This window comes from Nothobranchius furzeri, chromosome 10, assembly GCF_043380555.1.
Source record: "Nothobranchius furzeri strain GRZ-AD chromosome 10, NfurGRZ-RIMD1, whole genome shotgun sequence".
In the NCBI taxonomy this organism is placed as follows: domain Eukaryota; kingdom Metazoa; phylum Chordata; class Actinopteri; order Cyprinodontiformes; family Nothobranchiidae; genus Nothobranchius; species Nothobranchius furzeri.
Window position 1 is genome coordinate 71,151,758 of NC_091750.1, and position 288,358 is coordinate 71,440,115.

Below are 288,358 nucleotides of genomic sequence, written 5' to 3' on the forward strand. Positions count from 1 at the left end.
TTAATGATTTTATCTTCTGTAACAATAAAAAAATCAGAACTCCTTTAAATTTTTTATTTGACACCTGGAGAGCGTTTTGAGACCCCGTCTGGTTTTTCTCACCCAAACTTTAAAGTTTGCTACTGATAATAAAAAGTTTTCCACAGTGACTCGAAGGAAAGGCACAGTGTTGCATGATGGGTAATGGGTCTCTGTTAAACAATGGAGACGTAAAACTGGATTCTGCCCAACAACTATAACCTGAAGCTGGAGTTGATTGTCTAAAAAAACCATCTCAACCACGTGCAGAAGCAGAATTTACAATTCTGATCATCTGAAAACAAAATATTGAAGCAAACAGATCAAAAACAGTTTGTTGGTCACAGCAGAGCAGAGAACGGACGCAAGGGTCACAGTTTATCGGTTCCCCTCAACCAGGTGGGAAAAACTTAAAGAGAAACTGGTCCAGTACTCCTTTACTGCCACAGTGCTCACAAGCAAGGCACTTTTACAGCAGGTGCTGTTCCTGTGGAGCCGCTCAGCAGCAGCTCTCAGTTCAGTGTCTGAATAAACGAAAGCAAAGCTTCCCTGAAGAGTAAAATGACTCAAAATGAACAGAAATGTGTCCGTCCATGTTCCCAAACAGCAGATAAATAACATCAAACATTCTGGCGATTATGGCTGAAAATATACATTCTGACTTTTACAGATAGTACTACCTTAAAAATACACATGTGCAAAAGTTGTAAACAAAACGGATCGTGTGTCCGTGAGCGTTTCACAGCCTGGTGGGCTCGTCGTCGCTGTCACTGCAGTTCCCACAGCAGTCCTGTAGGGGGAGACGAAGAGCAGCTTTTACCCGTGGGGTCAATTTGACTCCATTCAATGTTCATCAATACAAAAATGGTAGTTAGTTATTTTTGGCTTCATATTTTATGACTTTCTAATCTGGTAGGGACAGCTGAGCATAAATATTGTACGGTGACATTTTTCGGTGATCTTGCACCATCGCTGTTCCTCTGGGGTTTTAGCTAAGTTAACCCGTGTGTTTAACGCCTGCAGGTGCAGGGCTCGACACAACCACTTGGTCTGGAGCTCTGGAGGAAAATATCCCTCGGGGTTAAATGGACATTCTGCTATAATGAAGGTGTAATTTGCCTGCGGCGTACCTCTTCTCCTCAGCTCGCGCCCTCAGACTCACCTGTCTGCCGAAGAGCCGCTGCAGCAGCCCGTGTTTGGGCGTAGGAGACGGCTGTCCTCTCCAGTCCAGGTCGCGGGACACCAAACCGTCCTCGTAGAAGACGTTCAGCTCCGTGAAACACTCCGTCTCGATCATCTGCAGGAAGGTAAACCAGCAGACAATCGGATATGAATTAAAACCAGAAACATGACAAAAAATCTAAACTAACTTTTAGAATTTAACGTTGTTCGTATTTTGGAACCAAATCCAGATAAATGGTTTGACCGTGAGAATTTTAGCCTTTCTCAGCTTCTAGAATTAGGTTTTATCAAATCCTGAATCATTATTTTTATCTGGATGGACCTGAAGACGTTTTCTCGTCTCCTGTGACTCGGTAAACCCTAGCTTCACTCCGTCACTTTTCGTGACCTCTCACCTCGTTCTGCCAGGGAATTGGAACGCTCCCCGTGGACACTTTGCTGTAGAAGGACTCGTCCTTTGGGTCGAGCTCCACGCCTTTCACAGTGGAGAACTGCTCGATGTCCAGAACATCTTTGCAGTAGATGGCCTGAGGCTGAAACGCAGCGACAAACAGCCCAGAAGAAGTTAGAGACACTAAAATGGCAGCAGAAGAAGAACGAGCCTCACTTCCTGTTGGAGGCTCTTCTGGGTAATTTAACCTTTTAATGTGGTCAAATCCACGGTAATTTATCAGATTAAATTAACTTCCTGTTCCTCACTGAGATGAGCATGAATGTTGTTACGCACCCTCCTCCTGAAACAGTCGTAAATGAAAGCTTTCCTGTTAGTCTCAATCTGACTAAATAGCAAGCAAAATCTTTGTTGACCCACAGTTCTGGATTATTTATTACTATTATCTGAGTTTATTTATTCTTAATCTGAAATAGTTTTTGAATGATTCAAAAATCAGAATTTGAAACTTGCACTAAAAATGTTCTGATTCTGGACTGGAAAAGAGCCCGAAACTCTGGAGAACTTCATGAGAATTTTATTAATTAGATGAGATTAGATGAGATTAGATTAGATTAGATTAGATAGCATTTTTAAACCCTGGATGGAAAAGTAATTTTTCCTCTTTCTGCTGAGTTGGAGGGGAACTCACATCAGGGACGAAGGGCGGCTGCAGCATTCCGGCTTGCAGCCGTTTGAAATTCATGGAGCGGAAGATGGGATGACCTTTGACCTCGGAGGCTCCGCCCCCCTGGCAGCCCAGCCGCGCAGTGGGATCTTTGGCCAGCAGCTAAAAATACATAACAAACTAAACGGAGTAACTAATCTTCCACAACCCGCATGATTAAAACTAATTTCAGGTAAAAACATTCTAAATGTGCCGCAGAACCCAGAACATGTAAAAAAAGTGTTAAAAGAATTTTAAAATCCTGTAAATGTAAAAACTCATATTTGTATTATTTAGTATTTAAATACGGTCAGTAATGTATCATATATAAATATTTAATTCTTTTTAAATATTAAATATTCTCTCATAACCCCAAAACATCAAAAGTCATCAGTAGAGCTAATTATTACTGAGTAACTAGTAAATAATACAACTGATACATTAACTGTAGCAGTGATGTTTGTGTTTTTATAGCAAATGAAGTGGTAAGATTCTCTGTTTATTAGGAACTTGTTTACATTTAGTTTCTTTTTAGTTAATTTAATGTTTTTTTCCTATTTAAAGAGCAAGTCACCCCCAAATCAACTGTCTTTTCTAAACTATATAAATGCGTGTCTAATCGTGCTGCAGACACGTGTGGCCAATAGTTTAGCACTTTAGTGCATTTTAGTAAAAATTTTAATGTTCTGCCTAAAACTGTCAGTTCCATGCTGTCGTTCTTTTTAAAACACAGAAACAGTTTCGTTTCCTGTTGTTTTCTCTACGTTTCGTCTGCGGCTGCAGACTTCCTCAGGCTGACGCTGATGGTGGCGTCACTTCCTTCTCCATTTATCCGTGGGTGGCAGAGGACGTTGTCGCCCTCTGCTGTCCGCTCTTCCCTCTCCGACGATGCAGTCCCATGTGCAGTCCAGCGTGTAAACTCCGTCGTCCCTGTTCATGGCCCCACATCCACGTCTCCTTATCTCGATTGCTTCTTTTATCCATCTTTTGTATTTCTGTTGTTCGGTGTTCATGATCCTTGTGTTGTCCCAGTCCATTATATGGTTTTCTCTTATGCAGTGATCTGTTACGGCTGACTTTATTGTACTTTCTGCTTCTTCTTTTGCTGCTCTTGTGTGTTTTCTACTTGCCTCTTTCTCACACTCCTTTCTATGTTCTATTGTTCGTGTGTTGAGTTGGCGTCCCGTTTCTCCTATGTATGTTTTATTGCAAAGTTTGCATGGGATTTCGTAAATGACTCCACATTTAAGTCCAGCTGATATTTTGTCTTTTGGGTGTACTAGTCTGTTTCTAACTGTTGTGTATGGTTTTGTTGGTGTGTTTATGTTGTGTTTTTTCATTGTTGCTCTTATTTTTTCTGTTATGCCTCTGATGTATGGTAGGGTTATCACTGGTTTTGGTTCTTGTCTTTCTGGGTTTCTGGTTCTTTGCTTAGGTTGTTCTTTTCTTTCTGTTGTTGTTTTTGTTTTCCTTTGTTTATCGCCCATGTCGGGTATCTGCAGGTCTAAAGCGTGTTGTATGTGTTTGTCCTCTTGTTTACGGTCTCTTTCTTCTGTTATTATGTTTGCTCGGTGATATAATGTTCTGATTACTGACATTTTGTGTATGGTGGGGTGTTCTGTTGTACATAATAGATATTGGTCTGTGTGTGTTGGTTTCCTATATGTGTTTATGTTTAGGGTCCCGTCGGTCTGCCTGGTTATTTTCATATCCATAAATGCTATGCTGCCTTCTGTTTCCGACTCATAAGTGAATTTTATGCTGCCTGTGTCGTCAATGTTAGATGGAGTTTACACGTTGGACCGCGCATGGGACTGCATCGTCGGAGAGGGGAGAGTGGGCAGCAGAGGGCGACAACGTCCTCTGCTGCCCACGGATAGATGGAGAAGGACCATCAGCGTCAGCCTGAGGAAGTCTGCAGCCGCAGACGAAACGTAGCAGGAAAACAGGTAACGAAACTTTTTCTGTGTTTTAAAAAGCACGACAGCATGGAATTAGAACCACGACACAGCATGAACACACCTAAAACTGTCAGTGTTGTGCCGTTGTCAGGTAAAAACTCAGCACTGCATTTGAATTTAAATCTGCCATCGCTATTGGCTAAGAGGTTCCCTAGAACGTTAGCTGGTACCATATGATGTCACAATGTCGTTGTGAGCCTGTGTGTGTGTATTTGTTGGCAGCTCCGCCCTCTCAGTCTGCTAGGCAACAGCATTTGTAGCATTTTTCAAACAGGAAGTGGGAGTTGAGAAATACTCAGCCATTTCTCAGTGTTAGTATTATTTAAATATTTTTTCCACACGCTGGTTTATTATTTCATTTTGTTGCAATATTTTAAGATGTTTACTAATGGGTGCACACATTTAGTAATTTATCTTATACATAGTTTATTTGATCATTAACTGTTTTATTTGTATTTTGCGGAGATTGGACGAACACACACAGAGAGAGAGAGAGAGAGAGAGAGAGAGAGAGAGAGAGAGAGAGAGAGAGAGAGAGAGAGAGAGAGAGAGAGAGAGAGAGAGAGAGAGAGAGAGAGAGAGAGAGAGAGAGAGAGAGAGAGAGAGAGAGAGAGAGAGAGAGAGAGAGAGAGAGAGAGAGAGAGAGAGAGAGAGAGAGAGAGAGAGAGAGAGAGAGAGAGAGAGAGAGAGAGAGAGAGAGAGAGAGAGAGAGAGAGAGAGAGAGAGAGAGAGAGAGAGAGAGAGAGAGAGAGAGAGAGAGAGAGAGAGAGAGAACTTGATCATGAAGAAAGCAGAAAGCAGATACCAGAAATTCTGAAGCTCTAATTGAGTTTACCAGATTTTGTTAGGAGGTATTAGTTTAACCTTTTTGTGGTAGTTCTACTTTGTTGACTTAGTTTCCTAGGTGTATTTATTGTTTGTCTTAGTTTCCCCTGTCTCTCCCCTCCTCGTTGTCTGTAGGCTAGCGTTTGTGTATAAATTCCCCCGTGTGTCTCAGCTTTGGGACCAGTCTTGTTACTTTTAGTTACGGTTATTTTTGTGGCCATTCTTTCCTTTGGGCCCGTTTTGTCTTGATTTTTGTTAATTATTTATGGAAATAAATTGAGAAAATATTCTTTTTATACCATTGTCCTGGAGTTTTACTGCTCGGTCCCTGACACTGGTAGAGGGTGACTTGCTCTTTAATGAAGCTATAATAATGACGCCCTTATCCAGCGGCTCCTCGTACCATTTTACAGATGGACTTGGCGTCTTCGGAGAACTTGCTGGAGTATTCCTCCTCCACCTCCCTGACCAGCCGCTCCACCTCCTCCCTCTTGATCTTCTTCTTCCTCTGCTGGAAAGGCGACTGGCCCTCGATCATCTCGTACACCAGGCAGCCCAACGCCCACCAGTCGGGGCTGAAGGTGTAGCGCTCGTTTTTCACCACCTCTGGAGCTGCAAGATGGGACGGGCGGGGTTAAGCACACCAGACCCAGAGCTGGAGGAACTATTTGATCTGCAGAAGATCTCGTTTTAAAATTTTCACCCTTTTTTACTTCTTAGGAGTCTAAAAATCTCCAGAAAGACAGATAAGCATGATGTGAGTGACTAGAACTCACCCATGTATCCCACCGTTCCAACCCGACCTTTGATGGTTTGTCCTTCTGGAACATGAACAGCCAGGCCGAGGTCCGATATCCTGATGTGGCCTGGAGACACACACCTGTTAGATGTTTGTTTCTGTTGATCTCCCTGTTTTAGTCTGAAATCAATCTTGGTTAGCTTTGGTCAGATCTTTAACATCGATGGAAGAAAATGAAACAAACATTTTTTATGACTCTGAGCTACAAAAACACCACGCTGGGACTCAACACCAACCAGATGTGCTAAAGCTGCTTTAGCTTAAATGAGGTCTATTGTTTTACTGTGAAACATTTGTTCTGTCGTGCGTTATAAATAAAGTTAGGCTGGAGTTTCAGACATTTTTATGTTTGTCTGCAGAGGCTGAAACAAAATAAAGTCTGAATAAAAATTCTAAAACATTTCTTTTCTGCAGGTTCTGACTTGTATTTTCTAACGGATGATATAAGACAAAACTCCATATTTGTGTGCCAGGATGTGGGTGGGGCTTATGGCTCTAGTGTTTTCTCAGGTCAGTGATGGCTATCTTGACTCAGAGTGACTAAAAGAGTGAATCCATCGCATTTGGACACCTGACAAAGACTTCCGGGGAGTCTCGTTAAAATCTGTCGGGTGTTTTTTTAAGATATTTGGCTAAAACTTCAGACTGAACCTGAGTTTCCTGAGAGTAGCTCAGCTCCCAGCTGGAGTCAGAGCGCCCTCTGGTGGTCAACTAACACAACAGCTACTGGATTTGTATTTAATGCACTGAAATATTATTTATCAACATAAATTATGGAATAATCCTAATTTATTAAAATCAAAATTATGAAATTATGTTAATTGCTCATTTATGGCTGATCTAACTACATATTCTGAAACAAACTTTTCCATTCGGAGGTCTGGAGGTTGACTTTGAGTCGGGGCAGGCCCTAAACAGAACATTTAGAGTTTAACACCGGATTTAAATATTAAAAATTTGAACTTTTCTGATCTATTCTCATAAAATGAACCCAAGTCACGTATAAGAGTTCCTGTTTTTGGTGAGACTGACCGTGGTCGTCCAGCAGGATGTTTTCTGGCTTCAGGTCTCTGTGGAAGAGGCGAAAAAGCAGTGAAAACAAGACGGGGGGCCGATGAGGTTCAGGTGTTTCATCGATGAAGGTGCTCACCTGTAGACTATCCGCTCCCGGTGCAGGTCCTCCAACCCGCAGCAGATCTCTGCAGCGTAGAAAATGGCTTTCGTCTCATCAAATCCCGCCTCGCCCATGTGATAGATGTGAAACTTCAGGTCACCGCCGTTCATGAGCGTCAACACGAGACACAGAGCATCCTTCGTCTCGTAGGCGTACGCTAAACTCACCTGGACACACAAACATTTCTTTTTCGTGGATTCTTTTCTTGCAAACTGATCAGTTTTTCTTTCAGAATGAATGAAACTTTTGAATCAGGATTCAGTTTATTTGTAATTTAAATATTTTACTGTAGTTGTAGCTCTCAGCCACCAGGGGGAGTAGTGACCCCTAAACGTATTAAACTGACTTTCATTCATTCTTACAACAAATCTGCTGTTAACTTTCTCCAGGATCTGTTTCTCGTTGAGCGCCATGGACTCCCCTTTCCTCTTCTTTATCCTCTTCTTCTCCAGCTTTTTGCAGGCGTACATTTTCCCCGTGGCTCGTACCTGACACGCACACACCTGCGGGAGACAAACGAAAGCTGCACCAATGAAACTTGTGGCTTTACATTTTCTGAAACATAAATGGGACTCTGTGCCCCGTTTCACAGAAAATATTCAGATCTTCTTCATCTTGTTGCATAAGGAAGCTGAAATATTCCTGTTCTCTGGAAAAACAGAAACACAATCTGATGTCTCAGATTATCAGTGACCTCGAGCTCCAGGGAGAAACTCACACAGAGGTTTGATTCAAACGGAAGAAATTTCTGGTTTATTTTAGTAAAACGCTGCAGCAGCGAAATGAGACTTACAAATAACACCAGCTCCGGAGCATACAGGAGGAAAAACATTAGCCTTCATCTGAGAGCTGATGCCCGACAAACTGGTTAAAGGTAATTTCCCGGAGCGACCCTCACTCTGAGGTCAGAGGTCAGAGAGACTTTGGATTTAGATTAGAGGTGTTTAAAGATGGCAGCATTCTCTAAACTGAGGCGGTAACTTTTACACAGAGACGCGCTTCAGGAGGAGCGAATGCTTTGCTTCAGAGCAACACGAGTAAATATTTACACAAATATTGTGAATTTCCACAAAGCTAATATTTAATCTCCTTTTATTTTCTCATCTCTGCCTGTCTGAACCCACCCGACTCCATTCGTGACCTCTCTCGTTATCTCGTGACCCGACGCTCGTTTATTTAATCATTTGTCACTATTAAAGCTGACAGTTGGTCAGTGGCGTCGGACGGATCTCCTTCCTTCAGACGATCCAAACACATTTTCTGTTGGTTCCATCCTTCAGGACGGTATCAGGAAAAGAAAATGGTGCTTGAGTTTGATCTAAAGGTCAAAGGTTAAGCTCTGAAAGGTCACAGAGAAAATACATCCATCCATTCATTTATTTTCATCCGCTTGTACGGGGTCAGGTCGCAGGAACAGTAGCCTAAGTCGAGAGGCCCGGACTTCCCTCTCCCCAGCCACTTGGGCCAGCTCTTCCGGGGGAATCCCAAGGCGTTCCCTGGCCAGGTGAGAGACATAGTCCCTCCACCGTGTCCTGGGTCTTCCTTTAGGTCTCCTCCCTGTTGGACGTGTCCGGAAAACCTCACCAGGGAGGCGTCCAGGAGGCATCCTGACCAGATGCACGAGCCACCTCAACTGGCTCCTCTCGATGTGGAGGAGCAGTGGATGACCGAGCTTCTCACCCTGTCTCTAAGGGAGAGCCCAGCCACTCTGCGGAGAAAACTCTTTTTGACCGCTTGTATTCGCAATCTCGTTCTGTCGGTCACTACCCAAAGCTGAGGGTAGGAACGTAGATCGACCGGTAAATCCAGAGTTTTGCCTTCTGACTCAGCTCTCTCTTCACCATGACAGACCGGCACAACGCCCGCATCACTGCCGACGCAGCACCAATCCACCTATCGATCTCACGCTCCAACATTGCCTGTGAGAAAATACCTATTCTATAAAAATAATATTTGGGTAAACGAAAACCGTATTTCTTTTGTTTGGTGCCGTGAGCAGTAGGAGTGCATTAGATCATTTTTGGCCCGTAGGATGAAACTGACCCAAATCCGATTCAGGTGTGTTCAGGAGATGACCTGCGGGTACTTACCTCCCCAAATCCACCTTTTCCTAAAACTCGGTACTGCCGGAAGGTGTTTTTTGTCACCGGCTGCCTGTTGGACAAAGACAGAAAATCGTTTATAACAAACAATTTTGTTTTTTCTGATTTTTAAAATGTGGCTAAAAAAAAAGTAGATTTTTTTTAGATTTAATAATTTCGTTGTTAATTTCTTTGTTGTTAATTTTGCTCAAGCTGATGTAACGTTTTATATTCACAAGCTTTTGAATTCTAAAAGTGATTTTCTGACATTTCTGGTATTTTTTCTGATTTTGAGTGACGACGGGAATAGAGGAGGAATCGGACTTTTCCTGACACGCCAACCCTCTTTTTGGGAAGGCAACAGCTCGACAGGTTGATCAATTTCCTGTCTGTTTTTTTACTTGGAACATAAATATTTTACACTGAACATGATTCGCATGACAAAACTTTTGGCCACAAGAAATGTACAAGAAAATGTGCAAAATTGTGAGAAAATCGCACTTTTGTGAACCTGGGTGGGTTACGGAAAGGTCAAACCCTAAAGATGAAAACTGAGATTCACACGTTTCTATAATATCTTAAAATGTTTCTGAAGGTTCTTCATTTCCTTGATCCTTCTGTTAGTGTCTGGAGCATGTCTCAAACATGTCTCAAACCCTTCTCCATTTAGTTTCTGTGACTCAGTTAGGTAAAGAAACGGGAGTCAGCTTATGGAGGATTGGCGACTAGACGGGGAATAACAGGAGAATCAGTTGCAAACAAATTGAGACACTTTGAGACTAAATTGCAGTGAAAGAATGTGCGTGAACATCTGACCACTTTTCCAAGCAAACTCAGGTTGGACTAAATCCAGAAATGCTTTTATTGAGACTCACTGAAAACTTGAACACGGAAAAGATTTGGAGCAGGAAGTTTTTGGAAATATTTAGAGCATTTTCATGTTGAAGCAAGAAAATGTAATTAAATTAAAAGAAAGAAATTTTATTTTGCTGGAGTTTTGCCCTTATGATATAAAACTTTCCACCAACGTCCCAGTTCTGGGATTATAATCTGTCTCCGGTTCAATCAATCAATCAGATTTTATTTATAAAGCACTTTTCAAACAAAGTGCTTTACAAAATGACCCCTAATTCCCATAACAGTTTAAAAACATTAACACACACACACACACACACACACACACACACACACACACACACACACACACACACACACACACACACACACACACACACACACACACACACACACACACACAAATCAGTACAAGTTTATATTTGGCTGAGTCCAGATGAGCCAAGTAAGGTAAGGCAAGGAAACGCCATCAGAGGAGCCGTCTGCCCCGGCAGCATCAGGTCTTCCACACTAAAGCCTGAGTCATGCTTCTCCGTCTGCGTCAGTGCGGAGACACGCAACGCCATTATCTGTCCTTGCGGGCCTGCCGGAGAGCTCCGCAAGGATGGACGGAGTCGAGCTCTCTTTTTCTAAACATCCGTCCGTCGAGACGGACGACGCAAGCTTGTGATTGGTCAGGACGCCGCTGTCGTCTACACCGTCGCCGTTGCGCCCTCAAAAACATAAAGAGATCCAAGGATAACTAGCGGCAGACACGGAGAAGCTTGAAGAATACCTCACGAAAAAACTCTAAAAACATGAACGTTTAATTCCCCGTGACCAGCGTTGGGCAAGTTACTTCAAAACTGTAATACATTATTTATTACTTGTTACCCTCATTTTAAAGTAATTCATTACATTACAATATTACTGATTTTAAAATGTAAGGCATTACACTACTTTTGCATTACTCTAAGTTACTTTCAACAAAACAACTTCAGTATGAGTTTGGTAATCTGATGCCTGGTGAACTCATGACACATCCGGTGGAAGGTGATGTGGTGTCTGAGCTAGGATTGCTGTTAAAAACAGTTCTTTAGAAGGATTGTTTATGTAATAAATGCAACAACAAACTGTACTCTCAGCATGCTGCCATCTTAGATTAACTGAGCAGGGAGTGAGGTGGTGGGGGCTCCAAGTCTATTTAGCCTTGGTCCCCAAATGCCTTGATACGGCCCTGGATGTGGGACTGACTTCTGGGGTGATCTGATTCTATCACATGTATAAATATTAAATGCTTATATATTATTGCTTTTCACTGGTAAACATGTGTATTGGGGATAAATCTACCTACTTTTTTCTTTTCAAGCACTTCGTTTTGTTTTCTTGATTTTATTTGAATAATTTCCTGCCCTTTCTCTCTCTAACCTTCCTGCATGCTGCATGTTTTCTCCGTCTTCCAGAAAAAACTGTTTCCTAGACTTCCTACTTTCTAACGATCAGCCAAAGGGATCTTCAGATGCACGGTGCTCCAGCAGTAATGAGTTGAAATCACCGGGGCCCAGATTAACTCAGATGAGGCAAAGCACGTCAGAAAAGCACAAAATACCAGAGAACATGCGCTGATATGAACGATCGCAAGTGAATTATTTTGTTTTAGTGGAGCGATTTTGTGAATGTTACAGCGGCCGCGCGCAGGATGCAGCTGGAGTATTTGAGCCGTTACCGCTGCGTCCTCTCTGCCTGCAAAGCTGAGTCCATAAATGACGTAATATATGCAGATACTGGATCTTTCTTCGGGTTTCCCGCAATTTGAATTTTTAAGAAACGCATCTTGATTGTGGGTTTAAAATACATTGTAATTACCGCGTTACTGACAATTGTACCGAGTAAATATTACCATTTTATATCCCTGTAATGCCTTACATTACCACATTACAACAAAAAGCAATGCATTACAGTAATTAATTACTTCTGTTCCGCATTACTCCCAACACTGCCCGTGACTGGAGGTGTGAAAAGATACGCAGCAAGCATTTTATTTGTGGGCGGAAATGACAGAAAACGTGGGTTTAGAGGTGGCGAGCGCATGAAGAGGTGGAGGAGAATGAGAGACAAATTTGTCTTTGTTAAAAAGTCTCTTATATACAAAAAACACAATATAAACACTCTATCTTGGACCAATAAATGACAGGATACCACAGAACAGCGCTACGCCCTCTGTTGTCCTGGTGGGGAATTGCTTTGCAACACTCCCCAGGAGACGGAGAAGTATGAGAGCAAAATGTCTCCGTCCATGCGTGCGTGTCTGTCCATTTTGGAGCTGACGGAGAAGCATGAACCAGGCTTAAGTCAGGGCGCTCAGAGGAGGGGTAGCATAGACCCCCACCTCCACTTAAACACTACCTATAGAGTGCCCAGGAGGCTACAGTCGACCACCGCCCCCGGGGCAGAGGGCCCCTACAGAGAAAATAGTTAGCTGCCAACATTTGCATCCTGGTGAGATTTAGCTTGAATTGGTCCAGCGGTGAATAACAGAGTTGAATAAGCAACCTATTAAGATGTTTTCAGTGTTGGAAGGAGTTTGGGGAACAAACATCAGGTTTGCAGGTCAGATGGGCCCGTGACCACAAACAGCTTGTTATAAATAACGATCCAGCTCCCTCTGGGAGCAGAACTCCTGCCTGGACCGGTTTAATCACCAATCCCCACACCTCCTCCTGGTTGTTTATAAAAAGGTTTCATCACCTCTCCTCCCGTTTAAACCTCACTCAGATGAAATTAATGGGAGTCTTTGGATCAGCAGAGACTTGTGTGATCTTGTGGGACACTCGAGAGAAACCGATAACAGATTAAATCAGCAAAACAATGAAGCTGGACAGAAAGATAACCCAGTTCTCCTGGATGTCTGGATCCAGTTCATCCACTTAGTTCCCCTCCGACTGAAGGGTGTGTTGGCCCGAGGACCTGTTTATTTATAACCTTAGTCGTGTTTTCTACATAAATCCACACAACTTTTAAAGTTATTTTACGTAAACCTGTATAAAAGCCATTTCTGTGTTTTTGTTCATGTGTCTGATTAAAACCGAGGAACTAAACAATGTTTGAGCAGCACTCATCCTTCTGACACTGAAGCAGCTTTAACACTGTTGAATGAATGAAATTCCTCCCTCCTCAGCTTAACTCATGTTGATGTTTTCATTGGTCCGACTCAGTCGGTCTGTTCCCGGAAAACTAGCATTTTCCTTTAATCAGATGAGCGGCGTGAGCCTGACACGGCGAACGAAGAGAGGAAGTGGACTCTATTAACACAAATCTTTTTTCCAGTTCTCTGTTTTCGTTTTCTGGAGCTTCAGCTCCTCCATCACGGTACGGTGGCTCCAGGCCTCCGGAGCGGCCCCTGAAGTTGGAAGTTTCAGAGAAAAACTCAACGAACTGAAACTGAAAGTTTGTTTACAGCGTCATTAAAAGAGAGTCTGTGAACCATCCGGGACACAAAGACAATAAAACTCATAAAAACTATTAACGCATCACATGATGAATCATTAACACTGGACAGAGGCTGATACCGGGAATCCCGGATTCCAGGGAATTCTCCTCATACTTGTAAAATCTCAGGATGCTTGTTGTTCTGGACTCTGTGTGAGAATATTTTCACAGTAAAAGCACAAATTAGATCTCTGATGCTGGGAGGAAATTTAACCTGTTTAACAGGAAAAAGGAGAGAATTCAGTTCAGGTAAAGCAGAGCATCCTAAATACTTTATCGTTTAGATTTTTAGACGTAGGTTTGTTCCTGGATCTGAAATGTTCCTAAACTAAAACTTTCATCTTTATGTTCGTGATTAACTTCCTTCTCTACACGTCACTTACATCTAAAATTAGAGCTCCAGTTATTCGTTCTGTGATTAAAGGGGACATCATTTGGAAAGCTGCATTTTTTTCTGGAAACTGGAAATTATTAAAAATGGATCTGGTCAGTTGGTCTCTCAATGCAATTGACAAAAATTTTTTCAGTGATGAGAACGGGAGAAGGGGCTCCCAGATATTCCTCTGGGACAGAGCCAGCTGGGTATATCACGGACTCCTGGAAACAGTGGAACCTGATCTGCCTCTCTCAACTGTCTGCAGAGGATCCTGAAGATGTCTGGATATTCGTCATTTTGGTGTCAGGATTCCTGCTGTTTGGCCTGAGCGGTTACCTGGCTTACCGGAAAATTAACGAGCTTTCGAGGAATATTGGCTCAATCCTGGAGCTCAGGGATGGAATGCATCGCGCTGTGAACGCACTAACACATATAATTGTCAAGATGAGTCGTAAACTTTGGCTGAGATTCAGGCTCTGGCACAGAAGGTGGATTCCATCAAGGAGCGAGTGGACGGATCAGCACGGATTTGGATAGATTAATTTACGCCATTATTGGCTTAGAGGGGTTGAAGACCAACAGAACTCTAAGGCAGAGAGGAAATTATCTCTGTCTGGCCCCAAAACAATTCTTATCTGAATCTGGTGCCCTTGGAGCCTGTGAGGCTGAAGTAATTACTCCACCTCAGAAGAAATGTGGAACGCTGCCGTCGCTATGGAAACTCAGCCTGGGCGGGACTGTGACCGGTGAAGGCCGTGGAACCGTATATAGGAGTCACTGTGCTCTCTAACCCATTATCTCCCTCCCCTGTCCAAATGGAGGTGATGAAAGCTGCTCCATGCGGCTGCACGCACTGAAGTGAGGACAGTCCCAACCCTACCTCCCCACCTAGTGGACACTTATGTTGTGTAATGTCTGAAGTCTGTGTGCATATCTGTCTGAGGTGGGTTTTTCGTGTGTAGCAAAGCTGCCCTCTCTGTTGAGGGTAACTCTGAAGTGCCTTTTTTCCTCTCCCCCTGACTCTATCCTCATATAAACCCTCTTGATCTATTACGGTAGCGTGACTCGGGTTGCAAAAGACCACAGTCACAAATTCTTGTCATGTGTCTATGTATGTATGTCTGATCTCAGAATTGTGTGTACTGAAACTCTAATTTCCCTCTGGGATTAATAAAGTATTTTTGAATTAAATTGTATTGAATTTTGAATCCTGCTGTGCTGCCATGTTTGGCGTCTACTGCCTCTGTAAAACCTCCAGACATGAAAATTATCCATCCAACAAGCAATGTGTGCCTAAAATGAGCCATTTGATACAGACCCTGTTTGTGATGTCACAAATAGAGCTATCTGTCACATGAAGGAGAGAGCTGCTGCAAGAGGAGCTGCGGCTTGACTGGATATCGGAGCTTCTCAGCTCATAGCAGCCTGAAAGTAGGGTGGGTGGGCGTGGCCAGCTCCAGCTTGTATGGGACTGAGCGGAGAAATGGCTCATTCTGGAAGGTTCTGAAAATGCCATGAACAAAACTGCTAAAAATTTTTAAGCGAGATGGATTCAGAAGCCAAGAACATCGTAACCACGTTTGGTATCGACCGTAAGAATATTACAAGAAAAAAGGTAGTAACATGTCACCTTTAATGGAAAACATTGTCACTAAACTTGTGGATTCTATACTTTGAGTTTGTCCACTTTGTTCAAAACTCAGTGACTGTTGGCGGCTAGTTAGCTAAAAAAAAAAGGAAAAAACAATCCCGATTACCTGATTCAAAACTTTAGTGCACGTCTGAACTTAATTTACTTAAAGAACAAGTCACCCCCTACCAGATTCTTACTCAACTCCCACTTCCTGTTTTAAAAATGCCACAAACGCTGTTGCCTAGCAGACCGAGAGGGCGGAGCCGCTAACAAATACACACACACACACAGGCTCACAACGATATTGTGACATCATATGGTACCAGCTAATGTTCTAGGGTACCTCTTAGCCAATAGCGATGGAAGATTTAAATTCAAATGCAGTGCAGTTTTTACCTGACAATGACACAACACTGACAGTTTTAGGCAGATAATTCAAATTTGAACTAAAATCCACTAAAGTACAAAACTATTGACTACACGTGTCTGCAGCACGATTAGACACACATTTATATCGTTTATCAGAAACAAATGTTGATTTGGGGGTGACTTGCTCTTTAATTATGTCTCTGCTTGTTTGCAACTCACACTTTTCCCAACAAAACAATAAAACTTCTAAACTTTGTGTGAATTTCACTTTGCAATTTTTCCAACACTCCTGCAAGATCTAAGCAATGTGACCAAGAGACCCTCGCAAATGTTTCGGGACCTTTTGGAAACTCTCTCATGAACACAGCTCGTTTTGACTGAAAGCTGACTTGTTGCCATCACAACCTTCGTGTGATGAATGTGTTTCTGTAAAGGAAGACTTGAGCTATGCCCCAGCCCCAAGTGAAGCAGACACTTTAAAATGTTTGTTCAGTTGCTTTAACAGAATTGTGTGACCAGTCTTCATCACCTACAGGTGACTTGTAACTAAAGAAACGTCGTTGATCGCGTTCAGCCGTTGGGTCAGACTCCTCTCAGCTCTGACGAGGGTTTTAATCTCTAACAAACACCAGATTATTTGGCTCATTGTTTGAATGCTGTAAAGCATTCAAACTATAGTGATCATGTTTCTCTTTATAGTTAAGTCGTTTTTTTATTCTGCTTCCGTATGTTTTTTGGCATTTAACTACTTCCACAATTCTTCAACTATTTACACAATTTTGGTATCAAAACGTTCAGCTCGTTCAGCGTATGCCGGCAATGACTTTTGGTATTAAAATATTTTATACTTTTTGAGATATTCAGCTTTTTCTGCGATTTTTGGTCCCATTGAAATGAATGGGATTGCTCAATTTTAAGCTAAATCCTATCACTTTTTTGAACTCTTACTCTTATAGATTAACTTTAACCTAGAGATTTCATTCAAGTTTCAACAAACTCACAAGACTTTCAGCTATTACTGGGTTAAAAACCTTTTTGATATCTATTACAGTTTTTCTAAAATCACAGGTAGAAGTTGAGGTACGGCTTCAGATTTTCAGAAAAAAATCTCAAAAATTATAATGGGCAGAGATATGAGCAATGACCCTCCTTTGCTCCATTTCTGGCATTGTCCTGAGGGGGGGTCAGAGCTGCTCTCTGATTGGTTGAGAGTGTTCAACCATTTTCTGTCCAAGCTGGATCGAGCTTTATTACACTTGTTGGTGATTTGCTCATTTTGACAGTTTAACTTAGTTTCAGCTATTCAGCAGCTTCAGCAATCCGTTTCCAAGTTTAGCATATGCTGCTAATTTCACAGTTCAGCTAAATGTAAATATTAAACAGTTAAACTTGTCCTACTGAACAGATGTTTAGACATTTTAGCTGTCTAGTTTTTATACAATGTTCACAGATTTCAGTTTTCTGCTGTTTAGGATTATTTTTCTCTATTATTCACTTACTTTTTGTAGTTTACTTGGTTGGTGCTTTTTGCTTCTACATCTTTTAATACATTCAGCTCATTTTGACAGTTTTGCTTAGTTTCAGCTTCAGTTCAGCTATTAAGCTGATTTAGCTAACAGTTTAAGCTATCCAGCATTCAAACAGCATTTCTGCAAGAAATACAATTTATCTAGTTTTAATTAGGGCTGCACGATATTAGGAAAACCTGCGATATTCGATAACAGTGCTTAATATTGCGATATCGATATTACTCACGATAAATTAACAAATACTAAAGCATTCAGTGTTGGTGTCGTCTGACGTGTGACGTCTGCTCTGGGTTCAAAGCAAACAAAAACTAATGCATGAATTCCATTACAACATAACATTTTTATTGCAAAAATATGCAGCTGCACCTGCTACTGTATTAGCAGCAAAACAACAAACTGCATACATGCAGTTTCTCAGTGACTTTAAAACATCACCTCCACCATAAAACTTTTTCTGATGCTTCAAATACAGAAAAACATCCCTTACCAGGGTTTTTAGAATAAATAAAAACATCTGAAAATAAGTTTAAATGTTAAATAATAGTTAACATCACTTAAATGCAACAGTAAATTCTCTCATTGCTACTGAACATTTTCTCCACTTATGTGGTTATGATATAAGGCTGTTGCTGTAATTGGGAAGTGAACTGTGCTGGGCCAAACTAGGAGAATATTAAGATTTTCTGAGGGAAAGAGAAAAACATTTGTCTACCTTTCAGAAGAGGAACTGGCAAAAAAACTACATGGAAAAAATGTGAAAACGTTTGTTTTTAACCCCAAATTGAAGAAGTTTACCTAGATCTTAAAAAGCAGCTCAGATGATGAAACTGCAACTATGATTCTGATAACAAGCTAACAAATTGAACTAGCTCCTCTAAGATAACCGGCTAGCAGAGCTTCTGACTGACGGTTTATGTGCAGCAGCAACTATCCTGATTAACAAGGTCATAAAAGCTCATAAATGAAAAATCACTTTGATGTGTGGGGGAACTTTTCCAGGCCCTCTTTAGCAGGGTGGGACTGGGAGGAGAGTGCTGTAGCCTTTTAGCTAGAAGCTAACCGGAGCCTGGGGCTAACATCACCACCCAGTGGAACACTAGCGACATGGAGGTTGGTGGGTTGGTTCACCGGCACGTGTCGGAGTCAGCCCGGTTATAATCAGCTGCTTAACGACCCAGAGCGGACTCACGTTCACGTTTGAAAGCAGCGCTGATTCCCGAAACCTCAGCACAAAGTGCGTTCGTTAATCTGAGCCAGCATAACGAACAAGGGAAGCGAGCGGCAGCGGAAAGCGGGAGCGGAGCGGAGATAGTGGAATTTTGGGGTAAGGGTCTACGTAGGGGGCGGGCGTATTACGTGAACGGACCCATCTGATTGGCTGCATGTCAGAAGGGCTACATTTGATTGGTCAAATAATACTTCTGCGTAAAAAACAGAGCTGGTTTACAAAAAGTTGATGTATGACACGGATGGAAATGTTTGAACCAAACATTTATCGCCGTTTTAGACGTGCTTTGCGATGGGCCTATTGTATGTCCTATTATCGCGATGATGATAATTTTTAGATATATTGTGCAGCCCTAGTTTTAATTATAACAGACGTTTTTTTGTAGCTTATTGTATCCCCACGACCTGAAGGAGAGTTTTTCATTTCGCTTAAGGTAATGAATCTTTCAGTCATTTTTCCTAATCTGAGATAACAACTACCATGCTGCTAGCACTGGTACCTACACGTTTAGCGTTTTGATTTAAAATCACCTGATCAGTGTTCTCCTTCGCCTTCTCCTGGCCGTTTAAGGAGAGAACCACTGACAAAAGAGAAACCCTCAGAGTGAAGCAACATGAAACTTGTGTTTTGAGTTGTTGCTGTGAGCCCGAGTAGAAGAGGAAGCTGTGGGGCAACGTTCTGAGCTTGTTGCTGCTGGTTCTGTGGTGGGACTGAAGAAGACACACGAAGACAAGAAGTCTCACCTCTCCAGCCATTTCCACTGGAGGAACCTGTTGTAGTACATGCTGTCGAGGTAGTCCGCAAAGGGCGCCACGCTCAGGTAGTCGTGGATCAATCTGGGAACAAAAACAGAAAACATCACCAACAAGAGAAGTTACGGTCCCCGGAGGATCTCAGAGTTAATAATTTTGTAATTTACTCACGCTAGGAGCTAATTGGAGAATCTTCTGGTTTATTAAAATCTTTAATTCTGCAGTTTGTCCTTTTTTTAAATGTAAAACACAAATCGGAGAAAAATCCTCCAAACATTGGAAATAAGGGGAAAAAAGGTCTTACAGAGGTTTAGAAATCTTCCTGAAGGTGAATGCTGCAGGTGAATTAGTGTTTTTCAGGGGTTAGAAAAATGACAAACAAATGCATTCATAATTCATATAAGCAGGTATTTACTGCTCATTATTATGGTTTTTTACTGTTATTTAGTCACTTTGCTGCTCTTGTTTCTGAGAAATTATTTTTATCATCCCAGTTATCATTTTTGCAGTTGAGGATTTTCACCTGCAGGAATTCAACAGTTTTAGGGGTTTTGTTAATAACTTTAGGGGAAGAGGTGGTGCCAACAGGGACAAGGGAGCAGGAGAGGAAGCCGGATCTGACCGTTGGAAGAATGGCTGGGAGAGTGGCCGGAAGGTAATGAGGTCTCGGGGCAGATGGAGGAGACATTGAGGAGGTGGTGGTACACGCGGTAGATGGAGGTGAGTCACGGCCAAAGGTCTCTTGTAGTTTCTTGGCAAAAGCCCAGAAAGACACAGTTCTTATAGGATGCGCCTCAAAATAATCTGCAGCCCACTGCAGAGCGCCATCTCCCAAACAGAGCACCATGCAGGACACTTTATCGAACTCCGGGGCCGACAGGCCGGGCAGACATCGAGCACAGTCTTGGATAAAGCTCCTGCAGGTGTCCAGGCGCCAAGGTACCTGTCTGGGTGCCTTGGTGTTGGTGTAGCCAAGGGTTCTGCTGGATCCATGGTTGGTTGGTCCATTATGTCACGTTGAGAGCAGGAGGTTTGGACCCAGAATGCAGAAATCCAGACAACTCGGGCAGGAGCCGTTGAATAAATGAAGAAAATCCTTTTATTAGGATGAAGAGTAATTCCCAAGGGCAGGAAGCCAAGCCAAAAATCTAGGAAAACTGAATTACAAAAGCAAAAGCTCATTTATGAGCAAGGACCTGGAGTTTCTAGAGGAGGGCAGAACAATGCTGACAAAGACAATGGACCAACAAACACTGAGGGACAAGACAGGGTTTTAACACAGAGGGGCGCAATCAGGGTAACAGGAGTGAGGAGTGAGGCCTGGAGGGAAGACAGGTGCCATTAATAAACTAAATGAGGAAAGAACTTAAGCAGGGTAAAATGGAAAGCATTCCAATGTGTAATAGGAATCAAATGATAATTTCAAGACTGAGGCCTAGTCCACACGTAGCCGGGTTTTTTTTAAAAAACGAATATCCGCCCCTCCAAAAACTTGCATCCACACCACCTTGTTTAAAAAAAAACTCTGTCCACACGTACCCGGATAAATACGTTGTTAAGGACATGCCAGACCTGTAGGCGGCAGTACTTCCCCCGTTCTTAACCTCGTCCTTCGTCTGTGGTCTTCCGCAAGGAGCAGTAATTCCGCTTGCAAACACAAACAAGCAAAAAGCGCTTGGACAATTGATAAAGCGAGCACAGCTCTGAGGGCATCCATGATGTCGGCTAGTGTAAACACAGGTCGCACACGTGATGTCAGCATTTTTTTGTCACGGAAAGTGACGTTGCGGACCTTAAAACTCCGGTTTTGTCTGTCCACACGCAGACACCCAAAACGGAGAAAACGCAGATCTTCACTTTGGCCGGAGTTTTTAAAAAGATCCGTTTTCGTGTGAAAAAACTCCGTTTTCATGTGGATGACAGGCCAAAACGTAGAAAAATATCTACGTTTTGGCAGATCCCCGGCTACGTGTGGACAGGGCCTGAGAATGGGGCATACGGGTTTAAACAGTACACTCTTTATGATGGGAAACATAATACAGGAATGTGTGGTTGTGGAAAGGATAGAGAAACGGTAGAACATGTGTTGTGTAAATGTGACAAATATATAAAGAATAGGAAAATATTATCTAGACAGTTAAAGATGAAAGATAATAAAAAGTTCAATTTGAGCAATATATTAATTGGAGGATTAGATGTTTATAAATTACTGATTGAGTTTTTAAAGACTAGAAATTTAATAAATAGAATTTCATTAGAACAGTTTCTCCCTATTGCGACTCCCACTCCCACACAGAAGGTGGCGGAAATGCACCTAGAAGTTGGTTCCCACCCGCCAATAAACAACAAGAAGAAGAACTTAAGCAGAGGGGAAGATAAACCATAATCTATAAAGCACTAAATAACTAAACCTAAAGACTGAGGGCAAAGATAAAAACTAATGACTAGAGGGGTGAGGAGGACTAATATAAACCAATAAGAACTGCACGGGAGAGGAAACATGAGGGAAGCCTAGAGGGAGCTGGAGAACACAAGGAGACACACAGAGCACAAGGGGACACATGAGGGGAACGCAGAGGACGAACAGGAGGGGGCTGGGGACCAAGGGGACACAGAACATGACAGGTAAACAGTGTATTTGGCCCTTTAGAATCCTTTTCTCAGGCAAGAAATCTGGGTTTTTTCATTGACGGCCATTTTAAGCTTGATTAACATAAGTTCTGTGGTCCAGAGTGTGTTCCTTCATTTGCGTGTTCTTAGTAAAGTCAAGCCCTATTTAGCAGTTAAAGACTTGAAAAGGTTATACACCTGCTAATCATGTCGAGACTTGACTACTGCAACTCTCTATATCATGGACTGGAGCAGTCGTCAGTTCACCGCTTGCAGGTGGCTCAGAATGCGGCAGCTCGCTTGCTGACAGGTAGGAGGCGCAGGGATCACATAACACCAGTCTTACAGGCTCTTCACTGGCTCCCCATCACTTACAGGATTCAATTTAAAATGCTACTGCTCTGTTTTAAGGCACTATACAATCTGGCCCCTCCTTATCTGTCAGAACTCTTAAACACTCATGTCCCCAAAAGAAGCTTGCGATCATCCTCTCTACATCTTTTATCTGTTCAGAATCAGAATCAGAATCAGAAAAATTTATTGGTCCCCATGGGGCAATTAATTTGTAGCTTACCACACAGAATAACTCGCTCATAAAAACAACCAAGCAAACAATCCATTTATACAATCACACAATCACACAATGTGTGTCACTACCAACATGCCGAACACATCCTAAATGAAGGGTAGAGGATGAGCAGCAGCCCTCCAAAAATGGCACATGCTTAAAGCCGATGATACTTCGCTGTTATTTCGCCACCCTTCCCGGCTCAGAGTTAAGCAGTTCAATAGCTGATGGAACAAAGGAGTTGGCAAAGCGGTTTGTTTTTCGAGAAGGTACATAATAACGACGTCCTGAGGGCATAAGAGAGAACTCAGAGTGCAGAGCATGGAGGGGCTGACCAAGGATTCATTTAGCCTTTTTTCGCGCCCTCTCCTCCCAAAGAGACTGTAAGTCTCTTTGTTTGGCGCCAATAATTTTGGAGCAGATTTTTACAATGCTCTGCAGCTTCTTTTTGTCCTTCATGGACAAGGCTTTGTACCAACAAACCAATGAAAATGTTAAAATGCTTTCTATAAAACAGCTATAAAAGTTGCAGAGAATCCTTTTATTCACGTTAAAATAGTTCAATTTCCTTAAAAGATAGATTCTCTGCTGAGCTCGTTTAAAAATGGAGTCCGTGTTTGTGACAAACCGCAGCTTGTTGTCAATCCAAGAACCAAGGTATCTGTACTCCTCAACCACCACCACCACTTCACCGTGGATGATGCTACTGCCAAGTTGGGGTGGTGCGGAGCGTCTAAAATCAATAATCATATCCTTGGTTTTTTTACGTTCAGGTCCAGGTAGTTACTGTCACACCATTCTACAAAATCTGACAGCGCGGGACCATGGTTTATTTCAGATCCCGAAAGTAAGGACATCAAAACAGTGTCGTCCGAAAACTTAACCAAGAACCTGTTGTTCTGAGTGACCCTGCAGCTGTCTGTGTACAGGATAAACAACAGGGGGGACAGAACGCATCCCTGAGGAGATCCGGTGCTGGACATTAATGGGAGAGAAATCTGACCATTAACCAACACCCGCTGGGTCCTCCCCGTAAGAAAGTTCAAAATCAGTAAGAGAAGCTGATCGGGCAAATTAAAAACATTGGCAAGTCTTTCAATCAGGATGTGGGGCTGCATCTTGTTAATGGCTGAAGAAAAGTCTGCAAACAAGAGCCTTACACAAGTCCCCGTTTTATCAAGGTGCCTGTAGACCGTGTTCAATACACAAAGCACTGCATCTTCTACCCCCTTATTTTGCTGGTAGGCAAATTGAAGTGGGTCAAGTCTCCCCTCTGTTCCCCAGTCTAGGCCAGTCTACTGGACGTTTCTCAGTGTTTTACCATTTTATTTTTATTGCTTGTCTGTGTGCAGCACTTTGTGCAATCTCTGATTGTTGGAAATGCGCTATATAAATAAACTTGGCATTGGCATTGAAGAACCATGTTACTATCTTCTAGGTTCAGGTTTGCTGCTTGTATCATTTCCTGAATCTGCATCTTCTGCTCCTGCAGGCTTTGCAGCCTTCGTTCTACCTCTTCCCTCTCCTCCACATTTTCCTGATCTGATTGTTTTTTCTTTTCCTCAAAATTAATTTTCTCTCCATTCGGATTTTCTTTCTCAAGTTTTGGATGTTCAAACTCATCGTCCAAAGCTCTCTGCCTCTCTTTTAAAATACTGCTTCTTCTGATGTACCAAACAGGATTTGGTCTTCCTCGAGGCTCTGTCTCATCTGTTCTCTCTCCTCCTGCAGAAGCTGATGGAGTTCCTGGACATTCAGATCGGATTTTTCCTTTGGTTCCTCGGCGGTTCCTCTGAGTTCTGCACACTCGGTTCTGTCTGCTTGCTCTCCTCCTTCAGAACCAGATGGATCTGATCTGAGGTTTTCTGTTGCCTCAGATTTCATGATGTGTTCCATCAGCTCCTGTTTCATTATTCCTAAAATTTCTCTCTCTTCCTGTGAAATCTAGAGGATTAATTCAACCTCCTGATCCAATTCTTTAGATTTCCTCTCGTTCATCGTCCATTCCTCCAGGTCCTGCTTCATCCTTGCTAAACTATCTCTGTCCTGCTGCATAACCTGGTGGATGTCCAGAATAATCTCATGATTGTTTCTCTCTTTCTTCAATTTCAGATTTTGTTCTGAGATTTAGTTCCCCAGCTTCTAAACATCTCAGCTCTTCATGAAGGTAGTTCTAGATGTATTTGGTCTCCTCCTCTGATTTAGTCTTGTTTTTTCTAAATCTGTGATCTGATCCTCTATATTTTCCGACTCAGCTGTAGGGTTTTCTAAGCCGTCCTCCACAGCTCGTTGCAGATTTTCTAGGATAGAATCTGTTTTTTGTTTTACTTCCTCAAATTCCATAGTCCCCTCCAGGTCCTGCTTGATTATTACCAATTTTGTCCTAACTTTATCCATCCATTTTCATCTGCTTATCCAGGGTCGGGTCGCGGGGGCAGCAGCCTAAGTTGAGAGGCCCAGACTTCCCTCTCCCCAGCCACTTGGGCCAGCTCCTCCGGGGGAATCCCAAGGTGTTCCCTGGCCAGGTGAGAGACATAGTCCCTCCATCATGTCCTGGGTCTTCCTTTAGGTCTCCTCCCAGTTGGACGTGCCCGGAAAACCTCACCAGGGAGGCGTCCAGGAGGCATCCTGACCAGATGCCCGAGCAACCTCAACTGGCTTCTCTCGATGTGGAGGAGCAGCAGGTCTACTCCGAGCCCCTCCCGGATGACCGAGCTTCAAACCCCTTCTCTAAGGGAGAGTCCAGCCCCCCTGCAGAGAAAACTCATTTCGGCCGCTTGTATCCACGATCTCGTTCTTTCGGTCACTACCCAAAGCTCATGACCATAGGTGAGGGTAGGAACGTAGATCGACCGGTAAATTGAGAGCTTCGCCTTCTGACTCAGCTCTCTCTTCACCACGACAGACCGGTACAACGCCCGCATCACTGCAGATGCAGCACCAATCCACCTATCGATCTCACGCTCCAGTTTTCCCTCACTCGTGAACAAGACCCTGAGATACTTAAACTCCCCCTCTTTGGGCAGGACCTCATCCCTGGCATTCTACCGTTTTGTGACTCCATTTTTGTCCTAAGTTTATTTAATATTAAAAAGCTTTAGGACAACTTGGACTCTTCTTGCATCGCTGAAGTATCGGGTCAGGACTCATTATCAGCAGACACTTAAAATCAAAAGACTCAGATCGGGAAAAATGTGATTCCTAACAAGGATTCCCCCCCCCCCCCCCCCCCCCCCACACACACACACACACACACAAACCCACACACGGGGAAGCTTACTTGGTACAGTCCTTGAAGAGCTCTTTGCAGGCTTCCAGCTGCAACCTCTCGGCACACCGAGTCATCATGGCCTCCTCCACCTCAGACACGTAGTCCTCCTCCGACTGCGTCGAGGAACAAACAGCACAGAGGTGACTCAAATGGAAGCAGCAAACGGGTCGGAGCAAGCTGCTGATTATCAGACATGTTCGAACTTGATCCAGGAAAAGGAGAAAACCCAGAGAGGTTCAGCAGGTCTGAAGGTAAAAAAAACTCAGGCCAGCTCAGTTAGTTCATCCATCTGATAACTAGAAAACATGAGGATGTATCAGTGTGAAGGGTCATGTTATCATATTAGACGTGTTCCTTGTTTCTGTGGAGGTTAGAGGCTGAAATCACAAAGACTTGGACCATTATGTTCTTGCCTTTGGGTACTCATTGGCCAGATATCTGTAGTCAGTTCTAATGCAAGATGGCCGCTATCGCTAATCAACATCAGCAACAATAAAAGCAGCTAAAACTCACTCAGATGGAATGACTGAGCTGAACTTTCATAAGTTGGTCGCTGAGTCATTCACATCTCTATGAGACTCCGATCACATGACCTGGTGCTCCAGGTTCGACTAAAACAACAATAATTCCATCATGTCGCAACTAGGGTTGTCACGGTAACCGGTATAGCGGTAAACCCCGGTAAAAAAGTTGACAATAAAAATAACCGTCCAGTTTTTAAAAAACGAAATTATCTCGGTGGGTTTACCGTGGCCGCGGTTTTGGCGCGGTGACCCTTACCAGCCACCGTCGCTTCAGCTGAAGTTCCCGCGGCGCGCACACGCACTTTTTAGTTTGCAACGGCACCAAAACTTTGAAGCTGAAATAATGGCCGAAGGAGGAGACGGCAGCGCCCAGGACATCCATCAGCCCTCAAAGAAGACTAAATCGGAAGTATGGGCATATTTTGGATTTCTGAAAAATGCTGAGGGACAGTTAATAGAAGACGGCTATCCCGTTTGCAGAACGTGCAGGAAACAAGTGTCTGCAGAAGGCAGCAACACTTCGAATCTAATGGCACATCTGTGTGACCATCACCCACTTCTCTACAGCCAGTGCAAGGTACGTTAACATTAGCATTTTAGCTTAAATGCATGACGTGAGGACTTTTGGCTGAGGGAGAATGCAACGAGTCACTATATGCTGCAGCCGCAGCGTCCTCTGCCAGCATTTAAACCGTGTCACGGACACCCTGTTGCTGGATGAAGCATCTTATTTGTTGATGATGAAGAGAAATATACAATTAGTTCCTTGTCATGGATTTGTTTACTTATTCAATGCCATTTATACTTGAACATTTGGATTTGATTACATAGTGTAGTAGTTATTTTAGTAATTTGTTTAAAGTGGCTATTTGTTTTAAATACATATTTTTTAAGGTTGACTTGTACAGTGCTCAAGTCAAGTGTGGACTGGAGTTTTAGATTTTCATTTTGATAATGAAGAAAACAAGTATATGAGAAAACAAGTGGTGTTTCTTTGATTTGTTTACATATTGTTTATGTTTCGAATGTTTGGATTTGTATAATTTAAACCTGCACTGACTACTGTAACAAGTTCCAGAAAAAGAAGCTATTTGTTCCTTTACTTGTGAAAAGTTGCACTTTTGCTAAGGCTTTGTGTTATTTTAGGTTTAATAAACACTGTTAAACCTTTTCAGAACGATTTCAGTTTGTGTAGAACAGGACTATCAATGCTTTCTGAACATATGCAACACCGTTTAAAAAATACCGCGATAATACCGAAAACCGTGATAATTTTGGTCACAATAACCGTGAGGTTAAATTTTCATACCGTGACAACCCTAGTCGCAACTTTAATCATCCAAGTTCAAAAGTGGGAATTGCACAATGTTTTCCCCTTGAATAAATCATGTTTCATTAGTGTTCTTTTGTTGATAAGCAGGTTCTATGGTTCGGGTTCTTGTCCTGCAGACCGAATCAGACGGTTCTGTAACAGGATGTGGCCTTCAGCAGGAAAAACTCATATCCTTCTTCGGGTACACAGTTTGTTTAAACCAGGTCACTTCTCCACTTCACGATTGGCCCTCTGACTTTGACGCACCCCGTGTACAATCTGTGAGCGCGGTGCCATGCCTGTGATCCTCGGCGTTGACCTTTTGAAGCGCTTTGAAGCTTTTATCAATCTGGAAAGGGGGGATCTTTGGTCGGGTGTTGGAGAACCCATGCCCATCGTTTTGCCTCCTGACCTTGACCTCCACTGTTTTGCGGTTGGTGACCCTGAGCATGGGGAAATCACATGCTCCCTGCCAAGCTCAGAGCCTCCACCTCCACAAACTCAGCTCCCATCAGAGCCGCCCTCGATGTTTTCTCCCACATTGAACAGGTCGTGGACCAAGCTGATGCTCTTACCAATAAAGTTGAACGAGACAAGCTACGTCAACTTCTGTTAAAATACAAATACTCTCTTTCAGCCGACTCCTTGTACTCCAACTCACCATCTGAGTTGAACATCTTCTTGTACAAAGCCTGCCCTGATGCTCGAGAGCGACGTACCCTCATCTATGTCGACGACATTCTTGTTCGTGAGCATACCTTGGATGACCACCTGTCCGAGCTGGACCACGTCATGGGTCAGCTCGCAGCTGCTGGTGCAAAGATTTCTCTCGCCAAAGGTCAGTGGTGCAGGTCAAAGGTTCAGTTTGTTGGCCTCCTTGTGGGATCACAGGGAGTGCAGCCTCAACATGGCAGAATTCAAGCAGTGGCCACCATCAAACCTCCTACGAATGTCTCTGAACTTTGGAGTTTTCTAGGTGTGTGCAACTATTCTCGCCAGTTCGTAGAAAACTACGCTGAGGTGGCGAGACCTCTGACTGCCCTTCTGAAAAAGGATGTGCCTTTCGAATGGACTGTGCAGCAGCTACAGGCCATGGATGACCTGAAGGCCGCACTATGCTCAGCTCCGTGCCTGACGCTTCCTGATTGTGACAAAGAGTTCCACCTTGAGGTCGGGTTCTCATCTAACTGCCTGAGTGCCGGTCTCTATGCGGTATATGACTGCGACAGGCGTGTCGTAGCCTATGCTAGTAAGCTCTTGTCCGGTCCTGAGTTACTTTGACTGTGAAAAAGCTTTTCGTTCCACCATGTGGGCGGTGAAACACTTTTCCAGCTACATTGGTGGACAGAAAATCATCATTGAAACTCCACATCAGCTAGTGACCTTCCTTAACCGTCAACGCATCACAGATGGTGTGGTGACAAATGCACGCATTGCGTCATGGCTGCTTTCTCTTCAGAGCTTCGACATTGAGGTACGCTATGCGCAAAACCACCGTAGTCCTCTTGGCATGGGTCTGGCTGCGTGCCAGCATTGCTTGGATGACGCTGTTGCGTAGGTCCTACCAGCTAACCCTCCCCAGACCCTCCTGAACCCCAAACACCACTACTTTGACCAAGCTCTCTGTGTGGATCTGCCAACTGTGTACGTTGATGGCAGTTCCTTTCGACACGGTGCTGAACCTAGTTCAGGTGTGGGCGTTGTTTGGTTACAAGCTAACTGGAAAGACACTTGGTGTTACCAACTGGGTCCTAAGACCTCACAGTTTGCAGAAGTGGCTGGGATCTTGATAGTGCTACAACTTGCTGCTGACCGTGGTGTCCGCAAGCTGGTGATCTACAGAGACTCGGACTACGCGCGTCTCAGTTTCACTTGTCATCTACCTTCTTGGAAAAGTAACGGGTTCTTAACCTCTAACCAGAAGCCCGTTAAACATCAAGACCTTTTCATGGCTTGTGATGCCCTAGCAACATGAAATGACATGCAGATATATTGGCGTAAGGTCAAAGGTCATTCTCGTGCACCTGGAACTGATAAGGATCTGAACAATCTTGCAGACTCTCTGGCCAAACAAGGTGCAGCTGTTGGTACCCCATGGTCATTCAACCCCTTGTGGCTCCCTGACGATGTGTCCTCTCAGTCAGACCCACCCAATGTGTGTGTCGTGACTCGAGCTCAGGCCGCTAACGCGTCCACTCCTCGACCGTCCGATGGTTTTGTGTCTGTTTAACCTGTCTTTTCTGAAAACGACCTTGTCAGTCTCCAGTTCCAGGACCCTGCTATCAGCAGGATGATACTGTACCTTTATGATCCGACAGCTCGTTTGCCGTCTTCTGTCAAGCTTGATTCCGTTCCTGAGCTCTGTGCTCTCTTTTGTGTTCATGTCATTCCCTCTTTAGGTGTTGTTAACTACAACGGCGCCGTCAGTGACCAGTCTGTCCACAGCCTCCAACGTCAGTGATACCCACACAGTCTTTGTCGTCTCTGCAGCAGGATCACTTCACCAGGGGATGGGAAAACCACCTGCTCCAGATGAGGTTGACAGTTGCTGTGGCACTCCAGCTGAGACTCCGGCTGAAGCCCAGTACCTTGCGGTGGGGATACCACCTGCCGAAGGGGGGGCTGACGGCATCACTGACCCTGCTCCACTACAGCACACGCTGGTGACCTCTAGCCCTGAGGTTGGTGGCTCACCTACCAAAGGGGGGATTGACTGTCTCCCTGTACCACTACTGGCTGACCCTGATCTCTCTGACTGCACCTGCGCATCGACAGAGGGCCCTCCAGAGCGCTCACCTACGCCAAGCCCTCGCAAGGCCACACCTGCGCCGGTCTACAGTCTTAAACGTTCTTTGTTTCAGTTTTCAGGACTGAAAAAGTATCTTTTGCTAGTTGCGTGTGTCTGTCTGATGTCCAGCGCAGCGAAACTTCCTCCACAGCCTCCTCTAACGCGACCGTATGAACCTGGGCGCTCTTCAGGTATCACGCTCCGAGAACGCCCAGATCTACTGATGACTAACTACCGCCTGTCCACACTAAAGATTTGTGTTAAAATTTACCCTACAATGGCGTGTACTAATGAAATGATGATGACCCTGCCGCTTCACCAGCTGTATCAGTCAGTTCAGCCCAGTGCCGCTCCGGCTTACACTAGCAAGCAGTATTTGCAGGACCTGAAGAACCATCTGCCTGCAGCGTTTTCTTTTGCACAGACAAATCTGGAGAAATCAGCTGAGGGCAGGAAGGCTAATTATGATCAGAAAGCCTCACATTCTGAACTCAATGTGGGTGATGAGGCCTGGTTCTGCATCTTTACTCCTAATTCCGGTCACAAGAAAGTCACCTCTGGTAAACTAGCTAAGAAACTTTAGCCGAAGTGGTCAGGTCCATACGTAACAACTGAAAAACTCTCTCCGGTTGTGTATCAGCTCAAGACCACTGAAGGAAACAAAGATCCAGTCCATAAGTGGGTCCACAGGAACCAGATCAAATCGCACAAGGTTTCCACTCATTTGGATGATATTACAACCCATAACTCTGATGGCCAAAATCGAATCGACTCAAAAGGGGGGTGAATTTTCTGTCCGCTCTCACTTAGTTTTCTGTTTCAAGTCTCACAAGTTCTGTTGTGTGTATGTGTGTGCGTGGTTTGAATTAATGTCTAAATGTAACATACAGACTTGGTTGAGTCTGCTGTGGTTATGCTGTGGGTTTTCTATGGATATATGACTGAGTTCATAGCAGTTAACAGTGAGTAAGTCCACTGACTGTTTTGTTAGCTCCAAATTAAATTATCTTTTATTTTTCAATTTCTAGTGATTTTGATCATTTTTGCAAATTTTAAACATTTTGGAACTGATTTGAGTCCATTTTATGCTTCGTTTCATCTACTAATCTCTGATTCCCACTGTGGTATATTCACATATAGGTTTCATTACTAACAACACTGATTTACATTTTAGTGTGTAGTGTAGTGTAAAAATAAACAATAATGAACAAGAGTCTGCTTATAGACCTGCAGAAAGAGAGAAGAAGAAAAAAAAGGGACAACAACAATACATCAGGAGCAAGCTATCACTGCGACAACTTGATGGAGAAATATAAAATCAACATTGTTTAACTGAATAATCACACGATAATAAATCACAGTGCATCAAGTGCCAACCACAGCCTTAAGACCTGTGTTGAACGTGCCCAAGTCCATACTTATGAGAGCACCATGTGAGCACCTGTGTGTCACCGACCTGAGGAGAGCTGGACCGCAGTAACAAAAGGTTACCATAGTAACGCTGCTGGTTTCCAGAGACCATCTGGATGATCCAGACGAGGACTGGGAGGATGCCATGTGATCGATGAAACCAAAATAAAGTCTTTGAAGTGAACTTATAAAAACTCATCTTTTTAAGAGGGTCAGCTTGCAGAACCGATGGCTGACATATACCTTTATGCCCTACATGTTTTATTTGATCTTGTCTGCCTGAAGAACATCAGCTCTATATACCGGTCGATCTACGTTCCTACCCTCACCTATAGTCATGAGCTTTGGGTAGTGACCAAAAGAACAAGATTGTGGATACAAGCGGCCGAAATGAGTTTTCTCAGAAGAGTGGCTGGGCTCTCCCTTAGAGATAGGGTGAGAAGCTCAGTCATCCGGGAGGGGCTCGGAGTAGATTTGCTGCTCCTCCACATCGAGAGGAGCCAGTTGAGGTGGCTCGGGCATCTGGTCAGGATGCCTCCTGGACGCCTCCCTAGTGAGGTTTTCCGGGCACATCCAACTGGGGGGAGATCTAATGGTAGACCCAGGACACGGTGGAGGGACTATGTCTCTCACCTGGCCAGGGAACACCTTGGGATTCCCCCAGAGGAGCTGGCCCAAGTGGCTGGGGAGAGGGAAGTCTGGGCCTCTCGCCTTAGGCTACTGCCCCCGCGACCCGACTCTGGATAAGCAGATGAAAACGGATGGATGGATGGATGGACGGACGGACGGACAGATGGATGGATATATATAATTATATTCTCTCCCAGTTTTTAGTTTCAAGTTTGAGCAAAACTGGATAATCTGAGATGATGTAAAACTTGGTTTAATCTGATCGAATCGACTGTGATGGTTGGGGTTTTATTTCAGATCCTTTCAGACTTTTGATTTTCTTTCTGCTTTTGTTCAAAAATCTGGTTTTCAGTTCATATTCATTGTGTTCTAAAACAAACAAAAGATCAAAGTAAAAGTAAAATTATTGATGCAGGGAAGACATAACATGGTTATAAACATATTAATATCTAATTATATCAAATACAAACACATTAAACATATTCTAGTTGGTAAAATATATTAAAGATGTTATACGAATGTGCAGAAATAAATCATTTTATTCTGCCTGAGGATTTTGGTGGATTTTCTAATCATGTTTTATTGTATTTTATTACCGTAAATCCTCTAATACAAGCCCGGGCCTGTATTTGACTCGAGCTCATCAAGCTCCAGGCCTTTATTGGAAGGAGGACCAGAATTAGAGGCAGGCCTCAATTTCTATTTGAGCAAAATGAACTAATGATACTGGAGTTTTTGACAATTAAAATTGTGCCCACATTTTCAAAGTTAAACACATTTCTTTTAACAACGGTAGTTTCTGCTTCAGCCCTCTCCCCCCTCCCCCTGCGCAGCGGCCGCAAACTCACTGATGCGCCTGCAGCCTCTCAGAGTTCCTGCTGCTCTAAACATTAAAATAATTATTTCATTTTCTGTTCCTCACTTCTGATTACCTTCAAAGGTGTCTGTTTGTTGCAACCACCAGGTACAAAAACTAACTTGTTTTTATTTGACTATTTTTCTGTCCTGCCTGTTTATTATCTTCCTGCATCTCCTCTCAATCCTAAAGAAAAACTGCTACCTGGGTTCATATATATTCACCTTATGAGTTACCTTTGAACTGCAGTTCTAAAAGATCTACCGACCGCAAAAACACTGGTGTGCTCCTGGCCACATCAGTGAGGTGCGTCACCGAGGACAAAACAGGTGATGCTCTCCGATCCACAGCAGCGAAACGCATCAGGCACAAATAAAAGAATAAAAGACAGAAAACATAAAAGGAAATGAGCCGACATGAACGATCGCGTGTTAAATTAGTTTTTGAGGTGGCGACACCTGATTATGTTACTGTGGCCATGCTCAGGACGCAGATGTCTGGAGCGCGTCCACAATCACAGCTTTGCATGTGCAAGCTGGTTAAGGTGAGGATGGGGGTGAGGGGAAGGTTAAATTGCAAGAGGGTAAAGGTCACAATTTGGTTAAATGTCCGTTTTACGGCGGGTGTCAGTACCGACGCTCTGGCACAGCGCGTTGCCTCCCGACACGCAGGAGCTTGTCACCTGCTGACAGCAGGCTGCTGTCTTTTCCGAGGACTGCATCTTGCCGGTCATTATCACGTGACAGCGACTAGTCGATGACAGGCATAACAAGTCACTACAGTGAAGTTGACTAGTTCATACAACCCCTGCTACTGCTCCCCAGAATGTTCTGCAGCATAATCAGCACGTTCTCTTTGAACTTGATATCAAATTTTCGCCTCCTCCTCGTCTCCGCACGGTTAAAGTTACCCTCGCGGTCTATCACTGGTAAATCAAAAGTGAGACGGATGACACAACCGCCCCCCTGTGGTACTTGCTTGTTACCACATTCCACCCGGCCACAATAAAAAACCGGCCATTATTCACCTCTGCCGACTCCGACACCGGCCAAAATGTGATACCCGGCCGTTAATTGAATACAGGCCAATATTAGAGGATTTACGGTATATTCAGTTATTTTAGAGACCTGAGTCAGTGGCTACCTTTGGGTTGAAGTATTTATTGATGAGTTCGTGACCGCAGTCCTTCCTCCTCTCGTCTGGAGTCACCTCGTACTCTGCCTGAAACAGAAAAGTAAACAAATAAATAAATAAACAAACCACTTGCTGGTGATGAAATATTAGTGTTTCCACCAGAGAAATGACTGTCGTGTTGAACGAAGGAGGAAACGTTTTTTGATCTATAATTTCTTTGGCGTAAATAAAAAAGAACTGTTGGCATTTTGAACAAAAATGTGGAAAAACAAGGAGGCTATAATGTTTTTGCCTGAAGAAATACTTCACCAAAACTCCCAGAAAGGAATTTTTCCATGAACACCTAAAGCTGGCTCTTGGATATCTTATCATTTTTAATCTTTAAACTTTGCTTTCAGACCCTCTGAAAGCACTGGTTCGCTCTGATATCTACCTTAATGCGTAACAGAGCCACTCTACCTCCAGAAACCTCAGCTAACCTCAGAAATGGAGAAAAATTTTTAAATAATTGTGTCAACTACTGGATGGACCGTTGTAAAACTGTACAAACATTTTGGTCCTGAAAGGATGAAAGATAAACGCGATGAGTCACCTCCAGCATCAACAGAAGGTTCGTTTGGGCAATTTTTGTTAATGACTTAAAACCTGAGTCGTGTGTGTGTGTGTGTGTGTGTGTGTGTGTGTGTGTGTGTGTGTGTGTGTGTGTGTGTGTGTGTGTGTGTGTGTGTGTGTGTGTGTGACAACTTTCCACTATAAGAGGAAGTAAGCGTCCTATAAAGGGGCAGAACGCTGAGTCAGCAGTTCTACGTGAAAACGAGGACCTCCTAAAACCGTGTGAAGGTCAGGGAGGGTCTACATTTGGGTTCAGGGTCCGAGCCGGACTCTGGTATCAGGTTTGGTTCCTACAGCCTGGGAGGTCCAAGAGGATGAGTCTCTGACGCAGTCGGACGTTTCCAGTTCCTGCGTTTTAATAAACAGACATTAAGCTCAACTTCCTCGTGATCTCTGCAGGCTTCCAGTGATTCATGCAGGTGATTCAGGATCATTTAACTTCCTGTGTCAAAAAGATAAACACCAGAAGGCTTTACTCTCGACCGCATGGCGTTTGTAATGGTTTGAGAGCGAGGTGTTTTTTATTCTAAAACATAAAGTTTATTATTCAAAATGTCACCCTCAGGAGGTAAAGATGTCCACCAGGAGCTCGTGGAGACAAAAGCTGAACAAGCATCAGAGATGTTGTTCTAACTCGAGCCAGGCTTTTTGGTGGGCTGCTGGGAAATTCATATTTAGAGGGAAGTGTTTCAAAAATCTTTTTAAATAACTTTTCATGGCAGAATTTTAAACTGAAACAAAAAAGAAACGATTGATTCAAAGATGTTTTGGTCAAATATGAAAATTTTACTCTTGATGAAATTCAATCTGTTTGTCTTAAGAGTTTCTGTGATGAACGCCTCGCTGTGGTGGCCATCTTTAACCAGGTGTAGACGGTCATCACTGATTCAATGCTTCATTAGACCCGACCAGTGGGATATCAGAACACAGGCAAAAACATTATGACCCTTACTTTGGAAGTAGTCAATAAGGAATAACATCAACAAGCACAATCACAAAACAAATGCTAAAAACAAAACGAATGCTAAAAACAAAACGAATGCTAAAAACAAAACAAATGCTAAAAACAAAACAAATGCTAAAAACAAAACAAATGCTAAAAACAAAATGAATGCTAAAAACAAAACAAATGCTAAAAACAAAACAAATGCTAAAAACAAAATGAATGCTAAAAACTAAACAAATGCTAAAAACAAATCTAAACGAATGCTAAAAACAAAACAAATGCTAAAAACAATATGAATGCTAAAAACAAAACAAATGCTAGAAACAAAATGAATGCTAAAAACAAATCTAAACGAATGCTAAAAACAAAACAAATGCTAAAAACAAAATGAATGCTAAAAACAAAACAAATGCTAGAAACAAAATGAATGCTAAAAACAAAACAAATGCTAAAAACAAAACAAATGCTAGAAACAAAATGAATGCTAAAAACAAAACAAATGCTAGAAACAAAATGAATGCTAAAAAGAAAACAAATGCTAAAAACAAAACTAAACGAATGCTAAAACAGCAACAAGTCATAACAAAAAGCCACCAAATTACATAAATACATCCCATGGGGCCAAAAACAGAAACAGAAAAACTCAGAGACGACCCCAAAGAAACACAAAAAACCCCACAAAAAATGGAACTAAAATTGTTTTAAAACAACTAAAAGGCAAAATAAACTATTTTATTTAAAATTCAACAGTTTGAGTGTGTGTGTGTGTGTGTGTGTGTGTGTGTGTGTGTGTGTGTGTGTGTGTGTGTGTGTGTGTGTGTGTCATTCACATGTCCAAGGTGGATGTGTGTCTCATGTGAAGCGTCTCCTCTTTCATAAAGTCTTTCTGTCCTACTACTTCTTCCTCTGCACCAGATAAGGTGGGAACACCACGGGAAACACATTTCTGTCACACTAACCCTCTGTTTTTGTTTTATTAGGAAAGAGGAGCATTCCACGGAAACTAAAGACACAGTTTAACGTTCCCGATGCTCCCCATGATTGTGATCTTGTTTTAAAACAGAAAAATGCTCCCAGAGCACACTGAGGAACTCTTCTCACCACGGCGTCCAGGAACTTCACACAGCGCCTCAGCTCGGGCTGGGTCTCACAGAACTGTCGGAAGAGTAACCGTCCGATGGGCTGCCGCTCACACAGGCTGCCGTAGTCCTTCTCTACACAAACAGAAACAATAACCAGCTCAGTGAAGAACGTCGCCGGAAAAATACAAAATACACCAACTTTACTTTGAAAGAGCCAAAGCACTGTCTGCCTGCCTGTCTGTTTTCTAGATAAAATATCTCTAAGCTATACCTCGGGTCGGTCATATTTAGACTTTTTGATTGAGAGGATAAATAGCTGAAGAGTTTGATGTAAATACATAAATACAAGCTGAGATTTTGGAGAATGACGGGCGTTTGAAGTGTAAGACACATTCTAGCTCTACGAGCTCTAGATCCTGGAGAGAATATAGATGGAAGAATTTAGTAACACACCCCCATAGAAAAAATAAACAGACTAAAGAGGTACAGCAATGTTGGAGGGGCTGTGGAGACATCAATGTAAAAGCCCTACATGTGTTCTGGTCATGTGACCAGTTACACCCCTTTTGGTCTGAAGTTATTGGGTCCATAGAGGAGCTCCTTCAATGTGTACTCCCCAGGGATCCTCGGGTGCTATGTCCTGGCCTGATTCCAGACATCTTCATCTTTAAAATAATGACTGTGAAGAAAGCCGTCACCAGGAACTGGCTAAACCAAACCCAGCAGGAATAAATCAATGGAAGCAGATTGTGACTGAAAAATGGAAGAGCTGACTTTTAGGCTGAGACTCCAAATGGACCCCATGATAGTTGATACCACTGAATTTTGTTTTTGTTACTGTTAATGACCTTTTATTCTTTACTGTGTTTGTGTATAAATAATAAATAAAAAGTAATTTTTTAAAAAAGTGTCATGAAAAGAGTAAAAACTGACTTTGATAATTTCCGATGCATTCTGATGCCAGTATCGGTCGACAATATCGGACATCCCTAAAAAACTAAATATTAGACTTAGTCAGGAACATTCGAGGGCAGAATTGTGCAACTAAATGAGAACTTGATCTGGAGGGGTTTTCAAAGTTGTCATGGAGGGGGCATGGCCTAAACAATGTACTGAAACCAGCCTGTGGGGGGTTCTGTTGTAGCTTTAACGTTCACGTTACATTCCACTTTTCTTACATGTATGACCATAACAGGACACTACTGTGCGTAATGGAGGAGACTCTTCATATTAGAGGGAGCCCAACATCAACAAACCCAGACGGATGTTTTCTGGAATATAACTTATTAAAGAATTATCTCATATTTAGCAGGAAAAGTTTTATAACCTTTGTAATATTTCTGAGCCTCGTGTCATTTACCTTATATGGTCAACTGCCCACTTCCTAAAGGTTAGCTTCAATCCACGACCCTAACTTTTAAAACACGTGAAAATGTTGTGTATCGTCATTTTTTGCTCATGCTAGTATCACACTTTTTGCTAAATAAATCAATAATTCTTCTGTAAGTAATCAAGAAGCTAAGTGCTAATATCTATGTATATCTATGCAAATGCATTATTGTGAGTTCATCTGTTTAGAGATTGAATAATCTATACGACCCACAAGGATTCTGATTGCCCACGCTGGAAACCAAGACAGAAGACCGTATTATGTCTGCTGTGACCACTTGGCACACGTCACCCCAGTCCAACACCTTATGAAAGGACGGCAGAGACAAAAAGATTTTTATGCTCTGATGAAAGCTGCAAAGAGCCACAAGAAACAAAGACAACAGTGTTTCGCAGAAAGAGACGAGAGGACGGAAACAATTCATTTCATTATAAAAACATGATGATTTATCCACTGAGGTTAACGCTGATGCATATTTTACAATCCCTTACAAGTTGATTTATCACATGCATGGGTTTACACACAAAAAACACAGAAGTTTTTTTTACGTATGCAACGATTTAAATCAGAGCTAAAATGACCTTCAACAACAAAACAGAATATCAACACACCTAGTTAAAATCATAACTGACAGATTGTAGTTTTTCCGTATAAAAAATATGGTTTTCATCAGAAATAGTTTTGGAGTTCCCCAGGGCTTTGTGTTTGGATCACTACTTTTCATTTTTCTATAATTTTTTTCAGTGCAATTAAAAGCTTTCATAAACTTCCTTTAGTATGCAGATGACACTCTGCAGTATTTCTCGTTATTTTTCAGCCTAAAACATCTTGGTTAACTTAATAAACAGACAAACCTGTTAAACCCTGATAAAAGCTGGTTTGGACTGTAAACCTTACTGAAGGAAATCCCCCTTTTGTTGTTTTCCACACCACAGGAACTGCATGTGGTTTAGTAAATGACTCCTTTTAGGGCCTTTCTTTTTTAAAACTCAGAGTAGGTGCTATTACTTAACTGTACAAGACAAGCATGTTGTAATGTGTAAACATAGTATTGCCTGTGAACTTTGATTTTTTTATTGTTTTACTGTCAAAGTTTGTGTTAAAAGTGACTGAGGTGGCCCAGAACCATTCAATAAACTGGTCTGGGCGTCTGGAGACGTCCCATGATGCACCTGAGCACCTCTCTATGCATTTATGCCATTATTTGCATGTTAATTAAAACCTTTTGTTTTATTTTTGTTGCATTTAGAGAGCTAAATCATTTTGCAAATGCAGCTCAAAGGGACTGCTGGTCTTCTCGTCATTCTTTCTGTTATTAAAAAAATGCTAAATAAATAAAACTGATGTGGTTTGAAAAGAGGCTGATCCATTGCTGAAAAAAATTCCAATATCTTGGAAAGTAATCAAAAGCTGGCTCTTACAAGTCAAACAGAAGATAAACAATCACCGAATGTTTAAAGGATTTTAATCATCCTGACACGAGTCCTACTGCATTTTAAAGGTTTATGTAACACAGGTGGTCGTTTTATGTCATCCATTCAGCTGTGCTTCAAGACCAAAACCAAACACGAAGGAAAGAACGATTTGCATTTGAGACTCAGAGGGATGCAAAGCAGCTAAAGATATTTCACTTTCAAATGTGATGTATAAGAACAGGAAAGATTATGCAAAGAAAAGAAACTAATCTGCTAAACCTTTTACAAGCATCTGTGAGACTCACTTCAGACAACCTTTGTAATCCTGGATCACAGGATGGGCAGAAAATAGCATTTATAATGAAATGCGCTCCCAGGGATTTTTGACCCTAATGGCCATCCGTTGGTAAGATTGTACTCAAAACACAAAAATACAGCTTGCTTGCGGAGATTAAGGTACGTACTGCCCTCTATTGCCTGGGAAAATACACTCGGTCACTTTAAAGCCTCCAGATGGAACATCAGGATTAGTACCTTCATCAGAAACCTGCAATATCCAGTCCTAAACATGCCCGCTGCCCCCTGGTGGGGGATCTGCAGGTGGAAAGGGCCAATTTTATGTATTACTGTTACTGTTAGACAACAAAAATTATTACAATTATTGGCTGATAAATGGTTCAGCTTCATTATTATTTATTATTTCAGGCTGTAGAGGTTTAAATCATGAACTTAATCCAACGGAAAAACAAAAACTAAACAAAAAAATTATTGGGGAACTTTAAATAAAAAGATAAGTTTTATTAGTATTTGCTATGATATTGATATTATCCTTTTAAATTATTAGGACTACACAATGCTCTCAATTAACAAGTTTTTTTATCAAACAGAATTAAACATTATTGGTGAATTTCATTCATAAAAAGGAACAGATTTCCATCTGCAGCTCTTCCTGCTTGTTGCATTAAGTGAATATAATTTGGGTGGATCATCCTTTCGATTGCTTTCCCGTCGAGTCATTTCCTGTCAATGATCCGGTGACTTATGGCGACCCAGCGTTCTGTTAGGTTCTGCTCGGTTTTATTGAGTTCTTCTGCTCCAGTTATTGCCACTACATCCACGCTGTTCCCCTGTCTTTACCCTAGTAATGATTTCCTTTCTCTCTGATGTTCCTCCTACACTGCGGCAGAAAGTGGACAGAAAGGTCGATGTGAAGCGAAGCAAAGACGAAGGCAAAACGGAGCAACAAAGAAGTTCTGTGAGGAACAAAGGAAGTAAAACGGAAAGGCAAAGAGAGCTGAATACCTGAAAGGTTAACAAGAAAAATTTGAGTGACTCTAATTAACATTTCTAATTACTGTTTAAATTCCAGAAATGTTCCTTTTTGTCTCTAAAAGACTGAAAATTAGCTTCATTACAGTTCATAAAGCGGCCTGGTGGGTCCCACAACGGCTCCTCATGCGTGAAATATGACATTCCCGGCACTGGGAGCGTATTATAATCTGGATGTGGCTCAGTGGGCTTTCTCAATAGATCAGTGGAGGTGTGATGTAGAAGAGAAAGGAGCCCTGTGATTGGACCAGCTAAATGCTAACTAACACACGGAGTTAAAACAAAGAGGCTTTTGTCCGAGCACCTGTTGGCTCTGAGAGCCTCACCATGAAAACGTAACGCCACATCTGACTTCCTGAGTTTGGAACAAGCATCTTCGTTTAAATAATGATAAGGAACAAAAGTCTATGCAGGGTTTCCCTTACATAGGCGTAGCCGTGGCGGCTCGCCACGCCGACAAGATCCCAAGTTTTTGTTTGTTTCCCGAAAAAGCAGCGGGAACTACCATGTTGTCGCTTGTGATCACAGCCGGCGGCAGCAAGGAGGAGCAGGCAGGTCAAGGTGAAGTTACAGCATAAGTTACTGAGTTTAAAATTAGAAAGGTAGCAGTGGATATAATGCTTTTTGGTTTACTGTTTCAACAGCATTAAGATAAACGAGTGTTGACGATCTTGACAGGGTTTCCTCCAGTGCTTATTAGGCCAGGTTTTCCTCCCCCACCAGGCTAAGCACCACTTATTCATGTAAAATTTATTTATTTTTTCATGTCTGACTTTAACCGCATCTAATACTGTATTACGATGTGAGCGCAACAGCGACAACTTAAGATCGATGTGTGAGCAGCCTGAGAGGTCAGGTGTTTTCATCTGAACCCTTAAAACCTCCAGCAGGCTACGCTGCACTATTGGCGTGTTAGCGTGTGGCGCTAACAACTTAGCGACGTGACATGTCTCGAAGAAAGCGTAAAAACACGTCGGACACTTCGTCTGAAGCAGAAAATAACGCTTCTTCTTAAGCAGAGCACGACGTCGCCTCGGCTCGTTCACGGCCGAGCCGGACTGAGCTCGATAACATTGACCCAGCACAGCCACTGGGTCGTTGGAGCTGCCGCGTGACTGCCTGATGGAAAACCAGCAGGTTTCATCAGACTCGTAAAGTTTCTTGTTTTTGCTGGGGACCCCCTGTATTTTACCGCTCCCTCCTGCAGTCTTCCCCTATTAACATTTAAAATGATTCTGTAAACTCCGTGTATCAATAGAAACAATCTCTGCCTCTGCCAGCTGCAGTAAATGTAGTCTCCAAATAATAAATAAGAGGTGCATTCATCTGTGTATCTCCATAGTGATATGTTCAGCACCAGAACAGTGAAGCAAATAAACAGATTCCTGAATTTGTAGGTAATTTTATTTATTAGGTGCATCTAACCTGTTCTATTTTTCTCTGAAATGAGATCAAAACAGTGGTTCTATGGGTTGTCTCCTCTCTGCACTAGAAAATTCTACTTTGTTTAGAGACGTGTCACAATCCCCCCACCCCCACCCACCCCACCCCCACCCCCACCCAGTGTTGAGAGTAATGCGGTACAAAAGTAATTAATTACTGTAATGCATTGCTTTTTGTTGTAATGTGGTAATGTAAGGCATTACAGGGAAAGAAAATGGTAATATTTACTCGGTACAATTGTCAGTAACGCGGTAATTACAATGCATTTTTAAACCCAGAATCAAGATGTGTTCCTTAAAAATTCAAATTGCGGGAAACCCGAAGAAAGATCCAGTATCTGCATATATTACGTCATTTATGGACTCAGCTTTGCGGGCAGAGAGGACGCCGCGGTAACGGCTCAGCTCTGCACGCGGCCGCTGTAACAAATCGCTCCACTAAAACAAAATAATTCACTTGCGATCGTTCATATCAGCACATATTCTCTGGTATTTTGTGCTTTTCTGACGTGCTTTGCCTCAGCTGAGTTCATAATCTGTGCCCCGGTGATTTCAACTCATTACTGCTGGAGCGCCGCGCATGTGAAGATCCCTTTGGCTGATCGTTAGAAAGTAGGAAGTCTAGGAAACAGTTTTTTCTGGAAGACGGAGAAAACATGCAGCATGCAGGAAGGTTAGAGAGAGAAAGGGCAAGAAATTATTCAAATAAAATCAAGAAAACAAAACAAAGCGCTTGAAAAGAAAAAAGTAGGTAGATTTATCCCCAATACACATTTTTACCAGTGAAAAGCAATAATATATAAGCATTTAATATTTATACATGTGATAGAATCAGATCACCCCAGAAGTCAGTCCCACATCCAGGGCCGTATCAAGGCATTTGGGGACCAAGGCAAATATAGGCTTGGAGCCCCCACCACCTCACTCCCTGCTCAGTTAATATAAGACGGCAGCGTGCTGAGAGTACAGATTGTTGTTGCATTTATGTAATAAACAGTCATTTTAAAGCACTGTTATTATATCTGACTGTTTATAACAGCAATCCTAGCTCAGACACCACATCACCTTACACATATATGTCATGAGCTCACTGAGCGTCACATGACCAGATTCATATTGAAGTTGTATCGGTGAAAGTAACTTAAAGTAATGCAAAAGTAGTGTAATGCCATACATTTTAAAATCAGTAATATTGTTATGTAATTAATTACTTTAAAATGAGGGTAACAAGTAATAAATAATGCATTACAGTTTTGAAGTAACTTGCCCAACACTGCCCCTGCCCCGCCGGCCCCACCGCCACAGCTGGAAAAATTCCTAGGGGAAACACTGCTATGGGTGTTAGAGAATCAGTTACTGTGACAACCACAAACCGTGATGATGAGCAATGAACAGGTTAATGTCTCTGTGTTAGCTAAGACGTTCATTTAAAATGCTGAGCTACATTTATGACACTAAATTATTATTTAAAGTCACCAAAGATCACAAATATGAGGCATTAACTGAAATTAGTTGTTCTTCAGGAAATTGCAATGTTGTAAAAATAAAAAAGAGAAGAAGACAGGACGAGACTGGACAAAAGGAGATCAGAGAAGAAGACAGAAGGAGACTGGAGAAAAGCAGCAGAGAAGAAGACAGGAGGGGGAACTGGACTCAAGTGGTGAGAGTATGAGAATAGATACTATTTTGTAAATATGTTTTGTGTCATGGGTGTGTCTATGGCAATTAAAGGATATTATTTTCACGCTGCAATTGGCTAATTAAATAAAAACAAAGTTGTAGTAGTATTTTTGTTGTTTAGTAGCAGTAATGTGCAATTAGCTGTCCACTGCATTTTTTGTTTTCTTGAGCCCCACCTTGAAATGACCAGGACCCCCCATTGTTCCCCCCAATAAAAATTGTCTGGAGCCGCCACTGGCAGGAAGTGAATTCACGGAAACCTGAGAATCCAAGATAATCCTTAGACAACTCAAGTGGACCTAAAAGCACCCAGCAGGATTATTTTATTTCAGATGATCAAACGAGTATTTTAATAAAAATTCAGTTTGTCTCCTAACATTTCCACAGTTACGCTGATGATACACAACTGTACATCTCTGTGACGCCTGCTGATGACACACGGCCAATGGACACACTTTTTAATTGCATTTTTGACATCAAATCCTGGATGGCAGGAAACTTTCTCCAGCTCAACCAGGACAAAACTGAAGTTTTAGTTATCGGTCCTGAGGCCCAGAGAGAGAAGCTTTTACCAAAATTACAATCATTGTCTCTTAATCCATCTTCACAAGTGAAGAACCTCGGTGTCATCTTTGACTCTGAGCTGACTTTTATCCATCATATTAAAAATATCACCAAAATAGGTTTTTATCATCTGAAGAACATCGCCAGAGTCCGCCCCATTCTCTCTCGGGCCAATACGAAGACGCTGATGCATGCTTTTATCACCAGTAGAATGGACTACTGCAATGCCCTGCTTTCTGGTCTGCCTAAAAAGAGGATTTCAGGTTTACAACTATTACAAACTCAGCAGCACGTGTCCTGACGAAGACCAGGCGGCGGGAGCACATTACTCCAGTTTTAGAATCACTACATTGGCTCCCCGTATGTTTCAGGATCGATTTCAAAATACTTTTAACGGTGTCTTAATGGTCTTGGGCCTTCTTATCTTTCAGAACTGCTTTTACCGTATGAACCCACGCGGTCTCTGCGCTCCTCTGGCAGCCTCCTCCTTGTCATCCCTTAAGTTAGGACGCATATTCACGGCAAGGCGTCTTTCCAGTACTACGGTCCTCGCCTCTGGATCGAGCTGCCAGGGGACCTCAGGGCTGCTGAGCACGTTCATGTTTTTAGAAACAGGCTCAAGACTCATCTTTTTAGCTTAGCTTTTAACTGAGTACTCTCACTTTTTAAATTAATTAATTAATTACTTAATTTATTTATTTGATCTATTTATTTTATTTATTTAATGTATTATTTCTTTATACGTGCTTTTTAAACAGTTTTTTACCTTGATTTATGATCAACATTATTTTAATAGCTATATAACTTGTTATATTACAATTCTAATTTTAGCACTTTGGATTTTATATTTTAACCTGAATTTAACCTTTTTCCAGTGTTTCCTCTGTGGGAGCCCTCTGCCCCGGCGGCGGTGGTCGGCTGTGGCGGCCTGGGTGCTTTCCATGTGTGCCTGGGTGGTGGTCGGGGTCTCTGCCCTCCCCTCCCTGGGTGCCCGATGTCAGTGCCTCGGCTGCTGCTGTGGATCTGCTGCTTTCAGGGCGGATGGCTCCCCTGATGGTGTTTCCTTATCCTTATCTTAGCTGGTCTGGCTCATCTGATCTCAACCAATCATGTTTTTTTTTTACCATGGGGAAGTGTGTGTGTGTGTGTGTGTGTGTGTGTGTGTGTGTGTGTGTGTGTGTGTGTGTGTGTGTGTCGGTGGAGGAGTGTTGTGAAGGGTTTTTTGTTGTCAGACTGTTCTTAAAATTCTGGGGATGGGAGGGAATGTGGGCATGCGGGGCCTTTTTAATTTGTGAAGCACTTTGAGTTGCATGTATTGCAGGATTAAGTGCTATATAAATAAAGCTGATTGATTGATTGATAACAGACGGCTGAAGCAGACGAGCACGCGAGGCGGGTTTCCTGCATGTGTCTGAAGATCAGTAAGCAGGATGTTCAATGAAAACAGCTAAATCTTCCAGCTCTGCTGTCGCTGATGTCCTTTAACTTTTCACTCAACATTTCGTGCTCCTGAAGCTCCGGTTCCAGTCGTGTTTCATTCAGAACCATCAGAGCTAATCAGAGTTGGACCCCCAGGCTCAGGCGAGTCTTCGCAGCGGGAGAAAACCCGTATGACGGCAGGAAAAGAACGTCGTTGTGAAACACAGAAAAGTTGTGTGTTGCCTTCAGCCTGACGAATATTATAATGTGATGTAATGATATTCAGGAAGTGAGGAGAACAGAGAAAGTTTCCTGTGAGCTACGGCTCTCATTCAGACACATCAGAGTTTTTTTTTGTTTGGCGTGTTCGTGCATCCGTAACTTCTGCCTCGTGGTGTTTGCAAAACCATTCAAACCAGTTTTCAGCATATGAATGGCACCACTGTAGGCAAAAAAAAAAACATGATTAAAAAATGTGGTGTTTACTTGATGTTTAAAAAATATAGACTTAACTAGAAAGCCTCAAAGTCTCAGAGCGGCTTACCCTTGAAAGGTTGAATATGGAACAATTTAATAAAAAGCCATATTTTGTAAAAATAATATGTCCACGGGGCGCTTAGAGGTGTGCAGAATGAAGGTACAGTATTTCTTTTAAAAGCTATTTTTTATTTTAAAAATAATGAAATATTTATTTTGAGGGGCACAACACTGGGTTCATGTTCACATCTACCAGCCGATAGCGGGCACCGGTGCAGGTTGCCAAAACGATTAATAGTCCACTCAGAGAGGCGGGCACTGTGGAAAATGGCGGTCTGTGTAATTCAAGCAGCTGCTTCTGAGCCCAGAAGATGTTCTAGCGTTGTAAAATAAACCTATTAGTAGAAATAAGTCCTAACTCTGTACGATTCATCACTGGACTGGCTGGTCACTTCACTTATCGGCAGCAAACCTGGTATCCCGATGGTTGGAAACCTTGTTCTACGGTTGCAGCGACAGCCTCCACAGACTAGATGTCGGTATGGTGTTCATGTTCCATATTAAACCTTTAATATTTACACAGTTAAGAAGAAATTATTTCTTGGTTTGTAGCAGACAACTGGAACTTTGGTTGTTTTGTGCTAATTAGCAGCAGAAAAATGTCAACAATCACATGGAACTGATTCTAACTCATTTAAATAAATTAAATGCATTTTTAACTCATTTAAATTTTATCTATTTTAATCTATACCAAAGTTTTATTACAAATTAATTAAATATTTGTTTAATTATTTAGAAAATTTACCTAATGTCCTCACTCACTATCAGTTTTAATCACATCTAGACACAAAGTGATTACACATGCTTGATTTGTTGTGAGAAATGTGGACAGACAGTGCTGCTATAAAAGTAGAGAAGAGCTGCTACAGAGGTCCAAACAACAAGTCAGACAATATCCCATCACAGTTCATCCAATAGAAAATAACAGAGGTGGATGTTTTGGCAGCATCGCCGTTGTGTTTTGCCCTCATTCTGTAGTCTTTACTCATGTCAACTCCTTAAAACTCCACGGACGCATGCGAGTTTAGCCTTTAGATCTGGAGGAAGTGACAAAGCAGATTGTGACAAACGTGTTTTAATAATTATTTTTCATCAGTTCTCTCAGCTTCCATCTGGCTCGTGTTCAAGGTAGGAAGCCATGACTGCTAAAAATAAACATTTTAGCAAATTAGACTAACCGCACCACAGAAAACCTTTTATTTTTCCACTGTTCTCATTCGAGCGCCGTCTCTCCGGCCCCTCTCTGCAGCTTGAGGCAAAAAAGTTTTATCACAGGTCACAATCTGTCTCGTCTTCCTCCTCTTCCTCCTGACAATGAGCTGTGTGTTTGCTCTGAGCGTACGCTACAGCCCGAATGAAACGACACCTCAACACAAAAACACCATAAATGAACGTATGAATGGGAGCTCGTAATAAGTCTCATCATACTCACATCACATGCTGCTTCGAGACACAACACTGGCAGGTACTGTGGTACTTCTCATGAACTTTGACCTACCAACAATGGAGCTGGCAGCTGTTCTCGTGTTCTAAATCTATAAAAACTTCAGTTCCCCAAAGTGAATCATCATCTTTTCTAGATCGTCTGCTGAGCTGAATTTGTGTCTTTGATTCATTTAATTTACCAAATTTCTTAAAATTTGAGTTCAAACCTCCTCCAAAATTATATTTAGCACTTAAATCTCCCAACAAACGAGCCCTAAAGTATAAAAAAACGTGCGACGTAGATCTATCACGCTATTCTAATCCTAGTTTCACCGTCTGTTTTCTATCAAAAGCTAATACAGGAGATAGGTGTAGGAGGCTATTTTCATGTTCAGCCTGCATGAAACACTCAGAGTGACCCGATAGAATCCGAAATAATCATCAAAACCTGGTTTTTCAGTGTTCCGCACCTTCAAAGAGTCACCCCATGTAGCCTGAACCTCTGAGGTTTGTGACATGGAACTTTATCCTGCTGGAAGTAGCATCAGAAGATGGGTCCATGTGAGCATAAAGGGATGGACGTGGTCGGCAACAAGACTCGAGTAGGCTGTGGTGTTAAAGGCAGGCTCAGATGGTACTGAGGGGTCCAGAGTGGGACAAGAACATCTCCTGTTCAGGTTCTTGTTCCTAGCTGACAGGAGGGACACCTGGTGTGGTCTTCTTCTGCTGGGGTCCATCTGGAGCAGCTAGTGTGCATCTGCAGACCAGGAACTTGTGCTGATCTCAGCTACTGTATTCTTTGTATTGCGTAGAACCAGTCTAACCATTCTCTATAGACCCCAGAAAGGGTTGTCGGTTCAAATCCCAGCAGACCAGCAGCTTCTGAAAGCAACCACATTCAAAATCCCTTAAATCTCCGTTCTGATGCTTCGTTTGAATAAATGCTACCATCTGATTGGATGATTAGATATATGAGCCTGTAAACATGAGCCATCTGTTAGATCTGCAATTAAAGATGAGAAAACCTTCTCAGTGGTGGAGTGTCAGCCCTGGCACTGGGAGATCGGGGTTCAAATCCCAGTCATACCAAAGACTTTAAAAATGGGACCGTTTTAGTGACATCTAGTGGCGCAACTTTTGAATTGCAATTAACAGAATAAACTTCCATGCAGCTACCTCCAGGTGCTCTATTCTAGCTAAAAGCTCGCTTCTTTGCCCTAAAAACACATTTTGTGTTTACTTTGTCACTAAATTTCCAACCATATATGTTTTTATCTTGAGTAAATAAATCTAATATTAGCTCAATGGACACAGTGTCAGCAGTTTTCCATTTAAGTGGAATTTAATGGAATAAAGTTTAGTATTTTATAACTTTATCTGCATTAATGCGTTTTATAACAAAACATGCTTGTGGCAACATTCATAGATTAGACAAACTCTTTCCCAACATTCAGGCGTCTAAGATCATAAATGTTAAATCTAGAAACCACCGCAGAGGAAGAAACATTCACATTTACTTCAACCCTCAAAACTTAACCTGGCATCAGAATCTGGTTTCCATTCAGAATTTCGATGCTCTAATCTGTAATCTGGTGTTGAAAAACAAAGTAACTTTACTGCATATTTAAAAGAGCACAAGCAGAGGTCTGCTTCCTCTTTCTGCACAGCCCACAGTTTCCTCTGTGTGGTGTCACTTTAGCAAGATGAGCTGCTTCTGTCTTCAGAGACTGTTTGGGCTGACGTCTGAATGGGTTTGGTCCTCCGGTCCACGTAAGGACAGGTTATCGCCGATGGTGATGACGGTTTTTCCGTCTTACGGTCGGTCGTCTGTTCGACACCTCCTCTGGTGTCACCAGTGAACTCGTAGTGAGACGTAACTGTGGTGACTTATAATGGACTAGAGAACGTTCAGCGATTCTCACGTTTTCTGCAAAACGTCCAAGTCTCTCTGAGTAAGAACAAGTTAAGCTTTAACCACTAGACACTACAGGCAGGTGAGTTAGTAACTAGTTTAAGCTGGTTTCACATCAAAAGCATCAGTTTAACAGCCTATTATCATCTTGTAAACACAGCTGTATTCACACATAATCAGCTGAATCAGCAGTTTTAACCTGTTTTTAAACACTGCAGGTGTGAGTACCAGGCCCGTCTGCTGTCCTTTTGTTCATCTGCTTTTATTCAGGTCTTTTTCGTTTGATGACAAATAACAGCTATGCTAACAGTTAGCAATGCTAATAGCTGAAACACGATTTACCTCGGTGAAAACGCCGGTTCTCCGTTACACGTCTTCAAAAGTCTTTTTTATTTATCTACAAGTCAAAGCTGAGAGCCTTTGGGGTCGTTTGGCCTGAAAGTGAGTTAAACAACAGTTAACCAGTTACCCGGTGATCTGTAGGTGGTACGAGCCAACCTGTATTTATTATTCCTAGTATAAAGTGACTCAGCTGGTGTGTAAATCCAGCACTCATCAGACATGAGACGGGGGACACCCTGGACAGGTCTTCAGTCACAGGGACACGCAGAGACCGAGTCTCCAGTTAAACTGACTTGCATGTTTTTTTTTTAATCTGTGGGGCGAAACTGGAGAAAACCCATGCAAGCATCAGGACGCCATCCAAAATCCATGCAAAAAGACCACAGCTGGGATTCAAACCTGCAACCTTCCAGGTCCGTTATATTAGGATTAGCCAGTAAATACTTCAGCCTTTTAATCTAGATATTTAAACATGATTATTTCATGTCTCAGCGGTAATGAGAGCTCCTTTCACACGAGCCAGTTCCCTGGTTTTTCCCACTGCTCCTGAAGGGGTTCGTTCAGACCCGGCCAGGTCACTGAGGACCAAACCTGTCTCCGACGTGGAAAGGTGCTTACCTGTGGTCTGTCGGAGCTCCTCACACAAGCTGATGTGTGGAAACTGAAGCATCTGCTTCCATTTTTTGCTCTTTCCTTTTCTGTTCCCGCCACCTCCTGCAGGAAAAAGGTCAATTATTTTTCCTTGAGCTTCATTAAACTCAAAGTAAAAACTGTCACATAAAAATGTAACCCTGAAGGAAGTCATTACTTCTAGTGTCTTTGTAATAAAAATATCCCAGATGTAGCAAAACTCAGCGAGTTTGTTGTGAAGTGCGATCCCAGCCGTCCCCTCCAGTCCGTGGGAGATTCGACGGATTAGCTGCTTTTTGTTTTGTGGAGCTGCATCAGACTGTGACCCGTTTTTGAATCAATCTGACTGGTTTTTGCTCCTTTAGTGTTAAAGAGAAATAATCTACACTAATGTTTTCATCTAGTCAAATGACAATTTGTTTCTGCAAGCCTGTGAAATAAGAGCTTCAGTTTAAACTTCAGGCGGGTTTCTAACTTCAAACACGATGAGAACTCGGAGAAGAAGAGCAGAGCGATGAGAGAAACCAGAGGAAGTTCCTGTCGTTTCTGCTCCGGCTGCATTTCTGGTGCACGTTCATTCAGCTCAAAGCAACAATCAGGACAAGAGCCGACACGACGCTCACTCAGCTGCATCAGTATCAAGTCTCTGCAGGCTCCTTCTGTTCTGGTGAATCATGACGGAAACCAGTCTGGACTTCACTTTTCCTTCTCAGCTTGTTTTTCCGGTTTATTCTCGGTTGAATTCGCATCATTTTCCTTCGTGTCCTGCAGCAAGTCTATGAGCACACCAATATATATATAATACAATCAATTTCAAAGGGTTTATGTTTAATATCTGTGGAGTGAAGCATAATTTGGAGTTGAAACTGGAAAAAAAAAAAAAGATTAATGGTTCAGATCGGGACAAAAAACTTGACCCCAAGCTAAAACCCACAGAAACGCGTAGCCTGGGAGATGAAACTCAGGGACAAAATGTCTAAAAATCACACATAAAAGCACTAAGCATCAGGTCCAGGTTCTGACCAGGACCAAACTGATCAGATCATTATGACACTTTCTACAAAAACGCTCTTACGTTCTCTTCACTTTGAGTGGCAGAATGAGGGCAAAACACACAGAAGGTGTGTGATGTTGTTTTATCGCGACCCTGCAAATCTTGTTCCAGCCAGTTAAAGACGTCTGCAAGGGTGCTCTTAAAGCGACCGGCATCGACCATGAAAACTTGGAGCCATAAACCCCTGAGCAGGGAGAGTCTGTCTACGGTGGCATCCAGAAAGGTGAGGCGCACCGCAACTAGGCGACATAGGAAGTGGGCCAGCAGTCGCAGACCACTACTGTGCTAAAGACTGCCTAGTCAGGACCTGAGTTTGAGTCATTTGTGATGCTGCCACCAATGAGTTGAGCAGTGATGAGTCAAGGCGATACCTCCATCGCTCAAGATATAGAACATAGTACCCAGGGCAAAATAGTGCCCTTATTGCCACAGCATCCCAGTGTGCTTCCTGCTAAGAAGAAAGCTAAACTCTGAGTGACTGTTTTACCTAATCTAGATTATGACTTTGTTCCATAATGAAACAGCTCTGATCATTGTTTTAAACCAGGAAGAAGCATCCCTCCATCTGCTTCACCTGCTCTCTTTTCACCCACGCTGCTTGGCTTCAGCGGTGATCCAGATCCAAACTGGATCAGCAGCCCTCAGCTGAAGTTTTTACTGATAACAGAAAGTTGTTTTGAACTCCTGAGCAGGATTTGTTATTCAAATACTACGAGACAGCTGCCGGGTGGCAGAGAAAATCAATCATTGTCATAGATACACTGCAAACAAGATGTTTGGTGTGTGTCCAGGAAACGATGATAAAATCAGAGACGCTGAGGGATGAATGATGCCCGCTGTTGGCATTAGTGGGATGTAAGAGAAGACAAACGGGATAAAAGCAAGACACTGAAACACAGATTCTACACAAAATGACATAATTCCAACATCAGAGTTTGGTTTCTAAACCCTTCTGACAGGTTTGACTTCGGTGACCAGGTGACTTCGTTTGTTTACCTGCATGGATATACAATCTACTCCCTTCACCTTTGGGCCAAAGGTCTAAAACGCCTCTGCTCATTTATTTCCATGTATCTGATGAGATTCAGATGTTTGGATCAAAGAGCTCCAAGGTCTTTGTTCCAATATAACATGTAAATATGAATGGAAACGATGGTTAGGACTCTAACTAGCAACCTTGAAATAAAAACTCCACCCAAACACCCATCAACGCAGGCATCTATGCATACATCCATAATTTATGGGGCGACGGTGGCACAGAAGGTTGCAGGTTCGAGCCCCGCTCAGTCTGTCGCAGTCGTTGTGTCCTTGGGCAAGACACTTAACTCATCTTGCCTGCTGGTGGTGGTCGGAGGGACCGATGGCGCCAGTGCTCAGCAGCCTCGCCTCTGTCAGTGCGCCCCAGGGCAGCTGTGGCTACAAAGTAGCTCATCACCACCGGGGTGTGAATGACTGATTGTGTTGTAAAGCGCCTTGGGGGGTTCCAGGACTCTAGAAGGCACTACATCAAATGCAGGCCATCCATCATTTATGCATCCATCCATCCATCCATCCATCGATCATCTATGCATCCATCCATCCATTCATCTATGCATCCATCCATCATCTATGCATCCATCCATCGATCATCTATGCATCCATCCATCCATTCATCTATGCATCCATCCATCATCTATGCATCCATCCATCATCTATGCATCCATCCATCATTTATGCATCCATCCATCATCTATGCATCCATCCATCATTTATGCATCCATCCATCCATCATCTATGCATCCATCCATTCATCATCTATGCATCCATCCATCCAGCCATCCATCCATCATCTATGCATCCATCCATCCATTCATCTATGCATGCATCCATCATCTATGCATCCATCCATTCATCATCTATGCATCCATCCGTCCATCCATCATTTATGCATCCATCCAGCCATCCATCCATCATCTATGCATGCATCCATCATCTATGCATCCATCCATTCATCTATGCATCCATCCATCATTTATGCATCCATCCATCCATCCATCCATCATCTATGCATCCATCCATCCATCATTTATGCATCCATTCATCCATCCATACATCCATCATTTATGCATCCATTCATCCATCCATCCATCTATACATCCATCATGTATGCATCCAGCCATCCATCATTCATCCTCTATACATCCATCATGTATGCATCCATCCATTCATCTATGCATCCATCCATCATTTATGCATCCATCCATCCATCCATCCATCATCTATGCATCCATCCATCCATCCATCATTTATGCATCCATTCATCCATCCATACATCCATCATTTATGCATCCATTCATCCATCCATCCATCTATACATCCATCATGTATGCATCCAGCCATCCATCATTCATCCTCTATACATCCATCATGTATGCATCCAGCCATCCATCATTCATCCTCTATACATCCATCATCTATGCATCCATCCATCCATCATCTATGCATCCATCATCCATCATCTCTTTTTTTATTATTATCTTTATTTGGAATGAACATATATCAATAAACAAGACAAGATGTAAATGACATAGGAACATCGTCATTCCAGTTTTGTTTTTTCCCCCCTCCTTTCCCCCTCCCCAATTGAATCCAAGATGAGTAGTGGACGGCAAGAGCATCCCATCCCTCATAGAGGAGTATCAAGGAGAGTCCCTTACTATCTAAACTACTGAAAAGTGACTGTGATCGAGAGGGGAACCTGTAATAGTTAAAGGGTGAAACACATTTATATGGAACAGTAAACATAACCAAGAACAGAGGGGTTGCCTGTGCTGCTGCCAAAAAAGGAAATGAAATTACTAGGTTACAAAAAGTTGCTTAACAGCTGAATCACATAAAGTCTGCTCTTGAGGGGGAAATGAATAAGATCCACTTGTTCCAGATTTCATAGAGTTTGGTCTTCCGGTTATTTAACAAATATGTCAGTTTTTCCATCCTAAATATCTCTAAGATGATCCCATACCAATCATCCAGTGTGGGGAGGACAGGGCTCAGCCATCTTCTCGTTATTGTTTTCTTACATGCCACCAAGAGTAATTGCACCAACTTAATCTCACTCCTACATTTCAGAAAGGGGACAAGCCCCATGTATAAAACCTTAAAGTCCAAAGGGATTTGAATGTTCAAAACTGTATTTAACGAGGTCTGAACTCCCGTCCAAAATTCCTTTAACCTGGGACAGTCCCAAAAAATATGCAAATGATTAGCAGCAGTAGCGCTGCGTTGTCTCCAGCATGGGTGCCTTGATATCTCCGCTGATATGGGGTTTTTAAATATCTTATAATATTCTTCCAGCCATGTTCCCTCCAGCTCTCACAGGAAAGACCAAGTTTTGCTCCACTCTGAGAAAATATCAGCTCCCAATTCCCTCACCCATTTGTCCTTGATATAAAAAGTGTTGGCCTCACCGACACTAGAGATGGCTTTGTATAGTTTTGAGATCGATTTAGTTGGTGTCATAGTTAAAGCACTTTTCAAGATAAGGGAAAGAAGTGACTCAGCATCTGTAAAATCAGTCAATTTGCACTCATGAATGATATATGATCTCAACTGTAGATATCTGTGAAAGTCACGATGTGTCAACGCATGTTTGTTTCGTAAGGTCTCAAAGCTGATAACAGTGTTTCTATGGGTAAGAGAAAGAAATGTTGTGAGATCATAATTCATCCATGATTTTAAATTAGTCTTGTCTATTTGGAGCGAAATCTGAATCAAAGATCAAACCACCTAAAAATGCTTAACATTTTCTGTAGCCCACAAATGTTGATAACCTTCTGCCAGGCTTGAAGGGTGTGGGCCAGCTAGGGGTTGCCCAGCCCTTCCAGCTGGCACATTAGACCCCTGTCTGCAATAGCAGCCTGTAGGGGAAAGCGGACTGACAAGTTGCTTCCACCTAGCCACGTATGATTTGTCACACTAGAATAGAAGGGGGGTTATCTGAGCTGCGTAGTAATAGTTCCTGAGGCAGAAAAGACCCAGTCCTCTCTGTTCCTTGGAAAGCTGGAGGGTGGTGTACTTAATCCTTGGCTTTCGGCCTTGCCAGATAAATCTGGATATCCATTTATCCCATTCAATGAACTGGTGGTCACTCACATCTATTGGCAAATTTCTGAGGAGGTAGAGCAGCCTGAGGATTCATCTTGATTGCTGTTACCCTGGAACTGAGACTCAGGAAAGGGACCAGATTCCATCTGGGCAGATCAGCTTTTATACCCGCAGATATTGACTCGTAGTTTGCCTGGAAGAGCCCAGAGAGGTCCGCTGTTAGATATATTCCTAGGTACTTAATTTTCTCATTATCCCAGTTGAGCTTGAATTTCCTGCGTAGGGCAACGGAAGCTCAATAATTCAGCGTCATCACCTGTGTTTTGGAGATGTTAATCTTATAGCCAGATAGCATTCCAAAATTGGTGAGAGTAGACATCAATTCACTAAATGACCTCTCTGGATCCTCCAAGCAGACCATCACATCATCAGCAAACATTACTATTTTATGCTCCACTCCTGACAGAGTAACACCTTTAATATTATAATTTTGCCTAATTGATTGACCCAAAACCTCTATAAATAGGTCGAAAAGAAGTGGCGAGATTGCGCACCCCTGCCTACAACCCCGCTGCAGAACAATAGACTTAGACAAATCACCATTCACCTTTGTACGAGCTGACGGCCAATCATAAAGAGCTTGGATTACTCTAATAAACCCATCTTGAAAACCAAACTTCCCCAGGACCTTGTACAAAAAGACCCATCTGACAGAGTCAAAAGCTTTCTCCGCGTCTAGACTACCTATAGTTGGTTGGGTTTTGTTTCGTTGTAATTGAGTAGAGATGTGTAGGATTCTTCTAATGTTGTCAGTTGTTTGTCTATGGCAAATAAAAGCAGTTTGATCTAAGTTAATGAGGTCAGGTAACAGCTTTTCCAGCCTACGGGCGAGAATGGAAGTAAACAATTTGTAGTCCAGGTTGAGGACGCTGATTTGACGGTAGCTCCCACATTCTTGCCTATCTTTACATAAGTGTCCACTAGGTGGGGTGGTGGGTTGGGACTATCCCTACTTCAGTTCCTGCAGCCACGATAGAAGCAGCGCATGTCACCTCAGTGTGGATAGGGGGAGGAGCACTGAGGGTTGGAGGGTTGCAGTGACCCTGGAACGTTTCGGCGTCCTTCCCGCAGTCCCGCCCAGGCTGGGATAGGAGACAGAGTTGAGTTGTCATAGCGACGGCACATTCCACATATCTTCTGAGGGGGGAGTTTTCGTTGTAGCCTTGCAGGCTCAAGGATGCCAGATTCCAATTAGAAATTGTTTTGGGGCCAGACAGAGCTAATTTCCTCTCTGTCTTACAGTTTGTTGGTCCTAAACCTCTCAAAATCCCAATAATGGACGTTAATCTATCCCAATCCATGCTGATTCGTCCACTCTATCCTTGATGGCATCCATCTTTGTGCCAAAGAATGAATCTCCGCCAAAGTCCCAAGCTTCCGATTCATCTCGACAATTATGTGAGTCTGTGAATTCACAGCGCGGTGCAATCCATCTCTTAGCTCCGGGATCAGGCCAATATTCCTTGACAGCTCGTTAATTTTCCGGTAAGCCAGGTAGCCTCCAAGGCCATTGAGCAGGAAACCTGACACCAACACCACAAATATCCACACATCTTCAGAGTCCTCCACAGACAGCTGGTCTGTCCCGGAGGGGCATCCGGGAGGCCCTTCTCCTGTTCTCATCGTTGAAAAAATTTTACCAACCACGTTGAGTGACCAACTGACGAGATCCATTTTAGTGAATTTCAGTTTCCAGTTTCCAGAAAAAATGCAGAAGCAGCCATGCACCCAGCACACAGAGACAGACAAAGGCCTTGAGGATAAGATATGGAGGAGAGGAGAAGAAAAGCGTCTGCACCCTCCAAGAGCCATAACAAAGTCATTTCCCCCCTCGCCTGTGTACTTGCAGCTTCTCTCTGTAGTCTGGGACCCCTCGGTTCTGTTGCGGGCGTCGACCTCCAACTCCCCTGCCACTGTACACACCTTTGCAGTTTTTCTCTGGGATTCCAACGGGGGGGGGGCATTCACCTTCACGGGCAGACCCCGACTCGCCAGGTCCGCCGTTGCCTCCTCCACGGTGTTATAGATTTTCACTCCTTCTTCAAAAAACACCTTAAGTCGCGCCGGGTAAAGGGTCCTGAACCAAAGACTCTTCTCCTTTAAGACCTTTTGAGTCCCTGCATATTCCCTCCTCATAACCATGATCTCAGGGGGGTAGTCGTGGTCGAGGCTGATCTTGTTAGAATTCAGCATGAAACCTTTCTTCTGCCAGGCCAGCCTCAACACTTCTTCTTTATTAGTAAAACACAGGAATTTTACCAGGATCGATCTGGGTTGGGAACCATCCGGAGGGGGTGGTGAAAGCGCTTGGTGTGCTCTCTGAATCTGTAGCGCTGTTGAAGGAGAGACGCCGAGGTTTTCCCGAAGCAGCTTCTCCACAAAATGGGCCATAGATGGAGCTCCCATTTCTGCCCCCTCTGGTACGCCATGTGGCCTGAGCGTCGTCCGCTAGCTGCGAGTCATCGTCTTCGGCTCGTTCAGCAGTTGACTTCTTGGCCTTTTTGTTTTTTCTGGACGTCATTTATGCCCCCTTATTGTCTTAGAGTGCACTTAGCTAGTTAAAATTTTTGCTTTGGGGCAGTTTTGATGAGTTTCAGTCGAGATCTCCCCTGCTAAGATGCCATCCCCACCAGAACCGGAAGCCCATTCATCCATCATCTATGCATCCATCCATCTATCATCTATGCATCCATCCATCCATCCATCTATACATCCATCATCTATGTATCCATTCATCCATCATGTATGCATCCATCCATCATTTATGTATCCATCCACCATTTATGCATCCATCCATCCGTCCATCATCTATGCATCCATCCATCCATCCATCTATACATCCATCATCTATGTATCCATTCATCCATCATGTATGCATTCATCCATCATGTATGCATCCATCCATCATTTATGTATCCATCCACCATTTATGCATCCATCCATCTGCTATGCATCCAATCATCCATCCATCCTCTATACATCCATCCTCTAAGCATCCATTCACCCATCCATCCATCCATCCATCATTTATGCATCCATCCATCGTTCTATCCATTATCCTTCATCTATTCATCCATGCATCATTATGTTATGTACCCATCCATCCAGCCACACATCCATCATTTCCATCTTATCCAGAAAGGAGGCCCCAACCTCCCTCCCTCTCCAGCCCCTTCTGGAGAACCTCATAGACCAGAGAGAAGATATTTTCCCAGGTCAGTCCCAGGGTCTCTTATTACATGGAAAACCTAAGGGGGGAAATCAGGAAGCATCCAAATCAAATATCTAAACCTCCTCAGCAGCTGTAATCCTCTAAGTGTTTTCGCACCAAACCTTCAGTAACTTTTGCTGCCTGTCAAACGTGTCTTTAAAATCCACGGATATAATACAGGGTATAACTTTTATCGGCCAGCAGACTCCCATTTATTGTTTCTGACAGTAGGGGACCCATGGTCTGGAAGTAGATGAGTGTTGTTTAGGCTCCCTGAGAGCGCTTGACTGTGATTTCCTGCACCAGATCTGAAAACTTCTCACATCTTTGGCAGCAGATGGACGTCAAAGCAGAAACAATGTGAGTCACACGGCACGGCATGACATGATGAAGATCTCAGACTTTAAGTGTTACTTCCTGTGTGCAGAATCACAACGTGCGGTTCGGTCCAATGTGATGGACGTATATTTGCGTCAACCTACCAGCTGTCAGATGCTTCGGTAGATAAGGCAGGTCTAAGAGGATATGGATGATGTCAGCAGAAGGCAAGTCTGGTTCTCCGAACAGCTGATTTTATTTTTATCAGTTAAAGGCGTCTAATGCTGGCTAAACACTTAGCTTGTAGCATTTTTTACTCATCTTGATCATCTGTGGTCTAAAAGCTCTGATTGTCGGTTCTGAGGAGCTTTGATCACCTGGTTCTGCTCTTTAATAAAGACTCTTTCAGCAGAACTGGAGTCCACGTCACTTCCTCCAGCAGTACTTCCTGAAAATGTTTGTTCAATAATTTCCGGGAAATAAATTTTCTTTTATGCACATGTGGCCAACTAAAACGATGCCTTTGTGGACGTCTTCCACACCAGAGATGATCCGTCCTACTGCGTTCTGCAGTCAGATGATGAAATTCTAACTTTATTTGTTGTGTTTCGATGCTGTGATTGTGGGCTGATTCGTTCTGCTGCAGCCTGACTTCATTTGAGAAATTTAGCTTTTCTTTCTGCTTGTTCCCAGAGTAAAAGAACAGGACTGTGGGTCAACCTGGACACCATTTTAGATTTGGCTCTCTCCATCAGTCGTCCTCCAGACTCTCTGAGGAGTTTTTTCCTTGGAATTTGGCTGCTTTTTCCTCTTGGAAATGTTTTTTCTTTGAGTTTTTGGACACCGAAGATTGAGCCAATGCTCATTCAGACATAACCTCACAAAGCACAAGAATTCTTTTGGTGGGAGATTTTATATTACCCTAGCAGCTAGGACCTCATAGAGAAAACAGCTGTGCTAGCTTAGTGACCTCATGGCATTGAGGTGTCCATAAAGTCTCATCCTCCATTGTCCTCCTGCTCACTGTGCATCTGCCGCTGCTTCGTCCCAACTTTCAGGAAAAATCTCAACCCGGTACGTGACGAGTCCCTGACTGAACGGCCGACGCGCCACATTTTCACATCAGAGTCAGAGTTTAAGTCCTAGCTTTGCAACTCTGAGTCCAAACGCAAGTCACAAGTCCCTCAAGCATGACTTGAGTCTGGGCTCAAGTTTCAGTCCAGGATGTGGAAGGCGCTGTCCGCGGCAGACAAAAACACATCAGCATAAGCCGCAGGGTGAAATGTTCCTTATAGAGTCGAGCTCATGAAGCTCGACCAAAAGGTGATAATTGAATTTACAGAAAGTGAACAGTTTGGTATTAAATCTCATAATCTAGACAGAAGTGGTGAGTTTGGTCCCATCATTCATCCCATTTAGGCTATAATTACGTTCCTATATAAATAGTTTATCAACTTAACAGAAGATGAACATCTAATATTTAGGATAAAATGTGTATTGATATGAGTTTTGCTGATTAAAAATAGCTCTTCTGAACTGAATATACATTTTCCTGCTTGCTAATCGACCCATAATGTCTCAATATTTGACAATCAGCTGGTAAACGAGTTCATGTCCAAAGAAAAGGATCAGATTCCATCAGAACTGGAATCTGTGGGTTTCAGACAGAAATTGTCCTTAAATAAACCTGGAGAACATCTTCTCAGAGTTCAGAATCAAACTGGCTTCAGGTTATTTTTCCTCCTCCTAAAAAACTAAGGTAGCTCTTCCTTTTACAGTCCCCTAACTACTAAGTGCTCACATGGTAATTACATAGTAAGTTAAAGAGCATTATTGTGTCATTAAAGTGTATAATTGCAATAAAGTGTAATTATTGTGTAAAGCAGTATTTACTGGGAAGGATTAATTAAAACTAGAATTGAACACATGGTAGCTACATGGTAATAACTGTTTAACTCATTCACTGACTAAAGTCGTCATTGGCATTTTTCATTGTGTGGGCGTCGGACGAGCCCCCGCACCATGAGAACAAACATCTCATCTCTAAAGCTGATCTTCATCCGCATACGTCACACGTCACATGATCAGAAAGCAGAAAATCCATGTGTTAGGAGATCGTTTTGGGCTGCTGCTGTAAAAAAAAAGTGAGGCGTGAAACGGAAAAGCTTCTGCCGATCACAATTCAACAACGGATTATGAAAGAACGGATAACGCTCGAAACACGCGGATTCTTCCTCATGTAAGAGGTGAGTCTCCGCTTTGTTTTGGTTGTTTTGGCGTCGACATCATCCTAGTGCGCAATGTTCAGTGACTCTTAAAAAAACTGTAAAAACGGTGAGAAACCGTGGCAGCGAATGCTTTTATCGAACAGGAAACGACTGGCAGCGAATGAGTTAAGAACTCAGGAACTATAATACACTTGAACTTACCATGTAATTACTATGTAAGTACTTAGTAATTAGGGGACTGTAAAGGAAGTGTTACCAATACTAAATTTAGATCTGTGTTGGGCTGTTGTAAACGGTCGAACCTTTCGTTCCCACTGAGATAAGAAATAATCCCACATTTAGAGTAAAAGCTTTCTTGTGAATGCATTAACTTGGTTTTTCCTGTTACTGAGCTTCCGGTGTGGTTTCTAGATGATCTGGAAAGGTCAGCAGCTCTTTAGAGAGACAGATCCATCAACCTGGGTCCTGAGTGATCCGGTTCCTCGTCTGTGTGCAGGATGGAGCTGAATCCTAAAAACACCGTTTGCCTTAAATTTAAATATAGTGACATAGGAGGAGGCGCTTCCGGGCCTCATTTGGTTTTTCTGCTCTTTCCTGGTAATTTTGCAGCCGTAATATATGACCTGAAACAACATTTGCACTGTGAACGCAATAATTACAGCTTTATTAACCCCTAATTGTTATTTTACCAAAAGGAAATCAATCAGCAAAAATCAGGATTAGAAAATTTTACCTGACGTTTTTCACTCGTGCAGAAAATCACAAATCATTTCTACAAACCTAAATCTAAAGTTGTTTGCTTTTAAACACGGCTGATGAACTCCATGATCTTTATTCCCTCAAGCATAAAACAAAACATCCTCATATGTAAACAGAACGGATTCAGCCGCTCTTTCAGAAGCAGGTTTGTGGTCTTCTACTATCACTTCCTCTGCAGGATAAAGGCATCGGCCCGGTTACCAGGACGACGACTCTCCTCCACAGCGCTCTGATATTTACAACGTTTATTCATTTGGAGTTACCAAAACCTCCCGATGATGGTTTACTAGCAGCTTCAGATCCAAAACAACTGGACTTCATTAGGTTCCTACAGATGCGTTGCTCCTCATCCCAGAAGCTCCCAGTGCTGGCAGAAAACTTCCAAGTACCGACCTCTTGAACTCCAACAACAGCTTTGACGAAGTAAAAGTTTAGTACTTTGTACTTTTCAAAGTTAAAAGACTTTCTCAGTTCAACTTATTCATTTTTACCAACTTTATAGCTTCTTTTATTTACATTATTAAAGGTTGGATTTGGTTTAGTACTTTATGTTTTGATGATTGCTTTAACAAAATCGGCATTTTCATGACGTTTTCTCATAAACAAAGCTTTGTTTGTTTCTTTGTTGCTGCCTTATTACAGCTTAGTTGTTTTAATTACTGCTCTTCTATTACTCCTCTATAATTGTGGGCACGTTTATCTTTCTGCTGTTGTTTAAAGACCAAGTTTACTTGTTTTTCAACACATCTTCAGTGGTCTCTAATTGAAATGTCGATCTCTTTGAGGGGAAAAAGTTCCGGCGCTCCTGTTTCAGGAAGTAGAGAACCAGAGGAGAGGCGAGCACAAGACGAGTTTAAAGTGGTTTAAAGGTGTGGTTCACTTGTTTAATCAATGCAGTGGTCTCCAGTAAGAGGGAATGCTTTGTACATTGTTCTCAGGGGGGAAAATGCACCGATGCACCATTACCAGGAACTAGTAGTGAGTCACATCACAGCTGAGCTTCAGACGACAGGATCTGGAGCTGATATGTGGACACCTCTCCTCTGATTGGCTAACAGCAACACGACTCTACCACTGACTCTGTTTGCTCTGTGATGTTTTATCTCCACAAATAACACAAGCTCGGAGTTCTGCTGTGTGGTGGAGTTGCTAATGCTAATTGTTAGCTTCTACTAGCCAAAATGTGCTCAGCTGTTTCCTGGACGCTAAACCACCAACGGTCTTCCCCGTCGTGAGCCAAGATGGGTGAGTCCATGAATGTCAGTGACAGGGTGACGTAGATCTGTCAGGCTTTTCTCATCCTAGAGTTTCACCGTCTGTTTTCTATCAGAAGCTAATGCAGGAGATAGGTGTAGGAGACTAGTTTCATGTTCAGCCTGCATGTTTAAAATCAAAGCGTCCGATTATAATTCAAAACAAGTCAAAAACGTTTTTTCTCAGTGAACTTGCTCTTTAAATCCAGTTTGTTGTAAAACACGTTGTGCTACACCAAGTGTTCTACGAATCGAGCATAAAGGACAGAAGTTTGAAACAGAAAAGTTCGGAGCTTTTAAACTGTCATTAGAAGCTTTGAGAGACCAAGCTACAGCACGAAAGCTCTGTGTGCTTTTCTGAATGAGAACGTTCAAAGAACAAACATTTTTCTGCAAAAACATGCAAAGTGCCTTCAATCTAAACAGACCACAGCAGGAGGCAGAAGCATTTGGTAAACGGCCTGTATTTGATATAGCGCCTTCTAGAGTCCTGTAACCCCCCAAGGCGCTTTACAACACAATCAGTCATTCACACGCTGGTGGGGATGAGCTACGATGTAGCCACAGCTGCCCTGGGGCGCACTGACAGAGGCGCCACTGGTCCCTCTGACCACCACCAGCAGGCGGGGGGGGGGGGGAGTGTCTTGCCCAATGACAGCGACAAACTCAGCGGGGCTCGAACCTGCAACCTTAGCACTTAAGTACTGTGCCACCGTCACCCCATTTTGCTCACATTTAAGGACCGCTTGCAGGCTAGCAGGGTCCTGTAGCGGGAGCTAAAAGCCTGGTGCTCTTGGTACGTTTGCATCCTACTGTTTGACTCGAGGAACTTCCTCAGGCCAAGCTGACGAGCTGAAGAGAGCTTTAACCCAGGAGCGAGGGCTCTGAGAGCAACAAACGTTTTCAGCAATTCTCTGTTTGAAATGACAAAGCATCCTCGAGAATAGTAAAAACTCCCGTTGTGCGTTTGTGGTTCTGTTCGACCTCCACGCCGACCCTGAACACGTTTGATGCAACCAGAGGAGACTGATGGAAGGTCAGAGGTCACGGCTGCCTCCAGAAGGCCTCTTCAGCTGCTGGATGTGGGTCCTGTAAGCTGAACTGAGCAGATCAGAGCCGGTCCCCCCTGCAGATGGCATTAGGGTCATGTTGGCAGTAAGTCAACACAACCTTTGTCTCCTCCACAACAATAACGCAGCCCTGTGGTGATGTTTATAAAGCCTGATTCTGTGGCACTCCCTAGTCCCAGCCAGAGTTCACATCTACTTTACATCAGACACAAGTGTGTGCTGAACAGCTGCTCTGCCTCAACATCCTGTTTCGCAAACTGCAGGACGATGCTGCAACGTGAGGGAGAAAGAACATACGTTATTACATGATTATTACTGACACCTTCCTGTTCGGATCACGGCGGAAAAGTTCGTCTTTGACAAGTTCTTTCGGTCTGAAACAAACCTAAATATCCCGCTGAACTAAGTGTTTGTCTGGAGGCCGAGAGGAAGTGGCCGGACCGGTCCCGGAGCCCAGGTGTCCGTCCGGGGCATCCCTCATGCTGTTGAACCGGAGCGGGGTCAGACCCGCAGCCGGGGAGGGAAGCTGTCAGACGGAGTGCCCGCTTACCTTCCCGTGCTTTAAGCAGAACCGTGTTGGCCACGATGTTCTCCAGCTCCATGTCGACGCTGCGCCGGGTTATAGCTGCAGCAGCACGCCGTCCTGGTGGTCCACCCTCCCGGTAGCTTCGGTTCCTAACTCCGTCCACTACCTCCGCCCTCCGCCCAGTCGAGGAGGAAACGCTGAGCTCTCCGTTTTCGGTTTCCCACAGCCCAGTCCGCTCGGTGACAGTCCGCCGCGCCCTCCGCTCCTCTGGCTCCTCCTTATGTCTCACCCCCGTCTCCGCCTACCGTCAAAGCGGCTGTTAAAGAAGTGAAAAAGGAGCAGACCTCTCACACTGTTCTTGTTTCCGGTTTCAATTTTCCAGGAACTACTTCAAAGATCTGCTTTAAACGTGAAGTTGAACATCTGAAGGAACATTGTTACGACTTTTTTTTAAGTTACAATAGTTCTGCGGTTTATACAAAACATGTTGATTAAGTTTTTTAATCAAATTCTTTACATTTTCAGTCCCTTCCGGAATGAGCCATTTTAAGGCTCTATCAATTTCAGAAAGCAAATTATTGCTGGCCACGCCCACCCATCCCCTGATTGGATGGCATAATGAAGGAGCTCAGATATCCAGGAGGAGCTCAGAGTAACGCTGCTTTTCTTCTAACGACCATAGCTGAGGAATGGTTCTATGCTAATTTTTCTTATTGTGACATCATAATAAGGGATATTTTGAAACACTTTTATTTAGGCATTTATTTCCTGACTAAAATCTGACATAACATGGATGGGTGTTTCTTTTCTCACGTTTGGAGTGAAAGAGGCAAAAGGGAGCGACCCACGAGGCAACTTTCACACAATTAATCCCCTTTAGGCTACATGTAAACCACCACTTAAACTATATTTATATTTTATTATTTTATTTAATGAATTAATTTTATAAAATACAAAAAAATGCCTCTAGTTAGCATTGCATACAATAGAAACGTCCTTTACTGTCCTTCAGTGAGGAAATTGTGTAACAGCAGAAAACCTGAGTCACACATCCATAATAAGAGTCTGTACGCTAAATAAAATATATATTAAAATCAAATTTACTACAGTTTGACTTTAAAACCTTTAAGATGTGAGTGTCCATTAGCAGGTGTGTATTTGTGTCTGAGAAACAAGAGCAGACTATTTCCAGGAAGTGGGAGGACAAATGGAAAACTGCAAATGAAAAATGGATGCAAGTGCAAACAGAACAATAAGGCCTCACAGCAAACTGAGCAGGGATGCAGAAGTGTTCAGTGGGTTCGTTGGAGCGGTGATGGTTAGAGGCTAGCAGCTGCTGGGAGGAAGGACCTGATAGCAATCATGACCATGTTTTAATGTTTTTTTAACCCTTCTGTTTATCCCTTTATCAATTTATTCATATGAAAGCCATAAAATACAACTCAGCTTAGCAATAAATTTAGTTGGTTTTATGGATGTAAAAATTCAAGCGTCAGCTGAATTTTAAGGTAAAATTCTCTCTTATTTATTTTCACCAAACCACGAAAACACACTTCAACCCAAATATTCTGTTTAGATTAACTTCAGACGATCATCTTTTACTTTTTCCTACTTTTGAAACCCATCCATCCATCCATCCATTTTCATCCGCTTATCCAGGGTCGGGTTGCAGGGGCAGTAGCCTAAGACGAAAGGCACAGACTTCCCACTCCCCAGCCACTTGGGCCAGCTCCTCCGGGGGAATCCCAAGGCGTTCCCTGGCCAGGTGAGAGACATAGTCCCTCCACCGTGTATTGGGTCTACCTTTAGGCCTCCTCCTGGTTGGACGTGCCCGGAAAACCTCACCAGGGAGGCGTCCAGGAGGCATCCTGACCAGATGCCCGAGCCACCTCAGCTGGCTCCTCTCGATGTGGAGGAGCAGCGGGTCTACTGCGAGCCCCTCCCGAATGACCAAGCTTCTCACCCTATCTCTAAGTTAGAGCCAAACCACTCTTCGGAGAAAACTCATATCAGCCGCTTGTATCCGCAATCTCGTTCTTTCGGTCACTACCCAAAGCTCATGACCATAGGTGAGGGTAGGAACGTAGATCGGCCGGTAAATTGAGAGCTTTGCCTTCTGACTCAGCTCTCTCTTCACCATGACAGACCGGTACAACGCCCGCATCACTGCAGATGCAGCACCAATCCGCCTATCGATCTCAAGCTCCAGTTTTCCCTCACTCGTGAACAAGACCCCCGAGATACTTAAACTCCTCCACTTGGGGCAGGACCTCATCCCTGACCCGAAGAAGGCATTCTACCCTTTTCCGAATCTAGACCATGGTCTCAAATTTAGAGGAGCTGATTCTCATCCCAGCTGCTTCACGCTCGGCTGCGAACCGCTCCAGCGAAAGCTGAAGATCACGTTCTGATGAAGCCAACAGGACCACATCATCTAAAAAAAGCAGAGACCTGATCCTCAGAACACCAAAACGGATGCCCTCCACATCTTGGCTGCGCCTAGAAATCCTGTCCATAAAGGTTATGAACAGAATCGGTAGCAGAATTGGTGTTGGTAGCACACTGCCCCCCCCCCCCCCACCCCCCCACCCCCCAGGCATCACCCCCTTAGCTGAAATAACATGCCCCAGGTAGTGAACTTGTGTGGCAAACAAGTCACACTTAGATGGTTTGACTTCAAGATTAGCTTGCCTTAGCTTTTGAAACACCTGCTCAAGACGCCCTAGATGTTCCTGAAAGTCTTGTCCAAACACAATTATGTCATCCAGGTAAACTAGACAACTTGTCCATTGCAAATCAGCCAAGATCAAGTCCATCAACCGTTGGAAAGTGCCAGGGGCATTACATAACCCAAAACTCAACACATTGAACTCAAACAGCCCCTGGCTGGTGATGAATGCCGTTTTAGGATGGTCTTTGGGTTCTACTTCTACCTGCCAATAACCACTGGCCAAATCCAGTGTGGAAAACCAGCATACATGTATGAGGCTGTCCAGTGCATCATCTATCCAAATCAAATTAAATCAAATCAAATCAATCAAAGATACTTTATTAATCCCAGAGGGAAATTAGTTTCAGTACACACAACAGACATACATGGGCAAGACACATGACAAGAATTGGTGACTGTGGTCATTCGCAACCCCGAGTCGCGCTACCTTAATAGAGATAAGAGGGGTTTACATGAGGGTTGGTTCAGGTGGAGGGAAAAAAGAGGCACTTCAGAGCTACTCTCCACCAGGAGGGCAGCTTTGCTCTGCAAAAAAAAACCACCTCAAACATACATGCAACAGACTTCAGACATTACACAACACAAGTGTCCACTAGGTGGGGTGGTGGGTTGGGACTCTCCTCACTTCAGTTCCTGCAGCCACAATATAAGCAGCGCATGTCACCTCAGTGTGGATAGGGGGAGGAGCATTGAGGGTTGGAGGGTTGCAGTGACCCTGGAATGTTTCAGCGGCCTTCCCACAGTCCCGCCCAGGCTGGGATAGGAGACAGAGTTGAGTTGCCATAGCGACGGCACATTCCACATATCTTCTGAGGGGGGAGTTTTCATTGCAGCCTTGCAGGCTCAAGGGCGCCAGATTCCGATTAGAAATAGTTTTGGGACCAGACAGAGATAATTTCCTCTCTGCCTTACAGTTTGTTGGTCCTCAACCTCTCAAAATCCCAATAATGGACATCTGGAGAAGGGTGTAAGCATCCTTCCTGGTGACTTCGTTAAGTTTTCGGTAATCCACACAAAACCTATACCCCCCCCCCCCCCCTTTTTTTTTTTACCAAGACTACTGGAGCAGCCCAAGGGCTATGAGAGGGCTGAATAATGTTATTGGCCAACATCTGCTTTAAATTAGCCGACACTTACTGCTGGAGGTGCAAAGGTACCCTCCGAGGGTGCATCTTGATGGCCGCTGCATCACCAGTTTCTATTCCATGTGCGATCAATTTGGTACGACCTAGATCTGTATCCCCACTGTTGGGGTTATTAGGAGCGAACAATTAGTAAGCTTCAACTTACTTTTGGATTCTTCAATAAATTCTGTAAATATGGGAATATTTACTGATTTATTAATTAATTAAGATATTCTTAGATATACGGGGCACCATTCCCCTTTTTCCGGGGAAAAATTGAATCCAAAACTCTTATCAGTCTTTCTTGAAGTTCGTAGAATCCTTGGAGCAGAGACTTCTCTTCGACACAACAAAGCTACTGGACACAAAAATCTGAATTTTATAACATTTAATTAACAATTTGTCAAATGAATAAACAGTGGCATAAATGAATAATAACCATGTGATATAATAAAAGGATGTATATTCAAAATAATGTTCAAGGTGTTTTGTGTGTATGTAGGATGTATGAATGGGGTCCTTTGTTCTCACAAAGGAGTAGTGTGTGTGCGTGTGTATGGATTCAAAATGGAGTCTTGAATACAAGATGGCTGACTCCTTTGTCTGGCTAAAGTGTGGGTGGCAACTTGCACTTTAACTTCCAAAGCACTTAGAATCAGTAGTAACTTAACCTTAAAATCACTCAAAACATTTCAAAAGATCATGAAACAACACAAAAGATTAATCACGAATAATATCTTTTAGTTTAACCACGTGGCCAAGCAGAAAACATTTAAAGATACCAAACAATGATCAATAAGCAGTTTATTCTTTCAAAATGACCCGACTGACGTGTTTGGGACGAAAGAGGAAAGCACGAAGCTACTTTTAAGCAATAGACGCGGTTTATTGCTTATTCGAGACTATAGAGGAAACGGGAGAAGGAAAGAATGAGAGAAAGAGATGAGTTTCTGATCACCAGAACAGTGAAGCGTCCCTCACTGTTTTGATTTGACGGTTCTCCGTGTTTCTCCGCAGCTTTCAGCGTCATCCGCCGGTTTGATGCTTTCTCCGTTGTTTGGCTCCACGAGTGTTTCTCCACGGCTGGACACAAAGAAAACGAAGTTCCTTTTGGGCTGAGTTTGACAACTTACAGCGTTTCTGAGAGCTGGATGGAGTTGTTGTTTCCCTCCGCAGTTCTGTGTCCTCAAACATCAGCTGGAGGGGAGCAGAAACGAGCAGATCTGATGGGCTTGCAGTTTAGTTTCCAGCAGTTCCGTGGCTCAACTTGGCACTTAGAGCTTCCGCGTGCTCAAAGAAGTCGGAGCGTTCGACAAGCGTGTCCTCACCGCCAGGTATCCTGGGCAAAAGAACGAGGTTTCTTTGTCTCATTCATGATTTATAGTCTTTGAAGTCGCGGGAAAGCTCCAAGCTCCCGCCTCCCGCAGATCGTGTTTCTGGTATTAGGCGGTGACGTCATCACAATGCTTCCGTGTGCAAAGCATCATGGGAAATGAAGTTTCTTGGCGCTGATGTGGTTATTTGCTTTTCAGAGCAATTTAAGCACAGTCATTTTGGAGAAAATCACTGCATAGTAATTTCCTCATGAGGTCAGACCCTCAACATTCCCCCTTTTGGTTTCGGGGATCGCGCCCAAAGCTCGATCGTCGGAAGCACAGGTGGGTTTGTTCCTCATGAACGTAGGTCGACTTGATTGTCGGAAGCACAGGTGGGTTTGTCCCTTAGGACGTTGGTCTCCTTGGACGCCTTTGTCTTTGGTCTTTGTCTTGGATCCTGGCGCCTTTGGTCTTTGATCCTGGTCAGGCACAAAGAGGATAGGAAACGGGATAGTCCCCAACGCGCATAACGAGAAGAAGCCACTCACGCAGGTGGTACGCAATGATGATGTCGTCCATGCGAGAGGTAGTAGTGTAGAAGGAGGAATGTCGGTGGGCGGTTAACTCCACGAGGGGACACAAAGGCATCTCACCGCCGGCCATACAGTTCAGTTTATGGATCACGCGGTGATGTACGAGGTCCATAGTTCGCAAACGCGCATTGACCTATGTGGTCCCAAGATTCCCCCCTTTTTGGTCCAAAGGGTGGATCAGGACAGTCTTTGGGCTAAAACAAGGACCATAAAACTAAGAGGTACTACAATGTGCTGGTGCGTCAGACAGAGTCATTGACAGACTGAGCTGGGCCGGCACATAACCACTAGTTTATATGTGACCAAGTAAGAAACAAAAATACAGAAAACCCAAAAAAAAACATATAACATCCAAGAAAATTCATAGCAACCTTGAGGTCTCATAAAATACATTCTTAGGTCATACAGTCAGTGTGTATTCAAAATAAAGAATGTGACATACTGCAACACTCAGATAAATATGTGAGGTAGACTAAATTGAGAACTACTCTTAGGTTTACAGAATAACAAAGAAAATGTTGCTCACCCCCTTTAGACAGGTGTGGTACATTCACGCTTGGATTCTCCCCGAACGCGGTCACGAGGCACACCGTAGGTGAGCAAGTGCATCTTATCTTGGAGTTTATTAACACGCCTGTAGGCGGAATAAGCTATCACGGCCGTGATGAGCCATCCCATCCCCAGGGCGACCAATGTGCAGATTAAAGTCGTATAATCTGTGTCAATGTAGCGTCTTGGGCGTCAAAGTAAGTTCACGCGGGTTTTGTGTGAACTCAGCAAATTTGGTTCCTTCAATCAGTAATTGTTGGTCAATTTCTAAATCGATGGTAAAGTTATAACCCTGGAAAGCGTCCATGATCTCAATCTCCGAATCATGCTGTTCGAGGTTGAGGTGATGGAGTGCCAGGTTTTTAGTTCAAGGTGGAAATGCCTACCGTCCTTTCAAATACCAATGTTCAGCATCGACCTAAACTTATAGATGTGAGGTGTCACAATTATGGGAACGTTTAACAGGAAACCGAGTTCTAATTTTTTCCAACGTGAATGGGAATTGCACTGCCTAGGCTGTACGCTAGGTGGATTTATGAAAGGTGCACAGTAGAGGGGTAAGTACGGGGAAATACGACTTTCAACCAAGCTGTCAGCGTGGAACTTACTTCCCTGAGCAGGTCCTGCATCAAATCTCTCACCACTCGTGTGTACACAATATCCTGATGTATGGTTTCAGACAAAGTCTTGATTGCACGTAGAGATTCATTAATCAGAGCAGAATGTAGGTTGACAGTTACAAGAGTACCCTGTAAGGTTTTAGTAAGTACTTCCTGTTAGCGTTCTAGGAGGAGTTTCTCTTGGTTAGTGAAAATGACGGCGGGGGGGGGCTTGGTTCTTTGTCGGTTAGTACATGTTAGTGGGTTAAACGTGCACTTCCCCCCTTTTCCATTTCCATGCATAGAACTATGTCGAGACTACGTCTACCTCCTGCGGGGAGTCTGGTCTCTGTACCCGCGGGGATGGTTTGACGTAGGGTTTGATTTGGTTTGCATGCACCCATTTGTAGACAGGCTCCTGTCTCGCTTTGGTGATGCGTAACCTGTATGCAACTGGAGAGAGTTTTGCCACGATCTCAAATGGTCCTGACCAGCAGGGCAGGAACTTCTTAGCTTTGCGTGCCGGTTGGGCGAACCGAAAGTAGAATACTTTGTCACCCACCTCGTATTCGCGGCTGGTTGTCTTTTGGTCGTAGTAGGCTTTAGCGCCTTCTACGTTGGTCTCCAGTTTCTTCTGAGCGTGCGCGAACGTAGCTCTGAGGTGTGTTTTCAAGTCTGCCACATACTGATGAGCGGTATAGGCAGTGGCAACACTGACATCCTCTGGGTGATACAGGAGGTGCAGTGGTAGAGTCATCAGTCTGCCGGTCATCATCTCAAAGGGCGTAACCCCAGTGGATCGCTGTGGAGTGGACCGTATGGCCATCAGGACCAGAGGGAGCTTGACGTCCCAGTCCTTCCCAGTGGAGCAGACGTACTTTTTGAGCATAGAGACGACCGTGCGGTTCATCCGTTCGACCTGTCCGGATGACTGTGGGTGATAGGGAAGGTGGAATCTCACTTCCACTCCCAGAAGTTCAAACAGGGACGTCATTACACTGGATGTGAAATGAGTTCCTCGGTCAGAGTCAATGCAGAGTGGAAGTCCCCATCGACTGAAAACGTGGTTAATCAGCAGTACAGCGGTTGTGACGGCTGTATTGTTTGGCGCTGGAAGGCACTCAACCCACTTTGTGAAACTGCAAGTTACAGTTAGCATATATTTGTTTCCTCTTGCCGATTTGGGAACCGGTCCAACCCAGTCGATCTGCAGGTGGGACCAAGGGAAGGTTATTCCCCTGCGTTGCAGTGGTGCTCTAGCAAGCGGCTGGGAGGGTTGAAACTGGGCACAGATGAGGCAGCCTTGGACATAGCTGTGTACGTCCTTGGACATCGACGGCCAATATGCTACTTCTGTCAGTGACGCGAGGGTAGCTTTTGCTCCGCGGTGACCTCCAACCGGAGTGTCGTGGGCGTAGGCAAGCATCACTCCTCTGTGGTCGAGTGGAACAACCCAGCGCGGCGGGCTGTGATCGTCACGCATGTAAACTAACAAATCGTTTTGTAGTTTCAGGTGCGTGAGTTGACGATGCAGGTTTACCAAATCTTGGCTTGCACCAATAGGTGGTGATGGTTGTTTAGACATCGGGCCCTTTTGGAGAAGCTCGCGGATGAGCTTCAGGTCAGGATCTTGTTCCTGCATGGTGACTAAGTCCGCGTCCTGTGGTTGTCTGCCTAGAAACACGGGTACCTCAACGGTCCGAGGTTCGTCTGCCTGTTTAGCATGGCGACGAGTAATCGCGCAGACCTTGTGAACGGCCTTGGGTGGAAGCCACTCGTCTTTGAATTCCCAGCAGGTTCCCTGGTCAGCACCGAGCTTAGCAAGGCGGTCCGCTTCGTCATTACCATCTTTCTCCGGACCTAGGGTCCTGGAGTGACCTTTGACCTTTTTCCAGTAGACCATTATGCCTTTCTCAGTGGTGAGCAGATCACACGCTAGGAATAACTCCGAGTGTTTCACGTCTCTGTTCCTGGCGTTTTTCATGTGGTTCTCCTTCCACATGGGGAAGTGAGAAATGAAGCTGTGTCTAGCGTAGTTTGAATCAGAGCAAAGGACGATTTGAGTGATGTCCAAGGCTGCCGCCTGCTGGAGGGTTATCAACACTGCAGCAATTTCGGCGTACTGACTAGACTTTTGGCCCAACCGGTAGTGATTTGGTTGCTTAGTGTCACAGTCCACCCAAACGACTCCAACCCCGGCACGGAGCTGGCCTTCGTGAAGGTAGGCGCATCCGTCAGTGTAAACTTTCGGAAGCCCTTGGCAAACATTCTCATCAAAGTAGCGATGATTGGATGCGGTTGGGTAGACTGCGGCAGGTGTGTCCAGGGGGGCCATGACGGAGTCAGAGTCACAGTGCTGGCAGCCTGCTAGCCCTTGTCCTAGTGCTAGCTTGGTGTTCTGACCATACTTGACCTCAATGTTGTATCCTTGGAGCACCATCATCCACGTCGCAATGCGGCTGTTTGACACTCTTCCTTCGCGCAGACGCTGGCTGTTTAGGAAGGTGACGGGCTGATGACACGTTTCAATGATCACTTTCTGTCCACCGATGTAACTACGAAAGTGTTCGACGGCCCAGACTGTAGAGAGGAGAGCTCTCTCGCAGTCTGAGAACTGGAGTTCCACCTTGCTCAGAGGCTTGCTGGCGTATGCCACAACTCTCATGTCCTGATCGTGTTTCTGCTTCAAAGCAGCGCTCAGGCAGTGAGAGGAGAAAGTAGCCTCTATGTAGAACTCTTTATCCTTGTCTGGGTAAGCCAGACAGGGTGCGGACGCCAACTTCTGTTTTAGGAACTGGAAGGAGAGTTCTTGGGGTCTGTCCCACACGAAAGGTGTGTCGTTCCGAAGCAGCTCAGTGAGGGGCCTCGCTGTTTCAGCGTACTCCTCAATGAACTGTCTGGAGTAGTTGCAGACTCCGAGGAAGCTCCTGAGTTCAGTCAGATTAGCTGGGGCTTTGATGTCCTGAATGGCTCTAATGCGTCCCGCTTGGGGCTCGACTCCATTAGGGCCAACCAGCAGTCCAACATACTCCACTTTGGTTCGACACCACTGTCCCTTGAGAATCGCCAATTTAGCTCCGGCGTCAGCGAGCTGTTGCAGCACGTGACGGAGTTCGGCCAGGTGCTCCTCGAAGGTTCGACTCCTCATCAAGATGTCATCGACATATATGAGGTTCCCTCTGGAAGCAGCATCTGACATGGCTTTGTGGAGGAAGATGTTGAACTCGGCAGGTGAGTTAGAGTAGCCAAAGGGGCAGCGAATCCAAGTATATTGGCGATTTCCAAAGGAGAAAGCCAGCTTATACTGGTCCGCCGGCTCAACCTTCATGGTCCAGAAGCCGTTGGCTACGTCAACCGTAGAGAAGAAACGAGCATCTCTGACTCTGGCTAGCTCCTGATCTAAATGGATCATAGGCCACCTGGAGAGAGGTACTTGTTTGTTCAGTGCACGATAGTCTATGGTGAGACGCCATTTCCCAGTCGGTTCCAGAACCGGCCAGATGGGAGAGTTGTAAGTGGAGTTACACTCTCTGATGATGTTTTTCTCCTTCAGCTGATCGAGGATCTCCTGGATCGACTCATAAGCAGCGAGGGGAATCTTGTACTGACGTACAAAAGTAGGAGGGGCATTCGGGTTCGTCGGAATGCGAACCGTGTGCAGGTTTGTGAGTCCACAGTCCAGGGAGTCCCTGGATAAGATGGACTGAAACTCATAGAACAGGCTTCTAAGCGCTGCTCTCTGCTCCTCTGACTCCAGCGCATCCGCTTTGTCAAGCTGCTGGCTGACTTCGGCCTCGAAGCCGTCATAAGGTTCAGAGGAGGAGGGTCTCTGGTGTTCCGGGCTTTCAACCGGTGACTCAGAGGGTTGAGTATTTATTGCACAAAACGTTAGACACTGACCGCCGTCAGTATCTAAGGTTGCACTGCAAATGGGTTCCTCAGGAAGGGCTTCATGCCGCTTGATGGTAATCATTTGTGAAGGGAAAGTACTGAATATGTCTACACCAACCTGTCTGTCGTTCAAGAACAACGGAAGTTGTCCGATCACGAGGACTGACAGTTCGAAGTCATGGAATGAGCTATCAGCATGCCCAAGGGCTTTCCTGCCGGCATGTGGATAGGACTCCGGGTCGGATTTTCGACCAACAAGTAGGCAGAACGATTGTTCAGCTCCAAGAGTGGCGTGCCACAGACGGCTAAGTTGAGCTCCAAGAAGTGTGGTGATGGCTGGAAGAAGGCCTGTGTGCCTGGCAGCTTCTGATGCTTCATCAGAGTCAGACGAACAGGCACTCCTTTGACCAGTGGGGGCAGAACCGTGCTGGCCTCAACCACTGCACGGCAGGCCTGTGGAATGGTCTGTCCGGACAGCAAGTGTTCACGGCCTTCTGAGCCAGGCTCAGAGGATGGTGTGGCCCGGGCCCAAAGGACTTGATTGCAAGTGTCCAGCTGGGCACCTAGTCGAACCAGCAGATCTGCTCCAATGAGTGCAGGTGGATCAAGCTGTGGTATGATGCTGAATGTATGTGTGAGCTGTCTTGCTCCAAGTTGGATAGTCAGAGAGCAGACCTCTGGCGCTTTCAGGAGCCTCTGCGGCCAAGTAGGTGACAAGAGCCGATGGCTACGTGTCACACTGACCAGAAGGGGGTCCTTCTGACGCAGGTGTTCAAACGTCTGCTGGCTGATGGCTGACTTTTCAGACCAAAGAGCAAGGCGAGCATCTGAGATGTGGGTGCAGTTGATGGTAAGACCACCAACTATGTGTGGTGCATATGGCTGCAGGCTGACGTTCTTCAGCGAGCAGAGAAAAGATGAATGTGCGCGGAGCGGAGTTCCAGGAGCGGTTTCGTGCCTTTGCAGGCGGTCATCGTCTGTGGGAGCCGTAGGGAGGGGCATGACCTTGGAACAAGGGTTTTGCGGCTCACTTATGCTGACTTCAAGAATGGAGGATGGTCGGCTGCTATCTGGGTTCCAGGGCTTAGGTGTGTCCACCTGGGCCCACAGTTGACCCTTCTGGCAGTCGATGAGGGGAGCTAGACGTTCAAGCAGGTCCTGACCAATGAGAAGTGGTTCAGTGTCTAGCTGGCAGACATAAAACGGGTGAACCAGAGTCATGTCTTGGAAGGTGATGTCCAGCCACGCCCGGTGAGTGATACACTCCCGGGTCTGGGTGTAGCTGGTGATTTTCAGGTCACAGGGCTCTACCTGGACTGGTTTCCCGAGTGACCGCATGGTGTCAGACACGCGATGGAACAGCGTGGAGCACATCAGGGTGATTTCTGAGCCGGTATCCAGCAGAGCATCAACCTGTATGCATCCACCTACGTTGGTGCTACAGTACAAACGGCGAGCATGATCATGGTTTGTTAAGTCACCAAGGAACTTCAGAAATTTAGTATCAGGTTTCTCTGGGGGGTAGATTTCAGGAGACTCCTGTGATCTACCAGTAGTGTTCCCCCAGCTGATCAGGTAGGTCCTGGCCACGCTGGGAGGTTGAGCCACGCCTAGTCATGCAGACGTTGGCTCTGGGTCTGGCTTCTTAGAAGCAGACTTTGGTGCAGGGGTCTCATCTGCAGATCTCAGCTGTTCCTTCTGTTTAGCTAGGAACTGCTGAAACATCTCCTGGAGGTCGGCTTTGGTCAAGTATTCACCTGCGGACTTGTGTTCGGGACCTACCTGTGGGCGGCGCTCCTTAAACCTTCCACTGTTCCGACCTGCCTGCCGTTGGTTTTGGTTGGGCCACTTCCTGTCTGATTGTCCAGACCTAGGCGGCCAATCAGCACCCCCCTTCCCCTGTTGAGGAGATTGGGACTGCTCTCGCGGTTTAACAGGTCTAGGTTTAGCAGATTTTGGCTTAGTGGGTGGAGCTTCTGTGCCTTCAAGCTCCAAACGCGGCTCGGCGTCGGGAGCTAGGTGCATGACGCGGTGATGTGCGTCAGGCTTTTGGGGCTTTCCGCCGGCTTCCCAAGCCTGTTGAGCGTATCTCCTAATCTCCTGAGTTGTCAGTTTTTTCATCCGACAATACATTGAGACTTCGGAGCGAACACACTCGTGCAGGTTGTGAATGAACAGGGATCTGAAGGCAGGGTCTTCCTCGAGCCCAGGGCCGTTTCGACCTTGGAAATAAGCACTTTTGAGTCTGCGATAATACTCTCTGGGGGGTTCGTTCCTCCCGTGTTTGATGGAGAAGGCCCCCATTGTAGCTGACGCGGAGTCTGCATACGTGGCGTATTCATCCCTCAACGCTCGGCAGAGCGAGGAGTACCGATCTCGAATGTCAGATGGTAGAGTTTCCATGAAACCATGCACCGTTCTAGATGTAGTTTTCCAAATTAGCTTGAGCTTTTCCCTTGAAGAGGGTGCTGGAAGATCAAGCAGACAACGTTCTATCTCCCTGAGATAATCGTCAACATTGGATTCATTGGTGTTAGGATCAAAGCGTTCTATGTCTTTAGCTAGCGATTCAATTTGACGTACACGGAGCCCTGACTCACGGTACGGCGCGTCATCCTCTGACTCTGACCCACGGTCTGTCTCAGAGGGCGCTGGATATCGCTGCTGTGCTCTGGGCTCCCAATGTTGACTCCTGGGGCCCAAATCGGGGTCCGGCATGTTGTGGCGGGCTGCTGGCACGTCACGTGGGTGTCCTGGGAGATCCTCCTCCCGGGGCACGTCTGCGTAGTGCAGCCTGCGTCTTTCAACTGGGGCATCTGCGTAATACGTTTTGTCCGGGTACGGACTGGCGTATGATGCTTTGTCCTGCAGCTGGTTATCGGCATGCCGAATACCGGAGTAGCTAGGATGGGTGGATGGTTGAGGTGCAGGTTGGGGTGCATAACCCCAATCGGCACCTTGCACCCTTCGTGGACTGGGGGAGCGGTCTAAATAGAGGTGCCGCTCAGCTGGTCGACTTCTCACAGATTGAGAAGGCCGTGAAGATGAGGGTGGTGGTCCAACCTGGGGTTCGAGGGCGAACTGCCCTCGGCCCCTAGATGGTCCTGAATGCCCTATAGTGTGTGTAGGGAACGGGGCCGAAGGTTGGGACAGATAAGCTTCGTCTCTCCCCTGCGGCATGCGTCCGTCCAGAGAGTCAAGGTGTTTCCCCCCTTCCCACTGTCTGTTGTCATCAGCAGAAGGGGGCGGGGTCTTCTCCCCATCTTCCCCAGAATCGGTGCGGGTGTCGTCGTCCTCCTCATCCTTCAGACTTCCATTTCGCTGTTTTTCAGCTAGAATACTCTGGAGGTTCAAGATCTCTCGATCATGTTGGAGTCCTCTCTGATAGAGGATCAGGGCTAACTTAGCTAAGTGAACCTGGATTGGTTTTGTACCATCCGGGTTTTCTATTTGATCGATTACAGCTTCTAGCTCGACGCTACGCTGTTCTTCAGTGAAATCCCTAGAAGGGTAGTCGGGTTCTCGAGCAACCGCGACCAGTTTGGACAATATTTGTCCAGAAAGTAGGCCAGGTTCATAGTCGTGGGCCGCAGCGCCACCTGGTTGCTGGGAGTTGGTCAGTTCACTACTCTGTCCCTCCATTTTTAACAACCGAACCAAAATGGCCTAGTAGAGCTTCTGCAGATAGCTCAAGCTGCACCTTTTGGGCAGCAACTGCTAGCTTTGTAGCAGAAAAACACTAAATTAACCTTTGTGCGCACAGGTTTTAGCGTTTTAAGATTGCACGGAATGCCGTGACTAACGCCTAAAATACTATTCCTTTCAGTATTTTAGCAAAAGCTGGTGCGTTGCCGTAGCAACGTCTTACAACACTTGCAGTGTTAAATATGCTAGTTATTCCTTCAGAATATTAGCAAACAGGGTGTTATCAGTCTTTGAGTGAAGGTTTCAGTTAGTTATAATAGCCACAGTGAGTTAAAGTCGCTAAATTAGCAGTTAATTTTAGCCTAAAAGGGTTAGTCAGAATTACTTACACGCTGCACCTTTAATGAGGAACTGAATTTTAACCTAAAGGGTTAGCCAGAATTAATTACACGTTGCACCTTTAAGGAAAAGCTGAATTTTAACCTAAAAGGTTAGCCAGAATTAATTACACGTTGCACCTTTAAGGAAAAGCTGAATTTTAACCTAAAAGGTTAGCCAGAATTAATTACACGTTGCACCTTTAAGGAAAAACTGAATTTTAACGTAAAAGGTCAACCAGAATTAATTTACACGTTGCACCTTTAAAGAAGCACTGAGTTACTGGTGAGAGTTCGATGCAGCTTCCTGCTCAGCGAAATCAGCACCACTCTGTTGCTGGTTCAAGGCTGAACAACAGATTATTTTTAATTCAGGCTTTTTGGATTTATTTGTTTGTTTGTGCCGGATAGAAAGTCTCTGTGTATCCAAGCCTCACACGGGGCACCAATAAAATGTTGGGGTTATTAGGAGCGAACAATTAGTAAGCTTCAACTTACTTTTGGATTCTTCAATAAATTCTGTAAATATGGGAATATTTACTGATTTATTAATTAATTAAGATATTCTTAGATATACGGGGCACCATTCCCCTTTTTCCGGGGAAAAATTGAATCCAAAACTCTTATCAGTCTTTCTTGAAGTTCGTAGAATCCTTGGAGCAGAGACTTCTCTTCGACACAACAAAGCTACTGGACACAAAAATCTGAATTTTATAACATTTAATTAACAATTTGTCAAATGAATAAACAGTGGCATAAATGAATAATAACCATGTGATATAATAAAAGGATGTATATTCAAAATAATGTTCAAGGTGTTTTGTGTGTATGTAGGATGTATGAATGGGGTCCTTTGTTCTCACAAAGGAGTAGTGTGTGTGCGTGTGTATGGATTCAAAATGGAGTCTTGAATACAAGATGGCTGACTCCTTTGTCTGGCTAAAGTGTGGGTGGCAACTTGCACTTTAACTTCCAAAGCACTTAGAATCAGTAGTAACTTAACCTTAAAATCACTCAAAACATTTCAAAAGATCATGAAACAACACAAAAGATTAATCACGAATAATATCTTTTAGTTTAACCACGTGGCCAAGCAGAAAACATTTAAAGATACCAAACAATGATCAATAAGCAGTTTATTCTTTCAAAATGACCCGACTGACGTGTTTGGGACGAAAGAGGAAAGCACGAAGCTACTTTTAAGCAATAGACGCGGTTTATTGCTTATTCGAGACTATAGAGGAAACGGGAGAAGGAAAGAATGAGAGAAAGAGATGAGTTTCTGATCACCAGAACAGTGAAGCGTCCCTCACTGTTTTGATTTGACGGTTCTCCGTGTTTCTCCGCAGCTTTCAGCGTCATCCGCCGGTTTGATGCTTTCTCCGTTGTTTGGCTCCACGAGTGTTTCTCCACGGCTGGACACAAAGAAAACGAAGTTCCTTTTGGGCTGAGTTTGACAACTTACAGCGTTTCTGAGAGCTGGATGGAGTTGTTGTTTCCCTCCGCAGTTCTGTGTCCTCAAACATCAGCTGGAGGGGAGCAGAAACGAGCAGATCTGATGGGCTTGCAGTTTAGTTTCCAGCAGTTCCGTGGCTCAACTTGGCACTTAGAGCTTCCGCGTGCTCAAAGAAGTCGGAGCGTTCGACAAGCGTGTCCTCACCGCCAGGTATCCTGGGCAAAAGAACGAGGTTTCTTTGTCTCATTCATGATTTATAGTCTTTGAAGTCGCGGGAAAGCTCCAAGCTCCCGCCTCCCGCAGATCGTGTTTCTGGTATTAGGCGGTGACGTCATCACAATGCTTCCGTGTGCAAAGCATCATGGGAAATGAAGTTTCTTGGCGCTGATGTGGTTATTTGCTTTTCAGAGCAATTTAAGCACAGTCATTTTGGAGAAAATCACTGCATAGTAATTTCCTCATGAGGTCAGACCCTCAACACCACTACTAAATAGTTTCAGGTGCTGACCAAACAACTACGTCACGGCCTCTATTTCCTGACTGGAGAGACCTCGGTATTTTAAACCAAACTGGTCCATCAATGTATCTACAGTCCATCATCGTACCTTCCCTTTAAATGAGTCTTCCCATTCTACCTCTTCCCCCACATCAATGTCAGTAAACAACATATCAACTTGCATGCCACTCTTCAAAGTTAAAGGGTCACTGGTCACATTAATAACCCGTACTGGGAGCTGCCCTTGGTCAACTCTGCAGACAATCCTGGCCACCAGCAGGTCACAATGTTTGTACAGTGAATTTACTGGCTCCACCATTCCTGCAGAGTAATTGCCCCACTTGCTTTGAACTTGGCTCGTGGTTATAATCTCACTACGTGGAGGCACAATCATGTCAGCTTGCACCACTACCACTTGAGGGTCCGATGTCTGTCTTAAGATTAAGAAGAGGGAGAGTCTTACCCATGATCTGGCAAATCGTCTTGACCAGATATACCACAACACCATATTTAGAGGGGAAATCAAATCCCAACAATATCTCCTCAGAAGGGGTGTCGGAAACTAAAAATCCACCACAAGGCCCAAGGCATCAAACTGGCATACAGTCTGCCAACATCCTGTAATATGCATGCCACTTCCATTGGCTGCAGTGACATTCCCATCATAGGGACTTAGCCTCCCCTCCCCATTAGTGAAGGAGAGCCACACATTTCTAGGGATCACTGAGCAGGATGCCTCTGTGTCTATCAGAACATAGCTCTCACACCCACCTATTTTGGCTCTTTAAGCATTACCTTTTGGGCAGGGAGTTTGTTATAAGGACTGATCATAATTCCCTTAGGTGGCTACATAATTTCCAGGGTTTAGAGGGCCAGTTGGCCAGGTTGTCACGTTTTGAGGATGTTAGGACCCAAATATGCAGCAACCCAGGATGACACGAGGCAGGAGATGATGTAAGGTAAAATCCTTTATTTTGGGACGATAAACAAAATAAATCCAAGCAGCGAGCCTAAAGTCCAAAACTCCAAAGCTGGAGAAACAAAGCTCACCAAGAGCACGAACAAACGCTGACAGAATACAAACACACAATGGACCGACAAGACACTGAGACAAGACAGGGCTTAAATACACAGGGAGAACAATTAAGGAAACAGGAAGCAGGTGTGTGGAGTGAGGGATGAAGGGAAGGCAGGTGACAATAATTATCTCAATGGGGAAAACAGAAACAGAGGAGGGCAAATACCTAAACACAAAACTAAACAACAATTACCTAAAGACAGAGGGAAGGGCTCACACAAACTAGCTGGAGGAGGACATAGCACATACACCCACACACACATAACCACACACACTGAGCTGGGGACCAAGAGGCTGGAGCTGACCTGGGAGGAAAGATTAGAAAAGGTAACAACATAACATACTAACTGAGATGCAGACTAAAGACACATGAGGGCGCTAAAGGGCTACAACATAAGACACTTAACTGAGACGCAGACTAAAGACACATGAGGGCGCTATGAGACACAGAAGGGAAGACACAGACGCAGACCATGACACAGGTGGGTGGAACAGCTGGCTAGTTTTCAGTACAAGATTGTACATCGCCCAAGCAAAGTGCATTGTAATGCTGATGCCCTCTCCAGAGTTACAGCCTGTGATTGGAATCTTCGGCCCTTGGGTGGGGAGGGGTCAGAAGAGTAGGCATGTGGTGAGCAACGGAGAGTGTGTTCTGTGCAGGAAGGGGAGGAGAACTCCAGCCAGGCCTCAGCAGTGGATGAGTTGGCTCAAGCCCAATGCTCAATGTCAGCGTGAGGTAGCTGTCCCTTAGAAGAGGTTGAGTTGCGACCTTTCGCTTCTGTATGAGATCAGCTTGAAATACGGGGGTCTAGGCTTGTGAGGATTGCCCCTGCACATTCGGATGCTGCCACACACGTGCAGGTTGTGCTGCCGCAAGTTATGGTTCCTGAAGTGCTGAAGCAGCTGCATAATGTTCCAATAGGAGGGCTTTTGGGGGTGCAGAAGTTACAGGCCAAGGTAAAGGATCGGGTTTTCTGGCCAGGGTGGTTTAAGGATGTTAGAAATTGGGTTGGTGCCTGTGCCGAGTGTGGCTCGGGTAAATTCTGGGGAAAACAGCTGTGCGCCCCTTTGCAGCCTTCGGTTGTTGGTAGACCTTTCGAACGCGTGGCTGTGGACCTTTCAGGTCCTCTCCCTGAAACGGGGAAGGGGAACAAGTATATTATGGTTGTGGGAGATTATTTTTCAAAATGGACCGAGGCGTTCCCGCTCCCTTAATCAGGAAGCAAGAACCATTGCCAAGGTCCTGACGGAAGAATGGGAGTGCCGATTTGGGGTGCCACGCAGCCTCCACTCCGATCAGGGCTGGAACTTTTAATCCACGTTGTTCAAAGAATTGTGCAGGTTGTTGCAGATTCATAAGTCCCGGACGTCTCCCTACCATCCCCAGTCGGACGGGTTAGTAGAAAGGTTTAATGGGACACTTTTGTCCCTGCTAACATTGTTTGTGGAAGACAATCAACTTAATTGGGACGCCCTGTTGCCCTACGTCATGCTAGCCTATCGGAGTAGCGCTCACACAAGCACATTGGTCACCCCATATAAAGTTTTATTTGGGGGGAGATCGTGTTGCCAGGTCACATCATGCTGGATGTGGGTAATCGGGAACAATTTTCCTCAGTGGATGAGAATGTGACAAAGTTGCAGGAAACTGTCTACAGTTGTGGAGGCTGTGAAGCACCATCAGATGAGGGCCTCTGTGCGGCAAAAGGCATCTTATGATTTCCAAGCCAACTTCCAGTTTTATGCTGAGGGGGAAGAGGTGTGGGTACGGAATAAGGCTAGGACAAGAGGGGTCTGCCCAAAGTTGCAGCTGCGCTATAAAGGTCCGTATAGGGTGGTTGAGCGGGTGACAGAGTTGCTGTATCGGGTCGTGCCAGTACAGGGGGGTTTGGAATGTGTGATTCACTTTAACAGTCTCAAGCCCTGCACTTCTTCCTTGGCAGTTTCAGCTCCGTTGGCTGTGGGGTCCAGAGATTGAGAGTGGCGACGATCTACATGAACTGGGGCTGCCCGGAGAGGTGACGGATGGACGAGAGGGAGGCAAGAGCAGCAATGCCACCGACCATCGGAGGAGAAACCAGAGGAGGCATTGCCCAGGAGGAGGTTGGAGGAGCAGAGGACTGAGAAGAGAAGGCTGGCTGGCCTGCCTTCATCAACTGTGACTAATGTACAGACACCTGCACCATTGGTCTAGCAGGGGGCTGCAGGCCAGGGCAGGGACATGGGCCATGAGCGTCCTGTGGGACACCAGAGAAGGCCGCCCGTGTGGACCAGAGACTATAAAATGGATTTTTAGGATTTGGGGACAAGTCCTTTCGGACATAACGGGGGGAGTGTGATGTGATGTGGGGCAGGGCATGCAGCCCCAGTGTGCAGTTGGACCCAGGTGCAGGCAGTGATGGCAGCGATGACGATACAGTGGAGCTTAAAATGGGTTGTGAGTCAGTCTTTGGATGACAGAGGGAGTGACAGTTTCAAGCTGCTGGACGAGGTACTCAGGTGATGGGGGGAGGGGTCGATCGCAGCTGTTTAAGGCTGCCGGCGACAAAGATAGGTAGTGGGTGAGGTGAGTGTTTCCTGTGACAGGAGGGAAGGCTGGTCGCCTCTTGTCGTCAGTCAGAGGGGCTGTTAGACGAGCACCGTGGTCCGCTGCGCTCCCTCCCCTTCATGCTCAGCGCTCCTACCGAGGAACATCAGGTCGGAGGAGCTAATTGGCCCGCCGCCAGCACGTTGATTCCCGGGGTGCTGGACGGCGTTGGGAGCTCAGACCCCAGGCGGGTCGCCAGGACTGGGCAAGTTAAGGCACTTTCCTTTGTATAGGAGATCTTAAACGAGGGGTTTTAAAGGGAGGGTTGTGGGTTTTAGGCTTGTGTGGTTTTTAATATAATCGTTAAAAATAAAGGTTGTTGTTGTTGATTAAAACCTTGCGACTCTGTGATTACTGGAAGGTTCTGACAAGGAGGACAACATTTTTGTCCCTGCAACTCCCACTCGATTTTACAATATCAATCCAGGCAGGGTGAGAATGCCCCAACCATCACCGTCATCACTTTCATTTCTAAAATAAAAGGTGTGATGCACAAATGATGCAGAAATTAAGAATTCAGATACAGAATAGTTGTATTTGGCTGCACCATAAGTACTGATCCACTGCTGCAAATCATGACGTCAACAAAATTCTGTGTTCAGTCTCATCTGCCGTCCTGCAGGAAGTGGATTTTCCTGCCCAGATCAATAAAATCAGCACCAGAGTGCATTAAAGGTGCATTAAGAATGGAATTCACTGTTATGTCAGACACAAGTGAGAGCCTCTTGCATATGAGAGCTAAAAGCTGTTGGTTGTGTCTCATGAGCCGTTCAGGAAAAACAAACATTATAACACAAGTGACTTGTTAAGGGAATCCTAACTGTTCACAAGAAGCTAAAATTAAGTTTCACATTAATCAAAGTTCATTTTTATTTTTGGTCCATATTCATCTAACATGATCGTTTCCTGTGGATCAGCTGAAACAACTCTAGACTGAGGCGACATCTAGAGGCTGTCATCAGCATAGATATCATATATGTTAGCTAGATCTCTCACCCGCGCTGTTTTTTCAATGGACCCTGACGTCCATACGTGGCGGCCATCTTACTTCGGACAGCTGCCCTCCTCTTACACTGGTGTTTAGTGGTGCATGCACCATTTCAACAACTCTAACGTTCTCAATTTTCAACTGATTTTCATACGGACTTTTAGAAACATTAGAGACATGGCTATGAAATGTATCAGTTTTAGCAGGAAACTCCCCTTATTTCACTCCACTTTCCAGCCGTTTTCCTCTATCCTGTCAATTTCCCATTGACTTACCGTTTTAATGTCAACAATATCTGCTTCTGATGAACTAGCTGTAGTTTGTAAACCGAGGTCAACTTATAAATATAAGTTTTAAGATACATTATAACCAAGCCCCCACAATGCGGGTGAAAAATTGAGGCCAACGTGGAAAGGACAAAAATTGCAGTTCCACCCTCATCCACTAGGGGCTGGTGTCAGAGGCGAGCAAATCCTCATTGACTCCCATGTTAAAAATACCAATTTCACAGCAGAAATAAACATTTTTACAGCCTGGTTCCAAGACATGTTTTTTGTTTAAATGATCTAGTTACACTCATAACAATTCTGAGGGGGGTGAATTTTTTTCTCCCTCTTCTGTTTAAGTGTATTAAAAGCCTAAAATTCTGTATAATTAATGAGCATCAGACCCACGTGACCACAGAGCTAGCTCCGTGGAAAGGCCTCAGTAGAGCCTCAGTCTGGCCTGGAAACTGCTCCGGGATTTTGAGTCTCTGTGTTTGTGTATTATTTTTTGGATGTTTTTCGTGCAATTGTTGGACAAAATGACTTGCTGTGGCATTAATTGCACTAATAGAGCGTCCAAGGAGTCTCCACTTCATTTTTTTTTTGGTAAGTAAAATTATATTTATGTATTTTAGGTCACTGCCGAGCTGAGCTTAGATTTTAACATGTACTGTTTAACCATGAAATTTAAATGTAATAGGGTAAAACCCAGTGCATTTAACATAATGCTGCACTTTAGAAAATGGTTTGAAATATAACATGTTGGTGGAGCTGGGTTCCGACTCTCGGGAGACCGATGTTTTCCACCCGGTTATCCCCTCCCCGCAGCCCAGTCCATCTCTGTCTGATCGCGGCTTCTGTCTGCTGCGCGGGCGGCCGGCTTGTGGAGCTCTGGGATGGAAACCGATGTTTTCCATCCGGTTCTCCCCAGCGGCAGCTCTGCGCATCTCAGATCGCAGCAGCGCTTGTCTGCTGTGCGGCTGCCGGCTTGTGGAGCTCTCGGGAGACCTCTGTGTTCCACCCGTTTCTCCCCAGCGGTCAGCCCGGCGTATCTCTGACTCAGAAGCTCTGGTGTTGTGCACAGTTAACTCCAGTTGTAGCTAGGTTGCTTCGTTAGCTCGGCTCCCACCTCCGCGTTAGCTTTGGGTTAGCTTCAGGTTAGCTTGTAGCTAGTTCGACCGAGTGTTGTCATTTGATCCCAGCCTTACAGCCCCACCCTCAGCTCCACCTCTCTTCCCTTTTGTGGAATTGTCTGGGCTTGATGGAACCTGTGACACGGTCAAAATGGCGGTGGTGGCCACCTCCCATTTATCTTCAAAAATGTGTTATTGGAGTCTATGGAAACCCATTGTCCAATATTTATATGTCGATGATTATAACTTACCATATCAACTTATAAGTAAAAACTCATACCTGATTTAATTTACAGAAAATAGTAAAACAAAAAAATAAAAATAAATACACAGCATGAAACAAAATTTAAAGTTACAACACCCAGTCCAAAAAACAAACCAACTCTAGAACCTCAATGACTGAGAAAATATTTTATAAAAAGACAAATGAAGATATACAGAATATATTTTATTTACTTTAATATTTGCAAGTAATATGAACCTAATATATACTTGCTTTGGTAAGTTATTATAACATTTATATTTATTTCCACTTTCAGCCTGCAACCCATTTAAAGTGAAAGTTTGAGAAGAGAAAACTGGGATAATTGTGAGTTAAAAGGCTAAATAAACACTTCAAAAATTAAAGAGTAAATGAATGACAGACTGACAGTTATGAAAAACATGTTTATTATAGATTATACATGTTTTTGTTAATAAAAGTAACAGATCTACAGACAGATGCTAAAGCACATTGTGGTTTCCTACTGACCTGTGAAAAGGACAGCTTTTGTGAGCTTCTGTCTCACGCTGTCACACTGAAAGCTATGAGTTGCTAATCTTGCAATGTGGTGCATCCTCAGCTTAAAGAACAGGGAGACAATAGATGTCAACAGTGTATGGGAGTGAGACTCAATTCCATACGGCGTCTCACTGATGTGCTCCCCAAGCAACAAGACATCCTCTGACCCGATCCTCTTGAGCACAATGTAGACGACCTCCAGTGGTTTGATGGGCTGTGATCGTCTGCCCACTGATGCCTGGCGAATTGCCCACTCTGCTGCTCTGATGACCCTCACAGTACCTTCAGATGGGACCACAAGACCCCCGTTGCTCTTCAGAGTCAGCAAATGGTAGCTCTGGTCATCACAGGACAGCTTGGTCATGGCTCGCCGCACAACAAATCCTGAGATTACAAATACCAATGTAACTGGACAGTGTGGTTGCCTTTATACTGTACATAGGCCTATAGAACAACATGATGTCAGGTGAGACATCAGACGAGAACTATAGTTTGACCACCTAAAGGCAAACAAGTAATCATGATTAGTAAGTGTGGAATTTATTCGTTGTATTTATTTATCAGGGGGATTTGATAAGCCAGCAGTTTTTCTAAAGACTACAAACATCTTTTGTGTTTTTCTTCTGACCGCATTTTTAGGTTCTTTTTGAAACACAGGGAAGGTTTTCTACCTTGCTGATGGTTTTGATTGCGAGTCGCGACGCCACTGAGCGTCAGCTGTGAGGAAGATCGCAGACACTTCTTAGGGCAACTTCCCACTGCCTCCTTCTTTCTCCATCATTGGGAAATCTTAAACAAGTGACAAAATGTAGGCAGCTTTATTAATCATTGTAAACAGTTTACAGCCTTTTTCCTTTAACATGAACACAAAACAAACAATAGTTAAACAAAAGGTGTCATGACAGAATAATGCAATGATTGATTGACCAAGAAATCTTGAATTCAAGCAATTAAACTTTTTAAAATCACAGTTAGCTGATAGATCTTAAGCTTTGCCATCACTGTTATTTCTAAAAAGCAGTTTAAAGAAAGCAGATGACAGAGACATCAGCCTAACACAGTTGAATGTTTGTTATTGTTAAATCTTACGAATGAAAGGTGATCCCACGCCGTCGTGATTGAAGACATCGTCTATTAGAGCATCCATGGGCAGCACAAAAGTCAGGCATGCTTTTTGGGTTTCACGTGTATTTCTGTGAAAACAAAGCCAGCAATTTCTGCTATTTTAATAAACTTCAGTCTAAGTTTTTTACATTTTTTAACAAAGTAAGCCGCCTGGAAAACAAGGGCAATTTTACCCTCCGCTTCCACTGAGGTAAAACACTGTAGGTAAGCGGCGCAGCCACGGCAGCCTCGTCTCCACTAAGCCAAGTTAGACAGCTAATAAACACTAACACATCCACCAAGACAGCCATGTAGACAAACATTAGGTTTACGCACACTTCTTAGTTTCGTTGAACCATACGAACCCTATAAAAATATTGATTGTGGTCTCTCTCTCTCAACCTAACGCAAAAAATTGCTTAGCCGGGACACATTGTTCACAATTATGTCGTGTTTCAAAAGTAATAGCAGTAATTTCAACATTTGTGAGTATCCCGCATCAAGTCTATGTGTCACACTGTTTGTAATAAGGCAAACCGTTTGTAAATCCTTAATATTTCATCGAGTTATAAGTATTTTGATTTGAGCCGTGCACTCACCCTCAGCTAGAGAACGGTTAGCTGTCCGAAGTAAGATGGCCGCCGTGTAAGGACGCTGTCGACTCCCAGTTAGGGGATCTAGCTGATGTTATATATGATATCTATGGTCATCAGCTGCTGCACAAAGAAATGGATTCAAATCACGTGACCGGATAACAACGAGCACGCGCTTCTTACAGATTGAAATGGGGGAGATGCCTTTATAATTAAGATTTGACTTGTTGAAACTTAATTATTGGGCGAGTGTGCAGGGAAGTGAAGGGAATGGGCATATGTTAAAAGAAGAGATGATAACAGGTGGGCCTTGTGTTAATAGGAAATATGAGAGGGCAATAGGGAAATCGTGTAAATTAGCGGAGGACCTGAAGTTCAATCAATCATTGATTGATTGATTGATTGATTGATTGATTGATTGATTGATTGATTGAACTGAAGTTGTATGATAAAGTACTGGTTAATAAATTCTTATACTCAGTTACTCCTGTTTGGCTGTTTCCGAAAGTTTATGTAGATTTCTTTATTCTGAATTACATTTTTAAACGTAAAGGTACAGGGAATTGGGATTTTATGGTGGCGCATAGGTTAAAGGAGACTTACGGTACATTCCTTCCGATTTATACTGATGGTTCAAATGAGTTAAATAAGGGTTTAACTGGTTTTTCATTTTGGGTTCCAAGTTTATATATATATATATATATATATATATATATATATATATATATATATATATATTAGGAGTAGAACGCCCAATGGTTTGTCGATTTATACAGGGCTATTTCTTTTAGTTTACAGTGGATAGAGCAAAACAGAATTGGGAATTGTATTATTTGTTCAGATTCAATGTCGGCATTGCCATCTATCACTACGATGTCATCAGCTACAAGAAGGGATATTTTATATGAAATATATGAATGTTTGTTCAATTTACATAAGATTGATTATGTTGTTAGGTTTATGGGGTTCCAGCTCATAGGAGGGTAGAGGGCAACGAAATGGCGGATTTTTATGCTAAACAAGCTACTCGAATGAATGATGTGGTGGACATCCCGTATAGCATGGCAGAAATTAAAGGATATGTTAAGAAGATACTTATGGAAAAATGGCAAGAACGTTGGATAAGAGAGGAAAAGGGAAGACATCTATATAAAATTAGGGACAGAGTGGGTAAAATGGAAAGCATTCCAATGTGTGATAGGAATTAAATGATAATTTCGAGACTGAGAATGGGGCATACGGGTTTAAACAGTACACTCTTTATGATGGGAAACATGAAACAGGAATGTGTGGTTGTGGAAAGGATCGAGAAACGGTAGAACATGTATTGTGTAAATGTGACAAATATATAAAGAATAGGAAAATATTATCTAGACAGTTAAAGATGAAAGATAATGAAAAGTTGAATTTGAGCAATATATTATTATATATAATATATATTGGAGGATTAGATGTTTATAAATTACTAACTGGGGTTTTAAAGACTAGTAATTTAATAAATAGAATTGAATTACAGTAGAACAGTTTCTCCCTATTGCGACTCACACTCCCACACAGAAGGTGGCGGAAATGCACCTAGAAGTTGGTTGCCACCCGCCAATAAACAACAAGAAGAAGAAGAATAGCACGCGCTTCCTGTTTGCAGCTGCACGTTTTGATTTGTGCCGAGCGCAAACTACAATTTTGTTGTTATAAGAGAAGAAAACTTAATCTGAAATGCCGAAAGCCAAACAGTCAAAGAGAAGAAAGCAGTATGACTACAACTTGGACCGGAAGAAACTAAAAAAGAAGTTTAAAAAGAAGATTGCCCCGAGGATCGAACAGTAAGTCCCGTTAGCGTGTTTGCTAATCTTAGCTAACACCAGACCGCGAGGCTGACACCCGGTGTGTTTTTGTGACTAAAAACCAATGTTTGGAGTTACGGAAGGACTCGGAAACGTATAAATATGGAGGTCAAAGTTTTAAAGTGGCTGTAGTCCATCTCTGACAGACGGACTAGAAGCGTTAGCTTGCCCAACAGCGCCCCTGATTTGTTTTACTATGGGTTTTCTTAACAAAAAGCTCGAGCCGTTCTGTCCAGATGTTCCACGACACCTCGGTTTAGTTGTTGTTGGTTTCTCCTGCATCAGTGAACCGCAACAAGATCCAACATGGCGGGGCTGCAATTTATATCAGAGACAGGAATGCAATTAAAAAGTAACACAACAGATGCGGAGTGCAGCAAAACTAAAGGTGTCGGCATTTTTTAATATTGCATTTGAGAAGAAATCGCCTTCTGATTTTCATGGAGAATGTATTATCTTGGAGCCCTACTTTGAACTCACTAAGCACCAGTGATTGTGTCTTTCATATGGGCACACTCTTGTTACAATGGTGACAAAGTCAGTTCTAGCAGTCAGTTCTGAAATCGGTATCTGCCCTCATAACCAGAATCGGTGCATCTGTCTTATGTGTCGGTATCATCGCCTGACCTTAGTCACACACCTTTGAGCCATTTGGACACAGATTTCGTCTGGAGCTCTAGAGGTTTCGCCTTAAATCTCTATTTTTTGTCTCAGTCCACAGATTCGTAATGCTTGGGAGGACCACAAGTCCACGTCCACGAACCTGCTTGAGATGGGTCTGTCCTTTGACCCTAACCGGACGCTGCCGATAAAGAAACAAACGGTGAGGGTCGGATCAGTTCAGAGCTGAACCAGAAGGGGACGCCAAATGTCTGAGAGAAGCTCAGCTGTTTGTTTTCAGGTTTTTCTGGATTTTCTCTGAAGCCAAATAAATTTTAAATGATCGTCTCTGAAGACTCCTCGGAGCTCATAAATGCTGCTTTATGCTTCAGCTCCAAATGAATCACAAATTGTCTCTGCTTGAGTTTGAAGTTGATCTCAGCTGCAGCTTGTTTTCCTACACTTCATTTGACCCACGAACGATTCATTTCTGTGTTCAGAGCAGAGATGTGCTGATCTGACTTGGGGGCTGTTGTTTGTGTTTCAGCTCCCCGGACAGAAACACAGAGACAAACCTCCCGAACGCGTCGTCACCAAACCGTACATCATCAGCAGTGAGTCATGATTGGTTTCTGCAGGTTGCTGCTTTTGTTTGTGTGATGCTTCAAAACTTCAGACAACAGACGTGACTTAAACCGCCTGAAACATTCACAAGCTAGAGTTTTTTCGTCTCCCTTAAAAGGTTGTAATTTTTTTGTGCAGAGCTGCAGGAGGAGGCCAGTCTTCCAGAGAAAGACACAAAGACCTTGTCCTCTGACCTGATTGAGTATGTGCAGCACATGATCCGAGAACACCACGACGACCACAAGGTAGAGTCAGAAGCTGCATGTTCTCCTTCTAAAGGAGGTGTATTTACTGCGATGGTCTCTAAACACTGGTGTTAACACCAACATCAGGTGGGAAAGATGACCTGCTGAGGTTAAAGCGGAGCATCGGGATGGAGAATTGAGGGGAGTTGTTTGTTTTCTGCCCTGTTCAGGTACTTTCATAGCAGGTTTCCTTTACTGCAGGAAGGATGTGAGGAACTCCTGTTGACTTTATTTGTGGCCTGAAGAAGCAGCGTGGACAGGATGGGAGAAAGCAAAAGGACGAGAGAGGAGTGGGGAAACAGATGGGCGGATCTACTGGGATTAATTTCAACAATAAGTTTAATGTAATCTTTATAAAAATCACACTGGGAGTCGTCTCAAGGCTCTCCACAAAGTAAACATTCCAACTAAGTTCAGTTCATCATGTCATTTCATTAAGTTTCCTGTGTAAGGAACCCAGCAGGTCGCATCGAGTCACTGACTAGAGTCAGAGTCTTTACAGCAATCTTCATACTAAGCAAACATGCAGCGACAGTGGAGAGGAAAACTCCCTTTTAACAGGAAGAAACTTCCAACAGAACCAATGTTGTTTTCATAACGAAAACAAGGTCAGGGTCAATTTTATTTATAGGGCGCATTTACAGCAGTACAAGGTAAAACAAATCAACAATAAAAACCTAAAATAAGATGAGCACACAACAGTCACAATCTATAATAAAAACTGTTAAAAACTATTAAGATGCTCAAGTCAACCTGCATTAAAAGCCAAATCAAAAAAGCAAATCTTAAGAAGGGATTTAAATACTCTAGATTCTGTGTGGTCCTGATGTTGTTCCACAGTTTGGGACCAACCACAGAGAACGCTCTGTCGCCGCGAGTCTTGTGGCGGGTTTTTGGAACTGTTAAAAGAGCTCGAGAGCTGGACCTCATGGTTCTGGCAGGGACGTAAGCAGACAGCAGCTCAGAGATGTAAACTCGGGCCAGGCCATGGAGGGATTTAAAAACAAAAAGTAACATTTTGAAATGGATCCTGTAATGGGCCATTCCCATCTGTACCGGGTCGGCCCGGGCCGGGTAGCCCCAGTCGGCCCCAGCCTGGCCCGGTTGATTCCACACATCCTTGTCTTAAGCCCATGTGGGCTGATTCTACCCACCAATCAGAGGCTTGCTCTAATGGAAGGTGTGAATTTGCTGTCAGCAGTGGGTGTGTTGGCCCTGGTCGGCCTGAAGCAGACCCCCTCGAGAAGAGGGCTGAGAATGAGCCTTGGTTGGCCCGGAAAAATACCAGGCCACCCAGATATGTAACAACCTACGCTGCCTGGCCCGGGCCGACCCTGTACAGATGGGAATGGCCCACAAGAGACAGGAGTCCAATGGAGAGAGGCCAGAACCGGGGTTATGTGATCCCGCTTGCTGGTGCCGCTGCATTTTGGACCAGCTGAAGTCGGTGTAGGGAGGACTGGTCCAGGCCAGAATACAGGGAGTTGCAGTAGAGTAGTCCATGAACAGATGTATGACATGTTCCAGGACATTAGCAGGAAGGTATGGCTTCACCTTTGCTATCTGCCTTAAATGATAAAAACCTGATTGGACCACTGCACTCACCTGCCTTAAGATTAAAAGAACCATCTAAAAACACACCAAGGTTTTTAACACAGGGTTTTAGAAAACCAGAGCAAGGACCAAGAGGACTAACAACGTTAGATTAGGACTGCCAAATAGTAAAATTTCAGTTTTTTTAATTGTTGAGCTTTAATTGTTTGACGCTTTTTAAGCATTCCAGTAATGAGCCAATTGACCTGGCATCACTAAGTGGCAAATAGATCTGAAGGTCATCAGCGAAACAGTGAAAGGCTCCATTTTTGAGAAGTATAAAATTACCTAACGCTGGGGACACACCGGCCGCGGAAGCGACGCAAAAATGGGACCGCCTTCATTCGGCGCCCTTGTTAAGCTATTCTATAGACCACATGGGCCGCCGAAGTGCCGCGAATCGCCTCGCGCCGGCACTCCAGCCCACGCTGTGCAGCGATCGTTTCGGCGTCTGCTCTATTTTTTTCGCGAGCCGCGGGTGAATCGCTTCAATTCTGGCAGGAAGTCAAACCTAGACAAGAGGCAGGCCGGTAAATTTAACAAAACAAAGCATTTCAAAATAAAATTCCGCAATAGTCAAATGTGTTCGTAATCAGACACTGCAGAAAAACCACACAAACACACACACATCGAACTTGTGTGCGTGTGTGACCACGTGAAGGGGGTGTGGTTTTGGGTGTCTTTTCACCGGAGCAAACAGGACAGAGAGGCAGAAAGTCTGAGGCAAGCAGTTAAGATGGATGACTTTAAATTAATTATGGAAGTTGAGAAACACAAGGAGCTGTACGACCCCCGAAAAACATGACTATTTACGTACCCATTTCAGAAGAAACTGCTAGGATACAGCTGCAGAATTGGAGCGGGTTCCAAGAGATTCAACTGGCAGAAACAACTCATACCATAGGTTCACACACACACACACACACACTCACACACACGTACAAACACGCAAACGTAGAGGAAAAGAGCTGAGAAAAGGCAGAGAGGAAATGGAGGACACCAAGTGTTTAAAAGCAAAACTACAGCTGAGTCGAGACGCGCCTCGACTGGGGCGCGTCTGATCTGAACTGAGGAGCGGTGAGCAGCGGCCGAATTTCGTGAGCGATTCGCTTCTCGGCGCTTCCGCGGCCGGTGTGTCCCCAGCGTAAGTGGAGCATATACAAAGAAAAAAAGTGCTGGACCCAAAATGGAGCCCTGAGGCACCCCACATGTCAGAGGTGCTGTTTTCGAGGTAAAAGGACCCAGATTAATGGAAAATGACTTCTTGTGAAGGTAGGATTTTAAACCACTGGAGAACAACACCTCGGAGACCAACGCATGACCCTTGCCGGGACAACAAGATCTCGTGATCAAGGTGCTGACGAGCTAAAAATAGCTCTTTTGTGACTAAAACATGAGCGACTGTTGCTTTTCTTAAACATGTCTGTAATATTAACACGTTTCTTATATGAGTGCTTCCTGGAACAGTCATGCATTTGGGCAGAAGAGTGAAAGAATTTATGGTTTTAACGGGTTTTACCTGAACACGTTTCGTAAGACGAATGTTTGAAAGTCAGAGTATCGGGATTATTGTCTCTGCTCCCTGGTTCCTAATTACGGGTCCCTAACCCGTCTACATGTTTGTGAGCGTCTGCTGATGCTCGAGAGCAGATCTGGGTTATTGATATTCGTTCTGTGAAAACTCACAACGCTGCAGTCTGTGGAAAACCATTACTGCATTTAAGTAGGTGGACTTTCCCACAATCCACGTTCAAGATGGAGGTCTGATAACTTGAATAATAAATGAAACAAACACATTTCTTTATTTCTGTATAAATATCGTGTTGAATACTCCGTGCACTCCCTAAGAGTCCATTCTGTTCAGGAAAGAAAATCATACGTTTCTTTAGTGGAAATCTACAGAATGATGCACAGATCTGCATCCATACATTATCACATTGTTGTGATTATTAATAAAGTTTAGAAACAGCAGCTCAGAGGACACGTCTGACCCATCAGTGCTTTTGTTAGAGAATATTTCTGTTTAATGTTTTGTAAAATTAAAAAAACAAAATCCTTGTTGAATAAAACCCTTTTTGACTGACGAAGACTAAAACTAAGATGCCCTCCAAAAACACTGAACAGAACCTGGATCAGGTTAGAACCTACAACCATCTCCAGGGTCAGAGGTCAGCCTGGGGTTCAGATGATGGAAAGACGTCAGCTCTGGTACCTACAGAGGTTTGCAGAAGTTCACGCCGGATCACCAGAACTGGACCGGAGGAGACTGGAAACACATTTCCTGGTCTGAGTCTGGATTTCAGCTGTCTGGTCAGAATTTGGGCAGAGATGTTCTGGTCCCACTTTGGACCCCTCAGCACCACCTGAGCCTGGCTTAAACATCACAGCCGAGTCTTGTTGCTGACCACCTCCACTCCTCTTCTGATAAGTCAGACGATGAAACACTTATCTTTGCATCACATACTGTTTTCATATCTTCCAAGCTGACCTCAGGTCAGTGATCACGGCTGGGTTTTAGACCCTCGGAAAAAAAAACTCCAAGCTGAGTCTGATTTTCCCCCGGCCGATTTTAACGTGTCCTCATCAAAGTTTCATTTTTCACACGATAAATTTTATTTATTTTTTCGTAGAAAAATCTTTGTCCTTGACTTCTGAGAAGTGACTTGGCTGCACTCGATTAAACCGCTCAGAGTCTTTGTGAGGCTTCAGGGTCGAAGCGTCCTCTCTAAAGCCGACCCCGCTCTGAGTTTAGTCCTGCTGCGGCACGGAAAGGTCTCTGAAAACACAATTCATCTCGTTTTCTAACTCAAACCGTCATTAAAAGCACAAGAACCTCAGTTATTTTTTACTCGATTAAAGGAGTTTCACCAGATTCTGATTTCAGGACCTTTTCAGGACGGTGGTTTGGAATCTGTCTGGTCGGTGGAGTCCTTTAGGGGAACGTTGTTGTTGGAAATCGGAAAGAGAGAGGACTGCAGGTTCAGCAAACTGACCTTCAGACTCTGGTACAGAACATCAGCTGCTGGTTTTTCACCTTTCAGATGCTGAGCGTCATCTTTTAGAGGCGACATAATTCATATTTCAGCCTTAAAGAACAGAAAAGATGCTCTCAACGTATCGGAATAAAGCTTTCATCATCTGGCAGAATTTATACTTTGAAAAAAGTCTTCAGCCCAGTTCTTCTCACTCGTCCACACAGGGCCTGGTTGGTTTGAAGAAGTCCTCATTAGAAACTCTGGTTTTCTTTGGTGTTAATCTGACAGATGAAGGTTCTGAGTCTCCCTTCCCGTGTTGCAGAATCGGTACCTTGGAGCCGATGATGCAGCAGGTCGATAGCAGATGTGTGAACGAGTGAATATTAAAATCGGCAGCAGAGCTAATTAAGAGCTCCAGAGATGTTTTACTGATGATTTTATTTTTTAAATAACCTATCAGGTTTCATTTGTGCCACAGAAAGATCCGTAAGTTCAAGCTCGTCTTGTTTTTGGCTAGAGAAAAAGCTCTTGTCGGGTTATTTCTGACCTGAACGGCGTGTTCCTCCTTCCTCCCTGCAGGCGATGGCCAGAGATGAGAAGAACTACTACCAGGACACGCCAAAGCAGATCAGTAGAAAAATCAGTGAGTACAAGCGCTGCCACCCGCAGCACTACGAGGCCTTCATCCGCTCGCTGGCAGCGCCATGACCCACGGCTCCATAGGAGGATCCGGTTCTGGACACTCAGCTGGTAGAAGCCCGTCAGCGGATTAGAACCACTGCAGTTCTGGACCCTAAAACGGAGGGACCATAAGCGTGTCCGACTGCTGCTGGGGTGTTTTAACATCTCAGAAAAATTAATTTTCTTCTGTTGGAACGACAAAACGAGCTCATTAACTCAACAGTTTTTTTTTTTCTCAAGATGGAGAGGAAGCGTGTGTGTGTGTGTGTTCTGATATATTTTATAAAGAACTAATAATCAGCTTTAATAAAATGTTTTAGTAAAAAGCTGAATTTGTTACCTGTCTTTAGTCATCGGGGCTGCAGCGCCGTTACTAGATGTTGGTTTTCTTTATTTAATCCCTGCCGTCCTTAAAAGAGCGAGTAACGCCTAAATGAACTTGTTTTTGCTGCTAACCTGTATAGATGGTCTAATGGTGCCGTACCCATGTGTAATCATTAGTGTGGCATTTTAGTGCAACTTACTTTAAATGTAATATTTCAGCCCCAAACCATAATTCTGTCTCCATCTTCAGGTTTAAACTCTGCTCCGCATTCTCGTAGAAAAGGCTGACGGCTGACGGCTGAGCTGAAAAACGTGACGTTGTCAGCAAAGTACTATGTGGCCGGACTGCACTGGTCTCCAGGTGAGGCAGCCACACCTCCACCTGGCTCAGCCACTCACCTGCCGATATGACACGTTAGCGCTCTGAGCCGCTCGCCTCCTTGAAAAAAACGCCCTCGTCCCTCTTTTCATTTAATGATCGCGTTTAACAGGAAATCCTCCAGAATGCTGCAGAATCTGTCTGCTTCTCTCCGGGGTAAGTCTTGTGCAAGTGCGTGCTTGCGCGAGTGCGCACGCGCTGGTTAACAGCTGGTTTTTAGATTGAGAAACTCCCGACAGCACACATGGGGGGGTTGAGGGGGGTGCGGTCCACCACTGCCTCAGTGCCGCTCTCTCGGTCCGCCAGGCGACGCCTCTTTCAGAAGCGTTTTCCTAACAGGAAGTGTGGATGAAATACGTCTCCACCCAGGCCTTGACCCTCACTTTAAAGCCTCCAGGTGTAGCATTAGGATTAGTACCTTCACCAGAAAAATGTCCATGTCTGCTGCCCCCTGGTGGTATCACTGATAGTTAAATAATAAAATAACCGGTTATTGTACAGCTGTTTTTCAACGCCAGACATTAAATAGTTCCCTTTAAAAGTATCGTTTCATATCAAATGTGTAGTGTTAATAAACTTTAATTTTTCTATTGAGGAACTCAGAATTATTCAATAGTAAAATAATCAAACATTTGTAATCATGACCTAATTTAATGTTTTAATTTTGTTTTTAAAAATTCTCTTCCTACTTATTATTCAGTTGTGACAATTTCAGAATCTAAATAGTTAAATTTTTGTTCATCTACTTTTTAAACGATCTACTTCCATGAATAAAATCAAACGATTATCTCAGCTAAGTTGTTGCAGCTTTTCTGTCATTCTTAAACGTTTCTGCAGATCTAATGTTAAACTGACATTCAAAACTCTGAACGTAAAATGAAGAATTTGTGATATTTTTAATCACAGTAGAGAATAATTTCTAACCCAAGAAGGAACCTTTAAAGATCATCAGGTTATACTAAGTTACCCCCCGATTTATGACCTTTTCATGAATTATTCTTTATTTCCATCCTGGAGAGCCAAATCAGACCCAGTCCAGCTGAGGAACTTTACCCAACGACACCAGAAATAACCTTGTAGGTTTGCATTGATCTGCTGAGTCAGCAAATATTAAAACATCCCGTTTGTCTCCCAGCAGGAAAACATGTTTGTTAGGAAGCATCTTCTAGATCCTGTAGCTTGGGAAACTTGAACCTGAACTCGCTACCGATGTGGAAATAAATCTGCTCAGAGCTCATTCTAAGGATCATGAAGTGTTTTAATTGTTGCTGAGTTCTAGTGATGCACCGATATTACATTTTTGGGCTGATATCAATATTCGATATTACTATCACCGTTGTGGCCGATAACCGATATTTGCCGATACCAATATACTGACATTAATGCTTCTAAAATCAGCAGATGTTGTATAAATTCGGTTTCACGCAAACAGCTGAAGTTAAATGATAAATGCGTAAAAATGACGTGGAAACGGTGAAATGCCAAACTCCTGACAACCGTGACGCAGCACGAGCATCTGTTAACAAGTTTGGTGGGAGGTTTCCCCGTCTGTAAAAAAATCACGTAAATAATTTAGTAGTTTTTAAAATGAACAAACTAAGTTAGAAAATAAGCTGTTTTGATGCATTTATCTACGGAATAATCTATGATTGAGATTTATGGAGTATTTTCGACCAATAGAGTTACTAATATTACTAATAATATTAATCCTTCAGTTATTGATGATACAATCATCAGCTAAATGTAGCAAAATATTCCTGCAGCAAAAGTGAAGAATAAGCAATAAGTTATGTTTGGAACAGATGATATTTAACTCTAAACGTGTATTTGAAGTTTTAGGAGTGCCACGCCTTTAACGGGATTGGTTCTTCACTCAGGAGACGTGGATTCATGCCTTCTGCCCCCTGGAGGAGGATTTGTGTACAGCACTAAGTCCTAATTACATTAATGTATTATAAAATAATACAACACAACAATTATGTGATTTTTACCTGTAATGAGTGCCGACTTCCTGTTTGGACCCCCAGGCTCCCGTAGCTCTTCGCTGCTTTTATAGCACTTCTGTTTGTTTGTGTTTCTATGGCTGATCTACGTGTTTTAAACTAATCTCTGAAGATCACGTTTATTTGTTTCTTGTTCTAAATCATTCTGGTGTAAGATCTTCATGAATATTGATTCTAACTCATTCAACCCAACTGTAAAATATTGTCATTAAACGACTCGACTCTGCCACCTGCTGACCTCCGTTCTTGCCTGTAGTCTCGCTGGAATGTGCATTTTCATATTTTCCAGTAAAATTAAACCTGTTTCTACTATTTTTACCAGCTGAAAGTTGATTTTCACCAGACTTTCTGCTAAAAGTGAACTTTCGCTGAAGTTATTTCTGAGAAACTTTTTCTTTTACTTGGTTAACGGTCGGTGTTCACTTCCTGTATTTAGCTGAAACGGAGGACGCGTGAAAACTCCTTTCCCTGGGAAATGAAGCAAAGTCCGACAGTCTCAGGATAATAACTTATCCCAGGAGGAGATCCAGACTGAAATTATGGACGATCCGAAAATACATCTTTAGTTTTAGATAAAATCTGCTAAATAACCAATGCATCTAATAATTTTTCTGTTTTATTCCGTCCAGGAACACAGCGTTCTTATTTTATATTAAATCCCTTCATAAAAGCTGATGAAAACACAGAAAGAGTGGTCATAGGCATGGTGTACGACCAGAGCTACACACTAAAGCAAACCTGTAACAGGTACACACAGGTATGAGTCACTGAAGTCTTTATCTTTGAGTCAAAGCTTCATCCTGCCTCCTCCTCCTCCTTCGTGATGAGTCACACAAGCCCACCGCATCTCTTTGTGCTCCTCTTCACCACCACCACCTCTGCCTGAAAGGAGCCACAAAAGTGAGGAGGAAGAGGAGAATGATGCCGGCTACGTCCTCCAGCTGGCCTCTGTGGGAGGACAGCAGATCAGACGAGCTGCAGCAGAAGGTCGTGGACGGTGTCCAGACCCTGGCAGGATCTCCTCTTGGCTTCTTCAGAGTCCAGCTGTGCAGCCAGGAGGAACAGCTTTCTGTCGTCGGCCACAGCGTCCAGAGACAAGGCGTCATGAAGCTCCGACACGCTCACGGCGTTGGCTTTGTCCTGGAGCAACAACAGTTATGTTTAGATGATGCTCGCCCTTTATTTTCTCACACCCACAAACGTTAAGCCTAAACGTCATTTTTCTCCTCAACTCCCTAAAAAACTCAAAATAGGTGTGATGGTTCAGTAAGTTTGTTTTACCTGCTTCGTTTAACCGCCGAAGGAAGGAGTCACCTGCTGCCTAGCCGCTTCAGCTGAGGTTATTTGAGGGCTGGGCAACAAATCGAAAATTTATCGTTATCGAAATTTCTGACTCTTATCAAGATAATTAGATAATTTTCATGTGACGTCTGCAACGTTCGTGTCCTTTTAGGAAGCTGTACCGCCTTGAGTCGTGTAAAAATGTGACTCAACTAATACGTGCGACAGCCCCATCAAGTGGAAAACTTTTGTTTCTGCGCAAACCTGTAGTTATCGTCCATTTATCGTTATCGAGATGAAATCCTCAATATATCATGATATTGATTTTAGGCCGTATCGCCCAGTCTTGGGTTATTTACTCGATCAACAGAAAAAAACAAACGTCTCCATGCGGATCTCGAATGTGACAAATATTCCTTCCTCGCTCTGAGGATTGTGCATAATTCCATAGATGCGACAGAGTGGAGAAATGAGGGGAGGTTTATCCGAGGATCATTTCTGCTGGATAAATAAACACTGAGCTGCTCGTATGCTGATTTATTCCAGCTACTTTTCGTTTTTCTATCCTGGAACATGGAATGTGTCGGCAGTACCCAACATCACAGTGGCTGGAAATGTTATGGGAATTTGGGGTCATTTTAATTCTGTAAGGCACTTTGAGTCACACTTTGCTTGAAAAGTGCTTTATAAATAAAATCTGATTGTTTGATTGAAAATTAGTCCTGTTGTTGCAATACCATCTCTAAACACCAGAGTTCGCCAGTGTTCCATATTCAACCTTTAATTAACCATTATTGTACCTCCTGGTTTACGTCCCAACAGATCTGCTACCTTTACCTAGACCAGGCGTTTGGTTTCGTCTCTGGTTTAATTTTGAGATTTACTTAGAAAACAGCTGTTTGCTCCAAATGAATATTAAGAAAATGCAAAATAAAATCATTTTTGTGGCTCTTTATTGGTTACGTTTGTAATGAAGCAGAATGAATTTAATCTGTTTTTCTGTTAGATGGCATTAGTTTTTAACACTGTGGTTTATGTTTCCACCTCAGTGTCTCATTTTATAGCTAGACTCAACAGTTTTAGATCATTAATTCCCATCTTGACCAATTAAAAGCTGTGTTACATAACCTGTCAACACAAATATTATGCTCTACTTTACACTGAGCTCATTAAACTCAGGCAGGACGAAAACAGATCTCTAACCGCCGGGGGTCGGGAACGCTCCCTCTGAGCTTTGTTTTTAGGTCTGCATTTTACCTGCTTGTTTCCGAGGACGACCACCGGCAGCTGAGGCTCCACGCTTAGGAGGCGGTGCAGCTCAGCTTTAGCCAATGGGAGGCGGCTTCGGTCGGATGAGTCCACCACGTAGACCAGAATGTGAGTCCTCCTAAGGTAGTCCAACCAGTAGCGCCGCAGGTCCTCGCCACCACCGACTGCAGCGATGAAAACACAACAAAGATTTTCTCATGATGAGTAAAATCCAAGGGTCACTAAAGGGTCAGTGTTGGCCAGATACCCTCCAAACCACTGGATGTAAGAAACCAACCATTTACATTTTGGAGTAAACCCAATTCACGATGGCTGCCCCAGCTAGCTAAAAATCACAAAAATGGCAAAAGCCAGGACAATTTTACAGGTTTGGAGATTAAATTTGATGGGATAGTCACTAACGAAGAGGCCTAACTGCTCAGGTGAGATCTTTAGTATTTAGAGTTCAAGTCAACCAGATGCAAGATGACTGCCGTAGCAAACTGACCACAAAAGCATAAAAAAGACTAATGCACCACAGCCCACTCTGCTTCTTCCCATCTGGAAAGTTATCCATCAGGTTTATCAGGCATTAGTAACATCTAAGAGATTGTAAATTAAAGGAGGAATGGATCGGGATTATTTAAGGAAGACCTGAAACAAACATATTTTTAGGCCTGGTTCACAAGGCAAGATTTTAAAATGGTCAGATTATGTTAGCGCTCCAAATCAAGACCAGAAAATCCGACATGTTTAATATCTTTGAATAATGATTGAAGTGGCCTCAACCTGCTTCTGGGCAGACCAAAGAGTTCTTAACACACCACACATGGCAGGAATATCTGATAAGATTATCTTTAGAGTCGTTACTGTAGTCGGTAAGCCTTAAGATTGTTGGAAGAGGAGAATCTGATTTAAATTGTGTTTAGCTAATGTTTGGTGTGTTTGTAGCTGAGAATCACTCATATCAAGTACAAACAGATTAAAAATATCTCAACCACATATTTTCTAGTGTCACACACACGCACGCTTTAGTTAGCTGCGGTTTTACAGTAAATGAGATTAGATAAACTGATTTCAAGCGTATTAGCTACAGAATGATTTCCTGGAAATGGATCAGATGTGGTTTTCAGTCAGGGAGGAAACAAGCTCATCCTTTATGTCAGTCCTGGAGAAAACATGACTGTAGATGTTTGTCAGTGAGGCTCTGAGTGGAAAACAGCCAAAGAAAAACACATTTTTCTTCATAAAATCACTTACTTCTCTTTCTGACTGGAACAAACTGCTCCCGGTGCTGATACTTTATTCACCCGTTTGTCATTCGTGAATATTTTTGCAGCTTAGGCTTTTTCATCATGTTTTAAAGATGAGACGAATCAGTTGGAACGTAAAATAACCTCTAATGCTGACCAGAGGAAACTTGCATGGAAGTAAGGAAGGTTCAGATCCTCAGTGGCCAATCCAGTCGCTGCTCACCGGCCAGCGGGTGGGACTCTGGGCCCTCAGCGAGGATTCATTAGAAAGGGTTGCTAGGAAACTAGGCTGTGATGTACCTCCAGCTGATGTGATGTGGCAGCAGTAAATACCTACTAACCAGAGGCGATGAGGAGTCTGGAGCTCAGCAGGGGGCGCACACACACACACATACTGAGTCATACGGGGGTGAAGGATGTGGGCGTGTTGGAGTCACATCGAACACCAGCTTTTTCCTGCTGACTGTGACCAAAGCGCTCGTCTGAAACATCGTCAGCAGCTCTTACTTTACGAGGAGCAGCAGGATCCAGAGTCCAACAGAACTGAACTTTGACATGTTCCACGTTCGTCTCCGATACGTCGTGCTGTTATCTAGCAGCAGCTCTGCTGTCGTCCAACATTTGAACCCTGATGTTTACATTTTTATCAAAATGCTGAAAAGGGTCAAAAAGTCACATCTAAATCAGTGAAGAAAGTGAAGAAAATTAATCCCCATGAATGGAAACCCCTTTAGATTACCATGACCTGGATGATTCTCCTCCTTGAACCGTCACCTTATCGTGGTGGAGGAGATTGAGTGCCCTAATGATCCTAGGAGCTATGCTGTCTGGGGCCCTTTGCGCCCCTGGTAGGGTCTCCCATGACAAATTGGTCTTAGGCAGGGGCGGCGTTAGGCCCGGCTACTTGGGCTGAAGCCCCGGATGTTTCATGATAAGCCCCGGATCTAAATCGCGAAAGCAACATGCAGTACCAAAGTCCAACAGAGAGGGAGCAACTGGCAGTAGTTTGTATACAGCCTGCCTGAGCCTCCACTACTGAAGAAGAAGCCCTTCAGCAGCCGGCTTCTTCTACAGTCTCTGCCTGAAACGCATGAGTGAAGATGGACATAAGGACGTTTTTTAGACAAAAAGTACCACGACAGAACCCCAGCTTTGATGAGACTGGTGTTGACTCAGGTTTGTGAGTCTTATTTGAAAACATTTGTTGTGCTGCTGGTTTGCCTAAAGTTAGCTTATCAGGTAAAGTTGTTGGAGAAAGAAAGGGAATATTTACTATCATCTCACACTAAACACTAACAGGAACAATACTCTGCCCTGAATATGCTTAATATGTAGCTTCAGATTAAAAATTATGTGGTACAAGACATATATATATATGATGTTGACTAGTGCGTGTCATGTGTGTGCGCGTGTGTGTTAAGCCCCAGATCTTCTTCAGTCCTAAATCCACCCCTGGTCTTAGGTGAAGAGTGAGACAAAGAACGGTTCAGAGGATCTTTCGTGAATGTACAATCAAAGAGTCAGAGGCCGGGCCGGGTACTCTGACAAGGAAACTGGTTTTTGGGACATGGAAAGTCACCTCTCTGGCGGGGGAAGGAGGAGGAGCTTGAGGCAGAGGTTGAGCGGTACCGGCTAGATCTAGTCGGACTCACCTCGACACATAGCATTGGCTCTGGAACCCAAGTCCTTGAGAGGGGTTGGATACTCTCCTTTGCTGGGATTGCTTTGGGTGAGAGGCAGAGGGCTGGGGTTGGCTTTTTGTTAGCCCCAAGACTGTGTGTTGGGGTTTACCCTGGGGGATGAGAGGGTAGCTTCCCCGTGCCTTTGGGTCGGGGAATGGGTCCTGACTATTGTTTGTGCTTATGGGCCAAATATCATTTCAGAGTACCCACCCTTTTTGGAGTCCCTGGGACGAGTGCTAGATAGTGCTCCATCAGGGGACTCCATTGTCCTGCTGGGGGACTTCAATGCTCACATGGGCAATGACAGCTTGACCTCGAGGGGTGTCATTGGGAGGAACGGCCCACCTGATCTGAACTCGAGTGGTGTTTCGTTATTGGACTTCTGTGCAAGCCGCAGTTTGGCCATAACGAACACCATGTTCAAACATAAGGATGCCCATCAGTACACTTGGTACCAGGGCAGCCTAGGTCACAGGTCGATGATAGACTTTGTAGTCGTATCATCTGACCTGCGGCCATATGTTGCTGAGGCAAAATCTTGGGCGTGGGAGGAGTTTGGTGAGGCCATGGAGAAAGACTATCGATCGGCTCCAAAGAGGTTCTGGCAAACTGTCAGGCGCCTCAGGAGAGGAAGGCAGCAACTCGCTCACAATGTTTACAGTGGGGATGGGGAGCTGCTGACGTCAACTGGGGCAATAGTTGGACGATGAAAGGAATACTTTGAGGAGCTCCTCAATCCCACCCACGCGCATTCCGAGGAGGAACCAGAGCCGGGAGACCTGGGGATGGACTGTCCAATCTCGGGGGCAGAAGTTGCTGAGGTACAGCGGCGGAGCCCCGGGGGCAGATGAGATTCGTCCTGGGTATCTCAAGGCTATGGATGTTGTAGGGCTGTCGTGGTTGACACGTCTCTGCAACATTGCGTGGTCATCGGGGGCAGTTCCTGTGGAGTGGCAGACCGGGGTGGTGGTCCCCATCTTTAAGAAGGGTGACCTGAGGGTCTGTTCCAACTATAGGGGGATCACACTCCTCAGCCTTCCTGGAAAGGTCTAGTCCAAGGTACTGGAGAGGAGGGTCCGATCGATAGTTGAATCTCAGATTGAGGAGGAGCAATGTGGTTTTCATTCTGGCCGTGGAACTGTGGACCAGCTCTATACCCTTGTAATAGAGCCCTGCACTGAAGCCCTAGGCCCGAGGGCCGTCGGGCCGGGCTTCGGGCCAACGACTGTGTAATTACCTCGGACACGGGCCGGGCCGGGCGCCTTTATTTTTAATCGAATTCATTAAAAAAAATTGAAACACTTAAACCAGGGGTCGGCAACCTGTTCCCATCAAAGAGCCATTATTACCCATTTCCCACAGTAACGAAAACACCGCAGCAGCCGCGGCGTTGTGGGCGGGGCCTACCCTCAGACAGCAGAGAGCTGCTCACAACAGGTGACAGCAGCCGGTACCGGTCGCTTGTGTACGTCAAAGTTATCTTTCATAAGAAGATAATCAATAAAACGATTTATATAAAGTGGATCCAGAAGTTGTAGCCCATCTCTGCCTACAATATTTTGATATTTTTCACCCTGTTGGTGGTTTTACTAAGCAGGTGTCACTTTTGTCATATGTTTCTTTTTAAAACATGTTTAGACTGTTCAGAATACAAATCCAGGCTCTGTCACGTTTGATTTTTGTAATTAAACTTTGTAGGTGGGGAAGGTCAGAAAAGGATCCGATCATTTTGTTTTTCCCTCGTTTACAGTGACGGAGATAACGGCGCAGTGCGCCTGGCTCTGGTGTTAATCAAGTTTAATTTGATCTATTTTCACAAGAAAACAGAACAGTTAAAAGCAGGGCTTGTGTTGACCGCACAGTTCCCGTATTTGACCATTTATTTTGACGGAGAAAGAATAGAAAGAATTACCCCGACGCATGCAAACGAACTGACATTTTATTCTACGCAAATCGCAGATGTATAGCTAAATCACTCAAGAAAAGATTCCCATCTGAACATCTGAGCTGGACAATGCTCAGCGCAGCTCGCTGTCAGCGTGTACATAAGGTACACAGCGAGCTGAAGATGTGGAGAGGGGCTTGGAGCACGTCGCAGAACCAGAGCGCATGCGGGAAGATTCCTCCGACTGAATTCAGTCAGGGGAATCTTCCCGCTGATCTGAATCTGATGCGGCTCTCTGTGCTTGTAAAATAATGAATGGATATTTAAATAAAATGCTTTATATTTTACTGCAATAATTTTACATCTGTATGCTAATTCTAAATGTAAAGATTGTCTGCGTAAACCTGAACAGGCCCAACCCGGTCTTACTGTGAGACCGGGTTGATGGGTCACGCTTGTGCGTAATCAAAGGCGCTTTCTGAGCTGAAGAGGATGTGAGATTCTGGGATTCTCCTCAGACGGCTCCTGGATGCGTCGCAACTTTGGAGACAGGAACAAGCGCTATTCAGCCAAAGTTTCATAATCAGGGAACATTTTCTAAGTGACAAGTCTCTCTGAGAGACAGGGTTTGGAAAACACTCGCTTCAGTGGGAGGAAGCTTCCCGCATGCGCTCTGGTTCTGCAACGCGCTCCAAGCCAATCTCCACAACTTCAGCTCGCTGTGCACATGTGCGCTGAGCAGCTCAGATGTTCAGATGGGAATATTTTCTTGGGTGATTTAGCTACATCTGCGATGTGCGTAGAATAAAATGGCAGTTCGTCTGCATGCGTTGGGGTAATTCTTTCTATTCTTTCTCCGTCAGAAAGAATCCTGAAAACCTTTTCAGGCCGGGTCGGGCTGGGGCTCCACCCCCTCGGGCCGGGCCGGACACAGGCTCAGATTTTAGGTCCGTGCAGGGCTCTACCTTGTAAGGGTGATGGAGGGGGCATGGGAGTTTGCCCAACCAATCCACATGTGTTTTGTGGATTTGGAGAAGGCTTATGACCGTGTCCCCAGGGGCACCCTGTGGGGGACGCTCCAGGAGTATGGGGTGGGTGGCTTTCTGTTAAGGGCCATTCAGTCCCTTTACCAGAGGAGCGTGAGTTTGGTCCGCATAGCCGGTAGTAAGTCGGACCTGTTCCCAGTGAGGGTTGGACTCCGCCAGGGCTGCCCTTTGTCACCGGTTCTGTTCATTACCTTTATGGACAGAATTTCTAGGCGCAGCCGTGGTGTGGAGTGTGTTGAGTTTGGTGGCAGGAGAATCTCGTCTCTGCTTTTTGTGGCTGATGTGGTCCTCCTAGCTTCATCCAGCTCTGACCTTCAGCTCTTACTGGGTAGGTTCGCGGCCGAGTGTGAAGTGGCTGGGATGAGGATCAGCACCTCCAAATCTGAGACCATGGTTCTCGACCGGAAAAGGGTGGCTTGCCAACTCCGGGTCGGGAGAGAGGTTCTACCTCAAATGGAGGAGTTTAAGTATCTCGGGGTCTTGTTTATGAGTGAGGGTAGGAGGGGTCGGGAGATCGACAGGCAGATTGATTCAGCATCTGCAGTGATGTGGACGCTGAGCCGATCTGTTGAGGTGAAGAGAGAGCTGAGCCGGAAGGCGAAGCTCTCGATTTACCGGTGGATCTACTTTCCTACCCTCACCTATGGTCATGAGCTTTGGGTAGTGACCGAAAGAACGAGATCACGGATACAAGTGGCCGAAATGAGTTTCCTCCGTAGAGTGGCCGGGCTCAGCCTTAGAGATAGGGTGAGGAGCTCGGACATTCGGGAGGGACTCGGAGTAGAACCGCTGCTCCTCCAGATCGAAAGGAGTCAGTTGAGGTGGTTTGGGCATCTGGTCAGGATGCCTCCTGGACGCCTCCCCGGGGAGGTGTTTCAGGCATGTCCTGCCGGCAGGAGGCCCCCGGGTCGACCCAGGACACGTTGGAGAGGTTACATCTCCAATCTGGTCTGGGAACGCCTTGGGGTCCTGCTTGAGGAACTGGTGGAGAAGGCCGGGGAGATGACGGTCTGGTGCTCCCTAGTTGGGATGCTGCCTTCGCGACCCGGGCCCGGATAAGCGGAGGAAGATGACGACGACCTGGATGACTGAGAGCCTTCATCAGCCCCCCCCCCCCCCCCATGTCAACACTAAACTACAAGACCAATATCCTGTCACTTAATTTAATAAAGTAATGACAATAATCTCATGATTTCCGGTTTCAGTTCATTAACTGTCATGTTGTTTTAGTCATCAGTGGCAGCCATCTTTATTCAGGTTGATCCCAAAAGCTACTCAGCTGTAGACGCTCATCCAGATATCTATTTCTGAGAGTTTCATTAGAATCCAGGCAACTGTTCAGAAAAGGCGGAATAATTTAGGAATGATAACAGGTTAGGATGGATGTTGTAATAAAGACCTGCTGAGCAGCTCAGAGATTCGCACGCGACTGTTGAGCTTCCTAAAGCTGCAGTACAAAGTCGGTTTATTCACCAAACGCCAGAGGAGAGAATACAACAGGCCCCGCCCCTCTCACAACAAAGCTCCTTTAGCCACGCGCCTTTAACCAGGAGAGCTCTGCTGACTCACATTGATTATGGTTGAAGACAGGAACAACAAAAACGTATTAACTGTTTTTGAAGCAGTTCAACAATTTCTTATAAATAAAAATGTCTGAATCATTATCATGTCAGCTTCTTCTAATGTAATTATGAAGTAATGTGGATGTAGAGAAATCCATCCATCCATTTTCTATGCCCGCTTATCCACGCAGGGTCCTGGGGGGGCTGGTGCCTAACTCCAGCAGTCTCCAGGCAAGCAGGTGAGGTACACCCTACAGGTTGCCAGTCCACAGAGACAGTCCACAGAGACACACAGGACACACACACACACACACACACACACACACACACACACACACACACACACACACACACACACACACACACACACACACACACACACACACACACACACACACACACACCTAAGAGCAATCTAGAAAGGTCTGACAGTCATGTCTTTGAACCGTGGGAGGAAGCCGGAGAACCCAGGCCTGCACAAGAACATGCAAACTCCATTCAGAGAGACCACAGGCTGGGATTTGAACCCAGGACCTCCTTGCTGCAAGGCAACAGCGCTAACCACTTTGCATCACATGTTAATTACCATGTTAGTTAATGTGTTAATTAACCCTTAATAATCATTAAAGTAATCATTTATTATGGTTGTGCATTTGCAGCAAATAAGCAATAAGTAACAGCTAACTAATGTAACCCGGTACTTTGGATGTTACTTGTCATGTTCTGCAGGTGGAGGTGGCAGACCATGTGTGGTGGTGGGTTTCAGGAGGCAGAAGAGCAGGCAACGGATGAAAAAATAAAAATGGTTTAATTGTAGACTGGGAGCGACAGGACAAACGAACATGCACAAAACAACAATGATCCGACGAAGACAGCAACGAGGAGGGAAGTATAAATACACAAGGGAATCAGGAACACATGGGCAGAGTAATGAGGGACAGGTGAGAACAATAAGGGTAATCAAGGCAGGAGAGACACAGTCAGGGAGGCCGGGGTGGATCATGACATTACTTGGATGGGCATTAATAAACAATTAATAAATGTCTCACTAATGCTGTACTGTTTGTCACCAGGAAGCACTTACCTGACCTTAGGTAAGGTAAAAACATTGATCCCATTTGTAAACACTTTCTAAATGCTTAATAGACTCCTAAGCATTACTTAACCATAATTAATCTTTAATAAATTATTTTGACCCTTATTGTAAAGTGTAAACATTCATCTATTTATAAACACTTTCTAAATGCCTAATAGATGCATTAGCATTACTTAAGCATTACTTATCACTACCTAACCGTAGTTAAACATTACCAAATGAATTTTGGACCCTTATTGTAAAATGTAAACATTTATCTATTTATAAACACTTTCTAAATGCTGAATAGATGCCTAAGCATTACTTAAGCATAATTTATGATTACTAATAGAATTTTGGACCTTTATTGTAAAATGTAATTCAGTAATAGACTTTAGTTACCTGCTTAATAATGCATTAAATAACATGTTTAGTAATGCTATGTAATGCATAAAAGCAGTTGTTAACACTTTATTTAATGGTTTATTAATGCTTAATAATGCACTAAGTAACATAAATAAAGGGACCCTTATTGTAAAGTGTTGCCAACATGGGTTCTTGGTCTTAGGACCAAGGGTTGGAAAGACACCTTACATTCAGTGAAAAAACAGATGAATAAAAATAAGAAACAAACTCACAGGTGAAAACATTATCATCACCCTTTCACCTTCTAGCGGTGGGAAGTGAATTTCTGGAAGAAATGGAATATTATACGCTTTATACAGCTTTACGTTGAGGATCTGGAAGATGTTTGGATTCAGGGTTACCGGGTTCCTGCCTCAGAGATGGTGGCTACCTGGTGTAGCAGAAGCTGCTGGCAGGCCTCCCTGAACTCAGAGGAGGTATTTGCCATGCTGTGAAGTCTCAGACGTTGCTTGAGATGAATCACAAGCTAGATGCTCTGAGCAGTAATCTGGCTGCGTTTTCAGCATGTAGAACGGAAACCAACTTGGAGGGAGTTGCAGCTCGGCTGGCTGGGAACTAAACTCCGAATTCAGCTGTTTGGTGCCCTTGAGGTTGGCAAGGACTGAAAGTAGAGAGGAAAATGAATCTGCCAGCTCCAAAAATATTCTGTTATCTGACATTGGCTCCCCTACGTGGCCTTGAAGGCCGAACAATTCAGAACTCCATCTGGAATGGATACATAGACGAAGCTCCACCCACAACTCGTGGATTTATTTTATATGCGCTTTTATGTTTGAGGAGTTTTTCCTGAACCCCAACTCTTCCCCCGTCAGAGACAGCGTGGACCTGTTTTCCCTCCCTGATGTCACCCCATTCCTCATCTCTTTTCCCATCTGCAAAGGAGCGCTGTGACGTGGCTGCTCCCAAAGCCTGCCTGAACCTGTTTCGACTGAGTTTGTTTCTCCAGGTCGGGTTCTGCTGTGAAGTCGGATTTCCATGTGCCAGGACGCTCGCTCAGCGACAACTAAGTTGAGTCTGATTCGTAAGCGAAGCACTTTTGGCCCAAAACACACAAACGTTTAACAAATATTAAGCGAACATTTTGCTGCATCATTCAGCCGCTAACACATTCAGCTAGTTCATGCATTTATTACATCAAGACTGGATTACTGTAACTCATTACTCTCAGGAAGTCCACAGAATGTAGTTAAAAGTCTTCAGCTTGTCTAAAATGCTGCAGCTAGAGTTCTGATGAGAATTAAAAAGAGAGATCATATCTCTCCTGTCTTAGCTTCCCTACATTGGCTACCTGTTAAATTCAGAATAGATTTTAAGATCCTCCTTCTCACATATAAAGCTCTTAATAATCAAGCTCCATCATACATCAGTGATCTGATTGTTCCATACGTTCCTAACCGAGCACTTCACTCTCAGACTGCAGGTTTACTGGTGGTTCCCAGAATATCTAAAATTAGGATGGGAGGCAGATCTTTTAGTTATCAGGCTCCTCTCCTGTTGAACCAGCTCCCAGCTTTAGTCCGTGAGGCAGACACCTTGTATACTTTTAAGACTAGGCTTAAAACATTTTTATTTGATAGGGCCTATGGTTAAAATCTGATGTTAGCCTAAATCTGGACAAGTGGGGGAGTAGAGGGAGGTGGAGTATACAGTCGGTAAAGACAGCTCTCCCTTGCCCTGCCTCCAACATGCCTCCATCTAAAAAGGCTAGGTTATCCAGAGTTATCGCTGTAGTTATGCTGCTATAGGCTTAGACTGCTGGAGGATACACTGGCCACTTTTCACACTCTACTACTTTCTTCTACAATCTGCTCTTTAACTGTATTATTTCCTGCTATTTCAGCTATTAACTTTATTTTTTCTCTAAGTGTTTTTCTCCCCAGAAGAAGCTACAATGATGTTCTGCTGAGCTGTGGTGGCCTCATAGAGGGGGCCATCGACTAGCACACTGCTGCTAACCACTAAAACATTCTCCCTCTCCTGATAATAACTTTTTACTCTCTTTGACATTGAATGTGCTACTACTAGTTTATCCGTTTAATTATAGATCCACTAGGATAAATACAATAAAGTTTATCTCTCACCAAATAGAATATTTACTAAGAAGTCACAATATAACTATAGACACATTACTTTGTGTGTGTGTGTGTGTGTGTGTGTGTGTGTGTGTGTGTGTGTGTGTGTGTGTGTGTGTGTGTGCGTGCGCGTCTGCGTGTGTGCTCTGTCTTCTCCATCCTCAGTGAGTCGTGGAGGATGGCTGCTTATACTGAGCCAGGATCCTCTGGAGGTTTCTTCCTGTTAAAAGGGAGTTTTCCTCTCCACTGTCGCTATATGTTTGCTTAGTATGAGGATTGCTCGATGCAACCTGCTGGGTTCCTTATATAGGAAACATTATTTCTGATTGGCTTAATGAGCTGACCTGTATTGGAATGTTTATTATGTGAAGTGCCTTGAGATGACTCTTGTTGTGATTTGGCGCTTTATAAAGTTGAATTGAATAGTCTAAAGTGGAACATGGAGGCCCTCACCTTTACACTAATTCTAAACAAGATGACGGGACGTTAATTCAAATCTCAGAATCTGCTCAAGAGAAAGTGGTGTCAGCACCTCTAAATAACCACTTAGGGCATAGACGATTTTAATTATTATATTTTCTGAGTTTTTACTAGGGAACTTTCTCTTCTTTCTTGCTACGTCTGGTCAGCAGGATTTGTGGAGAAGTAAAATTGCCTCTTCTGTCTTTTCTGCATCTTTTTTGTGTCACAAAACATAGAAGAACAGCAGATTCGAGTCAAGAAGCTATGATTTCTGCCAGGGTGACTCGTAAATACAAAACCAGTAAAAGAGTCGGAAAAGTCTAAAGAAATCTGGAAGAGCTTCAGAACGTCTGATTAAAACGACTTAGAGGAATGGAAACATGAAGGATCGGTTCACTCATAACTTAGTCTTCATGTTTGTCCCACTGGAGAAGATATAAACATTTATTCTGATCTCAGCCATCCCGGGCCGTGTTCCCTTTCTGATCCAAGGCTTTTATCTGAACACACCTGTCAGCCTGCACGAGCCTCACAGAAACAAAACTCTGACATTTCCCTCTCAGCCTCTGGAGCTTTGTGTGGGCGGTGAGATGAAAAACAGATTAATGGTTCAGATCATGATTAAATCAGCTGCAGAGCATGACACGTCCCCCCCCCGACCTGATGCAGAAGCTCCAATCATCTACTCATTATTTCATTCTTAGTGGAAAGGAAGACCGTCTGACTAAACGGGAGGCCGGCGTTGCTTCAACTCCTCATAATTATTGGATCAGATGAAGGGATAAAAGCTTTGCTGCTGAACAGAAGCAGATTCTTTGGTTCTGAGAGGCTAAACAGGTCTTACTCTCCAGAAAGTCCAGCTGACAGGCGGGAGCTTCCAGGCTCATGAAGTTGAAGCCGCGAGTGGGTCTGCAGCGACTTCTCTTAGTGACCGCCTCCCCGGGGTTCAGACCCTGGAGCATGCTGCTCTTCCCAGCACCGTCCAGACCCAGAACCAGAACCTGACGCTTCTCCCGCTCCTCCTCCTCCTGCAGGCAGACGAAGGACCAGATTTACTCGACAACAAGGAATGAGATCAGCCTTGATGTTAACTGTTTTAGACATTGCTGAGCTTTTCAAACCACAGATGAACACCGATGTCCCTGCAGAGGGTTTTTAATAATAAAATCTGTTTTTATTTGGAGAAAAGGTAATTTGGGACGTAGTTCCACAAAAACCCAGACAAAAGGTCAACGCCTTGATGAGAACAAAACTAAGATTAACAGAAAAGTTAAATCTGCTGTCAGTGAATCAATAGGGTATCCATGGTAACCAACATTTGCTTGATAGGATCACCGTAGGAACCACCGGTGGCTCATTAGGATCATCCCGGTAACCAACAATGGCTTACTCAGGACTACAGGTCGACCGATGTTGGTTTCATTGCCGATTCTGATGCTGATGTGCAGGAGTGGACTGGGACCAAAATTCGGCGCTGGCATTTTTACGAATCGTCCGCCCTCCCCATTGGGAGAGCGGTGGGGGTGAGGGGTGTTGCCGCCTGCGGACCTGTCTCTAGGCCGAATGTGAGATCCAATATGGACTGGGACTGTTAAATTACAAGCAGGGCCAGACCGCTGTGACCGGGAGCCCTGGCCTTCCAGATCAGCAGGACATTAGCTACATGCTAACGCGGTAAAACAACTCCTACGTCATCGCTCTACTGCGTTTTTCTTGCTAAAAACGACTGGAAAAACTGTAAGCTTCAGGTTACCATGTAGCTAATGTTCTGCAGATCACCAACTGTGGAGTAGTGTCGGTCCAAGCTGAGCAAGCAGCCCACTTGGCTAAGCGGCCCACCGGGACAGTGCCAGAATGCCAGAATGGCCAGTCCACCCCTGCTGATGTGTATGAGACATGATCAGCCGATGGCCGATACAATTTCTGTAGCCAAGAAAAGACGTTTTCCACTTGCTTGCAAAAATGTCAATAATCACATCAGTTGGTAGACAGTTTCTGTAGCTGATTCAGCTTTTGAACACTGAATTTATGCACTGCTCAGTGTTTAAGTCAGAAATCCAAATAAAGTTTAACTGACCAAGTATTAAATGTTCAGAACCGGTAAATAAAAAGACATTTTAGTTGAAAATAATTTTAGAGAACGTTTTATGCAGATGTTATTTAGGAATGACAATTCGTTTGCGGTGCCTTGGTCTGCCTGAATGTTCGTGGCTCCCGGGTCAGGGGGTTTAAGATTTTTGGCGTCTGCCTGATCAATCTCGGTGGCTGCCTGGTGGGGTCTGGTTCTCTGGGCTCTGCTGGGTCCCCAGCGGAGGTGCTCGCCCCTGGATCCCGGGTTGTGGGTCCCAGGCTCGGCCGGTTAGGGGTTGGGAGGCTGCGGGCGGGCCTGTGGGCTTGCCGCTGATATCTCCCGGGATTCTGCCGGCTGCTGGCTGTGGCCCCCCGGGGCGATCCTCTGTGCCTCTCGAGGGGGGCGGGGGCCTTTCTGGTTGCAGTCTCCTTGGGGTTCCTGTGTTCTGGGGCAGCGCCTGGATCTCTGGGACTTGGAGCTCCCTTCGTCTCCTACACATCTTTGGGGGGCAGCTCTGTGGCCCCTCACACTCTCTATAGAGCTCCGGACATCACGTGACTCTCAGAGTAGACGCCATGTTGGCAGGCAACAAAGGTAAACAAAATGAACGGGATTGGCTTGGATTTTACTTCGTCGGAGTTTACTTCACACTTTAAAACCGAAGAAATCGTTTTATATAGTCAGAAATTAAATAGACTAAACATCTCCGACCCTCACCGTGCCCCTGGGATACTTTTTAAAAACGCCAGAAGCTGTCGGAGCGGACTTCTTACCGGACCTGGCCGGGGCTGGCCCAAGTGGCTGGGGAGAAGGAAGTCTGGGCCTCTCGACGCTACTGCCCCCGCAACCCGACTCCGGATAAGTGGATGAAAATGGCTGGATGGACAAATAACATAGATTTACACGTAAGTAGTTTAAATAGAGTGCTGTGCTGTTTGAATGTATAAACTGAACGCCAAGAGAAATCGCTAGTCTGATTTATTTCCGTGAATAAAATTTGTCAGGCAGGAGTGTCTCAGGATCTGTCTGAGATCTGTCTCGGTGAGACAGATAATGGCAATCCAAAGTGCTTTTTATGTGTGATCTGACAATTGATCAACCATTGCTTAAAAATTAAATACAGCTTAGCCGGTTAATTGCTGTGATCATAAAACACGGAAACGGCAGCACGCAGAACTCACGAGGCAACGTTTTACGTGACGTTTACTTGCTGCTGTGAGTAATAAGACAGAAAAAGCCACGCCAAAATAAGTTTAGGAAGCCCACTAAGAATCGTAATAAAAGCATTTAAAATAAATACCATACACAGTTGAGGAAATGTTGGTTTAAGTACCTGATATGAAGCGGTCGCTGCATAAGCGAAAACCTTTTCTCTCGGGGTCCCACAGTTTCATTTTAGCCCGGTCACTAGCGCGTTTTATTAGAACGATCCAACGTTTGCAGCGTTGCGGATCTTGGGGAATCCTGTAGATGGCTCATTCCTTATGTCGTCCGCGTCTGTTCTGCATCCTGAGGCACAACAGGAGTCTACCATATTTCCCGTTTGATTTAGTTTTCTGACAATAACAAATAGTCCAGCTGCGGGCTTCTGCCTGCCAATATGGCGCCGTTTCGATTTGAACTGTTGCATGCCGGGAGAAGTGACGTCAACTCCCGGAGCTCTATTGGATGCTTTTATAGAGAAATCTTACATAAACAAGCACGTGTACACACACAGGTGCTCACATGGTGCTCTCATAAGTATGGACTTGGGCACTTTCAACACATGTCTTAAGGCTGTGGTTGGCACTAAATGCACCATGATTTATTATCATGTGATTGTTCAGTTAAACAATGTTGATTTTATATTTCATCATCAGGCTGACGCAGTGATAGCTTGCTCCTGATGTATTGTTGTGTGTCCCATTGTTTTTCTGTTCTTTCTCTTTCTACAGGTCTAGAAGCAGACTCTTGTTCATTATTGTTTATTTTTGTGGAAACCCCCCACCCCCACCTTTTGTCTCTTCCTTTCTCTTTCACCTCTGACTCCGTGTCTGGTCGGGATTACAAAGCATTCAAAAACAATAACAATAAAGTTTTAAGTATCAGGCATGACATTAAAAGCAGGCGCTTTGATGCTCCACCTGAGAGTAAATCTGTAAGGCTTGTCACCAGCATTCAGACATCAATTCTGTTTGCTTCACAGCCAGACAGGACACGGGGAAAAAAAGGAATGACAATTTGTTTAAATTAGGTTCTGAAGTAGCAGGCTGCCCGGGGATGTGCCTGCTTTAAATCGGCTTTACTAAAGCGGTATATCAACATATCGGTCTAAACTACCCCTACTCGGGACACCATGGTTACCAGCTGTGGTGTGATAGGGTCACCACGGTAACCACTGGTCAGTCGTTAGTATAAAAAACATTCTTCAACAACGAACAGCAGGAGGCGCTGATGGTCAGTGTTTTATCCCAGTGATGTGACAAGTTAAAAAAAACGTTCACTTCCTGTTTGTAAGGGAAAAAAATTCCGATCTCATAAAATTGCATCGTTTTAAGGTTTTTATGTTTTACCAGCTCTGGCGTTTGTTTGTGACATCATTAACCTAACATTTAAACATTTAGTGGTGAGTTAAGATCGCAATATACTGAAATATTGCGATCTTTTGTGTTATACTGAATCGATATTTTAATGCAGTGTCAATTTTTTACACAGAATGTACATGCAAACATTTACCGTAATTTTCTGTGTGGCGCAATTCAAACTCCAACTGCTAGGTGGCAGCAGTTTCTACCACCTTCATTCTGATGGAACGAGATCTGGCGATGACACGGCGTGTGTCGTGGAAATGTTTGGCCTGGGTTTTCCAATTAAACCGAGTCTTAAAATTATGAATATCGTCTGAGTTCAGTATCATGTTTATTGTACCGCCAAGTTCTTACACCCTTATTAGCTAGTTATGTTGGCTTCGTACAACGCCGTACCACTATTCTCCTTAATCCATACACTCTGATGTTTTACGTGGATTTTCCAAACGCAGCAGAAGAGGAACGGAGTGAGTGCGTTTAATGCATTGTGAGGCTTTTTCACCATTTATGTCTCAAACAGAATCAAACAGATTTTCTTTGCTCAGTCGTTTAAAAACAGATCAGCGAGTCCATGAACTGGAAACTTCTCACTGTATATTTTACCGTTCAGACTCTCACGCCACCGTCCCTCCGAGGACACGTCTTCTGTTTAAAGTCACACAAGGTTAGCTTCTATTCATGCTGCTGTGGCTCGGAGGACGTTAATTACCAATTCATATCAGCCCTGGAGCCAAAACCCATCAGCCTGCTTATTAAAAACATCCCCCCCCCCCCCCCCCCCCCGCCCGCCTCAGCTGATGGACGATAGGCTGTAATGACATTACGTCTTTCACATCTTTCTCAGAATTCCCCTTTCAGGAATTGCTGGATTAGACTGATTCTGCTGCTGAGATTAGCAGCAGCGGCTCCTCGGGTGATTGCGTCTGTGTGTTTCTGTTCCAATGGGAGACGAGCCTCCGACTCGGACTCTGAGTTCAGCCTTTCTGCAAAAGCAGCAAAGCTTCCTCTGAACGCCTGCGATGGACGCATGAGCTCCGCTGGTCTGTCACCTGAGCGATGTGCCGACGAAGCCAAAGGCCAGATTATCAGCTACAGAGATTATTTAAAGCTTCTTCAGCACAAAGTGCATCGATTTCCAGACCCTTCAAGAACAGGTTGTTGGAAAAGAAAAGCAAAGTGGTTAAAGCAAAGTGCAGAACTTGGCCTCTAATTAGAGCAAAAACAGGATTCATCTCGAATATAATAAATTATATTCCCACATGGGGATTAAAAGGTTTTCAGGAATGTTTTGTGCATCTAAGTAAGAAGAAAACTTTGCTGCTACACCAGAAATTTATCAACCCATGTTTTAATTAGTGTTTCTGAATTGAGAGGAAAGTTGTTTTAGGTTCCAGCTCCGAGCGACTCCCGTTGAAGTTTAATCTGAATGCAACTTTCTACCTAAAATCAGTGAAATGTGAATTTAGCTGCAGTTTGGTTGTTTAATCTGGCTTGTATCAACCCTTCTGTAGACACTTTGTTTTTGTTTTTTTGACACAAATGAATCAGAATAGTCTCTGAGAGTCAGATGAGTCTGGTCTGCAGAAATGTTCAGCCTTTAGAAAACGCTGGCTGCACACGTCACCGCGACATTCTGGCTTCTACATTTAAACAACAGCAGACAGATCCTTCAAAGGCAGCAGATAAGCTGGCGGAGCCTTTTAGAAACAGCTGCCGGTGACTCGAGGAACCAGATTAGAAAATGTACAAAAAGATTTAATGATGAGATTCAAGCTGCAGTGCATCTCGTTAGGGGAGCCGAATGACTGGTTTCTGCCCGTTTCTCCGTCCGCAGGAAATAAATCAGAATACGTCAGAGGGAATGTTTTCATTTTTCCTTTCCCAACAGAAGTGACTCCCTTAAGACCAAAGGGTGAGAAGTGAAGAAACCAAAGGGTCCATATAAGAGGTGGTACCAAGCTTGGTTGTGAGGCCACAAAAGGTGGAGAGAGAGAGACCATGTGGGGTCTCGTGGAGCACCTTTAAGATCTGCTGATGAAACCAGAAATGTTAGTTTAAAATCAGATGAAAGGTCAGAAGCAGGAAAGCAAGAAGGTGTCAAACGTGAAAATAGAATAGTCTTTTAATATCCCGTCATAACATTCAAGGGTTAAAACTATACTTTGACTGGCGTGACAGCTAAAGGGTGGCATTCTTACTTGAAGGTTGCTGGTTAAATTCCTTGTCTTTAGTGTGAATAGATCTGCTAAAACACAACCTGTTTGGTTTAAAAAGCTGGAAATAACCGCTTCTAAAAGCTCTTCACAATAAGAGCCTCGGGCAAATACATAATAAGAATAACTGACATTTATTGCCTAGCATAAAATCTGTTCCACTCGCAAAAATAACAGGAATGATCTGAATGCTAGAACAATGTTTTTTTTTCTTTCTGCAGACTTTAACAGAGCTGTTCACTCATTAAACACCTGAGAGTGTGAGGATGATTGTGTGACAGAGTGAAATTATAATAAGACTCAGTCATACTTCTAAATCTGTTATAAGAGGACATTTTAAGCCCATTAATAAGATAATGTTTTAATACTGTTCATATCTTATCGGTTAATATTTAGTGATGCACCGATATTAAATTTTTGGGCCGATACCGATATCACTGTTATGGCCGATAACCGATATTTGCCGATACGATAAACTGGCATTAATGCTTCTAAAATCAGCAGATTTTGTATAGAATGAAAATGGTTAAAGCTGAATTTACGTTATTATGTAGACACACCACACACATTTATGGTTCTGAGATGATTTCACTCACTGTCACATGACTAGGGATGGGTACCGAATTTGGTACTTTTTAAGGTACCGACCAAATTCCATGGTACCGACTGAGCACCGATTCACGTCTTTTGAAACGGTGCCTCGTTTCGGTACCCGTCCATCATAACGAGAACTTGCCAAGACAGCTGCGCCTGCGCAAGAGCGTTATGTCGTCGCTCGCTGCGAGCCAGTTGTAAACAGAGCAGCATGGTAGAAAGAACGCACGCTAAAGCTTGGGTCCACTTCACTAAATGTGATGGGTAACTGGGTGATGATGAAACCAGCGACAACGATCTAAGTGAGACATCCTCATCTTAATCTGCTCCGGTAGGTAAATAAAATGTTTAAGATAACGTTAGCTTGATATGTTAGCTTCTGTTCCGCTAATGGTGCGTTCGCTTTCTCCTCGGAACTCTGAATTTCCAACTAGAAGAACATGAACGCGCTCTAAAGTTTGGCTTCACTTTACTAAATGCGACGGGTGAATATGAAACCAGCGACAACAATCTAAGTGTGAGGCATCATCGTTTTAATCTGCTCCAGCAGGTAATAAACTGTTTAAGATAACGCTAGCTTGATATGTTAGCTTCCATTACCACCATTGTTATCAGCTAATGGTGCGTTCGCTTTCTCCTCGGAAATTCTAACTTCCCAGTTGGAAAAATCAAATGAAAAAAGACGGCAAAAGGAATGAAGATACACAGTAAATTTAGTTCACAGTAAAGATGTTTGCTTCAGTTTAATTATCAGCTTATAAAACTACAAGGACGATGTTAAAATACAAACAGTTGAATGTTATTTATCGTGATATATATCAATAATGGTTATATATTGAGAAAAATATATATTTCATTATAAAAGAGAATTAAAATAATAAACACTCAAAAGTATCTAAAATTGGTACCGTTAAGTACCGGTATCGATTCCTAGGTACCGGGAATGAGTACCGAAACGATTCAAATGTCAAAGGGACATGACTAAACAAATACACCCCCCCCCCCCCTGCCACCATTGTTATCAGCTAATGGTGCGTTCGCTTTCTCCTCGGAAATTCTAACTTTCCAGTTGGAAAAATCAAATGAAAAAAGACGGCAAAAGGAATGAAGATGCACAGTAAATTTAGTTCACAGTAAAGATGTTTGCTTCAGTTTAATTATCAGCTTATAAAACTACAAGGACAATGTTAATTCAAACAGTTGAATGTTACTTATCGTGATATTTATCAAATATGGTTATATATTGAGAAAAATATATATTTAATTATAAAAGAGAATTAAAATAATAAACACTCAAAAGTATCTAAAATTGGTACCGTTAAGTACCGGTATCGATTCCTAGGTACCGGGAATTAGTACCGAATTGATTCAAATGTCAAAGGTACCCATCCCTGCACTACATGACTAAACAAATACACATCCCCCCACCCCCACCCCCCCACCACCACCCTCTGAAACAGGAAAACAAATCGAGACGATATGGAAAAAATATCGGTTGTTAATATCGGCCCGGTTTTATTTATCGAACCGATATTGATGCCGATATATTGTCCATCCCTGTTAATATTACATTACATAATAAGATTTATTTTGTAGTTCATTGTAATGCCTGTTAGCCTTCTTACCTACTCAAAGAACTACTATTAGTCTCCAGCTACTTGTTAGTTTTCTACTCGATGCCTCGTTAATGTTCCGTTACTTTTCTAGTCTTAAGTGTTTATATGTAATTCTGGAGTTGTGAATGTGCTACAGCTGTCTGGTCCACATAAAGAAAAGTGTTTTCACCAAACCTTTAATTTATTTTAGATATTCTGGTTTATCATTTAGAATGATTTAGAATATACTAAAACAATACTCTGAGCTGAGTTCTGAATCATGACTTCCCTCAAACTCATCTTCATGTGTTTTTATAGCTGCCTTTCTTATTCTGACCCGTTTTCACCACTTTCTTCTGCCAGGTTCTGTCGGGTCTTCCTGTCATTTGTCATCTTCATCTCTTGCATCCTCCTCCTCATCATGTCAGCTGCCTCCTGCTTCTCTTCATCTCTACATTCTCGCCTCACTCACAGCAACTTTTACAGAATAACAGCTGCGGGGCTGAAGGAGAAGCTCCCACCTCCGTGATGCTGCGGTACTCCGCCTGTGGAGACCATACCCGCCGCTTGTAGAAGTAGTTGAGGGCGAGGAAGAGCGCGGAGCCCAGGGCAGCCACGGCGGCGGTCAGGGCGATGGAGATGTGGCGGAGCAGAACCATGTGTGGAGCGACGGGGAGCCGAACCGGAACCGGGACAGTGGAGCCTGAGAGCCGGGCTTCGCTGACTGGCTGCTGCTTCCCCCGGTATGGCAAGCCAAAACCGTCACAATACGCCACTTTCCCAACCCGTCTAGTTAAGAAATGGCGAAAAAAACGCCGTTTGATGTGCCAAGACGTCGTAAAATACGGCGAAAACTCTGCCAGAACGCCGTAATTTACGCCGTTCTGAACGGTCCCGTAGAACGCCCGTAAAATACGCCGTTTTTTCCGGACATTGAACGCCGTTTTTTACGTCACCCTAATCCCAGACGCGTTCTCTGTGTGGGTGGCGTAAAATACGGCGTTTGGTACGGACATTGAACGCCGCTTTTTTCGCCGTTCTGTGACATAAAACGCCGCTTTTAACGCCACTTTGTGACAGTTTTAACGCGTTTAAAATTCAACTTTACTCTCATTTATGCAGAGCCCTCCCCATGGGTTTCTCATCCACTTAATTTAAACTTCAGTGACCCAATGAAAGACGAGGAGGTTGAGGCAGCACTAATTCATCCCAGATTCGCCGGGCTGTCGGGCTGTGCGGATTGCTGTTTTCTAATACAACTCGGCTCTGTTTCAACTAATTTCACTGTATTGAAAAAGCCTTGAAATGTAGTAATATTATCAACAATGTGTCAACATTATTATTTTTTCTGTCCACCTGTAAAAGGCAGAAACGCTGTTTCAGTCAGACCTGATGATTACTTAAAAGTGTGGCTGCCGTATCAGTCTGTCCTCGTGGCTCGTGAGTCCAGCTGAAACATCAGTGCTCTTTCTGTCCAAAACTCCATTCTTCTTAAGTTCATCCACTTTCAGTATTTACTATTGTGACAGTGTGTGTGTGTGTGTGTGTGTGTGTGTGTGTGTGTGTGTGTGTGTGTGTGTGTGTGTGTGTGTGTGTGTGTGTGTGTGTGTGTGTGTGTGTGTGTGTGTGTGTGTGTGTGTGTGTGTGTGTGTGTGCTGTCGCAACGTCCCGATTGATCATGCGCCCTGGCTACTTGGTCAAGGGAATGTTCCTTTGGCTGACTGGTTAGAGCGTATGACTCTCACCCGGGAGTCTGGGGATCTAATCCCGTCCGAGTCCTCGTTTATCCACCTGGCCACACTATTGTTTTTTTTTTTTCGTTTTTTTTTAACGACTGTTATACTTGTCTTACAGGAGCTTCTGAAGATGTTCTGTCTTGCTTCTCCATCATCACTCTCCAGCTCCTCAGACCAGCCACTCCAGAACCTTCCCAGATCCAGGATCAGAGCACTTTAATAAAAGTTTGAAACATGTCTGCTTGTTGTTCTCCTATAGAAGCCTTAAACTAGAATTTGCTAATGAGCTTTCTTGGCTAAAATATGCTCTTAAATGTTTTTATTTACATAATCAAGAAACACGTTTTTCATTGCTGCTTCACCAAGACATGACTCTGAGAATGTCCTCAAGATCCTGAAACGCTGGTTAAAACAAATTACTTTTAACCTCTTATAAAACAAACGTGCCTGTTGATGATTGTGCCACTATACTGAAGCACCTGCATACTTGCTACCGATTTGCTAACTTTCTGTAATATTTGATATTTAAGTTGAAAACATGAAATGCTGTAACACAAATTCCAAATGTTCTAGTTGAGCACTTGTTTCTAATCAACTAATCATTATTTCTGTGATTAGTCAGCTTTTTCCTTTTCAATAAACACATGGAAAAATTACAATTATCTTACTGAAAAATGGTTTAACAGTGTTGCACATGTATAATAATCTGCACTGGTTTTCACAGTTACGGCATTCTTCAAACTATAATAATAAAATAAAGTGAAAAGATATTTACAATTGATTACTTCAAGTTCCTACTATTTACATTTTATGCATCGATACTGTAAATGGCTGTTTACTAAGGCATACAGAGTCAGTGCCTGTACACAGGTAGTTTGCTCTTAAATCTACATATTTCTGTTCTATATGATCCTGTATTCTTCATTAATGCTACTTACAAATCCACGAGTCTGTAGAATTGCCTTGTTTATTTGAGCAGGTATTGAACAATCCTTTTAGTTATTAACAAGTTGAGTGTGTGCTTAAGAGGAGTTTAAAAGTGTTAGCCTTAGAAAGTAGATGAGCCTCTCCCACAAACCACATTTTTTTAAATTTAGGACTTTACGGAGTGTGCTGAAAGACAACAATGAGGCTAATCATCTCCATTTTTACAGGAGGCAACCCCCTGCTTACTAGGCAAGAACCCGTATGAGAACATTCCACTGACTTTGTATGCCTTAGTAAACAGCCATTTACAGTATCGATGCATAAAATGTAAATAGTAGGAACTTGAAGTAATCAATTGTAAATATCGTTTCACTTTATTTTATTATTATAGTTTGAAGAATGCCGTAACTGTGAAAACCAGTGCAGATTATTATACATGTGCAACACTGTTAAACCATTTTTCAGTAAGATAATTGTAATTTTTCCATGTGTTTATTGAAAAGGAAAAAGCTGACTAATCACAGAAATAATGATTAGTTGATTAGAAACAAGTGCTCAACTAGAACATTTGGAATTTGTGTTACAGCATTTCATGTTTTCAACTTAAATATCAAATATTACAGAAAGTTAGCAAATCGGTAGCAAGTATGCAGGTGCTTCAGTATAGTGGCACAATCATCAACAGGCACGTTTGTTTTATAAGAGGTTAAAAGTAATTTGTTTTAACCAGCGTTTCAGGATCTTGAGGACATTCTCAGAGTCATGTCTTGGTGAAGCAGCAATGAAAAACGTGTTTCTTGATTATGTAAATAAAAACATTTAAGAGCATATTTTAGCCAAGAAAGCTCATTAGCAAATTCTAGTTTAAGGCTTCTATAGGAGAACAACAAGCAGACATGTTTCAAACTTTTATTAAAGTGCTCTGATCCTGGATCTGGGAAGGTTCTGGAGTGGCTGGTCTGAGGAGCTGGAGAGTGATGATGGAGAAGCAAGACAGAACATCTTCAGAAGCTCCTGTAAGACAAGTATAACAGTCGTTAAAAAAAAACGAAAAAAAAAAAACAATAGTGTGGCCAGGTGGATAAACGAGGACTCGGACGGGATTAGATCCCCAGACTCCCGGGTGAGAGTCATACGCTCTAACCAGTCAGCCAAAGGAACATTCCCTTGACCAAGTAGCCAGGGCGCATGATCAATCGGGACGTTGCGACAGCACACACACACACACACACACACACACACACACACACACACACACACACACACACACACACACACACACACACACACACACACACACACACACACACACAGACACACACACACACACACTGTCACAATAGTAAATACTGAAAGTGGATGAACTTAAGAAGAATGGAGTTTTGGACAGAAAGAGCACCGATGTTTCAGCTGGACTCACGAGCCACGAGGACAGACTGATACGGCAGCCACACTTTTAAGTAATCATCAGGTCTGACTGAAACAGCGTTTCTGCCTTTTACAGGTGGACAGAAAAAATAATAATGTTGACACATTGTTGATAATATTACTACATTTCAAGGCTTTTTCAATACAGTGAAATTAGTTGAAACAGAGCCGAGTTGTATTAGAAAACAGCAATCCGCACAGCCCGACAGCCCGGCGAATCTGGGATGAATTAGTGCTGCCTCAACCTCCTCGTCTTTCATTGGGTCACTGAAGTTTAAATTAAGTGGATGAGAAACCCATGGGGAGGGCTCTGCATAAATGAGAGTAAAGTTGAATTTTAAACGCGTTAAAACTGTCACAAAGTGGCGTTAAAAGCGGCGTTTTATGTCACAGAACGGCGAAAAAAGCGGCGTTCAATGTCCGTACCAAACGCCGTATTTTACGCCACTCACACAGAGAACGCGTCTGGGATTAGGGTGACGTAAAAAACGGCGTTCAATGTCCGGAAAAAACGGCGTATTTTACGGGCGTTCTACGGGACCGTTCAGAACGGCGTAAATTACGGCGTTCTGGCAGAGTTTTCGCCGTATTTTACGACGTCTTGGCACATCAAACGGCGTTTTTTTCGCCATTTCTTAACTAGACGGGTTGGGAAAGTGGCGTATTGTGACGGTTTTGGCTTGCCATACCCCGGAAGGTTCCTGCACGCGCCACATATTACGAAGAGCGCGTGAAGGAGAGGAGATGCGTTCAGGGCTCCTCGGAAACGACGAGGTCATAGTGTGCACAGCACCTTGTATATGGCAAGCAGATGAACGCTTTATTATGGTAGCCCAGAAGGTTGCGAATGATTACGACAACTGCAATACAACAACAAAAATATTAAAACGGAAGTTAAAAGATCTTAAATGTATTTAGCATAACTTGGGGGTCTCTGCAACTTTCGTTATTGATTTCACTTTTATTTTATAATTACTCCATGTTGTGTTGCAGCGGGGTTTGTGTCTTTATGACCCTTGTCAGCCACTGTATTAAAAAATAAACCAAACAAAAATGTTTTTTTTCTTTCAGAGTCAGCACTATTGCTCCAGGTCTTGATGCTTTTCTTGATTTTGATGAGATGTTTTCTGCAGTGGCATTAGGTCCACTTGTGTCTGTACGTGTTTGTGTACGTGTGTGTGTCTTCTCAAACTGCAGTGAGTCACGTGGCTAATCATACTGAGCCAGGTTCTGTAGGAGGTTACTTCCTGTTGCAGAGGAGTTTTTCTTCTCCACTTGTCGCTACATGCTTGCTTAGTTTTGGGATAGCTGTAAAGTGTCTTCTTGACACAAGTCAGTGTCTCAGTCCACTGCTTTTAACTAAGTGGCATAATGAACTGAACCCAATGCACTGATAAGTAGGTTAAATAGGATTGTTTACTTTAGAGAGCCTTGAGACAACTCTTGTTATCATTTGGGTAAACTGTATTCAACAGAATGGGGGTGTGCAGGGAGAAAATGTGAAATATTTCTACCAAAGAAAAAGAAGAAAATATAATTTCTAAAGCGCCTCTCAAGATAAAAATCATGAGGCGCTTCACAAAAACAAAAATGTGAAAAAAATGTAAAAAATAATTTAGAAAATGGTTAAAAATTAAATTTAAATGAGCAAAAAATAGACAATTGTGATAAAAAAATGTTAAGAAAGAGAGAAAGTGAACAGGAAAGAGGGAAATCAGTGGATCCTGAGGAAGGTGGAATAGGTAGGGAGAGCAGAACAAGGAGAGGGTGATGAGGGTCACACCAAAACCAGCTTGAAGTGAGTCTTCAGCTGCTTTTTGAAGGAGTTCACTGGGTCCACTGATCTCAGGCTCAGGGGTAGAGAGTTCCAGAGTCTGGGGGCCACAGCAGCAGATGATCTGTCACCTTTGACTTTTAGCCTGGACCTGCTGGGGGTGTAGGGACTAAGAAGATCACCAATGTAAGATGGTGCTTGTCCATGTAAGGCCCTATAGACCAGAACCAGGATCTTGAAATGAACCCTGAAGTTGACTGGCAGCCAGTGAAGCTGGAGGAGAAGCGGGTGATGTGGGTGTGTTTGGAGGACTTGGTCAGAAGCCGAGCACAGGCGTTCTGAACCACCTGTAGACGGTTCAGGGAGGTTCTGTTCAGACACGTGAAAAGAGAGTTACAGTAGTCTAAGCGTGAGGAGATGAAGGTGTGGAGAACTGTCTCAAGTTCAGAGCGGGATAGTATGGGACTCAGCTTAACAATGTTCCTGAGATGGAAGAAGGAAGAGCGAACAAGAGAACTGACATGAGAATCCAGGGTGAGAGCTGGGTCAAAGGTCATGCCAAGATTCCTGACAGAAGGTTTGGTGTGAGAAGCAAGCTGACCAAGAGAGTCTCTGACTTTGGGAACCAGCTTGTCTGGGGCACAGATGAGGATCTCAGTCTTATCTTCATTCAGCTGTAGAAAGCTCCCAGCCACCCAGGTTTTGATAGAGTCTAAGCAGGTGTGGAACAGCTGCAGCTTAGACATCTCATGGGGCTTAAAGGAGATGTACAGTTGGATGTCATCTGCATAAAGATGGTAGGAGATTCCTTTGAAGGAGCTCAGGATGTGCTGAAGAGGAAGCAGATAGAGGAGGAAGAGCAGAGGCCCCAGCACAGAACCTTGTGGGACACCATGGGTAAGGGAAGTGGTGGAGGACCTAAACTTGGAGACGGCCACAGAAAAGGAGCGCTCAGAGAGATAAGAGGAGAACCACTCCAGAGCAGATCCTGATAGGCCTACCCAGTCTCTCAGCCTCTCCAGTAGCAGGTGATGGTCAACAGTGTCAAAGGCTGCAGTCAGGTCCAGCAGGACCAGAACAGAACAGTCCCCTGCGTCACTGTGAGTCAGAAGGTCATTAGAGACCCTAAGAAGAGCTGTTTCAGTAGGATGAGCTCTACGAAAACCTGACTGGAAGCTATCATAGATGTTATGTTCATCAAGAGCAGCTGTGAGTTGTTTAGCCACAACCTTTTCCAAGATCTTGGAGATGAACGGAAGTTTAGAGATGGGTCTGAAGCTGCTATGGAGAGAGGGTCAAGACTCGGTTTTTTAAGAAGCGGGTGGATTACAGCGTTCTTAAAGTAAGCAGGGACCTGACCAGAAACCAGAGAAGCATTAACTATAGAGAGCACGCTGGGACCGATGGACAGAAAAGCACTTTTAAACAAAGATGAGGGTAAGATGTCGAGGGGGCATGCAGAGGTCTTCATAGAGTTAACTAGTTTGGTTAACTCAGGCAAAGAAACAGGAGCAAAGCTATCTAGGATGATGGGCCTGGTTGGAGTCGGGAGAGGCAGTGATAAGGCTGAAGGAGAGATGCTAGATCTAACCTTATTGACTTTGTCCACAAAGAAAGACAGAAAGTTCTCAGTCTGTAACAGAGTGGATGGAGGCTGTAGGAGAGGCAGGGGAGACGATGCTGCTGATGGTGTTAAACAGCACCTTGGGGTTCCCTTTGCTCTGGGACACCAGGTTGGAGAAATATGAAACCCTGGCGTCTCTGACTGTGGAGTTAAAGGATGTCAGAAGATCCTTTAGGTGCAGCAGATGGACGTGGAGATGGGTATTTTTCCACAAGCGCTCAATTTTTTTGCATTGGCGCTTCAGGCTGTGAAGGCTGTCATTAAACCAGGGAGTAGGGTTCACTGCAGGAACTGACTGTCATGGTCTGCGTCTGTGTCTTCCCTCATGTGTTCTCCTTCCTCTAGGTTCCCATTTTGGGTCTCATAAGCGTCCTCATGTGTCCTTTGTCTGCATCTCATTTATGTGTCTTCTCTTGTAGCCAAGGCCGGATTAACCATACGGGCAACTGGGCAATTGCCCAGGGCCCACAAACTCTAAAGGGCCCAGGGCAGCAAGGGCACGAGCAAAATACTGTATCTGTAATCTCCCGCTCTATATTAAACTAGGGTGACCGTACATCCTCTTTTTCCCAGACATGTCCACTTTTCACTCTCTGTCCGGGCGTCCGGGGGGTTCTTGTATTGATGAAAATGTCAGTTTTTTCATCCAGGAGCAGGGATCGAATTATGGGGGAGCTGTATATCCTACACATCCAGGGGAGCCAGATAAAACGTTTTCTACCTATATTACATCATTTATGGACTATTTTGAGCAGAGAGCACATATAGCGATGATTGTTGGTGTTCAGCGCTCCAGGCAGCTGCTTCCAGTGCACGGTCCATTCTCAAAGTGGCACAACCAAAAAAACACGATCGTTCATGTCCGCACATGTTCTCTACTTTCTGTCTTATCTGTGCCTGAAGCGCTCTGCTGCTGCGGAGCTCATCACCTGTGCTGCGGTGATTTCACCTCACTGACGCATCGAAACGCGCTCTCCACTTTGCGGTCAGGAGATCCCTTTGATCTGCTCAAAGTAACTGATGAGGTGAAAAAGTAAGAATCCAGGCAGCAGATTTTCTGGAGAGTTTAGAGGAGATGCAGGAAAATGAGAGACAGACAGGACAGGAAATAGTTAAATAAAAACAAGAAAACAAAACAAAAATGTAGGTAGATTTATCTCCACTACACGTTTTTACCTGTATAAAACAATAAGTTACACACATGTAATAATTACACATCTGATACAATTCAGATCACCTTCAACACTCAGTCACACACCCAGGGCCGTTTCAAGACATTTTGGGGGCCAAGGCAAAATGACAGCCCCCCCCCCCCCCTTGCAGACTGACCAATGAAGAGAGGGCCTCAAGTTAAGACCATCTCCTCATTGGTCAGTCCACCCAAGGTGGGTCAAAGGTTACCCTGAGCGGGTTACGGGATGTCAGGCATTCAAGTATTGAGTATATTTACTGCATATTACAGTAAAATATTCTGTATGTGACCATTTTATGGTGATCCTTGGGTCGTGATGATGGGGCCCTTGAATATTGCTGCCCAGGGCACAACAAAGTGTTAATCTGGCCCTGCTTGTAGCTCCAGCCTTTTTGTCCCCAGCTCAGTGTGTGTGTGTGTGTGTGTGTGTGTGTGTGTGTGTGTGTGTGTGTGTGTGTGTGTGTGTGTGTCCGTCCCCAGTCAGGTCTGGTGTCCTGCTCTGCTCCTCTCCTCATTAGTGCTTTCACCTGTGCCAGTTCCCCACACACCTGCTCCTCGTCTCCTATCACTCCAGTGTATAAAGCCTCTCCTTGTCTCATTGTTCTTGTCTGTCCATTGTTTGTAGTTCTGTCAGTCTTGTTTCTCTGTGTATAACCCAGAGTTTTTTGGATTTCCAGATCTTTATCTGGTTTTTTGGATTTTGGCTCACAGCCTTGGATTTACTTTATTTTTGGCTCTCCTTTTAAATAAAGGATTTTACTTAACCTTCATCCCTGCCTCGTGTCATCCTGGGTACTGCATATTTGAGTCCTCCAACACCATATCGTGACACTGATCTGGTTCTGACAGGACAGATGTTGTCCAGAATGGAGAGGCAGCGCTCGTTGAACTGAGAAGTTAAGGAATCTGGGTCGTTGTCAGAAGAACAGGGTGGATCAAAAGCAGCAGAAAAATTGCTAGCTGTGCTCTCATTAAGAAAACGAGAACTAATCATACAGCGAGCAGGAGGTGGGGACGCAGAAACTAACAAGTTAAAGAAAATGCAGTGGTGATCTGAAATATAAACGTCCTCAGGACAAACACTGTCCGCATTTTTGACCCAGGGTAAAAACAAGGTCTAGAGTGTGCCCCCTGGTGTGTGTGGGGCCAGGAACATGCTGGGTAAAGCTGAAGGAGTCCATGAGGCTGGAGAAATTCATGGCAAAGAGATCAGAGGGATCATCAACGTGGATGATAAAGTCAGCAACAATCACCAGTCTGGACAGCTTCACAGTGGAGGATAGAAAGTCACTAAACTCCTGAAGGACAGAACTGTTTGGACCAGGTGGACGATAAACCACAGCACAGTAGAACGGGTCTTTACGCCCGACTTGAATCAGCTGCAGTTCAAAGGAAGCAAAGCGACCAGAGGTTGTAGAGCTACATGGAAGATGGTCTCTGAAAACAACAGCTAGGCCTCCACCACGACCAGAACCCCGGGGCTGGCTAAGAAAAGAATAACCACTCGGGCAGAGTTCAATCAGACCAGAATAATCAGATTTTTGCTGCCAAACTTCAGTCAGAAACATAAAATCCAGGTTTTTAGAGAGAATTAGATCATTGAGCAGGAAGGACTTATTGTTAACAGAGCGGGTATTTAATAGAGCCATGCTGAGTGAGGTGGAGGTATCAGAAACTACAGAAACAGCTGGAGTTAGTGGGCGTAAATTAGCAGGGTTAGATCCACGGTGTTTATAAAAACCACTTATGGAGGGAACAGGAGGAGAAACCACTGAGGAATGAGGATAAACCCACCTTAAAAAACTTGGACGGAGAAACCGCTCCGCAATGCGGAAGTGGCGCTCAAGTCGCCAAACAGAGAACAAGAAGCTAGAAGATCACGCCGATGTTTACTAGATAAACCACGCTTTAAGAGAAGTCTTATTCTCACCTGGATTCCTGCTCGTTTACCTCTTTTCCTCCGACGTTTTCCCGGGACGGATAAACATCGCTGGAGGCGCCCGTGGTAAGAATTGTCGTTTGGCTCCGAGCCAGTGCGCCGCTCAGGTAAACAAACAGGATGATACATCCTTGGTGCATCTTGGGCGATCGTGAACGAACTGAAGGACAAAAGAGTCTGGCGATCATAGGAGATGGTAGCAGGGACACTACTGAAGAAGATCGCAGACAGGAGCAAGGTGGAAAAGAGGAGGTTGGTGGAGAAAAGTTTGAAAAAATGGCCGGTGACTGCGGTAAAGTAAAGTCAAAATGGAAGAAAAATGGTTGAAATACTATTTAAAAGCAATTCATATAACATTTGTGTTGTACTTAAGGCACCTGAATCTAGAAACGGTTCACTAATAACTAGGGCTACACAATATATTGCAAATATATCGTTATCACGATATCAGCATGCACAATATGCATATCGCAAAGAACAGATAAATATCGCAATGAATGGTCAGCTCAAATGTTTGCTACACATGATGCATTCTGTCAATCAAACGGAAGCATGATGTCTTTTTAACAAATCAAATAGAGCTCTTCACCCATTTGGCCAATCAAGTGGGTTCTCATAGGTCAGATGCCCGCCCCCGAGGCGGATTTTGACGTTAGCAAACACCTGAGTTAGCTTAGTTCTGATCAATCTGCTGATTCTGCTTTTCCTAGGATCCACTGATTGCCTTTATCTGTTCATTTTCTTTTTCTCTTTCCTCACATCTTTTGCTTTTCTCATTTTTATTTTTTTTTGTCAATTTATTATTTCTTTGTTTTTGTTTATTTTTGTTCCTGAGTTAAGTTTTTATTTATCGCAAGTAATATCATCATCGCAATATTAATCACTGTCATCGCATATCGCAGCTTTTCCTAGTATCGTGCAGCCCTACTAATAACGTTCCCCACTACATGACAGTATTTTACCAGCTTAAGGTGCTTTGAAGCATGAGACTCTTATTTTGAAGGAAGACCTCTTGTTTCTGAACACTGTGGAGGTGTCTAAAATACTGAACCGTGTTTTACACAGTTTACTCATCAAACCAGAACCTTTGGTTAAACGATAATAATCAGCTTGACAGCAGAGTGAGGGTTTTGTTTCCCAGGACGATTTCTGACAGCCTACTTTCAACTGTTCCAGCAATTAATATTTTCATTTATTTCTCAAAATGGTTTTTCACCCGTTTTCTTGTTTTCTCTTGAATTTATCTTGTATTTTGACTTGTTTCCAACTATAATCTCAACACTTCCTCCTTGTTTTTGTTCTTCCTCTCAGTGGCCCTAACACACGTTCACATTCTTGTGATCTCTGAAGGTCTTGAATCAAACATCTTCAGAACATTTATCTGCTGTGTGTTTAATTTGAAGTTCTTCAGTTTCTAATCCGAAGGCTCCAGACAGCTGAAAATCACAGAACATTTCTTCTGTCTGTACCTCCTGGTACGACCGTGAGTCGTGGAGGATGGCTGCTTATACTGAGCCAGGATTCTCTGGAGGTTTCTTCCTGTTAAAAGGGAGTTTTCCTCTCCACTGTCGCTGCATGCTTGCTTAGTATGAGGATTGCTGTAAAGACTCTGACACTAGTCAGTGACTCGATGCAACCTGCTGGGTTCCTTATATAGGAAACTTTTTTCTGATTGGCTTAATGACCTGACCTGTATTGGGATGTTTATTGGTGCCTTGAGACGACTCTTGTTGTGATTTGGCGCTTTATAAATAAACTTGAATTCAATTCCCAATGAGACACTGATGTAATAAAAGAGCAGAAGAAGGAGGTCAACCACAGAACGAGTCATGAACTCTGAGCTGATGTGAGGTTTTCACCAGAGAAGCCTGCAGTCAGAGCTCCATCTAGAGTCATCTTTTATGTTTTCATACAGTTCACATCATGAAAATCAAAAGGTAAAGGAACATTCAAGACAAAAATACTCATTTATATTTGATAGTTTTATTTATGATATGTAATGGTTTAAATAATTGAAACAAACAGCTGGGTTTTGAAGCTTCTGACCATGTTGTGTTGTTATTTCTTAATAAAAAAAACGCTCCAAAGCGATTTTCGGTTTCTTGCATGCATTTTCTTGTCTCGGCTGCAAAGGATCAGCCTCCCAGCAGGGAGTTTAAGTTGTGAAGAAAGGATTTAGTCTGATCTTTTAATAAAGCCTATAACCCAAAAATGCATTTGTCTGCAAGAGGAACAGGAGCAGTCTTCCTGAAGGATCAGCAGAATTGGTTGTTACCTTCAAAAGCTCTCAGAGACTGAACCAGAGTGTGGTTTCAGATGATAGATTTAATAAAAAATCACATTTCAACAGTCCCAACCAGTTTCTTCAGTAAAAGTTATTCTTTTATTTCCTGCTTTTACAGAACCTGTACAAGAAATCCACCTCCATCACCAAAATCTTTTATTTATGTATTTTACATATTTACAGTGGTGTGAAAAACTATTTGCCCCCTTCCTGATTTCTTTTTTTTTTTTTTTGCATGTTTGTCTCACAAAATGTTTCTGATCATCAAACACATTTAACCGTTAGTCAAAGATAACACAAGTAAACACAAAACGCAGTTTTGAAATGGTTTTTATTATTTAGGGACGGAACTAAATCCAAACCTACATTGCCCTGTGTGAAAAAGCAATTGCCCCCTTGTTAAAAAATAACCCAACTGTGGTGTTTCACACCTGAGTTCAATTTCTGTAGCCACCCCCAAGCCTGATTACTGCCCCACCTGTTTCAATCAAGAAATCACTGAAATATGAGCTGCCGGACACAGAGAAGTAGACCAAAAGCACCTCAAAAGCTAGACATCATGCCAAGATCCAAATAAATTCAAGAACAGATGAGAACAAAAGTCATTGAGATCCATCAGTCTGGTAAAGGTTATAAAGCCATTTCTAAAGCTTTGGGACTCCAGCGAACCCCAGTGAGAGCCATTATCCACAAATGGCGACAACATGGAACAGTGGTGAACCTTCCCAGGAGTGGGCGGCCGACCAAAATTACCCCAAGAGCGCAGAGACAACTCATCCGAGAGGTCACAAAAGACCCCAGGACAACTTCTAAAGAACTGCAGGCCTCACTTGCCTCAATTAAGGTTCACGACTCCACCATAAGAAAGAGACTGGGCAAAAAGGGCCTGCATGGCAGATTTCCAAGACGCAAACCGCTGTTAAGCAAAAAGAACATTAGGGCTCGTCTCAATTTCGCTAAGAAACATCTCAATGATTGCCAAGACTTTTGGGAAAATACCTTGTGGACTGATGAGACAAAAGTTGGACTTTTTGGAAGGCAAATGTCCCGTTCCATCTGGCGTAGAAGGAACACAGCATTTCAGACAAAGAACATCACACCAGCAGTAAAATATGGTGGTGATAGTGTGATGGTCTGGGGTTGTTTTGCTGCTTCAGGAACTGGAAGGCTTGCTGTGATAAATGGAACCATGAATTCATCTGTCTACCAAAACATCCTGAAGGACAATGTCCGGCCATCTGTTCGTCAACGAAAGCTGAAGCGATCTTGGCTGCTGCAGCAGGACAATGACCCAAAACACACCAGCTAATCCACCTCTGAATGGCTGAAGAACAACAAAATGAAGACTTTGGAGTGGCCTAGTCAAAGTCCTGACCTGAATCCTATTGAGATGCTATGGCATGACCTTAAAAAGGCGGTTCATGCTAGAACACCCTCAAATAAAGCTGAATTACAACAGTTCTGCAAAGATGAGTGGGCCAAAACTCCAAAGCGCTGTAAAAGACTCGTAGCAAGTTATTGCAAATGCTTGATTGCAGTTATTGCTGCTAAGGGAGGCCCAACCAGTTATTAGGTTCAGGGGCAATTACTTAATCACACAGGGCAATGTAGGCGTTATGTCCCCGACAGGAGGTGTTAAAATGTGAAGGAGGGGGTAAGTTAACATAAGAAATGCGACAATGGATTTAAAATGGGTTTAATTTTTATAAAAGGTTGTAAAAACAAGAGCAAACGGATGGCGAGCATTATTAAAAATAATGCTAAACAAATTTCACTAAGGTTAACAGTTAAAAGACAACTTATCAACTATATAAAACACCTGGTTAAAACTTTTAATAAAGTTTTACCTAAACTGAAGGTGTTTTAAAATCGCAACGAAGTTGATAAAAGTCTAAAAACTAAAGCAGAGTTGACCTTAAAACAGAGTCAACTAAGTTTGACATAAACCCAAAGATCCCTATGGATCACTCAGAGTTAAAACTTTAAAAGTTAAAACTCATCACAACCGAAGTGCTGAAACCAAAACGAGGCCTGGAGGAGTCCTCCCAGACTGCTGAAGGCACAGCCTTTTTATCCGGGTGTGGGTCATCAGGAGGATTCAGATCAGCTGTGCTCCTCAGCAGCCTGGAAGAGAGGAGGAGGAGGGGCGGTGTCAGGCTGATCACCAGGGCTGGCTGATCCTGGGTCCGGCATCCCAATGGCCAGGCTGGTAGCTGTAACAGTAGGTTTGGATTTAGTTCTCTCCTTAAATAATAAAAACCATCATTTCAAAAGTGCATTTTGTGTTTTACTTGTGTTATCTTTGACTAATGGTTAAATGTGTTTGATGATCAAAAACATTTTGTGTGACAAACATGCAAAAGAATAAAATCAGGAAGGGGGCAAATAGTTTTTCACACCACTGTATAAATGAACAGAATTGTCTCAGAACTGTTCATGTTTAATTTATTCTCTGTGTTTTTATATTTCAACTTTTAGAAATATATTGAATAGTAAATTCATGAACTGTTTATTCTTGTACAACAATAAATTCAATAACTTTGGCCAAATTCGCTCCTGTTTAATGCGAATAAATAAAATCAACATTTACGTCAAATATTATTAGTGGTATCTTTGTGTAATCGTCACAAATAAAATATTCAGTCAATTAGGTCTAATTTTCAAGTACAACAAAATGAGCAGAGAAATTAGAAATTAAGACAAGGTTTTAAATCTGATCAAATACAGAAATGGGTTGGATTGGGTTCATTTAAAGGAGGAACTTTGGAAGAATTTAGATTTTCAACCAGAGATGAACAAATATAACACTTATTCCAGTGAAGGAAATATTTTACGGACAGGTGGAGGACCCGTTGGTTGGGACTCATCTTTCCGAACTTTCTTCAGAACCTTTGAAGCCTGACCATTCTAAAGCCTTCCACTAGAGGGCGACATGGTTCTTAAAAGGTTGTGCCAACCAGGAGAAGCGGAAGTTCTGCAAATCATCCTTTGGAAAACAAGCCGACCATCCAGAAAAGTGTTCAAGACTGCATTTTACATCTGCAACTTTGAAAAAAGAAACACAAAATCTGTCAAACATTTAGTCTGACCTTTTTTCCAATTTACGCATTTATCTATCAACATGTCCCAAAGCTGTAACACGTCATTGGTTATCTGTTTAGTGTTTATTTCAGATCTCCTCCTGTGGGTGTGCACCTCACTTTTGCCCAACTTTTGTTGTGATTTTGCAACTTTATCATATTGTTTTAATTGGCCCAGTGATTATGCAGATATTTATTTTTGATATGTATGTATGCAATCAATTGAAATGGTGATGTACAAACTCAAATTGAGCTGTGATCAAATTAATTAATTTATTTAATACAAAATCGTATCTCTAATTTAGTTCTTTCTGGGGTTTTTTTTTTACTGGGCTAATTATGGGAGGTTTGTGATCATTTAAAATCAATTTTGTATATTTTTTTCATGTCATATGCTATGTTTTGTAGTATGTTGTTGTCAGATATGTGAGATTTAACCTATTTTAAATATTCAGTGTTTTGAGTTATTTTATATTTCTATGTCCATTTCATGAAACTCTTGCATAAACATTTCGGACCGGAAGTTGTATTGTTTCAGACTGGATTTGTCAACATTGGTTTTATTTTGAAACAGGAAGTGGAAGTGAGTGGATGCGCACGCAGGCTGCTTGACGCACACGGCGGCTGACCGAAGTGATCGGGTCTGAAGAAACGACTTTGCCGCCGTGCACCTTCCTTCCTGTCCGCTTCGAACCGGGACTTTAACGGGATTCTCCGGAGTTTGTTTTGGTTTGACGGGATTTGAAACGCTTTGGGTGACCTCGTTACTGTTTGTGGACAGAAGAGCGGCTCGGGGGGTTCGCTATCCCGCGGCTGGCGGCTAAAATCGGTTACTGCTGCTGAACATGGTGGCCTGCTGGAGGTAAAGCGGAGGAGACGAGCTCCGTCGGGAGTTTTGGAGGAATTTCTGGGCCGTTCGGAACCGTTCCTGTTGTGAAACGGCGATGCTCCGGTCCTGGCGCCTATCTCTTGTTCGTGTTTGGGGATAAAACTGCGGTTTGTTTCCGTTAAAACCGAGCAGCGGTGTCCGTGTTCTGTGGACCGTGGCTAATTCTTGTTAACCTAAAAGTTGTCACCAGGACCCCTACAAGTTTCTTTAAACGACCTGGAAAGTTTTGGAGCACCATGAGAGGCACAGCGGACAGTGTTGAGGGGTTGTCTTCCCCGTTTTTGTGTTTCTAGCTCGGATGCTGATGAACTGCAGCCTCCTGGAAGTTCTCCATCCCCCTGAAGCGGCTCCAATTTCCCCTGCCTGCTTCGGGGCTGCCTCGGTATTAATCTGTGGACTGTTTCGGATTATTACGATGGCCTAATCCAGCCCGCACAGCGTTAGGTGGAAATAACTGCTGATTCCGCTGCTGATGATGACAGAGAAGAGCGATGGTCTCCCTTCGTTGTGTTTCCACGTAGAGAGGAGATAGGTACATGGAGACTCGCCTGACATGCCGAGGAAGGAGTTGCCACTACCGGACGGTTGGGAGGAAGCCAGAGACTTTGATGGCAAAGTTTACTACATTGATCACATTAACCACTGCACGAGCTGGATCGACCCCCGGGACAGGTAAGGAATGTGAGAGACAGGTGTATCGACCTTTGACCCCTGACAGGTGTCAGGCGTTAAAGAGACAGCTCAGCTGTTTAACAAAGCCTTTATGGAGAAATGTTATGAACAAATCCGTATACCTGATAGCCATGTGAGCAACCTTAGTTTGGAGAAATGTAGATTAGTTTTGTCTAGATTGATGAGCTAACGGCTAGTTTAAGTGGAGGCCAGTTGCCAAGTGTTTCCAGATATTTCGTTGCCATGTGTAACGTTTTGACCCTTCCTTGAACTTCACATGACATTGTTATTTACAGCAGAAGTTGGCTGCAGCGTACATTATTCCTGGCTGGCGTTTCATAATAATTCTCACCATGGAGTCAGTTTACAGGTTAAAAAATAGCACTCGTTTAAATGTCTAAAACCTTTGAAATTGGGAACGAGCCCCCGCATCGTGAGAACAAACATCTCAGCTCTAAAGCCGATCTTAATCCGCGTACGTCACACGTCACGTGATCAGGAAGCAGAAAATCCATGTTTTAGGAGATCGTGTTGGGCCGCTGCTGTAAAAAACAAAGTGAGGCACGAACTGGAAAAGCTTCTGCCGATCGCAATTCAACAACGGATTATGAAGGAATGGATAAAGCTCGAAACGCACTGATGCTTCCTGATGTAAGAGGTGAGTGTACCCTTTGTCTTGGTAGTTTTGGCGTCGACATTATCATCAAAGAGTGCAATGTTCTGTGACTTCAAAAAAGGCAGTAAAAATGCTGGCAGTGAATGAGTTAATAACCTCACCACATAAACATACTAAGATCTAAACTATCCCCTTAATAAACAAACACACAAAAGATAAATAAACTTATTTAACAGCACATGGTGTCGTAAATTACTCGTACTTATTCATGTTTCTACTCTAATTGTTTACTTCCCCCCAGACTTTCCAAAGGTTTTTTGCTGTTCTTTAAACAGTTACGTGCTGTTTCATTCAGTTGGCCAGCAAACGGGCCCCATAGCTCAAGGGATGAGCCTGGTGTCTTGATGCCCAACAGATGATCGAACATTGAATTGGTTTAAAGTTGGATCTGCCTGTAGTCGGATTCAGTAGGTTCCCATTTCTGTAGTTGAATCTGTTAAAAACACAGATTAGAGAGTTTGAGGCTGTGAGCTGAAACGTTAGCGCTAATCCTAACCATCCATCCGTTTCAGCTACGGCTCAAAGGCCGGGCTCTTCTTTACCTTTCGTTTGTGCAGGTTTTCCATGCTGAGGTCGGATTTTGGTTGTGATCTCCATGCATCCATCCCAGCATGAGCAGAGGAGTGATGTACTTGTGTTGCTCTTTTTAAAATTCCTTCGGTGTGATCGGCTTAAAATTCCTATGATAAGAAGAACTTCCTCATGATATCATGTGGGAAAGATGGGGCGGATTTTCATCTTTCCATCTTTACCAGTTACGCAAGACTCTCCGGACTTTGACACCTAATCCATTTAATGCTTCACGTCTGGAATTCTTGAGCACATATTTTTCTCTGTGGCTTATTTATTCCGCCTTTGTGTGTGAGTGGATTAGTGCGTCGTCAACATGCAGCCAGAAACTGTTTATTCTCTTTTCTTTTCTGGGTTTCATTGTACTTTGAGTCACAGATAGTAGTATTTAATTTGATGAAACTGCGAGTCACCTCCTCCAACGACTCGTGTGTTTCGTTTGTCTGCAGAATTCCAGAAGAAGTTCTCCGGAAGACAAAAAGTTTAAAATAAATAAAACTTCCTGATACAAAAATCCACCCATCATGTTACAGTTTCATGTTTTCTCAGCGACTTCATATTTTTGTGTTCTATTAATAGAACTCTGTCTCAAAATTTAAAGAGCAAGTCACTAGGGCTGCAACAAACGATTATTTGGATAATCGATTAATCGGATGGGGTCTCGACACGATTAATCGATTAATCGGATTACATGGGGAAATTTTTAAAAACTGCTAGGGAAACGTTATTTCTCTCCTTCCTTCACTTTATTTAACACAACATTATTAGAAAACAGTTCAATAGCAGAAAAACAACATGCCATCACCTAAATTGTCTTATAAGGTGTATAGACAGAGACCCTAAGCTACATCTATCTGTGACCTAAAATGCTTGGTCCAATTAAACAGCTTAAGGGCAATTCTCATCTGTTTTGTTTGATCTCATCTGTAGACATTTATTATAACTGGGGATGTCAAACAACTAATTTTTAAATGTAATTAAACATAGGCTGTGAATTAATCAAAATTGATCACTATTTCCAAAAATGACTGAAAAAAGAAGTTGTCCCACACTCCATGGAAACTTTCAGAGAATCCACAAATAGTGGCTTTCAAATGGTTTTGTTACTTTCTGCAAGTTTAGAAAAGAAGCAGATGAGACAGCATGTCTGATAATTTAGTTTTTCATCTGATAATATTAGAACATGTCAGTAATGTCTGAGGGGCTTTTATAAACACTGTATAACTAACTACTGGAGAGGGTATGAATTACACAGAGGCTTCTGGGGAGCCCAGTGGGGGGGGGGGGGGGGGTCATTTTGCCTTGGCCCCCAAAATGTCTTGAAACGGCCCTGGGTGTGTGACTGAGTGTTGAAGGTGACCTGAATAGTATCAAATTTATAAATATTACATGTGTGTAACTTATTGTTTTATAGGTAAAAACGTGTAGTGGAGATAAATCTACCTACATTTTACTTTTCAACACTTTGTTTTGTTGTTTTTATTGAACTATTTTCCTGTCCTGTCTGTCTCATCTTCCTGCATCTCCTCTTAATTCTCCAGAAAAACTGCTGCCTGGATTCTTACTTGTTCACCTCATCAGTTACTTTTGAGCAGATCAAAGGGATCTCCTGACTGCAAAGCGGAGAGCGCGTTTTCGATGCGTCAGTGAGGTGAAATCACCGCAGCACAGGTGATGAGCTCCGCAGTAGCAGAGCGCTGCAGGCACAAATAAGACAGAAAATAGAGAACATGTGCAGACATGAACGATCGTGTGCTAATTATAGTTTTTTGGTTGCGCCACTTTGAGAATGGACCGTGCGCTGGAAGCAGCTGCCTGGATCGCTGCGTAACAATGCGCTGTGCCGCTCTCTGCTCAAAAGAGTCCAAAAATGATATAATATAGAAAACTTTTTTCCGGCTCCCCTACTGGATGTGTAGGATATACAGCTCCCCCATAATTCGATCCCTGCTCCTGGATGAAAAGCCGGACATTTTCATCAATACAAGAACCCGCAGTCCGGACGCGCCTGTCAGAGAGTGAAAAGTGGACACGTCCGGGGAAAACGGAACGTACGGTCACCATAGTCCTCATAAAGCGGGAAATTATAGATACAGTATTTTGCTTGTGCCCTGGGCCCTTTAGAGTTCGTGGGCCCTGGGCAATTGCCCAGTTAATCCGGCCTTGGGCGGAACCGGTTCGCAGCAGCGCGAGTCCCCCCGCTCATTTAATAAGCGTCGCGCTCACGACTTTAGACTCTTTTTTTACGAGCTTAGGGCATGTCTAGCCTGTGTAATAATCCGGGACTTGGATGAATCACTTTTGAAAAGTTTTTAATTTACCCGGACACAGAGTTCTCTCCGCTGATGATCCCGACATGCTTGCGTTTAAGACGCTGCATCATCCCGTGCAAGTCTGACCTAAACGTTGCAGGTAACGCATGTCTTCGCCTGATTTAACTGAAAATGCTCCCAAACTTAAAAAGCTTTTACTTTTTTGACTCTCGCTGCTTCTGCCATGTTCCTCTTCCAAACAACTGCCGGCTCTCCCTCGCGCTGATCTGTCTGCGCGCAACGGTGGGCGGGAAGGGGGGGCGCTTTTGGAAGAGTTGTGCGACACAACGAATCGATGACGCAATTCGTTGCCAACGCTTTTAGTAATCGATTTTCATCTAATTTATCGATTCGTTGTTGCAGCCCTACAAGTCACCCCCAAATCAACTTTTCTTTCTGATAAACTATATAAATGTGTGTCTAATCATGCTGCAGACATGTGTAGTTAATAGTTTTGCACTTTAGTGCATTTTAGTTAAAATGAAAATTTTCTGCCTAAAACTGTCAGTGTTGTGCCGTTGTCAGGTAAAAAGTCTGCACTGCATTTGAATTTAAATCTGCCATCGCTATTGGCTAAGAGGTACCCTAGAACATTAGCTGGTGCCATATGATGTCACAATGTTGTGTGTGTGTGTGTGTATTTGTTAGTGGCTCTGCCCTCTCCGTCTGCTAGGCAACAGAATTTGTTGCATTTTTCAAACATGAAGTGGGAGTGGAGTTAGACTCTGGTAGGGGGTGACTTGCTCTTTAACTGAGGGGTAAAAAAATGCTGTTGTTATAAATAAAAACAGATTACTCAGGGCTCTGTTTAAGCGTTTTAAATCTTTTTCAACACTTTTATTAAAATAAGAACTGGCCTGTTTTTGAAGGCTAATACATTTTGTGGTGGTCCAGTATGACCTTCGTCCTGCTGCCGTCTGAATCTCAAAGTCGTGTAACAGTTTAATGTTCAAACGAGGACAACACGCTTCACATGGATCAAATCTGGTTTGTTCAGGATTAAAACGCTAATTCAAGATTTTAAGTTTTACAAGGGAAACCATGAAAATGTGTAGCTCTTACAATCGGCTGCACGACTCATAAAGTAGTAAGTGATGATGAGGATCTTGTTGTCACAGACAGAAGATCGGTCTGTAGTTTGTGTCTCCAGCTCTGGAGCATCTCAGGTGTTTGTGGGAACATGTTTTAAACTTCAGCTCAAACAGCAAGAGTTTAAAACCCGTTAATCAAAGTCTTGAAACATAAACTCACATTCCTGAAACACACAACGCCAAGGAGTGAGCGATGTGCAGACCCACCAACCAGAAGCCTGATTCATCCCAAATCCTTTTCACTGCCTGCCAAGGTGTACAAGGTCAAAGTGCAGCGTGAGGCCCAGCCAACTGCTAACTGGGACCAGAATGATGGCTGGTTGTGTTTATTCTCTAACCAAAGAACGTGGACACAATCAGGTCAGGTCCACACATCTCCTAACAGTCTGTGTTTTCAGGATCAGGGGTCTTACTCATTAATCTTCGTGATGTGCAAACATCTCGCCTCTGATTGGCTATCAGTAACACGACTGTTCTCGTTCCCGGTCACTCTTCTTTCTTGGGTAAAAAGTGCAAAGTTGATGTTTTATCTCCACAAACGGCACAAGCCTGAACGTGTTTAGCCATGTTGTGGAGCTACTATTGCAAATGGTTAGCTTCTGCTAACAGAGACTTCTGCTCTCCTTCCTGTGGGCAATCGTAAGCCAAAGTGGGTGGGACCTTGAATAATAATTTTCCCTGTGATGTGTGCTGTGAGACTAGTGCTGTGTCAAAAACATATCGATTTTGAATCAGTTCTTATAAAAAATTCCAAAAATCAAATTGAATTGGTTCAAAAATGTTTGTAATGGTTTAACAGAAGTTTCTTTTACAGCTAAAATGGGAAGGAAATGTTCAGGCGGCCACTTTAAGGTTTAGGTGTTAATCCAGACTTCCCCGGTGGACGGTAAAGCCTGGGGCACACCAGAGGCGGACGCGCCACGCAGCGTCGCACCCGCGGTTTTGAGAAGTGGTCACACAGGACGCGTCGCGCCGCTGAACGCTTCTTGGAAAGTCCTGACTTGAGAACAGGAAGTGACTCTATTGTTCATATTTGATCAGAAAGCCATCGTGTTTTGTGAGACCAATTCATTAACTGTGGGTAAATACGCCATTTATTAAAATATTTTAGGATCAGTAGTACTTTAAAGTTATCTGGGTTTGTGCTGTAAAGCCGTTCCGCGTCGTAACGTCTGTCGTAAAGCACAGTGTTGTAAACATGGCCTGCAGCGGCTCTTGAGATAGAGCTGGCGCCGATCTTCGGCGCCTTGGCGTGGCGCTCCCCGTGTGCTCACTCTCATTAACTATAATGGCTTTTATTTAAAACGACTCAACGCGGGCCGTCCGCCTCCGGTGTGGCCCGGCTTCACTCGCCCAGTGTTGTCATTGAATTACAGACACATACTCAACGGCTCAAAATCGGATCGTGATAATTGATTCCAACTCTTATGATTCAGAACTGAATGGATACCCAGCTCTGGATGAGGCTGGCTTTTTCCGGTGATTGAAGAGAACGTCTTCACGTGAAGCTCAGAGCGTACATGTAGACCTGAACACTGCAGAGAAGTTAGCTAGAATTAGCCCAAACTCTTCCAAATGAACACACTGAAGAGGAATTTTCCTGTACAGAAAGAGCTGCTCCGATAATAAAGGGATGCCCGTTTAGGTGAAGCTTCACCACAAAGTAGCTGAAAGTTCCACGAAGGAACTTCGTATGGAAAAAACAACGTCAGCATCCTGAACTTTGTCAACAAGAAATGACGATATCATATTTTATGTAATTAGTAGGACCTGTAATGTGAATTTAGCTTTTTTATGAGATGTGATTTATGATGTGTTAACCCATCAGAAGTAATTCTGAATGAATGTAGCAAATGGAAGCTTCTCTAGTGTTCTGTTGGTCTTCAGCTCACCAAGCAAGGGCGCCCCCAAGGGGTAGCCAGGGGTGGCCATGGCCACCCCCAGAAAATTCCTTTCCCCCCCAGGAAAAGCCAGTGTTAACAAATCATATTAATGTTCAGTCAAATCATATATTGATCATCTTTATTCAAGACATAATTATAAAACAACAACAAAATTACAATTAATGAGTAAAGAAATAATCAGAATAAAAAGAAATGCGTATGTTTCTGCCGCTCACCATCTAAAAAAAGTTTTTATCTCCATAGTTTTTTTTAACACTGCAACAGGTGAATGAACCTAAAAATCCATTTTTAAATTTAATTATGGATACGATTTTAAATAACTGAACTGTATATTTCTGAAATGTTTGTGTTTGTAAAATTTATACCTACTGTTATTTTAATAAAAACAAATAAAGGTGCAATGCAGCACATCGCCACAGGCTAAATTCTCCCAGCATTACCACAAGGACCAATTTGGTGTGCCACCCCAAAAATGTCTTTGGCCCCATCTGGCCACCCCAATCAAAATTTTCTGGAGGCGCCCCTGTCACCGAGCCGCGTCGCAGTGGTTGTTGAATCTGTTTCTATCTAAAGTCACTTTGCTGACAACGCAGATTAAGGTGAAAGTCCTAAAGAAGCCGGTCCTGTTGGCATTTCGCTGTAAATTCCCTTTTCTCTGTTTAGTTTTGAGTCCGAGCTTTGACCACAGCTGCGTGTTTGGGATGGAGATGAAGAAAAACGGCTGACATCTTTCCTGCTGTTGAACTTAACTTTACTTACAGGAAAAACTCATCAACGTGTTTGACTAGTTTTCTTCCCGGGTTGAGGAAAACCCCGGCGAAACAGATCAACAGACCCAGAGAAGAAGGAACTCGTGTCAGTACGTTGAACTTTTCCCGCTTCTCTTCTGAGGTAAAAGAACAGTTGAGGACATGAAAGCATGAAAGTAATTCAAGGAGCAAATGGTTTGAATTCCCTGCAGCAGTCAGTTGGAAACGCTCCCATTACCGTCCACTTTCAGGAATGAAGAGGGACCGCACACCTTTTGTTCTCGGGCTGTCCTGCCTAGGGCACACAGGAGCAGCACACTTATCCATGTTCATTTGAATTTCTAATTCACCGGGCGGCAACAGAACCCGTCGTCCAGACTGTGGAGCGTATTTCCTCCTCTCTTAAAGAGTAAACGCAGAAAATGTTTAATAATTAAAGTTTTTTGGCTTCTGGAAGTCGCTCGGCAGAACGTTACACGGTCTTAAACACGTAACAAAGGAAACTAAAGAATAAACATTTCTGCTGTTTTGTGGAGAAACAAACCTTCCTAAGAATAGTTTTTAGGTTCCTCAGAGTCTAGTATCGGGTACCGCGGTGATGCGTAACGCGTGTTGTCAGGTGAAAGGAATGCTCGCTGCTGCAGCAGGTTGTTTTATCATATCTCCTTCTATTTGGATGCATTGCCAGTTAATCATGATGGATTGTACCTGCGAGCGTGAAATAGCGGAGTATATTTGGTGTGTTTGTTTTTCTGTTGGACCTTGAGCTGCAGTTCCAAGCCTCATAACTCCACCTGAGCAATTCATCGCTGTCCGTCTGAGTCACCGTTCAGCTATGCAGCTCGCCTCCCTGGGTGTTTTCACTCAGCTGCACGCCGTGGCTGTCTGCAGCAGAGAGCTGGGCTGTGTAAAACCCGGGACACGATAACACCGACCGGGTATCCTGCAAGTTAATTTTTGACCACTCTCATGCCAAAACGTCACAAGAGTTGAGCTTTCTCCTGCTGGAATTTGAGATAAGCCTCTTAAAACACACGCAGCTTTTCATGTGACGATAAAACTCTCCATGCTGTTTGTAATTGGAAAGTTTTCTGTTCTGTTTCTCTGGGTTAGTGGATGCAGAACTCAGCAAGACGCACAGTTTTACCTGAAGCCTTTGATCTAGTGGTTTGAAGGCCAGGCTCTTGTGAATATGTCTCTCAGATCAGCAGGTGTTTCTACGTAGAAAATGATTCAGCTGCAGGAACGGCAGCAGAAGAAGAGTGCAGGCCCGTTTGTAAATGTGCTACACAAATAAACTTGACTTTAGTGTTTAAAGAGCCTAACCCTAACCCTTCCCGACAACCAATTTATCCAGAAGACGGAGATCGCCAGTCCAGGTAGTAAAACGGAAAAAAATAATACTCAAAAGTTTGACTTTAACTCATCTGGGGTGTAATTATTTACCTTAAGTAGTTAATAAGTAGTAAGTAATCAAGGTTACGTTAAAAACATCAGTAGTGTTTTCTTTTGTCAAAATTTGTATTAACTTTGATTTAATTTTGTGAAATTATTACAAATAAATACAGCAGATATAGTTCTTATTGTTAAGAATCTTAAAGAGCAAGTCACCCCCTACCAGAGTATTACTCCACTCCCACTTCCTGTTTGAAAAATGCAACAAATGCTGTTGCCTAGCAGACCGAGAGGGTGGAGCTGCTAACAAACACACACACACAGGCTCACAACGACATTGTGACATCATATGGTACCAGCTAATGTTCTAGGGTACCTCTTAGCCAATAGCGATGGCAGATTTAAGTTCAAATGCAGTGCAGAGTTTTTACCTGACAACGGCACAACACTGACAGTTTTAGACAGAAAATTCAAATTTTAACTAAAATGCACTAAAGTGCAAAACTATTGACTACACGTGTCTGCAGCACGATTATGTTTATGTATTTAGCAGATGGGCTGCGCAGTGGTTAGAGCTGCTGCCTTGCAGCAAGAAGGTCCTGGGTTCCCTTCCCGGCCTGGGATCTTTCTGTATGGAGGTTGCATGTTCTCCCTGTGCATGCGTGGGTTCTCTCCGGGTACTCTGGCTTCCTCCCACAGTCCAAAAACATGACTGTTAGGTTGATTGGTCTGTCTAGATTGTCCTTAGGTGTGTGTGTGTGTGTGTGTGTGCATGATTGTTTGTCCTGTGTGTCTCTGTGTTGCCCTGCGATGGACTGGCTCTCTGTCCAGGGTGTACCCCGCCTGATTGCCCGTTGACCGCTGGAGATAGGCACCAGCGCCCCCCGCGACCCTACATGGACAAAGCGTGTTCAGAACATGGATGGCTGGTATTTAGCAGACACTTTTGTCCAAAGACACGCATTTATGTAGTTTATCAGAAAAAAAAGTTGATTTGGGGGTGACTTGCTCTTTAAGGAACATAACTAATATGTTCATTTATTCTCTCATAGTGGGGCTTTTTAATAACCCAGAGTCTAGGTTAGTTCACTCTCATCCTGTTTGTAAACATCACTGGATACCAGGAGCAAAGTCTAGTCAGATGTTTCAGATGTTCTGATCCAACCTGAGTATTCCTGCTGCTGTTTTGGGTTCTTCCAGCCTAATCTGAGTTAGGAGCTCCACTAGTGGCCCCGGAATGACTGACAGTGAAACGGAGGCCGAGCTGCTGCCAGCTGGGCCTCCGTTCGCTCACAGGGCGCGACAAGTTGAGGTCAGCGACTCCCCTCGGATTTGCGGTTAGACGGCAGGATTTAGAGCCGGAGGAGAAAGAGAACTGGCATAATGGGCCGTGGACCTGCAGCCAGCCAACCAGCCGTCTGCAGCAGCCTCGCTGTCTTTCCGAGCTAAATTTAGAGCCGAGCCGAGGGGGTATTCTCAGGGCCTTGTTCATTATTCATGAGCTGAAAAAGGACCCAGTTCAGTTTCTCTCTTTTCGGGGAGTTGCAGCAGGAAAACCTCAGATTGGTTCGTTTGTTTGTTTTCCAGGTGAAGGTTTTTCTTAAGCTCAGTTGCGTTTTGTAGTTTACGGATTGGTTCTGAGCTTATTGTTTTATTTATGGGGAGTTTTACAGTTTCACTGCTGATTCAGACCTTATTTAATCAGTTTAAACAGCTGAGTCCTTGTTTTTCTTATGTTCTACCAAAAAAATGTACTTGCCTAATTAATAATGAGTTATTCAGAAACTCAGAACGGAGCGATTTACTGTTTCTGGTTTGGAGGGCCGACGCCCGATTCTATACCTGTTGGTATCGATTTTGTCTGATTCCAAGTTGTCATAAATTCTGATATGGGAGAAAAACTTCAACACGAAAGACCGATTGTTGCTAGCATGATGTAGCATGTAGCGTATTCCCAGACCGTTAAAGTTGTCCAATTCAAATGTTTTTTTTATAGAGAGCCTAAGTCACTTCTGCATCACAGGTCCTCGGAAGAACGAAAAAAATAACGCAAGTCAACGGGGCTAAAACACTATTTTCTAATCCGCTTTGCCGTACGGCCTGGATCACACGTGTTGAACTGCAATTTAAATGAAAAGTAATGATGGGTGTTTCGACCACGCCAGTGACGTACTTTGAGATTTATCAGCTTGTAAAAGTTCGTAATTAGCATGACTACAAACTAGAAATCGGCACGTCGCATATGGGACGTCACCACAGAATCTCCTCCCCCTACCGTAGCTTTTGCTTACCACATGACCAGATTTATGGTGGTTCTTTCCTCCTGTGGGAAGTTTGCTGAACTTACAGCCCTTTACCCTCAGTTTTCTCCGTGTCTGGTTCGATGGCGTCACTTTCGTGAAGCGCATTTGTAGTCCTGGACTTATTTTCACACAAAACTTAAAAGATCGTTCCCCACTTGTTGGAAAATAAGCACGTTCTTGGTATCAAAATGCGTCTTTAGAATTCACGGACATCATATGTGAAATCCATGGCACAAAACAAGTGGAATTAGAAAATAGCGTTTTTAGGCCCGTTGCATTCATTTTTCCGTTCTTCCGGGTACCCGTGGTGCAAAAGTGACTTGGGCTCCCTATTGCTGCCAAAGTAATTATTTAGAATTCTACTCAGTTTATACCAGTTCTACACCAGTTTTAACTAGTCATCTCAAAGCACTGAACAAAAAAATTAAGGAATCCCAGTCATCTCAGGTCCAAATCTGAGCCAATCAGGAGTCAGACTGATCAGCTGATCAACAGTTGGACTAAAAAGGTAGAATTTTGACGGATTCTGATGGCCAAACGTTTTTGTGCATTTCTATTTTTTTTGGAAAACGTTTTTCAAAAATGAGCAAAAAAGTTAAAAAAAAAATTAACGGGTCTTTGAATTGGCAGTTCAATAAAACTCTTTCCTGTAGTTTTTTTTAACTTCCAGAATCACAATTTTAGAGTGAATCGGAAATCCAATGCGTCCGTCTTCCTCCACCTATCTGGGATCGGGTCGAGGGGGCAGCAGCCTAAAGCTTGGTTTATGCTTGACGCATTCACTTTCCGCTTGGTGATGCGGCTCGCGGATGGAACGCGCTTCACAACTCGCAGCGTTTATGGTTCATGCGGCTTGTCTCTGCGGTGAGCCAATATTCTCCCAAACTGTAGGGGGCAGCATGGAGCTCTACGGCATGCATCCAACACTACACCATAGTAGAAGTAGAAATTACTGTTGTTTACAACATGGCATTCCAGCATTTTTAACAGCGTCCTCGTCTTTTCCGACAGTGCGAGCTATTTCTCTCCAAGAATTATTAACAACATGTTGATCCCGGTGATCTCTGAGAGCTGAAGCATACAAATGTCTATATTTACGAACCTCTGCCATACTAGTTCTTGCCGGTCCGGTGGAGGGCCGTGGTTTTTAAAATGACGCAATTTCGCCGCGTTGAGTCGTGCGGACCTCGCGGACGCGTCAAGCATAAACCAACCTTAAGCAGACACCCAGATAAACCGGTATCGGCCCTATCAAACCCAGGATCGGTGCACCTCTGCTTCCAAGCAGCCAGGACGTCCTGGAGTCTGTTTTTGGACGTTGGCTGCTTTTTCACCCGTTTTCTATTCTTTTCCCAGAATATATTGTAATTAATGTTTTTTTTTATTTTTATTTTTTTACTCCGACATTAAAACCCTAAACTCAGTGAATGATGGATCTTTAAAAAAGTTTTGGTTAATGTTGGGATGGGTTTGAAACCAACTGAAGAGCTTCCTGTTTAACTGGGAAGCAGTGATCTGGTACTGGGAGCCCGTGGACCTTTCCTCCTCAACAAACACATCTCACTGTGTGACGTCTTCACACAAAGTCAACACAATTAACAGAACTAACTATGTCACCTGTACAAATGGGACTCTTTTGGGTTTATATGATACAGCCAAGAGTTTGTGTCAGAACTAGTTTTGTCTCCACAGATGTGGATTAGATGGCATCTATGTTTGTTTACTTGTTTACCAGCACCCAACAGAAACACCAGGGGTTATGGAAGCTCCTGGCTGGTTTTATTATTGATGGAAAAAACACCAAAACAAAACAAAATCTTTGGTTGGTTAAATTTGTGTGGATTACGTCACACCCAAGCTGCACGGTTAGAACTTTCCCTGACTTTAGGTCGGCGGGGCGTTAATCAGCAGCTGCTCAGCCGAGCGTAACCGAGCTGCAGCGAGGAACGACGCATAAGAACAAGTTTTACTCACAAAACCGCAATCAGTAAAGTATGTTTTTCCCTAGAACGAAAACTTATATTACATAATAGGACAGGAAGACTCGGCTTGTTGTGATAAAATTTGATCTAAAGGAAGTTTTTGAGCAGGTTGTTTTCTTATGAAATGAGATGTTTAAGCTTCAGAAATGTTGAATCTTCATTAGTGAGAGAAAATCACGACGAGGGATTAGATAGACAACACATCACTCAACATCTGAACCCAGGAGCAGAGTCTTTTCCACCCTGTGAAGATGTCACTAAAGGTGCGTTCAGTCTGCTGATTGGTCAGATCTTTTGGGGGCGGGGCTACTAGAAGTTTGTGTGTTCTGATCCGGAGCTAGCTAACAACGTTCTCCAACCCCCTCCCTGAACCGTTCCCGAACTCTTCAGTGGTTTTCTGAGTCAGAGCTGATGAATCTGGTCATCGGCACAAACAGCGGTCAGCTTGCTAACCTGAGCCACCTGTTCTGATGGGTTCTTCACCTCCGCATCCTGATGAGATTCCTGTGTTTACACCTGCTCAGGGGACCCGAACCAGGGAGAACGGACCGGGGTTTGGTTTAAACATGCTGAACTGTGCAGGTGTGAAAGGCCCGAAAACTGAGAAAACATGTTTTTTTTAGTTAATATTTCGTTCTGATGAAACAAACGTTTTCATTTAATGGTTTTAAAACATGAGTCTTTCTCCGTGAAACCTCGGCGTCTGAGGTCAGCTTTCAGGGCATTTACACCAGAACGGCTTCAGTTGCTTGACGTGTACATTTTTCACCGTTTACTGACGTTGGGATTTTTTTAATGGGCTCATTTTATCTGATTTAATTATTTACTGAAGTTAAAGAGTTCCTCTCAGAGCAGACGGGTCGGCCTCTGCAGGGGCGAGGGTTGCCGTGGAAACCTCCCAGCGATGCGTCAGCGCTGCTTGTGGAATTCCTCGAGCCGGTTTCCTCCTATTGTGGCCTGTTGGAGAGACCCCCACCCCCTTTTTCTCCCTCTCTTCCTCTGAGGTGGAACAACAGGCCACACACACGCACGCACACACACACACACACACACGCACGCACGCACGCACGCACACACACACACACACACACACACACACACACACACACACACACACATTAACCACAGAAATGTTGTTTTAGTTTACTAGAACTCTAAACTAGAGCAGGTTTAATCTTTTATTTAAACAAAACTCTTCAGTCTTGGTTTTTTCCATGTTTGAGTCGTTTATTTTTGGCCAGAGTTTCTTCATTTCTGCTGGAACAACCATGAGAAAGTCATAATGAATACGAACATCACCCTGATGCCTCTAATCTGATTGCAACAGAGCCGAAGCGTAGACAGGAGCTTCCCTCCGTGTCGGGTCTGCGCTCCGTTTGGTTTAATACAGCTTAGCCTCTAAAGCCCCAGAAAATCATTTCATTTTTCATCTCCTGAATCAGTCTTTATCAGACCTACGTCATGAAAAACATAAAATGTGTCATTCTGAATAATAAAAGGTGAATAAATAAATTCTGGATAAGGACACAAGCTCCACAAACCGATTCCGAAGTGTTTCCAGAGCTCTAAAGGACTCTGAGATTCCAACTGGACCTGATCCCACAGCTGGTCATGTTAAAACCACGAGTCATGAATAAAAACTGCTGCATCATCTGTAAACAGATGGCAGCAAACCTCCCCGGTACAGATTTATGACAGTTCTGCACCTGTGCTGCTCCTTGTCTCCTTTTCTGGGTCACTTCCTTAACACAGATTAGAAGATCTGAGGAAATCGATCAACTAGAAGACATGAACAGGATTTTTATAACAAATATTAAAAGAAAAGGTATCTGATTTTAATCTGCTTTGTTGCTTTTTGAGTCTTAACAGCTGTTTGGGTCTCTGAAGCCCACCTCCTCCTCTCAGAACCCTTTAGGTATAAAAACCCAGATTCTTCGGTCTGGTTATCAGAACCTGCTGAAGGATGGAGCTGACTCTCTAGTCAATAATGGAGCAAAGTCGTCATTAAACAAGTCGTCTAGGTGGACTGGTACCGGACTCTCTGGGACTTTTAATCATGCTGGGTCCAGGTTGTGTTCAGAGGTGCTTTAGGACCGACATCTGCTTTGTTTAAAGGTTTTCTGTCAGAAACTGGAACCAGTTTTAGACCACCTGGCTCAGGTGATGAAGTTGGGTTGTTTGGTTTTGTTTTCTTCAGGCAGACGAAGCCTTTGACGTTCGCTGACTGCATCGGAGATGAGCTGCCGGTCGGATGGGAGGAGGTGCACGATCCCGTTGTGGGGGCGTACTATGTCGACCACAACACCAGTGAGTCGATGCATTCACTATTGTAAACAGCAGAACGCTAAACCAGAGCACGAAGTCTTCACAGTTGTGTGTCTTGTCCTCTTGCTTCAGAGAGCACCCAGCTGGAGGACCCGCGGGTCCAGTGGCAGCTGGAACAGGAAGCCATGCTGCGGAACTACCTGTCTGTGGCTCGAGACGCGCTTAGCGCCCAGAAGGAGATCTACCAGGTGAAGGAGCAGCGCCTGCGGCTGGCGCAGCAGGAGTACCAGCAGCTCAACGATGCCTGGAGGGACAAGTCCACATCACAGACCAGCTGTGAGTTCTGATGAGGAACCGGGTTTGGTATCAGGGAACACCTGGGAGGTGACGAACAAGCTCACCGGTGTTTGTTTAGGAATGATCATGAAGTTTTGTCTCCGGTTCTGATCCAAGTCAGCTTAGAGTCTGCTGTATTTTCTTACAGCACAAACATCAGAAGTATATTAAAGTTATTAAAATCAGTACATGTGAGTTTCTGTAGAGGATCACAGCGTAGGGAGACATTTCATCTACACGATACTTCCAGATCACACTAGGGCTGCAACGATTTGTCGACGAATACCGACAATAGAAATGGTCGACAATGAATTTCATTGTCGACGTTGTTGCCAGATGTGTGTTTTCCGACCGAGTGAGGCATCTCACTTCATTACAATCTCTGCTGAGAGTCGCACATGCGCAATAGCTTCTCTGCTGAGCGCCAACTAACAGAAATGCCATCGTCCAACACGGCAGCTATGCGTACCAAAACATCAAAAGTTTGGGAGCATTCTAGCCTGTACTCGTCGTCGTCTTCCTCCGCTTATCCGGGTCCGGGTCGCGGGGGCAGCTTCCCAACTAGGGAGCGCCTGTACTCGGCGAATAAAAAGATTAACTGCATTATTTGCAAAGCAGTCCTCGCGTATCACGGCAGCACCTCGGTGGTGCATGAACAGTTAAAGAGAAAGCACGTCGGACAGTTGAATGAAACAGAGTCTGACTCTCCTCGGTAAGATTTAAATAACACGAAAGCCAAAACGTTTAGTTTTCATTTATTTAAACGTATTTTCGCTTTTAGAAAAAGAGATTTAATGTTATGCCCGACTGTGTCTGACAAAACTATTTTAATTTATTTGATGCATTTATGTTGTACTGACTGAGCACTGTGCCTAACTGGTGTTAGACAGGGTATTTTTATTTACTGTTAGTATGAATCGTCCTATCAGCAGCAAAGTTCAATAAAATATGCATTTTCCATTGAAGTACCCATCTTTCTTGTGTTTATTATCATTTTTCACACAATTAAAGCAATCTCATGCTAAATTTAAGAAAAATGTAATAATTATCCGATTAGTCGACTAATCGTTTCAATAGTCGCTGACTAGTCGACTATTAAAATAGTCACTAGTTGCAGTCCTAGATCACAAGGCTCTTATAGGGCTGGGCGATATGGCCTCAAATCTATATTGCGATATAATGTGAAGCATGTGCGATTAGGATATATACTGCGATATATATGTTTTCCTTTGTTTATATATGTCAAAATGACATGCTTTAAAAAATCCTCATATGGAAAACATATTGCTGCAGAATAAAGACGTCCAAAAAGTGTAGAATGCTCCTCCTCCGCCCGCTCCATGCTTGCAGTCACTGCCATTCTGTTGTCCCACTGTCGGCGCGGATGCACATCTTAGTGACGTCATGTGTTATCGCGGTCGAGCCAAACACTTATCATTACCCAATTTTATATCGTTGATATCGCCCCCCCCCCCCCCCCCCCCAGCTCGTCCTAAATCACCGTTCATGTTTGGATCTGCTCTCCGCTGACCCGTAAACACCGGCTGGTTTTATTAACCAGTGTTTACAACCAGCTTTCAAACACTGCTTATAAACTGCAGCGGCTCTCTGGCTTTAACGGCATGGCTGAAACCACACAAGCCGGTAGCGCGATGTTAGCCAATCCGCTCACATTATTCCTGCTAATCGGAATTTGAAATGGAGCATTTTGTCTAAACTTAATCTGAATAAAAGTAGAACTAACTTAGAGATATTGAACATGGTTTTAACGATCTTGACTGGTTGTTGGTTTCTTTAAGCCCAACTCCAGCTCCTGATGGAACCAGCTCAGCGTAGATTTGGTGACGTAAAACCAGAGAGAGTAGGCCAGCAATAGAGGTCACGCGCGGAGTGTCGGATATTTTAGGGCAAATTAGGATATTTCTGTTTGTAGTTTTTACAAACAACCTGCTGACTGTTGTTTATAGGGATGCAAATTGGTGAAATTCTGGTGATACAACATGTACCACGATGTATTGCGATACATTTGATACAGATGATATTAATGAGTTTTTTTTAGAAATACTTTATTGTAGGAAAATTCAATAAACAGTCCAAACTGATACTTACACAGCAAGTCGCCCCCTACCAGAGTATTACTCCACTCCCACTTCCTGTTTGAAAAATGCAACAAATGCAGTTGCCTGGCAGACTGAGAGGGCGGAGCCGCTAATAAACACACACACACACACACACACACACACACACACACACACACGCACGCACGCACGCACGCACACACACACACACAGACAGGCTCACAACGACATTGTTACATCATATTGTACCAACTAAAGTCATAGTGTACCTCTTAGCCAATAGCGATGGCAGATTTATATTGGAATGTGGTGCAGAGGTTTTACCTGACGATGGCACAACACCTGACAGTTTTAGGCAGATCATTTAAAGTTGAACCGAGATGCACTAAAGTGCCAACTTATCAATTACACGTGTCTACAACACTTTTAGACACTCATTTATACAGTTTATCAGCAAAAAACAGTTGATTTGGGGGTGAGTTGCTCTTTAACATGTTTAACATGCGGTGTCTGAACCATAACAGAGGGGTTTACATTTCAATGGTGGAAACAAACCCAGTTGCACGCTAGTTATGTGTTTGAATTGCACCAAAAGAAAAGAAAATACACAAATGTTTGCATGTAAATACTACCAAAAAAAATCAGTGAACGGTTTTTGAATATCAGTATAATATTGTCGGAAAAATATCATGATATATTGCCTTATCGATATTTTCTTACATCCCTAGTTGTTTATAAGTTCTTTATAAAGATTTATTGTTTTTTTATTCTTTATGTTTTTTTTTACAGTGAATTCCAGATCTTCCACTTCCAGCAAATACGACCCGGAGATCCTGAAAGCGGAGATCGCCACAGCCAAAAGTCGGGTAAGAGCCTCCTGATCATGTTGTTAACTATGGCACGGTATGGGGGCCAAAATGAAGACTACTGCCCAGCAGCAGGAGGCTATATAAATTCCGAAGCAAACTACTGATCTTATTAATGATAAGCTGACGCCAGTAACCGAGAGGCTGGCGCTGCTGACTGAGGAATATCACATTTACCGGCATTACTACTAGATACGCAAGGGACTAGCAGCCCTCGGCTGGTCATTGACTGGTTCAAACACTCCATCTGCTGTCTATTAGCATGGATAGGCTAGCGTTAGCCTGGACGGGTTGGTGTTAGCATTGGAGAGGCTAGCCATTAGCGTGCCTAGGCTGGCCACTAGCTGACTAGTGATTCTCTGAGACATGCTAATGGCTAGCCTCTCCGACGCTAATGCCAGCCTATCCATGCTTAAGGTCTGTCCAGGGGGGTAGGAAATCCAGCTAGTGGCATGCCTAGGCACGTTAATGGCTAGCCTCTCCGATGCTAACGCCAACCCGTCCAGGCTAACGCTAGCCTATCCATGCTAATAGACAGCAGAGGGAGTGTTTGAACCAGTCAATGACCAGCCGAGGGCTGCTAGTCCCTAGCGTATCTAGTAGTAATGCCGGTAAATGTGCTATTCCTCAGTCAGCAGCGCCAGCCTCTCGGTTACTGGCGCCAGCTTATCATTAATCAGATCAGTAGTTTGCTTTGGAATTTATATAGCCTCCTGCTGCTGGGCAGTAGTCTTCATTTTGGCCCCCATACTGCGCCATAGTTAATGAAAAGATGAGTCTGTGGTTTAGATCGGGTTTCTGTCTCACCGGTGAATCGTAACCAGTCACACATGTGCAGAACATTTTAACTAAGAGGTGAAGATACTTCCCCCAGTGAGAAGTTTCAGCTACTCAGTTAGATTTCTCAGTCAGCAGGACCCAAACGAAACATTCAGATGGAATATTTTAGATTCCCACAAAGATCAGCCATTTAATGTCAGAAAATAAGGACACCTGTGTTAAATAAGAATGTGTGTCTTTAAAGGCCAGACAAATATGAAAGGATGTCAGCTGCAGGTCGCCATCACCTAAAGGATGTCTCCTCTCTCAGGTCAACAAGCTGAAGCTGGACCTGGCCTGCATGAAGCAGGAGCTGCAGTTTAAGGAGCAAGGCTTTGAGACGCTCCGAGAGTAAGTGTTTCAGCACACACACACACACACACGCACACACACGTGATGTGCGGGTTAGGGTTCTTTTAAACCCGCAGGTACCGCAGATTTGATCACGTCTGAACCGCACCAAACCGCCCTTCATCACTAGGTCTGTTATTACAACCCGCGCCGCCTCATCAAAACTCGTTATTGATGGATTGTGCTTTTATTCAGACAAAGGTGCGTTAAACAGGCCCCCAAACGGGCTCTGGAAAATGGTAGTAACGTTTACATTTACAAAGGCTAAAATAAAGAATAGGCAGATAAAGGAAGTTTAAAATTAAATGGGGTTATTTTTGTTTGTTACCCTACTAATAAATGGTAAATGGCCTGTATTTGATATAGCGCCTTCTAGAGTCCTGGAACCCCCCAAGGCGCTTTACAACACAATCAGTCATTCACCCATTCACACACACATTCACACACTGGTGTGGATGAGCTACGATGTAGCCACAGCTGCCCTGGAGCGCACTGACAGAGGCGAGGCTGCCGAGCACAGGCGCCACCGGTCCCTCCGACCACCACCAGCAGGCAACGTGGGTTAAGTGTCGAGCCCAAGGACACAACGACAGCGACAGACTGAGCGGGGCTCGAACCTGCAACCTTCCGATTGCGGGGTGAGCACTTAACTCCTGTACCACCATCGCCCACTAATAGTGCAATAAACCAATACAAGAACAGCCCCTAGAGCCCCTGCTTGGGCAAACAAAACAGTAAACCTTTTACAACTTTTATCAAACATTTTGAAAGCAAATAAATATGTCCTTGTTTTGTCTGCGCTGATTACCTCGCTGAATCTTTCCCAAACACGCAATTTAGCAGTTTGTCCCTCCTTTCTTTTAAGAATGTAAACTCCCGAATGAATTTTATCCAAAATATTGTCCTCCATCGTTCTGTTGATGTGGCTGCCTGCCACCTGCTTGGAGCTTAGGCGCACTTCACTGGCGAGTTCTGTATGTGCCTACGTCATGGGGTCGAAGGTTATCTGCGCTGAGTTATGTTTTAAAATGTGACCGTGTTTTAATAAATGTCTTAAATATTGTGTTTTACAAAATTAAGCATTGCTTAATGCCTTTATCCTCAGTGTGCACATATATATAAATATATATATAGATATTTATATATATATATATATATATATATATATATATATATTTTATATATATATATATATATATATAAAATATATATATATATATATATATATATTTTATATATATATATATATATATATATAAAATATATATATATATATATATATATATTTTATATATATATATATATATATATATATATATATATATATATATATATATATATATATATATATTTCATGAACCCCCTCTCAAACCACACCGCACTGACGTAAAAATGTATTGACCCGACCCAACCTGACCTGTGGTGGGTTGGAAGTCAATCCGCGCATCACTAACACACACGGGCGCTGAGGGAAACAAGTTTCTTACGGCAGACTTTAGCTGCAAACTGTCAGAAGTCAAAAGTATTTTACAGCATTGTAAATCAGAGGCGACATTACCATGGATACGGATCTGAATAATAGAAGAAAAAAAGAAAGCAGTGAAACGCTCTGGTTTAACCTAAATAGTCTGACGTTTGGTGAAATGTGGGTCAAGCAGCTCAAAGTTCATCTGTGCGTTTGCTGTGGGAACTTTTAAAACATGGTTCCTTTTGTTTTTCCCCGAGGCCTCCACCCTCTCCAGAGGAGTGGTGTGTGTTTGTGTGTGTGCGTGCGTGTGTGTGTGTGTGGCTGCATTCCAGTCTGAACCCATTTCTGAAAACACTGATTGGTTGTTGAACGCCGTCTGACATCTGCAGCCGGAGAGGAAAGTCATGTAGGAATGTTGTCCGACGGCTCCTTTTAATCCTCCGACTGTGTCCCAGAGTGGCATGAGGCAACAAAACAGGACGACATTCCTGTTCAATCAGCGTCTGACGGCACCCGGCAGAGGACACGAAAAATGTCCCAGACACTTGAGAGGAGCTGACTTGATTCTGCAGACAAAGGTCGGAGCGTTTCCTCCACAGCGTCCAGGCGTTTAATAATCCAGGGGAACGTGTGACTGCTGGAGCGATAGCGGGAGCCATAACCAACACTTTCACACCAAAGTTACGGTTCCTGAACAGCTGCTGGGCAAATTCCAGCATGTGGAAGTCCCGCCTCGTTTATCTGGGACCACGTGATCCAGTTGGAAGATGCCAGAAGAAAGAGCGATTATAAAAATAACTGTCGATTTAGCCGCACAAAGCAACTTTTCCAGTGACGTAAAACAGGATTTATCAGAATGAGGAAGCGCTGATTGAGTCGTGATCAAAAGATAATTAGACAAATGGCTGGAATGTTGAAGATGTTGACGTTTTAAGCTCCGCCCACCTCAACATAAATCAATGGGACTATGTCCTGATGAACACATTAAAATTCCACTCATGTCTCTTTATTCAGGTGTGTGTGTGTGTGTGTGAGCGCGCGCGTGCGTGCGTGTGTGTGTGTGTGTGTGTGTGTGTTACTGTAAAGCTGTTGTTCAGGTGATAAAAGGATCCCAACTGCAGCCTCGGAGGACAGGAGGGATTAGTTGTTCCCGCTCCCTGTTGCAGACTAGTGCCTCCCTCTCTCCTTCACTTCCTCATTCCTTCTTGTTTTCTCTCTCCCTCTCATTCAACCCCCCCCCCCCCCCTGAAGAATGTGGACGGGCTGGTTATTCAGATGAACTCATGACTTTGTTCACGTCAGATTTTTCTGTAGCTGCTGCCTCCGACGGCCACTTTCCTGCAGCTTGTTCTGCACGATCTGTATGTAAAGTAATCAGTATGATGTAATGTAAATAATGTAATATAACTGTTAAAGGTAACGACCCCTGTTGGAGCTGAGTTCACACACATCCCAGCTTGTCATTGGAGGGTAAATCCGGTGGAACAGAAGCTAAATAAAAGGTGTCGGTGGTAATATTGAGACTCCTGTTGAGTCGTTCTTGGTCAACGCCACGAGGAGCCACTTCAGACGGATAATGAGTTTGCATTTAATATTTCTGGCTCCATCAGACCTCTGACTAAACATTTATCAGTTATCCCTCTCGTCCTACAGGATCGACCAGAAGGTGTCCAACAGTCCGTACGGCTACAAGCTGCAGGAGGCGCAGGCCATCCTGAAGGAGGTGCGGTCCATCCGAGACACCATCAGCTCCGGGGAGAAGGAGAAGCAGGAGCTGATGCAGGTGAGACCCGAGGCTGGATGTGAACACAGGAGCAGCTGGGTTAGCCGGTAGTTTGCTGTGGAGCCGGTTTAGGGATAGGGAGTGAAAGAGCAAATATTCCTCCTCCAAACAGGGAGAGCATCCAGAGAGAGCTCTGTAGGTCTGAGCACACCGACACGGTGCTGGGCTGGAGAGGAAGCTGCTTGCTTGTGTGTTTGGTTTGATTCTGATATCAGTGTGTGATAAAAGCATCAGTCCGAGTCGGTCTCGCTGTGCTGCCGTCTGCGGGGTTAGCTAGCGTGTGAGCGGTGGAGCTGGACGTCGGAGCTCGTTGGGCGTGTTTCAGTGTGGATCTGTTTTATTTGGAGTCGAACAAACAGAGTTTTTTACATTTTATTGTCTCAGTTTAATCCTCACAGCTGCATTTAGGGTTTTCATCGTCGTGATTTAATTCCATACTTATTTACCTGCTGGTTTATTTATTCTGTTTATCTGATTATTTCCCCCTTTATTCGTTCATTTATTCATTTATTTGTCTAATAGTTTTCATAAATGCGTTTAACTAATTCACCGATGGATTAATTCATCTTTTAGATTCGTTATTATTTATTTACTTTCATGAATAAGAAATTCTGTAAACGAGAAGCCAACATTAGAGCCTTTGTAACTGGATAAAACCTCTTTATAAGCTCCTTATTTTTCCTACCTCTGAAATTAATAAATAATTATTCATTTGAAAGTTTTGCTTCAAAGCTGCTTTTATGAGTCCGAGTCAGTCGAGTCGAGGCTCCTCTGCTGCTGATGTGGTTTTTGGTATGAGTATATTTGGCAGCATCCGTCCCTCTGCAGGTGTCAGACCGACCCAAACCAGACAGAACCAACAGAACCAGGATAATGAAGTGTAAAGCTCAGATTTATGATGAATGTTTGAGATGGAAGGACGGTTTTACTGCTCCTTCTCTTCACTCTGGGAGGAGAAACGAGTCCCTACAAGAGATCTGGGGACGTTTTAAAGCCTCGCTGTTGTCCTTGTGATGACCGCCGTTAGGGTTCAGGCAGAACCGCTGATGGAGCCCATCTGTGAGGACCTTCAGATGTATGGCTGCAGAACTGAAGACCCAGCAGGACTTTGATGGTGGAGTTCTCCGTGTTGTCTTGTTGCCGATCCTGCTTGTGGTCTTCATGGCTGAGATCTGACTGGAGAGGGTTCGGTTCTGTTACTGATGGGTCAGAGCTCCTCCAGGGCTGAGCCCCCGGTTCTCAACAGGAAAGTGTTTGCTCGTGAATCTCCGTCTGTAGGGTTCTCCAGCACAGCCCTAGAGGTTAGGGGAGGAGCTTCATCGTCGTCAGAAGACCTCCTAGTTGTCAGGTGAAGAGTGGAAACCCTGTTAAGTGTCCTCCCTGGACAGAGAACACCTTTCCTGGACCGGTCACCCCCATGACCTGATCTTAGATGAAATAAAGAAGGAGGGATCGGTGGATGGAAGGATGGAGGGTTAGTAGGATGGATTATTACAGGAAGATGAGGTGGGAGCTGCTGTCAAGAACAGCCAAAGATGAGAAAGAACCAAGCCTTGTCTCTGGTCCTCTCGCCGTAGATCACCCATCATCCTTTGCTGCAGCGGGGTGAAAAGCGGTGTTGCATGATGGGACTTGGAGTCTGCTGGCGGCACAAAGAGTTCTGTTTCAGATTAAACAGAAAATCTGCAGATCTCGTCTGTTTACGGCAGTTTAGTGGTGATTCCTTAAAAGTACTACAAAAGAGTTCCTCAGAGCTCCGAGGAAGCCTACGGTGAAAGTCGAAACATCGGCTAGAACAAGATAAAACAACTCTGTGTTTAAAGCAGAACCAAGTAATGCAGTTAGAGGAAATACACAGAATGAACATAAAAACGATGAAGAGATGAGTGGAAATGCAGAGAAATGCTAAAAATGTCTAAATGTTGGGACAAAAGTCAACAAAATGTTCATAAATAAATCCTAATGAAATAATAACGAGACGTTTTTTGATCTTCTGCGTGTTTCTACGACGGCGTTCACAAAGGAACTCGGAACGTTCTCTAACCTTTCACAATAAAAGTCTCAAACATCTGACTCTGATCAAATTGTTTATTGAAACAATTGTCTGATAAAACTCTGAGTTCTTGATTTTAACTCTCATGGGTTCAAAAATGTTTTAATGTTAATTTATATATATTTTTGACCTCTGAAGACGTAGAGAGCTGTAGTCATTCACCTCAGAGCAAACGGACATGGTGATTTCCCATGATGCTCTGCTTCTGCCTTCTTACTGGAGCTTCATTCCGGTTTTCCAGCTGCGGCGTCCCACTTTCCTTCTGTCGCGACTCAGCCGTCTGGTTTCTTGTCTCCTGAATCAGAAACTGGCAGTGCTGAAGGACGGGTTCCAGTTGGATTCGGGTTCCCAGCAGGAGCTGTGGGGCAGCAGTCCGTCGCTCAACAACTCTGAGACGTCCATCCCTCAACTCTACTCGGACGCCGGCTCCCAGACCGACATTCCCGTCGAGGTGAGTCCCGGCACGGGTCTCTGGGCCATGGTTAGAGGCACGCCCTTTTTACAAATGAGATCAAGTCATGGCTGCCGCCTTTTATTTCTAGTGAATTTACAATTTTAGGGGGAAAATCATCTTAAAATGAGTTTAAACATGAAAATACAGGGAGTGCAGAATTATTAGGCAGGTTGTATTTTTGAGGAATAATTTTATTATTGAACAACAACCATGTTCTCAATGAACCCAAACAACTCATTAATATCAAAGCTGAATGTGTTTGGAAGTAGTTTTTAGTTTGTTTTTAGTTTTAGCTATTTTAGGAGGATATCTGTGTGTGTGCAGGTGACTATTACTGTGCATAATTATTAGGCAACTTAACACAAGACAAATATATACCCATTTCAATTATTTATTTTTACCAGTGAAACCAATATAACATCTCCACATTCACAAATATACATTTCTGACATTCAAAAACAATACAAAAACAAATCAGCAACCAATATAGCCACCTTTCTTTGCAAGGACACAAAAGCCTGCCATCCATGGATTCTGTCAGTGTTTTGATCTGTTCACCATCAACATTGCATGCAGCAGCAACCACAGCCTCCCAGACACTGTTCAGAGAGGTGTACCGTTTTCCCTCCTTGTAAATCTCACATTTGGTGATGGACCACAGGTTCTCAATGGGGTTCAGATCAGGTGAACAAGGAGGCCATGTCAATTAGTTTTTCTTCTTCCATACCCTTTCTTGCCAGCCACGCTGTGGAGTACTTGGACGCGTGTGATGGAACATTGTCCTGCATGAAAATCATGTTTTTCTTGAAGGATGCAGACTTCTTCCTGTACCACTGCTTGAAGAAGGTGTCTTCCAGAAACTGGCAGTAGGACTGGGAGTTGAGCTCGACTCCATCCTCAACCCGAAAAGGCCCCACAAGCTCATCTTTGATTATACCAGCCCAAACCAGTACTCCACCTCCACCTTGCTAGCGTCTGAGTCGGACTGGAGCTCTCTGCCCTTTACCAATCCAGCCACGGGCCCATCCATCTGGCCCATCAAGACTCACTCTCATTTCATCAGTCCATAAAACCTTAGAAAAATCAGTCGAGATATTTCTTGGCCCAGTCTTGACGTTTCAGCTTGTGTGTCTTGTTCAGTGGTGGTCATCTTTCAGCCTTTCTTACCTTGGCCATGTCTCTGAGTATTGCACACCTTGTGCTTTTGGGCACTCCAGTGATGTTGCAGCTCTGAAATATGGCCAAACTGGTGGCAAGTGGCATCTTGGCAGCTGCACGCTTGACTTTTCTCAGTTCATGGGCAGTTATTTTGCGCCTTGGTTTTTCCACACGCTTCTTGCGACCCTGTTGACTATTTTGAATGAAACGCTTGATTGTTCGATGATCACGCTTCAGAAGCTTTGCAATTTTAAGACTGCTGCATCCCTCTGCAAGATATCTCACTATTTTTGACTTTTCTGAGCCTGTCAAGTCCTTCTTTTGACCCATTTTGCCAGAGGAAAGGAAGTTGCCTAATAATTATGCACACCTGATATAGGGTGTTGATGTCATTAGACCACACCCCTTCTCATTACAGAGATGCACATCACCTAATATGCTTAATTGGTAGTAGGCTTTCGAGCCTATACAGCTTGGAGTAAGACAACATGGACAGGCTGTGTTTTTATTTAGCCACCAGGATGTTTAATGAGAAGTTTGAGAAATTAAATGAGAAATTAAAATCAATAGTACAATAAAATAGTACAACCAAAAACATTTGCAGGTTTACAAGCGAACACACAACTTACACAATTCTAAGAATGGGTGCAGGCAGAAGCATAAGCTTATAAGCCCAACCCCCCAAACCCTTTGAACTTAAACAAAATGTTAGCATACCAATTCCATAATTTTTACATCATATTTGAAATGTATGGGAATATATACAAATCCCCATTCTTGCTTTATAAAAAATAATAACCTTTAATATTTTATGCATTTTTTCATTGACTTGATTCATAATATTTAATCACATTTGATTTAAACATACCCTTAAACTTTACCATTGTTGAACAATCTTTTTGCTCCTGGTCTAATTTATTCCACACATCAACCCCAACACAAGAAACACAAAGTTGTTTCATTTTAGTTCTTACTTTAGGCTTTCTAAACATTTTATACCCTCTGAGATCATAAACACTCTCTCTGATCTGGAACAGATCCTGAATTTGTTTTGGCATCAAATTATTCATCACTTTATACATAAATTGTGCAGTTCTTAATGTAATAAATTATCTTAGCTTTAAAACTTTTAAACGAATAAAAAGTAAATGTGTACGCTCTCTACAAGCTGCTTTGTTTACTAGTCGAATTGCTCTCTTTTGAATTATAAACAAAGACTTTAAGTGGGTTTCGTAGGTATTTCCCCACACTTCAACATAATACATGAAATTAGGCAGAATTAAGGAACAATACAAAAGATATAAAGCTTTTTCATCTAAAAATTCTTTAACTTTATAGAGAACTGCTAATGATTTAGTTAACTTTGCTTTAATTGAGTCAATATGCGGTTCCCAACTTAACTTTTTTTCTGTGGTTACACCAAGAAATTTTATTTCATTCACTCTTTCAATTTCTGTATTATTTATTTTGAGATGTGTATCCACTGTAATTGCTCTATTAGTAAATATGATGAATTTTGTTTTATTTAAATTTAAAGTTAATTTATTTAAGTTAAACCAACACTTTAATGCATTTAATTCTTTCTCAACCTTGTCCATTAATGTTATTAAATCTTTCCCAAAACTTAGAACATTAGTATCATCTGCAAATAGTATGAAATGCAATGTTTTAGAAACTAAGCATATGTCATTAATATAAAGAATAAACAACAAGGGACCTAACACTGACCCCTGTGGGATACCGGTGGTCACTGTCAGTAGCTGTGAATCAGTGTTGTTAATGTGGACATATTGGAGTCTGTTCTCTAAATAACTCTCAATCCAGTCATAGGCCACACCCCTGATGCCATATCTACACAATTTTTTTTATTAATAAGTCATGATTAACAGTATCAAAAGCTTTGGTCAGGTCTAAGAACACCCCAACAGCATATTGTTTGTTGTCAATTGCATCAGATATTTTCTCCACTAGATCAACAATTGCCAGAGAAGTTGTCCGATCACGCCTAAAACCATATTGCTGTTCAGAAAGAATATCATGATGCTCAATAAAGTCATACAATCTTTTATGAAATATTGTTTCTAGTATTTTGGAGAACTGAGATAAAATAGAAATTGGTCTATAATTAGAAAAGTCATGTTTGTCTCCAGCCTTATAGATAGGAATGACTTTTGCAACCTTCATCCTTTCAGGAAATCTTCCTGATTGGAGAGACTGGTTACAAATATGTGTAAGTGGTTTGGCTATAATCTCAATGATTTCTTTTACAGCAGACATATCAAATCCATGTAAATCTGCTGACTTTTTACTTTTAAATTTATTAACAACTGTTATAACTTCATTTTCATTTGTGCCTTGAATAAATATGGTTTTATCTAAATTTGTTATTTTACTTGCAGCATCAGCATCTAATTTAGTATTTGATATTTCCTTTGCCAAATTTGGCCCAATTTCGGTAAAATACTTATTGAATTCATTTGCTATTTCTTTAGACTGATAAATTTCTTGATTGTCTTTTGTTAGAAATATATTTGGAGGACTATTGGTGCCACTTCCCTTTTTTATTACATCATTTAATATGCGCCACGTATTTTTAATGTTAGATTTATTTCCTTCCAATAATTTGCTATAATAATTTCTTTTACTAGATCTCATAATACTTATTAATTTATTCTTTTATATCTTGTCATTCTGTTCTGCTTCCTCCGTTCTTTTCTTTAAAAAGTCTTTATACAGCTTATTTTTTTTCTGCAAGCCTTCTGAATCCCCTTAGTTATCCACGGCTTTTTAGCATATTTATTCTTATCCACCTTATAAAGCAAAGGGCAGTTTTTTTTTTCATAAAGAGAAGTTACAATATTTAAAATTTTTCCATAAGCCATATTTACATCTTCCACATAAACCTCCTCTCAGTGTTGTTCCATCAAGTCAGTTTTAAATGAATTTACTGCTTCTTGACTTTTCAGCCTTGTAACAACCACAGATTCACTTTGAGTAGTTACAGTTGTCCTTTGTACAACTGTGAAAACCGGTAAATGATCAGACATATCGGTAATTATAAGACCACTTAACACATCATTTTCAAGAACATTTGTATAAATATTGTCGATCAGTGTCGCACTAGTTCTTGTAATTGGAGTTGGCCGAGTTATTAGTGGATACAGTCCCAGACTAAACATGGAATTAATAAACTCTGTATTTGCATTTTGCATTTGAGGATTCAACAGGTCAGTGTTAAAATCCCCACAGACAAAACACATATTTCTGTTGATTATATCATCACACATATCAACAATCTTTTCTTTAAACATTTCAACACAAGATCCTGGTTTCCTATACATACAACTGACTAACACATTCTTAGACTTTTCCATTTGTATTTCCACAGATACACACTCCATAATGTTATCCATAACTAATGTCATATCACCCACCAATCTACTTTGAAAGTTTTTATCAATATACAAAGCCACGCCCCCGCCTTTTTTGCAGTCTCTACTTGTGGAAAACATATTATATCCTTCATTTTGAAACATAGATATCCTCCCTTCCTGGAGCCATGTCTCAGAGATTGCTGTTACAATAAATTGATGATTTGATTGCTTCAAACATTGCATACTCTTCACAAAATTTGAATTTAGACTTCTACAATTGAAATGTATAACAGATAATTTACCTTTTATAGTGACATTGTGTTCAAACTGTCTTCAGTATAGTATTCACAATGATTATGTAATCTAGTGTAAAAATGGTTATGTGGATCAGTGTCATCCTGCATATCCTGCATGAACATGCATGAAGAGGATGATGTGGACAAAATACTCATTTGCCTAATAATTCTGCACTCCCTGCAGTGGATCTCTAAGGTCAGGCGACTCTTTGAAGGGTTATTTACAATTATAGAAGTGATCAGCAGACACAGTGATTTAGTTATCACTGATTCCGAGAGGGTTTCTCAATGCCAAGGAACCTTGCCTTGATGTCTTGGCCCCGCCCTGGTTGCCTAGGAGGTAGGTCATCGGGAGCCGCCAAGACGTGTTCCAATGTTCATGTTCTACCGAGGCGTGCGTTCTCTGTTAGCCGTTTAACTAGCTGAGCAAGGATATACGGGAGGTGTCTTGTAGCCTAGCCTTGGTCAACAATTCCCCAGAATACACCACGATAATTTCAAAAGGATGGATCAGAAGCTGGCAGCTACTTCGGGGACAATTTTCAAGTTTAAAAGCAAGTCAGCTAATTTAAAATGTTTTTTTCAGATCCAAAGAAGTTATCTATGGTTGGTTAGTTGCTTAGTAGTTGCAGCTTCGGTGGCTAGCGGGTAGTAACTCACTTATATTTTTAATTTAATTAACATGTACACAATTTAAAAAGTAAAAGGCTCGTTATATATTTATATTGAAACTAATACAGTGATCCCTCGCTACTTCGCGGTTCGTTTATCGTGGATTCACGACTTCGCGGATTTTTTCTTTGGAGCCTTATTCAAGGGAAATTCGCCGATTCGCGGTGTTTTTCTATGCGAAATATCAAGAAATTCCTGTTTTTTTTTTTCATCAATTTCATCATAAAATGCACTTTTTGTAATAAAACTATAAAAAAACAAGTAAAAATACAGTACTATGTAAAGGGAGGGTTTCAAAAGTCTGAATACTGAATACGTACCTGTTAAATAAATACTGTAAATATGGTGTCCCTACTTCGCGGATTTTCACCTATTGCGGCCAGGTCTGGAACGCATCTACCGCCATACACGAGGGATCACTGTACATATAAAATATAACATTATCTCCCGTGTCACGTGATGTTACGTCACCGCCGTGGAAGCCGCGGTCACTTGATGCAAGTCTGTTCCATTTTACCGTTTTCTTTGACCTAGGAAGGACAGTGTCCTCGTACGCAAAGCGCCTGGCCTCGCGAGGCCAGGCGTCTTGACATTGAGAAACACCCAGCGATGAGAAGGTCCTCCTCAGTATGATTCATCTGTTGGCTGATTAGTTTAAACATTCATTAGGATGCTTTGGTTTTCTCACCAGTTTTCGACCAGCACCAACAAACTGGCTGAGAAGGTTCGCCTGAGTCTGAAGTACGAGGAGGCCAAGAGGAGGTAACAACACTTTAACTCAGTCAGGAGATCCTGATTTAGCTGGGACGTCGTTGGTTTGTTTAGATAAACGTGTGTGTACCAGTAGAACTGCTTCAGATGTTCTGAAAGCCTCAGCTTCCTGTCTGTAAGTGGGAAGTCTGGACCGTGATCCAGCTGCTGCCAGAGCAGCTGTGGCTACGCTGTAGCTCATCATCACCAGCGTGTGGATGTGTTGCAAAGCACCTTGGGGGGTTGTAGAACCCTAGAAGGCGCTACGTGAATACAAGCCATGTATCATTTATAGTGAGCGGGAAGTCCTAAGTGGGGAAGTCTATGAAGCACAAGATGGATCTGAAACCGGCAACGAGTCCCGCAGATATCGGGCAGTTCCTCGGATACTGGACCGTGGAAAGTTCGTCCAAGAATCTGCTTGGAGAATGGAGCTAAAGTGACCCGGGTCCATCCAGAACCCTGATGTTTCAGACTCAATAGTTTGATCCCATGCTGGACTGGTGGAAGATGTGAGGCTGGAATATTTAGATCCTCTGGAACTTTCACATAAAATAATCTTTTCTGCCTTCACAGGACCCGTTTTCTTAAATGTTTGATCTGAAGTTGATCCGTTTGGTCTTCCCTTCTGCTGTGGAGCCAGCTATAAACCAGGGTGCTCAGCTTTAACCATAGCGTCCTCACCTTCTCCTTCCAGGATCGCCAACATTGAAGTTCAGATCGCCAGACTGGACAGCGAGGCGTGGCCGGGGCTGCTGGACCCGGAGCGGGACCGACTCATCCTCATCAACGAGAAGGAGGAGCTGCTGAAGGAGCTGCAGTACGTCAGCCCCCGGAAGCGCCTGGAGCCCAACGACGCCGAGAAGCTGGAGACGGAGAAGAAACGTCTGGAGAGAGACCTGCAGGCGGCCAGAGACAACCAGAGCAAAGCTCTGACCGAGAGGTGCTTCAGATCGGAGCTTTTGTCTACAGAAAGGTTTTTATGGGTTTAGCTGCAGGGGGATCAGAGAGCTGTGAGATGAATAACTCGGATCAGATCAGCTGGTGAGACCTCTGACCCTTGGATACTCCTGTCTCGTTTTCCTCCATCAGGTCTCCCTGTCCACACACACACACACACACACTCACACACACCCCTCTAACAGGACCGTTGTTGTTCGAGCTCCAGGTCAGACTTTACCTGAGCCCCGTCTCTCTTTGTGTCTCGTCTCCTGTTCCTGAAACCCGAGATGCCGCTAAGCCTCGACACAAGGACCTCTTGTAGCGCACACACACACACACACACACACACACACACACACACACACACACACACACACACACACACACACACACACACACACACACACACACACACACTGAGTCTGCAGCTCTGGAAATGCAACATTCTTTTCTTTTACCGAGTTTCAGAGAAGACGAGAAACCAGACGCAGTTAGCCCCCCCCCCCCCACACACACACACACACAACAGAAACTAACAGTTCGTCTTTGATAATTTCGCACCGTCCAGGTTTGTTCTGCTGCTTTTAGAAAACATTGAAGCTAATTATTCATGTCGGGTTGATAAACGATGGATTCTTCCTTGTTTTGGGTCAAATCTCTAAACCAGCTGGCCGTTTTCTTCCGTCCCTTTGAGTTTCTTTGTTATGTTGTTTTGTTTTTGTGTTCTTAATAATTCACAGACTAGCAAACTTTGTAGTTTTACTTTTTACTGACAGTTTCGGCTCTCACTGGCGCCTTCCTCGGAGTGGTGGTGATGTCACTTCCTTGCTGTTTCATCAATGGGCAGTCGCCCTCTACTTTCCACTTCCTGTTTGTCGATGACCATGTCCCATATGTGATCCACTCTCCTCCATCTCTGTCCACGTCTCCTTTAATCCGTCGTTGCTGACTTTGGCCAATATAGAAAAACTTGTATATATCGGTCTGCCTCTAGTTTTCTGGTTATTTTATTAAACTCCGCTCCCTTCTGTGATTTCAGGCTGCGGCTTCACTGTAAGAGGAACAAGCTGGTGAGAGAGCTGGAGGAGACGGTCCGCCTGGCCACGACGCTGCATACGCAGCTCAAGAGGTCCGTACTCGTCTCCACCAGGAAAGATGGAGTCAAACAACAGCAGCTTCTAAAGCGTAGTGCAGGAAGTTGGACTTTTAGCAGCACGAGCATCAGTCAGTCGGAAAGATTGGGTTGTGTTTGTGAGGAGGTTCTGACGCCTGCTGCTGCTCTGGGTTCGTTCGGCTCAGACGTTTTCTGAGGAAGTAAAAAGCCTGGATTGCTCGTGGGATTTGTGACGTACTGATGTGGTTCTGAGACTGTAGTTTCTTGACTAGTTCCATAAATGAAATGGATGAAAAAATAAACACAAGTAGATAAAAAGCATCATTTACTGGATGCTTGCTCAGATAAAGCTTTAACTGTTAAACCACCGCTTTTATCTTTAGTATCTGAATAACGGAGGCGTGTTTTTGTGTAAAAGTTGTCGATGGCTCGGTGAACAGCCTCTGTTCAGATAAATGGAGTTTAAATCCTTCAGGACTGATGTGCTAACGGCTAGTCTGTTCTCCAGCACTTCCTGTGTTGGTTGTGATGTCAGAGACATTAAGAGCGTCCTGCTGGACTCCATCCCTGGATGCACCGGAATGCTACAGAAGGTTGCCGGTGATATTCACGCTTGTGAGGAACCACAGAATTCCTCCTGAAAATCCCCGTAATGTCAAACGGATGATGTCGTAAATGTTTGCGAGGGAACGTCACATGACCTGACATGAGCTCGGGGATCGGACAGGTTTTGGCTGCTCCCAGACTAGCTGTTAGCTCATCGATCCTGTTCCTCGGAGCAGAGGCGGATCAGGAAACGACGGACGACTGGTTCGATAGGAAGTTGTTCCTTGTTTGTAAATCTGTAAAATTCCCTGACGAGATCTATTTCCTGTCTCCAGCCTTTCCGCCAGCACGCTCTCCTGTTCGTCCGGCAGCAGTCGTGGATCGCTGACCTCCAGCCGCTGTTCGCTGGCCACCACCTCCAGCATGGGCTCCACCTCCTCCCTCAGCTTCACCGACATCTACCTGGAGCAGCCTGAGCTGGCCGACCCAGACCTGCGGAGCAAGCTGGAAGGCCTCCTGCAGGACGGCGGTCAGGGAGGTTACCGGCCATCCAGCTCCATCACCACCATTCACGAGCACGAAGTGGAGACGGGCTGCAGCGGGAGGCAGGGGGGGGATGCTGGGGGTTCTGGTGTCGGAGCGGAGTCCTCCAGGATCCAGGCGCTCAGACCGTCAGAGACTCCTCGCTCCATGAGCTCGTTGTCCCCCCGATCGTCCTTGTCCTCCTTGTCCCCACCTTGCTCGCCGCTGGTTTTGGACACTAGCTTCCCGTCGGGGGACACGTTTTTGGGCCAGACAGAGCCCGGCAGTTTGGGTCTGGATCTGGAGCTCCGCAGCAGGCTGACAGAGCTGGAGCTGAACTCTGAGGAGCAGCGGAGAGAGGAGCACAGGGAGCTGGAGGAGAACCGGAACCACAACAACATGCTGGGAGAGGAGGGAAGAGGTGAGTTCAGCAGAACCGGGTCCAGATGGCATCCTCGGAGCTGTGATCTCCAGTGCTGCTGAGTTTAAAACGTAGTTTTGTACCTTTGATCAGAGTTCGGCCCACAACAACCTGCTGATCCCCTAAATTAGAACGTGGTTTTCATAAATTCTTTAAAGATCGCGTTGCCGCTGTCGCTCGTTCGTGCCGCTTCACGCTGTTGAACACACGAAAGATCTGACCGTACCTGACAACATGCCACCCAGCTCCTGGTGCAGTCTACAGTCACCTCCCGCCTCGACTACTGCAACGCCCTTCTAACGGGTCTTCCAGCCTGGACTGAGACCTCTTCAAATGGTCCAGAACGCAGCGGCGCGTCTGGCCAGCCTAAAAGAGCATGTCACCCCTCTGCCCATTGAACTCTTTTGGCTACAGTTAGCCGCACGCATCAACCTTCTGGGTCAGATACCAGATCCAATCTTTGATTTAAAAAAACAAACAAAAAAAAACAGAAAAAGTAAATTCAGGAAAGTAATGACAGACAAAACCACCGTAAAAGGCTGGAATGTTTAAAGATGAGATGTGATGGAGTTCTCAGATCCTTTTGCTTCTCTGGGTTCACAGGAGATTATAATTTATACGACGGAGATTAAATCCACCGACCTTTTATTTATTTATAAAACCTTACAGACGGTTCGGATCAGGAATCAGGAGCGGGTTCTCTAGGAATGTGGAACACCAGGAATCCTCCTTCCACTGGGGTTTGGGAGACCCGGGAATGATCTGTGGGATCATGAGAGTCGGGCTTTGAAGAGAGGACCGGTCCTCGGGTTCCTGTTGGATCTGCAGGTGAAAGGTGTAGGCGGTGTCTGGTTTCCTGCAGCCAGAACCCGACCCGGTACCAGGTTCTAATTATACATGCAGCACTTTCTCAGAGCGTTCCCTCTCCGTCGTCTCAGCTTCAGGCTTCTGTTCCTCTGCTTGGTGTCGGTGAGCCGCTCTCAGCTTTCAGGTTTAATCCGGATCTGTGATGTGTTCATTCTTACAGCGACCAAACAAAAACCAACAACTTTTATTAAATAATGAAAGGATTTCAGACTCGTCTACACCTTTGTTTGTTTCATCTGGATGAGGAAAAACATTTTTATTTCTGCTTGAAGTCCTTGGAAATGGTTGAATTTATATTTATTTGAAATGTTTTAAATTAGCATTTGTGCAGTTTGCACAAGAAGGTTCAATAATATGAGACAACGAGATCGCTCGACTCCCACGTCTTCACCTCCTCCTATTCTGCCTCCTTTCAGCTCCCCAGCCGCGAGGGGTGGGGCCAAAGAAGATGGGCGTGACCTCCGCTGTCTCTGACGAGTCGGTGGCCGGCGACAGCGGCGTTTACGAGCCGTCAGAGCGCAGGTCTGTCTGCTTTGATCTCCACAGAGTGGTTCTGGTTTGTCTTCTGTAAAGCGGCTCTAATGTTGAGGCTCTAATGAGGTTTTTATTGTGTTTTTAACACCAATAATTGCTTGAAAATAGAAGTGAAATCTGGTTTCAGCAGCTTCCTCAGTCATTGTTTGACCCCAGACCTCCACTGTCAGAACCTGACGTTCAACCTGTGAATCTTTTTGTTTTTATTGTCTCCTCCAGACCGGGCCTTCCTGCAGACCTCCTCCTGAGCTCCTACGAGGAGCGGCTGACCTCAGGCTGCTCTCAGGTGCAGCTCGGCTTCCGTTACGAGTCCAGAGACCAGCGTTTCACCGTCTATATTATGCAGCTGTCCAACTGCAGCGCCCTCTGCCTGCCAGCTGACCAGAAAATGTAGGAACCTACTTCTGTTAACTGGATTCTGGTCATCAGAGCTTTGATATAATCTGCTGCGATGTTTTGTTAAAGAACGTCGTGTGACGTAAATGTTGTTCCAGGTGAAGTTTTTAATCTTATGAACTCATTCCCATTAGGGGTGTGTATTGGTGAAAGTCTGGTGATACGATACAATATATCACGATATATCGCCATATCGATATTTTCTTACATCCCTAATTCACGTGGTGTTCTAGAAATTCTAGAAGATGTGTTTTGGTCTCAGGAATCTTCAAAAGCAACCTGGCTTCTTTATTTTCCTGAGGATGTTCTGCTCATCATCTGAGCCGTTTCACGAGTAAAGATGGAATGTGCCGAGCTTTATGGGCTCGACACACGGGAGGCGACATCGCCTCTCCTCCATTTTCAATGAGACGTGCGCGACAAAGCGATAATCGCGGGTCTCCCTCCTACTAAGCAAAACGCGAAAACCGTGCATGTGAACTTTTGCGCTTGTGCACGTGTCGTGCACAGGCGACCCAGCAACGCAATCCCAGAAATTTGAAATATTTTCAACTTTTCATTGCTGTCGCTCAGACGAGGACCAATGAACGGAGGTTTCATTCACTGACCAATGAGCAGACAGGATGCTCCGTACACCTCCGAGCAAACATGGAGGAGAAGTTGATACTTGCTGTGACGGATTTCCCAGAACTGTACAATATTTCTACCAAAGAATATAGAGAAGTTCCCAAAAGGGAAATTGTCGGTGCCAGAAAGAACACATTGGGATCGTACTTGAGGTCCCTCATTAAATGATGGTATTCTCCGTTTCTTTCTCTGGTTTGTAATATGGGACGAACCCATTCTCGAAGTTTTTTTTATATTGTAAAATCAGAAGTAAGATTTCACATAACTCTAGCGGCACCTTGTGACACATCATATCTACCACTTTTTTAACTCTGAACCACTTAAATAACCTTAATTCCCTCCAACCTGACACAGCCAATCAAAACAACGGATGATTCGATTTCGCCATGGAACAGAACGCGCCGACGGCTTTGCCGCTGCCGCGGGTCGCCTCCCGTGTGTCAGGTAATTAAAGCGACGAATTTCGCTGATCGAGGTTGTTTGTCGCCTCCCGTGTGTCGAGCTCATCAAACTGTAGTTTGTTGATGCGATGATGATTTAGAGGAACGAGAATATTTCAGCATTAATGTAGCTTTGAATCTGATCGCCAAACAGTCTCACAGCAGTACATCTTCAGGAGTGTCGTCAAACATCTCTGGCCCTTGTGACCTTCAGGGGGAAGGGATTTATGAGATAATAGGAGTGTGTATTAGCGAGAATCTGGCCGTACGATGTTAATCACAGTACAGGGGAGACGATATGATATATTGCAATACTAAAAGCAAGCATCATATTTGCTGTTCTTAACTCGTTCATTTTTTACTGTGTGGGCGTCGGACGAGCCCCCGCACCGTGAGAACAAACATCTCAGCTCTAAAGTTGATCTTCATCCGCATACGTCACACGTCACGTGATCAGGAAGCAGAACATCCATGTGTTAGGAGATCGTTTTGGGCCACTGTTGTAAAAAAAGTGAGGCGCGAACCGGAAAAGCTTCTGCCGACCACAATTCAACAACGGATTATGAAAGAACGGATAACGCTCGAAACGTGCGGATTCTTCCTGATGTAAGAGGTGAGTCTCCGCTTTGTTTTGGCGTTGACATCATCCTAGCGCGCACCGTTCAGTGACTCTTAAAAAAACAGTAAAAACAGTGAGAAATGCTGGCAGCGAATGAGTTAAGAGTGAATTTAATCAAGAACTCGACCCAGACGCTTCCAGACACGCCCAGTGTTATCGTGGTTCCTTCTGACAGAAATGGGTAAAAACTGCTGCCACCTAGCTGTTGGAGTTTGAGTTACATCTCACAAAATAAATACAGTAAATGTTTGCATGTAAATTCACAGTAAAAGAATCGATGCACCGCTTTCAAATATTGATTCAGTATCAGAACATGAAATATCGCAATACTTCAGCATATCGATATGTCCTTACATCCCCACAAGATGTTGTCCTGTAATAAACTCTCCATAAAGAGGACGTCTAGCCTTTTCTGAACCTGCTAGAGCTAAAACATCTGCTTTAGTTTGTTTCTGTGCTGTTTGCTTCGTAGCAAACGCTCCGGCTGGTCTGAAGCTAACAAACAAGCTGCAACGGGACGTTTAATGTTTGTCCTGCAGGTACGTCCGCCTGGCGGTGCTGCCCTCCGTCCAGGCCATGCGTTGCCTCTTCCGAACACGCAGCTCGCTGCCTCAGGAAGTCGTGGAGATCAACGAGGTGTTTGGCATGCAGATTTCCCACGGTGCGTTGCGGCAGAAGACGCTGAGGGTTGACGTCTGTGACGGCAGCACGTCGGGCCTCGAGGAGTGTCTGGTTAGTGTGATGATCCCGTTAGACGTGACGAGTTTAGACGGATGTAATAAAATTTGTTCTTCCTCCAGGCGGGGGCTCAGATCAGCCTGGCTGACATCAGCTGTTCGGAGGACAGGTGCACCAAGTGGTACAACCTACTGAGTCGCCTCTACATGCCTGAGATCAGCAACAAGGACAGAGGGAGCAGAGCAACGGGTGACTCTGATCAGGTACCGGTGGGGGGGACACTGACACCTGGTGGTTGGGTTGGAAAGGACACTCAGCAGCTAAACAACAAAACCCGCCATTTTTAAAGTTGCTCTTGTTAGTTTAATAATAAAAAACAATCCGCACTTAAATGTAGGTAAACGTCACCTGACTGATCATCACTTTAACACCTTATTGTAGATTTGCTGCTGAGTTCTGAGTAATGGACGAGATGTTTTGTTTCAGGCTGGTGTTGGTAGCAGAGAGGAGGACCGAGCTGGTGATGATTGGTGAGTTTTACCTCCTCTTTGGTTCTGCTGCTCCTTCTGTAGAAAGCCTCGTCCCTGGTTCACAGCTTCTGACCTGATGATAAATAAATGGGGTTTGGCTTTTAAATCTTCAGGTGCAGCGGTCATCTGAAGGCAGATGTACTTGATGAAGATGAGGGTGGAGATGGGGAGGAGCTTCAGGAGGAAGAAGATGAGTTCTACCCTGAGAGCAGCCAGTGGGAGACGGAGGAGGAGGAGGAGGTGACCAAACCCCCTCCAGCTGCAGCACCCATCACAGAGAAGGTAGAACTTTGTTTCTGCTGGTTGTGGATGAAGACGGATAGTTACGGATGCCAGTAGGTCTAAAGTCTTCATCGTCTCCTCCGTCCAGGTGAACAAGGAGACCAGTACGGATGGATTATCCTCGTCCCATCACTGCTTCGTGGTTCGACCCAAAGAGCGCCGCCCGGACGTCCACCAGCAGAACCCGTTCATGAGGGGCAACACCATCATTCGCTCCAAGACCTTTTCCCCTGGACCTCAGAGCCAGTACATCTGCAGGGTACCAGAACCGCTCCCATGGCAACAGAAAGAGGAACTTCTCATGTTTCTGATGGTTTTATTCTAAAAGCTGTTTTGATTTGCAGATTAATCGCAGCGACAGCGACAGCTCCACCCTCTCCAAGAGGTCTCCGTTTGTCAGGAATGCCTCAGAACGGCGAAGCATGCGCATGAAGAAGGTAGAGAGTTATTCCTGCTGTGAGATAGGCGTCTTTAACATCGGAGTCAGTGGGAACTTGCTCCTTTCTGGAGTCAGCCCCGAGCGGATGAGATGCAGTAAACATTTGTGACGATGTGTTTGGTGTTTACTGCAGGTTTTTATTGTTTTTCTGAGAGCAGCTGCATCTTTTTAACCGACTTAAGCGGTTCTGGGCCAGTGTGTGTGTGGACTAGGGGTTGTATCGACTAGTCGACTTCACTGCTTTTTATGCCTTTCATCGACTAGTCGCTGTCACGTGATGATGACTGACAAGATGCAGTCCTCAGAAAAGTCAGCAGGTGACAAGCTCCTGCGCATCCGGAGGCAACGCGCTGTGCCAGAGCGTCGGTACTGACGCCCGCCGTAAAACGGACATCTAACCAAATTGTGACATTTACCCTCTTGCAATTTAACCTTCCCCTCACCCCCATCCTAACCTTAACCAGCTTGCACATGCAAAGCTGTGATTGTTGACGCGCTCCAGACATCTGCATCCTGAGCACGGCCACAGTAACATTATCAAATCAGGTGTCGCCACCTCAAAAACTAATTTAACACGCGATCGTTCATGTCGGCTCAATTCCTTTTATGTTTACTGTCTTTTAGTCTTTTATTTGTGCCTGATGCGTTTCGCTGCTGTGGATCGGGGCGCATCACCTGTTTTGTCCTCCGGTGACACACTGATCACTGATGCGGCCGGCGAGCACTCCGCTGTTTTTGCGGTCGGCAGATCTTTTAGAACTGCAGTTGAAAGGTAACTCATAAGGTGAATATATATGAACCCAGGTAGCAGTTTTTCTTTAGGATTGAGAGGAGATGCAGGAAGATAATAAACAGGCAGGACAGAAAAATAGTCAAATAAAAACAAGTTAGTTTTTGTACCTGGTGGTTGCAACAAACAAACACCATTGAAGGTAATCAGAAGTGAGGAACAGAAAATGAAATAATTATTTTAATGTTTAGAGCAGCAGGAACTCCGAGAGGCTGCAGGCGCATCAGTGAGTTTGCGGCCGCTGCACGCGTGGGTGGGGGGTGGGGGGGTGGGGGGGGGGGGTGGGCCTGAAGCAGGATGCAGAAGCTACCGTTGTTAAGAGAGATGTGTTTAACTTAAAAAATGGGTGCGCAATTTTAATTCTCAAAATCTCCAGGGAACCAACCCCAACCCCACCCCACCCCCCCCCACACACACACACACCCCACCCCCGGCGTAGGACAAAAAACTCTTGGTCACCCATCGTCAGATTTAGCCGCATCAGGTGTATGACGTCATCAACGACTAGTCGAAGTCGACTCGATTTTCATTACTTGACTGTCGACTTAAAAAAAAATTAAGTCATGCAGCCCCTAGTGTGTGTGTGTGTGTGTGTGTGTGTGTGTGTGTGTGTGTGTGTGTGTGGACTGGAGTAGTGTTTTGTGGTTTATTCCTGCTTCTTTGGTTCCTGACTTTTAAAACCGATGTTTAACCCTCTGACCCGCTGACCACTGAAGGCTCTTCTCCATTCTCCTGGGATGAAGACGAAGAGCCCGTGTGCCGTCATAAAACTCTTACAGCCACTTAATGCCTCCCGCTGAAGCGACTCTTCGAATGATTAATGCCGCTCTGATTCGAGCACGCTTCTTTTAACTCAGCCCTAAAAATGGTTCTGTGTCATTATCTCCAAACAACCGGAGGTAATGATGAGCCTGGGCTGACATTTCAGCACCTCTGAGACGCTGCTGACCGGATCGGAAGCAACTTTTAACTTTTGTTGTGTCTCGTGTCTTTTTGTTGGTCGGTTCTTCTCTCTGGAGTTCGTCCCACAGTAACACAACCTCATCTGTGCGTCCGAGAGACGGGAAGGGGGCGATATAATCTAGAAAAGACTATTTCAATGCTTGATTCTATCGTGTTAGAAAATAATCATTATTTATGAGGTTAAGTGAAAGATTTTAGATCAGAGGACAGAGTCGCAAAATGTTGGTAGTTCTCCAAGAATGTCCCACGAAACGTCCTCCTGTAGGAGTTCGCTCTCGTTCTGATCTGTCTGGACGATGAAATGATTTAACTTTCCCGCATTAATCATGATATAACAACACACACACACACACACATGTTTAGCTCCTCCTCCTCCGTTTGAAGGTCAGACGTTTCTCCTGTAATGAGCGCTTCTTGTTCTTCCTGCAGCCTCCTGTTCAGGTCAAAGGTCTGGACGGTCTGCTCCGCACCTCCCTGGACCTGGAGTTGGACCTGCAGGTGTCTCGGACTCGGCAGGCACGGCTGGCACAGGAGCTGCGGGTTCTGCGGGAGCTGAAGGAGCAGCTGGAGAAGGCGAGGCAGCAGGGCCAGCGGGAGCTGCCCACCTGGGTTCAGGAGGACGAGCGCTTCCGGCTCCTCCTTAGGCAGGCTGAGAAACAGGTAGGGACGCGGGAACCGAGCTCTTCTCCTGGGTCTACAGCAGAGTTCAGGATCTGGTTCTCCTCTCTGTTCTGTTCAGACTCACGAGGAGCAGCTGCAGGAGAAGCGGGTGGAGAAGATGATGAGAGCCGCAGCGAAAGACGTCCACAAGATCAGAGGACAGAGTCGCAAAGAGGTTCCCGAGGTCCAAACCTTCAGGTAGATCCGTTCTGATAGGGACCGCGATCAGAGCTGAGAGCTGCTTTAGCTATGATGGGATTAAAAATGGCTGCTGAGTATTAGTTAATCCCCAGTTTCATCTTGATTTTCAAGTATTTGTTGCAGAAAATCTGCCTTTGATTATTTTAGGGAGGTAAAACTAAAACCAGAGCCTGGAACATCGACAGGTTATTAATAAATAAAACAACAAACTTGAGAACTGATTTAGACTTTATATGGGCTGCTAGTTTATGTTTATGTTTATTTATTTGGCAGACGCTTTTATCCAAAGCGACTTACAGTTTATAACCTATAGGGCATGTGGTGATCTGTGGGGGGAACCGGAGAACCCGGAGGAAACCCACGCATGCACGGGGAGAACACGCAACTCCACGCAGAAAGGCCGAGCTGAGTTTCGAACCTGCAACCTTCGTGCTGCGAGGCAACAGTGCTAACCACTGCGCCACCATGCAGCCAATGCAGTTGGTGTCTCGCAGTGAGAAGGTTGGCAGTTTGAATCCCAGCTGCAGTCTGTAGCTGCGTCTGCTCGTATCTGATTAATAACGAGTTTTTTGGACTTGCAGCTTCAAACTAAATAAAAATATTTGCATTAAAGCCACTTGGTCTGCAGCTGTTGGTGATATGAGACGTGCCTTCAGGCGGCATCAACCTGCTGCTTTTATCAGAGTGGTAATCAGACGTGAAGCTTTTTCCTGTAACGCTGACGTCCGGTTTCCTGATTTCAGAGAGAAGATGGCGTTCTTCACACGAGCGAAGGCCTGCGTCCCCGACCTGCCGGCCGACGACGTGTAGAGAAGCATTTCAGAGTTCCCCCCCCCCCCACCCCGACTCATCCCGCTGCTCCCTCAGACGCTCGGCGGTGTCTCCGAGAATTAAAGCCACGTCTTAGAAACGCACACCCAAACGGTGAAGCAACTCACCTGTAATGGTCTTTGTTACTACCCGACTGTTTGTAGTGTTTAAAAACAAAAAACGTAAACACTTTCTACTCAGCCGACACAAAAATGTACACTGAAGCACAAAAGTGAGTCGCAGACGGTACTAAACTTACACCTAACCCGTAAAATGTTTAGTTTAGGAAACTTTATATGCAAACATACAAGCACACAGAAGTTCCTCTCGACAGGCTTCAGTGAAACATTTACACCCTGTTGTTTCACCTTTCAGCTGCTGAAGTTTAACGAGATTTAGGTCCTTAAAGCTGCAACGGCACTTATGGATCACAGGTTAGCGTTAGCCTCAAACATTTATGCTTCTTAACAACATTCTAACACCGCATAGCTATAAATGGATTGTGGAGATTAAAAAAATGTAAAAAAGAAAAAACTGTATAAAACGGTTCTCTCACATTTGTCTAAAAACCTCCACCAATAACACGTTTCAGACCGAATCCAACCATCGGACCGTCCGGTTGTGGGTCTCACCGATCCGCCGCACTTCGCTGGGTCCTCCGCTCATCACACACTCGAGTTTTCGGCACCAGAACGCCGCTGGTGTGAGGTTCTCCGCTCAATAACGCCAGAGAAGGAGAAACAGCCGGCTGCTACCTCTTCAGCTTTAGAAGAAACTACCAGCGTCCCAAAAAGAAAATCACCAGTTGAAGTCACGGACAACAAAAGACGTTTGGACCTAGAAAACGGAGACTGGTGTTAAGCGCTGTCTCGTTTCCTCTGGTAATGCGGGTCTCTGGTTCCAGCAGCAGTGTCTCAGGGAAGATACTCGAGGGGGGGGGCGGGGGGGGGGCGGCCGGGGGGGGGGGGGGTGATCCGTGACCTGGCAGCTTTAAGGTTAAGATCTGATTTATTCCTAAAATTAACCTTCTGTTAAAATTAAATAAAATCTATTTCTGGTCTGAAAAGTTCCTGGTTGGTTGTAGGGAGAAGGTGACTACAACCCCCAGAATGCATTTTGGTAGGAAAATTTTAATCTGAGTTTAAAATTCAGTTTTTAGTCCAGGTTTAATCTGCTTTTGTTTCAGTATGAACAGAATCTGGTTCATGTTGAACACTTTTGTGTTTCTCAGAAGTCAGCAGAGCATAATGAGAAGAGAAGTTAAATTTATACTTCAAAATAAAAGCACCTATTGGAGGCTTCCATTGTGAAGTCAGACAGCTGTTACGTGTTTTCTAAACTAGAGAGAAGATGATGAACTCAGAACATTTATTTAAAAATGAGTCTTCGCAGCTGGAATTTTTATGTTTAAATATCAGCTTGGAAAAATCGCCATTTAATGATTGCAGTTACCACATGTAACCACAGGTGTCGCCAAATCTAAAGGATTCTAGGTCTCGTTTTAAAAAGCGGCTGCATTAAACACTGCAGGATGTCCCCCAGAGGGAGACTGGAGTTAGTTAATCTAAAATGACCTCTCAAGTTTAGCTAAGTGTAGAAGCACTAACTCACTAACACTCAGGTAGCTGATCAGGTAGTCTGCACTTTATCAAACTTTAGGATAATGTAAAAAAAAACTAACGTAGAAACTTGATATGGGTTTTGGAGAGAAAAGGCCCAGAAGCCTTTGCCTCCTGCTGGATTGATGATTGATTGTTAAACCGAACAGAAAGACTGATCAGCTGATCAGATGTGTTTCTGATGACTGTGAACTTCTTACTGATAGTAGATTGTTGGGGTGGAAGTGATAAGAAAATGGAAGACAGATGATGCATCTCTCTCCTCTCTGATTGGCTGTTTGTTTTTACGCACCGATGAAAACCTTCAGTCATTGCTTTTATCTTTCTGCGTTTTCTGGCTGTAACTGGATGCATATCAGAGCCGAACGTAAAGTTTCACCAGCAAAACTGAACATATCAGCTTTTATCCCAAGCTTTAGGTGTTGTGTTAAAATTCTGGTTTTTGGTTTTACAGCTCATTCCCGCCGTTACAGTTTTGGTTCACTTGGGTGCTTTTCTGTTTACACGACCTTTAACCCACAAACGTTTAGCAGCTAAAGAGCCTCAGAATTCCCTCAGGAGGAGGTGGACAGTAAAGAGTTTGTAACCATCAATCCATATTAGCTGCTGCTCATTAGCTGTTTCTGCTGCCTCCTAGTGGCTACGATAATTCGGACAGGCAGAGCCGCAACAAAAACGGGAATTTTGGTTTTAGTTCAGGCTGCTTTTATTAGAAAATGAAAAACTTGCTGATGAGTAAAGAATTTAGTGGATGGAACCAAGACACTCCAGTCATTCCAGATGTTTTCTTCTTCCTGTTTTTAGAAAAACAGAATCTCAGATGTTGTTTTCTGAATAAATACTGTAAATTGTTTCAGCTCGGATGTAAAGAGCTGTAGCTGCGCCACATCTTTATCACCTCACACTGATTGTTTTAGGTGAACTGATACTGACATAAAAACATATTCTGACTCTTATTTTGAAAGATTTGATTTGATTCCAGTTTCTTTCCTCAACTCTTCCATCCTGTTTGGTCAACGAAACTTCACAGGACTCATTAATCAGATTAAATGAGAAATAGGACCACACATCCGGACCCGGAGGAGGGACTGGGAATGACCTAGATGGGAATCGGATGCGCTCTCCTTCACTATGAGATACTCAGACAGGAATGCCGCGGCATCCCGTTTTTTAATTACTTTAGAATTTCCAAGACTTTTTTTTATCTGATGTGAGCGAAGATGTAGAGAAATGTTTTTCTGGACATCCGTTGTTCTCCACCTTAGAGTAGAGTAGGACTCTGCTGACTAACCGCCGACTCAAAAAGACTCCTTTACACACAAAAACAACACTTGGATGAAGGAATTTAGTTTTTTACATACGAAATGAGAGGGAAAAAAACGTTAGTTACAAATGATTGTTCGTCGTGTAGGTTGTGCATAATTCCTGTATTTTTTCTTTCCCTTGTTTGATTATTTTGTTTTGTAATGAATCTGTATTACGGCTGCTGATGGAACCGGTGGCGAGTTTGCAGACGTCAAGGAGACACACACAGCATGTATTTATTGCACTTTTGTGATTTGGGTTTGCTTTTATTTTCTCCTGTTTTTCTTTTTGTCAAAAGTCCCGAAAAGCTGTGAATTTTATTCTCAGACACTGTACTGTCGACAAGAGTTGTAAATATTTCACTAGCACACGAAACAAAAGCAGTATGTTTTGTAGTTTCACAACAAATAAAAAAATCATCTCTTCTACTTGTGTCAGATGTGTTTTTATTAGTTCAGCCAAACCTGTAACAGAGACTTCTTTTGCCCCGATAATATACTTAATAATTATGTTGGTAATTATAATGTAGCCTTAAACATCTGCCCTTGGGGTTCCACTGGGGTGTGTCCTTGGTATTTTATTTATTACAGCATATGGTGTCGTGAAAAGAACTCGTCCCTTTACTAAATTTAGTCAGTTTTTCCTTTTTTGTCCCAATTAAAGTCTTCTAATCGACAAACAAATATCAGTAATAGACAATTGGAGTAAAAAAATGCAAACGTTTAAATTCTAATTCATAAAATGAGTAAATCTGTTCAAACCAAGCTTTTGCTGTGTGAAATGTAGTTCAGCCCATTGTTTTAACTGTAAATTATTTGTGATTAGCTACATTATCTGGAGACCTGTTGTCTGTTTCAGAAGCCACACCAACACCTGATCACCACCCAACCTGTAGGTTAAATCACTTCAGTAGCACCTGTCTGACAACACAAAGTAACAGTAAATTACCTGCATCTGAATAGCGCCTTGTTAGGGATTCTGGTGGTGATGAACTACGATGTAGCCACAGCTGTGCTGGGCTGCACTGACAAAGGCGAGGCCTGCCGACCACCACCAGCAGGCGAGGCTGCAAGGGTCTCGCCCAAGGACACAACAGCAGCATTGTCTGAAGCAGACTAAAAGATCTCAAAAAGTAACGCATAGTGCTTCATTTTAAAGGAACTCAGAGTGCAAAAGAACCCAAGACAATCTGCTGTCTTAAAACCACAAAAATCCATCTCACCTTTACCCCCAAATTGACAAAACAAAAAACATCTTGAAATACCCTTACACCTTTTGGTAAAATAGTCTGGAACTTTCTGGAAGGTGCTTCATCTTGAGTCAAACTAACACTAAAACGTGGTGGTGGTAGTGTGATGATCTGGGGATGTTCTGCTACTAACAGAGGGAACCATAAATTCTGCTCTCATGCAGAACATCTGACCTTTGACCTTAAACTGGTTGTTTATGCTCTAACATGCCCTCATGTGGTTGAATTCAGATGATTCTGTAAAGAAGAGCGGGACAAGCCCCCCCCCCCCCCCCCCCCCCCCCCCCCCAGTGATGACAGACTCTTCAGGTATCAAATTAACTGGATCCAGCTTGTGCCTCTGGGGTGCCACAGCTGGTTAGCAGGTTTAGAAGGTGATTGATTACTTTGATGAATGTAACGTCACCAAATGGCCTGATTTTAAAGATCCCACAGGTCATATGCAGCCAGAGCAAATAACCCTGGCTGCTACATGTTTTGCTGTATCTTGTCAGGAGTCTGTGAGTGCACAACTCAGCATTTTAATCAGATGACTTCATCAGCTGAGCGCAGCTTCATCAGATAATAAAGATGAACAGTAGCAGCCAAGGCCCTTCACAAGAGAACTGTTTTAGATAAATCTTTATTCCCAGAAGATTACATAATTAAAAGTAATCATTTTATATTTCAAAATAATCACGGAAGAAAGAAGATTTTATGATTAAAATTCAGTACATATTGCCATGTATAATTAAGCAATGAAATCTTCATGAATCTGTACTCAAGGATTGCTTAAGTATGTTTACTGGATTAGGTCATCACCATCTGCTCACACCAGACAGAGAGTAAGGTTAAGATAAGAACGCATGACACAACTAACCTTGTCCCTAGACTCAGAGACTCTGCGTCTCAGAGCGTGTGTTTCTGAGATTATTGGTAAGTTTGGTAATAGATTACAGCGGGTATATAAACCAGCCACTCTGCTTTCTCATCAGTCGGGAGAGAAAGCTGGAGACTGGCCATCTCTTAACAGATCTCCAGCTCAGAAAGATTTTGACACGCTGTCAAAACCTTAAGGTTTGTTGCACCTGCGAGCTGAGAACAACAAGGTTTCCTGCAGAACAAAGCTGATTTTGCAAAACTCTTTCAGAGTTATTTTAAGACGCGTGGTTTCCATCCATCTGTCGTGACCCGAGACACATCTCTAGGACTGAAAGGACGGCGCATTGGTACTCTACAGTCCTCCGGTGTCAGCGGTCATCCGACCACTCTGACTTTCGGATCCACCAAGAGGGTGCCTCTACGGTAACGTAGACACACAGATAGCGTCTGTACACAGTTTGATAAATAACAGCTTACAGCTTATCTGCAAACCAAATTCTTTTATAGCCAGAACGCAGGTGCGTTGCAAGCTTTTCAAAAGTGTGGGGGATGTTTTCTGTGCCTAAAATAATTTCATGTTATTCATCTTGTTAGTTTAATTTCCATAATAACTGAGCAGGTGCGAATTTTAGATGGGCCACGCATGTCTCAGTTTTAAACATGTTTAAACTGTTCAGAATACAAATCCAGGCTCTGTCTCATTAGACTGGTGTAACTAAAGTTTAAACCATGTTGAAAAGAAAATGATCCTACTGAATCGTTTCCCCCTCATTTTACAGTCAGTACAGCGCAGTGCGCATGGCTCTGGGGTTAATCAAGTTTAGTTGTTTCTCTTTGCAACAATCTTCACAGGAAGGCAAAACAGTTAAATGGCAGCCAGAACGCACCTCTCTGAAGATACGAAGATTTTGACTCTAACACTATATTCACATATAGTTTTCAGACACCCATCTTTTAGTTTGCATCCACTCACATAGTTTAAACCATTTGTCAAGTCTTAATTGTTTGTAAAATAAATTCTTATTTGTTTGCAAACACTGACTGGTTCTTGAATCATAAACAAAGTGTGAACGATCCCTTAATAATTAAAAGAATCCTAGAACCTTCTAATTAGTCATCCTAAGACCAAGCAAGGTGAGTATTGCAGCTAGTGGTCACAAGTAATGATAATAGAAATAAACAGCTCTTAAGCAATTTATTTAATTCAATTTACCCTCTATCTGATTCATTACATGAGCCAGCTTGGTTTAGAAGCTGATCTTTGGCTGCAGTATCAGATATTTACAGCTTACTGAATCCTTTTAAATATTGCTTTCACGATTGTGGGTTTCAGAATTTTATCAGAAAATACATAAAACATCAATATAGTTCATTCACTTTAATTCAGTTTATGTATATAGCGCCAAATCACGACAAGAGTCGTCACAAGTAACTTCACAAAGTAAACATTAAGTTCAGATCTGTCCCTTATGGAAACACACCTACTCTCGATCTTCGTTCAGTTTTTATTTATTTTTAGTTATTTTTCCTGGGGTGTTAAAACTGTTTGAAATCCAACACAATGCGGATTAAAGTAGGATTGAAAATAAATGTCCGTTAGAATACGACCAGCTAGTGAAAGCCAGCAGAGGTAACGGTTTTCTTCCCGTCCAGCAGAGGGCGCGGCGCAGCGGCTTCTGAACGCTGGAAGTTGTGGAACTTCTTCCTGCTGCTGCAGTTTGTTTCATCAGACACGAGATTTCTCTACAGCCGCTGAAAGAGTTTCACCCCCGCGTTCGGGAAGATGGGAGACCAAGTGACCGACTACACAGCCCGACTCCAACACCAGGTCAGTGGTAGCTAACGTTAGCATCAAGGCTAAACGTGTGCTTAGCTGTCCGTGAGTCTGTTAGCTAGACGTCAGCGCCGCACCAGACTCCTGCCAAGAAACGTTCAATATAACGATTTTGTTTATTCAGCCCAAAAGTACGCAAAGCAATAAACCGCAAACATTCAATTTTAGGCTCATTTGTTGTCGTTAATTGTTGGGCGTTAGTTATTTACCTATAATTTATTTTTTGTCATTAAAAACTATTTTATTCATCAAGTCACAAAACGTAGACTGGCGTTAAAGCGTTTCATCAAGCATTATGTTGACTGATGTTTGCGTCTAATTTACCCAGAAGAAGACATCGTTTTAATGGTTGGTTGGTGTGATTTTTGAAGACGCTGCGTGTCACTAAAACAACAAAAATATTTGGTATTCGGATTTATTTGTCTGGGGACATAAGGGTGTGATTTAGCGCCATCTAGCGGTTTGACAGGAATGGTTTATAACCTTCAAAGTAAAGTTTCTTTTTCTGATTGGACCCTCTGACTGAACCTTTTTATAAAATTGGTTTAAAACGCGACCAGAACGATTTTAAGCAAATGCTTTTTAAGTTTACACACTTTTAGATTGTGGAAAAGACAACCATTAAAGAAATCACTTTCAGTTTCATTCTGATTTGCTTTTTGAGCAATGATTTTATTATAAGACCTCCTTTTGGCATGAGTGCAGTTTTTATTCATTGCAGCCACTCAGTACTCTTATCTATGTCTATTTAAAAGTATATTTTATTTTTAATAGTATTTTGATAATAGTGTTTTATGTTCTGCTTTTTTCAATTCTCTAAGCTTCAACGATGAAACCGATTTCCTTCATTGTATTTTTTAAGGAGCGGGAGATCCAGAGTTTGTCTGCAGAGATTGAGAGTCTGAAGAACCCACAGAACCTGAGTCCGTTGCCAGGACTGGACGAGCTCCGGGAAGAAAACGCCAAACTCAAGTATCGCCTCAATGTCCTGAAGAGGGTGAGCTGCAGTTATGATCAGACGATTAGAGACACAAAAAGGCTGAAATTTAATTCTTTTTAGCTGGTATTTTATTTTAAACACAAATATAGAAGGAGTAAGAATACAAACAATCTTGAGTATAATTTACATTTTGTCCAGCAGATTTTATAACTTTAGTTTTATTTTTTATGGCATAATGTTGTTACCCTGCCCTTCTGGTGTCTGACTATTTCAGAGGAATATTTAAGATTTTTGTTTCCTCTGAATCATTCAGACATAATACAGCTCGATAACTCAAGGGATGAGCCACTGAACAGAAGAAATTTAGGCTTTTAGTTACTAGCAGCATGACAAAGTTCAACCCAACTTATTTTTAGACAGGCTGCCACCTTATCGTGGTGGAGGGGTTTGAGTGTCCCAATGATCCTAGGAACTAAGTTGTCTGAGGCTTTCTGCCTCTGGTAGGGTCACCCATGGCAAACAGGTCCTAGGTGAGGGATCAGACAAAGAGCAGCCCGGAGACCTCTTATGAAGAATTATATAAATGGAAACCGTGTTCGGGAGATCGACAGGCGGATTGGTTCAGCGTCTGCAGTGATGCGGACGCTGAGCCGATCTGTCGTGGTGAAGAGGGAGCTGAGCCAGAAAGCCAGGCTCTCGATTTACCGGTCGATCTACGTCCCAATCCTCACCTATGGTCATGAGCTTTGGGTAATGACTGAAAGAACGAGATTGCGGATACAAGCGGCCGAAATGAGTTTCCTCCGTAGGGTGGCCGGGCTCAGCCTTAGAGATAGGGTGAGGAGCTCGGACATTCGGGAGGGACTCGGAGTAGAACCACTGCTTCTCCGGATTGAAAGGAGCCAGTTGAGGTGGTTTGGGCATCTGGTCAGGATGCCTCCTGGACGCCTCCCCGGGGAGGTGTTTCGGGCATGTCCTGCCGGCAGAAGGCCCCCGGGTTGACCCAGGACACGTTGGAGAGGTTACATCTCCAGTTTAGTCCGGGAACGCCTTGGGGTCCTGCTGGAGGAGCTGGTGGAGAAGGCCAGGGAGAGGACGGTCTGGAGCTCCCTAGTTGGGATGCTGCCCCCGCGACCCGGACCCGGATGAGCGGAGGAAGACGACGACGATGGAAACTGTGTTCCCTCGCCCGGACGTGGGTCACCGGGGCCCCCCTCTAGAGCCAGGCCTGGAGGTGGGGCACGTTGGCGAGCACCTGGTGGCCGGGCTTTCACCCATGGAGCCCGGCCGGGCACAGCCCGAAGAGGAAACATGGGCCCCCCTTCCCATGGGCTCAACACTCGTGGGAGGGGCCAAAGGGGTCGGGTGCAGTGTGTGACGGGTGGTAGTCGAGGGTGGGGACCTTGGCGTTCTGATCCTCGGCTACAGAAGCTGGCTCTTGGCACATGGAATGCCACCTCTCTGGTGGGGAAGGAGCCTGAGTTGGTGTGTGAGGTTGAGAGGTTCCGACTAGATATAGTCAGACTCACCTCAACGCATGGCTCTGGAACCAGTTTCCTTGAGAGGGGTTAGACTTTCTTCCACTCTGGAGTTGCTCCCACTGAGAGGCGCCGAGCAGGGGTGGGCTTAGTAGTTGCCCCCCATCTTGGTGCCTGTACGTTGGGGTTTACCCCAGTGAATGAGAGGGTACCCTCCCTCCACCTACGTGTGGGGGGACAAGTTCTAACTGTGTTCTGTGCTTATGCACCAAACTACAGTTCAGACTACCCACCCTTTTTGGAGACCTTGGAGGGGGTGCTTGAAAGCGCTCCTTCCGGTGACTCCCTCGTTCTGCTGGGAGACTTTAACGCTTATGTGGGCAATGGCAGTGAGACCTGGAGAGGTGTGGTTGGGAGGAACGGCCCCCCTGATCTGAATTCGAGTGGTGTTTTGTTATTGGACTTCTGTGCCAGTCGTGGATTGTCCATAATGAACACCATGTTCAAACATAAAGGTGTCCATATGTGCTCTTGGCACCAGGATACCTTAGGCCGCAACTCGATGATCGACTTTGTTGTTGTTTCATCTGACCTGCGGCTGCTTGTCTTGGACTCTTGGGTGAAGAGAGGGGCGGAGCTGTCAACTGACCATTACCTGGTGGTTACACCCTTGAGCCTTCCTGGTAAGGTCTATTCAGGGGTTCTGGAGAGGAGGGTCCGTCGGATTGTTGACCCTCAGATTCAGGAGGAGCAATGTGGTTTTAGTCCTGACCGTGGAACACTGGAACAGCTCTATACCCTTAGGGGGATCCTGGAGGGTGCGTGGGAATTTGCCCAACCAGTCTACGTGTGTTTTGTGGATTTGGAGAAGGCGTTTGACCGCATCTCTCGGGGGGCCCTGTGGGGGGTACTCGGGGAGTATGGGGTACAAGGCCCTCTGATACGGGCTGTTAGGTCCCTGTATGACCTGTGTCAGAGCTTGGTCCGCATTGCCGGCAGTAAGTCGGGCTCATGAGAGTTGGACTCCACCAAGGCTGCCCTTTGTCACCGATTCTGTTCATAACCTTTATGGACAGGATTTCTAGGCGCAGCCAAGGTGTGGAGGGCATCCATTTTGGTGGCCTGAGGATCAGGTCTCTGCTTTTTGCAGATGGTGTGGTCCTGTTGGCTTCATCAGAACGTGATCTTCAGCTTTCACTGGAGCGGTTCACAGCCGAGTGTGAAGCAGCTGGGATGAGAATCAGCTCCTCTAAATCTGAGACCATGGTCTTGATTCGGAAAAGGGTAGAATGCCTTCTTCGGGTCAGGGATGAGGTCCTGCCCCAAGTGGAGGAGTTTAAGTATCTCGGGGTCTTGTTCACGAGTGAAGGAAAACTGGAGTGTGAGATCGATAGGAGGATTGATGCTGCATCTGCAGTGATGCGGGCGTTGTACCAGTCTGTGGTGGTGAAGAGAGAGCTGAGTCGGAAGGTGAAGCTCTCGATTTACCGGTCGATCTACGTTCCTACCCTCACCTATGGTCACGAGCTTTTGGTAGTGACCGAAAGAACGAGATTGCGGATACAAGCGGCCAAAATGAGTTTTCTCCGAAGAGTGGCTGGGCTCTCCCTTAGAGATAGGGTGAGAAGCTCGGTCATTCGGGAGGGGCTCGGAGTAGACCCGCTGCTCCTCCACATGGAGAGGAGCCAGTTGAGGTGGCTCGGGCATCTGGTCAGGATGCCTCCTGGACGCCTCCCTGGTGAGGTTTTCTGGGCACGTCCAACCGCGAGGAGACCTAAAGTTAGACCCAGGACACGGTGGAGGGACTATGTCTCTCACCTGGCCAGGGAACGCCTTGGGATTCCCCCGGAGGAGCTGGCCCAAGTGGCTGGGGAGAGGGAAGTCTGGTCCTCTCACCCTATGCTACTGCCCCCGCGACCCTACTCCGGATAAGCGGATGAAAATGGATGGATGGATGGATGGATGGAACAAAAAAAAGTACGAAATTAGTCTCTTATTCTTGTGCGAGTTTCTCATTTAATCCAGCAGGAAGGGTTATTGTGTTTTCTGAGTTCAGAGTCTGCAGGAGGACCCATGTGACTGCAGTAAGTCAATGCTGAACATCAACCAGCGGCTGCAGGAGGTTTTTGGCGACGCCATCCGGGTGTCCTTCCCCGAGCTCCACAACCCGCCGCTCGCTGTCACGCCCAACCAGCAGGCTAAATTTGGAGATTACCAGTGTAACAGCGCCATGGCCATGGCTCAGGTGGGCCCTCGCTGATGTTTATTCTGCTTCAGAACTGTTAAAGCTCACGACTCCTGCATTTTACCTAAAAGGTCTGAATGTAGTCTTTTGTTGGGTTCAAGTCTTCATCAGGAGAAGCTTCTAGTTAATAAACACAAATATTTTAGAACAACTTTGCAAATTAAATCTACAGATTATTTTTATTAGGTACAAAGGTTTGCATAATCTGGTTTGTTTATTTTGAAGCCTTTAAAACCTGATATATGAAATAACAACAATAATGAAAGAGCTGTTCATTATCTAATGTTAATAAAACATCTTTATATGTAATTCTGTAACATTATAACCGTAACTGGCCCTGACCACCCGTAGACCCTCCACCAGGGGGCAGCAGACACGTAGAGAACCTGATATGCTAGGTTTCTGATGAAGGTACTAATCCCGATGCTCCGTCTGGAGGCTATATGGACAGATGTGGTTTGATGGGACAATAATCCATCAGGGATTAAGTTTAGTCCTAAATGTGTTCATTTTATTAACGTTTCAGGATTTTCAAAACAAAATCCTAAACTTCCTGTTCTGGTGGATCTTTTCTCCTTGCCTGTGAGACGTTTGTTCTGATGTCGTTCTGCAGATGCTGAAGGCGAAGGGGGCAAAGGTCAGCCCACGAGAAATCGCTGAGAAAATAGTTCAAAATCTTCCCGACAACGAATTTATCCAGAAGACTGAGATCGCCGGTCCAGGTAGTAAAACGGAAAAAAAAAACAACTCAAAAGTTTGACTTTAACTCATCTGAGGAGTAATTATTTAACTTAAAGGGGCATTATGGAAGTTTGACAGCCAAAACATGTATAGAAATAATAAATGTCTTCTTCATACATTCTCCTGCAGTGCCCTGGTCCTGTAGAATGAGCCCTGGCATTTTTACTGTGATTGCCTGTTTTTCTGTAAAATCACAGAAAAAGAGAGATGCTCGGGTCGAGCAGGCTGCTTCACGCGCGTTCAGCCTTTAGCATTTGCTATCCGTAGCTTTAGCAGCAGAGAGAGAGGTAGTGCCAACTCTGCCACTTTGTCGCTGTTCCTAACGCCTAGTGATGAACCTAGCTACATTTCTGAGGACCCTTAGCTACTTTCTGTAGAACTTTCTTCTAGATATTTCCTGCAAATTAGCAACAAAATAGCCATTTTCGCTCCGAACCCTTCTTTGGTTTGACGTAGTTTCGGCTGTCATCAAGGATATAAATGTTACAGACACAAAAGATGTCACTGGTGCTTTAGCTCACCTAGTAAGATGTCTGAATCTTGTGCGGAAGACCTGGGTTCGATTTTGGATGTGGACATAGTTTATTTAAAGTTCATTTTTTACATTAATGGTATATTATTTTACAGTAAGACGCCCAAATTTTTATTTGAGACTCGCCGAACAGCATTGAATTCACAGATAAAAAAGATGTGGGTTCAACTTTCATTTTGGAACAATTTTCAAGCAAGGGAAGGGAATGATCTGAGCATGCAGGAGGACTGACCCATCATAAACTTTGTCGGCTGTGCTGAAGAGAAAGATACAGAACCAAATTATTTAATTAATTAGCTGCGTGTTCTCCTGTCCTCTGTCCTCCAGGACACACAGACAGACAGACAGACAGACAGACAGACAGACAGACAGACAGACAGACAGACAGGACTGTCTCAGCTGTTATTTTCGTCAAGGAGTGTGCACGTACAGCATACGCGCCTCGTGCACGAGCCTACTATTGAAGCTGCCGTTACGCTTTTGGCCTGAGGGGGCAATCGCGAGCATAAAAATTCAAAAGTCCGAAAACTCCCTTTATTAAGTAGTAAGTAATCAGTCATGTTAAAAACATCAGTAGTGTTTTCTTTTGTCAAAATTTGTGTTAAATTTCATTTAATTTTGTGAAAAAATTACAAATAAATACAGCAGATATAGTTCTTATTGTTAAGAATCTTAAAGAGCAAGTCACCCCCTACCAGAGTCTTACTCCACTCCCACTTCCTGTTTGAAAAATGCAACAAATGCTGTTGCCTAGTAGAGCTGAGGAAAATAATCAAATAATCGATGCATCAGGATGCGGACATAAACGATTTTGCATCGTAGAAGAGTACGCCATAATCGATTATAGTGGAATGTAGTTTTGTTTTTTTAACGGCGGCACCAGCGCAGCATCCAAATCTGTCAGAGTGAGTCTCCTCCACATTTACCAAGTGGTTCCGCCTTAATGTGGTACTGCAGAGCTGAGCGCTTGAGTTGTAACCTGAGACCGAACTGGAACCGAATCAGCCCGACTGGTTCTATTGGATTTGGGCGGTGAATTATGTTAATTGAGCGGGTTGTCACGCGGCGCGCTCCGCTCGCTCTATCAGCGACTGAGAGAGAGAGAGAAGGGGGGGGGGGGGGCTGCTCACACCAGATGATCGGAGGACGCTCCTTCAAACACGCATTATTATTTTCATAATTTAATTATTATTTCTCCTGGAAGTGCTCAGTCAGACTGCTTGTTGTAATGTAGGGAGATCCGGTCTTGGGGAGGGGGCGGGGTCAATGACGGCGGCTGCAGCGTGATCGTCTGTCTGTTGTTTAGGGACACGGAGAAGTTAAAAGGAGAGAGAAATAGAAGAAAGAAGTTCTTGTTCCACTTTATTCTTTTGTTTAAAGATGATAAACTGATGTTAAATTCAGCGGAAAGAGAAACTGGGAGGAAGCTTTGGAGCATTTTAGGTTACAGGAGATCTTGTCTCCTATCTGCTCCTGCAGAGACAGCATGGACATGAGGGTTACATGGACATGAGGGTTACATGGACATGAGGGTTACATGGTGAGGGTTACATGGACATGAGGGTTACATGGACATGAGGGTTACATGGACATGAGGGTTACATGGTGAGGGTTACATGGACATGAGGGTTACATGGACATGAGGATTACATGGACATGAGGGTTACATGGACATGAGGGTCACATGGACATGAGGGTTACATGGACATGAGGGTTACATGGACATGAGGGTTACATGGACATGAGGGTTACATGGACATGAGGGTTACATAGTGAGGGTTACATGGACATGAGGGTTACATGGACATGAGGGTTACATGGACATGAGGGTTACATGGACATGAGGGTCACATGGACATGAGGGTTACATGGACATGAGGGTCACATGGACATGAGGGTTACATGGTGAGGGTTACATGGACATGAGGGTTACATGGACATGAGGGTTACATGGTGAGGGTTACATGGACATGAGGGTTACATGGACATGAGGGTCACATGGACATGAGGGTCACATGGACATGAGGGTCACATGGACATGAGGGTTACATGGACATGAGGGTCACATGGACATGAGGGTTACATGGACATGAGGGTTACATGGACATGAGGGTCACATGGACATGAGGGTCACATGGACATGAGGGTTACATGGACATGAGGGTTACATGGACATGAGGGTCACATGGACATGAGGGTCACATGGACATGAGGGTTACATGGACATGAGGGTTACATGGACATGAGGGTTACATGGACATGAGGGTCACATGGACATGAGGGTCACATGGACATGAGGGTCACATGGACATGAGGGTTACATGGACATGAGGGTCACATGGACATGAGGGTTACATGGTGAGGGTTACATGGACATGAGGGTTACATGGACATGAGGGTTACATGGTGAGGGTTACATGGACATGAGGGTCACATGGACATGAGGGTCACATGGACATGAGGGTTACATGGTGAGGGTTACATGGACACTAGGGTTACATGGACATGAGGGTCACATGGACATGAGGGTTACATGGTGAGGGTTACATGGACTTGAGGGTTACATGGACATGAGGGTTACATGGTGAGGGTCACATGGACATGAGGGTTACATGGTGAGGGTTACATGGACATGAGGGTTACATGGACATGAGGGTTACATGGACATGAGGGTTACATGGACATGAGGGTTACATGGACATGAGGGTCACATGGACATGAGGGTTACATGGACATGAGGGTCACATGGTGAGGGTTACATGGACATGAGGGTTACATGGACATGAGGGTCACATGGACATGAGGGTCACATGGACATGAGGGTTACATGGACATGAGGGTCACATGGTGAGGGTTACATGGACATGAGGGTTACATGGACATGAGGGTTACATGGTGAGGGTCACATGGACATGAGGGTTACATGGTGAGGGTTACATGGACATGAGGGTTACATGGACATGAGGGTTACATGGTGAGGGTTACATGGACATGAGGGTTACATGGATATGAGGGTCACATGGACATGAGGGTTACATGGACATGAGGGTCACATGGTGAGGGTTACATGGACATGAGGGTCACATGGACATGAGGGTTACATGGACATGAGGGTCACATGGTGAGGGTTACATGGACATGAGGGTTACATGGACATGAGGGTCACATGGTGAGGGTTACATGGACATGAGGGTCACATGGACATGAGGGTCACATGGACATGAGGGTTACATGGACATGAGGGTCACATGGACATGAGGGTTACATGGACATGAGGGTCACATGGTGAGGGTTACATGGACATGAGGGTTACATGGACATGAGGGTCACATGGTGAGGGTTACATGGACATGAGGGTCACATGGACATGAGGGTTACATGGACATGAGGGTCACATGGTGAGGGTTACATGGACATGAGGGTTACATGGACATGAGGGTCACATGGACATGAGGGTTACATGGACATGAGGGTCACATGGTGAGGGTTACATGGACATGAGGGTTACATGGACATGAGGGTCACATGGTGAGGGTTACATGGACATGAGGGTCACATGGACATGAGGGTCACATGGACATGAGGGTTACATGGACATGAGGGTCACATGGTGAGGGTTACATGGACATGAGGGTTACATGGACATGAGGGTCACATGGACATGAGGGTTACATGGACATGAGGGTTACATGGACATGAGGGTCACATGGACATGAGGGTTACATGGACATGAGGGTCACATGGACATGAGGGTCACATGGACATGAGGGTTACATGGACATGAGGGTTACATGAGGGTCACATGGACATGAGGGTTACATGGACATGAGGGTCACATGGACATGAGGGTCACATGGACATGAGGGTCACATGGACATGAGGGTTACATGGACATGAGGGTTACATGAGGGTTACATGGACATGAGGGTTACATGGTGAGGGTCACACAGGACAGGTTAGTGGAAAGGTTTGTAGTTAGCTGGTTAGTGAAGGAGATCCATCAGCTGGGTAATTTAATCCTAATCCAGCCCACAGCCTTCTGCTGGTGTTATTATCAGAAAGAATAAAACACACATCTTAAATATTATTGGAAGTTTAGAATTAGTTTTGTTTTATTATTGTCTGCATCAAACAGAACTTGATTCATTCTCCAACATTTCAGAAACGAACCGCTGGGTTCAAATAAACTAAACTAAGTGAACTGGTGTTATTTCTGACACCCTTCAACTGTGGCATAAATATCTGACTCTAGAGCTGCTCAGAGACATTAAACACTCATATATGAACCCATTATGGATTTTATTATTACATTATGTGTCCTGTAGGTTTTTAGTACTTTTTCAGATTTTGTGAGATTTTGTAAAGCGTGTTTTCCTCAGCCTGAGGCGTGGTGTTGAACGAGGAAACAGATGTTTTGCTTTGTTAAATCTTCTTAAATGTTTAAAATGTTTTGTCCTAACCTGTTGTGAATGGAGAGCTTTTGAGGGATGGCAGGTTGTGTCAATTACGTTTTAGATAAAAAAATAAAAAGCAATTATCTGACATGTTCTATTTATCGATGAAAACAAATCAATATGAAATAATCGTGATGCATCGTGATGCATTGGGATATCGAATCAAATTGAATCGTTGACCCAATAATCGTAATCGAATCGAATCGGGAGACAAGTGAAGATTCACACCTCTATTGCCTAGCAGACCGAGAGGGCGGAGCCGCTTACAAATACACACACACACACACACACACACACACACACACAGGCTCACAAAGACATTGTGACATCATATGGTACCAGCTAATGTTCTAGGGTACCTCTTAGCCAATAGCGGTGGCAGATTTAAATTCAAATGCAGTGCAGAGTTTTTACCTGACAACGGCACAACACTGACAGTTTTAGGCAGAAAATGAAAATTTTAACTAAAATGCACTAAAGTGCAAAACTATTGACTACACGTGTCTGCAGCACGATTAGACACACATTTATGTAGTTTATCAGAAAAAAAAGTTGATTTGGGGGTGACTTGCTCTTTAAAGATTAAGAAATCTGCAGATTAATACATTTAATTTTCTTATATTTGGCTACGGAAGAGGATTGAGGCCACTGAGAATAAAGTCTTCCATATATGCTGCATCTTTTATGGTTGTAAATATAAAAAGCAGCAAAATCTTAAATGTCATGAAAATATAATAGAAAATAAACTTCATTGTAATAATACCTATTGTTGATTTAGACGTTCTTGTTTATAATAATTTACCGATGTTTAATTCTATTCTTTAAATATGTATTTAATAATAATTACATTATTTTATGTAAATGATTAAACTGTAAACGTTTAAATAATCTAGAAACTAATGGTGATAAAATACTTTAAACAAAGATTTTTGTCATTTTGTCCCAAAACTGTTTGATGAACAACTTTTTTTTTTATTTTTAGAAACAAATCCACTCTGAACATTTACTCCCTTTTATTTTACGCTCTGGTTTCCTGTTGGTTCTGGTTCCAGGGTTCATCAACGTCCACCTGAAGAAGACGTTTGTGTCCAGATTGTTGACCAACCTGCTGATGAACGGCGTCCAGCCGCCGCCGCTCGCCTCCAGGAAGAAGGTTTGTCTCTAAAACCCAACGGACACGGTTCCGGTCTGTCGGGTCGAACTCTTCTGTTGTTTCGTTACTCAGGTGGTGGTGGACTTCTCCTCACCGAACATCGCCAAAGAGATGCACGTCGGTCACCTGCGCTCCACCATCATCGGAGACAGCATGTCCCGGCTGTTTGAGTTCCTCGGCTACGATGTCCTCAGGTTAGCCCAGCTCTCACCTTGTCCCGTAGAGCCTGAAACCACGTTAATGCCAGACTCTTACCTGCTGCAGGTGTTTTTATGTAAAAATGAACCAGGGCTAGAAGGGCTAATGAAATAATCCTAATCTAGGCTGGACCTCACCACATCAGTGTTTCTCTGGAGCAGTCAGGACGTTTACAGTATTGCCCTAAGAAGACTCATGTCGAGTTTTTAATTGCATGTAAACGTGTTAGTGGCTGAAGGCGGACTGGTTCTAAACAGGCTGAAGCACCCAGATAGTGCTGTAGGAATCTGATTACTTCCTGCATAAACACGGGTCAGCCTAACTAAACTGGTAGGGCGCTCGCGTTCAGGAAGTGACGAAACCTGACAACACCATCGTTGTAAAGCTGCTGATGCCGATGGATTAAACAGGACAGTACGTAACGTTGCTGTACATTCCTTCAGCCATTGAGCATTTCCTGCTTCACTCCCGCCAGCCTCTGGGTGTTTCTCAATGTCAAGGCGCCTGGCCTTGCGAGGCGATGTCTTGCTTACGAGGACACGGTCCTTCCTTGGTCAAAGAAAACGGTTAAATGGAACAGACTTGCATCACGTGACCGCGGCGGTCACGTAACATCACGTGACACGGGAGATAACGTAATATTTTATACATATTAGTTTCAATATATATAATATATAATGAGGCTTTTACTTTTTAAATTGTGCATATGTTTATTAAATTAAATATATAAGTGAGTTACTACCCGCTAGCCACCGAAGCTGCAACTACTAAGCAACTGTAACGTCATGAAATGACCTGATTTTGAGGTCAAGATCTACAGCCAGGTCAACTTAACCTGGCTGTGACACAACCTACAATGTTTTCCCCTCACAGGAGTCTGGATGTCTACACGTAGTCCCTTTAAATCAGAGCCTGCTTCCTCACACCAGCTGGAATCAGAGCCTGAGAGCAGAGGTGGACAGAGTACTAAAATTTCCTACTTAACTCATTCAATCCAAACAACCTTGCGCACACACACACACACACACACACACACACACACACACACACACACACACACACACACACACACACACACACACACACACACACACACACACACACACACACACACACACACACACACACACACTCACACCTAAGGACAGTTTAGACAGACCAATCAGCCTAACAGTCATGTTTTTGGACTGTGGGAGGAAGCCGGATTACCCGGAGAGAACCCACGCATGCACAGGGAGAACATGCAAACTCCATGCAGAAAGATCCCAGGCCGGGAATCGAACCCAGGACCTTCTCGCTGCAAGGCAACAGCTCTAGCCACTGCGCAGCCCCCGAGATAATAGTTTTTAAAAAACAAGATGGTTATTATTATTGTCTACATTTTTACCGGGGTTTACCACCACACTGGTTACCATGACAACCCTACACCTGATCAGTTTGAGTTTTTGCAGGTTTAGGTAACAAAATGTGTTTTTGTTTGTTTATGCTGTCGCCGTGAATCACAGCGACGTGAATCGTGACGTTCTCCGTCTGCAGGTTGAACCACGTGGGCGACTGGGGAACGCAGTTCGGGATGCTGATCGCTCACCTGCAGGATAAATTCCCTGACTACCTGACTGTCTCTCCTCCGATCGGTGACCTCCAGGCCTTCTACAAGGTTCAGTTTCATTCAGTTTTAATCTCCTTAAAATTTTTAGGTTTAAAATATTAGATTTTCTCAGACTTGTTAACAAACGTCTGTTATTTTTTCACTCAGGCATAAATAATTATTCCTGAGTACCTCAAACATTCTCAGTCCTCAGCCTGTTAGTCTGAAAAGGATTTTCCCAGCCTTTGAGTATAAATGCATAAATAAATCCGAGGCTGGTAAACAGATATTACACTTATTTAGTTTAGATTTAAAACTCAAAGCTTTTCATAAACGGTGTGACTGAACTTGCCTCCAACAGGAGTCGAAGAAGCGCTTCGATGAGGACGAAGACTTTAAGAAACGAGCGTATCGCTGCGTCGTCCGGCTGCAGAGCAAAGAGCCCGACTTCCTCAGAGCCTGGAACATGATCTGTGACGTTTCCAGGAGAGGTAGGACCCTTTTCTGTGTGACACGCTCAGCAGAAGCTGTATGAGCAGCAGCTCCAGGGTTCAGAGGGATGAACCTTCTGTTGCTTCTCTAACTTCCAGAGTTTCAGAAGGTCTACGACTGCCTGGACATCAAGCTGGTGGAGCGGGGCGAGTCGTACTACCAGGACCGCATGACCCGGGTGGTGAAGGAGTTCGAGGATAGAGGCGAGTCTGCTGGTGTTGGAAGGCCGAAGAAGATTCATAAAAATATCATAACCTTGTCATTTTTCTTTTAATAAGAAATGACCAAAAAAAATTATTCTGGTACATTTTTAAGTAAAAAAAAAAAAAAAAGAAAAATTTAACAGATTTTGATAAATTAAATAACAAAAATGAATTAAAATGATAAATTGAAGTTATTTTATTTTTTCTGTTCACTTTCAGAGTGAAACTATGAAATCAGTGGTTCCAACATCCTTAAAACAAATTAAACTCTATAACTAAAATGTTGTTTTTTTGCCAGAGGGAATCCGATTGGGTTCTGGAAACTTTCCACAACAAACTCAAAACGATGACATATATTTTTTTCTGTTTCCAAAAGCAGAGAAATCCCTTCAGTGGCAGAAATTCAAATATGGCTGAAATGTAGTTTTTACCCTCCTGCTGGTACTCAGTTCCACCACTAGGGGGTGCTGCTGTCTCAGAAATAGTTTCTCTGCCAGGATTCTTCTAGTTTTCCTCACACTAAAACCTTCATGATTTCTTTCTTATCATCATAAACCTTCCAGCTCCATAATCTTCCCAACCCTTTGTCCTCTTTTTCCATCCAGGTCTGGTGGAGCTGGACGAAGGACGTAAGATCGTCTTCACTCCAGGTCAGTCCCTCCCTCTCACCGTGGTCAAGTCCGATGGCGGCTACACTTACGACACATCAGACTTGGCGGCAGTGCATCAGCGACTCTTCGAGGAGAACGCCGACATCATCATCTACGTGACGGACAGCGGGCAGGTGGGTGGGGGACGGGTGAAAACGTGTCCAAAGATTTACAGAAGAGGACAAAACTGGAGATGTGAAGTTCTATGAATGTTCTGCATTTCCATTTCAGGGCCCACACTTCCAGCTGGTGTTCGCTGCTGCTCAAATGATCGGGTGGTACGACCCCAAGGTGACCCGGGTGGAGCACGCTGGCTTCGGCGTGGTGCTGGGGGAGGACAAGTGAGTCCACTACTATCAGAGCTGTCCCTGCTGGACGCTGAACCCCGTCCTGCTGACGCGTCTCGTTCTGGCTTGTTTCTCTTCTTCATCTCAAATTATCGAGGTTGTTAACCTGAAGCCATATTGCATCCTGTCTCCTGTTTCCACACTAGCTCCGCCCACATCTCTGGGTTCCACACTAGTGGGCCATTCCCATCTGTACCGGGTCGGCCCGGGCCGGGTAGCGTAGGTTGTTTACATATCTGGGTGGCCTGGTATTTTTCCGGGCCAACCAAGGCTCATTCTCAGCCCTCTTCTGGAGGGGGTCTGCTTCAGGCCGACCAGGGCCAACACACCCACTGCTGACAGCAAATTCACACCTTCCATTAGAGCAAGCCTCTGATTGGTGGGTAGAATCAGCCCACATGGGCTTAAGACAAGGATGTGTGGAATCAACCGGGCCAGGCTGGGGCCGATTGGGGCTACCCGGCCCGGGCCGACCCGGTACAGATGGGAATGGCCCATAGCTCCGCCCATGTCTCTGGGTTCCACACTAGCCCTGCCCATGCTTGCAGAACCTGAGCTTTCAAAGCTCTGCTCGTAGAGTTTTAATTGGTGTCTCTGCAGTTTTCACTGCTTTACTCTGAAAACTTCCCAGAGACGTCGGTCAGCCGGATGAAACCGCAGCAGCACAGGTAACGCATGATGTTTTCACCTGTTGAGATGGTGGAGTAGGGAATAGTAACCAGTTCAGTTTCACCCTTCACTCACCATAAGGTCCATTGTAGTCTTTTCAGAGGTTTTTTTTTTTTTTTTTACCCTTTTTCTGATTTTATATTTCAGAATAAAATAATCTTGGATGATAAAATGTTGAAATCTAGAAAAACACAATTAAAAAAATGATGGTAGAGCTCTGAAAAAAGCATTAAGTCTGATTTCACAAAACCCTAGTAAGAGCACGTGTGTGGTTACCATGGCGACACTGATTCACGCAACTTTAACATTTGTTCTTCCAAATGAAGGAATTTGTTCTGCCTATAGCTTTATAAAAAGTTCCTGATTAGTTTTTGGGACTTATGGAAGAAAGTTGATCGATAAAAAAAAAAAAAGTATTTAGAAGATCGGCTGTGAGTCGTTTGAGAGAATTGATGTTTTCCTGCTCAGGAAGAAGTTCAAGACTCGATCTGGAGACACGGTGAGGCTGATGGACCTGCTGGAGGAGGGCCTGAAGAGGTCCATGGACAAGCTGAAGGAAAAGGAGCGGGACAAGGTGAGAGGGTCTGATCACGGTTCTGGACTCAAACCAGCTGGCGGGTTTTACTCAGAGGAAGGAAAAAAACCTCTAAAAGCTGTTTTATTTGGTCCAAAACAGAAATAAACTAACTTACAAACTAGGAAACGGATTCTAAAGCTTTTTCAGCTATTTTTATTTTAACTTCACCACGATTTAGTGATTTTTGACTATTTATGAAGAAGAGAAACAAACGTTTAAGTTTCGTAAATCTGATGTTTTTGGTGATCTGCGTGTTTCACGACTTATTCTGCAGCAAGTTCAGAAGAATGGCTGAAAGGTTCAGTCTGCTGCTGCTTTAGCGGGTTTCTGTCCAGGTTTTCTGCTAAATGTTGGAAAAGCAGCCGTTTGGGGGGGGGGGCTGTCCAGCGGGCAGCTCATTATTTCTGCCTCCAGCTTAAAGTTTAAGCACCAAAAAGGTCACTTCGTCCTGCAGAAGAAACACAAACTTTAGGTTTCATCCTCCTCCACGTTGGCCAGCTCTGAGTTTTCTGATTCTTCAGCTTTTCCTGTTAACCTCAGAGGAGAAGAGTTCGGGTTTGTTTTGCTACTACCTTTGGCTGAATCGTTGCCTCAGCAGGTTGGAGATTCTCATCCATCCTGGGCGTGATCATGAGATGTAACTGAAAACTTCCAGTGTTTCTGGTTGTCTTGAAGACGTTTGACCTCATCCCAGAGGCTCCTTCCCTTCTAAACCTCGGGTTGTGAGCAGGAGGCTCAGAAGTTGTGGTCAGAAACGAACACACTGATTGTGCTGCGAGTTCTTGACATGTTTTTGTCTAAATGAACACTGACGTTGATGATATTGGTCCTTTGGCCCAGATCTTGTTATTTGATGACGGAGATTTAACGGACTGAACGTTCCTCCTGCAGGTTCTGACTCCAGACGAGCTCCTGAAGGCTCAGCGCGCCGTCGCCTTCGGCTGCATCAAGTACGCCGACCTGTCCCACAATCGCATCAACGACTACATCTTCTCCTTCGACAAGATGCTGGACGACCGAGGAAACACGGCGGCGTACCTGCTCTATGCCTTCACCCGCATCAGGTGAGGAGTGATGTCCCGAACAGTCTCTGACCCAAAACGCCAGCAGAGCTCAGTGACCCCGACTTTCACGGGTTAATGAGAAACAGCTGATCTGCTGTTTTTACCTCTTAACTTCCTGGAATTCTGGAGACCGTCTCTGTGTTCTCCGGATCCCGACCTGAGGAACGTCCGGCTGCAGGCTTGTTTTTACTGTTGCGTTCCTAAGAGTGACTCTCAGGTCACAACAAGGGAATGCTGCTCATCAAACCTTTGGTATGATTCCCGTGGGTGTTCCGACCAGGAGGCATGAAGGATAGAATAATGAAGCTTGGATGGATCCAGGACTTCCAGATGGGGGTGAGAACTGGCTTGACAGGTTGGAAAAGGAAGCATTTTCCCATGAATCCTTGGCTCCTTATTGATGTGGCCGCCTCCTGCCAACATGGCGTCTGGTTTGGTTTCAGACCTGGAAGTTTTTCTCCTCCGCCTGTTCTTCCTGAAGCCCGACTAACTTTTCCCTGTTAGGAAACAAAGTTACACGGTGGAAGTGGATTAAGTCTAATTTGGGATGAGGATTCATGTCTTCCTGGGTCAGCCGGAGTTCTGTAGACCAGCTAGATGGAGATAAAACCACTGAGGTTTTGCTAGAGGGCACTACGGCAGGCGGTGAGATTAATCACGACTCTGGTCTCCATCAGGTCCATCGCTCGCCTGGCCAACATCGATGAGTCCACGCTGAGGAGAGCAGCAGAGACCACGGAGATCGTTCTGGACCACGAGAAGGAGTGGAAGCTGGGGAAATGTATCCTGCGCTTCCCAGAGATCCTGCAGAAGATCCTGGAAGACCTGCTGCTCCACACGCTGTGTGACTACCTGTACGAGCTCGCCACCACCTTCACCGAGTTCTACGACAGCTGCTACTGCGTGGAGAAGGACCGGCAGACAGGTGAGCCTCCAGGTTCCTCACCCGGTTCGGACTCCGTAGCATTTGCTCCGAGAGCCTTCAGGTTCTTCTATGTAGGATTTGTCTTTATCCTCCAACCCCCATAAACCTTGCACGACCTGCCACGGCAAGCCTGAAGGACATTGATACCACCACAGCAGTCTCTTATGAGGCTGGACGAAATGGAAAAAAAAACATTGATTTTAAAATAATTATTGATTAACTATAAAAAAAAAAGTAGTAATATATTGAAGTGCAACCCTGGTAATATATGTTGTTGCTGTATGATAGTTTGTTACCAGTAGGGATGTGTGTTGGTGAAATTCTGGTGATACAATACTTATCACGATACGGGGAGACGATACGATATATCTCTATGTATTGCGATACATTCAGCCAGACGATATTAGCTATTTTATTTAGACTGAATTTATTGTAGGAAATTTCAACAAACAGTCCAAACTGATACTTAACATGTTTAACGTGAGGTATCCGAACCGTATCAGGGATTTACATTTCAATGGCGGAAGCAAAACCCTTTGCACACTGCTGCCAACTAGCGGTCGGTGTTTGAATTCCACCATAAGAAAAAAAGAAATACACGTTTGCATGTAAATTCTTCCAAAAATTAGATGCACGGTTTTTGAATATTGACTAAATATCGCAGGGGAAAAAAAATCACGATATATTGCCGTATCGATATTTTCATCCATCCCTAGTTTGCTTTCGTAGACTTGCTTTCGTATTGCCCTGTTGCTGAACTACTGCAACATATTTTCTGGACAATTTGCTCCGCCTCTCCTCACTGCGACATCTTATTTAAGTCATAGCCCGTTTGTTTAAGTTTGGGAGAGGAAGGCTTGGTGATGGAGCAGTGCTGCAGCTATTGATTAATCTGCCACAGTGTTATCGATCGATTAATCAGATAAACCTTTATATTTCCTTTGGTTCGAAAATATGATAAAAGTGTAACAGAACAGTGCAAAATGTGAAAAACAAGTCAATAACCAGTATTTCTATAACAGTTATTATTCAACTCCTTTTTTTGCTGCCTCTTAAAGTAACACCGAACAGTTTCTCCGTCCTACCGGTAGAAAGTGGAATTACAGCAGTCACAAACAACAAACATTTCGTTCATTCATTTTATGTATAAAGCCCCTTCCCACCCCCAATCAAGGGGGCCCAAGGTGCTGAACATAGTGCAGAAAAGCAGCACAACAAAAGAGCTCTATAATAAAATACAGATTAAAAAAATGAAAATAGTGATCAAAAACATTAAAATGTGAATAAAAACCACTAAGAAACAGATCTAAAGTACAGCTTAAGCCTTGCTTTAAAAGTGGGCAGCGATGTGGACGGTTTGATTCTATAGATATTATAGAGAATTTCATTATGAATGAACGCAAACGACATTGTTCCTGTTGATTTTTGAACAAATGGGAAAAGGGGCAGGAAATTAAAAAAAGCTTATGCTTCTTCCTGCTCCCTTTGGGCATAATAATAATAAAATTTTACTTTGCTGAAATTATGTTATGATAAAATGTTCAAATATGTTTAAATATGTTCAAATAAAAATATGTCCTCTCATCATCATCATTCTTGTGGGAGTTGGTTCCAAAGCCGAGGACCCAGAACTGCAAAGGCACGTTCACCCCTAGACTTACGCATATCACTTACATGTCCAGTAGAAGTTTATTTATAGAACACTTTCACAGAGAAAAACAAACATACAATAGTCAACAAAACAGTACTTAAAACAGCGTTGCAACTAGTGGTGGGGAGGGATTATGGGAAAGACGACCAAAAACTAGAGCTAGGAGACTGGAGGTGAGTTGCCACTGGTTTGGGGAGGGCGTAGGTGTCCAGAAGGGTTCTGGAGAGAAGAAACCTAGGTAAAGAAAAGAGGAATCTGATCAGAAAATGTTTCTGCCTGGAGCTGAAGGTGTTTTTGTGCTCGTCTCCAGGTGAGGTGCTGAAGATCAACATGTGGAGGATGCTGCTTTGTGAAGCCACAGCCACCATCATGGCCAAATGCTTCGACATCCTGGGCATCAACCCGGTCCAGAGGATGTGATCCACACTGCCTCCACCCAAAACTCTCCAGAAGTCATTTTTCTCTTCTAAATCAAATTAAACCAAAACTTGGAGGAGAAAGTGTGAAGTCTGCTCGTTAGACGCGCCTCTGTGAAGGATCTTTTTTGAATAAAGAGCTGTTATGAAACTTAAATGTTTCGACTGTCAATCATTTTAAACTGTTTAAAATAACGACTTCAAATAAATAAAAGGACTCAGCTGCAAGTTTAACAAAACAGACATTTTCTCTAAGTGAAATAGTTCTGATCCTAGTTATCAGGAAAAGGTCAGACAGATCCGGGTCACTGGTTCAGTGGTTAGGGTTCGGCGTACCGCAGCACAACTATGGGCACCTGAAGGCTTTGCTGCTCTAATTGGTTGTGTCTGTGAGTGTGTGTGTCCTGTCACTGTTACCCGATTGATCATACGCCCTGGCTACTTGGACTAGGGAGATCTCCATTTGGCTGACTGTTTAACGCGCGTGTCTTTCACCCAGGAGTCTGGGGATCAAATCCCAATTGGACCATTTTTTTGATATCCGCCACAGATCTCTGAAGAATTCACAACATTGACGGCTTCAGCAACGCTGTGCCACTCCGTGGATTTTCTCTTTATTTGTTTTGCAAAAGCACTTCCTTTCATCACCTCACCCACAAGTACCTCAACTTCTGCTTCTGTGAAATTGCGCTTCCTTGATCTGCCTTGATCTACGGTCGCCATCGTCATTGGCGGAGCGCTGCAACAGCCGGCTTGTGTATATGCATGGGATCCACAAGGCACTTTGCATTGATTATTTATGGCAGTAAGTGCGTGGTGAGGGCAGGATGTGACTAAAAAGCAGCTGAGAAACATTCTCGTTAATTTCTGGTTTATGAAGCGGAGAATGCGTGCAGCTGTGCGTACTCCATGTTTGATAGATCACAAACCTGCCTGGCGTAAGTACTTTTTTTTTTGTTGCTGAGCTTAAGTACGGTTTTAGTAAGGATTCTACGCCATGCTTTATAAATGAGACCCCAGGACATTAAAAGAAGGGATGTGTTTTCTTTATTATTATTATTCCGCCAACGGCTCGAGCGGCAGCGTGCACCCCCGCAAATGTTGCATCAAAACGAGCGGCCCGGCCGTGGTGAGTGTGACATCATGATTTTGGGCCTCTATCTTGTGCCAGCGGACAGGCCCCTTTCAGACTTTCTTCAGGATTTTTCTAGTTATTCACGTATTATTTAGCTCTGCTGTTTTGGTACCTGCGGCAGTCGCTGGGTAATCAGAGACAAAAGGTCCGCTGACGTCGTTAGGTCCGTTTTAGGGGGGCTTCAGCCCCCCTCAAATAATCACAAGCCCCCCTATCATTTTGAGTTTTTTTAGGGCCGGGACTTTAACGCGTTAATTATGATTAATTAGAAAAAAACGACACGTTAAAAAATTTCACTCATTTAATCGCAGCTTGCATTTCGAGCACGGCGGAACCTTTGTCATTGCACGACTTCCTCGTAGACAGAATGTCACTGACGCACACAACAATGCATAGTGCTAATGGCTACTGAAACGGAATAAAAACAGAAAGAAGTTGCCTTGCTTGGACCGATGCAGGATTTAGGAAACCCGTCCGCCTCTTTTCTTAACTTGAAAAAAAAAAAAACTTCCAGACATCAGCGGAGTCTGTGTCGCGGACATTTTTCAGAGATCGTCTCTGCTGCGGCTGCCCGGTGGCAACGGAAACTTTACAAAAGTTGCGGTAAGCTATATTTTTACCATTTACGTCACATCTGTGCAGCGCTGAAAGCACCAGACAGAATAATTCTGTGCCCTAACAGTTTATGAAAGTAGTCAGACAAACGAGAGGCACCTGGCTGCCGCTGGGAGAACGCTCCGTGTTCTCACTACTCTGTAAACAATCACAGACAACGTGTCTTAAAGTTGAAAACAGAAGTTTAAGTTGAAACGGAAACCCTCTGAAACTTTTCTGATGATTTTCTAAACAATTCTGTCGGGGAATTATATGTTTCTGAGACGAGTCACTGTCTAAACATCACATGCATTACTATCATTAAGCAGCAGGTGTGCTGAAGCTGTCATCAGCTGAGGGGCGGATGCTTAAGTGCATCAGGGGCAGCGAGGAACGAGAAAGTTGTGATCAGGCTGGAGATCACACCAGATTCGCTGCTGCAGGCGTGAATCTGCGGGTCTGCAGCATCCCCTTATTAAAGTGACATCAGGACTTCCCATGTAAGGAAGGTCTGCTCACCTGTTCGTCAGATCATTATTTCCTCGCCATGATCTTTTATCTTCCCATCATCCTCCAGTCATCCAACTGGAACCAGTTAGTGTTCCTGATCATTCTCAGAATATGCCATGCCTGCTCTGGTGTTAAAAGTTAGTACATTTATGTCCTAGATCATATTTGTGCCTGTTCTACTGTCATTCTGAAGGATTATTATTTATGTGTGTGTTTTTACTACATTATGAGTAGAAATGCTAATAAAAACTCCCAATTATACAAACGAGTGAAACTGGAAAAATTTGTATCTGGTGCAAAGTCAAATTTATTTCAGTAATTCAACTAGACAGAGAGACTATTTAAAGGCTCAGGAACCCTTTGCAGGCGTTTTCTATTTGTAATTATAAATTTTAGTTGATTTGGGTCTTGTTTCATTTCACACAGTGACATTTGATTAATTAAAATGCATTTTTTTATTAAAAGCTTTAGTTTTACAGTAATAACTATGTCTAATGTTTAATTCTCTGTCTCATAATTGTAATTAAGTTTTGCTTTGAGAGCACATTTTCCTGAACGATTAAAATGTGATTAATTTAGATTAATTAATTACAAAGCCTATAATTAATTAGATAAAAAATTTTAATCAAGTCCCAGCCCTCATTTTTATATATACTGTTATTTTGTCTTGTAATTGGTAATTACATACTCCTTTATTCCATATCATATCAGTGTTATTCATATATTAAAACTGTCAACTGCACACTCATTTGGCAGAATAAAAGTTTGACAATTATTCATTTGTTCTTTGTCATATTTCAGTAACATTTATAATTAAGCAAGTTATAATTAAGCAAATTAAACAATTGACTGCAACAGTTCCCCCTGTTAAGCGCAGTAGACTGAAATGAATAGCTTTATTTGGAAATATAACATATCTAATTTTTAATGGATTTACATAAAATCTTTCTTCAACATAGACCCCACTAATGAACTGATTAAGTGTTATTTTTTTATTAAAAGAAGAGAGAAAATGCACAAAGGTAGGAAAGGAAAAGAAAGTGATAAAATAATAGGTTTTGTTAAATGTTCTTCAGATAATGAATTAATTGACAAAGTTTTTGCAGGGTGTGACAAAAAATATTCAAGGTCAAACTCCTGGGGCTAAGCCCCCCTATCTCTCAATCCTAGTGACGTCTATGACAAGGTCTGATTTCTCTTTAAGGGTTTTGGGGGAAGCTGTAGCTGCTTTTCTCAGTTATTCAGTTCAGTTTATTTATGTAGCACCAAGTTCAACAGCAGTCATCTCAAAAAGCAAACACTGCAGTTGAACCTTTCGTATTAAACCGTGTCCTGAGTTCACTTCATTATTCTAATTAGTTATAATTTTCCTATCTAAGGAAACCCAGCAGATCTCATCGAGTCACTGACTTGTGTCAGTGATTTTACAGCAGTCCCTCCTACTGAGCAAGCAGGTCTTGTCCATCACAGTGACTCACTTACAGCTAGGGATAATTTAGAGTCACCAATTGACCTAAGCGTGTTTTTGGTGTGTTTTTGGCGTGTGGGGGGAACCCGAGCACCGGGAGAAAACCCACGCATTCATGGGGAGAACATGCTAACTCCACGCAGAAAGGAAGCTGATCCGATTTGAACCAGTGACCTTTCTGTGAGGCAACAGTGCTAGCGACTGTGCCACCATGATGCCCTGTTTTTTTCCTTCTGTGTGTGTGTTGGGGGGGGTCTTGTTTATTTATCTTTTTTTTTTATCTAAACAGGGTCTTTGGGGAGGCAGTGGCTGGTTTAACTTCTCAGATTCATCCTGGACAGTGCTGCCCGATGGGATGTCTTCTAATTAGCCTTTTCTGGTTAGTTAGGAGGGAGGTTAGTTGCTAGGTTGTCTGTTTTTGTGCTGACGGAGACATCCCGGTGTTACAGATTTCTTGAAACGCCTCCACACAGAAACTTTATCCAGTTTTTTTGTGCCAGAGTGTGGAGCGTCTCTCTGGGACATGAGGCTTTCTGCTAAAAGTACGATCTGCTCACTGATCGCTTCTGTTTGCTGATCTGGGTTAAAACGTTCAGTCTTTAGTCTCAAGATCAGATTTTGACTTTCCAGATTTGTAGTCCGTGACACGAGTTTAGAGACTTGTTTCTTCAGGATTGCCAACTCTTCCTCGTGCTGCGTTTTTCTTCTAAACAGACGTAACTGGAGGTTAACGATGATTTGAGACAGTTTTGTTTCTTTTTCCTCCATCTGTTCTAGTTTGGCCATCAAATCATCATGACCTGCACTGACCACGTCTCTGTTTTGGGCGAGCTCAGTCTCCAAACCAAGTCTGATCTTCTGCTCGTCTCTAAGCTGGTTTTCCAGGCTCTCACACAGGCCAGATGTTTCCTGGAGTTGCTGGGAAAGCTGGAGTCTGAGCTTCTGTTCGTTGGTGAAACCTGTTTCCAGGTTTTCACAGACGACAGATTTATCCTGGAGTTGATGTTTGAAGCTCTCCAGCTGCTCAACCAACTCCTTGTGAGAAGCAGCGTTCTCAGCGGTCAGGTTTTCCACGACCACTCTGAGTTCTGAGTTGCTCTGAGTCAGATCTTTGATGAAAATGTCCTTTTCTGAAAGCTGCTCCTTTAAATTCTCCAGCTTGTCAGTCAACTTCTGTTCTACGCTGATTTTCTCATCTTTTTCTCTGCTAAACATCGCTTCTAAGTCCAAATGTCGTTCCTCCAGTTTTTCAAAGTTCTCGATCAGAACATCTCTCGAGACTCCAGAAAAACGGGACTCGTCTGTCTCACCTTTTAGATCCGAGCAGATTTTTTGTAAATCTTCATTCACGTTTTTCTGCTCCTGTAACTGCTTTTCTAAAGCCACCAGCTTTTGTTGCTGCTGAACCAAACCGTTCTCCATCTCTTTAGTTTGCTCCTTGTAAAGCGCACACTGGTTCTCTGCAGCAAGCCTCTTCTCCTTCTCCTGATTGAAACAAGTATTTGTATTCTGCAGTTTTTCTTTCAAATGATCCACTTGTTTCAAAAGGTCACAGGATTTATCCTGGAGTTGATGTTTGAAGCTCTCCTGCTGCTCAGCCAACTCCTTGTGAGAAGCAGCGTTCTCAGCGGTCAGGTTTTCCACGACCACGCTGAGTTCAGAGTTGCTCTGAGTCAGATCTTTGATCTGCTCTTTAAGATCTGAGTTCTCACAGACTATCGTCCTGTTAGAGTCCAGCTGAGCCTCGTAGCTAACTCTGAGCTGCTTCTCCATGTCCAGACTGCTGCTAAGTTCTTCACAGACAGACATTTTTTCATGGAGCAGCTGCTTAAACTTCTGCAGATCCTCACACATCTGTTCTGATTTAGTTTCTACAGCCTGACCACTTCTCAGCGTCTGACTGAGCTCCAAGTTCTTCTGTTTCAGATCGTTGATCTCCTTCTTGAGATTTCCGTTCATTGAACTCATTTGATCTTTAGCTTTTTTCAGTTCTTCCTCACACGTCAGGCGGAGCTCGTTTTCTTTGTTCAAACGTTTCTCTAAATCTTCGCAGATTAGCTTCTTCTGTTTGAGCTGATGTTTAAAATTATTTCGCTCTTCCAGAAGTTTCATGTCTCTGTTCTTCAGATCCGTTTTAATGTTGTTCAGCAACTCAGAGAGGTCACCGTTCCTTTTCTTAAGATCTTTCATTTCCTTCTTATAGTTCTCGTTAACAGTGACTTTATGCTGGGCGTTCTTCTGCTCCTGGACACTAACGAGTCGTAACTGACGTTCTTGATCTAAATCTGTTTGCAGACTTTCGATGAAAATGTTCTTTTCTGAAAGCTGCTCCTTTAAATTCTCCAGCTTGTCAGTCAACTTCTGTTCTACGCTGATTTTCTCATCTTTTTCTCTGCTTAACATCACTTCTAAGTCCAAATATCGTTCCACCAGTTTTTCAAAGTTCTCGATCAGAACGTCTCTCGAGACTCCAGAAAAATGAGACTCGTCTGTCTCACCTCTTAGATCTGAGCAGATTTTTTGTAAATCTTCATTCACGTTTTTCTGCTCCTGTAACTGCTTTTCTAAAGCCACCAGCTTTTGTTGCTGCTGAACCAAACCGTTCTCCATCTCTTTAGTTTGCTCCTTGTAAAGCGCACACTGGTTCTCTGCAGCAAGCCTCTTCTCCTTCTCCTGATTGAAACAAGTATTTGTATTCTGCAGTTTTTCTTTCAAATGATCCACTTGTTTCAAAAGGTCACAGGATTTATCCTGGAGTTGGTGTTTGAAGCTCTCCTGCTGCTCAGCCAACTCCTTGTGAGAAGCAGCGTTCTCAGCGGTCAGGTTTTCCACGACCACTCTGAGTCCTGAATTGCTCTGAGTCAGATCTTTGATGAAAATGTCCTTTTCTGAAAGCTGCTCCTTTAAATTCTCCAGCTTGTCAAGAAACTTCTTTTCTGCGTTGACTTTCTCATCTTTTTCTCTGCTAAACATCGCTTCTAAGTCCAAATGTCGTTGCTCCAGTTTTTCACACTGGTTCTCTGCAGCAAGCCTCTTCTCCTTCTCCTGATTGAAACAAGTATTTGTATTCTGCAGTTTTTCTTTCAAATGATCCACTTGTTTCAAAAGGTCATCAATTTGCCTGCTTTTAAAATCAACTAATTCCTGCTGAACCGTCTGAGGTCTAGGGACAACCGTCTCAGATCCAGAGATTTCCAGTTCAGCAGATAAATGAGTCTCATTAGGAAGAGACTCTTTCTCAGCATCAAAGACGAATGTATGTTCTGGCATCTCAGACTCCATCTCTTTAGTTGTAGACAGTAGATCTGACTTTTCGTCCTCACCATCAGAACTAAAGTCGATGACTAAATCATAATCCACTTCTACGTTGTTGACCCATAAGTCGTACCAGGACATGTTTGTGCTGTTCGTCATTTCAGCTAAAGTAAGGGGTTGTTGTGGCTTTCTTGGGCATTTAAAACCAGCTAATTCCCGCTGAACCATCTGAGATCTAGGGACCATCGTCTCAGAATCAGAGTCGACCGTCTCAGATCCAGGGATCTCCAGTTCAGCAGGTAATTTAGTCTCATAGTGAAGAGACTCCTTCTCAGCATCAAAGACAGATGTTTGTTCTGGCATCTCAGACTCCATCTCTTTAGTTGTAGACAGTAGATCTGACTTTTCGTACTCACCATAACAACTAAAGTCGATTAGTTCAGCGAAAGTAAGGGGTTGTTGTGGCTTTCTTGGTCGTTTAAAACCAGCTAATTCCCGCTGAACCGTCTGAGATCTAGGGAGCATCGTCTCAGAATCAGAGTCGACCGTCTCAGATCCAGGGAACTCCAGTTCAGCAGGTAATTTTGTCTCATAGTGAAGAGACTCTATCTCAGCATCAAAGGCGGATGTATGTTCTGTTTCATCAAACATATCATTTTCCATGTCTGACTCCTAATCCATTTCTTCTGGGTGTAGACGTGACTCGTACCACGACACGTTTCTTCTGTTCATAATTTGAGTGACAAAAAGGGTTTGGTCAAACTTACTTGGGTGTTTAAAGACAGTGGTGTGTTCTCAGCAGTAGCTCTGAAGAGACTGAAGTGGTGCTGCACCTGCTGGTGGGCCTTTTATAGTCTCGGAATGTACCAAGTTAAAACCCCCCTTTATGATGTCACACACAGATTCTTCTATTGTGTTTGTTAGTGTTGTAATTATTAGTATTAGTATTGTAATTATTTTTATTATTATTAATAACAATAGTAATTATATTAGTATTAATATTAATATGAATAAAAACACTTTAATTAATGGAATCTTCCAGATTAAAGGCCTCCTTTATGATGTCACACACAGACTCTTCTATTGTGTTTGTAAGTGTTATTATTATCATCATTATTATTATTAGTAGTAGTAGTAGTATTGTTATTATTCATAATAATAGTAATAATATTAGTAGTAATATTAATAAAAACACTTTAATTAATGGAATCTTCCAGATAAAAGGCCTCCTTTATGATGTCACACACAGACTCTTCTATTGTGTTTGTAATCATTATTATTACCATTATTATTATTATTATTATTATATTAATAAATGAAAACTTTAATTAATGGAATCTTCTAGAACTGGGAAGACACAATAGCTAAGTCTGTGTGACATCATAAAGGAGGGTTTCAGTCCAGAGACTATAAAAGGCCCACAAACAGCACTACTTCAGTCGTGTCAGTATTAACATTAATATTAATGGTACCATGTACCATTAATATGAATTAATATTAATATCAATTAATATTAATTGTTATTAATATCAATTAATATTAATCAATATGCATTAATAGTAATGGTTCAATCTACCATTAATATTAATTAATATTAATATTAATTAATATAAATGATACCATGTACCATTAATATTAACATCAATTAATATTAATTATTAATATCAATTAATATATCAATTAACATATTAATAGTTCAATCTACCACTAATATTAATTAATATTAATATTAATTAAATAAGGGCCCTTCTGCTTTGCCAGATGAAGAAGGGAGTACCTGAATGTGTCTCTATTATCACTAAGAAATGATCAAGTTAAAGTTCTTGCGGGCCACATAAATGAAATTTTGTTTATTATAAAAAATTGCTAATATTATTTTATTATAGTTTTATTTTTTCATTTTACTCCTCATATTTCTGATTTTTAAAAATAAACATAAAAAGTGTCATAAAAATGTAAAAAGTGTTGATAAACTTCAATAGGCTTATGGAGAGAAATGATTGTAGAAATGCAAGAGAGACCCGCACACAATCACCCTGACGACCATAGATGGCCCCGGGCCATGCCTGTTAGCATCTTTGTGTGTGTGTGTGTGTGTGTGTGTGTGTGGACAATAAGTTTATATATTTAGGACAGTGCATGTTAATGAACATAAATGTAAAAGCAGCTTACATGAATGTAAACATGCCAGATTATAGCCAAAGGCTAATTTCCATCTGTTGTCCTTAGACATAAAAAGACATAATAATTCATAAAAATTCATCATTCATTCATAATAAAAACTCCATCACCAAACTTACACATACACACCATTCTATTCACAAATAACACATTAAAACTATACAACTCATACATGATCACACACTTGATTTGTCCAAAACCAGTTTTTAACCTTAGCCTTAAACAAATTGAAAGTCGAGCATTCTCTAATGGGCTGAGGAAGACTGTTCCACAGATGGCCACCCTTGACAGAGAGGACGTTCTGCCCAAAAGCTGTCCGTCTATGTGGTGTAAACATTTCTCCTCGAGTTGTAGCGCGTGTAGTCCTGTTTTGAGCTTTCTTTATGCCTAATGAACTGCTTTAGTGGTGGTGGAGCAAGGGAGTGTAAGACGTTACATATTAAACAGACACTTTGAAGTTTCATTAAGTTATTGAAGTTCAGTAATTTATGTTTTTTTAACACATGACAATGGTGGTGGGAAGTCGGTTTTTTGTCAAGTAATTTTAAACTTCTTTTATAAATGTTTGCAATAGTTTTAAGTGTTGTTGGACAAGCAAGTGACCAGGATGTCAAACAATAGTCCATATGAGAGATGATCATTGAGTAAAAATACGTTTTTGCAACATTCATATTTAGATTATTACGTATATGAGTCAAATTTGGATTATTAAATTTAAGTACCTGGGACACTTTGATTAGATGACTCTTGAAGGATAATGTAGGGTCTAGAATGACCCCAAGGTATTTAAATTCTGGTACTAGATCAAGCTCTACTCCATCCAGAAATATATTTGACTGCTTCAAGTTTAAGGGGCGTTTTGAAAAATCATCATCCGCATACATTTGAGCAAATATATTTAGACATACTTCAGGTAAGTTATTAATAAAAAAACTGTTTTTAGCTCATTTGTCTCCTGAGTTTCTCTGCATGAAGGTCAGGTTATTGCAAAAATCATGACATTAGCAATTGCACCACTCTGTTAAACAGCTGATATTAATTTCAAGTGTATCTTTGAAAATACATTGAATGTCAAAGTGAATGAAAGGCATCCATTCAGCTTTCAGTGTCTAATGCAGGATTTTATGGACAGGCACCAAAACAGGAAATTTATAAATTGAGATTTATTTACTAAATCAGGTAAACCATAATAAAATACTAATGTTTAAATTCCAGAGGAGGGAGGAAGGCTTTATAGCAGCATCCATATAGCTGGTATCCAGCACATTTTAGTTGTTTCCCTGCTCCAACACACTTGAATCAGTGGTTGAATTACCTGTGCAGCAGCTCTGCAGAAGCCTGTTAATTATCTGCTGACTGAAATCAGGTGTGTTGAAACAGAGTTAAAACTAAAACGTGCTGGATACCAGCCTTCCAGGCCCAGAAGTAAATACCCCTGCTTTATAGGCGCAGAGAACTCCCATCATGATCCTGGAGACGGCACAAGGACGACATGAGTGTGCCCTCCCAGATCACACCAACACCACCTGACCACACGGAGGCACGTGTAAGAAAGAAAAACTGGGTGCCCAACATTATTATTTTTCTTTTTAACTTTGATTAAAAATGATCTCCGTCAGTCGTTTATCTGGAGTTGGGTCGCGGGGGCAGCAGCCTAAGCTGGGACGCCCAGACTTCCCTCACCCCAGCCACTTGAGCCAGCTCCTCCAGGGGAATCCCAAGGCGTTCCCTGGCCAGCCGAGAGACATAGTCCCCCCAGTGTGTCCTGGGTCTCCCTTTAGGTCTCCTCCCGGTTGGACGTGCCGAGAAAACCTAACCAAAGAGGCGACCAGGAGACATCCTGACCAGATGCCCAAACCACCTCATCTGGCTCCTCTCGATGTGGAGGAGCAGCAGTTCTACTGCAAACCCCTCCCGGATGGCCGAGCTTCTCACCCTATCTCTAAGGGAGAGCCCAGCCACCCTGCGGAGAAAACCCATTTCGGCCACTTGAATCCGCAATCTCGTTCTTTCGGTCACTACCCAAAGCTAATGACCATAGGAGAGCTAGGGTAGGAACGTAGATTGACCGGTAAATCAAGAGCTTTGCTTTCTGGCTCAGGTCTCTCTTCACCATGACAGACCGGTCCAACGCATCACTGCAGTCGCAGCACCAATCTGCCCATCCATTTCATGGTCCAGCTTTCTTTAAAATAATCTGAAAAATAAAAGTCAATATATTTTTACACGGGGTCCAAAATCCCTGTCAGCACCCGCGGCTCGGTGCTGCTCTTGGTTGACAGGAGTGTTTTAATATTTGAACAAAAGTGTCATTTGTTGGCAGCATGGACGTAATTTTGGGGGGGACAGGGGGGAAATGTCCCCCCCACTTTTTCCAAAGTCAAGTTTTGACCCTTGCACTTTTTACCATCCAAAAACACTATTACGCTATTTTCTCATCACCGGCAGCTCGGTCCGCTCCCTCATCCGCACTGCTGGGTGCAGCGAGGAAGAGGAGGAGGGGTGGATGAGTGAGGGGGTAGAGAGGAGGAAGGGGCTCACTCGGGCTGCCCTATATGGCTTTGGATGAGCTCTATGCTAATATCGGCTCCAGAGGCTGAAGCATCGCGTTTCTGCCGGCAGTCAGCGGTGGCCTCCAGAGTCTGAGGAGGCTCCTTCACAGCCATGGCTGAGGGCGGAGAAGGGGAGGATTAGATCCAGTTCCTGAGAACAGTAAGTAAGACCCCAAAACCATCCCCGCGGTAGTTACAGCTCTTTCTTTTTGAATTTCTTTTGATGCTCAGTGAGAGGAACATGCCGCAGGTCGCGCTGCGCACCTGTCGGCAGGACTCGTGATGATGATGATGATGATGAGGGGAACTTAGTCTTCATGAGATCATGAGGTGCATGTAGAAGCAAAACACTCCAGTTCACTCATTTATCAGAGTTAAAACCGTCCATCGCTGCTGGTTTATACCATTTAGAGTTTTTATGGAGAGGACTAGTTCCCCTCAAGGAGAAGAGTTTCAAACCCAAGTTGTCCTTCCAGGCAAACCTCGCTCGCGGTGCTTATTTTAGTGGTTTGACGCAGATCGATTACCGCTTTGGTCTCTGCTCGGTGTTGTAAATGATATGACAGCTTGTATGCTGGTGTGGTGGGAACACAAACCCACCGAGCTGGCCTGACCAGGCACTTTTCTAATTCTCCTCAAGCTTTGTGATCCTCCTGTTGCACAAACAGTCAACCAATCAGGTTTAAGAGCGCATCCACCTGTTAGTGTTCTTGGTGTAAATTGTGCAAATGTAGTTTTTCTTGTTTTGTCTGTTGTCAGCTGTGTAGCAGAATACTCTGGACTAAGGTTCTGGCACCTAATGGTTTGCAGGTTCCTTTCCATACCTATAAAACTATCCTGTTCTTGGATGTTAACCATCCCACTGTCCTAATGGGTATGACCCCGCTAGGAAAGTTGACCATTGAGCAGGATTGATGGTTTATCCCTTGGGTCCACGTGGCAGGGGTGAGGTGGTGCTCACTCCTCACCCCTGCCACATGGAGCCAAGGGATGAACCATCAATCCTGCTCAATGGTCAACTTTCCTCACGTGGTCACCCATTAGGACAGTGGGAGGGTTAATGAAATAATTGGAATTTTTTTGTGAACTCCTGCTAATGGGAAATGGTTTAGCAACTCCAGCCTTGCAAACAATTTGGTCAGACCATCATAGATCTATATCAAATATAAACTTCTTGCTACATTGTGATGCTTGTTTGCGTTTTTCCATTGCATCTTGGGATATTTCAATCCCCCAATATGGAAAAAAGTGGACACTTTAAAAAAAAACAGCTGAAGACCCTTTTATTTAAAGCTGCTTTTACCTAAATCTTTAGTTTTCTTATTTTTAACTCAAAAATAAAATTTTTCATCTGTTTATGAAATTTTATAATTTTATGACTTTTTTTCTGACGTTAATCTGATTCTGTTTTGAGAGGATTTAGATTTTATTATGTTAATCTATTTATGATTTTATGACTTTGTTTTATTTTGTTTTGATCAATGTGAAGCACTTTGTGATTCTATGTCTGTGATGAGTGCTATATAAATAACATTTACTTACTTTTACAGGTGTGATCAGCGGGTCGGGAGTCCTTGGTGTCCCCGGCAATTGGAGGTCCTCACCGGATTGACGGGAAGCTGCTGGTCGGTGGTTCTGGTGGACTGATAAGAGGATTCGCTCCGTTTGGATCAGAACCAGTGAGTAGGCGGTTTGCTAGGCGCACGTGCCAAGTCTAGTAGAGTTTCACTACATTCAGTTAGCCGCCTAAGCTAACGCCGAGCTTCTGCTAAGCTAACGGGTTGTTAGCATTAAGCTTTTACTTTGTTTAAATGAGTACAATTATATTTTATCTCCCCAGATCTGAAAACAGTTCTGTTGACTGGTTACACCGGGTAAAGCTACGAGCTAATGCTAACATTAAGGTAATTTTGAGAGGATCTAATAAAAATATATGTGTGGGGGGTGACTAATCAGCGTGTGAAGAGGGTCAAATGCGTGTGTCTCACGCTCAATGCGTGAGAGTAAGCAGCCATGTAATCTCAAAGTATGTGGTCAAAAACACTTCATTACTTTTCCTTTAAATAGAAGTATAAAATATATATTTTCAGAAAAGGAACTTGAGCCTTATTTATTTTTTTATTATTATCAATATGTAGTTGATTGGCTGAACATGAACTTTACGTAATCACGTTACGTTGTTCTCACGTTACGTTGGTCTAGGCAAATTTTTCTGTTGGAAAGATGGACAACTTTTACAAAGAAATCCATCATTACCTCTTTGAAAATACACTTTTAGCATAGAGCTGCATGTATATTAGGGCTGAACGATTAATTTCATATGCAATTAAATTGCGATGTGACAAAATGAGATTTTCCATTCGCAAAGGCTGCAATTTGGCAGCGAGTGGTTAGCACAATGCTAATATACATGGAAAAACCCATAGGAATGCTAATGCTAATATCACCGATTACATTCTTACAAATGTGCCAAATGATTACATTTGGAGTCTAATAGAAAGTAAAACTACCATCAATCAAATAAGTACAGACAGGTATTTTAGTAAAGCCAGAAAACTTTTAACTCCAGAGTTTTGGCTAGCAGCTATGAGCGTAACTGAATTACGCATGGACAAGACGTCAAAATTTCTAAACACAAAATACTTCAATAAACAGTACACACTTCTTTCCTGCAAATACAATTTCACAGGTGTTGTTAATACCTATGATCCTTCAAGGGATGTGCTCAAAGAGGAGTTCAACGTTATGAATACAATATAGTTTTATTTTACAAATACCGTTATAAACACAAACTTACGTCGTAAGAAACATTATTTTTATAACGAAACTTCTAAATTCTTTCCAACAGTATAAAGATGTGTAGTGTATTTTGTCCGAGTGGGTTTGCCGTACTTTGACGTCATCGGCAGTCGAAGGACCCCGAGCCGATCTTGCACCCGAGCAGATCCTGTACCGATAACGGCAGCCCGCGCAGCAGACAGGAGCCGCGATCAGACAGAGATGCATCGAGCTGCGGGGAGGGGAGAAGCTTTTGGAAAACAGAGGTCTCCCGAGAGCTCCACAAGCCGATGGTCGGAACCCAGCTCCACCAACATGTTATATTTCAACCCATTTTCTAAAGTGCAGCATTATGTTAAATGCACTGGGTTTTACCCTATTACATTTAAATTTCATGGTTAAACAGTACATGTTAAAATCTAAGCTCAGCTCGGCAGTGACCTAAAATACATAAATATAATTTTACTTACCGAAAAAAATGACTCACAATCAACTGATTCAATAGTTACTAATTCTGATCATGTTAATCTGGCTAGTCAGGATACAGATTTTGAGATTTTTCAGTACACTGAATACAATTTTATGGACATGGAAAGTGACTTGGATCCGGAAAATAATTTTCTTTCAAGGATCTCTTCTTGTAGCAAGTATTACACAGATGATCAGTTTAACAAGCTTATAAAGGCTGAAGACAAGTTTTCCATAATTCACTTTAATAGTAGGAGTATTTATGCAAATTTTAATAGAATTAAAGAATATTTGGATGACATCAATGGCACATTTAGCGTAATAGCAATATCAGAAACATGGCGGAAGGATGACTGTGACCTTAGCTTTGAATTGGATGGCTATGAAGCCAATTATATTAATAGACAAAATAAGAGTGGAGGAGGTGTTGCACTATATGTTGATAAGAATTTAAATTACAAAGTTGTAAAAAAATGTCATTTTCAGTTGATAATTTATTAGAGTGTATATCTATAGAAATATCAAAGTCTAATATGAAAAACATTGTTGTCAGTTGTGTATACAGGCCACCTGGGTCTGATATGCATGCCTTTTTAAAATGGTTTGAGGGAACCTATTCAACACTTCAGAAGACAATCTTCATTTGTGGTGACTTTAACATTGATCTCCTAAATCCTAACAAAATGAAGCAAATAGATGAATGTATTAATACAGCATATAGTTTAAGCCTTTACCCGACAATTACTAAACCAACTAGAGTAACTTCACACTGTGCAACATTAATTGATAATATACTAACAAATAACATAGAGAATAATATAATAAGTGGTCTCTTAGTTAATGATATTACTGACCACTTACCCATTTTTATAATTTATGATGATAATTATAGGAATAATAATCCAGGTAATAGTATAAGGTACAGACGCATACGAACAGTTAATACAACTAATGCCTTCAAGAACGAATTGATAAGACAGACATGGGAGGAAGTGTACCAGCAAACTGATGTTGACAAGGCTTATGAGACCTTTGTAAGAATATTTATTTCATTGTATGATAAGAATTGTCCCTTAACAAAATGTAGTAGCTCAAACACAAGGGATAATCAACCGTGGATGACGAAGGGGATAAAGTGTGCCTGCAAAAAGAAAAATAATTTGTACATGTTGTTTATAAATAAAAAAAACTCCAGAAACTGAACATAAATATAAAATATATAAGAATAAGCTTACCAATATAATAAGAAAATGTAAAAAGGAGTATTATTATAAAAGTTTGAATAATGCTAAACATGATATTAGAGAAGTGTGGAAAATATTAAATAATGTAGTTCGACCAAATTTAGGTAATGATAAATTTCCGAAATATTTTGTTGAAAACAGTATTGTAAAACATGATTATGGTGATGTGGCTGATAGCTTTAATAAATTCTTTGTAAATATAGGGCCGTCATTGGCAGAAAACATATCTAGCTCTTCAACATCGCATACACCATTCTTAAAACAAATCAAACCTAATCCTCATTCCATGTTTCTTTCAGCTGTAGAGGAACAAGAAATAATACAAACTGTAAAAACATGTAAAGGTAAAACATCAACTGACAGTCATGGCATTGACATGATGACGGTAAAAAAGGTGATAGAAGGAATTTCAAAACCACTTGCATATATTTGCAATTTGTCTTTTCAATCAGGTGTATTCCCAAAATTAATGAAAGTTGCAAAAGTTATACCAATATATAAAACTGGGGATAAGCATCAATTTACGAACTATAGGCCAATTTCATTGCTTCCACAATTTTCCAAGGTTCTTGAAAAATTGTTTAATAATCGACTCGAAATATTTTTGGATAAATACAAGATAATTTCAGACTGTCAGTATGGATTTAGACCGAATAGTTCAACATCACTAGCTCTGGTGCATTCTGTGGAAGAAATTGCAACGTCAATTGATCAGAAGAAACATGTTCTAGGGATATTTATTGATTTAAAAAAGGCTTTTGACACAGTTAATCATAAAATGTTACTTGAAAAGGTAGAGAGGTATGGGATTAGGGGTGTAGTGTTGAGCTGGTTGACAAGCTATCTACAACAGAGGAGACAGTTTGTGAAATTTGGAGAATGTTCATCTACATGGTTGGACATTGTTTGTGGAGTACCACAGGGGTTTGTGTTGGGTCCAAAATTATTTTTATTATATATTAATGATTTGAGTAATGTAACAAATACACTGACATTTGTTTTGTTTGCCGATGATACCACTATTTTCTGTGCAGGAGATAATATTAGCGAGTTAGAAAGGATGGTCCAAATTGAAATGTGCGTAATTAAAGAGTGGTTTATTGAAAATAAGCTTACATTAAATATAGCAAAAACAAAATGTATGTTGTTTGGTATGGCTAATAAAACTGAGGTTAAGCTGCAAATAGATGGATGTGAAATTGAGCAAGTAACAGAACATAAGTTCCTTGGAATAGTAATTGATAATAAATTAAGTTGGAAACCACAAATTAAACATGTATATAATAAGGTTGCGAGAAGCATCTACATTATGAATAAAGCTCGGCAGTACTTGGATTATAAATCACTCCATGTCCTTTATTATTCATTGATTTATCCCTATCTTATTTACTGTGTAGAGGTATGGGGTAACACTTATAAAACATCTATTGTACCCTTGTCTATCATACAGAAAAGAGCCCTGAGAGTCGTTCACAATGTTAGATTTAGAGACCACACTAATCCGTTATTTATATATTCTAAAATACTAAAATTTAAAGATTTAATTCAGCTATATGCAGCGACATTCATGTTTAAAGTGCATAGGAAATTATTACCACACAAATTATTAATGCTATTTATAAAACCAGATACCGTATATAATTTCAGATACAAACTTAACTTTAGGCATACATATTTTAGAACAACAATAAAGTCATTTTGTATTTCTGTTACGGGTGTAAGAGTTTGGAATAAGCTAAGTGAGGATCTAAAGCAAAGTCCCTCATTGCATAAGTTTAAAGAGAAGTATAAAAAAATTATACAAATTAATTACATGGAGGAGGAGGAAAAGTTGTAAGGGTGTTGCATTTGATTGTAATTGTTTATTGTTGGTGAACTGGGAGCTGTGAACATGGCGGGGGGGGGGGGGGGGGGGGGGGGGTTGAAACATGAGAAAATGTAAATTTGGTTTGTGTGATTGAGGATAAAACATGTTATAGGAAAATGGCAATGACACTCAATGTAGGGAAAAATATATATATTTTTTGTTTTGTCTTTCTTGAAATTTGATTTGGGGGGGATTATATAAGCTACCAGAGCTTCGTTCCCTTCCCATTGAACATGTTCTACATGTGTATATGTATGTATATATATGTATATATATATATATATATATATATATATATATATATACATATATATATATATATATATATATATGTGTATATATGTATGTATGTATGTATGTATGTATGTATGTATGTATGTGTGTATGTGTATATATGCATATACATATGTGTGGGTTTCTTTTTGGATACTTTTTGAATGCTTTGGGTTGTCTATTGATTTGCATGCATGTTCAATAAAGAAAGAAAGAAAGAAAAAAAAAAGTGGAGACTCCTTGGACGCTCTATTAGTGCAATTAATGCCACAGCAAGTAATTTTGTCCAACTTTTGCTCAAATAATATGCAAAAAAGAATACAAACGCTAATGGTCTACGTTGAGAGACTGAAAATGGCGGAACAGTTTTCAGGCGAGGCCGAGGCTCAGACTGAGGCCTTTCCCCGGAGCTAGCTCTGTGGTCACGTGGGTCTGATGCTCATTAATTATACAGAATTTTAGGCTTTTAACACACTTAAACAGAAGAGTGAGAAAAAAATTCACCCCCCTCAGAGTTGTCATGAGTGTAAACTAGATCATTTAAACAAAAAACATGTTTTGGTACCAGGCTGTAAACATGTTTATTTCTGCTGTGAAATTGGTATTTTTAACATGGGAGTCAATGAGGATTTGCTCGCTTCTGACACCAGCCCCTAGTGGATGAGGGTGGAACTGCAATTTTTTTCACTTCCACATTGGCCTCAATTTCTGTCCCGCATTGTGGGGGGCTTGTCTCAGACCCACAAAAACCTACGGATCTGGATGAAGAGAGTCAATCCCCAACTGCCGCAGCAGTCGAGGGTTTTGCCGCTGGAAATGCTAACACTAATGTTAGCTAAATTTGCAACACTATAGATGGTTTTCTGTGTGGCTGTATGTGTTTATGATTTCATGGAAAAGTCAGTGATTGTTCACATGTTTATGATGTATATTAATGATTGTTTCAGGTGTTGTTGAGGTTTTGTGCATGCATGTGTATCTGCTAGTGTTGAAGGTGTTTTAGAGAACAATAGGTACGCATGACCACTTCCTTCATAGCACCCTCAATAAAAAGACCAGCTCCTTCATTGCACCTGCAGAAAAACATTTCTGGAGCCGCCACTGCTTACAGCAGGGGATAACCGTATTAATGTATTACTGTAAATAAAACAAAAAACGCCAATTGACACCTGAGCCAAAATGCTGGATTCAAACTCATGTTATCTGCATCTAAGTCCGGTGTCTTACTAGTTCAGCTATTCTTTTGACATTTGAGTATTGATCATACTCCTCAGGACCTGAGGGGCGGAGCGGAGCGTGTGACATCACTAACCCAGTCAGTTTTAGGCAGCATTTTTTCCTCTGCCACTGATTCACAGCAATTTGAACTCAGAAATACTCAGATATGCAATTTTGAGCTTAAATTTCTTTAGATGTGTCCTGCAGCACAAGACAGATGCCTCAAGAATATGTTAAAAACACGATTTCCACTGGAGTGGGTCTTTTAAGTGACAGTGATATGTAGATCTGTCAGGATTTAGAGTCACAAGCTAAGCCAGGAGATTGGTGTAGGAGACTATTTTCATGTTCAGCCTGCATGGAAAACTCAGTGACCCAGCACAATCAGAAATAATCATTAAAAATGAGTTTTCAGTGTTCCACACATGTAGAGGGGAGTGAATCTGGGCGTAAATAGAAAATTTAGGCTTTTTTCAAATTTAAGATGATCTGAAGTCATGTTAGTTACTTTTGCAGCATAGAACTTCCTTTAAGCCTTCATAATAAGAGTCTGAATCACCTACCTCAAATAATTTGAAGCTCATCGGATAAGTTATTGATGAGATGTTCTGCCGTTAGAGGTGCCCTCTTTTCAATCACAAGCTTTATTGTGATGTCTTTTCTGGAAATATTTTCCCATAAAATCTCATTTTGGCCACTAGGGGGCAGTAGACAGTTTCTGATCTTTTAACTTTCTGCCCTTTTACATAAAACTGAGGCCCGTTTTCACTCCGAGCTGAGTCAGAACATCCTGTTGGAGGTATTCTCATTTTCCTGGCATTTAACTTCAGTCACCTGCAGTTCACAGCATTTAGCACCGAGAGGTGATGCTGTTTATTAGTGCTGCTTGTTTAGAGGAGAAGTGGAAGGGCTTTTCCGTTTGGCACCAAGACTCACAGTGGAGCAGAAAAACATTTTTATTAGCCGTTTGGCACATTTAGACTTCACTCTTTAACAAAGCTGGCATTTCAAACATCTGGATAAAATTTAGAAGCACAAGTTAAATAATTGCCTTTTCTGCATTTAAATAAAACTTTGCGTCAAACTGTACAAAAACAAACATTAAAATAAAATCTGCGTCCTACAGCATCGTCCAGTGGAGAGGTAGACATCAGGACACATGTACGGTGGCCCAGAGAGCTCAAACAGAAAAACAAGCTAAAGTTACGTTTTACTTGCACAAAACATTGAAATAATTTAAACAAAGTAAATTTACATGTACAAGTGTCTGTTGACATTCAGGAACCACTGACTCATATGTTGGTTTCTCTGTAGTCTGAGCTAAAAGAGTCTCTGATGGACAACAGGCTAGCAGCTAGAAGATGTCCACTGACTCTGCTGTGCCACTCCTGAGACCGACCCCTGCAACAGACGGGAGGGTCAAAGGTCACATTAGTGATAACAGAAGGTCAGAGGCAGTGGTGTTTCGCCTCATCCTGTGAAATGGTAAAAGTTCTGACCTGGTGTCGGTTCTGCAGACGTGTGTCAGTCGGGTCTTGATGGCTCCTGTGGGCTCCAGCAGGTAGAGACTGGAGTGAATGTGGGACCTGATTCCCTGCACCTGAACGTCCGGATGCTCCGTTGAGACGGAGGACAGGAACAGTGGACCAGAAGACGGGTCGGACTGCCAGGTTCTGAACAGGTGAGGACAGAAGGGTGTTACTCAACTCTGTTCCAGGCAGGAGCAGCATGGACTCTGTACCCCATTACCTGAGCAGCAGGTGTTCCTGCAGGGGCTGGGACCCCAGGCTGTGGCCCCGCCCCCTGAGAAGGTACCAGTACACCTCCATGTCCTTGGACAACGTCTGGATGACAGCAGCCTGGTGCAGGCGTTCCTCCCACAGGTGGTGCTCCCTCAGCAGCCGCTGTAGCAACGCATGCTGGGGAGCGTTCACCTCCACAGAACCTCGCCACATCCACAGGGGACAGCTGTCCCTCATCTGAGGACAACAGAAAACATCCTTTAGTCTACTAAAACTAGCTGGTGCTGCAGGAAATGAAAAGATTTTGTTTAGCATGTTTAAAACACATCTGTTCCACCTTTCTGTAGGACAGATCCACATGTTCTGGACCCAGGTGGTTCTCCCAGACCGGGCCTTGTTCCCAGACCTCTTTCAGGAGCTGCTGGGTGCTCAGCTGCAGCCTGATCTGTTCCTCCCTCCCCTCATCCTGACTAGACTGAGCCGCTGGCCCTCGAAGATCTTCACGGTGGGAATCCTCCGTTGAACCCGGAGCAGCCAGACTCCGATCGGGCCAAAACTCTGGAAGCTACAAAGCAGAATTTCTTCACTCAGACAAGAAACATTAGCTGGTTTGTGTCCGCAGAGAAATCTGGACTCACCTGGAAAAGCCTCCGGGCCTTGGAGATCATGCTGGCCAGACCCTGAGTGGCAGCGAGGTTCTCGCTCAGGTCCCGCTGGTCCGGACGGCACAGACTGTACTTCATGTGACCCGACCTACAAAACCCACAGAGACCAGTGGGTCAACTCAATGTTTGGTGTTTTAATCATGATTATTAAATCCAGAGTGAAGTCGGGGAGGTTCTGTTGTTTTCCAAGGTTAAACATGAAAACAGCTTTTTATCGGCAGCTCCGTCGTTCCTGTGAGCTGAATCAGGTTCAGATGGGACGAGAGCTGTTTGGAAACATGACTCCTAATGATGCAGCGGCAGGAAGAGAAACGCCAGGATCTAAAAGCTTTGAGCAAAACTAGGAATTTACCATTGTAGCTTTTTAACAGGTTTAAACAAAAATAATTCCTTATTTCATCTGGTGCCTATCCACCAGTAAAACGAGGTGTTTGGGACAGAACCGACTCAGAACCTCTGATCTTCTCCCCCTTTCATTTCAGGCCAAACAGAACATCACAACTCTTATGAAACATTTCTGTAACTCTGTTTAAATGGGTCACACCCCCTTTAGAAGTGATCCGACTCCATGAGCAGAACCTGGCTTCGCGATTGGTCCGTGGCCTGGCCTCACCTGGCTGCATTGGTGTCCCTCTTTAAGGTGTTGAGGTGGAACAGTGAGGGCGCCAGGCAGACGGCGATGTTGGTGGGGGTCATCTGATTCTCTTCCACACAGGACACCACATCGCTCAGGAAGAAGAGCATCAGTCTCAGAGCTTCTCTGTTCTCATCTGGGAGCAACAAAATGGCTGCCTGACTCGCCACCATTTGCTGATCCTTCGGAAAATCTGAAAGCAGGTTTTGATTTTCATGACTTATAATGTGGTAAATGGCCTGAATTCTATGGTTTAAGAAACACTCCATGGCTCTTCGTAGCGGTGATTCACATGCTGGTGGTGATGTAGCCACAGCTGCCATGCGGCACACTGACAGGTGAGGCTGCCGAGCACAGGTGCCACTATGTGTCATAGGACTGTATTAAAAACATCATAATGTCATGAAAATGGATACTATACTATAGTGCATGCTAAAATTAATATATATAAAAAAATACCCATCATACTATGTATAATGAAAATTTATTAAAAAAAAAGTAACATGTCATGAAAATATCTACAAAACATGATACTATAGTATGTATCATCAAATGTATACCAAAGATCATACTATAGTATGTATCATCAAATGTAAACCAAAGATCATATTAGTATGTGTCCTAAAAATTTGTCATTGTACTATAGTTTGTGTCATGAAAATGCATTATATCATACTATAGTATGTATCATCAAATATATACAAAAGATCATACTATAGTATGTATCATCAAATGTAAACCAAAGATCATATTAGTATGTGTCCTAAAAATTTGTCATTGTACTATAGTTTGTGTCATGAAAATGCATTATATCATACTATAGTATGTATCATCAAATATATACAAAACATCATAGTATAGTATGTGTTCCAATATATACAAAATATACTATAGTGTGTCATGAAAATGTATACAAAACATCATACTATAGTATGTATCATAAAATGTATACAAAACTTCATACTATAGTATGTGCCATGAAAATTGATACAAAACGTCATACTATAGTATGTGTCATCAAATGTATACAAAACATCATACTATAGTATGTGTCATGAAAATTGATACATACTATAGTATGTGTCCCAATATATACAAAACATCATACTATAGTATGTCCTAAAAATTTATTAAAAAACATCATACTATAGTATGTATCATGAAAATGTATACAAAACATCATACTATAGTATGTATCATGAAAATGTATACAAAACATCATACTATAGTATGGATCATGACATGTATACAAAACATCATACTATAGTATGTATCATCAAATGTATACAAAAAAAATCAAAACAGTATGTATCATCAAATGCATACAAAACATTGTACTATAGTATGTGCCCCTATATATACAAAACATCATACTATAGTATGTGTCCTAAAAATTTATTTAAAAAAATCATACTAAAGTATGTGTCACAAAAAATGTATACAAAACATCCTACTATAGTATGTCATGAAAATGTATACAAAATATCATACCATAGTATATATCATCAAATGTATACAAAACATACTACTGTACTGTTTGTATCATCAAATGTATACAAAACATCATACTATAGTATGTATCCTGAAATGTATACAAAACATCATACTATAGTATGTATCATAAAATGTAAACAAAACATATTATAGTATGTGTCATGAAAATGAATACAAAATATCATACTATAGTAGGTATCATAAAATGTATACAAACATATTATAATATGCGTCATGAAAATGAATACAAAACATCATACTAAAGTATGTATCATAAAATGTATACAAAACATCACAAAATAGTATGTGTCATGAAAATTGATACAAAACATTAAACGTATGTATCATCAAATGTATACAAAACATTGTACTATAGTATGTGTCCCAATATATACAAAACATCATACTATAGTATGTGTCCTAAAAATTTATAAAAAAAAATCATACTATAGTATGTATCATGAAAATGTATACAAAACATCATACTATAGTATGTATCATGAAAATGTATACAAAACATCATACTATAGTATGTATCATGACATTTATACAAAACATCATACTATAGTATGTATCATCAAATGTATACAAAGAAGTCAAACCATAGTATGTATCATCAAATGCATACAAAACATCATACTATAGTATGTGCCCCTATATATACAAAACATCATACTATAGTATGTGTCCTAAACATTTATTATAAAACATCATACTATAGTATGTGTCACAAAAATGTATACAAAACATCCTACTATAGTATGTCAAGAAAATGTATACAAAACATCATACTATAGTATGTATTATCAAATGTATACAAAACATACTATAGTACTGTATGCATCATCAAATGTATACAAAAAAAGTATACAAAACATCATACTATAGTATGTATCATGAAATGTATACAAAACATCATACTATAATATGGATCATAAAATGTATACAAAACATATTATAGTATGTGTCATGAAAATGAATACAAAACATCATACTATAGTAGGTATCATAAAATGTATACAAAACATATTATAGTATGTGTCATGAAAATGAATACAAAACATCATACTAAAGTATGTATCATAAAATGTATACAAAACATCATACTATAGTATGTGTCATGAAAATTGATACAAAACATTAAACGTATGTATCATAAAATGTATACAAAACATGATACTATATTATGAATCATCAAATGTATACAAAACATCATACTATAGTATGTGTCCCAAAATATGCACAACATACTATAGTATGTGTCCTAAAAATTTATAAAAAATATATCATATTATTGTATGTGTCATGAAAATGTACACAAAACATAATACTATAGTATGCATCCTAAAAATTTACAAAAAACCCATCATGCTATGTAGTATGTGCCATGAAAATGTATACAAAACATCATACAAGGTTGAGTCCTAAAAATGTATAAAAAACATCATACTATATAATATGTATCATGAAAATGGATACAAAACATCATACTAGTATGAGAGTTCTAAAAATTTATAAGAAAAAGGTCATACTATAGTATGTATCATCAAATGAATAGAAAACATGATACTATAGTATGTATCATCAAATGTATACAAAACATCATACTAATATGAGTCCTTAAAATTAATTAAAAACACACCATACTATAGTATAGTAATATTGTACTATCGTATGTGTCCCATTATATACAAAACATATGTATGTGTCCGAAAAATTTATAAAAAATACATCATACTATGTATGTGTCATGAAAATGAACACAAAACATAATACTATAGTATGCATCTTAAAAATTTACAAAAAAACCCCATCATGCTATGTAGTATGTGCCATGAAAATGTATACAAAACATCATACAAGTATGAGTCCTAAAAATGTATAAAAAACATCATACTATATAATATGTATCATGAAAATGGATACAAAACATCATACTAGTATGAGTCCTAAAAATGTATTAAAAAACATCATACTATATAGTATTAGTCCTAAAATAAAATAAAAAACATCATACTATAGTATGTGTCATGAAAATGGAAACAAAACATCATACAAGTATGAGTCCTAAAAATGTATAAAAAAACATCATACTATAGTATGAGTCCTAAAATAAAAAAAATACATCATGAAAATGGAAACAAAACATCATACTAGTGTGAGTCCTAAAAATGTATAAAAAATCATACTATAGTACATGTGATTAAAATGTATACAAAACATCATACAAGTATGAGTGCTAAAAATGTATAAAAACATCATACTATAATATGTATCATGAAAATGGATACAAAACATCATACTAGTATGAATCCTAAAAATGTATAAAACCCCATCATACTATATAGTATGAGTCCTAAAATAAAAAAAACATACTATAGTATGTGTCATGAAAATGGAAACAAAACATCATACTAGTATGAGTCCTAAAAATTTATTTAAAAAATCATACTATAGTAAGTGTGATGAAAATGTATACAAAACATCATACTATAGTACGTGTCATGAAAATGTATACAAAACATACTATATAGTACACGTCCTAAAAAATTATAAAAAAAATCGTACTATATAGTATATGTCATCAAATGTATAAAAACATCATAGTATAGTATGTGTCAAGCATATATATATGTATATATATATATATATATATATATATATATATATATATAATATATATATATATATATAAAATACATATATATATATATATATGTATTTTTTATATATATATATATATATATATGTATTATATATATATATATATAAAATACATATATATATATATGTGTATTATATATATATATATATATATATATATATTATATATATATATATATATATATATATATATATATATATATATATATATATATTAGTGGTGGGCATAGATTAATTTTTTTTAATCTAGATTAATCTCACTGTAATCTTGGAATTAATCTAGATTAATCTAGATTAAAATGGCACATTCAAATTTTGCCAAAGGCATATGTGTGTGCTACCTAGATAATGAATAAAAGCAAGTCTTTTAGAATGGAGGCGTATTTCTTGTTTCAGTAATGCATCACAGACTGATAAAGCAGTTTTACTACGATAACTGATGATGAAAATAAATAATTAACTATTTACAGTCAGTAGCATTTGGTCAATCAGTCCGAGCTCTATTTCTCCTTCTTCCACCAGTCACTCAAGCAGACCAGCTTGTTCACATTGTCTGGTGACAAACTAGTTCTTCTCTTCTACACAATATGGCCTGCTAAAGAAAAGAGTATATAGATACACACACACACACACACACACACACACACACACACACACACACACACACACACACACACACACACACACACACACACACACACACACACACACACACACACACATACACACACAGAAACTATCTGGCCTGGGGAGGGGGTTAAATTTCTGGGGTGCCCTTCCAATGCCCCCCTTTAGTTTGCATGTAGGATCGCCTCTGGTGAATAGGAGCGAGAGCTGGAAATGATGCCACAGCTCACCTGTATGAGCAGAAGCCAACTGTTGCTGTTGTTGCCTCTGAAAATGGCAAGGGGAGTTATCCTAGCTCAACTTTTCTAAATAAATATAAGAATTTATGAGTAAAAAGTTTATTATTACAGGTAAATTTGAGTCGAAGCCACATGAACAACAACCTGTAGAAACAATTTATCACTTTATCACAATAAACAGCTGCTAAAATAGCTAAACTTAGTTGGAAACAGCACCAGTCTGAGAAAGTCTTGTCTCGGTTTTCTCACATCCGAGCGCTGCTTCGGCCGCGGACGGTGAAGTGTGGCCCGGGGAAAGCCCGGCTGGAAATGTCGGGGGTAAACAAAACAAAATAAAAAAGAATGAAAGTCGGATTTATGGATTAAACTCTGGTGAAAGTACATAAATTATTTACGATCCCGCGCGATGAGATGGGAGAAGCGCTGCTGGTGGCGACGGTGCGACTGTTCGGCTGCATGGGGAACATTAACCTCCGCGAGCCTGGCGTCCGTCCATACGTACGATGATCCGCGCCGAGTACACGTCCGCGCCAACCAGTTATCCATCCGCACAATGTGAAAGTCATCATAGTTTACTTAGTATAGACCCAGATCCCAACCCAACTTTGAGAATAGATTAACGGCGTCATTTTTTTTATCGCGCGATAAGAGTCTGGCTTTGCCGCAGCGCGTTAACGCCAATAACGGCCCACCCCTAATATATATATATATATATATATATATATATATATATATATATATATATATATATATATCTCTATAATAAAAAAAATTAATTCTATATTATGTCAGTTGAAAGGTAAAAAGGAGAAACCCTTACATGATCCATGCATCAGGAATGACTTTGAAGACTTATTCTCTCATTCTAAATCTTTAAGCTGGTTTTCTTATGTCCAGGGAATATTTGTAATAACATACAACATGAACACATATTTAAGTATGTGATCATAAATATATTGAACTAATTAAATATGTGTGTTTCAGCATATATGTTACTATGTCTTTATTAACATTGTGAATGAACACAAACATGTTAATGTATGGGTATGAATCCATATTTAAGTTTGCCATCATCATCATCATCATCATCATCATCATCATCATCATCATCATCATCATCATCATCATCATCATCATCATCAACTTTTATTTATAAAGCACATTTAAACGGCGACAACCTCAATCAAAGTGCTGTGCAAGACAATACATCACCAAACTAAATACAGCAGCATAAAATAGAGAAAACAAATAAAAACTATAAAAACAACCAAACAGGTGTAACGATAAATTTTACATATTATTTAGTGAACCATAAAATGTGAGATTCCATAGGAAATATGAAATCAATCTTATGGATCTCTGGATCATTTAAACCAGAAGATTGGAACTTTTTATTGCAGGGATTATGTAACCACTTCGTATTAACTCAGAGACAAAAGAAAGAGAGTCAAGTTTCAACAGTTTAAAGATTTATTACTAAATAAATTAAACAAGACTAACTTTAAACACTAGGTGTATGGTGTAACTAAGGTGAAGTAAGACTGAGGATGGTGTATGTGGGAAATATGTTCAGAACCAGCAAATCCGTAGAAACGATTAGTTCTGATGGGAGTGAAGATGATGTTTCGCTCTAAGCTTTGGTTTGGAGATTTATAACACACATTGAGACGCCATTTTGTCAGTCTATGTACCCTTTGCGGAGGTCCCCGTTAGATCAGGAATGTCGAGGTCCAGCTTGACCTTCTCTGGAACCGAAGCCGGTAGAAAGGCAGCGGTTGCTGACCAGACCAGTCTTGAGATACCCCCAGGTCACGACAGTTTATTGGCATCTAGCAAGACCCAAAAAGGGGTCGTGATGGTTCAGCTTTTATTCTGAAAGTAACCATTGCAGCAGGTGGAACATGCAACATATTTAATCCAGCTTGTCGTTAGGTTCTTTCCGCTGAAGAGGAAAGTTACGGATTGGCCACTCCGATAACTTCTCTAGAACGCTTTGAACTCAAGTTAAGATGACGTGGGCATAATTTTATAATTTGGATGTTTTGATTTACGGTCGAATCAAAAAAGGACAACAAGAGGGGATTTACCAAGCACCAACAAAACCACGACTCGCATCAGATCTAGAAGGTTCTGATTGGATCAGAAAAGGGAAATGCGTCATGTGACTTTAAGCATTAAGTGGATGAGAATGTCTAGTGTCTAGTTTACAGTCATATTACTTATTAAAATACTACTGATCGTAAACATTATCGTTTCACAAATTGGTTCACATTTTATTATTGAACTAACACTTTGTTTGATTAGCTTATTAAAAATAGAGAAAGAGTTCTTTGATTTATTATTATTTAAAGGGAAAGAGTTCTGTCTTCTTTCTTCTTTCTCGTGGAATAGGCCTGTACCAGTAACTTATGGTTTTGCTTGGGCAGAGCAAATAGAGCAGGGTCTTTTAGGTCAGAAATGGACAATTCATCACGCTACACAGGAAAGCACAAGGGTTAAACAGTCTCAGCCGGGATGGCCAGGGAATAGAAATATGTCTTTAAACATACTTTAAAAGTGGGAAGGGAGGGGGCAAGTTGGACCGTCAGGGGGAGTTGGTTCCAAAGTTTAGGCGCACAAACTGAAAAAGCCCGTTCGCCATGGGCCATCAAGCAGAAGGTTGGTTAGAGGACCTTAGGGTTCACGCTGAAACATAGGGGCTTAAAAGATGTGCCAAATAAGAGGGGGCCATTTCATGAATAGATGTGTAAACCAACAGGATAATTTTGAACTTAATCTGATACCGAACTGGATGCCAGTGTAAATTAGCCAAAACAGGGGTGATATGCTGCCGTCGGTCTATGCCAGTAAGAAACCTTGCTGCAGCGTTCTGTCCCAATTGGAGGCATACCACTGAAGAGGAGGGAATACCATATGAGAGTTGGCGTAGTCCAGACGTGACGTTACAAAAGCATGAAGAACTGACTGAAGATCTTTTTTGTTCAGGACAGATATTAGTTTGGCCAGCCGGCGAAGATGAAAGAAACACGATCTGATTACCTGGTTTATCTGTGCATCCATTTTAAAAAAAGCGTCCAGAGTGACCCCCAAATTTGTAATTGTTGGCTTCACCAAAACTGACAATGAAGGGAGCAGAGATGGCTCCACAGCAGAGGGGGAGCAGGGGGCAAAGAAAATAGCCTCCGGTTTGGAGCGGTTAAGATGGAGAAAATTAGCCGAGAGCCAGGATCTGACTTCACTCAGGCAGTCAGTCAGTGGTTGCACAGGATCAGCAGTTTTTAGGGCCACATAAAGCTGACAATCGTCAGCATAGAGATGAAAATGTACCCAGAATTTTCTAAAAGTTGCTGCCAAAGGTAAAATATATAGATTAAAAAGAAGCTGACCTAAAACGGACCCCTGGGGAACCCCACAAAAAAGAGGTGCCACTCTAGAGGCGCAATTCCCCAGGGCAACAATAAAACATCTGCATTTGAAATAGGAGCAGAACCACTCTAAAGCTGTTCCACGAATGCCAATTAACTGCTCCAGTCGCTGTAATAGGATTGCGTGGTCGACAGTGTTAAAAGCGGCAGTTAAGTCTAAAAGCACCAACAACACATGAGAACCAGAATCAGAGGCAAGCATAATATCGTTAAAAACACGAATAAGTGCAGTCTCAGTGCTGTGGTGAGGCCGAAAACCAGACATAAAAATGTCTAAAACATTGTTGGATTTAAGGAAATTAAAAATCTGGATAAAAACCATCTTCTCCAACAATGTGTGTATGAACACAGATGCATGTCCTTATCCACCTTATTTCTAGTCCCCATGAGCCCTTGTGTCAAATATATACCGTAATTTCCGGACTATAGAGCGCACCTCAATATAAGCCGCACCTACTAAGTTTTTAAAAACACATGGAACGGTACTTATATAAGCCGCACTGGGCTAAAAGCCGCAGATATCTACCGAATATCTACTGAATTGAAAACGTAGTTTAACTGAACGTAACTGAACTGATCAGTATCAAACAAAACAGAAAAGTTATTGATTAGTTTATTCATCGTCCTCCTGCGCACTGAAACCATTGAAGTCATCTTCTTCAGTGTCGGAGTTGAACAGCCTCAGAAGAGCTTCGTCACATACCTTTTCTGTGGCGATGTCAGTGTCGCTGTCCGTGTTGCTGTCATCATCCCGGGGTGAAGCTGGCTTGAATGAGTTCTTCCCGCTGCCGTCTCCAGTGCCCAACCATGGATTCATTCATGCCAAGCTTACGTGCAGCAGCGCTGTTTCCCTCCTTTACTGCCAGATCGATGGCCTTCAACTTAAATGTGGCATCATATGAACTCATATGTGTAGTTTCCATGATGAGGGGGTATGGATTTGAAAAATTAAAATGAGCACTTTCTTCGATTTCCACTTTTGACTTCCACCTGTTTCACTTTCTGCTAAAGCGCCCCCTGGCAGGTGAAGGAAAATCTTCAGTAAAGCCACACCTCATTATATGCTGCGTGGTTCAAAGCGTGGGAAAAAAAGTAGCGGCTTATAGTCCGGAAAATACGGTAACTGATTTCTGGCTTGGCGTCGTATTGAGTGGAGACCATAGATGGCTGATGCGATCCGTTCGTGCTAATCCACTTTCTACTGCCTTTTTAGAGACGTAAACTACGTAGGAACACTAGCTGTCACAACTCAGACGGACACGTTACAAACCCTCTGCCTACTGCAATAGAGGGTTGGAGGACGATATGAAAACGTGTCCAAAGCTAACATACGATAACATTTTTGCTACTTTCCTTACTCTGTTGCATCTGATGGCGAGACAATGAACTATCTTAAACGTTTTGAGGCTTATAAATACCTACAGGGTAATAAGGTTGGTTGTTGAAAGAGATGGGACACAATCTTATTTCCTTAAAAGCAGACATCACATGTGTGCATGTATGTGATTAAACACGTATGTGTGTGTGAACAGACACTCACATCCTGTAAAGATGTTTCGTGTGGTTTTTGCTCACATGTGTAAATGTGGAGGAACGTCTCGCAGAGTTTGCTGCTGAAGATGGGTTCAGGGAGGTCTCTGAAGTACTGCTTCACCATGTCAGCCACATCAAAGGCTGACTGGCCTTCAAAGGAAACTCCATCTGGGTCCGACTCCACCATCTCACGGAGGTACTGGATCCGAGACTTCACTCCCGACTTCCGGAAAAGGCCCACCTGACAAAATGCATATAAAGATAACTCGACCAGTGAGTCTTGAATCAGTGAAAGGTTTAGACCAGGCTGTGTCCCTTCAGGTGTGCTGACCTGGTCCAAACACTTGGTCCTCAGGTACACCAGGGCTCTGAGGATGCAGGGAGGAAGTGGTTCTCCTGTCTGCTGGACACAGACGAGTAGAGGAACCCCAAACACTCGACCTTTCACCCCAATCTCCTTGGTCTTCCTCGGACTTTTAGGGACATTCCTGGAAGATCAAAAGAGCTCATTGGACTCCAGCAATCCTCAGGATTATATTTATCAGCGTGGATGTGTGCCGAGAGAAAAGTTCTAAGGATTGATGTGAACATAAATGCTGTCCAGGGAATCTCAACAAGTCAAGTGGTGAAAAGCTCCACTTGGATCCGTTTCCTTTTGAAGGGGAAATAAAAATAAACATTTTCTCATTACATAAGTCCCCAGTGAGGACGGAAAAGTGTGTGGAAGTCCAATCAGCAACGAGAGCGGAAACATGGGCGTTCAAAGAAACCCAAGAAAGAAAAACAAAAAAATTAAATTAAATTTAAAAAATCCAAAGAAATCCAAGTTCATGTTTCTGCTCCGCCAACGTTCCCAGAAACACCCAGGAAACGTTCCAGGGAACCATGGACGTAATTTTCACTTTAGAAGTGGGGGGGACACGGGGGTATCTTTACAGTATGTTCTAATGGGAAACAGACTTCAACACAAACGGTTGTTTTCTGCTTGGTCCTAGAGCTCAACCAGTGTCAATTTGATATAGCGTATATTGTTTTTGGATGGTAAAAAGTGCAGGGGTCAAAACTTGACTTTGGAAAAAGTGGGGGGGACATGTCCCCCCTGTCCCCACTCAAAATTACGTCCATGCAGGGAACCCCTGGAGAACGACACGACAATTATGTCAAAGCATGTCGACACTGCTGCTTCTTCTGTGGCGAGACGATTTTTAATCCCTCTGGTTTTACGGCAGCTTCTCAGAGTGGCTTTTGGAAATGTAGCTTATTCTGAGAAAAGTGGCTGGGAGTGCTATCCGCGTCCCCATCAGCAGCTAAGTATGGCGTTTTTAATCATCCAGTACTTTGGGATCAGTGATTACATCATTGAAACAATAACGCTTAACCGATTGTTGAATCTTCTCCTAGTGGAACGTTTAGTCTCGGAGCGCTGAGAGGACAGTTCTTTTAAATCAACTTTCTGGATCTGACTTTGGATGAATAACATTTCCTCTCTATAACGGAATGATTTTATGAGTAAAAAAAAAAAGGATGATTCCAGGGTTACGTTTCAGTTTTGGTCTGAAAGCTTGTAGGAGGATTTATCCATCCATTTTCAGTCGCTTATCCCGACTCGGGTCACGGGGTCAGCAGCCTAAGCAGAGATCCGGACTTCCCTCTCCCCAGCTGAACAAAACAGCCAGAACAAAGTTCAACCTCACATTGGACCGGCTCGCGTGGGGTTTGTGACGTAACTACAAACAAACTGACATTTATGAAAATGTTTGTGTCACAGTTTAGTCACTAAGTTCTGGATGAATGCTCCAAGTCGGGAATGACGCTTCCCAGCTGGAGATGGTAGGATGGAGGAGAGATGGACCGTCTAATGGGGGCTAGAAAGGTTCTACCCGTTCATCTGCATCCCAACCTAAATCCCAGGTCATTTGCAGGGTGGGCTAAAGCTGCTGCTGCTCCTGCTCCTCATCTAAAGGAATCGTTTCAGGTATTCCAGGTCGGGATGCCTCCTGATCACCTCTCTGAAGGGTTTCCAGGTTCTGGAAAAATCTAGAATTCACTGGATGAACTATGAAATCCTGCAGAAGGAGATTTAGTGTGTCTGGGCATAAGGAGATCTGGGTTTCCTCCACAACCAGACTTTAAAAAGCAGAGGAAATGGATGGATGAAGAAGAAAAATTAAAGTATAAAAAGATTTTAAAAAATGATTAAAATTATGTTTCAATCAAACTTTATTTGTATGGCACTTTTCATACAAAAGAAAATTCAGCTCAAAGTGCTTAACAGATTAAAATGACCCAATATAACCCATATTCCCATCCCACTTGCCAGGCACACACACACACACACACACACACACACACACACACACACACACACACACACACACACCCTGAAAGGTTTAAAGGGAGAAAAGAAAAAATAATTTAATGTTAATGGAAGAAAGAAACAATTTTTTAAATGAAACTTATTAAACTAAATTGTGATGACTTTGAGACACCTGAAAACAACTTTGTGACTTTTTTAGAGAAAACTATTCGTGCACGTTTCTTAACAGCGAGGCCCCACGAGTCACGCTAGGAACCCGATTCCATCTGGAAGATCTGGAGATGGTCAGGAGCCTCCATCATGAACATCGTTCTCAGTTTCTACCAACAGGAACCGATGGTTGCTGTTTTCTCCAGTCATGAAAACAAGCTTAGGGTGATTTAACTGAACTGAAAGTACAAGTTTGTTTGGTTTAAGTCGGAAAGACAAGACAGGAAGTAGAGGAAAGCTCTGAATCTAACAGAAGAAACATGATGTTCAGCCTTAAGTCAGCAGAAACTCTGAAGTATAAATGTCTTCTGAACACAAAAACTCCCCACAGGCGTGCTCAGACATGATTCGTGTTCCAATAAGTCCACAAACAGCTGTTTAAAATGCTAAACCCGACTCAAAGCAGGACCGTTGAATCTTTTCTTTCTCCCAATAAAGCCTCCGCTTCTTCTCCATCTCCAAACGCGCGTCTGATCCTGAAAATTAAAGAGGAAAATCTGCAAGGAGTAATTTCAGGAGCGGTTTGAGTTTAAACGCTCATTTCCCACATTCAGCCTTTTCGGAGGGAACGCAGCGCCAAAGACTAATTGGTTTTTCCACCAAAGCAGAAAGCAAGCAGGCCGCGTGTTTACGAGAGTTCAGCAGGGTAAACAAGCCTGAGTGTGTGGATGTTTACTGTTATACTCTTATTAAAAATGAATTCGTCTTCATTTTGCACGAGGACTTAAACCAAAAACAAAGTGGGAAGCCGAGACACTAATCCCCTCAAAGCCACAGACTGTGCTGATTAATGCAGAACAAACAGAAACTCCTAAACGTTCCTTCCTCATCCCGTTGGCTGGAATTACCCCTGAAGCTTCCGTCAGGTGAGTTCTGCTCCTGGATTTAATCAGTTTGTTACGGATTGTAAATAAAGATGATTAATTTGGTTCGTTATGATTTTTGGCTGTGAGAGAAAAGGCCCGGATTGTGAAGGACAGGTGTGCTCAAATCCGTCTGAGAGCCTCCGACGTTTGGTGATGCAAGTGAAACAGAAGTGATGAAATAGGAAAAGTTTGGAGAGCGGCAGCTGGAAGGTTGTGTTTGGCTGCTGAGACGGAAACAGCCGGGAGGAGCTGAGAGTCAAAGAACTGGCAGCTCCTGAAGAACGACGATCAGCTGCTTCAGCAGGATTCGCGCCGAGCTGTCGAGCTTCAGCCGCAAGTCGGTGAAAACAGCAGAACCGCGGGTCTGGCACTGAGCTGTGAGCACATTCACTGCAGAAAAGTTAGGAAAACTTTCCATGAACCGTTCTGGAGCCGACAAATCACACCGAGTGATCCTGTGACTGACAGCTGCTAGTGTCAGAGCTCATCCAGTCTGACAGGATGAGGCCATAACAGGAAATGACATCAGAGCTGCATTTATATCCCAAGCAGCAATAGGACAAAAGACAAAAATGTTGTTTAAGCTAACAATCTGGTGAAAAATCAGTAGGATCATAGCCTAGTGAACTAGACCAAATTCTTGCTTTGCAAAGTTTGGTCTAGGCATGCTCCATTGGAACCTCTGCAGCTCCTACCAGGACTCTGGCTAGCCAATCACAGCTCTCTAGAGGGGTTTCAAACACATAAAGAGCTGTGATTGGTCCATAATGGTGGGCCAATCATAGTGCTCTATCTGCTTAGTGAACAAATCACAGAGCTTTATCCACTTTGTGGGCCAATCAGGGCACTCTATATGTCTGGTGGGTGGGATGATGCAACAGAGTGAAACAAGAGTAAGTCACATTCATTGTCCAGTGGAATGCAGAGATCATTTGAAAGACAACGGTAGAACCCGCCCCACAACCGAGAGCCGTCAATGGAGCATGGCCAGACTAAATAATACATTTATTTAGTCTGGCTTGCCAGGCTAGTAGGATCATAAATATTCAGTAAAAAATCCTGTTAACATGTAATCTAAACCGCTTTCCACCCAATTCACACTTATTTTTTATTAGTGAAAATGAGCCGAGGCATAAAACAGGAAGCAAGTAAAAAAAAAAACGTTTTTCTGAAACAAAAAGATTGATTATTTTACACGTCTTCTGCTGTAATTCATTTAAATGATCATATTAATCCTGTATCCTGATTCAGAATAATGGGCGGAGCCTGAGCAGGCCTCTGGAGCTGGCCAATCACAGCAAACCAGGAAGGAAGCTTCTTTAAATCTGATTTCTAATCACAAAATCTATTAATCTGGAGTTAATCTGCTTTAGAAAACTTACAGGTGAAAGATTTTAAATTAATCTCAGGAAGTAAGATTAACTGATTAACATAACTGATTAAACAAGTGGTTTCAGACAATTTCAAGATGGCCACCACAGCTAATCAACACCAGACAGCTACAGTTTAGTCTGATTTAGGGCTCTGACCATAACTCGGTTATAATTCCATTTTTGGTTCTTTTTCAAAACACAGGAATGGTTTCTCTTTACCTTGCTGACAGTTTCGTTTGCGGCTGCAAACTTCCTCAGGCTGACGCTGATGGTGGCGTCACTTCCTACTCCGTTAATCCGCGGGCAGCAGAGGGCGACAACGTCCTCTGCTGCCCGCTCTCCCCTCTCTGACGATGCAGTCCCAAGCGTGATCCAACGAGTAAACTCCATCGTCTCTGTTCATGGTCCCACATCCACGCCTCCTTATCTCTATAGCTTCCTTTATCCATCTTTTGTATTTCTGTAGTTCTTTTCTTTCTGTTGTTGTTTTCCTTTGCTTATTGCCCATGTCGGGGAGAGCGGGGAGCAGAGGGCGACAACGTCCCCTGCTCCCCGCGGATAAACAGAGTAGGAAGTGATGTCACCATCAGCGTCAGCTCTGAGGATGTTTGCAGCTGCAAACGAAACTGTCAGCAAGGTAAAGAGAAACCTTTCCTGTGTTTTAAAAAAAGAACCAAAAATGGAATTAGAAGTCAAACACAGCAAGAACGTACCAAAGACAACTCGGTTATGTTTCAGATGAATGAACTCATATCTGTCTGTCTGTAGAGGAGGGGTACTCAGAGTAGTTTCTGCTCATTAAATAACAACAGACAGCTACAGCTTATAAAACTGACTCTCCCATATTCTAGTCAGAATTCGCAAAGCTCCTCGGATGAGAAGCAAAACCAAAGAAGCCCGGTTGCCTCCATTCAAACCCTTTTGGATCACCATGACCTGGATGATGGAACCTTCGCATGGTATCTGAAGTTGTTCCTCCTCTGGAAGGCGTCACCTCTCATCTCAGCGGTTTGTGGAGTTCTGCAGAATTATGTCTCAAAGCTGCCACCAGCAGATCTCCATGAGGCAGGACAACCTGATGCAGAATCACAGTGGAGCATTTCTTCTTCTGGATGTTTTTAAAGCTGAGGGACCTGAGTTATGAATAATGAACGAGTCTCCTAGTCGACCGGAAATATTTACTCTCTGCCCACCCACCTGCCCTTCCTCCCACAGCTGTTTGCTGGAAGAAGTCTCCTCTCTGTTCCCTGACCCTCCCCCCACCCCCCACCCCCCACGACACACACACCACACTCGCCCTCATGCATAAAACCCCACGATCGTCCCTCCTTACCAACTCCAGCCCTGCTTGCTGGACGGGGAGAACTTGTCCATCAGAGCGGTGAGTTTCAGCAGCGACAGCTTCTGCAGCAGAAGGATCTGGGATGCCGACTGGCTCTCCAGTCCCAGGCTGGATGGCAGGTTCTGCTCGCTGGACCACTGCAGGCGCTGGCTGGCCCTGCTGGACACACCGAGGTGATCAGACAGGAGAGGGTGGTGAAAATGGGCCTGTTCTGGAAGTTTCTGACACTGGATCAACATTACGATCAGAAATGTCAGTAAACTCTCCTCGTCTGACGGCCCTAAAATAATATTCATAAATAAAATGAAACTAGAGAAATAAAACATGAAAAATGGTCCAGTAAAGCGTCACTTCCTTCTCTCGTTTATTCATTTATGGTGAATTAAAAGCTTCTGCCAAATAGAAAATAATTACGATTACTACCCTCTAATACTCCAAATATAATTTACAGTTTCAATAAAATATTTTTCAAAACGTTCCTTTTTGTTTCAAACTGCTTAAGGAGTTAATTTGGTAAAAAAAAAAAAAAGTGATGAATACTTTTTATACACAACCAGAAAAAAAGGTAAAAAAGTTACTTTTTTATAAATATAAACAAAAACACGACCTGTCAAAAAATAATAAAATAAAACCTTCAGAAGTTGTACAGAAACCTGCAGCAATCTGGATTAAACCTCGTCACGCTCACCTCCTCTGGGGAGGGGCGGGGCTGACTTTCAGGTTCTCGGGATCCTCCTCCTGACTCTCCTCCTCGGGATGCTGCACCTCCAGGTGGATGTGACTCAGGGAGGAGCCGTGTGGAGGTGAGTCCTGGGAGGAGGAGGAGCTCCTCTGACCGTCGTCTTCAGACATGTTCTCAGACCAGGTGGAGACCAGCTGTTGGAGGTTGCTGATTCTCTCCAGAACGCTGTCGAGGGCGGAGAAAACGTCCTCACCTGCCATCAGTCGGCTCACCTGAGAATCAGGAGACAAATAGATGAAAGTTTCTGCTGGGAGACTCCGTTTAGGGTTCAGGAAAAAACTTGTTTCCCTTCATAACTTCAGTGATATTCCGGGACTTTCATTCCAGCGGCAGAACCTTTAATCACCCGATTCCTCTCGTGCGTTTTCCTATTTCAGACTCGTACCTGAGGCGGTCGGAGATGACTCGGCACTCTCAGACTCAAACAAATCTGGTATTTCAGGCTTAATGAAAAAGCTCAGACTCCTTTTGGGGCCCGTCTCACCAGAACCGACCGAATCACTTCTGTTTTATTTATAATCTCACAGCTGGTTCTGGTGCTACTCGCCGTATTGATTCAGAATAAGAAATCCGGAGCTCCTGACATGTTGGTTCTGTCGAACCCACCTCCAACTCCTCCCCGGTCCGTTCTGCATCGCTCCCTACTTCGATCTCGGACATCTGAGCGTCCTCAAGCATGTTGTCGTAGACGCTCAGCCGGTGATCCGCTGCAGCGGGTCGACCCGAGCACGAGGATGCCGGGCTCTGGTCTCTGGTGGCCAGAGAGGATGGCCCCCATTTGGAGTCCTGCCGGCCCCGGTAACCGTGGAAACTCCCAGTCCTCCAGTTGATGGAGGAACTGTCCATGATGGGGGACAGGATGTGCTTGTGAGCGAGGGAGGTGGGGAAGGTCCCGGGTTTATGTCCGTGCGGGATCTGGAACACCAGACTATCCTGGCTGCTGCTGCTGACCCGGTTCCTGGAGACCTGAAAGAGGAAACTGATCCATTAGAACGATAGATCAGGAATCTTTCTCCTATATCCACAGCAGTGGGACCTGGTCTGACCTCTGTGTCCGTGTGGCTCTGGTCTTTGTGGATCGTTCCAACACCGCTGTTGGAGCGTTTGCAGTTGCTCCTGACCCGAGCGACAGGGCTGGGCGTGCTGACGGTGCTGCTGTCCTCTGATTGGCTGCTGCTGCTGCTGATGGTGCGAGGCGATGAAGGTGATGAAGACGAGCGGCTGTTGGAGCGGGCCTGCAGACTAACGTCCACCAGAGACACAGACAGAGACGCTTAAACAGCAGTTTGACACCATGTCGATAAGAGATGCTCAGAGGGACAGGAGTCCTCACTTTGACGGGCAGAGCAGCCTGTCTGTCCTCCCCGCGTCCCGGACCAGAACCGGTCTGCTCATGCGGCGCCGGTTCCTGTGGGCTAGGCCCCCCCTCAGCCTCAGCTTCTCCATCTTCCTCAGCAGAGTAGTGCACTTTCTCCTGGGGGGTTGTTCAGCCTCCAGACTCACTGAGGACGATCCTCCTTCAGGAGATGGAGGTCCACTGAGAGACGTATCCATGGACGGAGCTTTGTTTGTGGACGAGCAGCGGGAGGAGCTCCTGTTGGCCTCCTGCTCGTCTGTCGTGCTGCCGGTGATGATGGTGGGAACTCTGTGGCCCTCGTCATGGTCTTCGCTGTCCACGGAGCTGATGTCATCAGGCTGAGACACGTCCTGATGTCCAGCTGGACACGCGGACAGGTGAAGGACCTCGTCATTAGAGTCAAGGCGCCTCCACTGTCGGGTCTGCTGGTCGTAGGTCCAGTTGGGACTGATGGCACATGAGTCCTCCTCATCCCAGTCGTCTCCCTAATGAAAGAAACAGAACATTGAAATTGGGAATAATTTTGTCCTTATTAGCCCTAATAACAGAACAGGAGACGTTGGACAGGAGAGTCCAAAAACATCAAACTAAAGGACCATCCATCCATCATCTTCTGCAGGAGGGAACCGATCCAGACAAGCAGTCCAGACTTCTCCGTCTCCTGATCAGTCCAGTCCCAAGGCATTCCCAGGCCAGGGAGGAGAGAGTTCTAGTCTGCTCCAGAGTCTCTTTCTGGTGTCTGGAAAACCTCCAGAGACACGAGCAGTAAGTTCACTTCATTATGCATATTAGTTAAAAGCAGCAGATGGAGTCATGGACTTGTTGTGTCTGACTTTAGAGAAATCCCCAGCCTAAGCAAGCATGTAGCGACAGTGGAGAGGAAAACTCCCCTTTAACAGGAAGGAACCTCTGACAGAACCCGGATCAGCGTGAGCAGCCACTCACAGGTAGTTTGGGAATTTTAGGGACTAATCTCTGCTCTTTGGAGATGGCCACCTGTTCTCCAGGCTGTGGCCTTCAGCAGATGGGATTAGTGCTTGTTTCTCTGAGCCTGAGATCCTCAAACAGAGGAGTTCTGGTTTTCCTGAGTGATGATGGGATGAAGGACAGACGGAGGATGGATGAGCCGTCTAAACATCTCAAATAAACATTTTCAGGTGTCCTCCTGACAGAAGGAGCACCAGACAGCCGATATCTTCAGGCTCCACCCACTCACCTTGTGTTTGGACCTCCACAGCTCCAGCCTCATTTCCGTGCATTTATTCAAAGTTATTAACCTCCTAAAGCAAAAGGAAAAAGGTGCGGCGTCGTTAGGAAGAACTTTGGTTTTCCCACAAATGAAAACTAAGCAGCTGAATAATTTGGATAATTTAACAACTTGAACATTCAAACTTGTTTGTTTAATGTTGAAAACGAGAGAGAAGATGTTTTCTTCTGCGATAAGAAAACAAACGATGTCACCATGAAGGGTTTGTTCACCTGCACAGCGAATCGAGTGAGTCTTCATCCAGGAAGCGGTGATCGTTTTTGGCCGTCTTGATGTCGATGGGAAACCTGCAATCTGACACCAGACAACGTTGCTAGTCTCAGTTAGTCTGGCTGGAAAACAAACAAACAAACAAACAAACAAACAAACAAACTCCTGTTTACCTTTAAATAACTGAACATACTGAGGGAAGCCGGCGGCTTGCAGCCAATCACAGGCCTCTCTGGCTTCGATCTCTGCAAAACCAGAGAAGGGAAACAGAGCCAGATTACATTATAATCTGGTCATGAACCAAGTTACAATAATCCTGTTTATGGGGTTTATTTACATTTTTATGTCAAAAGGAGGAATAAGACTGGAATCACATATTTATAATTATTATCTGGAGAATGCTGAGACCTTTCTGGTAATCTCATTGGCTCTCGTTATTTTAAACTCCAGGATTATCACAAAGACCAGAACAAATCCAATCGGGTTCAGGAGCACGGTGGGGTTTCAGCCCAATTTTAGACATTTTCTTTATTCTTTGGACTTTATTTTCCACTTGTCATAGAAATTTGATGCATTCCTGACTACGTTTTTTGGTTTACTGTAGTTATTCTGTTTGCTAGTAATTTGCTCTCATTTAATTTGCAATTTGGTCTCCAACCCCTCTCAAAACTCTTACATTTCTCAGAATTTTGGGTTAAACGGAACTGGGTTCCAGATGCCTCGGACTAAGTCTTTCTGCTCAAATCCGAGAATGTTTGTGAACAACTGCAGACGTTTGAGACCCATTCAGTTCAGAGGTAAGAAATGGGAGACAGCTTTGGGAGGGGTTGGTGAATGAAATGCAAATAAATTCAGAGCAAATGAACATGACTAAATTAAATGGCACAACTATTGCAGTTTATTTGCCGTTACCTCACATGTGCATCTTTCCCTGACATAAAAAACGTGCGGCTGAAACGTTGAACATAATCAAATGGGAGTTTTCAACTCCTAAAGGGAGACCCAGGACACGTTGGAGGGACTATGTCTCTCACCTGGCCAGGGAACGCCTTGGGATTCCCCCAGAAGAGCTGACCCAAATGGCTGGGGAGAGGGAAGTCTGGGCCTCTCGACTTAACCTGCTGCCCCCGCGACCCGACTCCGGATAAGCGGATGAAAATGGATGGATGGATGGATTCAGTCTTAACTACATTCAACAAAAATATAAATGCAACACCTTTGTTTCTGCTCCGATTTTTCATGAGATGGACTTAAAGATCTAAAATTCATTCCAGATACACAATATCACCATTTCTCTCAAACATTGTTCACAGATCAGTCTAAATGTGTGATAGTGAGCACTTCTGCTTTGCTGAGATAATCCATCTCACCTCACAGGTGTGCCACATCAAGATGCTGATCTGACATCATGAGTAGTGCACAGGTGTACCTTAGACTGCCCACAATAAAAGGCCGCCCTGGAATGTGCAGTTTTGTCTCACAGCAAAATGCCACAGATGCCACAAGCATTGAGGGAGTGTGCAATTAGCATGCTGACAGCAGGAATGTCAACCAGATCTGTTGCTCGTACATTTAATGTTCATTTCTCCACCATAAGCCCAAAGACATTTCAGAGAATATGGCAGTACATCCAACCGGCCTCACAACCGCAGACGACGTGTAACCACACCAGCCCAGGACCTCCACATCCAGCAGGTTCACCTCCAAGATCGTCTGAGACCAGCCACTCAGACAGCTGCTGAAACAATTGGTTTGCATAACCAAACAATTTCTGCACAAACTGTCAGAAACAGTCTCAGGGAAGCTCAACTGCATGCTCGTTTTCCTCATCGGGGTCTTGACCTGACTCCAGCTTGTCACCGTAACAGACTTGAGTGGGCAAATGCTCACATTCGATGGCGTCTGGCACGTTGGAGAGGTGTTGGTTTACATTGTTCAGGGCAGATGGCAGACAGCTTGTGTGGCGTCGTGTGGGTGAGCGCTTTGCTGATGTCAGTGTTGTGGATCGAGTGGCCCATGGTGGTGGTGGGGTTATGGTATGGGCAGGCATCTGTTATGGATGAAGACACAGGTGCATTTTATTGATGGCATTTTGAATGCACAGAGATACCGTGATGAGATCCTGAGGCCCGTTGTTGTGCCGTACATCATGAACATCACCTCTTGTTTCAGCAAGATAATACACGGCCCCATGTTGCAAGGATCTGTACACAATTCTTGGAAGCTGAAAATGTCCCAGTTCTTGCATGGCCAGCATACTCGCCGGACATGTCACCCATTGAGCATGTTTGGGATGTGCTTGACCGGCGTATATGACAGTGTGTACCAGTTCCCACTAATATCCAACAACTTTGCACAGCCATTGAAGAGGAGTGGACCAACATTCCACAGGCCACAATTGACAATCTGATAAACTCTATGCGAAGAAGATGTGTTGCACTGCATGAGGCAAATGGTGGTCACACCAGATACTGACCGGTTCTGAGTCCCCAGACCCCCAGTAAAGAAAAAAAAAATCTGCACATCCCAGGGTGGCCTTTTATTGTGGGCAGTATAAGGTACACCTGTGCACTACTCATGATGTCAGATCAGCATCTTGATGTGGCACACCTGTGAGGTGGGATGGATTATCTCAGCAAAGCACAGGTGCTCACTATCACACATTTAGACTGATTTGTGAACAATGTTTGAGAGAAATGGTGATATTGTGTATCTGGAATGAATTTTAGATCTTGAAGTCCATCTCATGAAAAATCGGAGCAGAAACAAAGGTGTTGCGTTTATATTTTTGTTGAGTGTAGTTCTAACAGCTCGGTGAGAATCTGGCTTCAGACATTTACCAGAGCGGTGAGCTGCTTTATAAACAAAAACCATAACAGAAAAGCGTAACCTGAAACCTTTAGCTGCACGTGATTACGTCACCTGAACCAGAGCCATAAAGGCTCAGTCCAGTTCAGTGTTTCAGAGGAAAATATTCTAGTTAGCTTAAAAAATTTAGGCACAAAGCTCTCCGTCAGTCTGGCTGCTCTCCGTCAGTCTGGCTGCTCCGCTCAGCTCAGGGCGAGGATCTGGATTTCAAGACATTTCAAAATATTAGTCTGCAGTTATTCTCCCTGAAACATTAAACCTGCAGCTCAGAGAAAGATGCCAGGAGCATTTCTTGTTTCATATTCAGACAGCATGCAATATGGCAGACATTAGTCTGCACCAAGGAACAACAACAGCTTTCAGCCCATGAAGGTGGAGTCTTCAAACACCGTTTTACTCTTATAAACACTGCCTCGTTATCACTCCAGCTCCGGAGCACATAGGAATCTCTTTCCCATTTTATTTTATGCCAGTTTTCAAAACTGCCTGAAATTTCCTCGACAGCAGAGCGAAAAGTCCCCCTTTCAAGTTTCGACCCCTCGAGGCTCAACAGAACAGCGGCACAACGCAGATGGCTCGGATATGTAAACAGAAATCCAACCAGCATGGAAACTTTTAAACTGACAATGGAGGAGGAAATTCCTTCTGAAAGGAAACACAGAGTAGATTTGTTCTGACCCATCATCTGACTGGATAACGACGTCCTGAGCCCACTCCTGCACCACGCTGGAGATGTGACATCTTAGATAGAAAAGGGATCAAGCGAAGCCGGCTCACATGTCCGGGAGAGAATCCGTAAATCCAGGGAAGTGTGGACAGTTAGAGCGTTGAAGCACTCTCCATGTCACTCCGAGCGCCGCTGAGATCCATCATTACGAGCACTGAAAATCACGGCCCGTCACTCTGAAATCACAAGGCTCACCGGGTAAAAGGTTTGGCGTATAAACCAATTTTCCACCTCTTACAGGTCCTAATAGCAACAGAGAAGGTAAGCGTAGAGAAGCTGCTCCTGAGGTGAAAGCAGAAATCTTTAATCATTGTTAGAAGAAAATGATCTTCAGAGGCTTCAGAGGATCCACCAAAATTAAATAACCTGAAGTAAAACCGTCAACTGGACCTGGGGGTGTGTTAGTCCCACCGAGAAGACAAACGGTGTTCAGATTAATTATGGAGCAGATTTTACGCTTCAGATGATCTGAGGTGTGTGTGCTTGTCTGAGACTCTTATTGTGAAGGAATAAAGGAAGTTCTGAGTCCCGCCGTGCACACTGCTACAGGATAGCACCTCATAACTCTAGAAATACCTCATTATTATTTTTACTGACATAGGCCAACATACTATTAATGCTCCTTGGATCGGGCGATTTAGAGCTCATTTTTTATTTTTTCCCTTGCAAATTCCCAAAAACACAAACATTGATCAGTAATTAAAGAGTGTAAGAACATTTAAAATCGTTGGAAATTAATTGACTTGGCAGAAAAATGAGGAGTTTTTTCACCACTACACAGGAAGACGGTGACTTCTTTGCTTTGTTGGTCAACAAACGAGCTAACCAGACGAGATTCTCCCTGAAGAAAGGGCTGAAAGGTGAATCGTTTGTTTATTTGAGACGTTTTTGTGTGAATAGCTGAATATCGTTGCTTTTCTGAGGTTGTCACAGTTCTCCAAAAACAACCAGATGTGTCGATAGAGGTTTATAAAAAAAAGATTTAAAGTCTATAAAAATGAAAGCTGAAGAAACAAACAGCTAAGACAGAAGAGTCTGTTCTCTGGTGACATAAACATTTAATAAAGGAGGATGTAGACAATCGCTGAGAGCTGAGCAGGTAATGAACCAAATCCACGTCCGACTTAATTATGACATGAATGTTGAACTCGGCGAGGAAAGCAGCATTCCAGACTGTCGGGAACAACAATGCTCCGTGTTTGGTGAAAGACTCCAGCTCCCACTTCCAGGGCCCTCTCACCCAGCCCTGCTTTAATGTGCTATCTGCTGGACTTTAACCACAGCAGGACATGGCCACTTCCTGTTTCAGATCACTTTGTCTCTGAGGAAGTCGTGGTCTGACCCCTCTGGACCCTGATAAGAGATTTGGATGTCTGATTAGGACGACTCCACCCAGTTTTCACAGGAAATGGCGTGGACGCTGCTAGAGACTGTGGATGATGGGTGGGTTACATGCTCCGTGGACCGTTTGTGTCCCGGCATTTATCTTTGGACACCAAAAGCTGTTAGCAGGAATAAATTAAAATAATTGAGTTTTAATACCATCTAGGTATGTTATGTGGGTCTAAAAGACATCGGGTTTGGACCGTTTAGGGCTCATTATGTTGATATATTCACAAAAACTGGAACGTCATTTCAGCACTATCACAGCACTGAAACTGCATTAGTGAGAGTTACAAATGATATTCTCATGGCCTCAGATAAGAATCTTGTGTCTGTTCTAGTCTTGTTAGATCTCAGTGCTGCTTTTGACACAGTTGATCACAATGTTCTTTTAGAAAGACTTGAACATGTTGTAGGGATCAAAGGAACAGCACGAGGCTGGTTTAAATCCTACCTGTCTGACAGATTTCATTTTGTAAATGTACATGACAAATCTTCTTCATACTCCAGGGTTACTTGTGCAGTACCACAGGGTTCAGTGCTTGGACCAATTCTTTTTACTATATATATGCTCCCAATTGGTAAAATCATTAGACAGCATGGGACAAACTTCCACTCTTATGCTGACGATACTCAGTTATATTTATCCAGTGGCGGTTCTACATGGAATTACTCCCCGGGCGAGGCCCCCTTCGAGCATGATGTGTTTGTTGTTGTTCAGGCAGGCCACAGGCTGCAGCGAGCATTTAACAAATCCTAGTTTGAATAAGTAAAAAACGATTCAAGGAATTTTTTCGAACCATTTGAATATTTGTTAGAATATTTCAGCCCTATTAGCTCTGTTAGCAATTAGTTGACCAAATTTAATAAAAAAATTGAAAACATGAATCATGAGAGCGTACATACCTTTATCTTTCTCCTCTTTTTTTCCTGAATCGGGCACCTGGTGGTTTTAGCCTTTTTATGTTCATCTCTTCTGTTTGGCTCTTGACTCAATAAGTTTCCTTTAGTCAGGACTAAACAATTTGACCTTGATGGGTGGGTGACCACAAAATCGTTTTGTTTTTCCTTTTTTTATTCGGCCATTTCACACAATTCAGAAAAACCTGAAAGAATGATAGGCCTGTGTTTATGATATTATGAATGAAATGTGCATTAAATGGAAGAACATCAAGGTGTGATTGACTTTAGCCATGTTAATACAGTTGATTCAGCCCCTACCCGCTCATTTCATTTGGGAAAGCCCCACAGGTGAATTCCCCCGCCGCACCCCTCCCCTGCCTCTTCTTCATACACACACGGTTCACCTGAACCATCTCAGTCAGCAGGAGCGCCTGCAGCTGCAGGGGGCGCCAACTTGCTGTTGCCAATCCAGACGCTGTCATATGACAGATAGAATAGAAAACCTCGGCGCTGCGCAGATTTCTTTTTTTTTTTTTTTTTACTCAGCGCTTGTGCGCCCCTTTTGTGTCATGAAAAAATGCCGCCCCGGGAAACTGCCCTGTCTGCCCGTGCCTAAAACCGCTACTGTATTTATCCATTAACCCTGATGAACCTAATCGGTTGGGTAGATTACAGGCTTGTCTTGACATAAAAAATTGGATGACTCTTAACTTTTTGCTTTTAAATCAAGACAAGACAGAAGTTCTCATCTTTGGACCAGAAATCCAGAAAAGGAAATTGCTTAGTCAATCAGCTGACCTGAATGGCATTACATAAATCTCCGAGAACAAAGTAAGGAACCTTGGTGTTATCTTTGACCAGGACATGTCATTCAAATCCCAAGTTAAACAGGTTTGTAGGATTTCCTTTTTCCACCTTTGGAATATTGCTAAGATTAGAAGCATCCTTTCCAGGAGTGATGCTGAAAAACTAGTTCATGCATTTATTACATCAAGACTGGATTACTGTAATTAATCACTTTCAGGAAGTCCACAGAATGTAGTTAAAAGTCTTCAGCTTGTCTAAAATGCTGCAGTTAGAGTTCTGATGAGAATTACAAAGAGAGATCATATCTCTCCTGTCTTAGCTTCCCTACATTGGCTACCGGTTAAATTCAGAATAGACTTTAAGATCCTCCTTCTCACATATAAAGCTCTTAATAATCAAGCTCCATCATACATCAGTGATCTGATTGTTCCATACGTTCCTAACCGAGCACTTCGCTCCCAGACTGCAGGTTTACTGGTGGTTCCCAGAATATCTAAAATTAGGATGGGAGGCAGATCTTTTACCCATCAGGCTCTTCTCTTGTGGAACCAGCTCCCAGCTTTAGTCTGTGGGGCAGACACCTCGTCTACATTTAAGAGTAGGCTCCAAAAAATTTTATTCGATATGGCTTATGGTTAAAATCTGATGTTAGCCTAGATCTGAACAAGTGGGGGAGTAGAGGGAGGTGGAGTGTACAGTCGGTAAACACGGCTCTCCCTTGCCCTGACTCCAACATGCCTCCATCTTAAAAGGCTAGGTTATCCAGAGTTATCGCTGTAGTTATGCTGCTATAGGCTTAGACTGCTGGAGGATACACTGACCACTTTTCACACTCTATTACTTTCTTCTACAGTCTGCTCTTTAACTGTACTATTTTCTGCAATTTCAGCTGTTAACTTTATTTTATCTCTAAGTGTTTTCTCCCCAGAAGAAGCTACAATGATGTTCTGCTGAGCTGTGGTGGCCTCATGGAGGGGGCCATCGTCTAGCACACTGCTGCTAACCATTTAAACATTCTCCCTCTCCTGATAATTTTTTTCTTTCCTTGACGTTGGATGCGCTACTTCTAGTGTACCCGTTTAATTATTCACTAGGATAAATACAATAAAGCTTATCTCTCGCCAAATAGAATACTTAATAAGAAATCGCAATGTAACCATAGACACATTGCTTGATGTGTGTGTGTGTGTGTGTGTGTGTGTGTGTGTGTGTGTGTGTGTGTGTGTGTGTGTGTGTGTGTGTGTGTGTGTGCTCTGTCTTCTCGATCCCCAGTGAGTCGTGGAGGATGGCTGCTTATACTGAGCCAGGATCCTCTGGAGGTTTCTTCCTGTTAAAAGGGAGTTTTCCTCTCCACTGTCGCTATATGCTTGCTTAGTATGAGGATTGCTGTAAAGTCACTGTCAATGACTTGATGCAATTTGCTGGGTTCCTTATATAGGAAACGTTTTTTCTGATTGGCTTAATGAACTGACCTGGATTGGAATGTTTATTATGTGAAGTTATTTTTTCTCCTCAGTGTGGCCCACCACGTGTGTTCTGGACCCTATCCCCACAAGGTTTTTTAAACAATTTTATGACTCATTTAGAGATGAGATTTTAACTTTGATGAACTGTTCCCTTCAGACGGGGGTCTTTCCTGCTGCTTTTAAACGGGCGGTGGTCAGACCCCTGTTGAAGAAGAGCAACTTAGATTTTAATGACTTTAACAATTTTCGACCGGTATCCAACTTACCATTTTTAAGCAAAATTTCAGAGAAGCTGCTTTAATACAACTTAATGATTTTATCAACCACCAACATGTCCCAGAGAAATTTCAGTCTGGTTTTAGGGTGAACCGCAGCACTGAGACGGCCCTTCTGAAGATTTTAAATGATTTTAGAACAAATTATGATGCTCGGAGGGCAACAGTGTTGGTTCTGCTGGATCTAAGCGCTGCCTTTGATACAGTAGACCACACTATTTTTTTAACCCGTTTAAAAGAGATCAGCCTCTCTGGTGCTGTTCACAGTTGGTCACTTCCTACCTCACAGACAGGACTTTTATGGTGAGTTTGGATACCTGTTCCTCTGGGGTCCACAGCATCACATGTGGTGTGCCTCAGGGTTCAATTCTAGGCCCAGTGCTTTTTAACCTCTATATGCTCCCTCTGGGCAGCGTCATCAGGAGACATGGGGTGAATTTCCACAGTTATGCTGACGATACACAGTTGTACATCTCCGTGTCTCCTGATGACGCACAGCCAATGGATGCACTTTTTAACTGCATTTTAGATATTAAATCATGGATGACTGAAAACTTTCTCCAGCTCAACCAAGGCAAAACTGAAGTTTTAGTCATCAGTCCTGAGACCCAGAGAGAGAAACTTTTACCTAAACTACAATCAATGTCTTTTTATCCATCACTACAAGTGAAGAATCTGGGTGTTATTTTCTACTCTGAGTTGACTTTTATCCCCCACATTAAAAACATCACAAAAATAGGTTTTTACCATCTTAAGAATGTCGCCAGAGTCCGCCCCACTCTCTCTCTGGCCAATACGGAGACGCTAGTGCATGCTTTTATAACCAGTAGAATTGATTACTGCAATGCCCTGCTTTCTGGTCTTCTCAAAAAGAGCATCTCAGGTTTAAAACTTTTACAAAACTCAGCAGCACGTGTACTGATGAAAACCAGGAAGCGGGAGCACATTACGTTTTGGAATCACTGCACTGGCTCCCCGTATGTTTCAGGATCGATTTTAAGGTTCTTTTAATTGTTTTTAAGTGTCTTCATAGTCTTGGGTCTTCTTATCTTTCAGAAATGCTTTTACTATATAAACCCTCGCGGTCTCAGCGCTCCTCTGGCAGCTGTCTCCTAGTTATCTCTAAAGTTAAGACACACAGCCACGGCGAGGCGTCCTTCAAGTATTACGGCCCTCGCCTTTGGAACGGGCTGCCGGAGGACCTCAGGGCCAAAGGGAACGTTCAGGCTTTTAAGAATAGGCTCAAGACCCACCTTTTTAGTTTAGCTTTCAACTGATTACTATTTATCTAGTCTGTTTAACTGTATCACCTGTCATATTTGTTTATTTATATATAAACATATTTATCTCTTTTACTTAATTTTATTATTTTATTTACATCTTAGTGTTTTTACATGATTATGTTTTCTTTTACTATCTTTATAATCACTTTTTATCAGTTACTTTCTATCCATATTAGCTTTTGTTATTTTACATATTATATATTTTAATCCTCCAGTGTTTCCTCTGCGGAGCCCTCTGCCTTGGGGCCGGTGGTCGGCGGCGGCGGCCGGGGCGCTCCTCGAGTAGTGCCCGGGCAGTGGTGAGGGTCTTCGCCCTCCCTCCCTGGGCGTCATGGGCCAGTGTCTTGGCTGCTGCCGTGGATCTGTTGCTGTCGAGGCAGATGGCTCCGCTGATGATGTGTCGCCCATTACCTGACCAATCTGAACTCAGCCTAGTGTGTGTGTGTGTGTGTGTGTGTGTGTGTGCGAGTGTGTGGGTGAGTGTACGTTCACCTTGGAAACTGGTTGCGGGAGGGGAAGTGTAATTGTCAATTGTTTTATACTTGGGGAGGGGGGCTTGGATGGGAATATGGGATCTATGGGGACATTTTAATCTGTGAAGCACTTTGAGTTGCATTTTTTGTATGGAAAGTGCTACATAAATAAAATTGATTTGATTTGATATGTTAGTAAACTGTTCAGAATTAATAATCAGTTTGAGCTACAAATGTTCTTTAGCACCACTTCATATTATTCATAATAATTCAACAGCTTTTAAAAAATAAAAGTTTAAAACACCTGTTTGACATCTGTCCTGAGATAAACTCCCCCTCACAGTAAAAAAAGGCCTCTCAAAATATCATTATTTAAATTTAAACCACTTAATAAAAGTGAAAGCAGCAAGGTGATGGTCTCCGAATCTTACTTTGGTGTAATTATTAGTTTTTAAAGTTTCAACCTTTTCTTTAAAATGCCAATGCAGTAAAAGTCAGCATTAAAAGCACAAACCAACATCAGAACCCTTTAAATAATTTCCTCCTCTTCATTTGTTCATCTGAGGAAACGTAAGAGATGCATCTCAATGGTCCAGAGCATCTAATACTTAAAACTTTATGACTCAGAGTACGCTTGAGACCAGGGTAAAAATAATAGCCTGCCAAAAGCTGCTGTTCTCTTGTTTAAGGTTCTACATTAAAACCACATGGTTAGGTTATAAATACACAAAACCACACGCTTTGACTTATGAGTCACGGATAAAATCAGTGTTGTATTTAAGTTGTGATGAGTGGATAGAGTGGTTTAAGACTGTGGCTGCATCTGCTGTGGCCCTGAGAAACCTACCATGTATTAATTACAGCTAAAATAGCAATAAGATGTCTTCCTGGGATGGCCGCCGCCTAAGCAGACATGCTTTACCAAGCTCTGACAATCTCTGAACTACAACCCTGTTTTAAGTTGTGTATTTGATATCCAAGGGCACAGACTTACTCGTCTTTAAAGCGGAACATGCCTGGTCCAACAAAAAATACAAAGGACAAAGGGAGGTCGGCGACGCAAACGAAGCTTTACAAATTTGGGAGACCTAGCAAAGAGGCTAATTCCACTCAAGAGACTAGCATTAGCAACGTGGCTAGCACTGGACTGGCCAAAACGCCGCCTGAAACCTTGACGGAACATGCTGGCGCTAGCAATGAACTCAGGCTTGTCAAGGAGGAAATTCTGAGGGCGGTGGTGAGCTTAGATCTGAGTTTATGGGCAAACTGAACGGCATTTTGAAGGTGGCGGAAGAAACGGCTAGGCAGCTATCTGACTGCACCAACAGAGTTGGCCAAGCCGAAACGTGTCTTTCCGGGATTGAGGATGATTACTTCGCATTAAAAGAAACGGTGGACAAGCTGGAGCAGAGACACCGAACCCTCGAGGATAAGCTCGTGAATATGGAAACGAGGTCTCGCTTGAACAACGTGCCCCTCGTCAATCTACCTGAGGGGGCAGAGGGTCCAGACCCCTGTGCGTTTCTAGAGAGCTGGCTTCCAGACGTATTGGATATGCAACTGCGGGCGCCTATAGTGCTGGAGCGAGCCCCCCGTATTGGGCCAAAAGGGGCACCGGAGGTCCTCCAAGACCTCTAATAGTGAAGTTCCAGAACTACAAACAGAAGGTCGCCATGATGGAAGCTGCAAAAAGGACGAAGGACATTCTCTACAAGAATATTCGTGTGAGGCTTCATCAGGACTTGGCTACCGAGGTACACAAACAGAGGAAGCAATATGACTCTGTGCACAAACAACTGTAGGAGCTGGGACTGAGACACGGAATAAGATCACCCTCTAAAATGCTGGTAATGTATGGAGGTGAAACACTGACTTTTAACAAGCTGTTGGAAGTCGAGGATTTCATATGCAAGGTCAAAGGGAAAAGATCTGATTAATAGGTTGGAACTCCTGGGTTTTTTAAACATTATCGAAGTGTACTGTTTAATACAAGGTAATTGAGCATACAGTCCTGTTCAGGCATCGATGCTAGCCATGTCCACACTAATATAACCGTTCTCTGTTTTATAACGGCTGCTTTATTTCACCTCATGCAGTCAAATAAGCTGTAATTATATAGTAGTTTGGGCCTGCTTCGCTGTTTTCCCCCGTGGGTCAGGCAAATGTTCAGAACAGCCTGTAAAACTTTCTGTTACATTGCAGTTGACTAACTTTAAGTCTGCACACAACAATATATTTAACAGGCGTCAAGATCTTATGCGGAGATGGTAAGCTTTAGAAATATCTCTGCTTGGTTTTGCGTATTGGTTTTTGTTGTTTTTTATTTTCTCCCGTGGCATACCATAACACCAAGGGTGATTGATCTTGGATCTGTCGCTAAAGGTTAAAGGAAGTTAACATGATTGGGGGGTACAACCACCTAAGGTGGAGGAGGGGGTTGTTTTTTGGTTCTAAAGTTCAGCCAGTTATGGGCCATTCCCATCTGTACCGGGTCGGCCCGGGCCGGGTAGCCCCAGTCGGCCCCAGCCTGGCCCGGTTGATTCCACACATCCTTGCCTTAAGCCCATGTGGGCTGATTCTACCCACCAATCAGAGGCTTGCTCTAATGGAAGGTGTGAATTTGCTGTCAGCAGTGGGTGTGTTGGCCCTGGTCGGCCTGAAGCAGACCCCCTCGAGAAAAGGGCTGAGAATGAGCCTTGGTTGGCCCGGAAAAATACCAGGCCACCCAGATATGTAAACAACCTATGCTACCCGGCCCGGGCCGAACCGGTACAGATGGGAATGGCCCAATAGTAGCTTTGTTGTTCTGTGGTTAATCTTGCCCAATCAAACAGCCTACCAGAATTACATTCTCCCTTCTCTTGTCAAATGTCACAGAGTGTAAAGCTTAAATTTATGTCCTGGAATTGTGGAGGTTTACAGAAAATTAAAAAGATTAAACAAGTCATGAATAAATTAAGAGACTCAGGTTCAAATATCATGTATTACAGGAGACTCATACTGTTAGAGAACATCATATTAGCATAAGTAGAAGATGGCAGGGGACTGTTTATACAGCCTCATTTAATTCACAGGCACGTGGAGTTATGACCCTTATCCATAGCTCAGCTCCTTTTCAAGTGTCAAATACAATTGAAGATAAACGTGGCAGATACTTAATCTTACAGGGCTCATTGCTTGGCGTTAGTCTGAATCCAGTAAATGTTAATGGTCCGAATGTGGACGACCCAACCTCCTTCACTGACCTCTTCTTGACTCTTTCCTCCCTCCCAGGCGCATATGTAATTGCAGGGGACTGGAACTGCACACTGGACCCAGCCAGGGACCGTTCCACAGGGGTTGACCAAACACATACTAAAAGTAGGACAACTATAAAACACTTTTTAAAGGAGCTCAGTTCGATCGATGTGTGGAGGCACTTTAAGCAGGACGAAACCGCGTATTCCTGTTATTCTGGAGTATATAAAACTTCTTCTAGAGTTGATTATTTTCTGGTCACAGCTACACTAATTTCTAAAATAGATGACTGTTTTTATGACATAATACTGCTATCTGATCAGGGACCATGCGGATTTACGTATATGGATAAAGCTCATGTAAGAGATCCACCCAAGTGGAGTCTAAATCCAAAATGGTTATTAGATGATAACTTTGTAAAATATAATGGAGAGGTAATAGATATTTATTTTAAGGATAACACAACCGAAACAATGGCGGCAATTAAATGGGATGCCTTTAAGGCTGTTGTGAGGGGACATATCATAAGCTATACCTCTTCTAAATCTAGAGATTACCACAAAAAAATTACAATTGGAATCCAAAATAAAAACCCTTCAGAATTTGGTGATTAACAACTACACAGCTAAGGCAGAGAAGGAATTATTAACTCTAAAGGCTGAATATAATAAATGTCAGCTGATAGGGCTGCCACCGATATTATTAGGCTTAATCAAACCTTTTATGAATACGGAGAGAAAGCTGGGAAACTATTGGCTTGGCAAACCAAACAAATGGAATCAAGGAAAGTAATAACTTCAGTCAGCAAAAGTAATGGATTGTTAGTAACCAACCCTGTTGAGATCAACAAAGACTTTAGAGAATTTTATGAAAAATTATATGATTCAGAGATACAAAATAATCCTAATGTTCAGAATGCGTTCTTGGACAACCTGGAAATCCTGTAGATTCCAAAGGAGTTTGTGGAAATATTAGAAAAAGACTTGAAAGAAAAGGAAATTGATAAGGCTATAGATAATATGAGGGCAAACAAGATGCCAGGACTTGATGGCTTCCCAACAGACTTTTATAAGAAATTTAAATCTAAATTGCTTAAACCCCTTTTAGAAATGTTTCTGGAGGCCTTTCAAAGTGGAAACCTCCCAGCATCATTGACAGCAGCACTGATAACACTGCTGCCAAAACCTGGAAAACCAAATAACTCTTGTGGAAACATGAGACCAATAAGCTTATTGAATGCTGATTTGAAAATTCTATGTAAAATTTTGGCAAGGAGGCTTCAGGAAACATTACCTTATGTAATACACAGAGATCAAAACGGGTTTATCCTTGGACGACAGGGGTTTCATAGTGTTAGAAGTGTTCTTAATATTATTCAGGGTCTGGAGGAAACCTCAGATAAAGCTCTCCTATCTTTGGATGCCGAAAAGACATTCGATAAGGTGGAATGGCCTTACCTTTTTAATGTTTTGGAACGTTTTGGGTTCGGGAACAATTTCATGAAATGGGTTCAATTACTGTATTTGAATGCAACAGCTAAAAATATAACAAATGAGAACATCTCACAGCCAATTAAAATAAAGAGGGGATATCGTCAGGGCTGCCCTCTCTCGCCTCTTCTGTTCACTTTAGCAATTGAACCGCTGGCAATAGCTATAAGGAATAATGCAGTAACAAGTGGTACATACTTTTCTAACTGTGAGCACAGGGTAGCACTATACGCTGATGATATTATCTTGTTTGTTTCACACTTGAGGAAGACTATTCCAACTATTTTAGATCTGATTAGTGCGTTTGGTAAAATCTCAGGCTATGCAATAAATAAAACAAAATCCTCTATCCTACTGCTTAGTGAGAAAGAAGCTGAAAAACCAACTCCACAAGTACAGGCCTTTAAAAGAGTGGACCATTTCACATATTTAGGGATAGAAATTAGGTGTAAGTTGAATTTGATTGTCAGATCTAATTATGAACTTCTAATGAATGACATAACAGGATTAATAGACAGATAGATGCCTTTGCCTCTGTCTTTGATTGGCAGAATTAGTGTTATAAAAATGAATATACTGCCCAAAATACTATATGTTTTTCAAAATGTGCCTTTACCTCCACCAGCTGAGTTTTTTGGGAAAGTTAAAAAGCTGTTTATTGAATTTATATGCTATTATATGCTGAGATTTGATTGTCTTTATTACACATGCCATATAGTAAGGGTGGTTTAAAATGTCCTAATATAATCTGGTATTACTGGGCAACTCAATTAAGTTCAATTAAATTTTATTTTGAAACAGGAGATTCCCCACAGTGGAGGGAAATGGAGTCAGAAGGTTTAAGTTTGCCATTGCCACAATATCTGTACTCTGATAAAATTTCTAATCTAATCAAGAAAAGCAAAAACCCAATTGTTAAAAATATTATTAATATTTGGTCGAAAGTTCGGAAATATTTAAAAGAGCCCAATAATTTGTCTCTGTACACTCCAATTTGGGGTAATCAGCACTTTGCTCCAGGAAGAGCGGATACCATTTCTCAACAGTGGGCTTTAAAGGGGTTAAAGACGATACAAGACCTTTATAAACCAAATTCCAAAACTATAATATTCTTCAGCGAATTAATATTAAAGTATAATATAAATAGAAACTATTTCTTCAGATATCTTCAACTCAGAAGATTGGTCAGAACCAATCAAAATAAACTAACCAAGCCCCAAAAAACTGTGTTGGAAAAAGCTCTTTCTAAAAATAGCCTAAACAAAGGAGCTATGTCAGAACTATACAATTTATTATTGTCCAATTCACCTGAAAACTCAGACGCTAAATGGATGGATGGTATGGAATGAAGATCTAACAACAAGTATTTCAAAAGAGGACTGGGAATCAGCTTTTCATAAAGCACATAAACAACCGGTCAATACTCGATTTAGACTCCTCCAATACAAGTGGCTTATGAGAACCTACATGACTCCAGAAAAACTGAATAGATATGATCAAAATGTGCCTGATATTTGTACAAAATGCACTGATTCTAAAGGAACATTGCTCCATTGTATGTGGCAATGTCCTGAGGTGGAACTATTTTGGGAGGAGATTAGAAGAGCAATAGAGAGAATTATTTTAAAAGATATTCCAAAAAATCCTATGCTTTTCATTCTAGGCATTTATCCCAAAGAACCCTACTTTACAAAAAATGATCAAGTAATGATAAACATGTGCCTACTGCAAGCCAGAAGAACAATTGCAAAAAAATGGAAGGAAAGGCACAGACCTAAACTGGTGCATTGGGTAAAACAAATGCTCATGGTGTTTCCTTTGGAGAGAATTACTTGTCTTAAAAAAGGAAAACTGCCATTATTTGAGAAAATTTGGGGACCATAAAAAATTTTGTGGGAAATTATCAACTCATAGAAGACAATGGAGACTAATTTCGGATACAACTGTAAACTACCATAACGATTTCCTCTGAGACATGTATCTTATTATATCTGGCTGTATAATTTATAACAGGATAGAATGTTATTCTTGGCAAGTTCCTTTTCTTTTATCTTTCTTTGTACGTTGGTGTATGCAGTGTTAGTTATTTTTTAGTTTAATTTTATCATTATTATTTCTCCTATTTTGCTGTACGACATCACGTTCAGTTGTGCAATGGAGATTTCTTTGTGTATAAAACAATAAAAACTAGGGCTGCACGGTATTAGGAAAACCTGCGATATTCCATGACAGTGTTTAATATTGCGATATCGATATTACTCACGATAAATGAACAAGTACTAAAGTATTCAGTGTTGATGTCATCTGGGTGTGACGTCTGCTCTGGGTTCAAAGCAAACAAAAACTAATGCATGAATTCCATTACAACATAACATTTTTATTGCAAAAATATGCAGCTGCACCTGCTACTGTATTAACAGCAAAACAACAAACTGCATGCATGCAGTTTCTCAGTGACTTTAAAACATCACCTCCACCATAAAACTTTTTCTGATGCTCCAAACACAGAAAAACATCCCTTACCAGGGTGTTTGAATAAATGAAAAAATCAGAAAATAAGTTTAAATGTTAAATAATAGTTAACATCACTTAAATGCAACAGCAAATTCTCTCATTGCTACTGAACATTTTCTCCACTTATGTGGTTATGATATAAGGCTGTTGCTGCTATTGGGAAGTGAACTGTGCTGGGCCAAACTAGGAGAACATTAAGATTTTCTGAGGGAAAGAGGAAAACAATTGTCTACCTTTCAGAAGAGGAACTGGCAAAAAACTACATGGAAAATATGTGAAAACGTTTGTTTTTAACCCCAAATTGAACAAGTTTAACTAGATCTTAAAAAGCAGCTCAGATGATGAAACTGCAGCTATGATTCTGATAACAAGCTAACAAATTGAACTAGCTCCTGTTAAGACAACCGGCTAGCAGAGCTTCTGACTGACAGTTTATGTGCAGCAGCAAATCAACTATCCTGATTAACAAGGTTATAAAAGCTCATAAAGGAAAAATCACTTTGATGTGTGGGGGAACTTTTCCAGGCCCTCTTTAGCAGGGTGGGACTGGGAGGAGAGTGCTGTAGCCTTTTAGCTGGAAGCTAACCGGAGCCTGGGGCTAACATCACCACCCGGTGGAACACTAGCGACATGGAGGTAGGTGGGTTGGTTCACCGGCATGTGTCGGAGTCAGCCCGGTTACTATCAGCTGCTTAACGACACCGGGCGGACTCACGTTCACGTTTGAAAGCATCGCTGAATCCAGAAACCTCAGCACAAAGTGCGTTCGTTGCTCTGAGCCAGCATGACGAACAAGGGAACGGCGCCGCTAACTCAGTTCGGGTGTTGCGTTCCACCCATCCTAAGGGTCTACGTAGGGGGCGGGCGTATTACATGAACGGACCCATCTGATTGGCCGCATATCAGAAGGGCTACATTTGATTGGTCAAATAATACTTCCAACCAAATGAGCGGTTGACCAGCGTGGGGAAGTGACGGCCGGTTGAACACTAGAACGCTGAATTCTATATTTTACTATTTGTTCCTAAAAGTCAGTGAATTAAACAGCTGGAATACCTGAAGTGGATCTGCTTAATTAATGTATTCGATATAGCACCTTCTAGAGTCCTAGAACCCCCCAAGGTGCTTTACAACACAGTCAATCACCCATCCACACACACATTCACACTCTGGTGGTGATGAGCTACATCGTAGCCACAGCTAAAGCAAGATGTAAGAGTTTACAGCGTAGGTACCTGTTCCTTATATTAGGAAACACACATTTTCTATTATGTACTCTCACAGGATAAAAAATGATCCGAAGCACTCTGAGAAGTAAAAAGCCAATGCGTTTCGGTCGCGTACGACCTTCAGGCCATCGAGAATGTATTCTAGTACTTGTATTTCTCTTTCATGAAAATACACATCAGGATTTACCCAAAGACTAGGGATGCAACGATACCCTTTTTTCCATACCGATACAATACCAATACTTGGATCTGAGTACTCGCTGATACCGTTACTTCTACCAAACACAGCAATGCAATGATTTGGAATACAGATTTTATTTTCTTCTCTGCTTTCAACAAGAAAAGACTGAGGTAGATAAAAAGTAAAATATATGAATAAAAATCAGGGTTTCCCCCAGAAAATGAGTTAAGCCTGCCTGGTGGTGTTGCCCTCCATTGCTAACAACACAGAGCCTCTGCAGCAGTGGAAATATGACTTTCATGAGCTCCAGTAAACAGTCTTCAGCTACCAAGAAGCCCGCTGGAGGCAAGTCGTGCTCACTGGTTAATTGAACAGTTTTTGTAAAGGTTCCATATAATAAAAAATCTAATTTTTGGAACTTTTTCCATGTTATATTGTCATTTCCTCATAAGAAACACGCCAAAGCCATTTTTGGCCTCATTCACGCATTTTCTTCCATCTCAGCCTGATCTCCTCCCCCGAAGCGGGTCTGGTCTTGGTTCTCAAATTTTGTGAATTTTCTGACAAATTATTTCTGAAATGACTTCTACAGAGACACTGCTGGAAAAACCATACATCCCATCCACAAAGGCACACTGGATGGCACAATCACATGTAACGCCACCTGCTTTTTATCAGATGTAGTGGTGAAGTGGTTATGGAGTCAGGTTGACGTGCAGTTTTGTGCAGGTTCAACTCCCAGTGACGGCATTAACTTTTTTCTTCCTTTCTAGCTACACTTGCCACTACTGTGTTTACAACCATTTATTGGTATACCGTTTACAATATAATGACTAATGTGTTTGTTTTTTTATTTATTCGTTTATTTAGCCAGTGTGAGTCCATTTGTGAACAGAGTTTCAACTAAAATGCTGTTTAGGAATGACCAAATTCAAAGAACTTTTTGAAACATAAATATTTTGCAGAAAATAAACATTACAACTAAAATATAAACAAATTAAATGTTTCAGCTGGCTAAATAGATTACTGCCGACCCCACCGAGAGTCGAACCAGCATCAGCAGAGGGGAAAGCAAAACTTAAGGCAGACGATCTTGTTACTGAACTACCAGAGCCCTGACAACAATAAGCCTTAAATGCTGTTGTAGGCCGCTTTTGTTAGAGCGGCTATGGGCAGATGTTTGCTAAAAGAAACCTTTTCATTTCGGGATATATTCAGGCTTTGTCATGTAGCAAGTTATATTTATCTTGTTTTATTGGAGCATAGATCATAGCATTAACAATTGTAAGCTAGTACCAGCCGTAATTCATGTGGGTCAGGTTAGTTTGCGATAAAGTTAAAAAACAAAACAGAAGTCAGTGGGCTAGGCTGAGTTTGCGTGAATGGGCGGGGCTGACTCTGGTGCAGCTCCGCCTTTGTAGTTCTGCAGCGAGCACCCTCTCGCTGGAGGGCACGCCGCGTTTCACAGAAACCAGTGAGACCGTCCATCAGACGCTTAAAACTATAGTCCAGTACAAGTTAGTACGTATAGTATACTACAGCACGCTGCAGCAGTCAGGTCACGTTGACAGAAATACTATTTCTGTTGTTGTTTGTTGTTCTTTGGGGTTTGATGAAAGACTCCAGGCTGGTAAACCTGGTCTTGGTGAAGGTTCTCCGTGTCTCAGGGAATGGTGGAAGTCTAAAACATCTTCCTGCTGGTGCGCGGAGCTTCCTCGGTGTAAACAAAGAAAACTGAAGCTTTTAAACTGTATTCTGAGCTTTGCTGATGTGAGGCCAGTGCTGTCATCTTTACTTGGAACACATTGAGACTTAACAGTATCATGGGTCAATTTCAGTCTAACTGCTCAACTACAGTGTGTTGGGACAAATCAAGGACACCGTCCCCTTGGACTTGATAAAATATGTTTGTTTGTCGGAAATGATGGACTGAATGATGCTTCTCCTGGTATAAAGCAGCACTCGGGGTCTCTGGCTACCTGTCAAGACATTCATGTTTAATTTAGGTGTTTTTAAAATCAGGAATGTTTTTCAAAAGTCACAGCATCAGCTAAAATCAGCTTTCTCCACCGAAGGAACATCTCTGAGTTGCGTTTGGTCAAATCCTGCAACATGACAGAGAATTTATTTTTTTAAATGAACGCAGGATGCTCGTAACACCATTAAAGGTGTGTTCCTCTTAAGTGATGATTACGTTTTATAGCTGAAGTCTGAAGGTTAGCGCTAGTCCACCTTAACAACAAGAACTCAAGCTTTTGAAAAGTGTTTTTGCAACAAGACAAATACTCAAGCGTGATATTTCTGTTTTTCTTTTGGATGTTTCATAACAACGACTTCTTGACTGTGACACCTGTGTTTAATGAGCCACTCGTGTGTTTAGGGATGAGCGTTTGTTGCTCATGAACTTTTACAGATTTTGTGTCCTCTGAGTCTGGAGTTATATAATACTATGAAATAAATTATAATTAACATATATTTTTTAAAAAGTCATCTAATGGTAAAATATAACTTCCTTTCTGTTGTTTTTTAAGACCTTTTTCCTCAGAATAACTGGTGAAGAACAGATTAATCAGACTTACGTAAACGTGAGAACAAACTGTTGGCTCACCTTAAAGGACAAAACTGTGTGTTTGCAAAACGTTTCTTTGGAAAGTTAGGGAAGGCAAAAATAATAACAATAATGATGTTATTCATTATTATAAATAAATAATTAATTATTATTAACATTATTATTAATAAATGTGTTAGCAATAATGTTTGACATGTTAATATTTGTATTTTTAAACATCTGCTTTCTTGTGTGTTTTTAAAAATAAAGAGAAAAACGAAGGAAGGGAAGGTTTTAATAGGATAATATGTTAGTTTCTTGGCGAGTGTTTGATGTGTTAGTGTTGTTGAAACGTCCTAATTAATAATTAATGACAGAAAAATAGTTCATAATGTTAATGTTCACTAATAATAAACATGTAAAATTTAGTTTTCTTTACTCACTATTCTGATTTTATTATTTTCCCACATTCCACTTCCGCCCCACTCTGATTGTATCATGCTTCCTAGTCGGGCTGGGCAATGCAACCATTCCATCGTAGACACGATAAAAACTCTGGGTAACACTTTAGTTCAGGGAACACAAATTAACCATTAATTAGCTGCCAATTAATATGCATATTAGTCCACTAAGTCTGAATTAGTCATTATTAAGCTATTATTAGGTGCTTGTTACCAATGTTGTAATTCTAATATTAACAGGCCATAAATTAAGAGTTTTATCAAAATAAGCCACTCATAATGGTGTGTTGCTGATTAATGCACATGTTAATTAGCGCTAATCAATATGTAGCTTTTAAAGAAGTAATTTAAGGGCAACATATTCTTGCCTTAAGTGGTTAATTAATACTAAACTACTAGTAATTAGATATGAACAAAATCTAACTTTAGAATGGGGAACGTGTTCTTGCTTACAAGTGGTTGATTGTCGTTTAGGCTCTAATAACGTGGAGTTTGGTGTTTATTTACATAATACCACAACATAATATTTTTGGTTATTAACTGTTCCCCTTGAATTACTTCTTTAAAAGCCACATATTGGTTAGAGCTAATTAGCATGTGCGTTAATCAGCAATAAACCATTTACTTTCAATTTACAAACCATTATGAATGGTTTATGTTGATAAAACTCTTAGTTTATGACCTATTAATGTTAGAATTACAGCATTGGTAACACGCACCTAATACTAGGACCAATAATGACTATTTCAGACTTAGTAGTCCACTAATAAGCATATTAATTGGCAGCTAATTATTGGTTAATTTGTGTTCCCTAAACTAAAGTGTTTCCAAACTTTGTTATAAAGAACACATGAACAGCCAGTCATGTTAAGTGTTGCTCTGCTCAGGACCAATAAGTGGCTGGAATAGAGCCACACGGTAGCTGCCTAACATGCTAACGGCTAATGCTTATGTAGCTGTAGCCTCTTGCTGCTAAAAAAAAAGAAAAAAAAAGAGAGCACCCTGAAAAGGAAAGAAAAAGATGTAAAAGCAGCAGATGTCATCGTTGACAACAAAGGACCAAACGGCTCAGTTGTGTGGACGTAGTGTGTTCACGACGCAACTGGTGCACTAATGGTGCACCAGTGAGTGCAGGTTTTTACAAAATCAGGAAAACCACTGATCTGTTCCTGAACCAGCTCCACATTCAGCAGCAGCAGGATGTAAACCTTTATAAACCCTAATCCTCCTTGTTTTTGCTGTTTTTGTCTCTTTATACTTTTTTATTGCTCATTCTTAAAAGGAACTCCAGCTATGAGGATGTGTGTGCCCTAATAAACCACAAGTTTTCTGTTGTACCAAACTATGTTGTTAGAAACACACAAAATATTGCTGTTTATTTATAAATCTATAATATTTAGTACATTTTTGACATACGTAGGACGCCATGTTTTCCACACGCAATGCACTCTGGAAGCGATGAAGTATATTGGTTGCACTTGGAAGAATAGCTATTGACGCTAGTGTTTGTTTACACGCTCACTGTATTAATAATGAAGTAAAATGCCACTTTGTGCTGCTTTTGGATGTCATTTCCAGTGAGAGGGCAACAAGGGGAGTGATGTGAGTTTACACAACTTTCTCACTGGCAAGAAGAGGAGAAAGCAGAGGGAAGATGCCTGTGGACGGACACAACTTCCCAAAGATTCGCGGCTGTGCTCCCAACATTTTTCTCCTGATGCGTTTGAGGCTCATAGTCGACCACAACGACTTAAAGAGCTCACCAGAGCGGCTGAGTATAAGAGAAGGCTGAAACTAAATGCTTTAGCGACCATTTTCCCACACAAGGAATCGTCCTCGAAGAGACAAGAGACGCTGGACGCTGTCCTGAGCCGACAACCCGTTCCTGCAGCTGCCGCTTCTGTCACGTTCAGAAAAACCATCGGACATGCCACTCGCCACAGATGAAGCTGAACGTTCACCTCTCCCATCAGTAAAACAAGCAGTAAGCGTAGCAACACGTGTTCTCCACATAAATAATATCTGCAACAATGATTAAAGTCGTTTAACTGAATATCCTAATCATCTATAAAGCACACGACAGCTCTGGATGCTAAAATTCTCCTAAATCATTCATAATTGAATAAGTTTCATCACACAATAGCTTACCGTTAAAGAGCAAGTCACCCCCAAATCAACTTTTTTTTTCTGATAAACTATATAAATGCGTGCCTAATCGTGCTTCAGACACGTGTAGGGATGGGTACCTTTGACATTTGAATCGATTCGGTACTAATTCCCGGTACCTAGGAATCGATACCGGTACTTAAACATTTTATTTACCTACCGGAGCAGATGAGGATATCTCACTTAGATCGTTGTCGCTGGTTTCATCATGACCCAGTTACCCATCACATTTAGTGAAGTGGACCCAAGCTTTAGCGTGCGTTCTTTCTACCATGCTGCTCTGTTTACAACTGGCTCGCAGCGACCGAGGACGTAACGCTGTTGCGCATGCGCAGCTGTCTAGGTCACCTTTCTCAGTGGCCTAGTGGTAGAGTTTCTGCCCTTAGACTGGGAGATCAGGGGTTCGATTCCTGGTCGGGTCATACCAAAGACTTTGAAAAAATGGGACCCAATGTCTCCCTGCTTGACACTAAGCATTAAGGGGTTGGATTGGGGGGTTAAACCACCAAATAGTTCCCGAGCGCGGCTTGTCTGCAGCTCACCTCCTCCCAGGGGATGGGTCAAATGCAGAGAACAAATTTCGCACACACACCTGTGTGTGCGACAACTAATGGGACTTTAACTTTAAGTTCTCGTTATGAAGGACGGGTACCGAAACGAGGCACCGTTTCAAAAGACGTGGATCGGTATTTTTGTTAAAATTGTAATTTTCTGCCTAAAACTGTCACTGTTGTGCCGTTGTCAGGTAAAACTTCTGCACTGCATTTGAATTTAAATCTGACATTGCTATTGGCTAAGAGGTACCCTAGAACATTAGCTGGTACCATATGATGTCACAATGCCATTGTGAGCCTGTGTGTGTGTGTGTGTGTGTGTGTGTGTGTGTGTGTATTTGTTAGTGGCTCCGCCCTCTCAGTCTGCTAGGCAACAGCATTTGCTGCATTTTTCAAACAGGAAGTGGGAGTGAAGTAATACTCAGGTAGGGGGTGACTTGCTCTTTAACTTCTGCTGACAAAAATGGGAGCTCTTGACAATAAACACTCTCCCTCTCGGTTACCATGGAGATGCATTTGCTGCACACGCACCACCGGTTTTGTCCTGCTCTCGCTTCATCCCGCCCTTCTTGCTCTTCCTGTTGACGCTCGTTTTGTGAAACATGGTCAGTGATGTCATCATTAATGTTTCACTCTGGTTCAAACTGAAAAGGCTGAACAGATGACATGTTGATGTCGCTGAACAGTCACTACAGGGTCCCAAAGCCGGCCGGTGCAACCGAGGCACAACCATGTGACGTCACTACCCAGAGTGCAGTGAGCCGCAAACAACAATGGCGACCGAGAATTTTTTTACAAATGTTATAAAAATGAAGACATTAAGAAGGTTTTTTACATCACTTTAATATAACTGATACTAACATGTATCTTTTAAGAACCACTAAGTTTTGGGTTCCTTTTAAAGAAACTGTATTTAAAACAAGCCGAGAAATGATGATAATTTATATTCAAGACCTGTTTTATTAATTTGACACCAGAATTTCTCCATTTTCACCTGTTGTCCTGTACAGCTTAAAGATTTTAGTTTAAAATAAACCTTCACTACTCCATCATCTGCCAGCTCTGGGTGTGTTTGAATCTTTTAAACCTGACAGCAAGTAGATTTACATTTTAAATGGAGACTTTGACTACTTACAAGAGGACATCCTCCCACTCACCACAACACAGGGACATGAAAGCCAAAGATAAAATAAGACACAGAAACACATAGATACCATAATAAAAGCTCCTGTAACAAATAGTCCCACTAAGCTGATTTAAAAACCATTAGAACAGAAAGTGAACTTTACATATTTATGTTGTGGGTGAGACGTTTAGCTCCAAGCAGCAGAAACCCACTCACATTCATACTGAATCCTTCACTCCTCGGGTGAAACAACAGGCTTTTATTCTGTAGAGTCAGAAGCTGTTAGTGAAGTCTTTAGGTCTAAAAGCTTCAGGCCGTAAAGGCGTCCAGGACAGAACCGGAACCAGCTCTGAGTTTAACCTCGTCTAACATTCATCAAGATCATCTCCTCAGCATGTACTCACTTTTGATCAACATGATTCAGTCGGTTTCCATCAGTTCACACCAGAAGGAAGAAGTCATAAATCCACGGGGGTGATGGAGCTCTGAAGTCCAGCGGTGTTGCTCATGTTGGAGAAACCCCCACCCAACCACTCCCCTTCCTCTGGACCGGACCGGACCATCTGAGCACCACGGTGGGGGAAGAAATCCTAAATATAACCACAAGCTCTTCAGTGAGGAGACTGGGATCACTCTGAAGGCGAGATGAGGACGGAGTGGGTGGATTTAGAAGATAAATGCAACCCCCCCAATCAGAGGAAAGATGGATGCCGGAGAAAGCCGGCACCGAAGTGACCAAAGGCAGGGAAGAAGTTGTTCATTTTTATATTTCCTCCTTAAATTAGGAAGTCAATAGTTCAACACAATAAAATGAACGACATGAACTCTGGAGAAGAGCTGACGGACCATCTGAGGAGATGGAGTCGGACCTAAGGTCCTGCTATTGTAGGTGTCTGATTATGGGTTCTGTGAGGAGAGCAGTCCGAAGGATTCACCACATTATTCCACAAGTGAAGCATGTAAACAACTCATCTACTCCACTCAGCCGGCACCCTGACAGGGAAACAGGAGTGGAGATGAAAGAGTTAAACGTGAAGGAAGAAAACATCTCACAAATCTGTAAAAGAAGGCTTTCAAGAGAGAAGAAGCACATCTGGAGCAGATGTTCTGAGCAACAAGATCAACTTAAATCACTTCTACCTACTATTTTCTTCAGATTATCCATAATTCATGGAAATATTTAGAATGTCCTCATCTGAACCCAGAGCTGCTCGCAGCAGCAGACATCTGAATAAATCTGATTCAGTCACTTTCACCATTTCCAGCATCACATTAGTGATGATTTAAAAACACACAGCACTCAGCATGAATGAGTACACCCCACTACATTTGTCAGAAAACCTTTAGTTTCCTTTCAGAATCAACATTTTCTATGTGGTACCGTACTACACCATACCGTACTACATCATACCATACTACACCACACCATACTACACCATACCGTACTACACCATACCATACTACACCACACCATACTACACCATACCGTACTACACCATACCGTACTACATCATACCATACTACACCACACCATAATACACCATACCGTACTACATCATACCATACTACACCACAGCATACAACACCACACCATACTACACCACACCATACTACACCATACCGTACTACACCACACCATACTACACCACATCATACTACACCATACCGTACTATATCATACCGTACTACAGCACATCATACTACACCGTACAATTCTACACCATACCGTACTGCAGCACATCATACTACACCACACCATACTACACCATACCGTACTACATCATACCATACTACACCATACCGTACTACACCACACCGTACTACAGCACACCATACTACACCGTACCATACTACACCATACCGTACTACATCATACCATCCTACACCACACCATACAACACCACACCATACTACACCATACCGTACTACACAACACCATACTACACCATACCGTACTATATCATACCATACTACACCATACCGTACTACAGCACACCATACTACACCATACCGTACTACATCATACCATCCTACACCACACCATACAACACCACACCATACTACACCACACCATACTACACCATACCGTACTAAACCACACCATACTACACCATACCGTACTATATCATACCATACTACGCCATACCGTACTACTCCACACCATACTACACCGTACCATACTACACCATACCGTACTATATCATACCATACTACACCGTACAATTCTACACCATACCATACTACAGCACACCATACTACACTGTACAATTCTACACCATACCATACTACATCATACCATACTACACCATACCATACTACACCATTCCATACTGCACCACACCGTACTACAGCACACCATACCTTACTACACCATACCATACTATAAAATACTCCCACAAATGTGGGCTATTGTCTACGAACAAGGCTTGTTAATTTTCACACACAAAAAAGTGATTTTTCTTACAAATCTATTCAAGCCCATGTTGCAAAAAGGAGTACATCCCAATTATATTATTAAGAAAAAAGACACACTACAAAATTCTAATTAACAGGCATTCAACCACAGGTGAGTCTCAGAAGAAGCAGGTATGGTGCTGTTTCTCAGTGAACCAGGCTGTTACTGCAGTTCAAGTTAACATTAAAAACATTTGTCTGACATACTAAAGTTAGCTAATTCTGCTTTTTGGGCAGAAATTAGCAGTACATGAATGTAATCCTAGAGTATTATTTCTGTTTTGTTGTGAAAACCGTAACCTAGACCCCAATAACTTCTACCCCGGTCTCTGGATAATCAGGTTTTGAAGGCTGCTTGTTGAAAATCTCATTCAGCAGCAGCTTCACATGACTAAAAATAAAAATATTGGATTCAAGTTATGAGAAGATAGAAAATTGTTTTGGAGAACTTTTTCCTCAGGTCATAATGTAATAAGGAGGCAGCAGCTAACAGAGCTGCTGAGGACAGAGACAAAGACATAAAAAAGGAAATTTAAAAGTATTGTTTCAAAGACTGCAGATTTAAATAAATGCAACTTTAATTAAAAAGCCTTCAAAAGAGTCGTGGCTATGATGAAAGAAATCCAAATCAAAGACCTGACGAGGAAACCAGAAACCTCAGTTGATCTTTTGGAGGACGGATTTGGGAATCAGGTTGTTGGAGGTAAAATCCCATTTTCTGTCTGTCAAATTCTTTTATCTTTGGTATTTTTCAAGAAATAGAAACTATTTTTCTCTTTGTGACAGTCTGCTGGTAATAAAGAAAATAAAGGTCCAGTTGGGAAAGTGTCCCGTGTCGACACGGATCTGGTTCATCCTTGAGTTCAAAGGTCAGGAGCAAGGACAGAGGGAGTGAAAAAGCAACAAAGACCCACAGCAATCCTGTTCATGGTTAGATCTGCTTACAAACAACCACCAGCAGCCAATAAGCTCCAACCCCAGCCCAACTTCCTTCAGGCAGAAGGCTGAGGGTTGGTCCTGGAGGCCCCTGGCATGTGTTTATGTGCTCCAACACACCTGATTCAATGGCTGATTCACCTGTTCAGCGGCAGAAGACCATTAGTCGCTCAGTAATTAAAATCACGAGTTCTGGATCAGAAACCTGTAAAACATGCAGGACAGTGGCCCTGGAGGGCCAGGACAAGCTCCTTGGACAGCAGCTTCACTGCAGCCAGATCATCACTCCATCGTTTGAGTCCTTTTGGTTCCAGAGTGAAAAATAATCCAGGTGTTAACGACAAATACTATTCTGTACTGATGATCTTCTGCTGTTGGTTTGACTCACGGCCTTTGTCCATTGTGTCTTCGGCACCATCGCTGCAGATAGTCTGGAATATACCTGTTCTTAGGCTGACCTTTGACCTTTGATTTGAGGTGTTTGATAATCACTTTAGGTCACGATTGATTTACGCTGGACCGAGTCACCTTTTACTTTCTACCGTGTCTCCAGCATGCTGGACCTGAATAGTAAAATCTTTCAGAACATTTGGACGGTGAACAAGAGGAGTATGTTGTACCGATGATTCCCTGCCGACTTTAACATGTAACTGGTTTGGCTCTTGGTGGTAAAACCCTTCCCTTAAAGTCAAACATCCTTTAGGTTGTTGGTTCTAAATAAACATGGTGACCAGTCCAGTTCTGTGGACCCAAACTCTAACCAAAGCCTTTGTTGTCCAGCTGCTACAACGTTGGCTCGAGCCGAGGAAACACAAAGCTTCTGTCGACTCTCTGCTGTCTGCAAGGTAACAGAAAGCTGCATTTCCTCTTCCCAAACTAGAGCCTTCCAGGCTTTGGGAGAGGAAGGATCCAACAATGCTCCCAGCGGATGGGAGTTGTTCTTCACGTGTGGAATGTGTGCATACGTGTCGAGTGTTTTGGTGTTTGTCTGAGGCAGACACGGTTAGTGAGGATTTGTTTACTCTCCGTGGCTGCTTGTGTGTGAGCTACGAGGCGTGCACACACGTGTGCGTGCGTGCATGCATGTGTGTGTGTGTGTGTGTGTGTGTGTGTATGTGTGTGTGTGTGTGGTCTGAGATGAATCAACCCTCAGGGCTTCAGTTCTGGAATTTCCGATGCAGCAGGAGAGGAAACAGAGTCGGGGTTTTATAACCTTCCCGCCTAGATTAGATACTGTAAATAAATCCTGACTTTTCTTTGCTTCCAGATAATCTGGATCACATTTAATATCTTAACCTTGACCCAAGATGTCCTGATGGCTTTCGGAGTTTGACTTCACACTTCCTGTTTCATTTGTCATCTCCAGAATCTCTCCTTCATACCTTTATGGTTTATTTTGGTTTCTGTTAACCCCCCCCCCCCCCCCCACACACACACACACACACTTTTTAGAAAAACAATTAGACATTGTGGGTCTGGAAAACATCATCTTAACTGACTTTAAACCACAAGCAGTCCGAGCTTTGTTTTGTCTAAAGTAATGAACAGTTGTTGTTTTTCAAAAACTGCTGAAGGTCGAATGAAGACATGATCAGATGAGAACTTTTTGGGTTATCTAGTAACACGCTCCACATGGAAGGACCAAATGGAAGATCTGGCCTCGGTGAAAGCTGAGTTAGCTTAGTTATGAAGTTTGGGATTAAGATGTTTGTACTGCTGGTTCTGCCATGAAAAGTCTTTTATATTTCTGCATTTTTCAACAACAACAACAACAACAACAAGATAATGTGCCTTTGTCCTTCAGAGTTATTCCTCTAAACAAAAATGTACACGCCTTTACTTCCTCTTTACCTGGAACAACGTTTTTCTAACAAAAACGAATCGATAAACATCTTGGAGTCGATTTTTCACTGTTTACCTGTGGAGCTTCTGTCACGAGTTGGGATCGTAACTACTAGTGACCCACCTACAGGTGACGATACGGTATAGGTATGCAAATGTAACCTAATAAATAAACAAAATACTTGCTTTCCACGAAAACATCAAACATTCCAAAGAATAATACGTTAATGTGTTTTACTGATGTGACGCCTCTTTTACATGGTGGGCCCAGTTGGACCTTCATGTTTAAAACTCCCATCATTAAAATACAACCGCTTGTTTGACCGACTTTTAACTAACTTCACCATCAAGATCGTCATTTCACATCTCATCCCCTCAAAGAAAACATGTCTTTGTCCCAAGGTGTGAGTGAGTGAGTGAGTGAGTGAGTGAGTGAGTGAGTGAGTGAGTGAGTGAGTGAGTGAGTGGTTTGTCTCTGTGTGCCCCTGTGAGGGACTGGAGATCTGTCCAGGTTGTCCACAACCTCTTGGCTAGACACCAGCTCCTCATCACCTTATGAAGATGAAGTGGTTCAGATGAGTGACTGAATGAATAGATGGATGAATGAATGGATGAGTGGGTGAATGGGTGGATGAATGAATGAATTGATGAGTGGAATGATTGAATGAATGGATGAGTGGGGTGAATGAGTGAATGAATGAATGACTGGGTGGGTGGATGGATGTATGTGTGGATGGATGGATGGGTGGGTGGGTGAATGAAAGAATGTATGAACGGATGGATGGGTGGATGGGTGGGTGGGTGAATATATAAATAAATGGATGGGTGGATGAATGGGTGTGCGAATGGATGAATGTGTAGTGATTTGAAGATGTATATTTATACACTGTAATTAGATAATTTAATTATCTGATTTTGTATATTTATACACTTTAATTAGGTTATCAGAAGTGGTTGTTTTTATCATTAGGGAGTTTACTTAAACACTCTGTATTGACTGAGAGACAAGAAAAGAGAGA

At 43.1% G+C, this 288,358-nt stretch overlaps 6 protein-coding genes and 1 long non-coding RNA gene across 10 annotated transcripts; 4 read left to right on the forward strand and 3 right to left on the reverse strand.

Moving 5' to 3' along the window:
• Positions 1 to 575: 575 nt before the first annotated feature.
• grk6 (G protein-coupled receptor kinase 6) lies at positions 576 to 66,038 on the reverse strand. Its single transcript, XM_054730937.2, has 16 exons — positions 65,762 to 66,038; positions 51,164 to 51,259; positions 37,110 to 37,222; positions 34,460 to 34,537; positions 25,806 to 25,909; positions 19,339 to 19,431; positions 9,147 to 9,210; positions 7,419 to 7,559; positions 7,033 to 7,223; positions 6,915 to 6,952; positions 5,860 to 5,949; positions 5,487 to 5,695; positions 2,283 to 2,420; positions 1,596 to 1,733; positions 1,181 to 1,315; positions 576 to 808 (listed from the first exon to the last, which is right to left on the reverse strand). Exons 1-16 carry the CDS (start codon positions 65,811 to 65,813, stop codon positions 758 to 760), a joined length of 1,731 nt encoding a protein of 576 aa, XP_054586912.2. The 5' UTR covers positions 65,814 to 66,038; the 3' UTR covers positions 576 to 757.
• A 26,600-nt stretch (positions 66,039 to 92,638) lies between these two features.
• Positions 92,639 to 102,541, forward strand: nop16 (NOP16 nucleolar protein homolog (yeast)). 3 transcript variants are annotated; one of them, XM_054730939.2, is made up of 5 exons: positions 92,639 to 92,867; positions 93,603 to 93,711; positions 94,036 to 94,102; positions 94,251 to 94,357; positions 94,559 to 95,394. In XM_054730939.2, exons 1-5 carry the CDS (start codon positions 92,761 to 92,763, stop codon positions 94,598 to 94,600), a joined length of 432 nt encoding a protein of 143 aa, XP_054586914.1. In that variant the 5' UTR covers positions 92,639 to 92,760; the 3' UTR covers positions 94,601 to 95,394. The 3 variants fall into 3 exon arrangements, with proteins under 3 accessions (XP_054586914.1, XP_070412059.1, XP_015817339.1); XM_070555958.1 differs by lacking the exon at positions 94,559 to 95,394 and adding an exon at positions 94,528 to 94,554 and having other exon boundaries at positions 92,640 to 92,867; XM_015961853.3 differs by lacking the exon at positions 94,559 to 95,394 and adding an exon at positions 99,505 to 102,541 and having other exon boundaries at positions 92,641 to 92,867.
• Positions 102,542 to 102,915: 374 nt separating this feature from the next.
• arl10 (ADP-ribosylation factor-like 10) lies at positions 102,916 to 126,003 on the reverse strand. The gene is made up of 4 exons (XM_054730938.2): positions 125,866 to 126,003; positions 117,149 to 117,332; positions 104,851 to 105,026; positions 102,916 to 103,452 (listed from the first exon to the last, which is right to left on the reverse strand). Exons 1-4 carry the CDS (start codon positions 126,001 to 126,003, stop codon positions 103,279 to 103,281), a joined length of 672 nt encoding a protein of 223 aa, XP_054586913.1. The 3' UTR covers positions 102,916 to 103,278.
• On the forward strand, positions 125,950 to 127,850 carry LOC139072309 (uncharacterized). The gene is made up of 2 exons (XR_011521844.1): positions 125,950 to 126,087; positions 127,199 to 127,850. It is a non-coding gene; the product is annotated as an uncharacterized lncRNA (long non-coding RNA).
• A 14,698-nt stretch (positions 127,851 to 142,548) lies between these two features.
• On the forward strand, positions 142,549 to 187,074 carry wwc1 (WW and C2 domain containing 1). The gene is made up of 22 exons (XM_015961856.3): positions 142,549 to 142,889; positions 158,069 to 158,178; positions 158,269 to 158,472; positions 161,340 to 161,416; positions 162,507 to 162,586; positions 165,708 to 165,837; positions 168,195 to 168,341; positions 174,536 to 174,606; positions 175,292 to 175,537; positions 176,576 to 176,665; positions 177,532 to 178,139; positions 179,423 to 179,528; positions 179,760 to 179,930; positions 182,162 to 182,354; positions 182,423 to 182,563; positions 182,787 to 182,830; positions 182,944 to 183,112; positions 183,201 to 183,371; positions 183,457 to 183,549; positions 185,734 to 185,964; positions 186,044 to 186,162; positions 186,909 to 187,074. Exons 1-22 carry the CDS (start codon positions 142,771 to 142,773, stop codon positions 186,973 to 186,975), a joined length of 3,387 nt encoding a protein of 1,128 aa, XP_015817342.3. The 5' UTR covers positions 142,549 to 142,770; the 3' UTR covers positions 186,976 to 187,074.
• Positions 187,075 to 193,664: 6,590 nt separating this feature from the next.
• rars1 (arginyl-tRNA synthetase 1) lies at positions 193,665 to 214,323 on the forward strand. The gene is made up of 15 exons (XM_015961857.3): positions 193,665 to 193,837; positions 194,706 to 194,840; positions 198,318 to 198,506; positions 199,120 to 199,228; positions 205,286 to 205,386; positions 205,459 to 205,580; positions 207,121 to 207,241; positions 207,534 to 207,663; positions 207,763 to 207,867; positions 208,473 to 208,651; positions 208,749 to 208,858; positions 210,002 to 210,107; positions 211,002 to 211,174; positions 211,852 to 212,099; positions 214,061 to 214,323. Exons 1-15 carry the CDS (start codon positions 193,793 to 193,795, stop codon positions 214,168 to 214,170), a joined length of 1,983 nt encoding a protein of 660 aa, XP_015817343.3. The 5' UTR covers positions 193,665 to 193,792; the 3' UTR covers positions 214,171 to 214,323.
• Positions 214,324 to 234,647: 20,324 nt separating this feature from the next.
• si:dkeyp-23e4.3 (rho GTPase-activating protein 7) lies at positions 234,648 to 282,652 on the reverse strand. Of its 2 annotated transcripts, none has more exons than XM_015961859.3 (17): positions 282,512 to 282,652; positions 256,590 to 256,661; positions 256,419 to 256,500; positions 256,156 to 256,219; positions 254,916 to 255,424; positions 254,629 to 254,824; positions 254,189 to 254,548; positions 253,529 to 253,794; positions 252,832 to 252,996; positions 247,064 to 247,220; positions 246,775 to 246,973; positions 236,730 to 236,943; positions 236,090 to 236,204; positions 235,789 to 236,016; positions 235,459 to 235,688; positions 235,209 to 235,382; positions 234,648 to 235,110 (listed from the first exon to the last, which is right to left on the reverse strand). In XM_015961859.3, the coding sequence occupies exons 1-17, from the start codon at positions 282,522 to 282,524 to the stop codon at positions 235,002 to 235,004; spliced, it is 3,153 nt and encodes a 1,050-aa protein (XP_015817345.3). In that variant the 5' UTR covers positions 282,525 to 282,652; the 3' UTR covers positions 234,648 to 235,001. The 2 variants fall into 2 exon arrangements, with proteins under 2 accessions (XP_015817345.3, XP_015817344.3); XM_015961858.3 differs by having other exon boundaries at positions 252,832 to 252,999.
• Between the last annotated feature and the right edge of the window lie 5,706 nt (positions 282,653 to 288,358).

Bases quoted from the DNA above. Each gene is read 5' to 3' on its own strand.
- grk6 (XM_054730937.2), bottom strand. From the start codon at position 65,813: ATGGAGCTGGAGAACATCGTGGCCAACACGGTTCTGCTTAAAGCACGG. The intron at 51,260-65,761 runs GTAAGCGGGCAC...TTTTTCCTGCAG, and splicing joins TCTGCTTAAAGCACGGGAAG to GAGGTGGCGGGAACAGAAAA. The intron at 809-1,180 runs GTGAGTCTGAGG...CTCCCCCTACAG, and splicing joins AGCGGCTCTTCGGCAGACAG to GACTGCTGTGGGAACTGCAG.
- nop16 (XM_015961853.3), top strand. From the start codon at position 92,761: ATGCCGAAAGCCAAACAGTCAAAGAGAAGAAAGCAGTATGACTACAAC. The intron at 92,868-93,602 runs GTAAGTCCCGTT...TTTTTGTCTCAG, and splicing joins ATTGCCCCGAGGATCGAACA to TCCACAGATTCGTAATGCTT. The intron at 93,712-94,035 runs GTGAGGGTCGGA...TTTGTGTTTCAG, and splicing joins TGCCGATAAAGAAACAAACG to CTCCCCGGACAGAAACACAG.
- arl10 (XM_054730938.2), bottom strand. From the start codon at position 126,003: ATGGTTCTGCTCCGCCACATCTCCATCGCCCTGACCGCCGCCGTGGCT. The intron at 105,027-117,148 runs GTAAGACCTGTT...TCATCGCTGCAG, and splicing joins TCAGCTGGACTTTCTGGAGA to TCGGTGGTGGCGAGGACCTG. The intron at 103,453-104,850 runs GTAAAATGCAGA...TTGTTGCTCCAG, and splicing joins TCGTCCTCGGAAACAAGCAG to GACAAAGCCAACGCCGTGAG.
- wwc1 (XM_015961856.3), top strand. From the start codon at position 142,771: ATGCCGAGGAAGGAGTTGCCACTACCGGACGGTTGGGAGGAAGCCAGA. The intron at 174,607-175,291 runs GTAACAACACTT...TTCTCCTTCCAG, and splicing joins TACGAGGAGGCCAAGAGGAG to GATCGCCAACATTGAAGTTC. The intron at 182,564-182,786 runs GTACCGGTGGGG...GTTTTGTTTCAG, and splicing joins CAACGGGTGACTCTGATCAG to GCTGGTGTTGGTAGCAGAGA.
- rars1 (XM_015961857.3), top strand. From the start codon at position 193,793: ATGGGAGACCAAGTGACCGACTACACAGCCCGACTCCAACACCAG. The intron at 205,387-205,458 runs GTTTGTCTCTAA...TTCGTTACTCAG, and splicing joins CGCTCGCCTCCAGGAAGAAG to GTGGTGGTGGACTTCTCCTC. The intron at 208,859-210,001 runs GTGAGTCCACTA...TTTCCTGCTCAG, and splicing joins GTGGTGCTGGGGGAGGACAA to GAAGAAGTTCAAGACTCGAT.
- si:dkeyp-23e4.3 (XM_015961858.3), bottom strand. The intron at 255,425-256,155 runs GTGAGTGGGTGG...TTCTTTCATTAG, and splicing joins TGTGGAGGTCCAAACACAAG to GGAGACGACTGGGATGAGGA. The intron at 253,795-254,188 runs GTGGGTTCGACA...CCTGATTCTCAG, and splicing joins GGACCGGGGAGGAGTTGGAG to GTGAGCCGACTGATGGCAGG.